This window comes from Arvicanthis niloticus, chromosome 6 (genome assembly GCF_011762505.2).
Source record: "Arvicanthis niloticus isolate mArvNil1 chromosome 6, mArvNil1.pat.X, whole genome shotgun sequence".
Classification (NCBI taxonomy): Eukaryota; Metazoa; Chordata; class Mammalia; order Rodentia; family Muridae; genus Arvicanthis; species Arvicanthis niloticus.
In genome coordinates this window covers 24,344,560-24,547,059 of record NC_047663.1, presented here as the reverse complement: position 1 = coordinate 24,547,059, position 202,500 = coordinate 24,344,560, and the positions used below count along the sequence as shown (strand labels likewise).

Genomic DNA, 202,500 nt, shown 5'->3' with positions numbered 1-202,500 from the left:
TGGATGCTGGGAATTGAACCTCAGTTCTCTGGGAAAACATCCAGTGCTCTTAACCACTGAGCCATCTCTCCAACCCCACAATTGGTAATTTCTAAAACATTCTTTGCTACCTAGAGAATTATCTGTTTACTTTTATGGTTGTATTCTAATAATAAATCTCTATTATTCCATATTAGTAAGTACACATTTTACCTGAGAGCTCATCTACAAGACTGATGACATCATCCGCTGTCCAGCCTCTGGCACCTGTGTCATACAGTAATTTAATGGCATTAGCCAAACCTTTCAAACTGGATTCATCTGTAGGTCCTTCTATCATTTCCTGCCAAATCACCTGCCCTAGATTGAAACAAAGAGTAGAATATGATCAAATAGATGGTTTTGTGATAAAGGCTTCAGGAGTTGTTTAGAAGGAAAGGGATTATATAATCCTATACACAGGAACAGCACTAAGACTGGCTGAGACATGACAGGGTCTATGTGTAGCCAATAAATCTTGCTGGCTACAGAGTCCTCAGGACTTGTCATGGCATCCTTTCAAATAACAAGGATGAAAATTTACATTACAGCTTGATTATACAGTTCAAACTAACTGATAAAGAAAGGTGCTCAAACAAAAAGCAAAGATCACCATTAGCTGATCTGTGCGTACTGCATATTTCATGCATGCGTTAATGCAGAAATGTACATCATCTTCAAAAATATATATGTTCACAAAGTAAAAGAATCAAACCAGTAACTTAAAGCAGCACAATTCACTCTTGAGGACGCTGAGACAATGAGACATATTTATTCCAGCATCCTACTTAATCCAACCTCAGCCTGTCTTAGCTGTTGTTTCATCAAAACTTGCTTCTAGGACAGCTTCAAAGCAGCTGACCCCAGTCGATCCAGCCTCTCAGGCTGTTCCAGTCAGTTCTTCAGTTAAGCCCTACACTTTTATATCACACAGAGACTGGACAACAAATGTTACAGCTAGATCTCTTAAGACTGACCAATATCCTACTTTTGGGGGCCCCCCAAAGAGAGGTCATTCCCAGATAGCAGGAAGCAATTTTAAGAAGATGACCCTCCATTCCCACAAATGGGATAAGTGGCTTTTGGTCATTCAGTGGATGATGGATGTCTGACATCATTTTAGGAGGGTTAGTCACAAGTTATCAATGGTCTTGGTCAGGAATGATACAAAATAAAAGAGGTTAGATTAAGGGATTTCTCTCATTTCCTTTCCTCTATTCTTCTTTCTGCTATCTAGTATTAGTGGGAAAAAGGGTCAGAAGGGATAAAAAGAAAAAAGGGGAATATAGGCATGATAGGATAAAGTAGGAGATTATTGAATCTACTTTTGAACTAAAGAGCATCAACAAGCTAAATATTTACATTAGTATGGATTTTGTATATTGACACAAATTTAAGGTAATTTTTGCTATAACATACTATATGTATGTTTCAACTCGTGTATAAGGTATTGTACCTATGCAACTTATTTAAAAATGTAGTGTGATGTTCTAGTCCATTTGAAAGCTGCTATTACAAACTGTTTAGGATAACTAAGAAAAGCAAGTTAGTAGTTAGTCAATCAAACTCATGTTCATGTTAGGTACTAGGTTAGTTACAAAAATGTGTTTCCTAGGTTGAACAAATAGTAAATAGCTAGAAACAGTGTTTGCCTGTTCAGTTATACTATAGTGAGACAGATAGATGGTCTTCAGAAACTTCAGAGATATACAGAGTATGGCATTTAAAGATACTTTATTAATAAAAGGCTTTTTAGACAGTGAGTCATTTCAGCTCCTGGCAGCACTCCATTCCACTTCGAAGAAGACAATAATGAGTGTGATGATGGTTTGTATAAGCTTGGCCCAGGGAGGGAGTGGCACTATTAGAAGGTGTGGCCCTGTTGAGGTAGGCATGACCTTGTTGGAGTAGGTGTATCACTGTAGGCATGGGCTTTGTCCTAGCTGCCTGGAAGCAGTCTTGCATTGCTGCCTTCAGATGAAGATGTAGAACTCTCAGCTATGCCTGCATCATACCTGCCTAGAAGATGCCCTGCTCCCACCTTGATGATGATGGACTGAACCTCTGAACCTGTAAGGCAGCTCAATTAAATGTTGTCCTTTATAAGACTTGCCTTGGTCATGGTGTCTGTTTACACCAGTAAAACCCTAACTAAGACAATGAGCATCAAAAATCCTTCACATAAGCTATGGGCAAGCAGGACACAGATGAAGTCTAGTGCCAAGCTTTGTAAGGACAAAGTAAGCAAGTCCTTCCTAATTCCTGCTTCACAGAAAAAGATTATATTCTGTTATATACTGGGCCAGAAGGCTGAAAATGATGCTCCAACATTGCAAAGGAATCATGGATAACTGTAGGCAGCCAGCTGTCTCTGTCATATCTATAGTTTTGGAAGCTACTTGCTCTGCACTTTCTGTTTACTTAACTAATACTTATCCTTCTCAGGTTGATGGGATTGAAGACTAGATAATTATAGACTCAAAATTAAGTTTAAGTTGCTTAACATTTTTTTAAAAAGTATGTTTTATATGGGCAATAGTGGCACACGCCTTTAATCCTAGCACTTGGGAGGCAGAGGGAGGTGGATTTCTGAGTTCAAGGTCAGCCTGGTCTACAGAGTGAGTTCCAGGACAGCCAGGGCTACACAGAGAAACCCTGTCTCAATAAACAACAACAACAACAAAAGTAAGTAAGTAAGTAAGTAAGTAAGTAAGTAAGAAAGAAAGAAGTAAGTATGTGTTAAAGCCTAAAGGGATCCCCATAGGCTGACACATGCAGAGTGTAATAGACAATTAAGTACAGAACTCTGAACTCACCAGGAGAGGATAAACGGTAGAGTGCTTTCTCCAAGATTGCCAAATACAAATGGAGTGGACATTGTGAAGGTAATTTTTACCTGATTGTTTTCATAACTATGCTTATTGTACACAGTTTATTAATATAAGAGAAAGAGCCTTTACTGGACTAAAAGGGAGAGACATAAGGAGATGGTTTTATGTACTGGGTATTCAGAAACTTATTACTCTGCCCAGAGATCTGGTTGCAGTCTGGACATTGACACTGTCAATCATCTTATCTCATCCCCTCTGATTGGTTAATAATAATCTGATCAGCTAAGCCAGCCAGGAGAGGAGGAGGTGGAACTTCTGATCCCAGAGAGGGTCTCTGGTGGGGACCAGAAAAAGATAGTGAGATGAGTCATATGAGATTTACCATGAGCAGGTCGCCAGGACAGGTGCCATGAGGACACCCATAGAGCAGGAGCAGCCAGGAAGACTAAGTTGGCAAGTAATGGGACACCTGTCTAGGTAGTGGACAGCTATATACAGGTTATAATAGGGTTATAATATATGAGTACCTGTCAGCTTCAGTGCTAAAGCTTATAATAAATATAAGGTCTCCATGACTTTATTTGGGAGCTAGAGTAGGTGTAGAAAAGCTAAAATTACTTCTATATATATTAACATATCTTTTAAACTTTTTTGGTACTGGGGATTATAGAAATTTTGTTTATATTATTACATATGTATGAATGTTTCCCTGAATATATATCTGCGTATCATATGCATGCCTAGTGCCACAGAAGTCAGAAGAGGGCATTGGATCCCCTGTATGGTAGTTACAGGTAGTTGTGAGCCACTATGCAAGTGCTAGGAAACAAACCTAGGTCTTCTGGAAGAACAGCTAGTGCTCTTGACCACTGAGCCATCTCTTCAGTCCTCTACATTAACATATCTTTATTAAGTCACAACTCTGCTTCATACAAAAGATAGTGCTTTTATCTATGTATTATTTATTTTATCTTTTTCATGTGTGAGTATGCATGCATGTAGAAGCCAGCAGTCATTCCTTAGGACTCATCCACTTTAATTTTTGAGATAGAGTGTGACACTAAGATCTGGGGCTGACTGATCAGGCTAAGAGGGCTGGGAGCCCCAGGGGGAAGTCATTCATTGCTGCATCCTCAGTGCTGGGAGTATAAGCACAACCCATGACATTTAGTTTATTACCTGGGTGCTGGGATCAAAGTCAGTTTATACAGTAAGCATATTATCTACTGAACTATCTCCCCACCTCAAATAGTACTTTTAGTTCAAAGATATTATCCTGTGATACAGATTGTAACATCAATTGCTATAATTTTACTAAAGTCAAGTAAAATCCACTAGCATCCTTCTAGAAAGGAGCATGGTTCTGTTAGCATCTTTCAAACATCTGCATTGCACCAGAGCAGCTCAGTCACCTTCTATCTGTTCATCTATCGCCAATCTTCTCTGTGGCATATACCCAACATTTTAATTTCAAAATAAAATTCCTGGATGCTAGTCCATATGCATTTAAACTGGTTATCTATTGATAAAGGTGGAATAAAGAAATGTAAGATAATTTTTAACATTAATCTAAGCACAATCTAGGTAACAAAAAAAATCCAATTATGAATCTCAAAATCTAAAACTAAGTAAATCACTGACTAGGCTGCTGTTTGGTTTCTTGGCATCATCAGTCCTCCATAGCAGCAAGCACAGATTGGAGTCACATTAATGTTTGAAATGGAAAAGCAGCACTCAGGTAAGTACGAGCTGACTGGAACATATCTGGTTCTGGATTAGGGCAGAACAGCTTCTGTCTTGAAGCTCAGGATGGGCATCAGTTAACGTAGTTTGTCTCTGAAATCATGAAGCACACTTTAAACACTAGCAATGATGAAGGCAGGCCTTCCTAGGGCCTGCTATATGGCTCAGTGGGTAAAGGTGTAAAGGTGCTTGCTGTCAAGCTTGATGACCTGAGGGCCATCCCCAGAACGCCACAATACAGAGATGTGATTCCTGTAGGTTGTCCTATGACCTCCATAAACACACCATGTTACACACAGACACACACACACACACACACACACACACACACACAAATAAGTAGATAAATAAATGTATGTATATTTATTTGTCTGTTTGTTTCTGTATTTATTTTTGAGGCAGTCTTACTGTGTATCTCTGACTGGTCTGGAACTCAATTCGTGTCAGAATACAGTACAAGAATGGAGGAGTCCTGTGAGGAGAATTCTGAGAGCTTGTGAAAAAACTCCAAGAAAACATGACAAGAGTCTTGTGACTTCTGTTTCTTCAAAAACTCGAAATTGTTCTTGGAATGTGTTTTTGTGCTCCTCCCAGGTGAATCATAAGGGCTACTTCAGATCACTCATGACAACTGCCTATCGTTGTTGTTTATTTGCCTATATAAAAACATGTTGCCACATGCAGCTTGTCCTTGTGATTGAACACTTTACTCATGTGACTCTTAATTACCCTCAGACTTATAAACTGTCTGATGCTCGGAATAAAGTTGGCTATTGCATGAGGCTATTGTAGGAATCTGCCTAGCTTTTAGACTCCATTTTTCTAGGCTCTCCTGCCTCTAGAGCAGTAAACAGATATGTAGATCAGCCTGACCTCGAACTCACAGAGCTCTACTACCTCTAAGTCCTGAGTGCTGAGATTAGAAGTGTGCACCAAGCAAGCCAGAGGTGGCACAGTGGCTTAGGCAGCCTCCTGCAGAGGGTGAGCTTGTGCCCTTTGCTCTCTCTCTCCTGGAAATCCTACTTTCCCCTCAAGGGAAAAAAAAGTGTGCACCAACCAGGAAATATTTTTGTTTGTTTTGGTGGTGGTGGAATTGTTTATTTGTTTGTTTGTTTTTCAAGACAGGGTTTCTCTGTGTAGCCCTGGCTACCCTGGAACTCACTCTGTGGACCAGACTGGCCTCTAACTCAAGTAGATCCATCTGCCTCTGCCTCCCAAGTGCTGGGACTAAAGGTGTGTGCCATCATGCTTGCTACCCTGAAAAAGAAATGGCGCTTACCATCATGAGGAGATGTTGGTCCAAAGATAATATATAGCAATCTTGCCTGATTCACCATTGGCCATGGCTTTAATATTCGAGTTAACCAAAATGCAGAATCACTTCGATGCGTCCAGTGATCAAGTAGGACATTCCGACAGAATAGTCTAACCCTTAACTCTAGTTTTCGAGCACTTCCTATCAAGAAAAAGGAGTTATAAGTTATTTTCTTTTTAAAGAAAGATAAGTTACATACTGGATAGAGATCAGAGCCAGGCATTAACCACTGTGGTTAAAAGAGAGATCATAAGCTGAGTGCATAAACAGGGAGTCACCAAGAAGTAAAAGGTGCCCCTAACTTTATAGTTTGACTATCTTCCTGTGTTTATTTATCTTCAGTAATTTGAATAACATTTATTTATCTTCAGTAATTTGAATAATGGGTAAATCAAAATCCATGCTGAATTATACCAGAGTCTTATATAGTTTTAGACTTGTTTATTTATTTTGGTCTTATATATCCTAGACTGGCTTTGAACTCATGTGGTTAATTGCTGACCTTAAACTTCAGATCCTCCTGCTTCCACGTCCTAAATACTGAGGTTACAGGTCTGTCACTGCACCCAGTTTATGTGGTGGAAGATGTTCTTGCCAGCTGAACTGCATCCTCAGACAGATTTTTTTAAAAAAGATTTATTTATTTTACTTATATGAATATTCTGTAGCTGTCTTCAGACACACTGGAAGAAGGCATCAGATCCCATTACAGATGGTTGTGAGCCACCATGTGGTTGCTGGGAATTGAACTCAGGACCTCTGGAAGAACAGTCAGTGCTCTTAACCACTGAGCCATCTCTCCAGCCCCCCTCAGACAGATTTTAGTTTTAAAGAAAAATAAATGTAGAGAAAGACCAGACATACAGCAAAACTATAGCTGTACTAAAAGTAGTACTCTACTTTCTTCCATAAAAATTTTAAGAAGTTATATGATTTATTTATATTTTGGCTTAATAATTTTTCAATTGTATTTGTTTTTTGTTTTGTTTTATTTTTTGAGACAGGGTTTATCTATGTAGCCCTGGCTGTCCTGGAACTCACTCTGTAGACCAGGCTGGCCTCGAACTCAGAAATCTGCCTGCCTCTGCCTCCCAAGTGCTGGGATTAAAAGCATGCGCCACCACTGCCCAGCCAATTTTTGTTTTTTGAGACTGTTTCTCATGTAGCCCAGCTGAGACTAGTCTTGAACTCCTAACATTCCTGCCTTTTCTTCCATGTTCTGGGATCAGAGGTATGAGCTAGGCCTGATATTTACTTACTTACTTACTTTTCAAACAGGGTCTCTTGTATCCCAGACTGGCCTTGGATTCAGTATATAGCCAAGGATGACTGTGAGTCTCTGATCCTTCTGTTTCCAGCTCTAAAGTGCTGGGATGACATGCATGTTCCACCATATCAATTTCATTCATTGTTGGGGCATGCAGGGAAAGCACTGAGCCACCATCTAACCTACCTCTCCAGACTCCAAATTAAGTACTAAAGCATGAGAGACACAGATGGTATTTCAAGAAAATGAGAAAATAGAAAAAGATTTCCAGTGTAATACAACTGCATAAAAAGCATTGGAAACTCAGCAATTAAAGAACAATATGCAGAAGTCAAACTAGTACAGTGGAGAGTACGCTTTACTATGAATTTGTTTATTTAGAACCCAGAATCTCTCTATGTAGCTCTGGCTATCCTGGAACTCAGTATATAGACTAGCCTGGCCTCAAATTCAGAGATTTACTGTCTCTACCTCAAGTCTGGGATTATGGCTGTGCCACCATGGCCATCAGGCAAAGGGTTTGAAAAGTAGGTGGGGACCAGAATCTGAAAGCTAATTTATATAGCTTAGATTTTATTTTGAATATATTAGATTAGTAAGATAACAGAAGTTTTTGGTCAGAAGAAAGACATATTTAAATTGTGTTATCAGTCATTGGGTTTCTTAAATTTTTGGTTGTGAGCCTAGCGTTTAACGGCTGAGCCATCTCTCCAGCCCAGTCATTGGGTTTTTAAATCTGCCTTTTCCAGGAGGTTGAAGCAGGAAGATTGTAAATTTGAGGCTAGAATGGCCTACGTATTAAGCCGAGGACAGCCAAGGATTACACAGTGACACTCTTGGTGTTAGGGTGTAGCTCAATGGTAGAGCCTACTGCACTTAATACCCTAGGTTCAGACCTCAGCAGCCCCTTGACCAAAAGAAAAGAAACAAGAGACTCCAAATAAGCATGTACATAACTAAATCTGCCCTTTTATCTATACCTTTTTTTATACTGAAATGTTTGAATTAGCAGAAAAAGAGACAAATAGAGTATACAAATCAAGGAGCTTAGTCTAAACTTGACAGGTTTCTGTTTGCTTTGGGATTTATAAAATACATAAGCATTACAAATGTCAAGTTTCTTGTTTATAAATTCCAGTTACTTTCCCCAGAAGAACTATCTTGGATTTAGGGTTCTTCCCTGTCCCTTCTGTGTTAGTCAAGGTTCTCCAGAGAAACAACCAATAGGAAGCAGATCACACCCACGTGGCATTCCAGTTTATGTGGTACTGGAGACAGAGCCCACTACTAGCTGAGCCACAGCCCAGCCCCCCACAACTCGCTTTACATATACTTTTGAACTCTACCTCTTGTTAACATTTCTTCTCTACACAATATTATCTTTAAACCAAAGGTCTTTACCTGGTTTGTTACAGACAACAGTCTGCATCTTTCGGGAGAGATTAGTCAGCTCACATAAGAAGTTATACACACGATGGCATTCAAGTTCATCCCAACCTGCTGTTAAGGTCTGAAGAAAATAGAAGAAAGAGTGTACAAGTTTAGACACAAATTGGAAGGGTAAGCTACCACTTCTTAATATAAATAAGCTATTTTTAGCATATGACCTAGGTGATATGCAATGTTTATCCTCTCTAGAGCTATTCAAATTCACAAGAAATTTACATAATTACAACCTAAAAATTCTTTAAAATCTTTGTTCTTTTTGGTTGGGAAGGAAGTATCTTTTAAGAAAACCTTTTTTTCCTTTTTTTTTTTTTTTTTTTTTTTGTTTTTTGTTTTTGTTTTGTTTCTTTTTGGTTTTTCAAGACAGATTTCTCTTGGTAGCCCTAGCTGTCCTGGAACTCATTCTGAAGACCAGACTGGCCTGGAACTCAAACACCCACTTACCTCTGCCTCCCAAGTGCTGGGATTAAAGGCATGCACCATCCAGCAAATTTCAAGTTTTTTATAAATGTTTTTATTTCTGTTTATGTTTATGTGTCACTGTGAGGTCATGCTCCATGAGTGTAGATACTTGTAAAGGCCAGAAGAGTTGGAGCTACAGGCAATTTCAAGCTGCCCTGATGTGGTGCTGGGAACCAAACTTTGGTGTTCTACAAGAGCATCAAGTACTCTTAACTGAAGAACCATTTCTATAGCCTTCCAACTCGTTACTGTACTATGTGTGGCCTCAAACCCTACATCTGCTTGCATTAGGCTTGAGTAGTGCCAGTTTTGTGACTTAGCTCTTAAATTTAAATTAAGTTAAACTAAGTCAATTATTAATTTCCTTTTGTGTATGCATATGTAAGAGTGTGTGTGACTATGGAGGCCACACACACAGGAGGAGGTTGAGTTTCCTCCCCTACATGTTCCCTACACCTTTGGAACACTAAATCATCAAACTCAGAATTTGTAGTTTTGGCTGTGCTGGCAGCCAGTAAGCCCCATGGATGTAGTTACAGGTCATCAAGGCAATGGGAACTCTTTACTTTGGGTGGAGATTTGAATGTAGTCTTACACAGCGAGTGCTCTTACCTCCTGGCCTGTGTTTCAGCCTCTGTAGCCTAGTTTTACAATAGAACTTCTAAGACTCTTATACCTGTCATTTTGATAGTTTACAAATGATAATGATCCCATTTTAACATGATAATTGCATTTGATTATGACTTGTTGTTTTTAATAAATGAGACAAGGTCTCACTATGTAACCCTGGTTGGCCTAGAAATCATCAGTAGACCAGGGTGGCCTCTAACTCAAAGAGATTCCCTGCCTCCCTGCCTCCCTGCCTCCCTGCCTCCCTGCCTCCCTGCCTCCCTGCCTCCCTGCCTCCCTGCCTCCCTGCCTCCCTGCCTCCCTGCCTCCCTGCCTCCCTGCCTCCCTGCCTCCCTGCCTCCAGAGCACTGGGATTAAAGGTGTGTGCCACGATTCTTAGCCCCACATATAAATCCTTGAAATATTTAACTAGATTTTAGTGGTTTAAAAAATAATCTTCTGGTACCCTGTCTTGAAAAACCAAAATAATAATAATAATAATCTTCTGTGACAGTGCGATGACTCAGCAGGTAAAGGGGTAAAACCTAAACCACAGGTGAAAGGGACACTGGCTTCCTAAGTTATCCCTCTGACTTTATACATACATATATTAAAAAAAAATTTAGATTTATTTTATATGTATGAATGTTTTGCTTACATATATGTGTGTGTGCCTGGTACCCAAGGAGGTCAGAAGAGGGCCGAAAGACTTCCTACAACTGAAGTTGGGATGGTTGTGAACCAGCATACGCATGCTGGGAATTGAACCTGGGTCCCCTGGAAGAGCAGCCAGTTCCTCTGTTGAGACAACTCTCCAGACCCATACGTATTTAAAAGAAAATTAATCAGGTAGGTGATGGTTGTGCCCAGCGCTTGGGAAGCAGAGGTAGGTGATCTCTTGAGTCTGAGGCCAACTTGATTTAAAGAGCGAGTTCCAGGATGACCAGGGCTACACAGAGAAACCCTGTCTAGAAAAGCCAAAACAAACAAACAATCTTCAATCCCAGCACTCTAAAGCTTAACATTATTCCTTCTAGAATAAGAGAAATTGCTAAGCAGTTATTATTTCTGGTGAAAGGAAATTTGTAGACAGGAGACAGGCCTGGGAGGGAGGCTTTTTACTTTTTATCTTTTGTTCCTTTTGAATTATACATGAATCCATATTTTAATACTTAATCCAAAGATAGAAAGTACAAAACAAATAGGAGAAAGTAAAAATCTGTCATGAAAGAGTGTTAGTAGGAAGCCCTAGAATCTGGGTGCATGGGAGCTGGTGGCTGGCAGCCTGGGATACAGCATAAGACTCTCAGGTGGAGTCCTGAGGTGTGTGCTAAGAGCCTAAGGTGGTGATAAGTTTTAAATTAGATAATTCATGTAGACTCTTCAGGACATTGTCTGCCACACAGTATAAGGCTTAACAAGTGACACTTTTCATTTTTATCTGTTCATCATTTTACCTGTAAGAAATTAGTACATATTTTGAAATAATAAATTGATTTCTAAAGTCACATTTCAGAAAACAAGTCCACAAATTTAAATTCAAAATGCTCATAAAAACGTTAGGTGTGCCGGGTGGTGGTGGGGCATGCCTTTAATCCCAGCACTCAGGACACAGGAGCAGCAAAGCTCTGAGTTCAAGGCCATCTTAGTTTACAAAATGAGTTCCAGACAACCAGAGCTACAAAGTCACTCAAAAACCAAAACAAATAAAAATTATAAACACATGTACACATATACCACCTTTAGTCTCTTAAACTGGCTATAGGTGTGGGTGCAGCTCAGTGCTTACCTGGTGTCCTTAGGACCTAGGTTCAATCCCCAGGTCACAAAAAGCAAACAAACAAACAAAAAAAAAACCATTTAGTACACTTGTATAGAGTAAATAAATGCTAGGCATTTTCTCACCAGTTACAAACCAAACAGACCCTTAACAAACTGTAACACTGTTACTTTGCTTTAAGACTATTATACCTTCTATAACTCACACAGGGATTCCAATGCTCTATTTGTTAACAGTTCAAAGTCATTCCTTTCACTCTTTCATTAAACAATGTACCTGTAAAAACATGCCGTAACATGATAATCCTAAACACTGCAAAGGAGCTGAACAGCCACTGAATTTAAAGCAGGAAACCTGTAAAGAGAGCAACTGTTAGTAGGCCTATACAGGAACTAACTGACACTCAGGTCTACTGGAGAAATCACACAAAGCTGCCCCTGAGACAGGGCTTCAGAGAGACTTGCCTCTACCTCCCTCTGCTGAGATTAATGGCATTCACTACCATGCCTAGATACTGGAGACATCTTGAAACACAGTGTAGTTCTCATTAAAGAAAAAACTTTGAGTTGTAGGGATGGCTCCACAGTTAAAAGCACTGGCTGTGCTTTCAGAGGTCCTGAGTTCAGTTCCCAGCACCCAGTTGATGGCTCACAATCATCTATGACTATAGTCCCATGGGATCCGATGGCCACATGTGGTATGCAAATAGATAAAAACATCTATATACATAAATCTTTTATAGCCAGGCATAGTGGCACTTGCCTTTAATCCCCAAAATTGGGAGCAGAAGCAGTCTTATCTTTGTGAGCTCAAGGCCAACATTGTCTACTGAGCGAGTTCCAGGAGCCAGAGCTGTTTTACAGAAAAAAAGCTTTCAAAGAAAAAAAAAAAACTCAAAACAAACAAAAAAGGCGGTGTCACACACACCACTTCTAACACACACCACATTTAACTTCAGCTCTTTGGGAGGCAGAGGCAAGCAGAATGCCCAGCATCTATGTAAAAACAGCTGAGTATGGGATGGTTTTGGAGAGAGACAGGTGGATCTTCAGGGCTCTCAGTTCAGCTAGACTACCTGAAACAGGAAGCTGGAGCTCCAGGTTCAACAAGAGATGTTTCCAAAACATAAAGCAGAGCCAAGTGTAAATTACACACACCTTTAATCCCATCACTCAAGATGATAGCCTAGTCTACATACATAGTATATAGCCACGTTACCCAAGGCTACATACTAAAACCCTATCTCAAAAAACAACAAACAAACAAACACTAAAACTAAAACCTCCCCTCCCAAAACAATACAAAATATAAAGTAAAGGGGCTGGAAAGGTGGCTCAGTAGATTAGAGCACTTGCTCCTTTTATAAAGAACCTATGCTCAGTTCCCAGAACCCCCATGGTGACTCACAAACATCCACAGGCTCCAGTTCAAGGGGGCCTATACTCTCTTCTGACTTTAGCACTCACCAGACATGTACATAATACACACACACACACACACACATTTTCAACCTGAAGATATAACTCAGTTATTGTTATATAGCATACAACAGGCCTGAGGTTCCATTTCCAGAATAGCAAAAAACAAAAATCCACATTTACATATAAGATTTTAACATTTAGAAATTATTATTTATTTATTTTTGGTTTTTTGAGGCAGGATTTCTCTGTGTAGCCCTGGCTGTCCTGGAACTCACTCTATAGATGAGGCTGGCCTTGAACTCAGAAATCTGCCTGCCTCTGCCTCCCAAGTGCTGGGATTAAAGGCGTGCGCCACCACCGCCCGGTTTAGAAATTATTTCATTCTAATAAAATACCTCAAGCATTAGGTTTGTTGTGGTAGTGTTGGCGGTGGTGGTGGTGATGGTTTTTTGTTTGTTTTGTTTTTTGAATTCCCTTAGAGTTTAAAAGAAAAACACCCAGGGCAGGCAAGCTATAAATCTTAGCAGCTGAGGAGGAGAATGGAGGAGAGAAGGGGAAAGGCTATGTCAATTAAACGGTCATGGTGGTCAGTTACACGCAGACAAGCAACCAAACAGAGGGAGGAGGCTTTAGAGAAAGACAAAGGCAGCCCAAGATATGGGAAAAAGCCAATGAGGTTCTGGGAGAAAGAAGCAGAGGAGGAAAAGCTGCCCCTTTCTGAGTCCTCAGCCAGGCTCACGGTGCATCATAAGGACTCTTTGTTTTATTCTTTAAGACAAGGTCCAGCCTGACCTTGAATTGGTCCCAGAGGAGAGATGACTCTTATTTCCTGATCCTCAAGCCTCTGCCTCTTGATTGCTGGGATTACAGACCTGTGTCACTGCCCTGGGTCAGAGGTGCTAGGGGTTAAATCAGACTAAGCAAATGATCTACCAGCTGAGCTACATCCCCAGCCCCTCAGTCACCACTTTAAACAACTGTGCAGCTGTGAAAGAGATGATGGCTCAGCAGATAAAGTGCTTGTCTCATAAGGCTGAGGACCTGGAGTCAATCCTGGAACCATGTGAAGAAAAAGAGGACTGCCATGAAGTGCACTCTGACCTCCACATGTGCATCAGGGCATATACACCCTGATATACACAAAAATAAATATTACAAAATACTCACAGCTTCGTTATTCTTGTGTGGTATAAAATATACTGCACAACCACTCATGGCACACAATGCAACACTTATGAGTCTGTCTGTCTAGCATTTCTCATATTTTCACAGAAGTGGTTGGTTGTGGAACTGAAGTTGTAGACAGAGATAACTATACTATATTACATCATGTTATGTAATCTCCACGTTACTGGTAAAGTATTAGATGATCATCAGTCAATTATTGGTGCTAATTCATGAAATCTTACTAGTTACAGGTTTAGGGAGCCAGGCAGTGGTGGCACAAGCCTTTAATCCCACCACTTAGGAGGCAGACACAGGTGGATCTGAAGCTATCCCAGCCCAGAGCTTGTTCCAAGACAGCCAAGGCTACACAGAGAAATACTGTCTTCAAAAAAAAAAAAAAAAGATATGTTTAGAGGTTAGAGAGATAGTTTAGTGGTTAAGAGAGCTTGCTGTTCTTTCAGGGAATGTGAGTTGGATCCCACCAGGTGGTGTACAACCACCTATAACTCCAGATGATCTGATTATCTTTTGGCTTTAATGGGCACCCACAAACAGAAACATACACATAGACACAATTGAAAAATAAAACAAATCCTGTCTTTAAAAGATAGGGTTTGGAGTTGGAGAGATGACTCAGCAGTTAAGGGCACTTGCTATTCTTCAGAGGATCCAGGTTTGACTTCCAGCATCCATATAGTGGCTCACAACTGTCTGTAGATCCAGTTCCAGGGGATCTGATGCCTTCTTTTGGCTTTAGTGGGCACCAGGCACACATGACACTTATGCACACACAGGCAAACCATTCATACATACAGAAATTTGAGAAGATAGGCTTATAAAGAATATATGACATTAGTGAAAGTTATCTTTGCTGGAAATCAAGATTGTGAACTAATTCTGGCGCATGGCCTTACTTCTGAGAGTATCTTGTGAATGTACTTCAGTCTTTCCTTGGTAGGAAGCAGCAAGGTGCATCTTTTAAATAGTAGACCTGAGAAAGGAAAGAGACATAAGAAAAAAGTGATAGTAAAATTTAAACTTATCAACAACATAGTGCAACATTCCTTAAGAATTAAGTATGCTAAAATATTAAGTATGCTGCACCACTGTGGATTGTGATACAGTTTTTACACAAATATTTGGGAGGAACAAAAAAAACATATACTGCATGACAGTCACCAAGTGGTGCTGATGTCCATCTGGCTTTAGTAAAAGCCAAAAGCTTGTATAAATAATATAGAACACAAGTCAAGAGTGTTTGCTTTAAAAAGATCCAATAACAAGGCATAAAGATATATTAGGGAAACTTAACTCTGTAGAAAATACATTCTATTATCTCTTGAGGTTAATCTCATGTCAACAAAGGAAAACACTGTAAAAATTGGGCAATTATGGAAAGAAGAAAAAGATTTTGTATTTCTTTCTCAAAATATAAAAGTTTAGCTGGATGTGGTGACTCACACCTTTAATCCTTCACTTGGGAGGCAGAGGCAAGAAATCTATGAGTTTGAGGACAGCCTGATCTACAGAGCTAGTTGTTTCAGAACTGCCAAGGATATCCAAAAAACTCTGTCTCAAAAAAAAAAAAAAAAAAAAGAAAGAGAAAGATAAAATTATTGGTGCATGCTTTTAACTCCATTACGTAGAAGGCAGAGACAAATGGACCTCTGAGTTTGAGGCCAGCCTTGTCTACATACAAAGTTCCAGGACAGTCAGGGATACACAGGGGCTCTATCTCAAAAAAACAAAAACAAAACAAAAATAAAAAGAATATTCTTATGTCATTATTTAAAATTTCAGAGGTTAGAAGTCATTTTTGTTCACAGAAATTATATAGATTGGATTAAATAACTATCTCTGTCTTCAAAACTCATACTCTTTTTCTTTTTGCCACAGGGTTTCTGTATGTAGCCTTGGCTGTCCTGGAACTAGCTATGTAGATCATGTTAGCCTTCAACTCATAAAGCTCTGCCTGTTTTTGCCTCTGGGTACTGGGATTAAATGTATGTACCACCACATTAGGTCTTATTAAACCTTTATTGTGTGAGTGCTTTGATGGCATGTGTTATGTACACAGTGCTTTAGATCACCTGGAACTGAAGTTGCAGATAGTTGTGAACCACTATGTGGGTGCTGGGAAACAAACCCCAGTCTTCTGTAAGAGCAGCAAGTGCTCCTAACCACTGAACTATCCCTCCAGCCCCTCAGATATTTTATAGGGCTAGTATGTTAATAATGTGCAGGATTCTATGTCATGACATTGAAAAAAAGAAAAAAAACTTTTCCAATTTCTCAGTAAAATATTCTTTGAACTATAGTGACAGTGACATATAATGTATGATTTATTTTCCCTAAGTATTGTGTCTTCCTAAATGGCAATACATTGTTACCATTCCTGTAAGGACAAAGGCATTTAGCTAAAAATGACATGCATAGTAAGGAAAGATAATACTTGAATATCACTTTCTCCAGTTTTTATTCTTTATATAACATAATCACCACTTCTCTACATTTAGTCCTTACATAATAAAATGATTATATAATCCTGAAGAATCTATAGGAACCAAGTTTATTTTTAGAAGTTGCTATGTTTGTGTAACACATGACCAGAATTAGATTCACATGGTACACATGAACCCTCCTTATTTTTGAGTATAGGGAGTTATTCTCAGTGTTTGGCTTTAGTCTGAGTTCTTTTCCTTCCATGTTTTGGCATCGTGTCTCATGTTATATCATAGCTGGGACTGCAAGATAAAATTGCATACTGGTTGCCTTTCCACTTCAAATCTCCTGTTTTTAAGAGTTTCAGTTTACCATAAAACCCTTGTATTTGGCTGAGTGTTTTTTCTAAACACAGGTACTCTTTTTCTTAAAAGAGACCAGCTTAGTTTAAGTTCTTGAAGTCAAATAATGACAGATGCAGTATTCTTTCTACATTGGCCATCTGTTCTGTTCAGTAGAAAATGCAAATTAAAATTTATAATGTTCAAGGTTAAGGTTTTGAAAAATGTTATTTTAATATCTAAAACCAGGAACAGATCAGATGGGAATGAAAGCATGGGAACATGCTGAGTATGTCAAACGTTTACCAAAAGAGACAACCATAGAACAGGTGTCTACAAAAAACTGATTAGAAAATCAAAGCTAATATATAATCAAACCTTTTTTGAAGATTTGGTGTTAAGATCAATTTTTTAAATTGAATTATCCATGTAATTATCATTTTTTTCGTTTTCAATGTGGAGTTGAGGATGGAACCCAAGGGCCTTATGTATTTATTTGTTTGAGCCCAGGCTGCCCTCATACTCACTATGTAACTGAGATGGCCTTGAACTTCTCATTCTACTCCCTTCACTTCTCCAGTGCTATGATTAATAAGCTTGGGCCACAACCTAGGCAAGTACTCTGCCACTGGGCTCTATTCACAGACAATGTAATTAGGTTTGCTTAAGCAGAATTGATTAAGGAGAATTGATTAGGGGGAAAAAATCCTTTAGGGCAAATCCAAAAGACAATAATCAAATACTTACCAGATTCAGTTATAGTCTTTATCAAATCTACTTATAAATACTGAAACCAGCAACATCTTTGGGTTTTTTTTTTTTTGTTTGTTTTGTTTTTTGTTTTGTTTCGTTTTGTTTAAAAAAAAAAAAAAGATTTATAAGTCAGGTGTTAGTGGTGCACCACTTTAGTCTCAGGACCTAGGAGACAGAGGGAGGTGAATTTCTTGAGTTCAAGGCCAGCCTGGTCTACAGAGTGAATTTCAAGACAGCCAGGGCTACACAGTGAGACTCTGTCTCAAAAACAAACAAACCAAAATAAAAAATTAAAAACATTTATTTACTTATTTATGTATCCATCTATATGTTTTTCCTGCATGTATTTGAGGCAGTCAGTAGAGCATGTTAAAACCCCTGGAACTGGAGTTACAGAGGGTTATGAGTAACCATGTAGGTGTTGGGAACTGAACACAGGTCCTCCAGAAGAACAGTCAGGACTCTTAATCTCTGAGCCTTCTCTCCAGCCCTATAATATTTTCTTCTTTTCTTCCTTTTTCTTCTTCTTTCTTCTTCTTTTTTCTCTTTTCTCTTCTTTCTTTCTTTCTTTTTTTTTTTTTTTGTGCTATTAGAGATTGAACCTGGGTCTTTATCTCACGCATGCTAGGACATTCTCTGCCACAGACTCTCTCTAAATTGCTCAGGCAGGCCTTGAATTCACAATCCTCTTGCCTTAGCTTCCCAATTAGCTGTTATTACAGGCCTATACCACAAGTTGTTATTGAGGAATTTACATATTACTTTGCTTTTTTAAAGCTAGGCATTTCAGATGGTTGTGAGCCACCATGTGTTTGCTGGGAATTGAACTCAGGACCTCTGGGAGAGCAGCCAGTGCTCTTAACTGCTGAGCCATCTCTCCAGCCCCATGAGACAGCCATAGTGTACTTATATAAATAATAATTTTCCTGTAGTATGTTTAAATGCATTCCTGTGTTTCTAAAAGGCAAGATTCATTCAACTTACTACATCTTTATTTCCCAACAACATCCTGGTATTTGGTTTTATTGCCATGGTTTGGTTAATTATATTTTAGTTTCATAGTTAAATGTACCGGTATCATTAGTCAAACTGAAATTAGAATTTTATTTTAGCACTCTAGGGAAAATGAAATCAATGAATGGAGTAAAAGATACAAATTATTTTATATCAAAGGAAGAACAATGGGGCTGGAGAGATGGCTCAGTTAAGAGCATTGACTGTTCTCCCAGAGGGCCTAAGTTCAATTCCCAGCAAACACATGGTGGCTCACAACCATCTATAATGGGATCTGACACTCTCTTCTGGTGTGGCTGAAGACAGCTATAATGTACTCATATAAATAAAATAAATTTTTTAAAAAGGGAAGAAAAGTAATATAGTATTTCCTTTGATAAAATCAACTTAGTTACAGCATAATGATTTATTAGTAAATGTGTAGAGTACTTAAAAAAGAAAATCACAGATTTTGATAAGAGAATAATGATTTTCCTGTAGTGTGTTTAAATGTATACATTTAAGGCCGAGATTATGCCTGAAAAGAAATTTAAGTTAAGAATAAAATTTAGCTGGATATGGTGGTGCACTCCTTTAATGCCAGCACTCGGGAGACAGAGGCAGGCAGATCTTTGTGAGTTCAAGGCCAGCCTGGTCTACAGAGCAAGTTTCAAAACAGCTAGGCAACAGACAGAGAGACCTTGTCTCAACAAACAAACAAACAAGCAAACAAACCCCCTCCAAGTCACAAGGAACAGAGGCTAAAACACAGAGAAAAGACATCAGTTTCATAAGCTGGTATACCATCTAAACAGCAGCATCTGTTAAACTATATCTTTGTGCCCTCATTAGGACAGGCACTTTACATTAAAGATAATTTAATTGGTAGGGTTAGGTATCTGCCCTTTTCCCCCAGACAAGGCTTCATGATGGTGGCTATCAACTCACTATGACCACTATGACTGTGAACTTGTGATCCTCTTGCCTCTACTTCCTAAGCACTGGGCAACAGGCAAGTGTCACCAACACCCAGTTTATGGGTTGCTAGGGATGAAACTCAGGGGTTTATGAATGGTAGGCAACACTCAACCTATTGAGCTGCATTCTCAGTCCTAAAAAGGTTTTTTGAGACAGAGTCTCATGCCTTTCTTCAGGCTGACTTCAAACTCAGGAACTCACTATGGGGTGCAGGCTAGGCTCAAAGTGTGATTCTCTGGTTTGGGGTTTTCAAATACTAGAATTACAAGTGTGAGCCACCTTGTTCAGCTTTCATCTTTGAAGTATGCAGGAATACCGTTAAGGTCTTTACACTGAAAATAAAAAATATTAAAAAAGGAAAATTTCCAGGAAACAATCTATAAGCCACTAGCCTTACAGAATTATATAATAAAATATAGCTACAAATATTCTTTATTTGTTGCAGTGTGCATTTCATAAATTACCTAGAGCTCTGTAGTGCTCCAGTAGAGCCGTCTCTTCTTTTGTGCCAGGCAGATCAAGGTCATGAAAGTTCTGTAGTAAAAGTCTCCTACTTCCAGATGAGGTTGAGATATAATTAATTATGTGCTGGCTGACTGTTTTGGATACCATACTTAACATGCCAATATCTTTCACTATCAAAAAGAAATAAATGAATATATGAGTGCAAATTATTTAAATCACTGCTAGCATATTTTATTAATTTATGTTAACTCACCAATAATACAAATTACTTAAAGGAAAGCATCATGATTCGTACAGTATATTAACTTGTAAACTAACTTAATAATAAATCTAGTGCCAGGTGTGTTGGCTCACACCTGTAATGTTAGCACTTGGGATGCTGAGGGAGGCAAATTGCCAGGTGTTTGAAGCCAGTCTGAGCTGTAGAGTAAGTTCAGGACAGCCTGTGCTATGAGAAAGAGCCTGTTTCAAAAAACCAAAAATGATAAATATGCCTAGTGCTTAAAAAAAATCTTAATATTGTTTTAAATCTAGTTCTTAATAATTAAAAACATGCTGCAAAATAACAACCAAGCTACCATTTTATTAATATTCAGATAATTTAGAGGTGTAGTAGTGTTTTGGGTTTGGGTAAATTTTTTTGTTGTTGTTTTCTCTGTGTAGTCCTGACTGTCCTGTATACCAAGCTTGCCTAGGACTCAACAGATCCACCTGCTTCTGCCTCCCAGTGTTTGTTTTAAAGATTGTTATTGCTGTTTCAGACTGGGTCACTCTCTATGTAGTCTTGTCTGTCCTGGAACTTGCTATGTAGACCAGACTGGCCTGGCACACAAAGAGATATTCCTGCTTCTGCCTCCCAAGTGCTGAATTTAAAGGCACATGCCACTACACAATTTTTTTTTTTTTTTTTGTGCGTTTTGTTTTTGGGTGTTTTTGTTTTGTTAAATGGGATCTTGTTATGTAGCTCAGGCTGGCCAGATATTTGTAATCTTGCCTTAGCTCCTTGGTGCTGACACTTCAGGTATGTACTGCATCCAGCCTACAGTATCTTTACACAGTTTGAACATTCTAGTGGGCAGTGCTCATGGAGTTGCCAAGCCTGCTGCCTCTTGTAGTCTACTAAGTAAACTTTTCTGTTAAATAGGGAGACAGTGAGAGGAGAGACAGAGGAAGAGGGTGAGTGAATGGAATTTACACTTAATTTTAGCTAAAAGGTAAAGAGGTGGTTGGTGGACGTCTAGAAAATAATCTTGGGCTGGAGAGATGGCTCAGCGGTTAAGAGCACTAACTGTTCTTCAGAGGTCCTGAGTTCAATTCCCAGCAACCACATGGTGGCTCACAACCATCTGTAATGGGATCTGATGCCCTCTTCTGGTGTGTCTGAAGACAGCTACAGTTTTCTCATATACATAAATGAATAAATGAATATTTTAAAAAAAGGAAGCCCAGATGAGCAAGGACTGGTAATTGCCAGTAATGGTATGGCTGGATGCTATGGCAGTTCTATGTCCAGTAATGGTATGGCTGGATGCTATGGCAGGTCTATGTCCAGATGAAAGTGTTTTCATTTAAAAAAAATAAATAAACTCAATATAAATGGAATTAACATAGATAAAATAAAGAGAACAAAATAATACTTGGGGAAAATTATAATATTCTAATATCTTATATAAGCTATTTTTAGCCCCAAACCTCACCTGACAAATATCTTAAAATTATGTGTAATATTTCCAATGGTAAGACTTTAAAATTTCCAAGTGTAGCTAAGAGTTGAGGATCTGAATCGAGGGTGTTGCAAAAATAGCTGGATTGATGATTTGAACGTCTACATTTTTGGTTGGGTATCAAAGTGAAAGTGGTATTCACTCTAGACGCCATCTTCTCTTATCCCATGAATTTATCCTGGTTAGGAAAATAAAGCACAAGACACAAAGAAAGAAAATTAAGGCAATGAAGTTGTTTCTTTTTAAATTAAGAGTCACACTTTCTATTCTTTTTTCTTCTCTTGTGTTGCTCATCAAATCCAGGGCCTGGTGTCTGTCAGACAAGCACTCTACCAAGTGAGGTATAGCTCCAGCCCAAGGTGAACACATTGATGGACAACACTTGTTTTTCAACATTACATAATATTTACTATAATGTCCAGTTATGGCATACCCATCAACAGAGTCTCTTTCTCCATTTCACCATTATTTGAAAAACTTTTAAATCCTTAACACCTTTTGGCATTCCATCCTATCTATTCTTAGATTAAGACTTTTAGTAAGAAATTAAAACATTTAAAATTAGGTGTGGAAGCAAATCCCAGAGGTAGAGGCAGAAGGATCATAAGTTCATGACCAGGCAGGGATGTTGAGACCCTGTTTGAAAATCTAACAAACAAAAAAGAAAGAAATGAAACATGTAATTGGATGAAATATATTCTAGGAAAAGAAAAACACAAAATAGGAAAAACGTAAAAGATTTAATACAGTTTAACTTGTGGGCAGACTTATAGACTATTGTAAAAATAAATCCTTTTGCAACCTGAATTCACTGTCTAATATGAATTTTTGTAAGGATGAAGGAACATGGTGGGGGAGGAAAGAGAAAAACTTGACACAAAAAGCTATTACAGCATAACATATGCTCAGTGCTCTCATAGGTATGAGGGATGGACCAAAGCTCAGTGACTGAGTAATTACAGACCATTTGAGCTCTTGTGGTTTAATCACAGTCCTGCAAGATTAAAACGGCAAACAAATCCCTGTAATATAACATCTGTCATCAGTATATTTCATTTACTGCTTTTTTTTTTTTTTTTTTTTGAGAGAGAGGGGTCTCTCTACTTAGCACTGGCTATTCTGGAACTCTCTCTGTAGATCCGGCTGTCTTGGAACTCACAGAGATCCACCTGCCTTTGCCTCCTGAGTGCTGGGATTATATGCATGTATAATCAGGTCTGGCTCACTTTTACAATTTTTATAGACTAAAAAAATCAAAGTATTAATATAGCTTTAAATATTTGTAAGAATATTTTTTAATTTTTTTATTTTATTAAAACTAGATACTGACAAGCTTCTGTAACAAACAGTAAAAACAAAGAAAAACAAACATTTTAATTTTAGAGCAATTTAATTGTACCACCTAATTTAATCTAATAGATTTGAATGTATCACCTTAATCTAATAGGTTAAAACTGGTAATAATACTATTACTAGTTGTGTGCTGAATAATAAAATAAGCAGTGACATTGAAGTTTTGGAAATTTCTATTCATATCAAATTATTTTTGAAGGAGATTTGGGAATAGATTTTAACTATGTGGGTCCTGCTTCAGTCTTCCAAGTACTGGGATTAAAGGTATATTACCACTGCATCTCACTTAAAATTAAATTTATACCATCAAATAAGAGGTAAATAATATATTTCTTTCCTTTCCAGTTTTTGTTAATAACAGTTACAGATAAGTCTTAGGAAATGCTTATAGGGCTAGATTTTACAGTCATTTCCTAAAGGAAATTTGTTAAAGATATCAAAATCACTGGTTATTTGCTTACACTAAACAATAACACTTTAAAGGCAAAGTAAGCATCACACAATGACTTTGTATTACTCTACTCTTCTCATTAGAAAACCGTACATTTTGTTTTGGAACTCCAATCTAAGGTTTCTGAAGGAGTCAGAGGCAACAACTAAGACATCCCATCAAAGAGTTACAATATAGCTGAGAAAATACTGGTTTTCTTTTCTATACAAAATAACTAAAACCCACATTGATACTTATCTATTTTGTACCCGGTACATTTTAGTTTACATCAACTAAATTGTTACACATTTGAAAATATGACAAAGTACCTCTCAGTTAAAAACATAATCTGAACCTCCATTACCATAACTGTGAAGCAGGGTGGTAATGAGAGGTAGAGGCAGGCAGATCTCTGGGTCTGAGGCTAGCCTGATCTACAAAACTACTTCCAGGACAGCTAGGACTACCCAGAGAAATCCTGTCTCGAAAACCAACCAAACAAAATGACTATAGTTGTGCTTTACTTCAGCATTTAGTGAAATTTTAGATTAGTAATTGTAAATATGACTACATTTACACAATGTTAATTTTTCTCTCTTTTTTTTCCTTCTTTTTTTTCGAGACAGGGTTTCTCTGTATAGTCCGGGCTGTCCTGGAACTCACTCTGTAGACCAGGCTGGCCTCAAACTCAGAAATCCGCCTGCCTCTGCCCCCCAAGTGCTGGGATTAAAGGCGTGTGCCACCACTGCCCAGCCACAATGTTAATTTTTATAAAACACAGCTAAATGAAAGAAAACTAAATTCACTTATGCATTTGGTGTTTATATTGTGAAAATTGTATTTATGTATTTATTTTTGACAAAAAGGATTTATACTATTTTGTAATCTTGTTACAATTGAATTTTATGCCAATACACATATTTCTACAAGAATATGTATTTTGGTAATTCCAAGTGGAAGAATTCTGATTGACTTAATCAACAAGGGTGTTTTTAAATTTTTTTTTTTTTTTTTTTTTTGCTTGTTTTCTCTGTAATAATGCTGGCTGTCTTGGGACTCAGTAGACCATAATGGCCTCGAATTCACACAGATCCATCTGCTTCTGCCTACCAGTGTTGGGATTAAGGGCCTACAACACCACTGCCATGCTTACCTTTAACGTTTAACAGAATTTTAAAGTATTTTTACTATAATAAAATATAAATTTGCCTCTTTTTTCAGAAACTTCCATCCTAGTCAGAACTAGGTTGGGGTTTGTGGGACTTTTAAGCAACCTCCTCCCGGGGGTCTTTATCATCCACTAAGGGTGGATGATATGTGTGACATATGTGTATGTGTATTTTTTTTACTTAAATCTCTGAGAGGACTAAAACAATAACTGGTCCCAGTTATTTCAAAACTTAAGTCTCAACTGGGTGGTGGTGGCAAACACCTTTAGTCCCAGCACAAGGAAGACAAAGGCAGGCTGATCTCGAGTTCGAGGTCAGCCTGGTCTGTGGGAGTCTAACAGTGCAAGTCCCACGACAGCTGGCGGGGTTCACAAAGAAACACTGTCTTGCAAACAACTAACAAATAAACAAAAACCTAACCAAAAAACAAAAACAAAAAACAAACAAACAAAAAAAACCCGGACATCAACAAAAACCCAAACCAAAACAATTTAAGTCCCATTTTCCTCACTCAGACCTATTTTAGGGGTGGAGGACGGCAGGTTTTTCTGGAAATAGTAACTATATCTTACCTAACTCTCTGCTTTCCTCTTAGCCTAAAGGGTATGAAGTTCCCAAGCCAAAGGACAATATGATACTTTTTTTCCCTTTTGGATCGCTGGCGTGGAACTCTTGAACCTGCCTCGGCCTTGGAAGAGCCGGGTCACAGGCAAGCACTACGTCCTCCCACGCACTGAGGAAGGGGGAGGGTCTAGGGCCCCGACTTCGTCCCTGCCCCCACACCCCCTTCCGGAGGGGGGAAAAAACCCAGCAAGTCACCGGGCTTTGTTCTAACGTTCCTTTGTCAGCCCTAAACACCTCCAAAGAGGTCACCCAGGGAACCATAGCAGAAATTGGCCCACATAAAAATCAAATGGGACGGGCTGAAAAACACGGAATTATTTCTACCAGGAAGTACTGGGGAAGATAAAACACTTTTTACCACAGATTTCGACAGTTTTCCGGCTACAGTATCACAGGAAAGTGGGATTTAGTCGTCTTGTCCCACCATCCTCAGATTTCATAATACTTAAAAATAAAAATCTCCTCAGGCTTTTCCCGCCAGATAATGGGGGAGGATCCTGCTTCGCTCCCTCCGCTCCGCCCCGGAGCTGTGTCCTCAGCTCTCGGGCGCCCCCGTGGCCTCAAGTAGATTTTAGAATTCTCCCAGGAGCCCCAGCGGGAGAAGGCCCCGCCCCCTCATGAATATCAAGCAGCCTCGACTCTTCTGCCCCTCCCCTCACGAATACTCAGAGCTCTCCCAGGAACCCCTGCGGGAGGAGCCTCTCACCCCCTCAGGAAAGGAAGAAACCCGGAGCCTCGGCTCTTTTGCCTCCTTCCTTGAATTGCTCAGAGCATTCCCAGGAGCCTCGGTGAGAGGAGGCCCCACCCCCTTGCGAATAGCAAGAAGCCGCGGTTCTTTGGCTTTTCCCTTCCGAATACCTAGAACCTTCTCAGGAAACGCCCCCAATGAGGCCACGCCCCTTCACGAATACTAAGCAGAGGCTCCCATGGTTCCCTCCTTTTCAGGAGTCTTATTCAAAGTGAGGCCTTTAAAGCCTGTGGGACCTCCATTTTAGACACCAAATTGCTGAACGAAAAAAACCGGGAACTCTTATGGTAGGGGAAGTGGAGAAGCTGTAAACGGGGATCTCAAACTTTGGGGAGTCATATGCTCCACTTCGTTTTTTTTTACACTCAAGTTTTTAAAGAAGTTTTTACCTTTTTTATGTATATGAGTACACTGTAGCTGTCTTCAGACACACCAGAAGAGGGCGTCAGATCCCATTACAGATGGTTGTGAACCACCATGTGGGTGCTGGGAGTTGAACCCAGGACCTCTGGAACCACAGTCAGTGCTTTTAACCACTTAGCCATCTCCCCAGCCCTACACTTAGTTTTAAGGCAGTTTTCGATTCACTCTTCCCCTGGGTCAACAGGATATGTCACAAGAGCTTTTTAATAAAAAGTTGTTGGGGCCGGTTGGTGGTGGCCCACGCCTTTAAATCCCAGCACTTGGGAGGCAGAGGCAGGTGGATTTCTGAGTTCGAGGCCAGCCTGGTCTACAGAGTGAGTTCCAGGACAGCCAGGCTACACAGAGAAACCCTGTCTCGAAAAACAAAAAACAAACAAACAAAAAAGTTGTTGGATGCCCGGTGTGATGATGGCACGTCCCTAAAATACCCACACAGAGGGGATGGAGACATGAGGACTAAACTAGTCTAAGCCTAAGCTACTTGAGAATCTGTTTTGAAGACCCCCATACTCAGGAGACCCTTCCTCAAGCCTCCGGATCGCGACCACCCAAAAATCACAAGAAACCATACCTGGATGCAATCAGCAGAGGTTTATTAGGGGAGGAGCCAGCGGTCAAAAACAACAAGCTCTTTAGCTCCAAGAGCAGGGTTTTTGGCCCCGTGTGGTGGGTTAAAGGGTCTTTTATAGCATGGGGTGGGGGGAGGAAGGCATTTTTGCGAGCTTACACATGATTGGTTGTTTTACAAATTTTGAACATAGCACTGGGAAGACCAAGGGAGGGGTAACCAAGAACAGTGGAACATTTCAGAGAATCTAGCCCAAATGATCTAGAGTCATGTGAGATCACTCTGCACACTCATTCTTCTCAAAAATGTGGTTTTCACCATGCTATTGTGTCCTATTCTGCCATTTCAGATTACTGTCTTTACTTTTTCCAGCTATAGGGCTATGGCCCCACCTAGGTGGTAGCATCTTTATCTGTAATCAGGAATGCCTTCCTGCCTTGGGCGAGGCTTGGGGAATGTAATCCAGCAAGTGTCCTTCACCTGGAATGTGAAGGCCTGAAATCTTATTTTCAGTTCCGAGTTCTGTAAGGCGAAAAATCTACACATATTTCATAAAATGGCCTTTATAATTTTTCACTCTACAGTTTGAAACCCCCCCCAAAAAAAACCCTTTAATATTAAATTCTCATTTATTTAAGGATTAGGTGACTTTATCTTTTCTTTTTCCCTTTGAGATAAGGTCTTCTTGGGTAGCCTAGGCTATCCTAAACCTCTGACTCTTGCATGAGCCAATTAGGGTTCTGGGATTATAAGCATGTGCAGCAGGGCTTGATTCAGTGTGGAAGCCTACAGTGGGGCAGGCTGTCTGGGAGGCCTTAAAGATTTGACAGAAAATGATACATATTATTTTGAGACACCTTCTACGGTAGTCCAGCTCTTCTAGATTCCTCAGGTACACAGGCATTCAGGAAAAACACCCATCCGCATAGAAACAAAACAAGAGAAACAACCAACCAATTAAAGTAAGTAACAGAATACCCTGACTTCCCTGGGTTGGGGTAGCCTAGTGGTAGAATGCTTGCCTAACATACACTTGACCCTAGGCTCCATTCCTAGCATTCTCAAAGTCCTGACTTCCCTCTTCTAAATCTTCCTCCAGGTTTCTTTTGGAAATATGTACTTACTTTGTACATACTTACAGTTGTACAAGTTGTACTTTGTACTTACAGTTGTGAGGCCCCCCGGGTTCAAACCATCACCCACCCCCCCATCACCCCCCAAAAAGCAAAACCCCATATCGTACATGACTTTTTCGGTAGCCATACTTTCTTCCCCAAGTGGTGCTGTAATCTTGAGATGACCTGTCTCATATCTCTTATTTACTAAAGGACAGACACTTCATTACTGCCTAGTTGCCCCTGCCTTCCTTATGTTGTACCTTAATTCTGGTACTCAAAACAGCAGATGAAATATTAGCTGAAGGAAGGCTTGGGTGCAAACCTGTCATTCTAACTACTTGGGAGGCAGAGGCAGGAGGATCACAAGTTCAAGGCCTCCCTAGAACACACAGGGTGAGGCCAAGGCCAGTCTGAGAAAGTTGATAGGACCCTGTCTCAAATTAAAAAGTAAAAAAAGGGAAGGCTTGAAGGGACCAGTATCAGCACAAGACACCCCAAACCAACTTCTCAGCACAACGAAGATTTATTTGCTACCGGGACAAAGGGCATGGAATAAGAGACAAAGACAGGAGATAGAGGAGGAGGGAGAATCGAACAAGGGAAAAGGGAAAGGGGTATTTGTGTGGTGGGGGAGAGGATTTCAAAGGACTATCTTTGGATAGAGAGGAGACAGATGTGGCCATAGGAAAATGGCAGTTTATGAAGAGAAAACCCAAGTTAGGATGAAGTGTTTGATTTTAATTGGGCATGTTAATTAGGTGAGCCAAAGGGGACTTTTGATAGTTGGACCTTGGTAGTCAGCCTCAGGAGGAGGAAGTGGCCAAATAAGAGAATAGACCTTGGTGGCTAGCTTTAGGAATGTAATCTAATGGTTTTTAGCAAGGCAGAGGAATTGGAGAGAAGGCACAGCTTGCCAGAGCCATGCTTGCCACACTCGAGCTGACCAGAGCCCCTTCAATATGCCCTTGACTTGTGATTATTTACATACTAGTCTTGGTATCCTGTTAGGTTGTGAACCTTTCAAAGACAATATCAAAAATAGAGGTTTTTTTTAAAAAATTATTTTAGGTATATATAAGTACACTGTCTTCATGCACACCAGGAGAGGACATCGGATCACATTATGGAGTTATCATGTGGTTGCTGGGAACTAAATTCAGGACCTCTGAAAGAGCAGCTAGTTCTTTTAACCATGGAGCCATCTCTTCCTCCAGGAAATAGAGTTTGACACAGAATGAATTGACTTATAACTGTTTCCTCTGAGTCCAAGGATTAAAACATTCTATCCTGCAGGAATCCTTCCTGGTCCTTAACCAGGAAGGGAAACAACTCAAGCTAGCTTCAGGAAGTCCCTGAAACTGGCCAGATTCACTAGGCCCTGCCCTGCCACAGTAAACAATAAAAGCTAAGAATCCTTCTCAGATAAGACAAGCCGCAAAGACTACTCTGAGACTACACCAGCTGTCTAGAAGAAGCAGAAACCAGCATAGCTGCCTGGAAGAGGTTCAGATCAACTGGGGCTCCTGGAAAGGATTCTCACTAACCAGTTGAACTACCTGCAGGCTGTGCAGTAGGCTTCAGGTTCCCAGCTTTTGTGAGCTGTCACCAGTGTTGGAGTGAGAGCTTTGGTGATGCAGCTGTCTTTTTTGAGTCATTTCTGCTCCTGTAAGTGACCCTAATAAAACTCACTGGTTCACTAAGCTGGTCTTTGGTGGTATCTGTACTCTGGTCTGTTGTGAGACCCTCATCTCGGGTGAATAAACTGTGTGGTTGTTTCTCCCTAGTTTTGACACACAAGACTGGTAGCTTGCCAAACACAAAGAATCCCCCTGAGGAACTAGGTGGTGTTCATTGTGTTTCAGTCACCACGACTCAGAATCTTTCAAGAATCCAAACGGAGGTTAATTTTTTACCATGTCCTATGTAGGAGGGGAGATTTGCTGCAATTGTTTTATTTAATGAAATAAGCATCAGTTATTGATATCTTGAACATCATCCTCTTCACTCTTGGCTACTGCTGTGTAGCATAAAGATTATTCCTTTGTGCTAAATTCCAGTGTGAGGATAAATTATTCAAGAACAGCTGTTTTCATACTGCATAATGCAGATACACGAGAGGCGGAGACATCACATGTTTGCTTGATTAAAACTGTAGAAGAGCCAGGAGTGTGGCTCGGTGGCACCGTGTGTGTTTAGTTATATGAGGCTCTGGGTTCAGTCACAAGCATCAACCACCAAACAACCAACATGTAGGCTCTCCCATGAAAATATTCCTTTAAAAATTCCCATAAGGAGCTGGGAAGAAGCCTTAAACAGCAGTTTTCAACTACACCTTTGGGGGGGGGGGTCATGTACCAGATATCCTGAATACCGGGTATTTACGTTATGATTCAGAACTATCAAAATTATAGTTATGAAGTAGTACGGTGGTTTAAATAAGTTTGGCCCCCATAGATTCATGTGTTTCAATGCTTGGCCATAGGGAGTGGCACTATTAGGAGGTGTGCCCTTACTGGAGTGGGTGTGGCCTTATTGGAGGAAGTGCATCACTATGTAGGTGGGCTTTGAGGTCTCCTATGCTCAAGCTCCACCCAGTTAGGAATTCCAGATCTTCCTCCTGGCTGCCTTCAGACCTCCTCCAGCACCTTGTCTGCCTGCACGCTACCATGCTTTCCACCATGATGGTAATGGATTGAATTTCTGAAACCGTAAGCCAGCCCCAACTAATGTTTGCCTTTATAAGATTTACCTTGGCCATGTTGTCTTTCACAGCAATAAAACCCTAATTAAGACAAATAGTAACAAACTAATTGTATGGTTGGGGGTCAGCACAACAGGAGGAACTGTATCAAAGGGTCACAGCATAAGGAAGGTTGAGAACCTTTCCCATAGTTAGTAAAGTGCTTACCTTGCCAATACAAGGCCCTCAGTTTGATCCGGAGAATCTAAAAACAGCTGGCATGAAGTAGGTGCATGTAATGCCATCACTGGGAGGTGGGGGGCAGAGAAAGGTAGATCACTGGAACTTGATTGCTAGTTATTGAAAGTTCCAGGCCAGCGAGAGACCCTCTCCAACCCACCCCAGTCCTCCTCAAAAGGTTTGTTATCAGAAGAAGAATGCTAAGGTTGTCCCTAGTCCCCACATGCTTGGCGAGCTATACAGAAAGGAAGTTAACATTTCTGTTTCAACTTTTTTTTCTGTGTAAACAGTGCTGAAAGGACACTGTGACACTGCATGTTCCTTCTAATTGTTTCATTTATCGTGTTTGTTTGTTTGTTTGGTTTTTCGAGACAGGGTTTCTCTGAGTAGCCCTGGCTGTCCTGAAACTCACTCTGTAGACCAGGCTGGCCTCAAACTCAGAAATCTGCCTGCCTCTGCCTCTCAAGTGCTGGGATTTAAAGGTGTGTACCACCACTGCCCGGCCTGTTTTTGTTTTTTGAGATAGGGTTTCTCTCCATAGCCCTGGCTGTCCTGGAACTGGGTCTATAGACCAGGCTGGCTTCAAACTCAGAGATCAGACTGCCTCTGCCTCCAAATGCTGGGATTAAAAGTGCCATGACTGATAGGCTTGTCTTTATTTCTTTCCTGGTTTTGTTTTGTTGTTTGTTTGTTTTGTGACAAGGTCTTGAATCTCGTGACTGGCCTTGTATTGTCTGTATAACCTTGAACTTTTGAGTCTTTTGCCCCGACTTCCAAATCAATGGGATCACAGCTGTTCTCCACTATGCCCAGCTTGGTTACATTTTTAAAAGTTAATTTCATCTTTTGGCTGGAGAGATGGCTCAGCAGTTAAGAGCATGGAGGTCCTGAGTTCAATTTCAAGCAAACACATGGTAGCTCATAACCATCTGTAATAATATCTGGTGCCCTCTTCAGGCATGCCGATAGAATGCTGTATAGATAATAAATATATAAATAAATCTTTTAAAAGAGTTAATTTCATTTTTTAATAGTGTTTAATAGTGTTGTCCACTGTGGTATCTCATGCTCTTAATCTAGCATTTGGAAGGCAAATTTCTTTGAGTTCAAGGCCAATCGGGTGTACATAGGGCGTTAGTTCAAGGATAGCCATGTGTCTCAGGGTTTTATTGCTGTGAGGAGACACCATGACCAATATAACCCTTGTAAAGGAAAACATTTAACTGGGGCTGGCTTACAGTTTCAGAGGTTTAGTCCATTATCATCATGGTGGGAAGCATGGCATCATGCAGGCAGACACAGTGCTAGAGGATCTGAGAGTTCTACATCTTGATCCGAAATGCAGCAGTAGGAGACTATGTGTCACACTGGGCATAGCTTGAGCATAAGAGACCTCAAAGCCCGCCCCCACAGTGACACACTTTCTCCAACATGGCCACACCTCCTAATAGTGCTACTCCCTATGGCCAAACATATTCAGTCCACCACACCATGTCTTCAAAGAGACTCTGACTCAACAAACAAAAACAAAGTGTATCATCTCCAGAATGGTGGGCTACATAAGCCTTTACTTGTTTGTAAACCTCAAGAGCCAAATGTGGAAGTCAGGTCTGGCTCTGCCTCCCAGCCCCATGCTCTCAGAATTAAGACTCAGACTCAAAATATATTTACAAATACCTTGGCCATAGAGCTAGGCCTTATCTTACTAGATGCTAACTTAAATTAACCCGTTTATTCTAATCTATATTCTGCCATGTGGCGATTACCTGTGCTCAAGTACCATGTGTTGGACTCCTCAAACCTTCCCTGGATGAATCTTCCCACTCCTTGCTCTATCCCAGAGTTCTTTCTGCCTCCGGGATACCCCACCTTCTGCTCTACCCTTTCCTATGGGCCATAGATTTTTTTTTTTTTTAATTGCCAGGTGACACATCCATACAATACACAAGACATTCTTTCTATAGCCAAGCTTGGTCCCAGATTGTAACAGAAATTACTCCTGTTAGATCTCCTGTGACCACTGCACGTGTGTAATGGCACTTGGCATTCAGGTGTGCGTGCACTCACATACATACACACGAAAAGTAAGTAAACATTTTGAAAGTGTATCATTTGATGCCTACTATTACAAAAAAAAAAAAAAAAAAAAAGGAAAAAAGGAGTGGCTTGGTGGTGGAGCTCTTGACTAGCATGTGTTCAGTTCTCAGCAACATGTTTATAAACACACACACACACACACACACACCAAAAAACAGTAACACCAACAACCAAACAAAAGCCTGACCAGAATGAGGAGAAATCAGGGCTCTTTAAGTTGTATTTGGGAGTGTAAAAAGGTACAATTGATATAGAAAACAATATAGTAGCTTTTCAAAAAATTTTAACATAAAATTCCATATGTGACAAAACTTTTCCTGGGGAGACTAAACACCTATGTCTGTCTACTCACCCCAGATAGGGAACCCATGACAAACCAAAGTACAGATGCCACCCAAGTCCAGCTTGATGAACCAAGGAGTTTTATTGGGGTTACTTACAAGAGCAGAAATAACTCAGAGAAAACTGCATCATCAAAGCCCACCTCAGCACAGGTGACAGCTCACAAAGCCAGGAACCTGGAGCTCACTGCACAGCCAGCAGGCAGCTCAGTGGGTTGGAGAGTGTCCTTTCCAGGCCCCTCAGTTACTCTAAAGCTCTTTTGGGGAGCATGACTGATTTCTCCTTCTTCCAGGAAGCTGGTCTCTATTAAATAAAGCCTAGGTGGAATGTTAAAGCCTAGTTAACTGTTACCTGGCTAGCCTGCCATTTTCTGCGGTTACTAATATTATAAGGAAACTCTCCTATGTTATTTCTGATGTTTCAAGGACACTTTCTCATGTCAAGGTTGATTACATGTGTAATGTTCTGTGCTCTTGGAAACTAATCACGATAGAAGTGGGTTAGAACTGCTTTGTATAGTTGCTTTGTATAGTTGTATAGGTTGGACCTAAACCAGCCACCCAGCAGCACTTCCTGCAGCTGTGTATGAAGTTTTATAGGTTTTTGCTTTTGTAAGCTGCCCCTGGGATGGACCCCAGCATAAGAGAGACACCTGCACCTATTTGGAATAAGGCTTCCATTTTGAATAGGGGTTGGGTAAAGTTTAAGTCCCCAAGACCTCTCTGGGAACTAACATCCTGGTTGGCAAATTAAGACATAAATATTAGGCAAGGCAAGTTCCATCCAGGTTGGCAAGTTAAGATATGAGTGGTAGGCAAGGCAAGTCCCCTGCCACAGTTGAATACCCCAACAAATGGGGACGGGATAAACGTACAACAAGGACATGTTCCTAAACGAAATCCTCTATCCCTAAATCCTGATTGATGGAATAAAAGCACAGATGTTTGTGGAATTTAGGCTTATAAGCTTAATAGCTTATAAGGATTCTAGCTGGGCATGGGAATTCAGCTCCTGTGTCTGCACTGCAGCCCTGTTTTATCAGTCCTGGGGCGTGTATGCTCAATAAACTATTCCTGTTTGACGAAGACCGGTGTTCTTGTGGCTTATAAGGCAACTCCTGAATCCCAACAGTCTTTGAGCTTGGCTCTGTTGAGAGGGACTTTCAGGTTGGGAGGGTCCCAGTGAATGTGGTCAGTTTCAGGTACTTCCTGAAGCTATTGTGAATTGTTTGCCTTCCTGATTGAGGAGCTTCTTTCAGGATGGAATGTTTCCATCTCTTAGGAAATATTTACACAACAGCATCATGTGATCCAGCAATTTGACTTGCAGGCCTTTAGCCAAAAGAGGGCAGGAAAGCTGGATCTGGTGGTGTAGGGCTCTAACACTAGTTACTGGGGAGGCTGAAACAGTATTGTAAAGTCAAGGCTTGCCTAGCTATAAAATTAATTCAAGGCCAGTCCTAGACAACATTGTGAGCTCCTATCTGAGGGGAAAAAAGAGTAAAAAGAGGGCTTGGGATCAATCTCAGTGGGTTGAGCAGCTAAGTGTTCGGTCCTGCTTCCAATGCCCTGTGTCACACAAGGTGAAATAATAAAGAAGGGGAAACAGGACTCACAGCCTGGTTTTACTTTTTCATTTTTATCAGCGTTGTTCCAGCCAACACCTGGAAGCACTCAAGTAAGTGCCCAGGAGGCTGAGTGGACAAAACAGTGTGTCGGTGGCTGAGGACGGCACTCAGTTGGTGGAATGCTTGCTTCACAGACATCGTGTTTCAATCCCCCATAAAACATAACATGTTACAACTCATGTAACTCATGTTACAACTGTGGTCCCAACAGTTAGGAGGTAGAGCCAGGAGCATTAGGAGTTCAAGGCCAACCTGGGCTAAGTATCAAGTTTGAGGTCAATTTACCTTAAAACCACAAATCAACAAAACAACCCAGGGCTGCAGAGATGGCTCAGTCGTTAAGAACATTTCTTTTCTTCCCAAGGACCGGAGGAGTTTGGTTCCCAGAACCTACAGCTGGTGGTCCATAATATCCTGTGACTTCAACTTCCTGTAACTCCAGCTCCAGGGGATCCAATGCCCTTTTCTGGCCTTCCTGGGTGCCTGCATAGACATTACATGCACATACACACATACACATTACATACACATACACACATACATACAAATAAATAAAAGTTAAAAATAATCTTTATCTAGAAGTTCAAAATAATATTACTAAAGCATTTACAAGTGATCTATATAGGACAGTTGGAAAAATACATAGAGAGTCCTTGACATACTTTGATTCCACTTTGGGTTATTTAACTTTAAGATGCATGAAAATAGTGGGCACTCAGGAGAAACCATATTGTTTTGAATTTTGATTTTTCCCCTCCCTGGGCCAGTGAGCTGTATATGATGCTGGCGCTGTCTGGGGGTGCTGGACAAGGATCTACAGCTGCCACTCAGCCACACAGCTGTGAGGCCAATGACGGATGTTGCATTGTAGACTTAATATTTGCCAAAACCTAGTTTAATAAGTGTACTTCAATGCTCTAACCTGCCTTCTAGCCCACCACCCACCAGAGGTAGTGGAAAGGAAAGGTTTATAGGGCAAAAGAGGATGTGGACCTATTTAGAAATAGTTTTTGGGGGGGCAATCTCAAACTTTCACACAAATCAGCAACAGTAGCTAGATCCACTTGCAAACACACAAACAGCGGTTAGATCCAGTAGAAATCTCTAGGCTCTGCCAACTGGTCCGAGTCTGAGGAGGTGGCCTAGCTGCTGAAACACCACCAGAAGCTCTTTGATGCGTTTTGACAAATGATGATCAGCAAAAAAAGCAAAGCAAACTAATGTCACAGCGTCCTCAAAGACCAGAGTCAGAGAAGCCAAAGGAAGACCAGCAGAGAGAGGCAAGGCGAACCAATGCTACGTACACACTGTCATCCACTGACTGCTGGGTTATATTTGTAACTTTCCAGAAATCACCTGTTCTCTCAAGCATCTGCTCCAGCAAAACATCACATGCCCTCTTCCCCGGCAGCTCCCAGAAAACACCACGTGTCTGTTCTCAGCAAACCATTTTCCCACTTGTCTGCTTCAGGAAAAACATCCTCTTATAAGACAGTTTCCAGAAAAATATCACATGAAACAATGAAGTCTCCAAAGAAACAAGAAATTTGCACTTCATTGCATGGTTAAGCTGTTGTATTTGGCAGATTAAGCATACTAAATGCATGTTTTGTGTGCATGTTTGTTTATGTGGGGTTTTTTTGTTTTTCGAGACAGTGTTTCTCTGAATAGCCCTGGCTGTCCTGGAACTCACTCTGTAGACCAGGCTGGCCTCGAACTCAGAAATCCGCCTGCCTCTGCCTCCCAAGTGCTGGGATTAAAGGCGTGCACCACCACTGCCCGACCAGTATGTTCTTATCCTTAGGTGTCATTCTTCAAGTGACACAGTTCTCCCACTAGCCTATAATTCACATGATCCCCAGAGATCTTGCTATCCCTGCCTTTTCAGCACGGAGATTCCAAGTGCACACTAAGTGGGCTCTAGTGTGGCAAACATGGCTCTGGAAGGCCTTGCTTTTCCCCCACTTCCTCTGCCTTGCTAAAAAAAAAAAAACATTAGGTTACATTCTTTTCTTTCTTTCTTTTTGTTTTTTGAGACAGGGTTTCCCTGTGTAATATCCTTGACGGCCCTGAAACTCTGTCTGGACTTGAACTCAAAGAGATTCCCCTGCCTCTACCTCCCACGTGCAGGAATTAAAAGCATGCACACTACTCCCAGTTTAGATTAATTACATCCCTAAAGCCAGCCACCACAGTCTATTCCCTTATTTGGCCACTTCCTCCTCCTGAGGCTGACTGCCAAGGTCCAGCTATCAAAGTATTGAAGTCCAACAATCAAAAGCCTTCTTTTGGCTCACCTAATTAACATATCTAATCAAAATTAGACAACTCATCCTAACATGGCAGGAGGGGGGTCGTCATCCCTTTCCAAACATCAACTGCCATTTGCCTATGGGCCACCTCTGTCTCCTCTACCCAGAGGCAGACCTTTGTCCCTTCCAGGCAAATATTCCTTCCCCTCCTCTCCCTTGTTCCCATTCCCTTCTCCTTCAACCCCTGTCTCCTGTCTTTGTCTCTTATTCCCCGTCTTTGTCCCTTTGGAGCAGATAAATCTCCTTTGTGCCCAGAACTTGGTCTTGGTGTGTCCTGTTCCTATATTGATCCTTTTAATCACCATATATATACCCAGGTGTAGTGAGACCCAACTCACGACCTCATGTTTGCATGGCTAGCATTTTACACACTGAAAAGTCAAAATTTGAACTTATATTTTCTTTAAATGTAATTTATTTTCATGTGTGTGGGTGTTTTGCCTGCAATATATGCCTGTGTACTATGTGCATGCCCACACAGCCCAAAAAAGGTGTTAGATCCCTTGGGGCTGGAATGAAAGACTGCTGTGAGCTGCTCTGTGCGTGCTGCATGCTGGGAATCGAACCTAGGTTCTTTTGAAAGAGCAGCCGTCTCTCCAGCCCTGAACTTATATTTTCAGTTTGCAGTGGCTTTAGTATCATCATAGTCAATAAGGTCATATACTAACAACAACAACAAAAATATAAACACACAAGAGTGTGTAGAACCAGGGACTGTGGCATATAGAATCTTAGAGGATAGTATTATGCTGGGCAGTATTTTATATATGTGCTCAGTTATATTATTGCACTATAATATGTGTATAATATATACATACATATATATATAGTACATTAGTATTATATACACACACATATATATAGTACAATAGTATTATAACTGAGCATATTATATTATAATTGTAATGTGATGGTAATTCCAATACTCAGGAGGCAGAGGCAGATCTCTCAATTCAAGGCCAGCCCGGTCTAAATTGAATCCCAGGATAGCCAGGGCTAAGCAGAAAAACCCTGTCTCAAAGCAAACAAAGAAAAAGATTAAGAGATATTTATGGTTTTCTGCGCTTCATGTCGGAGTTTTCCAAACTTGTTCCCAAGCCTGTAGTGTTTTATCTATTAGGAAAACTATTTCAACTATGTTCTGTTGTACATTACCACAAATGGAAGAGATAGCAAAGGGCAGGGAAGTATTTTGGGATATTTTTAAATAAACATCATCATAAACTGAAAAGCAGCAATAAATGAAAATATTAAAACATTCAGGCCAGTGACCACTGTCTGGGGATTCACGAGGCAGGGGGACACATAGCACAGCAGTGAGTGGGCACTGGGCACTGGGCACTGCCCAATTTCCTAAAGTCTTTCCAGACTTCCTTTGAATTCTTTCCTGACATACATTTTTAGAACAATATAGGGCTTGGATCTTATAACTTTCTATTTCATATCAAGTTCCAGGCAGCTAAACAAGATATGGAGGTAATGGGAACTCAGGAGCTGAACTGGAAGTCTGCCCTTCTGCCATCCATCCATCCATCCATCCATCCACCCACCTTTCCACCCATCCTTCTTACATCTTAGCACTCTGGTGGGAATTCTGGAAGGAAAGTGTTTTTGTTTGTGGGTTAGTTTGTTTGTTCTTGGAGACAGGGTCTCATTATGTAGCCTTAGCTGGCCTGGATAATCTCCATATGTAAACTGTGCTGGCCTTAAATTCAAAAGTCCCACCTGCCTCTGCACCCAAAATATTCGGATTATAGGCACGTGTCACTATTCCAGGTAGTTTTATTTTAAAATTTATGGACCACAGGAACTGGGTGTGGTATGTAGAGAGACTGTGTCTCAAAACAAAAACAAAAGATCCAAACAACAAAACAGAACGAAACCCTTTAGAAACAACTAGCTGGGTGTGGCAGTTGTAAGGGACAGTATGGGCTCAGGACACCCCAGGACCAAGTTCTCAGCACAAAGGAGATTTATTTGCCCCAGAGGGACAAAGGCCAAGGAATAACAGACAAAGACAGGAGACAGAGGACAAGGAAGAATGGGAAGGGAATGGGAGAAAGGGAGAAGGGGTGTTTGTTGGGGGTGGGGGAGGGAGGTGTGTGTGGGGGTGGACGGTGGGTTGGGGGAGTGACAGTGAGAAGACCAGTCAATAACTGTGATGGACTGTATCAAGATAGAAAGGAGACAGATGTGGCCATTAGGAAAACAGCAGTTTATAACAGGTAAATTCCATGTTAGGATGAGGTATTTCATTATAATTGTGCATGGTAATTAGGTGAGCCAAAGGGGCCTTTTGATTGATTGGTGGACTTCAATAATGAGATAGCTAGATTTTGGTAGTCGGCCTCAGGAGGAGGAAGTGACCAAATAAGGGAATAGACCTTGGTGGCTAGCTCTAGGAATGTAATCTAATGGCTTTTAGAAGGCAGAGGGAATGGGGGGCCGGAAGGGCAAGGCCCGCAGGGCAATGGTTGCCGTACTCAGACTGTCTGGAGTCCCTTCAGTGGCACCTGCCTGGAATCTCAGCATTTGGAAGGTGGAGGCAGGAGGGGCCAGAGTCCAAGGTCAGACTCTGTTACACGGAGACTTCAAGGGCATGAGGCCAAGATTGTTAAAAAAAAAAAAAAAAAAAAAAAAAAAAAGCAAAACCAAGGGTCTGGAGAGAGGGCTGATGGGAAAAAGGGCTCTATACACATGGAATCCTCAGTTTGGATCCCAGCATCCATATAAGATCCCAGGGGCTAATTGGCTGTCCAGGCTAGCCCAGGCTCACTCCCAGCATCCGTATAAGATCCCAGGGGCTAGTTGGCTGTCCAGGCTAGCCCAGGTTCACTGAGAGACCCTGTCTCAGAAAATGAGGTGGACAGCAGGAGAGGCCCCTTTGACCTTGACCTCTGGTCTCCACAAGTGTGTGCACAGAAGCACAGATTTGTATACATACACACACTTATACATATAGGACACACACACACTCCCCCAAAATGAAACAAAAACCCATAAAATGACCCGTATAATTCAAAATTAGCAGACGACCTGAACAGACACTCACCTCATTAAAGATACACAAATGGCAAATAAACATGAAAAAAGATCTGTATCATATGTTATAAACATTTTAAATTTGAAGCACTTATTCAATTCAAATCATGCCTATTTTGCAAGCATAAGGATCTGGGTTAGAATCCTCAGAATCCATGTGAAAAGCCTAGAGGGGGAGGGGGGGGTTATGGAAAGGAAAGGTGAGTCCCTGAAGCTCCTTGTCCACACAGCCTGGCCCAACCCATAAGCTTCAGGTTCAATGGGATAGCCTCTCTCAAAATAATAAAGATGGAGAGAGATAGAGGAAAAGCACCCAACATTGACATGGATTCTCTACAAGCATGTGCACACACATGCACACATGTCATCAGCAAATACCTCCAACGTGCACGCATGCATACACACACACACACACACAGAGAGAGAGAGAGAGAGAGAGAGAGAGAGAGAGAGAGAGAGAGAGAGAACAGAAAATTTATACAATGTGTTAAAATTCTATGCCTACTATACTGGCCAAAATCCCAAACACTGATAACACAAATGACAGGAGGATGGGGAAACAGCAGGGAAGGACCAATTGGTGCTGAGGGCCAAGTAGTCCAGCCACTTGGGAAGACAGAAAGACAGTTAGTTTGGCCTTTCTTCTCTCTCTCTCTCTCTCTCTCTCTCTCTCTCTCTCTCTCTCTCTCTCTGCCCCTTCCTTTCTTCCTCCCCTCCTTCCTTCCTCTCTTCCTTCTTCCCTTCCTTCCTTTCTCCCTCCCTCCCTCCCTTCTTTCATCATCCCCTCCTCTTTTTGAGACACTCTTTCTACATAGCCCAGGCTGGTCTGGAACTCCAGATTCTTCTGCCCCAGCTTCCTGAGGAAATGGAAACATAAATTTTAAAAAAGAAGAAGAAGAAAAAAAAAAAGCAGAAGGGCATTTCAGAAATTCTTGTTACTTTGGAAGCTGAGTCTCACAGTGTAGCCCAGGCTAGCCTGCAACTCCCAATCCTCTTTCCTCCACTTCTCAAGTAGGCTGCATCACTAGGTCAAGCTCCAAAAATCTTTTAACTATCATTTAAAGATGGGTGTGGTATTGCTTGCCTGTAATATCATTGCTTGAGAAACTGGGGCGAGAGGATGGCTGTGAGTTTAAGGTCAGTCTGGTCTATATTATGAAACCCTATGTCAAAACAACAACAACATAGAATTTAAACAGTTTTCTTCTGTTCTTGTGAATTCTTAAAGCACATTCTTTGAGTCGATTTGGCAGGATAGTCCAGGCAAGACACCAGATAAGTATAAGAAAATATTCCAGTTTGGGAAAAACTGTTAAAATACTCATTTCCAGATGGACAAATTTCAGGCCTGACTCATTTGAAATGAGTTACAAACTAGAAACTCTGTAAGATGGAAAACCCAGAAAACAATAATTCTCATTAATTGGCTGAAACCACTAAGTAAACAAGCCACACTATCAGAGGGAATGTGGCTATCGACTACAGCTCAGAACTGCATACGGCATCCTGTCCAGCAGATGGCAGTAGAGAGCTGTATAAGAATTATGTTCTGATGACGTGCAGTCCAAAGGGCAGAAATCTGGCAACCTCTGCACTGACTCAGGCACACAGCACCCTCAGTTTATAGAGGAAACAGCCCTGGAGAGAGATTCTCTGGCTTAGTTTTAGTTTTCGTTGTTTTTGATATAAGGTCTTACTGGGAAGCCCTAGCTAGCCTGAGACTCATCCATCTTTTGTTTATTTGTTTGGTTTTTGGAGACAGGGTTTCTCCGTGTAGCCCTGGCTGTCCTGGAACTCACTCTGTAGACCAGGATGGTCTCAACTCACAGAGATCTGCCTGCCTCTGCCTCCCCAGTGCTGGGACTAAAGGCGCATGCCACCACTATCCGGCTGTTTGTTTTTGAGACACCATCTCTCAATGGCTGGAGCTGGAGTTAGAAGCTTTGTGAGATGCTGGGATTTGTCAATTTGTCAGCCATTAGTCTATAGCTCACAACAGGAAGTGTGAGGTCTGATATTCGCACATGTCCTTAAATCTGTATAATAAGTGTCTTTGTTTCAACTTGTTTTGTGTCTTTGGTATTGTCTTGTAATCCTGTTTGGGTGCAAAGACAGCTATCTAAAGGGTTTTGTGCTTTGTTTGTGCTGAGAAAGAACTCCAGGCCTTGCCAAAGCTAGTCAAAGTACCGCTAAGCTCTACCAAGGCCCAAAGATCTTGATTTGAGGCCCATTGTGACTATGTGGGTCAGCCAAGCATCTCTCAGAGGTCCCATGATAACAAGCTTTACTCACTTTCTAAAATAAGAGACAGATATCAGGTACTTTAGCCTAGAAATGTCTTCCTTGTTACAGATGACAGGCTATTTTATGTGACTGTGTTTTATGTATCGTTGGAAAAAAAAAAAAAAAAAAAAAAAAAAACAGAGGAAGCAAACAGGCTGAAAGTTGCCAGAGGACCAAGTGGCTCAGTTTGTAGGTGCTGGGAGTGTTCGTGAGACTCTAACAGAGCACAGGGGACAGAGCACTGGAGGGGTGGGGATGGGGGTGGGGAGGATGCATTCACCTTCAGCCAGGGAGCACATAAGGAAGAGTTGGTCTAATATGTACAAAGCCGTTGGCTCGTGGTATTGAAAATGTCTTTTCAAGCAGGTACATTCACTTAGGACCTTTGCAGAACTAAGACCATCGTGTGAGTCTGAAACTCCAGTGCTGGAGATCTGGGTCTCCTAAGGCACCAGGCACACACACATTAGATAAACGGATGAATAGACAGATGGATGGATGGATGGATGGATGGATGGATGGATGATGGATGGACAGATGGATGATGGATGGATAAATAAGTGGCAACAAGCTGGTGGGATCCATCTTTAACTCCAGTACTGAGGAGGCAGAGGCAGGAGGATCTCTGTGAGTTCAAGGCCAGCCTAGGCTACATAGTGAGACCCTGCCTCAACAACAAACAAACAAACAAATAAAACAACAACAAAAACACTAAAGGAAACAAAAATAGCAGCAGAAGGACAGCAGGGACACTGAATAACACGTGAGAAGATGTACGAAGAGGCTGGCCCTGGTGAGACCCGCCTGTACGCTCTGCCTTCCAGGAAGCAAGCAGGTGTTGAGAAATGGGGCAGGAGTTCCAGGCCAGCCTGGACTTCACAGCCTTGTCTCAGAGAAAGAATAGTTTAAAAAAAAAAAAAAAAAAAGCAATAAACTGAACATGGCTGAGTGAGAGGCCAGCCAAGAGAGCAGACGCCAGCACATCTGGGAAGTCACGAGAGTCTGTATCACCAGCTGCACCACCATCCTCCATCCTGGAGATGACTGTGTCTGTGGTTTTATATTAACCACTTTCATAGAGGGAAGTACACATAAAACTCTTCATCCTAACTACGTTCAGTGTTCATCCCTGTGGCAACTCCTAAAATGTCGTCTCTGACCTCTACATGCAAGGACCTCTTATGGAGTATTGCTAGCCGTCTTCTTTTGTTTGCTTTTAAAGGATTTTATGTGTATGTATGTGCATCTGTATTAGTGTGTGCCACATATGTATAGGTGTCCTGGGGGGCCACGAAAGATTGTTGGATTCCCCGGAGCTGGACTGCAAGCTTGATGTGGAGGCTGAGAACTCAACTCAGGTCCTCTGGGAGAGCAAACCATGCTTTTAACCACAGAGCCCTCTGTCCAGTCCCTAAGCGCTCTTTTAATACTTTTGTTATTTCGAGACAGGATTTCCTCTATGTGGTCCTGGCTGTCCTAGAACTCATTCTATAGACCAGATTGGTCTCAGACTCCGAGATCTGCCTTCCTTTGTCTCCCAAGAGCTGGGACTAAAGGTGTGAACCACCACCACCAGCTCAAAATTTAGTTTTTATTAGTTAGGTTTGTTTTTTTTTGTACAGGATCTCAGGTAGCTCAGGCTGGCCTTGAACTCACTGTGTAGCTAGAGGTGGTCTTGAACTCCTGCTCCTCTTGCTTGCACCTTTTGAGTACTGGAGTTGCAGGAGTGTGACACTAGGCCCAGGTTGTTTTGAGGCGGCGTATAAAGCTTCTGCTGGTGTTAAAGGCAGAAATCACTGTAACTAGGTTTTGCACATTTATTAGACACTTTTTTCAGTGCTGGAAGTAGAACTCTGGACCTCATACACGTCAGATAAATGTTCTAGCAATGGCTGGTTCTCGCTTGGCCGGTACTTTGTAGTTCTTACCTAGTTAGAAAGGATCTATATCTTACCACGGACAGTGTCTCTAAGATGTCTGCCCTCTCCAAGAACTCCTGGACTCAAGCACTTTTCCTGCCTCCCCTTCCAAGGATCTGCAGTTGTAGATGTGCCCGCCACAACACTGCCTGCCTTCAAAGATACCTCTTTTAGGGGTTGGAGAGATGGCTCAGTCATTAAGAATAGGTGTTGCTTTTTCAGAGGATCTAGGTTTGATTATCAGCACCCACATGGTGGCTCCTAAACATTGGTTCCAAGGGATCCACCATCCTCTGACCTGCAAGGGCAGCACACACACACACACACACACACACACACACACACAGAGGCGCATACACATACACACACACATGCACACGTACATATACACACGCACACATGCACACACACGCGCACATGCACACGCACGCACACACAGGCACCCATATGCTCACACATACACACATGCACACACACACACTCACATGCACATGCACATACTCCAGCAGTGCAATCCAGGCAAAACATTCATTTATTCACATAAAAAAATGAGTCTAAGACAAGATACCGCTTTTAAATTGCAGCTTCTGTTAATAGATGGTATATAACATGCATGTGACTTTCTTTTCCTTTTTTTCTTGTTTCTCTTTTTCTTTTTTCTCTTTCTTTCTTTTTTTTGGGGGGGGGGGTGCAGGACACTGTGGATTCACATCCACAATTCACAATTCACATCCTCAGGTGCCCCAGCACCAAGCTACATCCCCAATGCCTTGTTTTTTGTGTATTGATTTTATACATTGGTTGGCTCAATTAATTTATTGGATAATATATCTGTGGATTCTTTGAGATTTGCAATATAAAGTCATGTCATCTATTAAGAATGGTATTTTTTGCCAGGCAGTGGTGGTGCATGCTTTTAATCCCAGCACCCAGGAGGCAGAGGCAGGCAGATCTCTGTGAGTTCAAGGGCAGCCTGGTCTACAGAGTGAGTCCAGGACAGCTAGGGCTACAGGGTCTGAGAAACCCTGACTCAAAAAACCAAAATCAAACAAAAAAGTAAATATCATCAATCAAGGGCCAGCACAGTGTCACTGCAGGTGATGGCCCTTGCTGGATAGTCTGACCTGCCTTTGATCCCTAGAACCTCTCCGGAGATGACCTCTGACCTCCACACTCCAACCTTAGCCATTTCCCTTCCTCCTCGGTTCTTTTCTTTTTATCTCTTCTCTTCTCTTCTCTTCTCTTCTCGTCTCTTCTCTTCTCTTCTCTTCTCTCTCTCTCTCTCTCTCTCTCTCTCTCTCTCTCTCTCTCTCTTGGATTATAAAAAGTGTTAGGGAGCTGTCGAAGGGCACATACTGCTCTAGCAGAGGACCAGGGTTTGCTTCTGGGCACCCACACCATGGCTTTCAACTAGGAAGTCTGATGCTCTCCTCTGTCCCTGTGGGTCCCCACACCCACACAGGTGGCACACAGGCACACACATCCACACAAACAAGAAAATAATAAATATAAATATTTTAAAAGTTTTATTTGTCTGTCTGTCTATCTTTTTATTTATTTTTGACAAGCCTGGCCTCGAACTCACAGAGATCCATCTGCCTCTGCATCCCTAGTGCTGGGATTAAAGGCTTGGACCACCACTACCTGGCAAATATTTTTAAAGTTTTAAAAAATATCTTGAAGGGATATTCAGTTTTGTCTAAGACTTCCCCCTATCTCTCACTCTGTTAATATAAATTTCATTACTGAATTTTCTTTTTCTTTTTTATAACTTTTCCTATGAACAATTTTCTTTCTTTCTTCCTTCCTTTCTATCTATCTTTATGGGGTGGGGGTGGTGCATTGAGACAGGGTTTCTCTGTGTAGCCCTGGTTGTCCTGGAACTCACTCTGTAGACCAGGCTGGCCTTAAACTCAGAGATCCACCTGCCTCTGCCTCCCGAGTGCTGAGACTAAAGGTGTGTCCACCACTGCCCGGCTCTATTGTTTTCTGTTCAATATTCTGTCCCTTAAGTACTACACATACAGTGTGAATTTTAGCATCTGAGACCGATATCTGATGGAGAATTATGTAATGTTAGTCAGAGAATACGCAAGAGCAGCCGAGGTCAGCAATGTTTATGCCATTATTTCTTTTTTTCTTTTTTGTTCTTTGTTTTCTCTCATGGTTTAAACTTCAATTTTGAAATTCTCCTAAATGGCCCTGTTGTTTATTTTCCTTGTTAGCATTTCTGGTAAACAGAACGGTTTAATGATTATTATCAGGGAACGTCTTTTAAGGACAGCGTGATCGTATTGGACAGTCTCCATGTGTAGCTTGCCCAGTTTTGAAGTTCACAATGGAAATGTTTGGAACATCTGAACCACTGCCTTTAGTTAAATATCATGCTTTATTTTCTGTGAATGCACTGGTTATTGCAGCAAGAGTCAAACAAACACAACACAGAGGAGAGAAGGAAAGGAAAGGGAGGGCAGGGCAGGGGAAGGGAAGGAGGGGAAAGAAGGAGAGGGAAGGAGTGGGGGAGGGGAGAGGGGAGAAAAGAGAGACCCCATTGCTTTCTCCCCTTTCCTATGAAAGCTGTTCTCCCTAAAGGAAGCAGGTGACTGTGTGAGTCCTCTTGTCTAGTTCTCAGTAGCATCTCCTCCTGTGACCTCAGGCTTCTGGGTATTATGAAAACTTCCTTCTCCTTTCTCCCTCCTCTCATCCATCGAAGGCTCTTCTCTGCCACCTACTCCATAAATGCCACTGCAGCTCAGAATGTGTGTGTGTGTGTGTGTGTGTGTGTGTGTGTGTGTGTCTCGGGGCTTTGCTGTCTTCACCCCACAAGCGGCTGCAGTGGCTGCCGTATGGTAATGGCTCCTGCAGCTCTGCTTCTCCCATGAATTCAGGCCCTTACATCCACCAGCTCACCTTGGCACTTCCTCCTGGACACCCGCAGGCTTCCCAACCTGGGCATCCTGGACTTGTTCTTTCCCAACTTGCCATGTCCACTTCCCCATCTTGTTTCTGTTCCAGCCAGACCTGGGAACCATGCTGCCTGCCTGTCTGTCTGTCTGTCTGTCTGCTTTGAAACAGGATCTTCCTCTGTAATCTGGACTGGCCTTGTGCTCTATGTAATCTTTTTGCTTTGGCTCACAAGTGCTAAGATTACAGGACTGAACTACCACATCAGCTTACTAGCCTCCGAGGCTGGTCAATACTTTTTTCATGTGTGTGTGTGTGTGTGTGTGTGTGTGTGTGTATAAAGAATATACATATATGTGTGGTGCATACACATGTATGTATGCTTATATATGTGAGTATCTGTGTGTCTTAGTTACTTTTCTAGTACTATGATAAAACACCATGACCAAGGCACCTTATAGAGGTAACGGTCTACTTAGGCTTACGGTTCCTGAGTCCAAGAGGGCAGAGGAGAGGCATAGCAGCAAGATCTGGAAAGCTGGAGCTCACATGGTGAACCCCAAGCAGGAAGCAGAGTGACTGGTACAAGGCTTTGAAGACTCTATGCCCATGCCCAGTGACATACTTCCTACAGCAAAGCCACACCCCCTAAACCTACCCAAATAATACCATCAACTGAGACCCACATATTCAAATGCCTGAGACGATCAGGGATATCTCATTCAAACCACCACATTGTACACACACACACACACACACACACACACACACAGTGTATGCCCATATATATGTGCATATATATTCATTCTCTATCGCATTACAAATGTCTATGTCTCTGCCCATCCCTTCTTGCCTCGGCTACCATACGTATCATCACTGGCTCTTTGGATTCCCAAAGTTCTTATTTCCTTCATCCACAATGCTGTCCCCAGGAGACCTCCAGTGCTCTTGCCCTAGAGTGTAAATCTGATACTTTTCCCTTGCTTGATCAAGGGAAAACATTACAATTCCTCAGCACAGTGTGCCATTTTCCTACACCCCCATCTTGGCACACTGCTGTCCTGGACCCAGCCACACCTACCCTGTGTTCCGGAACAGTGAATTGGTCACAGTTCCCAGAGGCTCAGGCTTCTGCATATTAGTCCTATTTGTTGGGAATGTCACTCACTTGTCAGCCAACTTTTTCCTTCTGGTCTTTCCAGATTCAGGTCAAACATTACCTCCTCTTGAACTCTGCCTGGTGCATCACCTCCTTTCCCCAGGCTGCACTTGGGCACATTTTTATTATTTTCACATCCTCTGAGCACATTTGTTGGTGGAGTGGAGCCCAGTCTACTGAAAATGGTTATAAGGCTATGAGGACAAGAGCCTGCTTCTTGCTCTCTTTGGGTCTTTGGTACCTAATATGTCTCTCTCTTTTTGAGACAGGTCTCTCATGTAGCCCAGGTTGGGCTCCTCAATATATAGCCAAGGATAACCTTGAATTTCTAATCTTCTTGCCTCAATCTTTCAAGTGCCGGGATGACAGCCTTGAGCCACCATGCCCAGTTTATGCAGTGCTAGGGATCGAACCCATATGCATGATAGGCAAGCGACTACCAGCCTATGAGCTTCTCTTAATTGATTCTTTGACCTCCAAGCTTTTGATAAGCTATGTAATCTTGGGTGAGCCATTTAACCTTCTTGTGTTTTAGTGAAAACAGTTAGTCCTTTATGAAGACGAGATAAAACAAAACAGAAGAATGTGTGTAGCTTGCACTCTACTTCTCAAATATACGGACTTACTATGTTCCCTAACTGAAGACCTACTATGTTCCCTAACTGAATCACTCCTTTGATCTGCATGCTGTTACTCTGTTGTTGTGGTTCTGGCATGAACCCCAGGCTCTGAGACAAGCTAGGCGTGTGCTAAGCTGTTGTAAGTCTGACTTTGCGCTCTCTTGCCTTGGGACGTTCTCTGCACCATCAAATGCCATTTGCCTCCGGACTCCTGCTCACAGACCGCTTCTTGTCTCTCCCGTTCTGCACACAGGCTCCCCTCATCCCCACCTCCATCTGGAGTGGGACTGTCTTTTCTTCTCCCGTCCTGCCAGAGCCCTTCCCAGAGTGTTTTCCTTGGCTTCCTCAGCCCTCACACCCACTTCTTGGTTAACCAACACAATCTGGATCCTGCCCTCCCACAGCTTAATCACTGTGTCCTCTAGCCCAGGTTTGCTCACTATGTTTCTGGGGTATCCTGAGGTCATCTCCTGGCCTAAGCCACTCCTCCCTATCTGCTCCAACTCTGCACTTGCCCCAGTCTCCTTTTCTTTCCCCCAACAGCTAGTTGTTCTTTTCCCATCAGTGCTGATTCAAGGTTCCACCCAGAGCCTCTGGTCTTCTCTCTGCCCTCCTGGGTGACCCACCCGCTCCTGAGACAACGGCTAGCACCTCTTTGCATATGGCCTCTGCTCTGGTTTTTGCTAGCAGTTTGACCAAACACCTTGACCTTGACTCTTCCCAGAATAAATCTTTTCTAAAAATGCGTGGTTTTTTGTTTTGTTTTTTTTTAAGATGTGGGTTCTGGGAACAAAACTTGGTTCCTCTGCAAAAGTAACACATAACATAGGCTCTGAACTACTGAACCATCTCTTTAGCACCTCTGGGAGGAGATCTTATTGGAGAATTATCTAGATCAGGGTGGTCTATACAGGCCTGTCCATGGAGGATGCCTTGATTGTTGATTGAGGTTGAAAGACCCTGCCCACTATGGGAGGCGTCATTCTCTACCCAGGGGGTCCTGAACTCTATAAGGCAGTAAAGAGAGATGACAGCCAGCTTCTCTCTTCACATTGACTGTGGATGTGATACTTTAAGTTCCTGCCTTGAGTTCCCTGAAATAATACAACATATCCTGCAATTATAAGTAGAATAAACCTCTTTCCTAAACTGATTGTCAGAATCTTTTATCACAACAACAGAAATGAAAGTAGGACCTTCCCAGGCCACAAGGTTAGTGGAGCTGGCATTCTGTGTGTCCAGCTGCGGGTGTTCCATGGGTCCAGCTGCTGGGCAGATATTTTTAGTGGCCTTGTCCCAACCTAGAAAGACTGGCTCACTGCCTTTTCCCACGCATCCATTTCCGCCCCTGCTCCTGTTACTTCTGTTAATGTCCCCGTCATTCTTTTGCCATCAGATGTTCTTGCTACGTATTCAGTCACTCACCAAGTAGGCTCTCTCATTAAAGCATCCCTGGCAGCTCAGTTTGACTTGCCGCTGTCCTGCAGAGGGGCTTCAGTATCTCTCTAAAGCATCTCCGTAGCCCTCCATCAACAAATGTATATTGAGCACTGGAAAAACCAGTGTCCTGCATGGCCATCCCCAGGATGCTGAGAGCCAGGATGGGGCTTATATCAAGGTTCACTGTCCAAAGGGGGCAGAAAAAAGCAAGTAAGTATAGAAGAGAATACTCAGGGCCGTGTGCCCGCTCTCCCTGGCCTCCACAGATCTTCTACTGCAATCCATGTTCTCTGTGTGCCAGGAAGATATCCTTAGATCTGTGACAATTCTGCCAGTCCCCTTCCTTAGTGGGAGGCCACAGCATGCCTGATCAGGTCTCCACAAAGTGCCCCAGCCGGCTTCCCTAAAGCCAATACCCCTTCCTCCCCTCATCTTCCACCACGGCCCACCCTCCCCCCACCACAGCCCACTCTCCCTCCATCACAGCCTACCCTCTCTCCACCAGATCCCACCCTGCCTCCACCATGGCCCACCCTCCAGAGCTCCAAGAATACCTTGTGTCTGTCCCTGCACCTTTCTTCTTAGAGCTCCCACAGCTGTTTTAACAAACTGTCTGTCCCCAGCAGATGTGACCCTTCCGTCCAGCAGGATTTCACCCTTTCATTCTCAACAGCAGAAAAGCCATGACGAGCAAACCCTCTCCTGCTAAAGACTAAGAGGGCAGCAAGCCCAGATGTCTCTTCACCAGCAACAAGAGCCCTGTGGAAGGGGACAGACGGATGGCCCAGAGCTTGGCCCCCATGAGCTTGTCAAAGAATATAAAAAGAGCAAAGCCATCCATCTTGGTAAAGGCCATCACCAACCAGGAGCTGGAGGGCAGACAGTGAGTGACACCAAGATCTGCACATGCTTGTGGAGTGAACACACAGAGTCTTGGGAAATGTCCTGTGTCCCTTGCTGCCCTGTCCAGTGTCCTCTTGGTTTCTGCCTCCTACACCACCACTGATGTTCTTCCCTCTGGGGTCCCCGACTCTATTTTCACATCTGCCAAGACAGTTGTTACCTCCTGCCTTGTAGACCTACCTCTTGCTCTCTTCCTCCCTCCTTCCCTTTTCCCTCCTCCTCTTCCTTCATTCCTTCTTTCCTTTCTCTTTCTTACTTACTTTCTTTCTTTCCTTCTTCTTTCTTTCTTATCTATAAACACTGAAGCACAGAAGAGGGAGATGACTATGGGTGGACTTGAATTTGGGATGCTTTCTTTCTGCTGTGGTGAGGTGGGGCAGTAAGGGGCAGGAACCATATCCCAGACCTGAAAGAGTCATACCATCCAGGATGACTCTCGGAATGGTTTAAATGCACGCAAATGCACATCCATACCCACACTTTCTTTAACACTGATTGAGGGTTTTGGCCCTAAAGTGGTTTGTTGCCTTCCATGGCGTTTCAAATGTAGGATGAAATTTCTAGTCAAATGGAAACTCAAACCACAGAAATTGAATCAACACTTAAAAACCTATGTGTTGTTACGGGCACATGTGGAAATGCCTAGCTCAGCATCTGACACATAGTAGGTGCACTGGAGCCTATGGAAATGCCAAGCTCAGCATCTGACACATAGTAGGTGCATTCAGTAAATGTCATTGTTACTCCACGCACACCTAAGACAGCGTCCAGCCAACAGTGTGAGAGATTCCCTCTGAGATGGAAAGAGCCGGATAGAAGTCTTTCCTTCGCCTCCCTCTGTGGGTGTGTCGATATTGCATGGATGGAGGGTACCGTGAAGACTACAGCTGTTCCACGTGGCTAGGTGGACAGGGCCGTGGGATGTGGAGCTGCCAGACAGCCATTCCTGAACTCAGCAGATACTGACTGTGCCACTACATTGTGCTAACATGCCACGGAGCTGAAGAATTGCTCGACTGCCCTCTGGGATGACATAAATTGCACACTCTGTTTCAAAGAGCAATAAGACCTTTTCTTGGTTAAAAAACAAAACAAAACAAAACAAAACAAAACAAAACAAAACAAAAAATCTTTCATGTCTGGTCATAATTCAGAGAGGCTAAAGTGTGTCCTTATCCTTTGGAGATGCCCACTGAGCTATCTATAGGTGAAATAACATGATGTCTAACGTGTGTGTCAACACGGTGACAGAGGGCAGGTGGACAGAGCTCTGACAAGAGCGGTCCCTGTTCACGGCAGCCATATCATGGTTTATTCACACACCAGCTTCTGGGGCCTTTGTGTATGTTAGAAAATTACGTTTTAGAAAGGTAAAATTTTATTTTACTTTTTTCAAGCACAGATTTTTTTGTTGTTGTTGTTGTTTTAGAACAAGACAGACCTGGATTTAAATTTCCTTTCTGAGGTCTGGGAGTGTGGTAAACTAGTCTCATGCTCATGGCCCTGGGTTCGACCCCCAGCACCACAGAAACAAGGACTGTAAAGCACATCCCTGGCATGCATGAGGACCTCAGCCTGACCAGTGTGCAAGAAAAGGCTTCCTGTGCTTGTAATCCCAAGGATGGCCAGACAGACGGACGGTGGGAACAGCAGGCCCCTGAAAGCTTGTTGCCAGCCTTGTCTACACTACCTGTGAAAATTCCAGGCCAATCTGCCAAGGTGGAAGTCACTAAGGAATGACCATGAGGCTGTACACACACACACACACACACACACACACACACACACACACACACATACACACACACACACACACACTCATGCACATACTCGAGTGCTTGCACACCCAGGGTGGGATATAGACAAAAGGAAGAGAGAAAGGAATACAATTCAAGCGCCTGTCTTCTTATCTGGGTGATCTTGTGTTAATAAGTCTTCTAAACCCAGTGTAGACGGTAATAAGCATAGTTTCTGGATTACAACTCTGGTGCAAGCATCCAGAGCTCCAGCACAGGCCTGGCACACAGCACTCAATCAGTAACGCTAGCATCACTTTGTGTGAGCCTAAACACACTGGTGATTCTGACCTCAGGGTAATCCGCTATTACCCAGCAAATGGCTACCCTGTGCTTTGGCTGGGTATGTAGCCTGCCATGCCTGCAGTAGCTGAGACAGTGCAGTGGACCAGCTGGTAAGCTTTGGGCACCCAGGCTCTCAACAAAAACTTCTGGAAAACATCCTTTTATGTTTTTTTTTTTTTAAATTGTTTTGTTGCTGGGCAGTGGTGCCGCACACCTTTAATCCCAGCACTTGGGAGGCAGAGACAGGCAGATTTCTGAGTTTGTGGCCAGCCTGGTCTACAGAGTGAGTTCCAGGATAGCCAGGGCTATACAGAGAAACCCTGACTCGAAAAACAACAAACAAACAAACAAACAAACAAAAAATTGTTTTGTTTGTGGGTTTGCTTGTTTGTTGAGTTGGTTTTTTGTTTTGGGTTTTGGTTTTTAAGATAGGGTTTCTCCGTGTAGCCCTGGCTGCCCTAGAACTCGCTCTGTAGACCAGGCTGGCCTCAAACTCATACAGATCTGTAAGGGGTGCTATTTAGAAAACAGTGCCCAGTCCAGCTTGTTCCTGGGCAGCTACCATGTCCCCGCTGCTCCTCAGCTCTGACTAGGGCTCTGGCATCCACGAGACGCCAGCGTTGGGGATGGCTCTGCCAATCTACCACACTGCATCCACAAAGCTCAGCTGAACCCCAGACAATATTTGCCATCCTCACAAATACCCAGTAGCAATGAGACTCGTTTTTTAAAAGATTTACTTATTTATTTTATGTATATAAGTACACCATTGCTCTCTTCCGACACAGCAGAAGAGGGCATCAGATCCCATTACAGATGGTTGTGAGCCACCATGTGGTTGCTGGGAGTTGAACTCAGGACCTCTGGAAGATCAGCTGGTGCTCTTAACCGTTGAGCCATCTCTCCAGCCCAGAAATGAGACTCTTAAAGCTTAATGATTATCTAAAGGATTTATATATTTAGAAATGCTCAATCAACAAGATGCCCACACAGTTAAAGTTGTTACCCAATATCTAACCTTTCGATAGAGGTTGCTACACATGGCAGCTTTCAACCCATCCCATCTGTGTTTCTCCATGGCTAATAGCCTCCTTCTTCCCTCCCCTTCCTCTATTTCTCTCCTCCCCTTCCTCTTTTTCTCCCCTCCTCTTCCTCTTCTACTGCCTAATCACTGAGCTCTACTTCGAATACAATGTAGCAGAATAAGTATCCTGCGACACAGTTCTTCTGCCTCTGCCTCCGGAGCGCTGGGACTAAGGGCGTGAACCACCACCTCCGTTCCATCTCCTTTTGTTTTTATTTGCTTGCTTGGTTTGGCTTTTTTGAGAAAGGTAGCCCAGGTTGGCCTCTAACTCACCATGCTGCTGATGAAGCTGACCTTGAACGTCTGACCATTTTGCCAACAGTTCTAAATCCCTAAAATTACAGTCAAGAGCCACCATGGTAACTCTTTCATTGTCTCTGATGGGGAATGTGGAGGAGAGGGGGGAAGGAGGGAGAGGCGATCGCAGGATCGATGCTGGCACTTGTAGGCTGGAGCTGTTCTTGGGTCTGCAGCTTGAATGTTGAGGTGAGGGGCTGCAGAGGTGGAGGGGTCAGCCTGGAATACAGAACACTGAAGTGAAATCTCTAGCAGGGCCCGACAGTAGGCACCTTTTGTTTTTTGTCAGGACATTTTCCCATGAGCAGGCAGTCGGTATTTCGGAGGCTGTCTTGGGACCCTGGGTTCTGTCTACCTGGGCGTATTTTCAGGATCCAGCTGACAAGGCAGCCCTACCATTTTGCAAAGGAGAAAGCAAGCTCACAGCATCTCAGATTCTCCTCCTTTCTAGGCCTTCTCCCACACCCACCTCAGCAGGTCCCTCCTCCCTAACGTAGCTGAGGGGATTGTCAAAACAGGCCCAGAAAATCTTACCTTTTTTGGTGTGTGTGTGTGTATGTGTGTGTGTGTTTTCCTAAAGACTCAGCATTCAGCCCCTGCCAGAGGGGCTCAGCATGCAGGTAATTATCCTTTTAGCAGTGGGAGGCCTTTCCATGAATGGAAGTTCAGGCATTTGCTACAGCTATGGCCCAAAGCCACACCAAGCAAGCAAAAGTTCCCTAAACAGGTTTGCAGGACATGATGAGGGTGGCATGAATGTGGATTAGGGTCCTACCCAGGAAGTGCTGTGGAGTCTGCAGAACCCACCTGGGAGTCTCTTCCTAGAAGCCAGTGTGAGCCAGCCCATCCTTCACCTTGCTCAAGTGGGCCACATCCTCCTGAGCTCCTGAACACATATTAAGGTGAACAGACTTCCTTATTTGATGGAGGAAAAGAAAATCTAATAAACAGTTGTATGACATTGGGAAATACTGTCTCATGAAGTAGTGAGCCTCCCATTTCCAGAGGTATGTAAGCAATGCACTGCCCTCCAGAGATACCGCAGAGACAAGACTTGGCATGGTGAAGGTTTGTCATCTGTGCCTTTCACCTGTACCTTAATGAGATCTCAGGGGTAAAAGCATGAACTGGAAGTTGGCATAGGTCCAGGGTTCAAGTCCTGGCTTCACAGGTAGCTAGCTAGCTAGATGTCCTTAGCCAAGACACAGAATGTCTTTTTAAAAATCATCATGTTTATTTTACTAATCTATTCTTATTGTGTATGTATAAATATACATACATTCTTTCGTGTGTGCACATGTGGAGGTCAAAGGACAGCTCTATAGGACGAGTTCTCTCCTCCCACCATGTAAGTCCCGGGGACCAAACTCAGGTCGGCAGGCTTGGCAGCAAGCGCCTTTACCCCAGTGCCCTATTGTATTAAATTATTTTTGAATTATTTTCACACTGGTGTCCAGTCTGGCCTGGAACTCAGGGAGGTCTTCCTGTCTCAACTGCCTATGCGCTTGGGTTATGGGCACACATCATGACACCTGCAATGTCCATTGATGGTTTTGTTTGATAAAGGATCACAGTGAATTCAATATGTAGCTGAGGCTGGTCTTGAACTCCTCATCCTCCTGCCTTTACCTCCTTAATGTGCTGGGATGACAACATGCGCCTCTCTCTCTCTCTCTCTCTCTCTCTCTCTCTCTTTCTCCTTAAATAAGCTCTCTCTCCCCCTCTCTCTGTCACACACACACACACACACACACACACACACACACACACACACACGGTATGCTACATGTATGTAGGTGTCCACAGGCCCAAGGTGGTTGCTGTGAACTGAACTGAACGCCGGCCCTCTGGAAGATCACAAAGTGTTTGGGTATTTTGTTTGTTTGTTTGTTGTTGTTGTTGTTTTTTTTTTTTTTTTTTTTTTTTCTCGAGACGGGGTTTCTCTGTGTAGCCCTGGCTGTCCTGGAACTCACTCTGTAGACCAGGCTGTCCTGGAACTCAGAAATCTACCTGCCTCTGCCTCCCAAGTGCTGGAATCAAAGGCATGCGCCACCACTGCCCGGCCACAAAGTGTTCTTAACTGCTGAATCATTTCTCCAACCCTTGACAATGTTTTCTTTCTTTCTTTTCTTTTCTTCTGTTTATTTTTTAATTGTATAGTATATTCAAGGTCTCAGTTTGACTCCCAGCACTACCGATTTTAAAAAGTGGGAATGCGGGGGGGGGGGGGGGGGGGGGGGGGGTGGCGCACGCCTTTGATTCCAGCACTTGGGAGGCAGAGGCAGGCGGATTTCTGAGTTCGAGGCCAGCCTGGTCTACAGAGTGAGTTCCAGGACAGCCAGGACTACACAGAGAAACCCTGTCTCGAAAAACCAAAAAAAAAAAAAAAAAAAAAAAAAAAAAGTGAGAATGCCGGGCAAGCAGGATGGCTCAGTGGGTAAAAGTGCCTGCTGAAAATCCTGACTGACGGCTTGAGTTCAATCCCTGTGACCCACATGAGGAGGGAAGGAGCAGACTCCTGCAAGTTGTCCTTTGCCACAGTACTGTGGCTCATGTGCCCCAATATATGTACTCACAAGGTATACAAAATAAATAAGATTAAAAAAAAAAAAAAAAAAACCCAAGCAGGAAGCCAATCCCTACCCTGCCGACTTCCAAAGAAGCCTGTGATGATCAATGGACACGGCGATGAGGAGCTGCTTTGAAAACAGCATCAACAGAAAGTATGATTGTGTTTGTGCTGAATTCTGCGACTTGTCTGGGCTCAAGCTGGAGAGGGCCAGCAACCAGGCTTCCTGCGGCCACACTTCGGGGCCACGCCCTTCCCTCGATGCCACACCCCTCAGGCAGCTGCACCTGGGCACGCCCACTCACCCTGTCTTCAAGACTTGAGTGTGTGGAGGCTTTTTTTTTTTTTTTTTTTTTGAGAGAGCTATAAGTTCTACAGAGGAATCCTTTGATTAAGCGTAGGGGGCGATGGCAGAAGTGGGGTGCTGCCTTTGCCAGACGGATGAGCTCCCAAAAGAGTGTGGGAGAACACCTGCATTTAGGTTCTTATAATTGCCACTTGTCAAATCCAAACAGCTGGGCAAAATGAAGACAGAAGACAGACATGACTGTGGGACAGGTCTTCCTTTTAGTTATTAGAGGCAAGTGAGAAGGGGAAGAACTTCGTGGGGCCTTCGGAGATCTACTTTTTTTGAGGCCTGTTTCATAGGGCCTGCGCAGTAGCCTTTGGGTGCCTGATCTTAGTGGCAGGACAAGAATCCCCTCCGTTCCCCCTCCTCGATTTCACAGCAGGCGATTTTCCCCAGAAACTGGAACCTGGATGGAAAGGAGGGTCTGGGAAGGGGTTTGTCCACTGGGGCGCTCTCTGTCTTTCTTGGTTTTGTGCCCCCTTCTCTCCGAAGCACACTGCCTATGAGTCATGTATTTGCATGCTGAGGACCAGAGATTAAATTTTCTGTCCAAAACCTAGAAAACTGGCAGGGACTGTCCCAAGTCTGGTTTCTGCATTCACCTAAGGATAAGAGGAGCCTGCAGCCAGGCCCCACGCCTTACCCTGCCCTCTCTCAGCCTGAGCCCCTCCAAACACAAGGGGCAAGAAAGCATCACCTGAGATCACTGTGTCTCCTTCTGTGACCTTGAAAGAGCCTGAAGGCTTTCCAGTCTGTTTCTTCTCATTATAAAATCCATGGGGGCGGGTGGGTGGGGGCAGGACTGATCTGACAAGGGGAAGAGATGTTGGGCCTACACTCATTTACCATATCCAGTGATGCACCTGTCACAAGCCGAGTGTCATTTAGCTTCTGCGTTGGGCTAATGTTTGTCTTATTTACTGATGCTTAGGCTCTAACCCAGAGCCTCGAATGCTAGGGCAGCCTCTACCACTGAGGTGCACCCCAGACTAACCTATCTCTAGGAGGAATTTGTAATGGTTAATGTAATTGAAAGAGAAAAACCAGTTCAATGCTTTATGTAGCTTATTAACATGACATCCTGGGTACCCAGCCTGCTTTCTTCCTTTCCACAAAGTGTGTGTGTGTGTGTGTGTGTGTGTGTGAGAGAGAGAGAGAGAGAGAGAGAGAGAGAGAGAGAGAGAGAGAGAGGAAGAGGGAGAGAGAGAGGCAGTGATAAAAACAGAGAAACAGAGTTAGAGGCTATCTCTGGAGATATCCTCCAGATACAGATACAGAGATAGAGATATTTTTCAGATATAGAAGTTCATTATTGTCCCTGTGTTAGCCCAGGTTAGCCTCAAATTCACGATCCTCGTGCTTCAGCCTTCCAAGTTGTATTTTGAGGATATATATATAGAAAGGTAAGAACCTGTGGTGAGTAGCCATCCAATGCCTCTTTCCTCAGAACAGTGAGAGCTACCCCTGGTGGGAGGGAGGTGTCTTTCCTCACCCTGGATTAGCAGGTGGTGTCTGAAAGATGTAAGCAGCCAGCTGAGCAGAACCCCTCCCTCTGGGAGACATAACAGAAAGCACCAGAAAAATCCTTTCTCTACCCTGGGCCAATGGATGAGTGTGCTAAGTTTTTTTTTTTTTTTTTTTTTTTTTTTTTCAATAAAAATCGTCAGGGGGTGTTTGATGGGGTGCATGGGTTCCAGACACTGAGCGAGTATTTGACCCTCCCAGAAACCTGGGGTGACAGATGCTGCCATTCCACCATCTTCACTAAACTGATATTAAAAGTAAGATGGAGAAACAGAGTCACTGGGGATGGAGTCAGGCCCTGTAGCTTCGGAGGCCGCGTGCTTGCTCTCCCATCATCCCGCTCTGATGCCACAGTCAGGGCTTTCCCACATGCTCTGTGGTCCCAGGCAAGTCTCTTCATCAGGCCTCTGTCTCCCTTGTGTAAAGCCACAGGGTTGGGGAACTGAATAAGAGAGCCCTTCTGTAGGCTGGAAAGCAGTAGGTTCCAGTCTGTAAGCTCTGTGTCCCAGTGATGAGAGAAGACTATTCCTGAAAGGCCAGAGCCTAGCCACATGGGGTCACCCAATGGTGAGAGGGTCAGAGGTCACCCAACAGTGGGACCTCAAGACTCTTGAAGCTGAGGCAGAATCAACTTCCTGTCTAGGAAGTTGAGCTTCTGGGGAAGAAGGGTCCATGAAGCCCTTGGCAGACAGAGGGTTGGCAGTGCTGAGGAAGGAGAGAAGACTCCCATTCTCCCATTCCCGTCTCTTCAGTCTCCAGAGTTAACAGTCTATTCACTTGTGTTGTAGAATCTCAGGTGCGGTCTGAGGTGAGCAATGAGGCCTTCCTTACCTAAGGTCGTAAGTATTCAGACCCTAGACTGTTGCTTTAACACTAAATATCTCTATTTAAAGGGAACATTAACCCCATCAGCACCTTTACAGCAAATGCTAGGATTCTAGCTTCTCAGTTGGTGAGAAGCTTCAGGCTGCCAGGGTGAGGTGTCATTCTTTTTCCTCATGTGGTGGTTTGAACAGGAATGATCCCCATAGACTCACGTGTGTGAATGCTTGGCTCATGGGGAGTGGCACTATTCCGAGGTGTGGCCTTGTTGGAGGAAGTGTGTCACTGTGGGGGTGGGCTTTGGGGTCTCCTATGCCCAAGCTACACCCAGTGTGGCATACAGTTCCTTCAAGATGTAGGACTCTCAGCTCCTTCTCCAGCACCATGTCTGCCTGCACGCCAACATGTCCCACCATGATAATGGATTAAGCCTCTGAATCTGTAAGCCAGCCCCAATTAAATATTTTCCTTTATAAGACTTGCCATGGTCACATTGTCTCTCCACAGCAATAAAACCCTAACTAAGACACCTCAGGTCCCCAGTAATTTCTGTGTCTTTCTGTCATGCCTCAGACTGGGGGCTGTTGGCTCTGGGCTCCACTATTGCCCAGAGCTGTTCATTTTGGTTGTTCTGGGCCGGAGGAAGCTGAATGTAACTAGGATTTTCAGTCATGGCTCTGGGGAGTAGACAAGGAACAGAGAAGAGTCAGCAGCTGTGCAGCCCTGGGGAAGAGACAGATCCTGGAGGAAGCCTTTGACCTTGAGGAGGGGCTTCCTTATATTTCTTGAGAGAATGGAGTGAAGCTAGGGTAGACTGATAGCAGAGTATCTCTGTGAGTGAATTCAGTATCTCTGTGAGTGAATTCAAGATGGCAACTAGGGCTGGAGATATAGCTTGCTGGTAAAACATTGACCTCTTCCCCAGGAACTCAGAAAAATAAAAATAAAAATAGAATCTAGGGGCTGGTGAGATGGCTCAGCAGTTAAGAGCACTGGCTGTTCTTCCAGAGGTCCTGAGTTCAATTCCCAGCAAGCACATGGTGCCTCACAACCATCTATAGGGAAATCTGATGCCTTCTTCAGGCAGGTGGATGTCTATGCAGCAGAGCACTCATACATTAAATAAATAATTTTAAAAAATAGACTCTAACTAGACAGTAGTGTCCCAGGCCTTTAATCCCAGCACTTGGGAGGCAGAAGCAGGCAGATGTCTGAGTTCGAGGCCAGCCTGGTCTACAGAGTGAGTCCCAGGACAACTAAAGCCACACAGAGAAACCAACTCAAAAAAAACTGTCAAAAAAAAAAAAAAACAAAACAAAAACCCCACCGGGCAGTGGTGGTGCACACCTTTAAATCCCAGCACTTGGGAGGCAGAGGCAGGCAGATCTCTGAGTTTGAGGACAGCCTGGTCTACAGAGTGAGTTCCAGGACAGCCTGGGCTATACAGAGAAACCCTGTCTTGAAAAACAAAAACAAAAACAAACAAACAAACAAAACAACTAACCAACCCACCAAGCAAAAGAAAATAGGCAAATAAATAAATAAATACATAAATAAATAAAATAAACAAAAGAAAATAGAATCTAATTGGAGCAGACCATACAGCAGGCCATTGAATGAACCAGAACTGTTGTTTTGAGGGGTTTCTGGCGTTTCTCAGCTTAGCTGGGCAGGATGACTCTCACCCATGGTGAACACTCCATTGAATCACCAAGTGGTTACAAAGGACAGATTGAAGGAGGAGGTGAAGGGTCAAACCTGAGGCTCTGGGAATAGCTGATGATTTAAATAAATTAAAAAAAAAACCCTACATTTATCCACTTAGTGTGTGCACTTGCTGCAGTCAGTGTGTGGAGGTTATCTGTGAGAAGCAGCCTTCTCCTTCCAGCAAATGGGTCCAGGAATTACACTCAAGTCGTCAGGCTTCTGCCCACAGAGCCATCTCACAGCTCCAGGCCTGCAGTCAGACACACATTTCCAGGGCTTTTAGTTGGGTGGAAAAACAATAGAAAATGTCGAGCTATCCTTTGGGACCTGATATAAAAATGTTCTGTAAATATCAGGAAAAAAAATATCCCCCACCTTCCAGAGAATTCCTCTTTGATTTTAGTAGCTCAAGTACAGACTCTCCTTCCAGAAGCTGAGTAGTGGGTTAAGAGCATTGGCTGCTGTAGCAGAGGGCCTGGGTTCTGTGCCCAGCACCTGTGTGGCAGCTCACGGTTGTCTGTAACTCTTCTGGCCTTTGCAGGCAGCAGGCATGCACCTGGCACACAGACATGCAGGTGTGATACTCATTCTCATAAAAAATAAATCAGCATCACTGTCATTGTCATCATCGTCGTCGTCATGGTCGTCAGCAGCAGCTGCAATCATGGCTTGCTCCTCCAGGGTCTTTCTTCCTGGGGTCCAGTTGCTAAAGCAGATGGAGATGCCAGAGGCAGCAGCATCAAGAACATCTGTGTAATCATCGGGTTGTGTAAATGAATCAAAGATGTACAAACAGCTTCAGGAACCAAGAGTGACCATTGGAAGTCATGGCTGTGCGTCTAACTGGGGGTCTCCATGTGTCAGAATCTACAGCCTTTGTCTATGTTACTCCCTGACTATGAGGTTCTCTGTTACACTGTGGCCACGTGGTTTTTCCGCTGTTCTATGGTACACAGAGAATCGTCTTCAGTTATTTTGGAGATTTTGAAGACTTGGGTCTGGGTCTTGTCTTACTGTGTGACGTTGGATGAGTTACTTGCTCTGTCGTACACTAGGATGTGTCATTTGGTTCATGGCACTCGTGACGAATAGATAAGGCTCTATTGGAGTCTCAGTTTCTTCGTCTGGGAAATGGGGAAAACAACATTTCCCCCAACAGGCTGTGATCCTGTAAGTAGAATTGCTTCCCACAAATCCCCAAGGCTGCACAAATGCACATCTGACTCAGTGTGCCTGGAGTGGGTGGGACTGGGTCCTGTATACTGTCTCAAACTATGCTCACACCGTCTGGACATAGGTGGACCTGACTATAGCCCTCAAGTTAACATTATTTCTTCAGCCAATGGGGTGGGAGAGTACCAAAGGTCAAAGAGCCTTCTGGGAAGCAGGACTTTCAGGACTAGAGCCAGGAGAATCTTGAACCAACTAAAACAATGTGGTAGTCCTGTCAGGATGATGGAAGAGAAAAGTTTGCTTTGGTCCAAACTGCTGTGTGATCTGTGATGGCGATTGTTAAGGCCTCTCCTTGAGCCAACTATATCACCCCATCCCATTTTATAGAGGTGGAAACAGGCCCAGAGACGCTCAGTAACTTGTCTGATGTCACACAGCTAGCTACTCAGGGACACTGCTGAGGCTCCAGCTCCCACCTTCCGTCTCCAACAGCCTCCACTGCCTTTTCCCAGCATGCTCCTCTTTAGGGATTGCAGCATGTTTATTTATAAATTGGCTTATTTGGAACCCGAAATTTAGCATCCGTGGTTTTGGCTAAGGAGGTCAATTTTTTTCCTTTTTGTTTGGTTTGCTAACCCACATTTTGTGAGTGGGGGGAAAAACCCACAAAGAAATAAAAACACAAGGCTGCAAAGTTGTTTGAATGTGAAGCATCCAGAAATGTGACAGTATCAACTCACTCAGATTTATTTTGTGTCTCTCCGTAGTAGATTAAAAGTGCATAAGGTTGGCTTCTGGGGATTTGCAAACCCAACAAAAGTTCATCACCGGGTTGAGCCTGGCAGGAGAGTGGGAAAGGACACTTGCTGGGCCAGCGGCTGAAGGCTGCTTCTCCACAGCTAGGGACAGGCCTGAGTGAAGATCTCAGAGAACAGCAAGTCTCAGACCAAAGGGTGTGGCTCCATATCCACTGCATCTCGCTTTCTACAAAGCCAAGGCTGTAAAACACGGTTTTATTTTCTTCTTCTTTTTTTTTTTCTTTAGTTTTTCAAGACAGGGTTTCACTGTGTAGCCCTGGCTGTCCTGGAGCTCGCTCTGTAGACCAGGCTGTCCCGGAGCTCGCTCTGTAGACGACTAGCCTGAGCTTATTTTTATTAGTAACACCAGGATTTCACATGAGAAGCAGGAAGCCGTTCCAGGGCATCCAGGGTCCCCTCAGAACTTAGCTCCTCCTAGCTGTACTGAAATTCCAGAAACTCCTTGGAGAAAGACAGACTGTTTTAACTGATGACATTGATTCTACTCCATGCCAGTCTGAGTCTGTTCCCAGGACCGGGCAGACTCTGAGTTCTGCTCACCACCAGCCTGGGTCTGCTCAAGTGTTGAACACTCTGCTTCTGGAAGTGTCTCTCTAGCAGCTTTTGCCACTGTCCCAACAAATTCAGCGAGCTGTTGAGCGTAGCTCTACCCTCATCCAGCATGTTGCTATTGTTGTCATTCTTTTATATTTATTTATTTTTTGAGATAGGGATTTATGTAGCCCAGACTGGCCTCAAACTTGATATGAAGCCAAGGATGACCTCATACTCCTGACTCTCCTGCCATTCCCCTATAAGTGTTTTTTCAATGATTTTAGCAGTAAAGTGTGTTGTGTGTGTATGTGTGTGTGAGAGAGAGTCACATGATGCAGTGAGCCTGATAAGATGTACCAATTTTAAAAACTGTTTCCATAGGCTCACCAAGAACTTTTTACAAAGGACATCTTTGACCTCAGGCTCCAGCCTAACAAGTGGCATTCACAGACCCAGGGTCCACTAGGCTAGGTAGCAGGTCATGGCTGGAGAGTGATTTCCAGGCAAGCTTGGAAAACCTATCTATGGTATTGCGTGGGGGTGGGAATCTCCTGGGTGTTGGGGTTCACAGTAGGCTCATATAACTTGTGCTCTAGAATTAGAAATCCCAAGAGACAAGTTTGCAAATCTATGAGTGGCTGAATGGGGTCAGCAGAGGGGCCCCCATGTACCCAGCCTTTACACTCTGGGCATATTCCCATTTTCTTTGGTTATTCCTCTTTTAAAATTGTAGGGTGTGTGTGTGTGTGTGTGTGTGTGTGTGTGTGTGCGTGTGTGTATTCTATGGTATATGTGTGTATATAAAGAACAGCCTTGTTGGTCCTAGGGATCCAACTCAGGTCTTCAGGTTTGACCACAAGCACCTTTACCCACTGAGCCATCTTGCTGTTTCTTCAGTTGTCTCTTAAGGATACAAAATACAACCTTCCTCAGACCTGCTGAGCACTTCAAACATCAGGATACTCACAGACACTAAGGAGAAAAGGCACTGGCAGCCATCTTGGATGTACCATGGGGTGGAAAGTCTAGCTGACTTAATACGACATAATACGAGAGGCACTACCTTGCCTTGCTGGACAGCAGCAGAAACCTAATTATAAAACCATCTCAGGGGCTGGTGAGATGGCTCAGTGGTTAAGAGCACTGACTGCTCTTCCGGAGGTCATGAGTTCAAATCCCAGCAACCACATGGTGGCTCACAACCATCTGTAATGGGATCTGATGCCCTCTTATGGGGTGTCTGAAGACAGCAACAGTGTACTTACATATAATAAATAAATAGTTAAAAATAAATAAATAAAACCATCTCAGACCCAGAGGTCTTTGGTGCTGTGCTGGTTGGTCACTGTCAAAGACAGCCACAGGCTGGATGCCAAAGTCACAGACTAGGCTGTCTTCTGAAGTCTGCAAAGTGCTCTACCCTGTCTACTGTAATTTTCTCAAGTTCCTCCCACAGCTCCCATCCCCATACCTCATCCTCACAGTCTCCGTCCCCACAGCCCTTGTCCCCACAGCCCCCGTCCCCATAGCCACCCCCTGTCCCTACAGCCCCCATCTCCACAGTCCCCATCTCCACAACCCCATGTCCCCACACCCCCATCCCCATAGGCCCCGACCCCGCAGCCCCCATCCCCACAACCCCCTGTCCCCACACTCCCATCCCCAGAGTCCCTATCCCCAAGCCCCCGTCCCCATACCCCATTCCCATAGGCCCTGTCCCTGCAGCCTTTTCTCCTTTGGCTTAGGAAGCAGAGCAGACACCAGCATAGTTCCAAGTTGTACATGTCATCAGTGTCCTTTCATGAGTCAACCATGGAGAGGCTGGAATTTTCTGCACCGTAGGTGCCCAGGTATCTGCACACAACCTTCCCTTCTCCCATCGATCCCCCCGGAGCTCAAACTTCTTTCCAGGTGCTTCCTTACATGCGTAATAGGCGTGAGAGAGAGCGGAGGCTACACCATATTTATTTGCTGATGATGCTTCTTTGGGATAAGGGTGAGCTCTAGATTTTCATTGTCCTTTAGAAGTGGTCCTGGCCCACACAGGGACAGAAGTCCCTTAAAACCAGGCTGAGTGTGGGAACATCAACTCCCAGTTCCCAAAGCTCTTTGCAGAGCTAGAGAGATGGAGGCCGCTTTCCAGGTCAAGGTCTCTCCCTCTCAAACCAGATTTCTCTGCCCTACCTTTACCGCTGCAGCTATGCTTCAGCGGGATTCACCTGGAGCCCCTTGCAAGGGTGTCTCAAAGACCCCTCTGTCCCCTATTTGTTTTGTTTCTTCAAGACAGGCTCTTTCTGTGTGTAACTCTCTATAGACCAGTCTGGCGTTGATCTCAGAGATCTGCCAGCCTCTGCATCCTGAGTGCTGGGATTAAAGGTGTGCACCACCATGCCCCGCCCACTTACTGTTTTTAATGTTTACAAGAACCCCACTCTGGTCAGCTAAGTTAAAATAGGAGCCAGGTAAATTGTCCCTCTCTTTGAAGGAAACTACTGGTCAACAAGTAAAGCAGGCAGCAGACACATGACACAGTGAGGGCCCCACTCATTGCTGGCAGCCATGCAAGACCTGCTTGCAAGGGGGAGTCTGAGGGAGGAGGGCAGGGTTCAGATCGAGCTTCAGGCTATGGTGTTCTGATGCTGGCCTCAGCCTCTGCAGAAACAATGAAGGACCAAGGCCAGGGATAAGAGCTCTCAGATAGAGGGCACCCCTTCTTCACACTTCCAGAGCCACAGTCTGGAGCCAGGTGGACTGTCTCCATAGCTAGGAAGACCGGCACTTGAGTCTAGAATGCAATGAGCCAGTGTGGGCTTCAGTGAGCAGAAGTAGCACAGGAGGCTGTCTCCAGTGGGCAGCAGCTCCGCCATAGCCACAGACCACTGAGAGACCCAAAATAACGAAGCTTCCTCCCATCGAAACAGGGAACTCTGAGGTTAGTGTTCCTTTAAGAAACCTTCGCGGTTGTGTTACTGAGCCCCTTTTATCTGGGGTGTGCGGACTGAACTGTAGTTTTGGCACCATAGGCTGTTATCTTGTTTTCCTGGCCCAGAGCCAGCTCAGAGGAGGCCAGGAAAAATCATTTCTCTTTGCTGTGACTTGACTCTCGTGCCATCCCCAGGTCTTTGGCCTGATGCTCTCAGCATTGCTCGGCCTCCACGAAACTCTCCTTCTCGTGACCGGAGGGCTCGACCTCTGTGTAGGTGGAATGGTTGGGGTGGTTGTGGAATTTCATGGCTGGCCAGCGGTGAGGTCTCCGCTGCAGAAACATAGAGGCAGAGTCAGTGAATACCACCTCCCTGGACCCCATCTCTGAGAGATTGTGCGGAACCACCTCTCAAAAGGGTTCTGGAGGAATGGGGGCTCACTGTGGAAAGACAGCTGCTGGTGGGGGCCACTTTCTCTGCAAGATTCCCCACAGTAAACCCTCAGCCACTAGAAGCTCTATATAGCCCTGGCTAGCCCAGAAATCTCTGTATAGCCCAGGCTGGCCTTGAACTTGCAGCAATCCCCTGACTCACGGCTCCCAAGTGTTGGGATTCTAGGCGTGTACCACTGTGCGTGGTATTTTTAGAAGCAGGGTTGGAAGGAGCACACTGTGTGGTTTGTAGAACTGAGCTAGAAGCTTCAACAGCAGACTGGAGATGTGAAGCTGTAGGAAATGATGAAGCTGGCCACAGGGGCCTACCCTGGAAGTGCCAAGATAGCACAGGTTCTGCATCAGAATTGACAGGGGACCTACTAAAATGCAGATGCCTTGTCCTGCCTTGACTCCACCCAGCGAAGTCCTTGTGGCCTGGGCACCAGTAGTCCTAGGTGATACCCAGGTAGGCTAAGAATTCAGAACAACTGGAAAGACCCTGCTTCATTTTTTTTAAACCAAGGAAGGGAACCACCTAGGCCTCTGGGGCTTGAGGTCAGTGGGCTTGCAACCCAGGTAGAGACAGATGTCCCTGTGGAACCTTCTCAAATGATTTGGGGGGGTGGGGACAGTGTTCTGCGACATGGTTTCTCTATGTAGCCTTGGTGGACCTGGAACTCACTGGACTGGAACTCTACAAGACCAGGCTGGCCTTGAACTCACAGAGATTTTCCTGCTTCTGTCTCCCCAGTCATGGGATTAAAGGCATGTACCTCTCCCCCCCCCCCCCCCAGCAAATGATCCTTCCCAATAAGGGTTCTAGAGAAGTTCACAGTGATGTGCTACCTGACTGCTGTTGAGGAATTCACTAAGGGCACCATCTGCTTGTTACCTACTAAAGGGCAGGGCCAGTGTCTCCTTCATCTTTATGTCCTCAGAAACCATGGAAATGCCTTCACCAGTGGGATAAGAGCCAGATATTATCTGTGACAATACAGCCCTGCAGACAAGGGCTGAGCCTCACTTCCCATGACACACTCCTGTTCACACTAAGTTCTGGAACATTCAGAACTGCTGCATGCATCCTCAGCTCAAGCTCCCCGAGAGCACAGCCCTCATCAACACCTGGGTTGTCAACTGTCACCTAAGAAGCCCACAGAAGCAGTGAAACATGGCGGCTCTGAATGAGACCAACACTCAGAATTTGGGGACAAGAAACCTCAAGTCATTATGGGGAAAGCTACCCGCTACTAACAGGGCCCTATGCATTTTTTATTAGCTTCCTCTGAGGGCTTTCCTAACCCCAAGAAAACAGACAGATCAGTTTCCAGGGAGGGAATGCCTAGGTGCTGAGTCCTGAGGATGATGAACCCTGGTACCGGTCACTGAAGAGATGATGGAGTGGAGGACATTTTCTCAGGGAGGTGAGGGACAGGATTGGGTGAGGCAGGTTCTGAATGTCCAGGGAAGCTGGCGTGAAGCAGATGCAGGCAAATCTCACACTGACCTCGATGAAGAAGAGTGCGGCATTGGAATTAGGGTGGCCACTGATGTAAATCCCAGCCAGGATGATAGCTGCTACCAGGAGTACAGCAAGCACGATGCCCACGATGGTGCCCAGGTGCACAGGAGGACCCTTGGTCTTTGGGGATGAGTTGTCTGGAAGGTCTGTGGAGATAGCAGGACAGAGAAAGGCTTCAGGGACCAAAATAAGCTGGGCTTTAGGGACTTGGGTTCTGACAAGATCCCGGTGATGAATGCCCACACTTCCAAACCCACAGAAAGGTGTAGCAGCAGGAATGAGGAATGATTATAACAGCATTAATGTTCTGGAACCTTTAAGGTGTTTTCCAGAATCATTTAGAAGTTGCTCTCAAGAAGTTATAGGAAGCTTTTTCCAATACCTGTGCCACGTAGGTGCTTTAAGGAATTCACACAGGGCATGTGATACTTAATAGTATAGAATCTGGGGGGCTAATGAGATGGCTCAGTGGGTAAAGGTGCTTGCTGCCAAGCCTTATGGAGTTCGATCCCTGGGAACTACATGGTGGAAAGGAGAGAACTGACTCCTATAAGTTGTCCCCTGACCACCACAGGGAGGACAGGAGAGGTTCACTGACCCTACACACACATACACAAAAATAATAAAAAAAAAATCGGGATTTTAGCTGAGTGTGGTTTCAAGGGACTGTAATCTCAGCATATGGGGGAAGGCAGGAGGATCAAGAGTTCAAGGCCATTCTAACCTACATGGTGAGTTTGAATCTAGCCTGGGCTACATGAGACCTTGTCTCAAAAAATCTGATGGTGGAGGCAGGTATACATACTTTTAATCCCAGCACTTGGGAGGCAGAGGCAAGTGGATCTCTGTGAGTTCAAGGCTATCATGGTCTACATAGTTCTAGAACAACCAGTACTGTACAATAAGAACTCTATCTATAATAATAATAATAATAATAATAATAATAATAATAACAACAACAACAACAATAATTAATAAAGAGGGTGGGGAATCTAGACTGGCTTCTTGGGTTCAAATCTATTCTCTGCCACTTCCTAGCTGTGCGGCTTTGGGCAAATTAGACTCTGTGAGTCTCTGCTATCACCTTGTAGGACAAGGACAATAACTATCTAGCTGGGCCGGGCAGTGGTAGCACACGCCTATAATCCCAGCACTTGGGAGGCAGAGGCAGGCGAATTTCTGAGTTCGAGGCCAGCCTGGTCTACAGAGTGAGTTCCAGGACAGCCAGGGCTACACAGAGAAACCCTGTCTCGAACCCCCCCCCCAAAAAAAAACCCAAAAAACTATCTAGCTGGGGTTACCATGCAGTGGTTAAACCACAGAGCTCACGCCAAGCCCCGAGAACCACACCCAGCATCACAGAAGTCCTGAACTAGTATTAATTGCACAACCAGGAGGGCAGGAACACTCCCCAGGCCTTAACAACAGGGTCTGCTGTGAAGTAGACGATCCCATTTCAACTGAATTCAATGGGATGAACTAGATCCCCTGGAGGCACCCACAATCCTCTCTTAGAGAACATTCCCAGCTTCCGAAATACATCCCAAGGACAAGAGGCTCATCCAGACCCACCCTTTCTTCTATGGCTGGGGAAATGGAAACACAGAGATGGTACACCATTTGCCTAAGGACACACAGGGAGCGTCAGCTGCTAAGAAGTGAGGTTCCCTAACACTACCTGGGTGGGTGTTTGCTGCCTTTCTTACTTAATACGGAGGAATGAGCCAAAATGACAGATGTGGATGTCAGCAATGGAAACACCCAGTTCTTCTCACGGGGGTCTTGGGTGGAAAGGGAGGCAACAGAATGGAGATCTCAATAGGATAGCGAGAGCATCAGGACTGTTGCTATCCCCATTTGTCTCTGTTGGACACCGTGTACACAGAAGAAACCCAGGATAGAAACTATCCGGGCCTCTCCTGTGTATGCTAGTGCATCCAACCGACATGAAGCAGGACAGTGGAAAGGACTTATACCCCAGGCTAGTCTCTGCTGACTAGCTGGTTAGCCACCAGCCCCTAGCTTGTTGTGATCTGGTCTTTGAGGTTGTGACAGATGTGCATGTAGCACAAGTTGGAAGAGCCTGGCCTAGTCCCTCCCCACCACACAGTCTCTCAAGCTCCTTGTAGAGCAGAATGATGTCATCTCCACTGTGAGGTATGCCAGACTGAGCCCTTAAACAGGAGCCTTTCCTGCTGGACTCCCAACAGCTACTACCTCCAGCCTTGATCTGCAAAGGCCTTCCCTTGTCCGTCCTTACAGCAAGGACCAGGCTTTTGACAGGGGAGGAGGCCCTTCCTATGACCAGAGAACATCCTGCCTGAACGTGGTAGTAGCCCACCTTCTGTGGTACTCCACAGGCAGTCAGTGGACAACATCTGCATGCTCTCTGCCTGGGAGGGAGCCTGGATATTGCAGAGAAGCAAGGCTACAGCCACAAGCCCCGCTGCTGGTAGCACTGGCTCAGCTACTTCCTCAAGTTCCTTTCAGGTCAGGAGGCCCGGGAGGCTCTCGGCTGAGATGAGAAGTGTCTAGGGGAGACATGCTCCATCGACCTACGGCTCTGTGGCCTCAGACTCCAGCCCTCCCGTTCAGTCAGAGGCCTGGGACCCTGGCTGCTCTGCTCTTTCCTCTCCTTCACCTGCTCTGACTCCCCAGGGTGAGCCCACCACCATGTGTCTGATGAAAAGAGGCAAGGAGTCTGTACTCACCGTCTCCTTCTGGGTAGGGATTCAACTTGGTGTCATCTTCAAAGAGGACAGAAGGAGCAAAGTTAGTGGAATCATTCAGACCTCTCACACCCTGGCTCTGGATGGGATTTTAAAGAAGTTTATTTTCAACTCTTCATCCCGAAAGGGGAGGTGTCCCGCCCAAAACTACACAGCGGTTTAACAGGGAAAACTGGCACAAGTCAGGTTACAATCGACCAATATTATATGGGTGTTTATCATGGGCTGGCAGTGGGGGTAGAGTCAGTGAGGCCACAGATGGACATGGTCCTCACCTACATCAGGGAACCTGTAGAGAGGAGCACTCACAAAGCCAGGCTGTGGCTCAGTCACTGAGCACATGCCAAGCACGGGACATGTGGGACGCTTCGGTTTAGCTTACACACACACACACACACACACACACCCCAACTTCACATGATGAAAATGCCTCACCAGGTCATGGGAATAAACAAACATTTCCCAGAGGGAGGATGTGAGTCCTGAGTTAGTAAGAAGGGAGGCTATGATAGCCCGGAGTCAAAGAATTTTCCAGCTGTGTCTACTACAGGGTGGAGAAAGGGGTCAGGCAGCTGGCTGGAGTGCTGTATGGATATCTTGCCTGGCCTTCTAAGGGGCAGTTGGGAGCCGTGGACAGCTCACCGTGGTCCCTGGTTCACTTGCAGACTCCAGGGCCTGCAGCAATTTTCATACCTTCTTTATACTTTAAGGCATACACCAGCAGCTTCTGTCTGGTCTGCAGCCAACCCTCTCCCTGGGGTTTTGACACAGGAGGCAAAGGAAGCCAGCGTCCAAAGGCCCCATAGCACTGCAGGCTTTTGCTCTAATCACTTCAACTAGAAACAGTCTTAACCACGCCTCCAACGTCCAAACTCTTAGAGACTCTTAGTGGGTACCATGTTTGCTCACATGGGTTCTAGGTCCTAGTAGGTCTTTTTACATGGGTTCTAGGCCCTAGTAGGCCCCCTTTTCCTCCTGTTACATGTCACACTGTGGAGAAGTTGCTCAAGGTTCTCCACACACCCTGGCTGTCCACACTTCTGAGCTGTCCAGTGTATTGTCACTTCTGCCTCCCTCCTGCCCTCTCTCAAAGCCACCCCCACTTCCTCACCACAGAAAACTCTGCAAGACTGTCCCATCCTTTGTTGAGAACTTTGGTATTTGCTGCATCCTGGAACTTTTAGGTTAATTTTGATCTTTATAAACACTACATTGAACTCAAATATTACTTTTGGGGGTTTTGGAGTTTCCTTTAAATTCTCATCCAAGTTAAATGCCCTCTTCCCTCTCATTGCTCTGCTCCGGCCACTTCCCAGGGGACCATCTGTTGTCCTTCCTCCCTGTCCTTGGCACCTGCTCACCGAGGCACCCGGGATCCTCATTGCTTCTGCATCTGCCTGACACACTTGTTTGCTCTCTCAGGGTCTTGAAGTGTCAAAATGTAGATAATGGAAGAAAACCAGGATACAAAAATTTAAGTTGGGGACTGGAGAGATGGCTCATCGGTTAACAGTCTTTGCTATTCTAGCCAGGCCTTTGATCCCAGCACTAGGGAGGCCTAGGCAGGCAGATCTGAGTTTGGAGCCAGTCTGGTCTTCAGAGTTAGTTCCAGGACAGCCAGGGTGACACAGAGAAACCCTGCCAGGCAGGGGTCGGGAAGAGTGCTTGCCATTCTTCCTTCCAGAGTTCAGTTCCCAGTACCCTTAGGGCAGCTCACAATACTCTGTAACTCCAATTCCAGAGGATCTGACGCCCTCTTCTGACCTCTGTGGGCACTGCATGCCTGTAGCACCTAGACATATGTGCTGGGAAAACACACACATTAAAAAAAAAAAAAAAAAAAAAAAAAAAAAAAAAACCTAAAAAACTTTAAAAAGTTGTTCTTTATGTAGCAAGAGAAAACAATCTTGGTGGACAGGGACAAGAAACCAAAATTTGTCAAATATACCTGCTTTTAAAGATTTTTACTTTGAAATCCTAATAATTATCCTTCAATTACTAAATGATTATAAAATGTAAATATAAAAAGCCAGTCTCTTGGGTCAGTGAGGTGGCTCAGAGGTAGAGGAGCTTGCTGCACAGGGGCAAAGACCTGAGTTTGATTCCTGAGCCAATCAATGCAGAGGTGGAAGGAGAAACCAACCCCACGAAGTTGTCCTCTGATCTCCACACGTGCGCTGCGACATGTGCACTCTTGCACACATCAAACACACACACACACACACACACACACACACACACACACACTATAATTTTTAAATGTTTATAGGGCTAGAGATGGCTCAGTGAGCTAGAGCGCAGACTGTTTTGGCAGAGGACCTGAGTTTCATTCCTAGCACTCACAACAGCTCGCAACTTCCTGGAACTCCATCCTGGGGACATCTGATACCTCTGGCTTCCTAGAATCTGTGCTAGAATCTTCCCATGGATTAGAGAGCCATCTCATATTTCACAGAGTCCTGGCAAGATGGCCACTGGGACCCAGTCCTGGTGAGCAGAAGATGTCTTGACCAGTATGGCCACCTTCTGTGGCTCTGTAGGATGGACGGGAACAGGCAATCATGTCAGTTGTCTGCCAGGATAGGTGTGAGCTGGGCTACAATTAAAAGGTCCCAAAGGGATGTGGAGAGGATGGCTGGGCACAGGGAGTTAGAGTTTTAAAGCCACAGATGGGCATGCTGAAGAGACCAATCAGGACAGGTGTTAGCATTCCTTCCAGGCTCCACCCCACCGTTACCTGGCAACAGCCAGGTAGGCCTGGCTTACTATAAAAGGGGGTGTTTGCACCCTCCTCACCCTCTTACTCTCTTTGTCTCCCCGCCCCTTTCTTCCTTTCTCCTCTTCCCTTTCCCCTCACTCCACCTGTTTCTAGCTAACCTCTCTCCTCCTCTCCTCTCCTGTCTTCTCTTCTCATCACCTCTCCCTCCCTTCCCTCCCCTCCCCCTCTCTTCCCAACTCCCCTTCCCACATCCTAAATAAACTCTATTTGATATTAAACCCGTTGTATGGCTGGTCCCTGGGGGGGGGGGGGAATGGATGCCTCAGCATGGGCCCGCTGAGGCGCCCCTCTCACCTCGCCATACCTGGCTCTATAAAACATATCCTGGTTCTCTCTCTCTCTCTCTCTCTCTCTCTCTAAAACACAACAGCATTAGTTCAGTCTTTCCTTGTCCTTCCTTGAGGATGGGACCGGTTTCATAGCAGCAGGGAACAGTCAGGCTCTTCGGTTCTTGGGAAGGAGTCAGGGAAGGGGTGGGAGCAGGATGTATGGCCTCCAATACCCACTTTGATGTAAACTTGCTTCCCCAGGTGAGGAACCCTGGCACTCAATGTCTGTTAGCTGGCTCCCGGCCAGTGTCTCAACAGAGTTGTCTGTCTGTCTGTGAGAGGGGAAGGGCTCCTGCGGGTGTGGTGGGCTGACCAGCACCTGAATTCTTACAGAAGTTCTTGGGGCTGGAGAGATGGCTCAGTGTTGAGGCCCATTCACTGCTCTTCCAGGGATCCTTCATTTGATGCCCAGCCCCCACATGGTGGCCCACAGCCATCTGTAACTTCAATTTTCCCAAGGGATTCAGTACCCTCTTCTGACCTCCACGGTAACCAGGCACCAGGCACACACATGGTACACAGACACAGGCTAAACATCCACACACATAACATCAAAAAATTCACATTCTTCAATACTTGTATAATCTATATTCCCTGTGAAGTTAATTTGCCCAATGACAATTAAGACTAGCCAGGCGGTGGTGGCTCACGCCTTTAATCCCAGCACTTGGGAGGCAGAGGCAGGCAGATTTCTGAGTTTGAGGCCAGCCTGGTCTACAGAGTGAGTTCCAGGACAGCCAGGACTACACAGAGTAACCCTGTCTTGAAAAAACAAAAACAAAAAACAAAAAAACAACAACAACAAAAAACTACTTTGATCAGGCCTCTCTTGTTTGCTTTAATGTTCCCCTGTGTTTTATCTCTTGAGATAAAATTTTGCTATACTATATAGCCCAGGCTTGCCTTGAACTGGGGATACTTCAGCCTCAGCCTCAAGTGCTGGCATTATTATAGACATGTACCACCATGCTCACGTCTTTGGTCATTCATCTCTCTGAATCATACATAGCATCTTCTCTGCAAAATGAGGATGCAACAGTATCAACATCCAGGACTATGGGATAGGATGTGACCTGTGGCTATACATCCTGGCACACGGTCGGGTCCCCCCATGGTGTCAGGAGTCTTCATCCATGGTTCATTCTCCTCCAGTCAGGTCTGAGGTCGACTGTCTCTTTGGGCAGGAGGTACTCAGGTTGCCCTTAGTAACCTACTTGGCCTCTTATAACCAACCCTCTATTATCCTGTAAGACTGAGTCTTATTTTCAGACACTAGCTTTTCCTTTTCCCTTTCCCTCTTCGCCTGGGAAACTTAATAATTCACAAGCTTTTCAGCTTTCCTAAAGAAAAGGATCTGATTGAGGACTGGGTCCTAAAAGGATTTGAGGAGCAGAGCCCTCAGGCCTGGAGTCTCTGGGGCTGCCAGCGACACTCACATGATGCATGATGCTCTGGGCATCCTCATCTCTAGCCACTTCAACCCAGATCCCCAGGCTTTAAGTAGCAGAGGAGCCCTGCAGAGAGTCAGGCCCTAGTGGGCAGCGGATGGGCACCAAGCCAAGAAGGGAGGCATGAGTCAGAAGTAAAATTAAGAAGGGCATTGTGAAGCGCCTTTAATCCCAGCACTGTGCCGGGGCAGAAATGCACGCCTTTAATTCTAACACTAGGGAGGCATTGCAGGTGGATCTCTGAATTGGAGGCCAGCCTGGTCTACATAGTGAGTTCCAGGACAGCCGTGGCTATGTAGAAAGACCCTGTCTCAACTCCCACCCCCTCAAAAAAAAATCCCAGCTCTCGAGACATTGAGGCAGGAGGATCAGAAGTTCAACGTCATCCTTGGCTACACAGGAAGTTCCAGGTCAGTCTGAACTACATGAGACCTTGTCTCAAAAAAGCTAAAATATAGTGGCTTTCTCTGGTCTTAAAAAAATATTCAGGCTAGCAAAATGGCTCAGTGAGCAAAGGTGCCTGCTGCCAAGCCTGACGACTTGAGTTGATTCCTGAAACCCACGTGACAGAAGGCAACCACTGACCCCTGCAGTTTGTTCTCATACTTCCATATGCTTGCTGTAGCGGTTACACACTTTTTTCTTCTTTTTCTGCCATTCTAGAGCTTGAAAGGCTGAGACAGGAGGATTGCTTACAAGTTCAAGACCAGGGTGGGAGAGTGAGACCAGAGTGAGACCCTGTGTGGTGTCTGAATGAGACCTTCTCTCAACCCCTCAACAGACTCATATGTTTGAATACTTGTCCCCGGTTGGTGGAACTGTTTGGAAAGGATTGAGAGGTGTGTCCTTGTTGGAGGAGGTGTGACATTGTGGAGAGCCTTTGAGGTTTCAAAAACCCAGTGTGTTCTCTCTGCCTCCTGTTTGTGGTTTGAGATGTGAGCTCTCGGCTATTCCTGCCACCATGGGACCATTTCACTCCACCACCATGGACTCTAGCTCTCTGACACTGCTAAGCCCAAATAAACAAGGCGGCTTGGTCATAGTGTTTTATCACAGCGATAGAAAAGTAACTAGCCTACATACCTTATCTCAGTAAAACAAAGGGGTGGATATATCGTCTAGAGGGAAAGTGTTTGCCTAGCATTGTTCAAGGCCTTCGTTCAATCTCAGCACAAGAAGAAGAAGAAGAAGAAGAAGAAGAAGAAGAAGAAGAAGAAGAAGAAGAAGAAGAAGAAGAAGAAGAAGAAGAAGAATACATAAAGGAAAAAGTGGTCCCACACCTCTGGGAAGTTAATATTGAGAGGAACTGGAGTGCTCAAACATCCACTTCCCCTTTTCTGAGAGGACCTCCATCTTATGGTCCCAGAGGTCAGAGCCTCTCCTTCTGTATCAGCTCCAGAAAGAGAACTAAGCTTTCTTAACTGCAGTGCCTGCCAGGGCACTTCCTGTCCTGTGAGATGGTTCCAGTCAGGAATGGTCAGGCTCTTCCTGGGATGTCTCTCTGCCCCAGGACTCCTGTCTTACCTTCTGTGGTGAGGCTGTCAATGAAGAGGGATGAAGAGGTGGTGGAGTCGACATCAAAGGGGCTGAAGGAGCTGTGGGGGGAGGCTGAGTAGTGGCCCTCATCCTGGAAGTCCTCACATGTCTTGCCTTCTGCCTGCAAGAAACCCCAGTTCTGCGTCTGGACACAGCCAGCCTTGAATGCACTCAAACCTTACACTCACACGCAAGTACTTGGGATATGGAGGGAGATGTGCTAGTTGATGGAGCTCAGAAGTTTAAGACCAGCCTGGTCAACATAGTGAGACCCTATCTCAGAAAATAATTAAGATGGAGTCTCCCACTTCACCTTGAAAGTGTCTTATTATACAGGGTAAATTCTCTGTCAGCTACTTCAAATCCTTCATTAAGGAGGGGGCTGAGATGTCAATCTTAAATAAGTAGATAAAATCCCAACAGTCACTAGCTGGGTGCTCTCTTTTAGTTCCAGCACCTGGAGGCAGAGGCAAACAGATTTCTGTGAGTTCGAGGCCAGCTTGGGTTCCAGGACACCCAGTTCTACACAGAGAGACCTTATCTAAAAAAACAAAAACAAAAAACCCAGTAATAATAATAATAATAATAATAATAATAATAATAATAATAATAACAGCATCATAACAATCACTAATGGCCACTGTCAGATATGACTGGCTGGACAATTTTTCTTTCATTTACCTATTTAGTGTATATCTGTTATCTATTTAAAGCATGTAGGGGGCTGGAGCGATGGCTCAGTGGTTAGGAGCACTGCCTGCTTTCCAGAGGCTTGAGTTCAATTCCCAGCAATTACGTGGTGCTCACAACTGTCTATAAGGGAATCTGATGTCGTCTTCTGGCCTGTGGATGTTTATGTAGCAGATCACTCATACATTAAATAAATAAAATTTAAAAAAAGAAAAAAGTGTGTATTGCTACAGCAAGCATACAGAGACCAAAACGTGGGAGTCAATGCTTGCCTTCCATCACTTGGGTTCCAGGAACCAACTCAAGTCATCGGGCTTGGCAGCAGGCACCTTTACTCACTGAGCCATTTTGTTGCCCTGAATATTATTTCTTAAGACTCTTAAGACCAGAGAAAGAAGCCAGGCAGTGGTGGCACACACCTTTAATCCCAGCACTTGGGAGGCAGAGGCAGGCAGATTTTTGAGTTCGAGGCCAGCCTGGTCTACAGAGTGAGTTCCAGGACAGCCAGGGCTACACAGAGAAACCCTGTCTTGAAAACAAAACAAAACAAAACAAAACAAAACAAAACAAAAGAGATCAGAGAAAGATGGAAGCATGGCAGGGAGGCAGAAGGGCTCATGTTTAAACACTGAGCCTGGCACCTTGTAGTGGTAAAGGGCAGGCCAGTCTTTGGACATCTCTGTGCCTCTCAGCTTCCCCTCTGGTCCTAGGTTTTAGGGCCATGTTAAATAAGAGTGAGTGTAGACCAGCGTACAGTGAAGTGCTCGGTCTGCACAGTGTGCCCAACTTGCAAGAAGAGCCAGAAAGGAGGAAGGAAGATGTGTGAGCTAAAAGCTAGCCTGGATTCAAAGGAAGGGCCTACCTGAGAGGAAGTGAGAAAAGAACAGAACAACCCCCACACTCCCAGAATTACCACCTCCTTCAAAATCAGGAGGGTGTGGGGAAAGAAAGAACAACCCCCTTACTCCCAAAATGATAGATTCCCTCAAAATTAGGAGGGTGAGAGGCCCAGAGGAGTCAGCTGTGGCTGAGGCCAACCCAGCACCCCATCTCCTCTGAGTTCCCAAGGGCCGCCTGTTCAAGGCCACCAGTAGGACTAGTGTCAAGACTCAATGAGCCTCGGAAAACATTTCACTCACTTCCAAAGTGACTCAGAGCAGAACAGAAAATACATGTGGGATGAAGTGGAGGATGAGGCTGTCACGAGGCAAAGCCCCCAAGAGAAGCATTATCAGGGTAGAGTCCCCTGGCAGGACCCTCCTCCAAGCAGGGACTATAGCAGACCACTCACAATGCTCACCTCCTGGGCACAGCCGTAGGCCAGCCATTCTTGGCGGTACCTGTCAAAGCCACTGGAACATCTAGAAGCGACCAGATACAGGAGATGTGAAGGGTTCTGCATAGAATCCCCCCACCCATCTACCTCTCTACTCATTACAGCTCTGTAAGGATACCGAGGGAGGGGCTCAGTTCCAGGCTAGCTGGCTAAGCTCTGAAAGGCATAGGTGCCCCGGGAAGGAGGTGATTATGGGACTGGCAGTCAGACCCTCATGCCCCCTATTTCTTCCTTCTGATCAAGGCTCTGGGACGTCTGTGACTATGCTTTCTTTGGAGAGAATCTTGCTCATTCAAGGACCTCCCGTCACTACTGAGGAGCCTCCCCTTGACAGCAGAGGCTGGGTGCAGGGTGGTATCAGCTGATGTAGCCAACTCCCCCCTATGTAATCACAAGGAGGCAGCAATAAGGATGGTGCCAGAGACTGACAAGGCTCTCTGGAGAGGACACTGCAGTTCAGACAGAAGATGCCAAGGGCTTTCTAGGGAGAGGGTGGGGCACGAGCATGAACTGGAGGATGTTCTTCGCATCATCCTGCTTAAATTCCCATTCTCCCTTCTTGATGCCAAAGAAAGCCACTAAGCCCTACTCAACCCAGGCATATCTGCAACGGAAGAATAAGATCCCAAGTCACCAGCACAGAGACAGCATACTCAGCAAGTTAACTCCGTCCCAGCAGCTGCCATGTGCCCACACTCCAGCAAGGCAAGGCAGTGCTTCCCGAAGATATCCACAGAGGCCTCAGGGCTGAGCTGGGCCAGCCACTCTGTCTTTCACGATATCCTAGCCCACTACTTAGGGGATAGAGGACAAAGAGGAGTTTGGAGACCGGAATTCAGGCTTCTTTGATGGTGTTGGCAGACTCCTTTAAGACTGGGTTGGAACAGGCAGTGGTAACCTTTAATCCCAGCACCCTAGAGGCAGAGGCAGGCAGATCTATGAGTTCAAGGCCAGCCTGGTCTACAGAGTGAGTTCCAGGACAGCCAGCGCTATACAGAGAAACCCTGTCTTAAAAACCAAACAAACAGCCGGGCAGTGGTGGCGAATGCCTTTAATCCCAGCATTTGGGAAGCAAAGGCCAGCCTGGTCTACAGAGTGAGTTCCAGGGTAGCCAGGGCTATACAGAGAAACCCTGTCTTGAAAAACCAAACCAAACCAAACCAAACCAACCAACCAACCAAACAAACAAAAAGAATAGCCTGAGTCTTCACAGTGGTTGGCCCAAGAATCAGTTCAAAGCCAGCCTGGTGTACATAGCAAGTTGACCCAGGTTCTGTCCCCAGCAACTATATAGAACTTCAAAGCTTTCTGTAATTCCAGTTCTAGGGGATCCAACACACTCTTCTGGTCTCCAAGGGCTCCAGGCATGTACATGGTGCACAGACTTACATTCAGGCAAAACACACACATACATAAACAAATCAAAAACCAAAAAACCAAAACCCACCACAACCCCAAGTCTTCAGTTTGGGTTTAACTGCACCACACGTTAAGTCTCGAGCTAGCCAATACTGTCTCAGAGAAGGGAATGAGAATGGCCTCTTGAATATCAGCCATTGCACCAGACCCACCTCCAGGGACCCTCACGCTGTCATGGTGAGGTGAGAAATACTGAGTAACTGCAGGGCCAAAGCCACCCCCAATGGGACAAGCGTAGAATACAAACAAGGGACCTGCACAGTCAGTGAAATTGTTCTTTTCAGAGCAGGAAGGGGAGGCCCCGATGGCTACAGATGGGGAGTAGAAGAGAGGGAGAAGAGACCCACAGGTATGCCTCTGGCTTTTCAGGGACCTGGGATTAACTCTCATTTGGAGCTGAGGCTCCAGAGAGCTGGCTGGGGGAAGCACTGGGCTGGAGTGAGCCCACTGCCGTGGGTGTCTGCCTGGTATATGGCTTCTGTTCCCCTGTACCCTCTGACAGAGCATCTCTGTTTTATCAGAGGTACAGCCCACCAGCAGAGCTCCAAATTTCCCCACCTGGGCAGCATCTTCACACCCAGGAACTCCGGGTCTCATTACACTGGTTTGTCTCTACATTTGGGTGTGGCCACTAACTGGGGGGGGTGGTGAGGGGAAGGATTGCTTTGTCTGCAGGAGCCGGTTTTTTTTCCTATGGCTCAGCATGGGTTGGATGTTGAATCATGTCTGGCAGCAGCCCCAGGATCCCAGGGACCATGTGAGGTCATCTCAGGCATCACCTCAAGGCTCAGAAAACACTCCTCAGCTTTAAAACTGCATGAGATGGGGTACTGGCTGATCTTGCAAAGAATATGGGTTTAATTCCCAGTACCCACACGGTAGCTCACAACCACCTGTAACCCCAGTTCCAGGTGATCCAGTGCCACCTCCTGGCTTCCATGGGCACGGCATGACAGCACACACAAACGCTACACATAAAATAGAAATAAAGTTTTTTTGTTTTTAAATGGGGCTGGAGAGGCGGCTCAGTGATAAGAGCACTGGCTGCTCTTCCAGAGATACTGAGTTCAATTCCCAGCCACCACATGGTGGCTCACAGCCATCTATAATGGGATCCAATGCCCTCTTCTGGTGTGTCTGAAGATAGCCATGGTGTACTCACATACATAAAATAAATAAAATCTAAAAAAGAGAAAGGAAGGAAGGAAGGAAAATATATGAGATGAAGAAAGAAAGAAAAATGTCCAGATGAAGTACTCCAAAATCATGCTCCTGGGATTTTGGTCCCTCAGATCCCTCTCAAGTGCTGGAATTATAGGCATGTGCCACCATGACTAGATTTTTCTTTTAAAAGGTTTATCTTGGGCTGGTGAGATGGCTCAGTGGTTAAGAGCACTGACTGCTCTTCCAGAGGTCATGAGTTCAAATCCCAGCAACCACATGGTGGCTCACAACCATCCATAATGAGATCTGATGCCCTCATATGGGTGTCTGAAGACAGCTACAGTGTACTTACATAAAATAAAATAAATTATATATATATATATATATATAATTTATAAATATATATATAATTTATATATATAATTATATATATAAATTATATATATTATAATTATATATATAATTATTATATTATAATTATATATATTATATATAAATTATATATATATTTATATATATAAATTATATATAATATATATATATATATATATATATATATATATATATATATATATATATATATAAAAGATTTATCTTGTTAAAATTTTACAAATATGGGTGTTTTGCCTGCTCGGATTATCTGTGTACCATGAGCATGCAGTGCCTGCAGGGGTCAGAAGAGGGCGATAGATCCTTGGAACTGGAATTGCAGACAGCTACTATGAGTGCTGAGATTTGAACCGTGTCCCTCAGGAAGAGCAGTCAGTGTTCTTAACAGCTGACTCTTCTCTCCGGCCCTGACTTGGCTTGTTTTATTTTGTTTTGTTTTGTTTCTTTGAGACAGGGTCTCACTATATAGCCTTGGCTGTCCTGGAACTCACAATGTAAATCAGGACGACTTTAAGTATCATAGATATCTGCCTGCTTCTGTCTCCTAAGTGCTAGAATTAAAAGCCTACACCACCACACCCAGCCCAGCTGGCCTTTTACCAGGTCTTCCAGGTGGTGCTCACAGTCCACAGGCAGTGACACTCCAGTCCTGGAGGACAGCTAGGGGTCTACGCCAGTTACTTCTTCTGGGGCTCTGTGCCTCTCCTCCTAAGGGCCCTCCCTGGATGTGTTTGGTAAAATGCTGTCTATCCTGCACTGCAGCAGCTGCAGTAACAGTGTGTGCCACACCCACACCTCCAAGTCACAAATGCTAGGCTGTTTCATAGGGTAAAGGAATTGAGGTCCCAAGAAAGAGATCCTGAGCATGGCTAGAGGGAAGAACAGCAGGGAGGCTGAGCCTCCTTGCATCCCGTGCCCAGTGCTCCCTGATTGTTTGTCGTCCAGTATGCCAGGCCAGCAGCCTGTAGGATCAAGAACTTCTATTTCTGCTCTGGGATGTTGGAAGAAAGCAGAGGAAACGCTGACAGCTGTACAACAGCTGCACAGAGACTTGGAGCCTGTAATTCTGCCATTTTCAAGATGGCCTTAAAGGCTCTTGGAATTCGTAAGGCTTCACACTCTCAGGAGAGTCATTGTCCTCAAAGGAGTCTTTTCCCCTCATTTATTTATCTTGGCTAGAAGAACAGAGGCTAAATTATGAGTCTAATCTATAAGGAGATGATTCCAGAACAAGGACTGGAAGATAAGTCGGGTTTAAGAACTTTAACCACGAAACTGAATCTCATCCAGAATGCCCCGAGCTTCCAAAAGCAAGCAGAGTTTTGTAGCTTCCTGGGTAACCATGGATACCTGTAGTGTCCATGCCCTTGGTTTTCAGGAAGCCCCCTTCCAGCCCAGGAGGGATCTTGGGCTAGTTTGGGGGCGGTGGAGCTCACCCAGCAAGGGTGAGCTTTTGTGTCATGGCCGGTTAGTTGCTTATAAACAAACAGGTTGCTATGTGAAGATGTAGGCCTGGGGTCTCTCTGGAAATCCTGAAGGAAGAGGCCAGTGATTCTGGTGTGACCACAGCTATGACCGACTCTTCTTGAAGCCCTGGCTCAGAACAAGCCAGCTTTCCTGCGAGCAGGGAAGATCTGTATATAGCCTCTGGATGATCTTACAGAGGCCTGGCCACCCCCAGTCCTCCTTTGCTAACACCCACCTTGATCAGGTTCAAGCCTTGAGTGAAACTTACTTGTGACATTCTTGTCCTAAGAGTCACTCTGACACTTGACAGAGAGCTCCTAATGCTTGCAGACAGTGGGCAGTGAGGAGGCCTGAGGCTGACAGTGGACTTTGGCTACTGCCCTGCTCATCCCCACTCTCACCCCCATGGTCTATTCTCAGAGATTGGTGTGTAGCCTGGTCACAAACCTCTGCAGGACATGGCACCAGCTGCAGTTGAAGGTCAGGTTCGAGGACATACAGGTGTCACAACTCTGATGCTGGAGGCAGGCTGCAAGAGAGGAGGTGGCACTGTCAGCGTCACATCGGTGCTTCCTGGGGCAAAGCTTCTGAATTCAGGGTTCTTCCTGAACTGCAGTGTCTCTGACTTTGGGGACCCTAAAGGTCATTATTGCCTCTCTTCTTTCTTTTGCTGTTGTTACATCTTGTGGCAGGTTCTCTCTATGTCCTGCAGCTTGCCATGCAAACCAGCCTGACCTCAAACTCCCAGAGATCCCCCTGCCTCTGCCTCCTGAGAGTTGGGATTTTTGTAGGCAATTCCTCCTTCCCTTTCTTCTATCTCTCCCACCCTCCTGCCTGTTGTCCCTGGGATGATGGCTTTTCATTATCTACTTGGGTGAATTTTGAAATACCTACAAGAAACACTTCTAAGGGTGTCTGTAAGGACCCACCCAGATAGATATAACCAAGAATGGAAGTCCCAGCTTGAGTGTGGGTGGGGCCATTGCTGAGTGGAAGCCCAGGGCGTTGAGAACCAGGCTTCTGGACTGCTGAGCCCGTGTGAGTTGCTCTCACCACACCAGTTTAGCCACCAAGATGGACTGTACCCTCAAACCGTGAGCCAAGTACAGTCGTCCATCTTAAATCGCCTTTACAGGTAGTTCATCCCATTAGCAAGAAAAGTAACCACTGCAGGCCATCCATACACCCTGGGGGTCTAGAACTCATGGAAAGCATGGGTAGGAGCTTTCCTTACCCCATGTCAGAGGGGAAACTGAGGCTTGGCAGGTTGTGCAGCTGAGAGTGGCAGGTTTGGGTTTGAATCGGGGACTGACCCTGGAGTCAGAATGTCCAGCCTTAGGGTTCCACTGCATATGTCCCTGCCCTGCTCCCAGACTCCCAGACTCCAGACTTAGAGATGCTTTCCTAGGATGGCTCACTTCTGCCCTGGCAGCCCTGCTCCCAGACTCTAGTCTTGGGTTTTGTTTTTGTTTTAAGATTTATGTAATGTATATGAGTACACTGTCACCCTCCAGTCTCTTCAGACACACCAGAAGTGGGCATCAGATCCCATTACAGATGGTTGTGAGCCACTGTGAGGTTGCTGGGAATTGAACTCAGGACCTCTGGAAGAGCGGTCAGTGCTCTTAACCTCTGAGCCATCTCTCCAGACTTTAGTCTTAGACACGCATTCCCAGGATGGCTCACTACTGTCCTGGCAGTTGACCTTGACCTTGGAGATTCTTGTTCTATGATACTCAAGGGCTTCCAGTTTGAGTCTTCCCAATGTCTCTCTATGTAGCCCAAGCTAACCTTGAACTCAATGCCCTCCCGTTCTAACGTCCCATAGGCCTGCATCACCATGCCCAGCCTGAGATTGCTCTTACCAGTCTTAGGGAGCCCCTGCTTCTCAGGTCTGTGGGCTTCTTGTCTCAGTGGAGAGTGACTATGTATATGTGTGGCTGTGACCTGCAGTGTGCCCTCATCTTCTGGTCACTCTGGGATCCTTATTCCAGGAGAAGATACTTGCCTGAGCCCAGGCTGAGCTGAGGCCCAGGGCTCATCTTTTCCTTTCCCTGCTATCTATTCCCAGAACATCCAGGGAAGAGTGTGGTTGGGAGTGGTATGGGACCCAGGAACTGTTACAGATGGCTGGGCTACAATTTCAGGTGGCAGTAGGGAGATATCAAGAAACAAGAGAAGAAACAAAACCATCTGCAAAAATGGGATTCTGAACCAGGTGCAGTAGTAGCACATGCCCTTGGGGGGCAGAGGCAGGAGGATTTCGGCAGAGGAGAAACCAGCCTTGGTTACATGGCAACCATGACCACCCAGTAATTACGGCTTCCTTTAGGGACACTTCTCTAGAGGAAGAAGGTGAGTGACTATAAACCAGATCTATTTCTGATCCCTGTCCAAGTGGTCTCAAGGCTAAGGTCTCTAGGGTTTCACATATGTGTCCCTAGATGGCATTGATTATATACAAGTCAGACCCCAGGCCTGGAGTGAGCTGTTCCATGTGAAAGCTGCCATTTCTGTACTCAGCCTGGCTTGTTCATCTCCAGCCCTGAACACAGCTTTGCAGGTTGGTGACCTTAGGCCCAGATAAGTTAGATGACTGGGTCCCCCCCTCACCCCCCAGGGAATCAGAGGTTGGGTCTGAGATCAGAACCCAGTATTTTTTAGTCTAAAACATTTTCTAGAATAGCAGACTGCCCCTGCTCACTTGGCAATGGGGTGAACTCCACGGCCGAGGTGGTGGTGATCTTGCTGGAGTCCAGTTCCACACGGTGGTATTCGAAAATGGTCCGTCTCCGAGACTCTGAAAAAGAAGCAGTTTGTTGTATCTGGAGCACATCACAGTTGGAGGATGCCCAGGACCCCGACAGAAGTCAGCATACTGAGAGAGGAAAGGACCCTGGAGGCCTGGGGTAATGATGTCAAGCTACGGGAGGCTGCCTACAGCATCTGTCCACCCTCTCTGTGTGTCTAGCTTGCTCCTGCAGACACACCTGAAGGGCTGCTTCTCTGAGAAGCCCCCTTAGGCAACTCCCTGCTCCGTTCTACTCAGGCTGAAAGCCTTCCCCAGGCTCTGCCTTACTAACTGTTTCTTCTTCTTCTTCTTCTTCGTCTTCTTCTTCTTCTTCTTCTTCTTCTTCTTCTTCTTCTTCTTCTTCTTCTTCTTCTTCTTTCTTCTCCTTCTCCTCCTCCTCCTCTTCTTCCTCCTCCTCCTCTTCTTCTTCATCCTCTTCCTTCTTCCTCTTCCTCTTCTTCTGTTTTTGTTTTTCAAGACAGGGTTTCTCGGTGTAGCCCTGGCTGTCCTGGAACTCACTCTGTAGACCAGGCTGTCCTCGAACTCAGAAATCTGCCTGCCTCTGCCTCCCAAATATTGGGGTTAAAGGCATGCGCCACCACTGCCCAGCTAATTCTTAAATTTTAATTAATTAATTAATTAACTAACTAACTTTACATCCAACCACAGTTTTTCCTCCCTCCTCTCCTCCCAGCCCTTCCCTCCTACCCCCTAGCTACTCCTTCTTCCCTTTCTCTTCAGAAAGGGAGAGGGAAGCCTCCCATGGATGTCAAACAGCCTTGACATATCAAGCTGTAGAAGTCTAGGCACATCATCTCCTATTAAGGCTAGATGAAGCACCTCGGGGCTGGAGAGATGGCTCAGAGGTTAAGAGCCCTGACTGCTCTTCCAGAGTACCTGAGTTCAATTCCCAGCAACCACGTGGTGGCTCACAACGCTCACAACCATCTGTAAAGGGATCCAATGCCCTCTTCTGGTGTGTCTGAAGAGAGTGACAGTGCACTCATATACATTAAAACAAACAAATAAATACATCTAAAAAAAAAAAAAAAAAAAAAAAAAAGAAGACCTCAGTTAGGGAAAAGGGTCCCAAAGACAGACAACAGAGTCAGAGACAGCCCCTGTCCCCACTGTTAGGAGTCCCACATGGAGACCAAGCTACACACTGTTACACATGTGCAGAGGGCCTCGGTCCGTCCCATGCATGCTCCCTGGTTGGCGGGTCAGTCTCTATGAGCCCCTATAGGCTTAGGTTAGTTAATTCTGTAGGTTTTCCTGCATTGCCCTGGCTGTTAACTTCTGATTGGATGGGTGATGAGCACCCAACTGTGAACTTGACCCCAGCGAATGCTTTGCAAGAGTTCACAGACAGGTTGTCCTACCATGTCCCACCTCTCCCCTCCTGGCAGAGGCTTGGTCAGGGTTCAGAGCCAAGAACCAAGCCTAAATCGTACACCTGTCTGTAAAGACACCCACCCCTACCCCTGCCTTTATAGCCAGGAGAATGGAAGTCCAAATCAAGCCCTGCTCCTGACTTACTGGGTGATTTGGCTAAGTCACTTGAGTCTGTGTTTTGCTAATATACTGGACACTCGTCACAGTGCCTTTAAGAGGGAAAACTAGAATTGTAGGTAAAGAACTGAGGTTAACGTGGCAAACTGGAAAGTTCTGACATCCCTACTATTACCCACCCAGCCTACCTAGGAACTGCGACTAAAGGCCAGCAGCTGATCTTAGGAAGTGACTTTCCCCACACGGTGAAGAGCCAAGGTGTACGTTGGACTGCCCAACTCTCCTTCCTTCCTCTGGAAACAACTTTTCCTTTGGGCAGCAGTGTCCAACCCATTTCTACGTGTGTGTGGCCCTGGAGGGATCCTGTCCTTCCAAGGTCCTGCCTTGCAATCATTGGCTCAGTGCTGGACCAATAAGAGACCTTCCTTGAGCCTCTCTGCCTGTGATCTAGAAGCCTTTTGCTCTTTGAGCAAGCTTGGCTGTGAATGGGAAGTTTCAGCCCTGTGGGGACAGACTAAGAATGAAGCCATTTTTGTGGAGAGAAACAGGAGATACTGATGGTGTTCACAAACCTGCCCTGGCCCTATCCCATCCTCAACGCTGCCTGCAGATCTTTGGCCCACTGCAGTATTTCCCCAATACAAGCCCCTCTCTGCTTCAGTTAGGAACCCAGACCAGGCAGAAACACAAGGTTTTCATTCAGTTAAAGGTGCTTTGGAGAGGGCTGGAGAGATGGTTAAGAGCACTAATTGCTCTTCCAGAGGACCTGGGTCCAATACCCAGAAACCACATAGTGGCTCACAACCATCTGTAATGGGGTCTCATTCCTTCTGATGTGTCTGAAGACGGCTACAATGTACTTATATAAATAAAATAAAGGTTTGGAGAAGATGACAGAAGAGCTCAGCTGGGGTGTCCATAACACAGAAATGAGCCTGGGTGCCAGGAGGGCGAGGAGGTGCCCGCGTGTCACTTGATGTCACCTGTGTTCCATCGTGGCTTATCTTAAACCTCAGAACCGTTCCCACTTACCTAACCTAGGGCTGAAGCCATCACAGCCCCAAACACTGGAAATTACAGAACCTCAGTCCGCACAAGTAGGAGGAAACTGCTTCAGTGTTTGTGCGGCATCCTGGCAGACCTTTGGCAAAGGCAAGTCACCACAGAGATGTAGCCCTGGGGCCTGAGCTTGAGATGCCGAACACCAGCTCCCATGTCAGCCAGGGTCTGCCACTGGCCTGCAATGACATCTGGGAAACTGACTGAGACCATGAGAGAAGAGATGACTTTTTTCAGGAGGAAGAGGAAGTGAAGCTGCTGCCACCCTGCCCAGGTGACCTTGGATGAAGAACTGAGGTTCAGTGAGCCACACTGAGAAATGAGACTCCACTGATGGCAATGTTCTGAGGCATTGGGTCTTTTTGTTTGTTTTGGTTGTGGTTTTGTGTATTTTCCTTGATATGTAGCCTTGGTCGGTGGCCTGAAACTCATTATGTAGACAAAGTTGGCCTTGAACTCACAAAGATCTGCCTGGCTCTGCGTCCTGAGTACCGGGACTCTATCAGCCCTGCAATGTCACTGTGATGGTTTGTATATGCTTGGCTCAGGGAGTGGCACTATTAGGAGGTGTGGCCTTGTTGGAGTAGGTGTGGCCTTGTTAGAGTAATTGTGGCCTTGGAGTAGGTGTGGCCTTGTTGGAGTAGGTGTGTCATTGTGGGCCTGGGCTTTAATACCCTTGTCCTAGCTGCCTGCAAGTAAGTCTTCTCCTAGCAGCCTTCAGATGAAGATGTAGAACTCTCAGCTCCTCCTGCACCATGCCTGCCTGGATGCTGCCATGTTCCCACCTTGATAACAATGGACTGAACCTCTGAACCTGTGAGCCAGCCCCCATTAAATGTTGTCTAAGAGTTGCCTTGGTCATGGTGTCTGTTCATAGCAGTAAAACCCTAAACTAGACAGTCACCACCATGCCCTCGTTTGTTTTGAAGTTTAATGAGACAAACCTGTCTCTTTCCTTTTGGTCCCGACTACTTTATTTCTGCGTTTGTTTTGTTCTGGGTGAGATTCTCAGGCACTTTCAGCGTCTCTAAACACTTCATTTATAAACTCAAATATGGAGAGGAAGAATGCCTGCTTGTTTGTTCCCTCTTTCCTGCCCTCCCCTCTCCTTCCCCACAATGGCATAGTTCCTGTTGGAAAATCTTAACCAGTTTCTGCAGTCGCTTCCTGCTTTGGAAGTTGCTGTGACAAGAGTCCCTCCCACCCTCCCTGCCCCCCACAGAGGCCCTGACCACTGGCTAGCAACCTGAGAATCCTTTCTGCCTTTGCTTGCCCAGCCTCTGCCATCCCGGCCACTGCCTGGCACCCTGTAGTCCACCACCAGAAAGCACAGGAAACACCAGGCTGTCAATGCTTGGGTGATAAACGGGTCTTGGGGTTCAGGCAACTACTTTCTAAGGACCGTTCAGGGAACCCCAATCTCAGATCTCCCTCCCCACCACACCTGCCCCACACTCACATCCTACTGGTTCTCTGGAGCTGTTGGAGGACTTTGACCTTCCTTTCCTGCCAAGGAAGATGACCACCCCAGGCCTGAGGCTCCTTCCTTCCTTGGGGACTCCTGCTTAGGAACTAGATGGTTTATAATGAGATCCAGGCTCCTTCTTCTTCTCTCCCTTCCAGCCCAGGCAGATCCTTAGGCAAACAGTCGGAAAGAGTGGGAGGGGAGAGTAGCACAGGGCTCCCAGGGGAGCGCTGCCCAGTGTAAGCTCTGTCAGAAGAGACACGCAGATGCCTTGTGAACTACAAGTGAGCCAAGACACTATCCTGCCATTCATTTTACAGGTAGGGAAACTGAGGTGCAGCCAGGTTAACCCATAGACCAATACTTTTATATAACACATTATCAACCACGGCTTTACACAGCCTTAAATAGAAGACACCTGCAGTTGAGGGGGAAACGGCAGAAGAACCCAGCCAGCACCACCAGTGTCGGCCTGTAGGTGTGAGCACCTGCTAAGTCCTGAGCACTCAGCATCCTACTGGCCACCCCCGACCAGCTCTATCCAGCGCAAGCCAGAGCTCCCCAGATCCAGACCATCTCACTTTGAGGACAGATGTCCCTGTGCACTGCATCGTAAAAGGGGAGACAAGAACAAGGGGATTCTGGATATTTTACTTAAGACTCAAGTTTCAGCTAGGCATCCTGGCACATGGCCGAAATCCCAGCACAGGGAGCTAAGCCAGGAGGATTGCTATGAGGTGTGTGTGTGTGGGGGGGAACCTAGGATACGAACTGAGTACCAGACCAGCAAGAGCTTCATATAGTAAGACCTTGTCTCAAAAAACAACAAACAGCCCCCAGGTCCCAGTGCCAGGAAAGCTCCAGAAAGTCCCCAGAAGTGTGTGTGGTGTGTGTGCAGGTGCCTATTTGGCAGCCATGGGTGAGGGTACATGAGCCTTGGCTGATTTCCCTGTGTAAATCCTCTAGCACACCCTTTTACAGCATTTTCCTTAGTGGTTCTTAAAGAGACAGAGGCAGCATTTGCATAACTGTCTTGAAAGTAAACAATTATACCAGCATAGTGTGTTTGTTTCTCTACTGTCTGAAGGTTTCTACTATTGTGATTAAAACACCATAACCAAAAGGGACTTGGGGAGGGAAAGGTTTATTTCATCTTACAACTTCCGGGAGGAAGGAAGCTGCTTCCTGGATTGCTCTCCATAGCTGAAGCAGCCTGCTCTCTTACAAACACCAGGGCCACCTGCCCTGGGGTGGCACCACCCACGGTGATCTGGGCCTCCCACTTCAATCATCAACCAAAATACAAAAATAAAACCCACCAGAGCTGCCTACAGGCCAGGCTTACTGAGGCGTTTTCTCAATTAAGTGTCCCTCTTCTCAAATATGTCTAAGTTTGTGTGAAGTTGACAAGAATTAACCAGTTCACCTACTAAACAGGTTTGGTCTAGGCAAGAAGACACAATGGAAATGCAATGCCTCAGAAATGACAGGCAGTCAGCTAGGTGTGGCAGCATATGACTTCCGTGTCAGCAACCAGGAGGTTGAAGCAGGGGGATACAGAGTTTGAGGCTAGCCTAGACAACAAACAAACAAACAAACAAACAGACAAACAAAAACCACCAAACCTGCTGGGCAGTGACTGGTGGCACATGCCTTTAATCCCAGCACTTTGGAGGCAGAGGCAGGCGGATTTCTGAGTTCAAGGCCAGCCTGGTCTACAGAGTGAGTTCCAGGACAGCCAGGCCTACATAGAGAAACCCTGTCTCAAAAACCAAAAAAAAAAAAAAAAAAAAAAAAAAAAAAAAAAAAAAAAAAAAAAAAAAACCACCCAAACAAAAACAAAAAATAAACCCTGTTTCAAATGAAGAAAAATCTCTCAGTAACTGGCAGGTGTCTACAAGGGTCCACAGGATGGCTATGGCTATCAACCTCCTGCAACTTCAGTCCCAGGGAACCTGATGGTTTCTTCTGGCCTTCGAAGGCACCAGGCACCCACATGATGCCATAATACATGTATACAAAGCGCTCAAACACATAAAATAGTAAAATAAATAAATCTAAAAAAAATTTTTTTAAGAACTCTGGGAGTGAGCCAGGTATAGCGGTGCACACCTTTAATCTCAGCATTTAGGAAGCAGAGGCAGGTGGATCTCTGTGAGCCAAAGTCCAGCCTGGTCTACAGGGTGAATTCTTAGATAGTCAGGGCTATGTAGAGAGTTCTTGTTTTTCAAAAACAAAAAAACAAGCTGGGCATGATGGTGCACACTTTTAATCCCAGCACTTGGGAGGCAGAGGCAGGCAGATTTCTGAGTTCAAGGCCAGCCTGGTCTACAGAGTGAGTTCCAGAACAGCCAGGGCTACACAGAGAAACCCTGTCTCTAAAAAAAACAACAACAATAACAACAACAACAAAAAACAAACAAACAAACAAACCTCAAAACAACAACAAAGACAAAAACAAACTAAGAAAAAACCCAAACTATGGGAATGGGGTCTTGTATCTGGGAATGAACCTCCCGCTCCGTACCAACCCATAGTGTATCCACTTACACACACACACACACACACACACACAACCTTCATAGACAGATGTGTATGCACATACAGTTTGTTGTTTGTTCGAAACTCACACAGACTAATGGCTGCTTGAGGCAGGGTCTCACTTTCTACTAGGCTGTCCTTGAACTCATGACCCTCTAGACTGGCGAGATTATAGGCCTGTGTCCTCATGCTCAACTTTTCTCATATAGTTTTTTTTTTTTATATAGAAGACCTCTAGCCACGTGAGAATTGAGATTTTAAGCACACCAGGGTGACAAAGGGCACTTTCCTGTCATTCATATGTCCAAAGGGAAACTGAGGCCCACCTGTGCTACAAGGTGTCCCCAGTGTGATACTACAATATGGAGAAGATGGCCTGGGGTCCTGGGAACATTTAAGTAGAGGATGGAAAATTCTAGAGAGGCTTCGGCAGCTCACCTCTGTTGTTCCCAGGAGACATCTCTCCTAAGTCCACCCTTGTGAACAATGAGGCCTTAAAACTAATGCCAACCTTTCTTCCCTCTTCTGTCTCCACCCTCAAAGCTCAGCCGATGTGTTCCGTCTCTCAGTCAGAGTCTCTGGTGGCGTCTCACCTGACTCAATGCCCAGTCAATACTAAGAGATTCCTGTCATATATCTGCCCCTGCACCTAGACTTCAAGATCTCTGAGGACAGTGTTAACCTGGCATTTGTCTTCGCCAGTCTCCTGACAAAGGTCTTTTACTTCTAAGAAACGGCTGTGAACAAATGAATGGATTTCAGATGGCTCTGAAAACCTTGTCTGCCTGTTATATAATAGCAGCCAGAGCCTGGAGGAAGCCCCTTCCTGTCTGCTTGCCACAGACCAAGATCTTTTCAGGAGAGTTTCCAGATGGCCACAGAAAGTCAGAAGGATCCAGCACTGGAGCCCAAGAAGACACAGAACTGAATATGAGGAAATCTCTCAAAGATGTAGCACAGACCTCAGAGACAGTCAGAAGGAAGGTGACATGGGACCTGGGCACAGATGGACACAGGCATTTGTCGAAGAAGTGAATCCCAACCACAGAGACACATTCTGCAGGCAGGTAAGTGAGAACACGGCCCAGCTCCCACCAGATGACAGGGCAGAGGGAAGGCTGCACCCTGGGCTTGCATCCACCCAGGGGTGTCAGACACACATGCTTGACACACAAGCACAACCATGTCTGTGGGAGAACAGGTGAACAGAGAACAGGTGTGAGGACTGTGTGGGGTGACATTCAGAAATCTGCCTTGAACAGAAAAGGCTTCAACCACCACCTTGTACCCATTTGAGGGTATGTATGACTTCGGTACTTTTTAATTTTTATAAGCAGAATCCTTAAACTCCACTCTGGAGTCCTTGCCTTTGGATTATTGCAGCAGCATGTGGGGCTCACCCAGTGGCAATGACATTCATCTGCATGGCCGGCTTTCTGGGACCCAGATGGGACCCCCAAGCCACACTTCCGGCAGTTTGAGACTTTCTCCTTTATCTCTGCTTCAGCTTTCCAAGCCGGAGAAACACTGAGGTCTACGGAAAGTCTGCTGCCCCATCCAGACCTGACAGTGGCTCAGAAGGGAGGCTCACATGTCAGCTCTGCTCTCATGCTTGCCCACAGTGGGCCAGCATTGCTCTGGTTGGTCAGGAGTGTTAGTGCTCACCTGTAATGCTAGGACTGGGAAGAGAGAGGGGAGGGGGAGGGGAAGAGGAAGGGAGGGGAAAAGGGGGGGAGGGAAGGGGGAAGGTAGGTAGGAGGGTCAGGAGCTCAGGGTCACCTTCCACTATGTAAAATTCAAGTTGAACCTGAGCTACATGCAATCCTGCCTCAGAAGAAACAGGAAGAGGAGGGGGAAGGAGAAAAGGGGCAGGGAGACAGATAAAGGGAAAGAGGGAAGAGGAAGAGCAGGAGAAGGGTCACCATTAGTAGACGCTGAAAGTCCAACCACAAAGGTCACCCCAGCATGTTGTCATCATTGTTTGGAAATGTGCAGTGATGTGTCTCCATCTGTTTGTCCTTCCACCCATCTGTCCATCCATCCGTCCATTTATCCATCCATGCATCCATGCATCCATGCATGCATGCATGCATCCATCCATCCATCCATTTGTTGATTCTTTTGCTCATTCAGTTATTTTTAGTCAATAATCAAGATGAGAACCCAGTAAAAAACACTGAGAAACTTTGAGCTCAGGGCAGGAAGCAGAGCAGGGGTCACATGTTCAAGTCCAACCTGGGCTAGCCAATAAATACGAAATATGTTCATTAAAGCAAAGAGAAGTCAGAGAATGAAAAAGCAAGATTCCATGGGCCAAGTGCTGGGAAGACAGGATAAAGGGGAAAGGAGTGGACTCGGGGCCTTGGGTTGGTGGGGGTGGGGAAAAGATTCTCCAAGGAAGAACACTGTAAGAATACTTTTCTTATAATAAATTAACAGAAAGGAAAAAAGGATTAATTTTCTTAACCAAGAGGTATTTGCATACACCTTTAATTGCAGCACTTGGAAAGCAGACACAGGCAAATCTCTGTGAGTTTGAGGGCAGACTGGTCAACAGGGTTCCAGGACAGCCAAAGCTACACACACACACACACACACACACACACACACACACACACACACACACACTTTTCTTTGTCCTCCGGCCCCCCTGCCCTTGAGACAGGACCTCACGTATTCCAGACAAGCCTGGAACTCACAACACAGCTGAGGATGACCCTAAATTAATCACCCCCCTGCCTTGACCTCCTTGGTGCCGAGATTATAGCTCATATCAGTATCATGGGAGGCTCTGTGAAGGATCTTTTATCAGGAGAGTAAAAAGTCCAAATGCGTCAGATGTGGTGGTCCTCCCCCCCATCCTCTTTGGCTGCTCCCTCTCCCTTCTACAGCCAGCTCTGGGTCCTCTGTCTCCTTCATGGCAGTCTGGTATGGAGATACATGATTCTGACACACATCTGGCTTCAAGTCAGCTGTGGAAAGGAAGTTCTGGGAAAGAAGGAGCAGTGTCCCTGAGGAGGGCCACCTGAGGCCATCAGGTGTCATCCAGAGGTCACGTGACAATTCAGATCCTCTGATAGTCTGGCATTTAGTAACTGATTCCATTAATTTACAATGTGTCAGTTTTGACAGCTACATGAGATAAAGCTTCTTTTTAGTCTTTTCTTTTTCTGAGACAGGGTTTCTCTGTGTAGCCCCAGCTATCCTGAAACTCACTTTGTACACCAGGCTGGCCTCGAACTCAGAGATTCACCTGCCTCTGCCTCTCGTCTTTAATACTGGGATTAAAGACGTGCACCACCACTGCTGCCCTGGTGAAATAAAATTTCTTAAGACACGTGAAGGAATTTTGGCAGTCTCTCCAGCCGAATGAGGAGCATTTAGACCACCACGGAGGATGTGAGTGCCTCTGCAAGCGGATGCTGCTGATATGCACAGCTCTGCTCTGCAGACTCTGGGCACAGTGTGAGGGGAGTAAAGGTTAGAAACCCAGCTGTGTTCAGCATCTTCTTCTAGTCCCAGGAGGGAGCTCATCCTGAGACTTCTCGAATCCAGATTGGCAGGGCGAAAAGTCAGAAGGACTTAATGGCTGGAGCATCTTTTGTTGTTGCTGATGCTTTGCTTTATTATATAGTCCTGTGTGTGTGTGTATGTGTGTGTGTGTGTGTGTGTGTGTGTGTGTTTGCACGTATGTGGAGGTCAGAGGTCAATGCCATCTCCCTCTTGCTCTCCACCTCAGTCTCTCCCTGAACCCAGAGTTTGCTGCTAGGGAAACACTAGCTGGTCATCACGTTCAAAGGTGCCTGCCTCCTCTGTGCTACAATTACCATCATGTACTACCATGCCTGGGTTTCCGTGAATGCTGGGTGTCTGAACTCAGGTTCTTATACCTGCTAGCACAGCAAGCATTTTATCTACTGAGTCATCTCTCTAGGCAGCTTGTTTGGTTTTGTTTTCTGTCATCATTTGGTTTTCAAGACAGCATCTCCCAGCCTGGCCTTGAACTCCATGATCCTCCTGCCTCTTCCACCAGAGAGCTGAAGTTGCAAACGTGAGTCACTGCACACAGATCACTGGGGAATCTTCAATATCAGGAAAACAGAATTCCCCTTTGAATCATCTCAGGCAGGAAAGAGCTGAACTCGGCACAGGAACAGAAGCAGCCTCCCATTCTGGGCTCAGACAACGGGGGGGGGGGGGGTATCCACAGAAACAGTACTACAGAGGGAGCTCCCTAACCAGGTTCAGCCTCAGGCACTTGGGGTTTACTGTTACTCACAGCTCAGGCTAATCCAAGCAAATTCCCTGCTTGCTGAGCGAGCTGAACAGACTTAGGGGAGCCTGACATTTTAGCCACTGAAGAGTCATCACTCCTGAAAGCAGAGGCTGGGACTTTTTATTTTATTTTTTTGTGGTGCCAGGGAGTGAGCCCAAAGCCCTGCATCTGTTTTGTGTCCTACTTTAAAACTCAGTGAAGGCCAGGGATACTGCCTCAGAAAAATGCACTGATGTGCCTCTCCCTGTTACCTTGACAATGGATGGAACCTGGGGCCTTGCACATGGTACACAAAGGCTCTAACCACTGAGCCACATGCCAAATCCCTTTCTACTTGTTCTAACACTGCACACACCACAGTGAGTTGCACTCATTGACCTCCGGCCCTAAATCTACTATTTAGGATTAGAATTGGGACTTAAATAACAATGGGACCTGCATAGAGCTACATAGCATGGAGCAAGGCAAACCACAAACTTCAGCTTTAGGAAGAATTGTTGCCTTATGCAGAAGTTCAAAGACGGCTTCTTATACATTCAGCCAAGACAGGAGATAACCCTCCATGAAAGACATGAAGATCCTAGGACATCAAGACATGATAGAGGGACAGTGGCTTTGTGTACTTTTGAGCAGCCATGGATGCTGGGATCTTAAAGAGTGCTAGGACCAATCCCCCATGGATGCTGAAGGCAGGGAGTCAGTCTCCATCATCAACTAAATTAGATTTAGGGTCACCTGGGAGACACATCTTCAAAGGGCTTTTCCAGAGAGGTTTAGCTGGGGACGGAAGAATGGGCTGGGATGTGGGTGCTGTTATCCATGGACTAGAGACCAGGATGGAATAAAAAGAAAAGAAGTGGAACCCAGTTGAACACCAGTATCAGCCTCTCTCTGCTTCCCGACAACAGATGCAATGTGACCAGCACTTCACACTCCCACGGCCTCAACTGCCTCACCATGTGGCCTGTATCCCTCAGACCGTGAGCCAGGATAAAACCACATTCCTTAGGTTGCCACTGCCACTTGTTTTGTCACAGGAAGAAAAAAGTAGCCAATACACAGGTAACGCCGATATGGGCACGGGAGATCACTCCATTTGCCCTGGGTGACTCTGGGAAGGGAATCTGGGGGACAGAGGTCAGGACAGTACAGAAACCTGATTTGTACTTTATCTTTTGAGTTTTATCCTACATACACTTAATCGCAAAGAGAGATAGTTTTCATTCTGCCCGTAGTACCAATTGCTTAGGAGGCTGAAGAAGGAAGGTTCAAGCACAGTGAGAGCCCATCTCAAGAAAGAAAGAAAGAAAGAAAGAAAGAAAGAAAGAAAGAAAGAAAGAAAGGAAGAAAGGTACTAGCTCAGCAGTTAAGAGCACTGACTGCTTTTCCAGAGGTCCTGAGTTAATTCCTAGCTCACAGCCATCTGTAATGGGATCTGATGCCCTCTTCCGGTATGTATGAAGAGAGTGACAGTGTACTCACATATATAAAATAAATAAATAAATAAATAAATAAATAAATCAAAAAAAGAGAAAGAACATATAATAAACTCATAAGAAAGCCATTACTTGCCAAGCAGTAGTGGCACATGCCTTTAATCTTAGCACTTGGGAGGCAGAAGCAGGCGGATTTCTGAGTTCGAGGCCAGCCTAGTCTACAGAGTGAGTTCTAGGGCTACACAGAGAAACCCTGTCTCGAAAAACCAAAAAAGAAAAAGAAAGAGAGAAAGAAAGAAAGAAAGAAAGAAAGAAAGAAAGAAAGAAAGCCATTACTTTGCATGCTAGCTTAAAAATTAGCATTGATGGACTCAGAACTGGCTCAGCAGAGGACCTGGGTTTCATTCCCAGTACCCACAAGGCATCTCACACCTTTAATTCCAACACTCAGGAGGCAAAGGCTGGTAGACCTTTGTGAGGTTGAGGCCGGCCTGGACTACAGAGCAAGTTCTAGGATATGCAGTGATATTCTACAAAGAAACCCTGTCTTGAAAAACAACAACAACAGCAAAATTTAAAAAGAGGAGAAAACAGGGAGGGATTTGTGAGGCTGTGACTGGGGTGTAAATAAATTAATAAAGAAGAAGGGAAAACTGTATCTAACTTTTTGAGTGAAGTTAAAGACTAACACTGTAGCGCAGTGGCAGAGCGCGTGGCTGACATGGGCGGTGTTACAGGATATTTGGTCATAATGGGAACCCCAAGATTGTGTTATTTACTAAAAAACCTGTTTCCAGTTGTGGTGTGGCTCAGCCCTTAGCACACACCTATAATCCCTCTGGCTGGAGTACAAAATACTCTCTTAGCACATACCTTTCTTTAATCACAAACAATGAAGGTAAAGTTAGTTTGTAGAAGGTTAACTGAGTGCCTGACAAAGTGAGGAATCAGAGAAAGATTTGACAGAATAGAATCTGCCCAATTCTCACAAGAAGAGAGGGGAAAGAGAAACTACTTGAGGGGCAGTGCAGAGAGAGGTGGGGGATGGGAGGGTAAGGGAAAGGGAGAGGGAGAGACAGCAGAGAGAGAGAGAGAGAGAGAGAGAGAGAGAGAGAGAGAGAGAGGCACAGGCGCACAGTTTTACTGGGAGAATTATATAGAGACAAGTTGCAGAGAGAGTACAAGCTAAACACAGGTGAAGACAGAGCAAGCCAGAAAATGAGAAGGAGCCAAGAAATTAAAACATATGGCCAAAGTTATATGATATTAAACAGAGCAATTCAGTCAGGGGCCAAGAGTTAAGCCAAAATAAATCAGTCAGCTTGGAGAGGAGTTTGAGCCAGAACAGCTAAGTTGAACCAGCCAACCAGAGTTCAGAAAGAACTAGAAAGGTGGGGGGTGGGGTGGGGGTGGGGGTGTAGTCAGATGACTCAACAGCTCAGAACCCTGACTGCTCTTCCAGAGGTCCTGAGTTCAATTCCCAGCAACCACATAGTGACTCACCACCATCTGTAATGAGATTTGTTCCCCTCTCTGGCCAACAGGCAGAACACTGCATACATACATACATAATAAATAAATCTTATAAAAAAGAACTAGAAAGGGTGACATATTTGGCAGCAAGTCTCAAAGGCTGAAAACATTCTAGGCCTAGATAAGATTGTACAGAAGCTATAAGCTTCCAGGACTAGGACAAGGTTAGCAGACAGAAGCTATAAGCCTTGGAGACAACAATTACATCAGGAGAATAAAAATATTGCTACAATACAGGGCCCTGCTTTGATATTCAACACCGTCACCTGAGAATCATAGAAATGGCTGTTAGCATTCTGCCAATAATGTGCAACAGGGATGTGTAACAGAAGAATGTCTTGGAAACACTGTCACCATGACATATGCCTCTGACCTGTAGCATATCAGTACTGGGTGTTCTCATAGTATGTCCTGAAGTCCTTGGTGTGCTGAGTTGTAAAGGTGAGTGTAGGAGATATTCTAGCACATGTCCACTGTCCTGATGGGCCAGATAGGCCACAGGTCAGACAACAGCTGTAGGAGAGAAGCTGAGGTCCCCTCAAAGGTCAGCACAGCAGGAAGATCCCCTCTCACTACCCCAACCCCATAATGCAGAGGAGGGAACTGGGACTGAAGGGAACATGGTTTGCCAAAGGAGAAAGTTTACAGCAGGGCTGGGAGCAGGGGTGGTAAGGGTTGCTCATCTCAGACACACCCTGGTCACCTGTTAATTCCCTCCATTGGAGGCCATTTTGTTTGAATTCTGAAAGGCTTACTGACTGCTAGGGTGATGGTATGCATTTTGGCATGAGAGTCTTTGGAGACTCTGCAAATGGAGCTGAGTACAGGGGCTCCTGACCCCCTTCTTAGCAACCAAGCCAGTGCCTCTGTTTAGACACAGCTAGGCAAAAATCATTCCTCTGGCCAAGCAGTGGTGGTGCATGCCTTTAATCCTAGCACTTGGGAGGCAGAGGCAGGCGCATTTCTGAGTTCGAGGCCAGCCTGGTCTACAGAGTGAGTTCCAGAACAGCCAGGACTACACAAAGAAACCCTGTCTCGAAAAAACCAAAACCAAACCAAACCAAACAAACAAACAAAAAAGGCCCCTCTGCCATAACAAAGGAAAACCAGGCGCAGATGGAGCTGTGTCAGACACAGGCCCCTGGGGACTCACCTGGCACCTCTGGGGATGAATTGAGAATCATGAAAGCATCGGACAGGCCTGCCTTGACGGGATGCTGGGCAGAGCTGATGTCCAGGATAGCCATGGGGATCTGCAGCAGGAAGAAGAGGCACCTGCCATCCACCCGGAACCCTCTGTGGCCATGAAGTCCGCATTCGGCTCCACACCCAGCTCTCTGCTCAGAGCTCGAAGTCCCAAACACCTGCAACTACACTCCAGGACTCCTGCCCTTCCGCCTGCATGGATCCCTTAGCTCTTCACAGGCGAGAAGTTGCCCTTGGGTTCTCCCTTTCTTTCCTTTACTCCCCGTCTCTTCTCATCCATCTCCAAATACTGGGAGTCAAGCCAGTGGCTCTCATCTCTATCCAGTTCTCTCGTCTCCCAAATCTAAGCTGTGTCACTTTCCCTACACCATCTCCCAGCATTCCCTTAAGTCCCCAATCTGTCTGTTCTGAAGCCAGAGTAGCTTTTTTCAAAAGACCATCTGGTTGTGCCCCTGTCCCCCAACCTTCCTCTCCAGAGAGCCACCTTCTATTACACTGGTTCTCAACCTTCCTAATGCTGTGACCCTTAAATACAGTTCCTCGCGTTGTGGTGATCCCAACCATAAAATTATTTTTGTTGCTACTTTCATTGTTGTAATTTTCCTACTGTTATGAACTTAGCTTTACTCTGTGCTTTCCTCATGGTCTTAGGTGACCCCTGTGAACAGATCATTCAACACCCCAAGGGGTTGCAAACCATAGGTTGAGAACCATTTCCTCTAGTGCTTTGTATAAACCATGTTCTGTCCTGCCACAGGACCTTTGTACATGCCGTTCTCTCTCCTGGATCCACTGTACTCTTATCTCTCCTTCCTTCACCCCTGTTCATCCTGTAGTTTTTAACTCCTTTCCTCCAGGAAGCTTCCCTTGGTCTCTGCCGATGTGAAGATCCCCACAGCAGGCTCTTAGCACCAGATGCCTTTATGTGGAGGCATAACTACAATTCAGTGTTTGCCTTTGTAGTCATCTCTCTACAATTTTTGTAAGTTCGTAAGCACCAAGTCCAGATAAGCCCAGAGCTGTCTTGGCACCAAACCCCGCCCCCACCACACTACAGATCCTCTACAAAGCTTTGCTGGATGAATGACAGGCTCTAAAACAAACTCACCTCTTTGTAGCCAAAGACAATGCGGCCGTCTTCGTGAAGGGCTGCCTGGAAGGTGAAGCTGCCCCTGTCCTCCCGGCCCTGGAGGTAAACGTGGTCCCACTGAACCACAAATACGGTCCCTGGGGAGAAGAGCAGAGACCTGGCTGAACAGGAGTCAGTGCAGGGGACCCAGAAGATATAGTGGTCAGAGATGGGCGCCATTTGTGAGTTTGAGAACCAGGAACTAAGCAACCCAAAGACACCAGCCTGGCTTCCGAGTCACAGAAGCCCCCAAAAGATCCCGTTTCTGCTCCAGGCCCCCAAATTGCCCATGTCTTACAATGTGCACACCTCTCTCTTGCCCCTCCTGACTCCTGGAGACAAAACGAAAACATGGAAGTGCCTGTCTCCTACATGAGCTGGGGCTTGTGAGCATGAGAAGCAGAGGAGATGCCTGAGAAAGCTTTGATATCTTCATCTGGCTCAACAAGGGTAGGCAGCGCCGCCTCAGTACCCTTCTTACAGGTGAGAAGACAGCACCCGGTAGAATGAAAGGTAGCTGCCTGTCTGTGGGACTGTGGGCCCAGTGCTCCCAGGAAGTGTTTAGACCAGGAACATCCACCCTGGTGCTGGGTGAACTATGCTCTGAGATCGGGACCTCACCATTGTCAAAGTAAGCAATTGTGGAGTTGTCAGAGTAGCCAGGGTTGAAGTTGGCCATCAGGGGTGCCACATACTGAGTGGCTGTGAGCATCCGGTGGAGCACGTCACCCATGAAGATGAAGCCTAAGGACAGATACGTTTGGAGGTGTCATCAGAGATGGTTCAAAGGGCTACCTCTAGGGTTCCCCCTCTCCTCTCCCCCAATGGCAGGGGCTAGAAAAGAGTCTGATGGCCTCAACCACTCCCTACCCAGTGGGGAATTTGGTGAGATAGAAAAATGGCCCGGATTAGAGAATGCTTGCCCCATATCTCTCGGTAGGCACAGACCACAGGGGGTAGGAGAAGGAAGAGGAAGTGACTCCCAACCTCTCCTGTTTCAGGAAATAGGATGAAAGTAACAGGAAGTCAGAGAGGCTCCTCTTATCAGGGGACCCAAGTCCTTGCTCTCTCGGTCTCAGAAATAGAGAGCCCAGGGGTACACATGCCAGTTGTTTGGGTCCAGAGGAATGAAGGCATGTTCAGACACACAGGCAGGCATGCACACAGGTCACGTGATTTCCGTGGGACATTCGAGACATCCTCTGAGTTCCTCCCTCACCCACCTATCCACCTGTTTTCAGTGAGTCCCTCAAGAGCCTCCCTGAGTCAGGCTGAGACCTCCAAGTCCTCCCCCCAACCTCATTGGTTTGGCCTTACCTCCGGTTGCTATGGTGATCTGCCGCAGAAGATGCCCATAGAAAGGGAAATCAAAGGACAAGACCACTCTCTGCAGGGACAGGAGAGAGTCCCCATGGGTGGTATGGCCAGCCAAACACTGGTCACCCTCCCTGCACCACACTTATCTGAACAATGTGGCCACAGGCATATCCAGGGTAGGGCTCCGAGGATTACAGCTGGGTACTCCACTGAGCTTCCTCTGACTGAACCCACCCCAATTACAAATTTCGGACCATAACCATGTGTACTCCCAGGCAGCCATTGCTGGCCTAGCCCCGAGCTTCTCAGCCCAGGCTGTCCTGTTAGGCCTAGGCACTCACCGAAGCCTGTCGGTGAGAACTTGAGAGGACCCTGTGGACCCTCACTTGGCTCGGGTTGGCCACATCCAGGTCCACCCACAGATCCTGGCTTCGTTTCTCACCAGGGCCATAGACACGGGACACGTAGTAGTTATGGTTGTCCTCCTGTGGGGACAGAGACAGAGCCCATAGGTGGTGTGAGGAGTCAGGCAAGCTGGACACCAGCCTCTGCCCCTCCCTACCCAGACTTCCCAATATCCTCCTGGCCCAGAGCACCTGACCTACTGCTTTTGGACTGAAAGCTCCTGGGACATCCTTGGTGAGTGTTGTTCCAAGCCATTCCTCAGCAGGTCTGCCGCTCGCTCCATATATACCCAGCCCTGTCCTGTCCAGACAAGCCAGAGGCTTATCCTGTAACTCTGAACGTTTCAGAGCATGACAAAGGCCACGCTCAGTATTGGGGACATGATGGAGAAGCCCCAGATAAAGCCTTTGTTTCAAGGACCGTGCCTAGACCACAGAGGACACAATCTCTGACCTGCCCTAAGAAAAAGGAGAAATACAACAGCTATAACAACTAGAGAAGGTTGTCTCCAATCTTAGGGAGTTGCTAGTCTGTTGGCAGAGGCAGGACACAGTCAATGGAACCCAGACACAGAGGCATGCGCTGAGCAGAAAACAGTAGTGCTCTCTGTGGTCTCCAGATGGAGCAGAGAAGCAAGGAGTTCCTCAGAGGATAATTTTGCATCTCCTTGTGTGGCTGATGCAGATACCACAGCAAGCTGGGTTCTTTACACCGTTTCCCTCAGAAGAACATCTGGGGCCAATGTTTATAGCAGGCCAGGGAAAGTCAGTGAGCTGGGCTGTCTCAGCACTTCCTGGAGCTGTCCCAAGAGCACCCCACAGAAGGCAGCATCAGGGAGGTCAAAGGCTCCCAAGGCTTCTTCGGCTGCGGTGATGCCCTGGGCATCATGGATCATTAATCAGGCTGTAGACCGAGCAGAGTAAACCATGTTCTTCCTGCTGAGCAGCCAACTGCCCAGCCAGCGCTTGGCCTGAGCCCAGTGGAAGCTGGGTACTGGGGCCCTGGCCACTGTATGCCCGCAGAGAACAGAGTATGGTTCTGACAAGAGATTCCCTGTGAGCACATTTTAGAGGCCTAGGGTTGGGGTGGGCTGAGGGGGGTGAGGTCTTCTGGGACCACCTGCTATTGCCAGGCTACATTCCCGTTTCAAACCAAACAGTTTAATAAAGGCCAGCTCTGGCTGGAGAGACAGCTCACTCTTAACTAACAGTGCTTGCTGCTCCCACAGAGGACCAGAGTTCAGTTCCCAGCACCCACACTGCAGGGTACACAACTGCCTATATAAGCCAGCTGTAAGGGATCTGGTCTTTGTGGGTACCCACATGCACATACACATAAATAGAAAGAAAATAAATCTTAAAAAATGAAAAAAGAGCTTAAAGTTTTGAAAAAGGAAATCAAGCTGCCCCCCCCCCCCCGCCACCACCACCACCACCACCTTGTTGGGTTTTGTTTTGTTTTGCTTCTGAGACAGAGTTTCTCTGTGTAGCCCTGGCTGGCTTCTGTAGACCAGACTCTGCCTCCCAAGGGCTGGGATTAAAGATGTGCACCACCACTGCACAGGTAGTTTTAACACAGGGTCTCAAATAGCTCAGGTTGGCCTAGAGTTTCCTATGTAGCTAAGGCTGGCCTTGAACTCCCAATTCTCCTGCATCTGCCTCTCAAGTGCTTAGAATTTTAGGCACGTGCAACCATGCTGCCTTAGATGATTGCTTCTGCTTCAACTTGAGCCCCTGACACACAGGAACAAGCGAGTCACCGCTGTACCTGTGGACTAAGGTTCTCTCTGTCCTGGTCAGTTCTCAAAAAAAAAAAAAAAAAAAAAAAAAAAAAAAAAAAAAAAAAAAAAAAAAAAATTGTGTGGGAGTCAGATGGAGCAGGCTTGTAATCCCAGGAACTTGGCAGGCTAAGGCAGTTACAAGTTCAAGGCCAACCAGAGCTACATAGAATCTGGGTCAGCCCAGACAACTTATTGAGACCCTGCCTCAAAATAAAAAGAATAATAAAAATTAAACACAGAGTAAGCAAAACCCAGTTTGGGCTGCGCAGCCCAGTGGTAGAGCACACACAAGGTGCAGGGTCTGGTGCCCAGGAGAGCAACAGAAGAAATTTCAACAAACTGTATTGGAGGCACAGTGGGCCCTCTTATGACTGAGAGACTAGTGAGGGATGGGGGTCCCTGCAGTGGGTTGAGAATTTGGAAATAAACCTGCCCCCTCAAATCTCAGGCTAAAAGCCTGTTTGGCATTGGAGGGGAGGATCGGGAAGGATGTTCAAATCCTTGGGCATGCTGCTGTGGTGGCTTTAAGCTCAGCCTAAAGGTGTGTCCCATTTTCTAGTACCTACGAAAGTGGCCTTCCTAGAAAGCAGAGTCTCTCCAGGTAAGAAGAGTCAAGGTCGCCCTGGATTAGAGAAGCTCAATCCAATGGCTGCAGTCTTTGTTGTTGTTGTTATTTTAGCCAGGGTTTCTATGAGGCCCTGTCTGTCCTAGAACTAGCTCTGTAGACCAGGCTGGCCTAGAACTCAGAGATTCACCTGCCTGCCGGGATTAAAGGCGTGCACCACCACAGCCCAGCTGCTGTCTTTATCACTGGAAGGCAAAAGCCAGACAGTGGAAATGAGACCCAGGAAGTCATGTGATCATGGAGGCAGAGACTGGACTGGTGTCCTCAGGCCAAAGAGGGCCAGGGATGCCCAGGAGTCACTAGTAGCTAAGAGGGTGGCAGGAGAGCTCTTCCCAGGGCCTCCAGAGGGAGGGTGGCTTCAGACTCTAGGCCTGAGAGAGAATAATTTTTTTCTTATGGCAGAAAGTGAATTCAGGTACCCTCTGCTGTGTGCTGCTGTGGTTCAGTGGGGACAACCTGGAGTTGTTTGCCGCTCTCCCTGTCACTCCCCTGCTTAGGACACCCTGGCGCCCAACTAGAGAGAATGAAAGTTGGGCCTCTTACCACAATGTACAATGCCCTGTGGGCCCGAATTGGGCGTTGCCTAGCCAGCCTGCATTCCCGATTCCTCCTCACTAACGGAGCGTCGGAGTAAGCAGTATTTCCAGCGAACAACAGCAAAACGGAAAACAAACAACTGGCTGTTGAGGTTTTAATGGAGTCTTTGGGAAGAAATCCAATTTAGTTGCTTGTTCCTGTTAGCTTTTTTCTTATCTCTATCCTGTCTGGCATGCAGATCTGATAGCTGGATCTTCAAACCCACACTGTAAGTTTAAGGGCAAGTACCACATCCTAGGATGTAAGCACCGAGCTGGATGGGGCCTAGGCTTTTGATGACATGTTGGAAGGATGCCTCTTACATCTCCGATGCCCATCACCTAAACAAACCCTTCCAGATGGCAGTAGTCTGATCCTCTGCCCACCTCCATTTCTGCACCCTCCTTTCTCTCCCTGTTTATTGGGTTTCTGTCTGTCGGGCTTCTCTCTGTTCTGGAAATCATCAACACTTGTCTGCCTCAGAGCCTTGGTGTCTCCTGTCCAAAAAAAAAAAAAAAAAAAAAAAAATTCCCATGATCCATTCAAAAGATGGCTCTTCAACCAGGCCTGGTACAAATGCCTGGAATTCCAGAACAACAGCCATCCTCAACTACAGTAAGTTTGAGGCTAGCCTGGGCTCGCTCCCTGTCTGGGGCGAGAGTGGAGTAGTTGACTGCTCAATGAGGGGTCACTCCCTTAAGAGGCTATCTCACACTCTGAGTCTCTCCCTCAGAGATATCTTATCTGGCTGCTTCAAGTTTTCTTTCATTAAGATTTACTTACTTCTGGGTTGAAGAGATGGCTCAGCTGTTAAAGGCTAGGCTTATAGCCAAATATATAACAGTTCCTTCATGTGTGTGCTTTGCTTGCATATATGTCTGTATACCAGATGTATGCACGGTGCCTGAAGAGGCCAGAAGAGGAGAGCAGATTCCCCTGGAACTGGAGTTACAGACTATTGTGAGCCACGATGTGGGTGCTGAGACTTGAACCTGGGTCCTTCAGAAGAGCAGTCAGTGCTCTTAACCTCTGAGCCATCTCTCCAACCACCCTTACTGACTTTTATACCTATAGGACAAAAGTTCCCTCAAGTTAGGGGCTGCATTCCCCTAGGGAGCTCTGGCCCAGAGCAGGGCTTGCTGAGCAGGACACAGGACAAAGAACATAGGACACAGGACAAAGAACACAGGACACAGGACACAGGACAAAGAACATAGGACACAGGACACAGTTCGAGGTCTGCACAAGCTCTGTCTGTTTTATAGCTTCTATCACTGGCTCTGGACATGTTAGCATGCAAGTATGACAGCAGGAGAAAACAGGGTTTCAGGGACTTGTGGGGGGTCCCTTGAGCCCCACCCTTTCCTGGGAACCTGAGCAGCCGTGTTGAGGATGGCACATGGTGGCTGAGAGGAGTCAGACTCTGTCAGCCTGCTTCTTAGGACTCACAAGGCAAGAGCATCCCCAAACCTGGGAGAGAAGCTGCCACACTCTGACACACAAACAGATGCCAACACATCTCTTGTTACCTCCTTTAGAGAGAGTGGGGACTCTGGGAATGTGTCTGGCTGGGCCACTGCTCTGAGTCCTGTACACCATGGGATAACAGGTAGCACGGTCCACAACCAGGTGACAGCCAGGTCCACAGCCAGGTGACAACCCAACTCCCAGCTGCAATATTTGAGGGAGGTATGTGGGCTCATTCTTGGAATGCCCTAGGGGCCCTCCAGTGACATCTTTGAGGTAGCAAAAGATTGTACTCATTCAGATCAAGGACATTTAAGGAGCTGTCACCTGTAACTCTGTCCCAGTCCCCTCCAGCTGCTAATATCGCAGCAGGCTGGGAAAGTGTGGCACAGGTTCTGCTCCAGGTAGGAGGGGCTATACCTGACCAATGATGAGCCTTCTTGTTGGCAGGTCCTGAAGCATGCAGGCCCTCAGAACATAGACACAGAGGGTACACATGTATGTACCTCACATGCACCCACACTCCGGGTCACACATGCCCATGCAAGCACACATGTCCATGCACATATAGGCATAGACACACATGTACATGTATGGAAACAAACACACACACAAAGAAACATGTGAACACACACACACAAATGCTCACATATGCAACACATGAACACACACAGGTGTGTGGTCACCTACAACTACACATGTGCACATTGACAAGACCACATACACATACATACATGTATACACATTCATGCAAACAAGGCACAGGTACACACACTGGTACACAAGATTGAACATACAACACACACATACATATTTGAGCATCAGTGTGCACAAGAATGAGTGTACCCACACACTAGTGCACGTTATACACACAGGACACACATGCATGGATGCACACACATGGACAGATAAATGCACACAGATACAAAAGCACATGCATAAGTGGTTAGGGAAACAGATAAGACTTAATGAGAGTAAGAGAAATGGACCGAGTCAGGGTGAGGTTGGGAGACAAGGGAGAAGAGGGGATGGCGGTGTTTGTGGTGCTGGCACGGCACCAAGCTGGCATTTCACAGGCCCCGCTGCCAGCCATTTGAGAGGTTCATTTTTTGTTTGTTTTGTTTTTGTTTTGTTTTGTTTTGTTTTTGAGACAGGGTCTCTCTACATAGCCTTGACTATCCTGGAACTTGCTATGTAGACCAGGCTAGCCTCCAACTCACAGAGATCCACCTGCCTCTTTGTCCTGGGTGGTGGGACTAAAGATGTGTGCCTGGAACTCCATTTTCTAAGTAGTGAAACTAAGGCCTTGGATCACACACCTACCTCAGATCACAGGTGGTGTGTGATCTGTGCTCTGCCTACTGTCCCTCAGGTCTTTTGGCAGATGTCTCCCTAGTAGGTGACCTGGGACACTTTTCCGTTAAGAATTTAAATCTCTTGCGTCACCAGGTGCTGTGGTGCACATCTGGAATCTCAGCTCCTCAGGAGGCTGAGGGGAGAGGACCATGATGTCTGCAATGCAGCTCCAGCCAACAAAGGGAAACTCAAAATAAAGAGTTTCAAGAGGCTCTCTCATTGGGGACAACCATGGGTCCTTTATGGAGGACAGATGTAGTTCAGGGACAGAGTTCCTTCCATCTCACCACCAGTACCTGAAAGGTGTGGTTGTACTGGCTGGTTTTGTGTGTCAATTTGACACAAGCTGGAGTTACCACAGAGAAAGGAGCCTCCCTTGAGGAAATACCTCCATGAGATCCAGCTGTAAGACATTCTCTCAATTAGTGATCAAGGGTGGGAGGACCCATTGTGTGTGGTGCCATCCCTGGGCTAGTAGTCCTGGGTTCTATAAGAAAGCAAGCTGAGCAAGCCGGGGGAAGCAATTCAGTAAGCAGCACCCCTTCATAGCTTCTGCATCAGCTCCTGCCTCCAAGTTCCTGCCCTGTGTGAGTTCCTGTCCTCACTTCCTTTGGTGATGACCAGCAATGTGGAAGTGTAAGCTGAATAAACCCTTTCCTTCTCAACTTGCTTCTTGGTCATGATGTTTTGTGCAGGAGTAGAAACTCTGACTAAGACAGTGGCACAGAACATCTTCCAGGAGGACCCCAGGCAACCCTTCATTAAGTGGCACAAATCTGAACAGCACGAGAGAGAGATCTGGGCTGCCATTCTCTGGTCACCATGTTTGCTTGTTTGTTCTCATACAGCTGGCTTCTACCTAAACACTAGAGCAGAGTGCCCAAGCTTGGAATGAACTCAGGGACACTTCTCAGTTGCCCCTACAGGTGCCTTATTGTGTTGCCACCTGCCCCAGCTGTCTTGATGGAGGTGCCCACTATGGCAGAGACAGATACAGTCTCCTAGCAACCACTGTCTGCCTAGCTAGGGATAGCTGCACAGCTGTGTATGACCAATGGGAGATTAGCAGAATTCTGTGCCCTCCTCACAACCTGAATGGGATGCAGATGTGATGGTTGGAACAGAAACAACTGCCTTACATTACAACAAATGGAAGGCAGAGTTGCAGAGTGCAGAGCAACAAGACAGAGGGACGCTCCCCACACCATGGGGACCCCTTAATAGCCCTCGCTCCTGCCACTCTCTGTGATAAAAGAGATTTACTTTGTGTCTTAAGGCCCAGACACTGAGGCATTTGCTATGAGGACTGAATGTGCATTCTAATTAATACAAAAAGCGGGACATGGTGATATGTCTGTGATCCCTGTGCTTAGGAAGTAAGGCAGGAGAGTCTGGAACTCAAGGCCAACCTTGGCTACATTGCAAGTTTGAGGCCAGCCTGGGTTGTATGAGATACTATTTCAAAGAAAGAAAGAAAGAAAGAAAGAAAGAAAGAAAGAAAGAAAGAAAGAAAGAAAGAAAGAAAGAGAAAGAAAGGAGGAAAGAAAGAAAGAAAAAGAAAGAAAGAAAGAAAGAAAGAAAGAAAGAGAAAGAAAGAAAGAGGAAGAGAGAGAAATAGGGGTGGGGGCAGGGAAGCAAGCCCCAGTGGTCTCCTCAGCCAGTCAACACAATATTCAATATTGTGTGTGTCTTACTCAGGATGCACAGGCCAAGGAGCTCACACCATGCACACAGACCATCATTGCATACAATCTGCTGTTTGTTCCCTGGAGGGTGGTCCCTAGGTGCTGGGACTGGAGGCAGTATTGGTTTGACATTACAAAGAGTTGGTCAGTGTAACGAAGGAGGCAGTATCCATGACAAACGTGCACAAAACCCTGGTCAATCATCTTCCTGATTCACAGGCAACAGGTGAGTTCAGACTTTTCTTTCCTTCCTTGGCAGCTCAGCACCTACATCCCATGACAATGAAGCCACTCTGTACCTTCTGGTACCTTCTCCAGCACCCTCCCTCCCATAGCAGCCTGTGGAACACCTCCAGAATTCTTAGGGTTCTGTGGGGGCATCGTTTAAAAACGACTGTTCCAGGATCAAGTGTGTGGGCTTAGGTGTCAGCCTGATCCAAGTTCAAAACCCAAACATGACGATGGTTGTGCCAAGCATCAGCGTTTGCCTTCTTCAGCAGCCTCCGGATGCTGCAAGCTTGGAAAGCTCATAGGGTTTCCTCTGAGCAGGACAGTGGAAAGCCGCTGCCCACAGCCGCTGTCCACAGCAGGTGTCCCGTAAGTGTGAGAGCCTGATTTTGTTGGACCTTTCTATGAGATGTTTTGACAGCAGAGGCTGTCTCCTCAAACATTCCCCTCCATCCTATTATCTGCATGGCGAGGCTCTTCTCTCTCAAGTCACTCATGCACATACACACACCTCCCGCCCCCAGGCACTTTGCTCTGATGCTCTGACAGCAAGTGAGCGGGACTGTATTTACCTTGGCAAAGCTTAAGATGTTTCTGGAAAAAGAAACTCCAGCTGAGCTCTCACAATCAGCCCATCACCTGCCAGCCAGTTGGCTGGTCCGCATGCTGGGCAAGCAACCAGGGGCACTTGCAGAGCTGACAGGAAAGCTTGACAGGCCAGGCTTGTCAGGATAGCATTTAGGCCGCTGGGGCCAACCGGGGAAGTGCTGCTGAGAAAGGGTCTCCCAATCACTCCAGTCTTTGAGGGTTTACAAAAACACAAGGAATATGTTTTAGATCCCAGCTATTTAAAATGGTCCTGGAGCCGGGCAGTCTCGCAATACAAACAAACAAACAAACAAACAAACAGACTGACTCATTCCAGAAACATCCAGATCTGTGTCAGCTTGACAAGCTCAGCTCTTCAGCTGCTGAGCCATCTCGGCTTCTCTTTCCCTGACACATTCCAACACTGAGTGAGGCCTTTGCTAGATGCAGCCTCAAACCTTGACCTTCAGAACTGTGAGCTAAATAAACCTCTGTTTATTTATTTTTGTTGTTTGTTTGTTTGTTTGTTTAATTTTGAGGTCTCAGCTCTGGTACCAACGTAAACAGCATATACTCAAAATCCCAGCACTGGGAAAGAGGACAGGAGAGGACCCCTGGGGCTCCATGGCCAGCCTACCTTAATGCAATGAAAGCCTGTCTCAAAAAACAAGTTACAAGCAAACAAGCCAAGGTGGACAGCTCCTAAGAAAGGACAAGTTGGGGGCCAGAGAGACGGCTCAGCAGTTAAGGCTACTGACCACTCTTCTGGAGGTCCTGAGTTCAATTCCCAGCAACCAACATGGTGGTCCACAACCATCTGTAATGGGATCCATTGCCCTCTTCTGTGTGTCTGAAGGCACCTACAGAGTACTTTATATATACATGAAATAAATAACTTTTTTAAATGACAAGTTAAATAAAACAGGTTTTAATAGTGGATGTAGTATTCCTAGTTGTCACTTATATAAGCTTCATAGTGGTCCATACAGAAAACAAAACACTCCTTATTTTGTTTTTGAGACGAGGTCTCTTTATATGCCTAGGCTGGCTTTCAGCTCCCAGCAATCCTCCTGCCTCAGCCTCTCAAGGACTGGGATTCCAAGTGTGAACCACTGCACCCTACTATTTTCTTTTTACTGGCCATTTGTCGCTTTTATGTTTGCACTCTCCTAAACACCACTACAGTAACCTCACTGCAGCATCTTCTGTTGTAAGTTCCAGCCTTGACTACAGAGTGAGACTCTGACTCAGCAAGCAAGAAGCAAGCCAGCCAGCCAGCCAGCCAGCAAGCAAGCAGGAGGCTGGGGGAGAGGAGAGGTGTCTGATTAAGAGTACTTGCTATGGAAGCAAGAGGATCTGAGTTCGAAGCCCCACCAACCATGTAAAAGCAGAGCATGGTCATGCATGCTGGCTATCAGTGCTGAGAAGCAGAGATGTCTGGACCCTGCTAGCCTAGCCCGACCACAAGCTTAGTGAGGAACCTTGTCTCAAAGATGGGTAATCAGCAACTCTGGCTAAATGTTGCTTAGGGCAGAGCTGAGTGTGAAATGGACAGAATCTCTGGAGACACAGGCAGCCCCCCTCCATGTGTGCCCTCACAAGGCGCTGGTGAGTGAGCCCCAGGGCAATGGAGCAGAGGTCCTTAGAGACCCAAGTCCACCCTGGGATTAGGTCTTCTAACACCATTGGAGACCATTAGAGGTGGGGAGCCCCTCCATCCTTTGCTCTCTCAGAGGAGTATCTACCAAGGACAGGTAAGGATCACAAGTGACAGATAGCCTGGGTCTAAAGTGCCAGAGGGAGGCAAGCAACACAAACTCGTACATGTACTCCAGTGTGGGTGCCAAGAGGCATGTGACAAATATGAGAGTGTTCCTTAGGCTCATTACAGCTCTGTGGCTGTCAGAAAACAGCCACATCTAGAGTTTTCTCTGCACAGGAAGTACCCTAAGTGCCTCCTCCCTCCATGTTGCTAGGGGGTCAGGATTCGAGTCTCTTCACTGTCCCATCTACAGTCTCCTGGCCCCTCCCGGTTCTAGAGAGACACCTGAAAGGGGACTCGAGCCACAATAAGGTCTGCAAGATTCCCAGGGCCCTGGCTCTGGTCCCTGGCTGTCACGGGTTTCCATGAGCAACTGGTTTCCCACCTCCGTCCTTGGCAGAGGCTCCCTGCTCCTGACACACCCCAGCCCACAGCAGGGAGGAGCCTTTTCCTCAGGGGCTGTGGTTGAGTCAGGGACTCAGTGTAGCCTTAAGTCCCTGATTTATTTGTGTCCAGGCAGGTGTCACTCCAGCCCACTAAAGATGGGAGACTCTTTCACATCTGGTGTGGCATCTGAAGTCCCTTCCAGATAGACTTCATCGTAAACCTTCATCCTCCAATCTCATCTCTTAGGCGGAGCTGAGGACAACTCCACAAAGGACCCTTCTCCCAGCTGACCTCATTTTATAGTGTGACCTCTATTTAAAATTAACCATTGTTTACTTTTTTGTTTGTTTGTTTGATTGGAGACAGGGTTTCTCTGTGCAGCCCTGGCTGTCCTGGAACTCTCTCTATAGACCAGGCAGTCTTTGAACTCAGAGATCTACCTGCTTCTGCCTCTCAAATAGAGGATCAAAGGTGTGTGCCACCACACCCAGCTGCAGTGTGGCTTCTTGGTGTGCGGCTGTCAAGGGGTCATGAGGCCTCAGGATGGTAGAATTCTTGTGCTCAAGTATTGCCACAATGGTGCTTCAAAAGGCTGGCATTCTGGCTGTTACCCTGACCATTATTACTTATTTATTTCAGGAAACTGGGGACAGGATCTACAACGTACTATAGTCTAAACTGACTTTGAACTGTTGGTAATCCTCCTGCCGCTTCCTCCCATGTGTTGGGATGGAAGGCATGCACCACTACACTGTCCTCTGCTTTTCCGCTTTGAGACAAGCTTTCATTAAGCTGCCCATTAGCTGGGAAATCTCTCTGTAACCTACTTAAGCTTTGAGTTTCCTACTTCAGTCTTCTGAGTAACTGGGCCAGCCCTGGCCACCATTATAAAACTGGTTAGAGAGACTAGAGAGAAGCTCCGAGGTTAAAAGCACATAGCATTCTTCCAGAGGACCAGATAGGGTTCCTAGTACCTCCATCCATTGACTCTTAACTGCCTGTCACTCCAGTTCCAGGGGATTTGACACCCCCTGCTGGCCTCTGAGGGCACCTGCACATTTGTGACATATACATACAGAGACACACTTTGGTACTCATAAATACACTGTAAAATAAAACAACGCTCCTTTAAAGACCTCAAAAATCACCTGGACAGGGCTGGAGAGATGGCTTACAGGTTAAGAGCAATGACTGTTCTTCAAGAGGGCCTGAGTTTAATTCCCACCAACCACATGGTGGCTCACAACCGTCTATAATGGGATCCGATGCCCTCTTCTGGTATGTCTGAAGCCAGCTACAGTGTACTCATATACAAAATAAATAAATAAATAATTCTTTTAAAAAAAAAAATCACCTGGATTTTAAAAAAAATCTAAAAGCTTAGATCTGATAAGCTTTTATACCCAGATACCCTGCAGAACCATGTAATTATCTACTTTCTTTTTTACAGGAGCAAGGACAGAACTCAGGGACATACACACACACACAACACACACACACACACACACACACAGAGAGAGAGAGAGAGAGAGAGAGAGAGAGAGAGAGAGAGAGAGAGAACAAATGCTCCTCCATTGAGCCGCACCCCTACTCCAAGTGCAGATTTTTAATTTTGAAATTATATTATTTTATTTATGTATATAGGTGTTGCCTGCACATATGTCTGCACACCACATGTGTACCTGGTGCCCAAAGAGACCAGAAGAGGGTGTCAGATCCCTTGAACTGGAGTTATAGACAATCCTGAGGTGCCATGTGGGTACTTAGAATAGTACCCAGGTCCTCTGGAAGAACAGCCAGTGCTCTTAACCACTGAACCATCTCTCCAGCACCATGTGGGGTACTGTAAAGAAATGAACCCCCCAGGTTTCAATGCTTCTGAAATAATCTGTCCAGAGTGGAGCCCAAGAATGTATGTTTGTTTTTAAGCCTTGGTGTTACTAAATCCACCAGGGCTCACAGAATGCAGCTGCTCCTTCTAGACACCCACATACAATTGCTCCCAGAAGTTTGTGTCTCTGTGGTTATTTCCTGTGACGCCCTCTTTGTACACTGGGACCTGGCCCTTCGAACCATCATGCCTGGGTCCTGAGCAGGTACCAGTTAGTTAATACAGAGTCCAAGAAAGCCATGAGGAATGGGGTGAGGTGACAAGAGTCCCTTCTTTAGGAATGTTTTATCAGCTCACTGTCCCTGCTACCATTCTTCCATGCCTACCCTGCTCCTCAGATCTGAATGTTCCAGAAAGCAAGACAGAATGGGAAGTGAGTGGGCTGTGTCCTTTGAGAGTTCACCTCAGAGCTGGGATGAGGGCCTGCTGAGGAAGCCATTAACGTCAGGTACAGTGGTAAGGGAACCAAAAGTCCAGGCGTTGAGAAAAACATCTTAATATGGCATTTAAAGTCAAAATGAATAACCCAGCTAGTGATGGTGCACACCTTTAATCCCAGAACTTGTGAAGCAGAGACAGGTGGATCTCTTGAGTTTGAGAGCAGCCTGGTCTACAGAGTGAGTTCCAGGACAGCCAGGGCTACACAGAGACAGAGAAACCCTGTCTTGATATGCCCCCCCCCCCAAAGAAAAACCAAAAACCAAAATAACAAAAATCAACACTAGTGCCAACACTGGTGCCATCTGGATAAGTGAAGTCTCAAAATGCTTAATGGTGACAGAATCAGTCTTGGTGATAAACCATGACTGAGCTAAAGGAAAACACAGCACCAGAAATGACAGAGAAAACGGAAACAAAACAAATAACCCAAACCCTCAAAGCTTATGAAATACCCTTAGTGAGAAAGGACCAAGAACAAGAAGGAGGATTCTCAGAAGGCACATGATAAAAAGGTCTTAGGAATTTAAAACCTGGCCAGGCGTGTGTAACAGGGCCCTGAGACCTTAGCACAGCTGACTCCATGATAGAAGAACCATTCAGACTGCAAAACGCAGCACATAGACAGCACCACTTGCCAAAATGCAAACATAGAACTAATCCATGAAAGACCATAGTTTCGGGAAAGCCTGTAAACATACCGGCTTTGCTATTTGGCTTCCGTAGCTCTGCTTTTGGCTAACTGTTCTTGGTGACCGAAGTATGTCAGCCCAGGCATGATATGGTTTTTGTTCTTAAAAGCTCACCCTGAGAAAGGCTTGGGGCTACACTGGGATCCCAAATACCCAGTGTAGACACCAGCTACCCAATAAAGATTTTTCTATTGGCTTAACCCCATGTCTGGTCAGTCTTCTCTCGTGGGTACACCCCACAACAGTGTGGTTGCTCCAGTTGGAGGTGAGACAGGCCTACATAATAAATTCCAGGCTAGCCTAGGGGTGATAGTGAGCACTCTTTAAAAGGAATACACACACACACACACACACACACACACACCACACACCACACACCACACACACACACACACATACCACACACCACACACACACACACACACACACACATACACACACACACACACACACACACACACACACACACTCGACCTTATAAACTTCATTTTTCTTTTTCGAGACAGAACTTGCTATGTAGGCCAAGCAATCCTCCTGGCTCAGCCTCCTGCAAACTAGAAGTACATGTGTGAGCCACTATACCATATGCTGCACCTAATGTCTTAGGGGGCAGGAAGCAGGGTGTATGTATGTGCTGAGGTGCGGGGCTCATTAGGGAGCCCATGCTGGCCTTGAACTCTTGGCCATCCTCCTGCTCAGCCTCCTGAGTGCTGGGCTTATAGATGTGAGGCACCCTGCTCTGTAGTTCCAGCAGAGCCCTCCACAGTGACATTAGAAGAAAATGGTGAGATGCCTTCAAGCTTTGAAAGGAAAATTATTTTTAATTTATAAGTCTATATTTGGTGAAGCCATCGATCAAAAGGGAGAGCAGAATTTTCAGACATGCACGTCCTCAGGAGAGTCTTTCCTGAGAGGTGACCTCTGTCAGGAAACTTAACTGTCATAGAATCCAGCAGGAAAGGGAAGACACAGGGTAGAGGGACAAGGGCTCCAACACTCCAGAGACAGAGGAGGAGGAAGTGCAAGCTGGCGACTGTGTGTGGGGGTGGGTTGGGGGGGGCAGTCCAACATGTTGAAGCACATTTTTATTTCTGTTTGTTATTGGACATTGAAGACAGGGTTTTATGTAGCCCAGGCTGGCCTTAGACTTACTATGTGGTCAAGGATGTCCTTGAACTTCTGATCCCCCTACTTGTCTCTCAAGAGTGCTGGGATTACAGGTATGCACCACCACACCCAGTTTATGCAGTTCTGGAGATCAAACCCAGGCTTAAGGAATGCTAAGTAAGTGTTCTACCAACCAAGCTACGGCCCGGCCCGGCTCCCTTGATGACAAGTTTGACCACACTGAAAATTACACCTGAAGCTAAAGGACAGCATATAAGAAGGCGTTCCTGGGATTAGCACAGAGAACTGAGCAGGCAGAGCCAGGGAGATAGCAAAGATCACAGAAAAAAAAAAAAAAAAAAAAAAAAAGCAAAAATTAAAATACAAGAAAGAAGGGTGGAGAGACAGTGTGATGATCCAAGTTTGATCCCTGGGACCCATATGGTGGAAGGAGAGAACTGACTTCTGAAAGTTGTCCTCTGACCTACACACACACACACACACACACACACACACACACACACACACGTGCGCATGCTATAGTGCATGCACCCCCGTGCCAACACAGAAGTTAATAAATTAAAAAATAATAATACTAAAAGAAACAAGCCATTACCCCACTTAGATCACATGATGGTGCTATAATGAAAGGCACATGAGTTAAGAAAGACAGATGGAAAAGAACGTCCTGAGGAGAACAGCAGAGCCGAGTCCTCTATCACAACGGACAAGAAGCAGATAATGAACAAAGCCCACTCAGTGCTGGGTCTGGTGGCCCACGCCTTTAGGCCCAGTGCTTAGGATGCAGACGGATCAGACAGATCTCTTTGAGTTCAAGAACAGCCTGGTCTACATAGCGAGTTCAAGGCCAGCCAAAGCTACATCGTGAAAACCCAGTCACAAAACCAACTAAACAAAGCTCACTCACTACTCACTCATTAAAGGCATTAAAGAGACAGAATAACTGGAAAACAACAAACCAGAGGTATCCTGCTGTTGAGGAGGGGTGGGAGAGCAGCCTGGCACTTCTGGGTTTATTCTTCCAGAACTATAGAACTATGCTATTCTAGAACTAGATGGGCCAATACTGCCCACACTGACCCTGGACTCAGGGCTCTGATCTTCCTCTCGCCTCGGCTTGATGCTCGGCTGGGACCACAGACTCGGCTGGGACCTCTACAACACTGTTAGGACAACAGACAGGGGCGGGCGGCCATGTGCCCTCACCTCTATAACACTGCCTGATGACTGAACGTTTCTGAAAGGTCCATGGAAGTAAAGAAATCGATGCTGCCAAGTTCACCCTCTCGTTGCTGCGTCTTGTTCTGTAGCCTTTGTGCACCCTGCGCCTGCACCCTTCCCAGACACCACACCACACACCCACACTCGCTCACACTCATCCCAGACACAAGTCACCAGAAGTGGCTAACTGTGGGCCTGTGGACATAATATGCAAAATTCCTCAGCCACAGGTGCACAGCACTGACAACTCACTCAGGCTGCAGAAGTCCTTCAGCTTTCAGAGTTACCTCCTCCCACAGAGAGCTTCGCACCCCCAGGCCCAGAAATGTCTACCTCAGTGACACCTGGACTGGTTTCTCCTCCACTCCAACCACCTCATGATGCCTCTTTCTGCAGCCCTGTCCTTAACCTTTAGGGCCCCACAGTCTAAAGAGGCAGAACCGTGGTGGAGCGGGGCTTAAACTGGCAGCCTTGGTGTAACTGCCTACACTACCTTCAGCTCTCTCTTCTCTAAGTCGTGGCGGAGTTCAGAGGCTGCACTGTATCTCCTAGAGCAGATTACTTCATCTCTTCTGGCAGAGACCAGCAGCCTTCGAAACTCTGAGATGCTTTGATCCTGTGATCCAGCCTGGAGCTGGCCTGCCTCCTCTTCTCTAGGATCCCTATCCATTCAAGTCTCTGTATCTGACACCGAGACAGGCTCCAGCTTCCCTCTCCCTCCATGTCAGTTCTGCACTCACCACCACCCTAGTCCTGTTGTCCGATAGTGTGTCGATGGCCAAGGAGTCCCCACCGAGGTCCTGGCTTAGCTGGGTCTTGCCTGGCTTCAACACCTGCCTGGGACTCTCTCGGGGTCTGCGACTCCAGCCTTGCCTGGTCCTCTTGGCAGTCCATGCAGAGTCTTGACCTTCATCATGACCTGGGAGAGGGAACAGAACACTTGAGTGGTGGTGGCCTCAAGGAAGGATGTGCGAAGGGATCCAGGCCTATCCTGGAGAAGCCTCAACAGTACACCATCATTGGTTCTGGGGATACTGGATGACCAGGACAGCAGGCTCACAACACAGATTGAGAGCTGTGTGTCTCATACCATACCCAGAAACACGCACATGCAATACTAAAGCCACTCAGCCGTCCATGGTGGACAAGGTTTGTCTGGCAAACCAGAATCAGCCTCAGGGGTTAAAGGTGCTGGGGTTGGAGCTCAGAGCCTCCCAAGTGCCAGGCTCTACCACTGAGCTGCATGCCCAACAGTGCCCTTCTATTTCTATCTCTTTGTGTTTTGAATACTCCATACATCTCACATCAGTGGAATCATACGATATATCTCTTGTGGTGGTTGGCTTCTTTCACTTAGCACATTGTCTTCAAGGTTCAGACGTGCTCTTTCTGAAGACTGAATGGTAGTCCCTGCTATACCCCAGTTTGCTTGTCTGTTTGTCTAACAATAAACATGTGTTGTTCCCACGCGTCGGCTTCCGTGAGTGCTTCTAAGGGGAACAAAGGGTGTGAGCATCTCTTTGGGGACCTATTTTCAACTTTTTGGGCCATACGCCCAGAAATGGCTCAGCTAGTAATTCAGTTTCCTTTCCTACTGTTTTCCACATGAAATGGCTAGGCTAGTTCATTTGCATATTTTTAAATTATTTTATTTTATGTATTTGGCAGGTTTGCCAGCATAATGTGCCCATGGAGCCCAAAGAGGGTATATGGACCTCCTGGAACCATAGTTACAGCTGGTTGTGAGCAGCCGTGTGGGTGCTGGGAATCAGACCAGGTCCTCCGGAATCTCAGCGAGTGCTTTCAACCGTCGAGCCATCTCACCAGCTCCCAAGGACAGTTCTGAGTGTGAGTGAGCATCGGTTCATGTGCTATTGGCTGTTTGTGCACTTTCTTTGGAAAAAAAACGTTTAAGTCTTTGGCCCATTTAAGCCTGGTGGCTTGTTGTCCTGGATTGTTGTTCTGGAGGCTTCTTAATAGCATCTTTTCTCTCTACCTAGTAGACCCAGCTACGCCCCACTCTCCTCCCCTCCCCCACCAGCTTTGGCAGCTGAAAGTCCCTCCAGATTTTAGCAGAAACTTCTCGGAAACAGGTCGTTCTCCCTCGCAAACTTGACTTGATTTGTTTGTTTTGAAACGGGATTTCAATACTTAGCCCTGACTGACTTGGAACTCGCTATCTAAATGAGGCTGGCCTTAAATCTAAGAGATCTGCCTGTATCTGCCCCTAGGGTGCTAGGGTTACAGGTGTGTGTTGTCACACCCCTTGTCCTGCTGAGGGGCAAAGTTGTAGCCTATCACTATTTTCAAGCTTTGACCTCAGACAAATCACTTTCCTTGCGTAACAAGGGACCCAGAAACCAGCTGTGATGACAGGGAGGTTTTCATCTCAAATGCCATCTCCCATTAATTAGCGGCAGCCAGAAGCGCTCTAGACAGGAATTCCCAAAGCCACATCTGTGTTTATCAGCAGAGATTGTCGTGATCGATTAGTAATGTCTGTCACGAGCACAGGATTGGCAAGTGGCCGCACAGAGGCAGGTCTTCCAAGCATCCAGCTCTCTTGGGGCTGATAAACTAATTCTAAACGATCCTGAAAAGCATCCTTCTCCATTTCAGAGAGGTAGGTTCCCAAAGCTGTGCCCAAATTCCCATTACCAGAGGAGTCACATTCTAATTGTCACACCTGCCCTGAATATGTGAAAGGCACAGACAGGTAGAAGGCTACCTGTGGCCTTCACCAATTTTGGGTCCTAGGTCAGATACCCATCTCCTCTCAACCTCTGACTCCAAGCTCTTCTAGTGATTCTCTCTGTCCAAGACCCCCTCCCTAAGGCCACTTTGTGCCCTCGTCCAGGGAGACCTGTGTTCGCAGGCCTCTCTCCACTCTCCTCAGAGTGCCTGGCAAACAGTAAGTGCTCAATCACTGCTTAATTGAGGACACTACACTAGGGGACAGCTCTCTGGTAGCAACAAGGACAGAGATTGAAACAGGGCTTAGCTGGACCAGGCCCGAGGCCTGGCCAGGATGCTGCTGCATAGCTCTGATTTGTCATTAGACATTTTATCCAATTAAATCATTCTTGGCTGCTGGTGCCTGCTGGACTCTTGCCGGCCCCTCTCACATCTCTGCCCCAAATCATAACCAGATGCTCCTGGAGAATATGGGCAGAGGGGCAGTTCTGACCTCTTCCCCGAGCTATCTACCGAATGGCTGAAAGCCCAGAGCTGGGTGGCAGCTGCCGACCACTCAGCCCCACACAAGCTGCCCGACCTCATCAGCAAGGCCACAGCTGTTTGTGGCAGGTCTGTTTGTACTGAGTTGGGTGGCCTTCTCCCCAAGTCCTCCTGCAAGTGTCCCCAAGGGCAGGGCAGGAGCTAAGACTGGAAAGCCACACATGCAGGCCAAGTGGAAGGGCTGGTGGGTGGACAGGCAGGAAGTACCAAGTCTGAACTGACCTTGGAGAGGGATGGTAGATGGTGAAGTAGGAGGCCCACAGGAGGGCAGGGAAAACATCTGGGCTTCCGGTTCCAGCCCACCACCCCTAAGCTAGGACCTGGCATGTTTTCCTCTTTAAGCTGCAGCTTCCCTGTGTAACAATCACACCAATAACAAGGCTGATCCAAGTGCTGAGTAAAAACCACCCAGGCATCCAGGCATCATCCAGGCATCCAGGCATCATCCAGGCATCCAGGCATCCAGGCATCCAGGCATCCAGGCATCCAGGCATCCAGGCATCCAGGCATCCAGGCATCCAGGCATCCAGGCATCCAGGCATCCAGGCATCCAGGCATCCAGGCATCCAGGCATCCGGAGGAGTAGGGGCATGGGTTCTATGCGGGATGATGCAGTCAGAGCAGAGGAGGCTAAGAGCTGGGAGTCCCCACAAGTGTCTCTCCAGCTTCGGCATGTCTGCCCTTCCGGTTGGATGGGCAGAATGCCACCTCTTAGTCCGTGCCAGGAGCCAGTGCAGCTGGTTGGTCACATAGGTGCAGGACCACATAGATGCCTGGGCACACAGCCTCGAAACCTAACGGAAGCCACAGCCTAACGGGTTTATATTGATGGCATGCCCGGACAACCCTGGACACCCTTGGTGCTGATTCTGCCTCTCAGTTTCCACTCCATCCTTGGCCTCCAGAGCAGAGACTGAACTCTGTCACTCAGGGCCTTAAGGGCTATATCAACTAATGGCATGGTGTGTCAGCAGTGGCTCCGAGAGACTGCCAGCCACTCTTAGTGTGTCATCCTTTCATCAATCAACCTCAGGAGATGGGCACTAGCTTTAGATCCAGTTTATAAATGGGAAAAACAAGGCTAACAACTCCCCCCCCCCCACTAGGTCACACACTCATTCCACAGCAGGACTGGAACTAAGGTCGGCTGGCTCCAGTCTGGTCAGAACCATAGAGCACAGTGCAGTAAGGCCAAGCATAGAAATGCATGCCCTTAAACTCAGCACTCAGGAGGCAGAGGCAGGCAGATCTTTGTGTGTTCAAGGCCAGCCTGGTCTACAGAGTGAGTTTTGGGTCAGCCAGGACTGTATAATGTGGGGGAATGCAAAGATCATGCTCCCATCCCCTGACCTGGCACAGACCTGCTACAGTGTGCTAGGGCTGAGGAGGAGCTGGGTTATACCACGGTGGGGCCTGACCCAACTCAAGCTAACCCTTAGAGCCATGCTGCCGCCATATTGTTCTGGCCACTGATGTTCTCTCTGGTATTCATTTCCCCTTCCCACACACTCTAGCTAGAGCACGCCACACAGAAGACCTATGTGATCCATCACTGCTGCGTCCCTCTCACTGCACCCCTGCAGCTGATCCTCTCACCCACCCCTGCAGCTGACCCTCTCTCCACACCCCTGTAGCTGACCCTCTCTCCGCACCCCTGCAGCTGATCCGAGGGCTCTTATGGCCAGACTCCTGCTTTCTCTTTCCCTCACATCCCTCCTGGCCCTCTACGACCCAGCCCTGCTATCCAGCTACCATAGATTCAAAAAGTTTTCTCAGCCAAGACTTTTCTGCTCCTAAATAACCCTCTCCCCCATGAGCTTTTACTCATCCTTCATGTCTGACAAGACGTCAGCGCTTCCCAGAGGCTCCCTGATACTTCTCTCTCCCTCACTCAGATACCAGGGGCACCACCCAAGCTGGCCTCCTGGACCATCATGCCCTGGGTCACCTCTGCATGTAGAATTCTGGGTACTGCAAGGACCAGTGTTCAGGAGGCACCAGAGAGTGGGGGATATGGGAGGCTGGCAGGAGGAGGAAGAAACTCAAGCCTCATACACAGAGACCCTCCCTCAGGCACAGCCTTGCTGGAGACCCTCATTGTTCTATCACAGCACTGAAAAAACACAGGTTTGCCACCAAGCTGGAGGCCCAACCTTGAACCAGAATGCCACATTTGCAGACTCTCTGGAAGCCATCTCTGACAGACAAGATGGGGTGAGAACAGTTCTACCACTTGCTAGGTTGAATCTTCAGCAAACCATCAACACAAAGCAGCCAGCAAAACCAACCTCCCAGGCAGCACGTGGGGGATGTAGCTCAGTTGGTCGAGTGCTCACCTAGTAAGTCACCCAGCATACCAGAAGCTCTGGGTTCGATTCTGCAGTGCTATATAAACATGACATGATGGCATCAGGCCTGTAATCCCATTACTCATTGTTGTTGAGTGGAGGCAGGAAGACCAGAAAGTCAAGACCATCCTCAGTTACACAGTGAGTTCAAAGCCAGTCTGGGCTAGATGACACTGTGTCTCAAAGTCCTGTTCTTTGCTTCATACAAGGTCACACAAGGTTGTCCCAGGCTTAACAAATCCCACCTCCTAAAAATAAAGCCCCTCATACTGAGACTATTCCCCTCACCTTGGAGATTAGAAGTGTGCACAAGAAAGAGGGACACAAGGTAGCAGAGGGGGTGGGGTTGGTTGGGGTGGCGGATGGGGCTCTGCTTTCTGAAGAGTTTAGTCAGAAGCACCTGTATACTCACTGCTGAACAGTTTTGTTTTGTAACAGGGTCTCCTGTAGCAGGCTGGCCTCGAACTCACTACGTAGCCGAGGATGACCTTGAACTTCCAATCCCTTTTCCTCCAAGTGGCCTTGCTCTCAGCGTGGCCCACCATGCCCAGCTTTCCCACACACATTTATCAAGCAAATTCCCACAGAAGGTGTGGGTGGTGGGTGTGGGGGGATGGAGGAGTTCTCAGTGACAGGTGGGCATGATCCTGAGCCCAAACATTCTAGACTTCTTCCCATAGACACAGCACAGTGAATCGGGACAGAGTATGGTTGTTTCCAGGCCCTACCGGCAGAGTAAGTCTCTCTGAGGAGGGACCGCTGCAGCTGATGGGAAGCAGTAGCAATCCCAGAAGCCATCATGAGGAATCTGAATTTTAGTCACAGTATATTAATTTATTGGGAGGTTCCTGGTGGGCAAGGAGGAAACTGAAAGCAGATTAAGGCTGCTTGGGTTACAAGACAAGTGTTCAGGCCGAGTCTAGAGACAGGCAACCTTGGCTCGGAAAATAAAAGGCTGTCGGGGCTCCTTGTGGGTTTCAAAATGGCTGCCTGCAAGATTCTCCCTTCTCTGTGTGCCCTTTGTGCCTCCGGTTCCCGAGACCAGACCCTCAGTGAACATCCCCTGGGCCTGAAGGCCATCTTCCTCTCTGCCTGACTTCTGGCTGCTTCTGCTTTCTTCAATAGACTCCTTGAGGTCATTGATGCCTCCTGTTCCCGTTGTAAGGATGAATATGGGAACGAGGGTGTAGGGGTGGTGAGACCTTGCTGCTGGCCAGGCCCTCCAGCCCTGATAGAGACACCATTGCCCCAGGTGGGGCTGGGCCTCCTTGGGTCCCCCACCCCTACCATGTTGCTCTCACTGGCCCCAGGGGCTCTATCATACAGAGCAAGCAGTCTCCATGAAAGGACCCCTGCCACCCTTCCCCATCCTCAGATGGCCTCTATAAAACCTCACCATCAAACCCAGCCCAACCTGGGATGAGTCAACAGTTGCCCTGATGGCCCTGATGGCCTTTTACAGCTTCCTAGGGTCTAACCTCAATCTCACTTGCTGCAGATGCTCCTTGTCTTCTAGATGGATCTAAAAGCAGAGAAGGCCAAGTAGTCTGTACTTACAAAAGTGACACATGTCCCTTGGCCCCCTGATGTAGCCAGCTCCCTTCCTTAACCCTCTCCACAGCCCAAACCCCTCATCAACCCAGCCTTATCTGAGTTCAGGAAACACACCAGGCTAAGGCTGAAAAGAACTCAGAAATTAACTCACTCATTCCCTTCCCAGTTACAATTTTAAAATAAATTATCAGTTGCCTGTACATGTTTGAGAAGGAAAGAATATCTTAAGGGGAAAAAAATCTTTCATAATTCCACTTCCAAGAGCCGAAGATTTTGTTAATAACCACTTTTTATAAATCAAAAACCGAGCCCAGAGAAAGTAAGTAACTTGCCCAAGGTCACACAGCAAGTAAGACAGCAGAACTAAAAACCAAGTGTCCAGCTACCTTCTGTGGGGGCCTCTCTGAACACCAATGGCTCCACACTAGTCTCTAAACATGTGACTTCTCTGTCCTCTGCCCCCACGGTCACCACCCACATCCTCCATCCGTACATCTCGTCCCAACCCAGATTCATTTGGACTACATACGGTGACCATCAAAGTCAAGAACACAGTTAGGCACGATGCTGACACAACAGCCAACAGCAGTGCCCCGTGAACTATCCCTTCCCTAACCCCAAGTGTGGGACACTCAATTCTCTTTTAAAGAGCTTGAAAAATCACCCTTATTCCCAGCCCTCTAACCCGGAGTAAGCCTGGGTGTAGAACCTAAACGATATATTTATTTTAAAACTGCCTTTCTTAATAACATGAGGGATTCAGAGTAGATCTCTGAAAGCATCTCCAAGAGGAGTGTGCAGAATGGAAGCTCCTCCTCCACCCTCACCCCCCTTGTCTCCACGCACAACCAGTGCAACTGAGAGCCAAGCAGAACCAAGCAAGAGGAAGAAGGGGACCCTTGACCCTGGGAGATCGGGGAGCAGCAAGCTGCTTTTTCCTGGGATCCCTGCTTCTCCACCAGTACAATAACTAGGAGAGGCAAGTTAGACGGCCAAGCTGGTGCCAGGATGTCTCCCATCCTCAGGCGGCTCCCACGCAGTCACAAGCCCAACTGGGACCCCACCTAGAGCAGCTGAAGGAGGCAGCAGAGAACAGCACGGAAAAGAAAAGCAAACGCCTCTCTGGAATGATCATGGGTCCCTGTGACTATTCTGGGGACCCCGGGCTGGGTCCCTCCAAGTCCTTCCGACAGCAGGAGGAGGTGCGCACCCTCTACGCGCACGCAGAGAAACCAGGGTCCCTGTCCCCTATCCACGGCGTCCTGCGGACAGCACTCGGGTCCTGCTGGTGGGTCTGCACCTGCCCTAGCCGCGCGTCCTACCTGCGGGCGTTGCGGGACTGAGCGCGCGCGCGGCCCCGCAGAGTAGCAGCAGCTGCAGCAACCAGAGCTGAGCCCGCATGGTGGGCGCGGACGACCTCCAGGTCTGCGCGGCGGCGGCGGCTGCAGAGGGAGCGGCCCGGGTCTGGGCGAGCGGGGAGCGGGAGCGGAGCGGGCACGGCGAGCGAAGCACCAGCGCTGCGGCCTTGGGGAGCGCGGGCGGGAGGACCCAGAGGGCGGGGCGCGACGCCAGGGTCCCCGCCTCCCGGAGCTCCGCGCCGCACCCCACAGGACCCAGGACCGCGCTGGGACATCTCTGGTCACCGAGAGAACCCCACTACCCCCCATCCCAGAAACCTAAGGAAAAGGCCGAGGAGGAGGACCCCAGGAAGCACCGCTACTTGGACTGTTGGCTCCCACCACCCATCCCCAGAGCAGGCGACTTTCTGAGCTGGTCCTTGCACTTCTGTGGCTTCCTGGTGTTCTACATAAGCGCACACACAGACACGCACCAGGAGTCTCCCGCAGCTGAGCCCCCCAACTTCTGCCCCAGGCGCGAATTGCATCTCCCCACTTGACTGCTTCACACCCCATCCCCAGCACTGACTCTCCTCAGACCCCGCCCCCGTCCAACAGACAAGTAGGTGCTGGAGTCTGGCACATTCCCACTCTGAAACAGCTCGGGTACCCCCTCCCCAGGAAGGACAGATCAGTCCAAGCTAGATCCAGAGCCAGAAGTGACGCCCACTACCACCACACTCTACAGGACTCTGGGAATAGGGCACTTTCTTTTTCTCTTCCAGGATGGAATAAAAATACCCACAATTTATGAGATTTAATAGACGGCATGGAATCAGGTCAAGGCACGAAGGTGCCTGTGACCTACTTCGTGGGAAGGCGAAAAACTGGGGCCTATTTCTAGAGGGCTGAGGGGCCCTGGCTTCCTCCGCACAGGAAACCTGGGGAGTGGGGAAAGAACGGGTGCATAGGCTGCTTCCTGGGGCGTATCCCGGGAAGAAGGATGCAGCTGAGGACAGAAGTACGGTGTGGGTTTGAGTAGGTAGGTGGCCTGGCACTGAGGTCAAAAGAAGGACCGAGGAAGAAAATGAAGACTAAATTCTCTCAATCTCTCGGAATCTCAGTTTCACTGTCCTCTGGGCTCAAAAGCCTAGAGCTGACCTCCCCAAAACCTCGATAGAATATTACATAATACTATGAACCAAGGCAAGCCCCGCAACTGAAGGGTTTTTTTTTTTGTTATTTTTCCCGGCAAGGAGTAACGCCTTCGACCAGGTTGGTCTCGAACTCACGATCACTCTTCCTGTTTTAGCCTATTGAAGGGATAACAGGCGTGAGCCCACCAAACCCAGCCAGCCATTGAATTTCTAATGCCTTGCCTGAATTCTCCCAGGACAGCCTCTGGGGGAGCGAAGGAACTGTCCCATTCCAGCTGTGGCCTCCTACCGCCACCCAGTGGACATGTGATGAGCCTCGGGGCTGCGGGTTAGCCGATCTGAGAGTTAAGAGACTGCCCGCGCAGGCGCCGCGGAGGGCCTCTATAGTGTCCCAAGATGGACCGCCAACCTCAATTCTGGTGTCGTCGTGCGCGGTCAGTCTCGGTGCCCGCGCTCCATGTTATAAAGTCTTTTATTAGGGTTCAGGCAATATTAGAAGCAAACGACGTGGACAAGTTTCTAAACGTAAGCCTCTAGAACTTGAGCGTGCAGGGGAAGCACTTCTCAGAACGCACGTTTCTATCCCGACCCCAGGATAGTTCACTGGGTCAGAGATGAGGCCAGGAGTCTTCACGTCTAGCACGGGTCCAAGTGTTGGGGCTAGGCATATTCGGAGAGGCACTGCCCTAGAAATTTCCCGGTTCCTTAGCACCGTCCCCGCTCCCCTACTGTTTGGGAGTTGCCGAGGGAAATAGTACCATAAAAATGTGCGGGACGTAAGAAATTTATGAAAAAATGTAAGTAAAAACTTATAGGGGGCACCCGGATTTGAACCGGGGACCTCTTGATCTGCAGTCAAATGCTCTACCACTGAGCTATACCCCCTCTGCTGGTCAGTTTGTGTCAGTTACTACTTAGTGCTATTCTTGCGCAGGCGCACTAAAACACCTCTAAAAGAATTTGGTTGGAAGTTAATAAGAAACAAAAAATAGACGTGCCAGATTATTAGCTTCAAAGCAAAAGCTGTTTCCTGATAATCTGAGATTCCTTCTGAAGGCACAAGAATACGTCCTCTAGAAGATAGAGGCGACGCCTGGCTGTCCGGCGCTCCTTTGGGCGGGGTCCCACCCTGCAGCTCCGCCGCAGCTTCTCCGAGTTCTCTCTCCCTCCCACACGCTCACGCGACTTCTCCCGACCTTCTACTTCCAACCTGGCCCCAACCTAGATACTCAGATCTCCCTAAGGGACAGGCGTGGAGGTCGCCCGCACCTGAATACGCCAACCGGCACGGCGCGCTCTGCGGGTCACGAGCTGCTGCCTAGGGAAATCATACGGTGGGCTTGGACACTAGGCTCGCGTCACACTTCGGCCAGGGATGTACACTTAACTGCAGCCACAGTTGGACAGCTTACGCCAGCAAAATAGAGTAGGCTGGGGGAGTCCCCGCATCTCTCTTCTCAGGTGTGCTGATAGCAAAAGATACACGGTCAGTAACCGCGAGGGGGCACCCGGATTTGAACCGGGGACCTCTTGATCTGCAGTCAAATGCTCTACCACTGAGCTATACCCCCGATGCGTTGGGTTAGCTTCACCAGAATGTATTTCTTTGTAATAGATTTCTATGAAGTAGCGACATGGTCGTATTCACCTTATTTCAAAGTTTTCATTATATCAAGGAAAACTTAATGAAAATCCAAAGTATGACTGAAATATCTAGAGTTCACAAGCTGTCCCTTCACAACCACATCTCAGGAAAACTACAAAATTAAAGATCTGGGTCTTTGGTATCTCTGCCCAGGGTCCCCCAGAGGTTCCCTGCCTGCTTGAACAGGGGAAAGGCTATATTGTCTCTGTTCCTGTATATAGAAGGACATCATGGGCCTCCAATCCATCTTTAGCACCACCTTTAAAGGACTCAAGGGCTTTTTTATCTCCTTGGGGTCCCCTTCTCAGTGGATCATTATCAGGCAGGCCTCTTATCCCCACTAGCGCTAAGAGCCCTGGTCCTGGTTAGCTGGTGCCAATGCCCTTCAACTTGGCCAAGCTCTCTAGCCAAATGGATCGTTGTAGCAGTCCACCCGTCCCACACCCCGTTTCCAAGGTGGATTTTCCCCAAAACCTTTCCACAAAGAACAAAAAGTCAGTTTGAGGAACAGACAGAAATAAGAGGTGAGGCGTTTTCAGGGACACTTATGTACCTTTACTTTTTAAATCATAATGCGATGTTAAAAAAAAAAATCATGACACAAAGACAAAAGAAGTAGTTCCTATAGAACTCTGACATTTCAGAGGAGTAGGACTCAGACCGGAAGGATGCTGAGACGGAAGGAGATTCCAGGTTGTGACTTAGGCCGGGAAAGCTGTGGTCAGAGTCAGTATCTAAGAGGGAGCAGGAAATCGAGCCGGTGGGGGTAAAGGGGCTTGGAATCCTGCAGTGTGAAGGACTGAGTCTGTCTGGAATCTTCTATTCTCTCATTCATCCTCCACCCCACCCCCATATCCTCAGGTTTTGGCCAGGTCCTACTGCCTCCTTTTTCAGAATCTCCTTTGTCGGCTGGCTATGGAACAATGTCCAAGATCTCCTGCTTGCTGGGCCAACAGGAGAGGACTGGGAGAGACCTGATGTCCCCAACACCCCCAGCAAGTTCCCTGGTGTCTCCTCACACCAGCAGTGAGGGAGTGGAGGGTCAGTTTCATCTGAGATCCTGTCTGCACCAACTTGAAGACTTTGATCTAGCTCTCAGTGACAGTTGAGAGGACTGGAGTAATCTCTCTGTCCATAGCCACCCTCTTTCCACCAACAAATGACTTGGTGTTTCTCACTGGTGCTAACCATGCGGTTTCTGGTTGGCCTCCGACTGGGACATCAGTTGGCGGTGGCCTGAGACTGCATCCACTGGAGCCCAGCTGGCAGCCTGCAGGGAGGGAGGAACGGAAAAAGGACCATCACATCTGCATTTCCCATAAGATGATGGCTGGAAAACCCCAAGCCTCTGCCTGGGACAGACTGAGAGGGGAGCCAAGGTTGTATCCAATCACTTAATGGTAGAAGGGAATCAAGCTGAGTTCCAGAACACATCGGCTCCCACTGTGCTGGAGGCTGGGGCTCCTGGGGGCAGCAGTCATCCTACCAGACTCACAACCTAGCAGAAGGGAGTCAGAGGGCCTCTGTGAGCAAGCCCCTCATGAAGTGAGACACACACCTCCAGAACAAAGATAGAAACGCGGCCTTGTCTGTCATCACCCAGCCTAGCCTGGCCCAGGGTATGGCACATGGGGACCCAGTGAGTACTGTGAAAGAGACTGTAGACTGGAACATGAGAGTCTCTAATGGGTTCAGGTGACAAGCATATGGCCAGAAATCTGTGGTCCCTTGGATTTACTTATTTGAAGTTTCTTTTTCATCAAAAACCGTGTCCAGGCAAGCGGAGATGAAGGAATTTTCCAGGCCTCATACAAGGTCATTTTGGAGAAGTCTAGCCCTTCACGCCCTGAAGTGTTTGAGCCAAGCACGGGGCACACGCGTGTGCACACGCACACACAAAGTTATGAGTTTCCCCCAGCTGTTCCTTTCTCCATCTTCCCATTTATTACTTTGTGTCTTTGTTTTGGTTTTGGTGTTTGTGGCAGGGCCTTGATGTGTAGCCCAGTCTAGCCTGAACTCATCATATAGTGGAGGATAACCTTGAACTTCTAATCCTCTTGCTTCTACACGCGCCCCCCCACCCAGTGTTGGGATTACAGGTATGCAATATTTCAGGGCTTCATGTGAGGCCACACCCTCAGCTCCATGGTAGGCATTTCTGCCTAGTTGACTAGCCACTGTTTTTTATCAATGCACAGAATAGTCCCTGGCACCAAGTAGGTATTTAAAAGGTCTAATAAAGAAAGTGTGCTAATCACTCTCTGCAGAACTAGGGGAGAGGGAAGTATAAGCCCCTTCCCTTACAAGTAAGAAAGTCAGAGTCGGTGATTTTTGACCTTGAGGGCCTTTCCCTATGAGGCCTTTCCTCCCCCTCCTCCTCCTCCTCCTCCTCCTCTTCCTCTTCTTCCTCCTCCTCCTCCTCCTCCTCCTCCTCTTCTTCTTCCTCCTCCTCCTCCTCTTCTTTCCTTTTCCCTTCCCCCTTCTCCTCCTCCTCCTCCTCCTCTTCCTCTTCCTCTTCCTCTTCCTCCTCCTCCTCTTCTTCTTCTTCTTTCTCCTCCTCCTCCTCTTCTTCTTTCCTTTTCCCTTCCCCCTTCTGCTCCTCCTCCTCTTCCTCTTCCTCCTCCACTTTCTCCTCCTTCTGACTCTCCTCCACTTTATCCATTCCACTCTCTCCAAAGAGTTTCTCAGTCCCTAAAACCACTGTTGTTTCTGGGGAGTCTTAGCCTTTACCACTATTAGAGCAAGCCCTTGGGGCACAGGCGTTCTGCAGGCTCACAGCACCTTAGCTGTGGGCCTGTGTCCATCTTACTGGGCCTGGAGCCAACTGTGGGCCAGATTCTGACTGGAAAGAGACAAGAGGGAGGCTCAGGTAACCTTCTGCCCACTGGACAGGCCAGGGCAGGTGAGGGTGGGAGGAGACTGACCCTTCTCCTGTGAGGGCGCAGCAGCCCTGGATATGCCATGAGTGGTCTTTGATGGCACTGAGTGTGAGAAATTGGGAGATCTCTGCCGTGGTCATGGAGTCTTTCACATCTTGCTTGTTGGCGAAGATCAGCACTGAAGCATCTTGAAGCGCCTGTGGGCAGAAGAGCCTCCCAGGTCAGCCAGTCGGCCAGCCCAGCATCCCTCCCACAGTCCTCTAGGATCCCTGCCCCACTGTCCTAGCAAGAGAGGCCCGTGCCAGGTGGGACAGAGGAGGAGGCTCACCCCAACATTAGCAGCCCCATCTAGTGATGCCACCACTCACGGAGCACATTCTAACTGCTCACGGGATGGTTGTAAGAACCTCAGACATTGGTGGGCTTGTTTTTTGAGGTCCCCCCCGCGCCCTAAAACAAGGTTTCTCTGTGTAACCCTGGAACTTGCTCTGTAGACCAGAGCCGTCCTCCAACTTGGAGATCTGCCTGCCTCTGCCTCTGGAATGCTGGGATTAAAGGCCTGTGGCGCCACCACTTCTCTCAGATATTCCTTTGCTATTGTCCTTGCTCATTTGTTTTTTCAAAACAAAATTTTACTTTGTAGCCCAGGCTGGCCTCAACCTCATGACAATCTGCTCCAGTTTCCCAGATTGCAGGCAAGAGCCACCGTTGCCATGGTGAGGTGGGGTCTAATGAGCCTCCTTGTTAGTAGAAGCGAAACAACTTTCTCAGGGTCTCACAATGGGTGAGAAGCAAGATGAGCCCTTGAACCAGAAACTCTGTGCAGTGGTTCTGAGGCGCTGATGGAAGGAACCCTTTATCTATAGTAAACTAGCTCTCCCCATGTTACGAGGATAGGGCTCTCAAATTAGCACCTCAGAAGTGAACCTCAGCGAGGGAGGGTGTGTGACCAGTCTGAGAGTGCACAGCTGGTCTCACTGGATGGCTTCCCGACTTTTGGGGGGCTTACCTCATGGGCCAGCATCTTATACAGCTCCTCCCGGGCGGTCAACAGCCGATTCCGGTCTGTACTGTCTATCACGAGGATGACAAACTGTCCAGCAGGATTGAGATATGAGCTGCAAGCTTTCTTTTTGGTGAACGTGCTTCCTACCAATGGTTCTGATCACTGGCCAAGTGCCAGCCCCACAGGAAAGGATCTGTGCCACCTGCCAGTCTCACCGGGCTGGGCCCATTTTCATTCACCTTATATTTTATTCTTTGGAGACAAAAATTCTAGTATGTAACCCAGGCTGGCCTGGAGCTTAGGCGCCTCCCGTCTCAGTCTCCCAAGTGTTGGGATAACAGACATGAAACACCACCCTCATTTTAGGATTCAGAAATCTTCTTTCTCTTTTTCATATTTATATATTTATATTTTTATTTCTTTTATCTTTTAAGGATTGAAAAGTCTTGGGTGGGAGAGATGGCTCAGTGGTTAAGAGCACTGACAGTTCTTTCAGAGATCCTGAGTTCAATTCCCAGCAACCACACGTTAGCTCACAACCATGAGATCTGATGCCCTCTTCTGGTGTGTCTGAAGACAGCTACAGTGTAGCTCATATACAATAAATAGTTTTTGGTTGGTTTTTTTTTTTTTTTTTTTTTTTTTTACCTTCTTCCTGGAGACAGGGTTTCTCTGTGTAGTCCTGGCTGTCCTGGAACTCACTCTGTAGACCAGGCTGTCCTCGAACTCAAAAATCCACCTGCCTCTGCCTCTCAAGTGCTGGGATTAAAGGCGTGTGCCACCACTGCCCAGCAATAAATCTTTTTTTTTTTTAAGTCTTCCCAGATGTTACACTGTGTTATTTGACACACCATTTATTATAATTTCCTCTCAACTGAAGTGACAGCCATTCAATCACATCCCAGGTGTCAGAAGGCTCAGAGAATAGGTCAGATGACTAACAGGCTAATTAATGCTCAGACACCTCTTTGACCTCCCAGACCTGGTTCCCTCCTTACCTCAGTATTAGAGTAGTAAGTGTCCCAGGTGGAGCGCAGCGCCTCCTGGCCCCCTAGGTCCCACATGAGGAAGTGGGTCTTCTGAAAAACAACTTCTTCCACGTTGCTACCAATAGTGGAACAGGTGTGAACAACCTCATTGGTCAGGCTAGGGAGGCAAGAGAAGGTCCTAAGGTCTTTTCCCAGCTCAGACCCTCTATTCCCAAAGCAGCTGAGTCCAACCCAGAACAACTCTGGGTGACCAAGCACTAGATAAGGCCCATGTCCCGTGTTTGATATGAGAAAAGAAAGGTATGAGTTAGTCTGAGTGTGGCCTGGCCTGGGAGAGCCTAAACTCTCCTTAGAACAATCCTAAGTCCTCAGGCAGAAACACCTGGGAGTCTTGTCTGAATGCAGCTTAGGATCCCTGAGGCCTGGGGGCTTGCAGCACTAATAAGCTCTGTGGACCACATTGGAATTTTGGGAGCTGTAGAGAAACAGACAGATCCCAGTGAGCCCATCAGACATGTCCCTGGTTTAAGGACAGAAAAAAAGGAAACTTTTGTTTGTTTTCAGTTTGGGGTGGTTTGGTTTTCTTGGTTTTTGTTTATGTTTGTTTTGTGTATTTGGGGTGTGTGTGTGTGTGTGTGTGTGTATGACCTCAAATATGAGATCCTCCTGTCTGAAGGTTAACTTCTGAGTGCTGTGATTACAGGCAAAGACCACAATGCCTGTTTAAACGTGCTTTATGAAAGCCTACAAAGAAGTTATAAGAAAGTTTGAGAGTAAAAAACTTTGTACTGTTTGAATTTTCTTTTTCTAATGTAACAATGAAGCAATCTAGAGTCTCAAGAATTCTAGGCAAGCAGCCTACCACTGACCAACACCTCCAGGCCTTTCTTTTCTAATAGAATTTAATTAATTACATATTACTTTCTTAGGGAGCACATGCTCTCAATAGAGTCTCCACATCAGGAAAGACTCCATCCGGAGCAAACTCCTGGGAAAGCCAGGGTGTCTGTTTGCGCGGCTTGTAGGATAGACCCGGAGCTGCCTAGCTCCAGGTCCGCTCTGGCTGGGGTTTGAAGTAGGAAGAAGTTAACTAACCATAAGGTGCAAGGGTGAGGAGAAAGGGTCCTGCCACCAGGGGGAGCCAAGAGCAGCGAGGCGAGAAACCGCCTGGCATTCCACACCTGCCAGGACTAAAAAGGGTTTGGGAGGGTAGATCGCCGGAGGCCGTGGGGCCTGAGGTCGCCCGTCGCTGGCAGAATTCAACTCCAGGCTGGCAACCATTAAATCAGGAAGGTCACATCAGCATCTTCCCATCACTCTTCTTGTCTACGACTACCCACAAACCCAGGGAAGGGCTCTGGTGATTGGTGCAAATGACTATCAGTCTGGTGTGAGGCCCAGCCCTCTCTGTTCACCCAGTAGTTACTTACAACTGGTAGAGAATGGTGGTCTTTCCTGCATTGTCCAGTCCCACGATGATGACTTTGTGCTCTGGAGGCATCCAGGGAAAGGGGAAGGTCAGAGCCAGCCCGGACTACCACGGACTTGGGTGTCCCTAGTAGGCTTCTAGTCCTGGCCTCTTCCTCACCCTCCGCTCCTGCCTGGATGGATGCCTTCTCTCCCGGTTCCACCCATCTCTCGGCCGTCTCCGAACCCAACCACAAGGAGCTAAAGCTCCATATCTTAGCTTTCTGTGTGCCCGCTCCCCTCCCTTTTCCTAGGATGCGCAGGGAAATGCGTTCCCGGCGAGCTGGAGACCTCTGCCGGGGAACTGTACCGTTTCTCTTGCCATCGGAACCGGACCCCTACCCTCCTCCCGACCCCTACCCCACCTCTGTCTACATTTCTAGACAGCGATTTTCTGAAGGGTCCGAAGCACGCTGGGCTCTAAATCACAATCTCAGGAAACTGACTTCGTGGCCCCTCCGGGTCCCGCACTGCTCAGCTGGGAGATGGGGTCCGGAGCAGAAGGCTTTCCCACTCCTGGGCGCTGAGCACACTGAAACTCAGGGTCAAGTGGGGCGCGGGTGGAGAGCAGCCAGGAGGCGGTGGGACATATAGGAGTGCACGAAACGAACTCTCGCAGCCCAAGTTTCCCAGTCAGTCTTCCCCGACGACTCCAGAATCCCAAGAGTCTCACAAGACAGTGGAATCAAAGAGGTCACTGGGCTGCCCGGTGCTCCTCTTACCCTGGCTCCCAAAGATTCGCATCAGTTTAACTATCAGCTGTCCCATGGCACTCCCGGAGCTGGGGGCCTGCGGGGCTCAGCAGCCTCCAGGGCCAGAGTCTGGCTCTAAATCTTCAAAGCCCCGCCTGGGGGAGGGCCGGACCCGCTGCTCCTATCAGATGTGGGGAACCCCAGGCGTCACCCTTGAGACCTGGGAATCCCACCGGACGCTGGCCCCTCGCCCGTGCTGAGGGACTAAGTGACGTCACCGTGAAGACCAGGTGTTTGACCAGGGCCCTGAAAGTGCAAGGAAAATCCCAGAGTCCTCTTTACCCTGAGAAAACTGAAGTTGGGACTCTCTGCTTGAGTGCTGCGAATAGAGTCAGCAATGTGCAAAGGGAATGTCTGCTCTTTCTCCCCAAGCCACCGCTGGGGCAAACCCCTCCAAGGGCGGTCCAACTTTCTCAGGTTGCGACACAGCGTTCTCATCAACAAAGTTCCGACTGAAGAACCCTGCAACTCAGTTACAAAACAAACAAACAAAACTCAAACTGTTTTGTCAATCCAATCTCGTAATTTTTCAAACATTAAAAAAAAATTTTTTGTCTGTTTGTTTTTCGAGACAGGGTTTCTCTGTGTATCCCTGGCTGTCCTAGAACTCACTCTGTAGACCAGACTGGACTCCAACATCAGAGATCTGCCTGCCTCTGCCTCCCGAGTGCTGGGATTAAAGGCATGTTCCCAAGCCCAGCATTTTAAGATTGTGTGTGTGTGTGTGTGTGTGTGTGTGTGTGTGTGTTTGTGCGCGCCACATGCCAGATGTTTGAATACATGTGTATCATTGGAAGCCAGATGAGGTCCTCAGATCCCAGCTTGGATACTAGAAACCCAACTCAGGTTCTCTTGAAGAGCAACAAGTGCTTTTAACTGTTGAGCCCTCTCTCTAGCCTCTAATTACATAATATTGTAATTTTTCCCATTTTGTGTTAGATGACATTCATAACTATTCTTAGTTACATGCAATTGCATGCAGTCTGTAGGCCACAGGTTACACATGCCTACTACCATAATGGTGGCCGAGGAGATGGCTCAGGAGTTGAGAGCACATGCTGCTCTTCCAGAGGACCACTTTCTGTTTCCAGCAGCCACAGCAGACAGATAACGACGCTCTGTTAACCCCAGGTCAGGGGAATTTGTTGTTTCTGGCTTCTGCTGGTACCTGCACTCTTGTGCACACACTCACATGCAAATACACACATCTACATATAATTAAAAATAATAAAAATAAAATTTTAAAGTCACCATGATCAGACGTGGTGGCACAGGCCTTTAATCCCAGCACTCAGGAGGCAGGGGCAAGTAGATCTCTGAGTTCAAGGCCAGCCTGATCTACAGATCGAGTTCCAGGACAGGCAGGGCTACACAAAGAAACCAAAACTAAACTCACAACCTCAGGCAGGCTCACAGATCACACACCAGCCTCCAGCAGGTCTCCAGTGGTTTTATTAGTAGGGAGCTTTCTGGGATCACGGAGAGTGGGCTCCCCTAGGAAAGGTTTTGGGTCTCCAGTCTTATTATGGGTACCCCTAGTCATTTTCTGGAAAGATCAAGGTTGCTTCTGCAATTCACTGACAATCCAAGCACTGTGGCGGTTAGCCAGTGTTGGAAGCCTGAAAGCAAGAGCCTCCAGCCAGTGACACTGCAGAGGGGTCCCAGGCAGGAAGACCACATAGAGGAGTCAGGGGTCATGGCACATAGCTGTAATTCCAGTCCTGAGGAGGTTGAGGTGGGAAGATCCTGAGTTAAAAAACAGCCTGGGATACTGCATGGTAGTGGTGGTGGTGGCACATGTCTTTAATTCCAGTACTTGCGAAACTGATCCTGGTCTGTGAAGTGACTCCTATGCCCCTTCCCCCTCCCAAAGGAAATAAAACAATAAATACCCAGCCTGGGCTACATAGTAAGATTGTCTCTTACAATATAAGCCACTGATTCTCTCTCAGCAGAGGAGAAACAGTCTTTTTATTTGTTGATTTGTTTGTTTCTTTGTTTTTTCAGAGGACCTGGATATGTGATCTGTAACCTTGGGTGGCTTTAAACTCCTAAACTCCAGTAATCCTCCTGCCTCAACCTCACAGGCTCCAGCAGCAGGCAGACCCAACAATGGGTTTTGTGGGTCACGAGGAAAACAAGCAGCTCCAGCAGGAAGAGGGAGGGGAAAAATGTGGTTTTTGTGAATTTCACAACCTGGGGGAAACCCAGAAAAATCAAAAGAGAAGTAGAAAAAGGCAAGTCGACCTTAGGCCGAGAACCTCAGAGTCCCAGAGTCCACATCTTCTCTTTGGCCCTGAGAAAACTTTGGTATACTTCTCCTGCACTACAAATCAAGGCAGACTCTAAGAACAGAGCTGTAGTCATCACATCCCCACACTGGAGTGTCCTTCCAAGAGCCCCTATGGCTGTCTGCCCTCTGCTAAGGCAGCAGCCCCTTAGCAGGGACGTTACCTCTACCTGTACTGCCATCAGGGCCGCCTTCCTCCTCAAGTCCTACCAACCTTTCTTAAAGACAGTTCAGGGTCTGTGACTCCCCCACTCCATAAGCTTTGGATGGCTCTCTGTTGCCCACTAAATTCAAAGCAGCTTCCTCATGTAGCCTTCAAGAGCGTCCTTAAACAGCCCCTGCCTGTGCGCCTGCCTGCCTGCGCCTGCATGCCTGCCTGTGCCTGCATGCATACATGCATCTGCATGCCTACATGCCTGCACCTGCCTGCCTGTGCCTGCCTGCCTGTCTGCCTGCGCCTGCTTTTGAAGCATTACATCCAACAGACCACTGGTCCTTCCTCACTCAGGCCCCAGTCTCAGTCAGATCCCTCACGTGTGTGCACTCTTCAGTGTCTCCTCTACCTTAAATGCCTTGAAAGGGAAGCTCCTGGAAGCCTTTAACTGGGATGCTTGTGATGAGCAAAGGCAAACAGAGCCAACCCTTGGAAGTTGGCCTTTGACCTCCACAGGCCCACCCAGGCACATATAATACACACCCTCATCCCGCTCTGCCTGGTGAACAGGGTTAGAACAATACAAAGCTGATGGCCACGATCCACACAGTCCATCAGGGCTGATTCCATCTCAGCCCTAGGAAGGGAGCTGGGGTGAGGCTTGACAGGGGCGCAGAAGGTATTTGGGGACTTCACCGGTGTTTGAGACATGGCTGCCATCTCGTTCCTAGGGGGAGAAAGGCATCCTGCTTTGTCACCCAGTTGCAGAATTGAAAGTGACACTTGCTGGGAGCACACTGAGTGAACAGAAACGCAGTGGGGGCTGGAGAGAGGGCTCAGTTAAGAGGGCTTAAGAAAGCAGGTAGTGGTGGTGCACGCCTTTAATCCCAGCACTTGGGAGGCAGAGGCAGGTGGATTTCTGAGTTCGAGGCCAGCCTGGTCTACAGAGTGAGTTCCAGGACAGCCCAGGGCTACACAGAGAAACCCTGACTCAAAAAGAAAAAAAGAAAAAAAAAAAAAAAAAAAAAAAAAAAAAAAAAAAAAAAAAAAAAAAAAGAAAAGAAAGAAAAAAAGAAAAGAGGGGTTAAGAGTGGCTTGCTGCTTTTCCAGAGGAATAGAGTTTGGTTCCTGGCATCATCCATGTACATGTAGGTCTCAGGGGACCCGGCATCTTCTTCTGGCGCGCACACACACACACACTTCTCTGAGAAAATCTGATTAGAAGGAGCCTAGACAGCCACTAAGATTTAGGATATTGTACTGGAACCATGATCTCATCCTGGGCCAAAGTGGCCTCAGCTTAACCCAGCCTATTTCAGGATAGTGAACCTTAGGGCAGACTTGGGATCTGTGGCCTGTTCTACTTCAGAAGCAGCATCCACCAGAGATGGAAGCAGTGAGGGAAAGGTAACCAGCTAGGAAGGGTCCCCCTGCCTCAGCTTCTGAGTCCTGGAAGTGGTGGCTGTAGCAAGCCAGCTGATATCATGGCTGTTAAAATCTTCATGGATTCACATCCACGAGCTGGGCAGAGGGTGTGGTTACCTAAAAACAAGACTTTTCCCCAATCTCTATTATCTATAGCAGCTAGAAATGCCTACTTATAAGTTCAGAGCAAATGCAGTTGTAGGCAGAAGGTACCCAGAAAGAGACAACATGTATTCGGATACCTGCTTCCTCCTCCCCAACCTCCTGACCCTTACTCTTTCCATAATCAGTGTATCTTGAAACAGAAGAATTAGTTGAACTTGGGGATCACAGGCAGCACATAACAATATTTGTGGGGGCTGGTGAAGTTGCCCCGGGTGACTCCCAATTTTCTCACTGGCCACTTCTAACTTACTCCCCTCAGAGCGCTTCAAATCCTGCTGGGCTCCTCTAGGGGTCAGTGGCTGCTTCCCACTAAGGCCTGAGTGGAGGAGTTCCCCCCAGGGAGCATCAGCAGTGGCTGCAGGGAAGGCAGAGCTTTCCACTACCAGACAATCCTTCCTTTTCTGCTTATCAGTTTCAGAACAAAACTCAGACTTCTTAACATAACAGAAGGCCTGCTGTGACCTGCTCCTGCCAAGCTGCTCTGGCCACCAGCTGTCACCATGCTTTGTTAGTCAGGTGCCACTAGCATGTCATGCATGTCCCCCTCTCCTCTGCACTAGGAACTGCTTCTTTGCCTAGGTTAACCTAACCATGTTCCCAGGTTTCAAGTGAGCCTCACCCACCTCCCTCTCAAAGCCTTCTCTGACCTCCCTGGTTAAGGGATTGGTGACCCCAGTATCAAATGCTCCCCACAGCAAAAACCTCAGAGCACTCTCTGTGGTTTTGAGTTTGACTTGTGCCTACCACTTAGATCTTTAATAAATGCTGGCTCCAGAGCTAAGCATGTAAGTGAATGATTGATTCCCGTGCAAAAGTGGTGGGGAAGGCTGGGAGGCAGAGTGGGGGTTCTCGACAATTCTCCTGTCAATTCCCCAGGGACTCTGCCCCTGGCCTGCCCAGTTCCCTGTTTGAGATCTGCTGGCTCATCTGGAGGCCATCAAGAGTCTGATGTCACGCTGACCCTTAAACACAAACTACCAGCAGAGCAGAAGCACCCAAGTCCTCTAGAGCTGTCACCTCAAAAACAAGACCCAGGAAGGTAAGGAAGTTTTGCAGGTGCTGTGTGAGGCAGGATACAGGGGACAGAAGTAACAGCTATGAAAGCCCACATCCTGTCAGCTGGTGACAGAGGAGGGGCCTGCCACCTGTTTATTTTCTTCTCAATGTCTCAGGGGGCTGGTCTCTACCACCTCCTCACACAAGCCTGTGACCTCCTCAGCTCCAAAGCCGGCTCTCAGGACAGCTGTAACCCCAGAATCACAGCACTCAGGAGGAGGGTGAGGCAGGAGAATTGCTATGAGTTCCGAGTCAGTCAGGGTTACATTGTAAGCTTGTCCCAAAATAAAATATTCTGGCGTGGTGGTTCATGCCCAGCTGTGATCCCAGCTTCTGGGGATGAAGTAATCCCAGGACAGCTGGAGATACACGGGGAACTCCAGGTGAGCCTGGTCTACCAGTGAGACCCTGTCTCATGAGGAAGTGAACAAAGCTCCCCCACCACAAACGGGGTGTGTGGTAGTATGTGTCTTTAATCCCAGCAGTCAGGAGGCAGATGCAGGCAAACCTCTGAGTTCCAGCGGCCCTGAAGCTCACTCCTCCCTAGTGAGAGGAGCTGCTAGGACACAGGGAGGTCAAAGCAGAAAGGGGCAAGAATAAAATAAAAAATTTTAAAAATGTGCCTTTAAAATGTGAAGCAGTGAGGCTTGAGCCCACCCAGTGAGCAATACCTCAATTAGTACCCCGCCCCCCTCACAGGGAAGAAGTGAGCTTGTGTCTGAGTGAGGAACACCTGCAGACAACCCAGAAGCAGCAAAACCAAGTACTATCATCTCTCCTGTGCCTCAACAGCCCAGGACAGAAGAGCATTTGCCTGCACTCTCCCCCTGCTCCCCAACAGGTCCCCACTCCCACTTCTGAGAGCCAGTGAGGCTGTGGGTGGCAACAAAGAAAACAGGCTCAGGAGGTGGCCGCAAAGGACGGAACTGCGGTTTTATATGTGGCAAAATATTTCTCCTAGAGGAGTACAGACAGACAGACAGACAGATGGGCACAGGACAGTAAGACGGGGAGCGGAAGGTTGGGCAGTGCTATCTTCTAACCTGTTAGTGGAAGCTGCACCCCACCCCCAAGGGGTGGGGCAACATTGGCACAGGAGGTGGCGAGACAGGCGTGAGGTGCCCATCCCTGAGGTGGGCAGCTGGGCAGGGCCCAGTCCTCGTTGGCACAATCGGCTCTCTCTGGACCAGCTGTGATGCTGGGGAGGGGCAGGGCTGCTGGACTATGGGGAATGCAGAGGCTAAGGGAACCCCAGGGAGAGGGGCTACCAAGGCCTCTCTCGAGGAAAGTGGACACTGGGGAAGGACAAGATCACAAGAGGCAAATACAGAGAAGCAGCAGCAACCAAGACCCCTAGGGGAGACCCAAGGTCCTCAGGAAGCCCCTGGATGGTGGTCACCTCATGGGCACCAACACATAGAGCCTGTTCCCTGGGGCCTCAGGGTGAAGGTGAAGGAGCAGGTTTTTTGGTTTAGAATGAGGTGGACCAAAGTACTCATGGTCTCCACACCCAGGTGGCACAGAGATGTGGGGCTCAGATGCAGAGGGCCCCTCTCTTCTGATGGCAGCAGGCAGGGTATGCTGTAGACAAAGCTCATTCCTGGGGGAGGTAAGGTTTGGAGGGAGGGGGGCAGCATCTTGAGTTGCTCACTCCTCAAGTTTCTAGGCCCTGCTTTCTTGCCATGACCATGGAGGGCAGAGAGCGTACACTGATGCCTGTCAGCTTGCACCCAGCTCTGCTCCCCAAGGCAAGCTCTACATGGGTTTCCAGGCTGTGGCTTTCACCCACCAGAGAATGCTGCTAGGAAACTAGGTTATGGGATGGACATGGTGAGGGATCCCGGGTCTGGGGTTTGGGGAAGATTCAGCGGGCTCCCTTCAGGAAAAGCACCCAACCTTTCCCCCAAGTACCCTGTGGTGGTAGAAGAAGCCCCACCCCCACCCCAATTAGGACCTTCACTTACAGCCCCGAGTAGAAAGAGTTGAGGAAGTGCACCTTTTCTCTGGGAGGGAGAGAGCCCCCCAAAGATGGGGAAAGGGGACACTTCAGAAAGTAGGTGTTCCCCCATCCACCCACAGCAGTTTAGGGAAAAACCTACAGCTGGAGATTAAGAACCTCCCAGGAGTTGGGATGATAACCACCAAAGAAACAAGCTTTGAGCAAAGGCATCTGAAAATGAGGGACGCAGCGCCCCCTGGAGGCAAGACACATCTTGGGTGGTGTACCCCTCTGCCCTCCCCTCCCCGAGCTCAGAGCCTTTCCTCTCCCAGAACTGCCCCTGCCTCTCAGCGGATGTAGACGCCTTGTCCCCAGCCCTCCAGCTCATTCTTATTGCGCCCCAGAACCGGCCCACCACCCTCCGCACAGTAGCGGGCCTTATTCCGGCCCCGGTTCCTGTTGTCGGTCATCTCCTCCTCAAAGTCTTCCTCATCTTCCCAGGAGCCCTGTCGGGCTGGTGGTGTGCCTCCCCCTGCAGGGTCTCCAGGCCCTGGGCCCTCTGAGGGGTCTGTCTCCATGTCCACACACGAGTCTCCCGGCTCCGTGTAGGCAGAGTTTCGGCTGCCGGGGGTGTCAGCATCAAAGGTGTCTTGGCGGGATAGCGCCCGCAGGGTGCCTGCCCGGCCAGGTGGGTGGTTGCTGGGGTAAAGGCCTGGGGGCTGGCCCAGTTCCCCGGGGTACTCGTGCACACTGGCATGCTCCCCAGTGGCCCGGTCCAGCGGCTGGTCCCCGGAAGCAAGGTAGGGTCCCTGGTTAGCAGACAGACGGCACGCACCATGCAGATCAGGCAGGGGTGAGAAAAACACAAAGCAAGGCAGGTTAGTCATAGTGCCAAGACACCAGCCTGGCTCCTGGAGGGCGCTGGCTCTAGGGGAGGGGCACCCAGGAGCAGGGGACCGCTCTAGAGCTGAGCCTGAGGGCAAGCCACAGGCCATTTGCCCCTCCCCCTAGAAGCCTGAGGGCACCCAACTTCATCTCAGCTTGAACTCTCCTAGTAACCAAGGTAAGGAGCCCTGAATAATTAGTCACCGCATCCTCAGTGCGTGTTATTAACGCTTTCCTGGGTTAATCATCGTTAACAGCTCATTAGCACTGCTCATTAGTCGTTGCTTGGGTTAGTCAATTGCTCCAATTTTCCCAATACAGTGAGATTTCAGCTCAAACTCACTGACCCCAGCTTCCTCTGCCCACACTAGACCTCAGCCACAGACTTCCAGAAACCCTCACTTCCTCCTTCCGCTAACCCATAGTCTCCAAGGTTGATCGGATTCCTTTCCAGCCCCCCTACAAAACACTCAAAGCAGCCAATTGGAAGAGGACGCATGACTCCACATCTCCACCCCCCCTAGCTCCACCCCCACAGCTGGAGAGCACAAGGTGGCCCCATGCCCTCATCACCAGTAGCTGACAGCTCCTGCCATCTCAAGCTGTGTGATGGAGCTATCCTCTCTGTGGTACCATTTCCTGGTTAGAGCGGGATGGGGATTGCACAACAGCTCCAGTTTCCAAACTGCTTCCTGGAGCTGCTTTAAGGCAGAGTGGGGCGGGGCAAAGAAGTGCTCCTGCTGTCCCTGAGGCTGGAAGGGGGTGGGGGGCAGGCCCCCAGCTCCCTGTGAGTAGATCCAGGATGGCTCAGCTTCACTGAACAAGTGGGCTCTGTTGCTGAAAACCCACTTGAGATGCAGCAGTCTAGAATGACTTCATGGTGTTGTGGCTCTAAGCCAGACCATACACTTAATGGTGTGGGCTCAGAGATGGGCTGCGGCTCCGTGGGAGGAGAGCCTTTCCTGGACTCTGTTTCCCTGGGAGACGGTGGAAGGTACAGCTTAGCTCATAGATGCTTCAGCTTGGGTTCCCTCAAGGATTGAGGGATACCAGAGAAAGGCAAGTTCTCTGGATTCCATGGTCCCCACTCTGTTAGATCTAATGTAGGTATGAAGCTGACAGCTGAGGTGCTGGCTTGTAATTCCAGCATCCAGGAGGCTGAAGCAGGAGGACTGCCTCCAGTTTGAGGCCAGTCTGGAACACTGAAAATTCCAGGCCAGCTACTGCCAGAATGAAACTGTGTTTCCAAGAACCAACAACAACAACAAAAAGAAAAGGGAGTAGAGTCCAGTGAACAAGCCTACTGTTCTTCCTCCGATTTTCTTCCTAGCGCCTGGACACTTACAAGAGGTTCCCATCAGGCCTCAAGTCCAACAGACAGCAGATGCAGTCCTAGGGGACCAGTCCCAGGGAGGCAGCACCAGCCAGCCCCCAGTCCCACCAAAAACCACAGACACCAGACGCTGCCGCTCACCACGTTTTTTACAAAATAAAGCTCTTCCCTTCCTTCCTCATGTTCCCTGCACTTCAGGGTGGGAGGAAAGACCGGAGGGACATCAGCTACATGGCGTGCTCCTGAGGCTGGACCACCGCGTCGCCTCCCCGCGGTGAGGCCTCCAGCCCGCCCCAGAAGCTGAGATTTCTCCTGAGCGAGGTGAGCACCTGTACCTGGAGGTTGGAGACCGGGGCAGGGCTGGCAGCCAGAGCTGCAGTAGCCATGGTGCGGTTCAGCAGCGGATTGGGTGGCGTGCTGCTAGGCGGGTGTGTGGCCTTCCAGTAGGCTTCCAAGTACTCGGCCAGGTGCTCGCAGGCATCTTCCAATTGGTTCTCGTCCAGGATTATGTCAAACATTTCCTGTGGAGGTGGGGTTAGGGGCGGGGCTGGGATGAGCGGGGGCGTGACCAAGGGTTGAAGGTGTGGCCTGGGTGCAGTGGGTGGAGTCAAGGGGGTTGAAGGACAAGGTTAAAAGGCCTCTGGCTGTGGAGCAAGGAAAGGACACTCAGACCTACAAATGACCGAACTCAGCTCAACTCCCTCTCATTCTAGGGACAGGGAAATCACGCCATGGCTCTGCACGCAGTTAGAAGTAGTTGAGCCATTTGGCCAACCAGGCATCCCTCTTTACCCAAGGACCGGTTTGTACCTAAAGACCTGTCCCAGGTGCTGTCTTCCATGCAGGCTGAAGGAAACAGGAGAACCCGAAAGGACACCTTCCCTTCCCTCCCCTGGGTCTGAGCACTCACGGGGGGACACTGTGCCAGCTTCTCCGAGGCTGCTATTTGGACATTGAGGTGTTTGGATTGAGACTTCCCTCGGGATTTGATGAGCCTCTGCAGAACCTGGTTGGGGAGGAAGAGAGGGAACTAGAAGCACACGGGCAACGACCCAAGTCTAAACGGCAGATTCTGCTCGGAGCCAGTGGGAAATCAGAGTCAGAGCGGTGGAATGTTCCATGATTCTCTGCCCTGAGCATCTCTGCCAGGATGAACTCACAAGCTCTGTGTCCACTACACAAGGCTCAGGCTTAGGGCAACACACAACACAGACAGACAGACAGACACACACACACGCACATGCGCACACACACTTTCTCACATAATTGCGTGACACAAAACACACTCACATACACACACACACATGCTCATACATACATGCGCACACACACTCATACACTCTTACACGCATCGTCACTTTCTCACACACTCATGCACATACATACTCACATACTCAAATATTGACACAACACACTCATACACACATGTACACACACTCAGACACTCACACCTTGTCTACAGACTTTATTCTAGCCCTCCAGTCTCATTCCCTCTAGTCCATATGAACAATAGCAATCATCCTTCATGGAGAAACTCCTTGCTGGATACCAGCATTGCTCCAAGGCTGCTGGGTTTTGAGGTGAGGACTTGTTATATCACCCAGGCTGGCATCCAACAGGTCCTGGGCACCGCTAATCTCCTGCCTCCTGTGTATTCTCCTGAATAGCTGTTCTATGCTTCTCTATATGATTGACTTAGTCCTCCCGAAACTAAATCTAGCCACGGAGAGACATCAACCTCAAATGGAGAGACAGTCTACAACACGGTTGGCCTATGCCATTGCAAAACGCCGTTGTCGTAAGAACCTGAAGAAAGCGAAAGAGCTACTCCATATTAAGAAGACTACATGTGGGGCTGGAGAGGTAGCTCAGTGGTTAAAAGCACTGGCTGAGCTGGGCGGTGGTGGCGCACACCTTTAATCTCAGCACTTGGGAGGCAGAGGCAGGCGGATTTCTGAGTTCAAGGACAGCCTGGTCTACAGAGTGAGTTCCAGGACAGCCAGGACTACACAGAGAAACCCTGTCTTGAAAAACAAAACAAAAGCACTGGCTACTATTCCAGAGGACCCAGGTTCAAATCCCAGCACCCACATGGCAGCTCACAACTGTCTGTAACTTCAGTTCCAGGGGATCCGACACAGACATATATGCAAGCAAGACACTAATGCATAATATATAAAAAAAATCATTCTTTAAGAAAGAAGAAAAAAGAAGAGGTAGAAGAAGACATGCAGGATGATCTTGGTATCATAAGAAGGAATTATTGGGACAGTTAAAGAAAAGCTCAATATGGGCCTTTTGTTGTTTACTTTTTTTTAAAGACAGGATCTCACTATGTAACTATAGCTGGCCTGGAACTTAATATGAAGATCAGGCTGGCCTTGAACTCACAGAGATCCACCCACCTCTGCTCCTGAGTGCTGGGATTAAAGGTGTACACCACATTTTTAGATAACATAGGGTATAGGAGAAACAGGCATTGAGGGAAGCCCAGGCTGTCCATGAACTCACAATGTAAGTGAGGCTGACCCAAATTTCTGATCCTCCTGACTCACTCTCCCAGAAAGCTCTTGGCCTTAAGAAACACATGCTGAGCCTGGCAGTGGTGGCGCACGACTTTAATCCCAGCACTTGGGAGGCAGAGGCAGGCGGATTTCTAAATTCCAGTTCGAGGCCAGCCTGGTGTACAGAGTGAAACACTGTCTCGAAAAAACAAAAACAGACTGAAGGCATAAGATTTGTTAAGTATGTGCTGAGAACTGAATCCAGGGGCTCATACTTTATATGTGTGCTTATAATTTATCATTTATCTCAAAAATAGAAATGAAAGGCCCAGGTGGTGGTGTACACCTTTAGCTCCTGCACTCAGGAGGCAGAGGCAGGTCATCTCTGTAACCCCAGCCCGGTCTACATAGTGAGTTTCAGGCCAGGCAGGGCTACACGGTAGAGAATGCTGTCTCAAACAAAACCATAAACAAAAATAAATAAATAACATTGGAGCTGGGCAGGATGGCACAGCCATCCCATGACTCAGGAGTCAGAAGCAGGAGGGCTAGGGGATGAGGCCAGTCTTGGCTAATGAAACAAGAACAAGGATTAATCAACTGAAATAAAATAAAATCAGATGAGAGATATAGCTTGGAGCGCACTTGCTTAGCACTTGCTCAGCTCTTAAGAAAGATAGGCTGGGTTTGGTCCCTAGCAATGGAGGAGGTGGAACTGGGCAGACCAAAAAGCTCAAGATCACTGGTAGCTCAGTTGGTAGAGTGCCTGGCTTCCAAGCCTGAAGACCTGAGTTCGAACCCCAGAATCAACATAAGAAGTTGGGCATAGTGAACCAGGGGGTAATGGCATATGCCTTTAATCCCAGCACTTCAGGAGGCAGGGGATCTGAGGCCAGACTAGTCTACAGAGATAGTTCCAGGACAGCCAGGGATACACAGAGACAGAGAAACTCTGTCTCAAAAAAGCAAAAATAAGTTGGGCATGGTGTTATAAATACTATTTCAGTGCTGGTGAAGAAAACATAGACGAATCCCTGGGATGAGTCAACTTAGCCTACCAGACCCGTGAGAGACCCTGTCTCAAAAAACGTGGATGACACCTGGAGATTGTCCTCTGGCCTACACACACACACACACACACACACACACACACACACACACACAAGTTCAATGTCATCCTTTGATACATAATGAGTTCAAGGCCAGCCTGAACAGAACAACAACAACAAAACAAACAAAAAAAAAAAAACAAAAAAACAAAAAACAAAAACAAAAAAAACAAAACAAAAAAAACAAGCAAACTAGTCAGGCCAGGTTGTGGTGGCACACACCTTTTAATCTCAACATTCAGGAAAGCATAGTGAATTAGAAGCCAAAGCAAACTACATGAGATTCTGTCCTAAAAACTGAAAATAAAGCTAACAGAAAGAATATGGTACCTTCGTGGGCACCAGGCTCTTGGCATAATTAATGCATTTACAAAGTTTTCACGGTGATCACGGAAGCGTGACTAGGCAGAAGATGGGAAAACTAGGGCACAGAGATATTACATGAGTTGCCAGGAGAACACAGTAACGCTAAGTGACAGCCCAGGGTAGGAAACGCAGGCATTCAGAGCCCACGCCCGTAAGCTCAGTGGAGGAAGCGGAACAGTGGAGGAAGCGGAACCACCGTTACTTTCTAGGCCACAGAGCGTTTCTGCATCCGTTACCTCGTTTGATCTTTGCAACCTCTCCACGCACAGGTATGTAAATCCCATCCTGACAGTTATATGTCAGGAGAAATCAAGAACTCAGAAAGCTTACGGAAATGGTGCCCAGGGTTCTTAGCTCACAGGATGCATCCACGGATAGACAGTCACTACTGCTGGCTACATCATGAGCTGGATTGTACAAACACAAACGGCCCTTAAACCCTGCACCTCTATCCCTCAAATTTCAGAGAGCCAGGTGTGCTGGTCTAGGCCTGTAACCCAGCCCTGAAGAGGTTGAGGCAGGAGGATTGTAAGTTCAAGGCCAGCCTAGGCTTGACCCAAGTCAAGTACCTTGCCTCCAAATCGAGGAATTGAGTCAAAAATTAAGAACAAAACCGCCATCTAATTCCCTCCCCCATGTCTCTCAAATCCACTAGTATCTACAAGGGGGAGTTCATGGAGCCAGCAATAATGTCCCATGCCTGACTCCCCGTACTTGGCAGGCTATGGCAGATGATGGCAAGTTTAAGCTACACAGGGCAACGCTGCCTTGCTAAGGAAAGACTGGCTCAGTGATTAAGAGGACTCAAGTTTCCCGGCCTCCACGAGCGACAACTCACAACCTGAAATTCCAGCTCCAGGGAGATTCCCTGCCTCCGGCCTCACACACACATACTCACACATATATACGTAATTAACAAGAATAAAAAGAAAAAAATTTCAAGGAGGAAGGAAGAAGAAAGTTCATGGCATCCCTACCACTACCCTCTGTGTCAAAGTCCGCACGAGCAACTGCATACAGCATAAAAGGCCTCATGTTAGAAGACTCAAAACTTTCCAACCACCACATAGCTGGGTGAACCTGGAACAAACTATACCAGGTTCTTTCATTTTTCTGACCCAGTGATGGACCGGAAGTTTGGATGAAACTGGCCCGTGTAACTCTGATAACATTTCTGATATTGAATACACAGAAGGCACACTGTACCCAGCTCTTTCCACCCATATTAGGTTGTATAATCCCAATATCCATGAGTCTTACAAAGAAGGAAACTAAGCTTGGGGAATAAGTCACTCCATTATGACCCATGCACCCTGTCTCCAGAACATGCCTTGTAGACCATGTTTACCATAAGAACCAGTCTCCTGCACCCACCTTGGGTGATGTGATCTTGATGTAAACAATGATGGGGGCCAGCGACGTTTTAGAGAGCTGGGCTGGGTGGTTGATGGTGTCAGCGTCCAGGGCGACCAGCTGCAAGGTCCGGGCCAGCTCGAAGATCCGCTCAATCTCACTCTGTACCTCAGCTGGGGCATGGGGACAGGAGGGGATCGTAAGGTTTCCCCAGGAGGCAGTGGAGAGAAGGAAAGCTTCTGGAGACTTCCCAGTACTTCACACCCCACCCACCCTGACAGCCCGGGAGGGGGAGAGTAGGCGGGCAGCTCACCCAGGCTGGAGCGTGTGTTGGAGCGTTCAATGATAATGTGTTTGCTGGGGTTGTTAAGGACTGAGCGCTTGGCCAGGGAAATGTCAGCCGTTACCCGAGTGATAGAAATCCTGAAGGAGCAGGCAGGGAAGGCGTCAGGGGTTGGGTGGGCAAGAACACACTGTCCACTCACTGGCTCCAAGCTTGCCACCCTTGTCCCAGTCTAAGAGTCTCAGAGTGGTCCCTTTAGACATCTTGTGTATCCCCAAGTGGGTGGAAGGAGCCACAGTCAGCAGAGAGCCAGCTCTCAGGGTCCTACCTGCCATCAAACCGATGCTTAAGGAAGTCAAACAACGCTTTCTGCATCATGTCTGTTACCTGTCATGTAGGGATTAGAGAGAAAGGGAGAAGTCAGGCTCTGAAACCCCCAGGAGTTCTGCCTGCCGGACATCCCTTTCCACCTTTCAAAACTCTTGAAGCTTCTAAAGGGGGGGGGGGTGCTTCCTCAGGGGCTGGGGCCTCTTATGCAGCCTGATTCCATTGGTCTGTTACATGGCATCTCCAAAAAGGGTCTTAAGAGTTTTCCTTGGGAGATTGGGCCCTCTTGAGTGGACTTCCCATGGGTCAGGCCCCCTTAAGGGTTTTCTCTGAGGTACATGAGCTTTGGGCATATGGGACCCTTTGGAATATCTGTACACTCTGGAGGTCTGGGCCCATCTGGGCACACTGCCCTTCAGAGCTCCTACCTCGTAGCCCTTGAGCGACGGTCCCACCAGGATGATGGGCCTCATGGAAGGCACCACGTCATAGGGGGGCACATGCTCTGTCTGGGAGGGAAGCAGGGAAGGGAAACCCCAAAGTAGAGATGGCATCAGCCCCTCTCCCCAAGTGTCTAGGTTCCCCATGCAGCCTTTCCTCCCTCTGACCCCAGAGCCCAAATGTCGGTATCAGAGGGTTGGGGGTGGGAGATGGCCAGGCAGGACCAGGAAGGAGGGTAAAGGGAGAAAGATCTGGAAACTGGTGTTAGAAGGTCCCCCAGTTCATCCCCAGTGGTGCAGACATAGAAAGCTATCATACTTACCGATTTCTGCTTCTGTTTGGCTGGGTCCAGAGATTGCCAGGATGGGGAAGGGAAGGAGAGAGGGGAAGGCACCAGGCAGGGGTAGAGGGCCAGGAAGGAGCCAGGACAGGAAAAGGGGCAAGAGAGCGGGTAGACGAGGAAAAATAACAGGCATGCGTGTTAGTGACAGACAGAGCCAGAGAGGGGATGGGACCCCATGCCACAGGGGAGCCAAAGGTGGCCTTGGTGGCTGGAGGCAGGACAGACAGTCATCCAGTGCACTTGAGACTAGTGGGCCAGGCCTCCTGCCCTTCCAGATCTAGCTCTGAAAAGAGCTAGAGACATTGGAAGCCCCAAATCCAGGGCCCACACTCCGCCCCATTGTGTATCTTCCTGTTTATCTTAAGGGGACCTGTTCTGCATCTAGTAGAGGCTCTCGTACATCCACGCAGAGTTGAAAAAGGGCAAATGAATGCCATCCCAACCCTTTACCATCCAGAGTGGGGCATTTATTAGTCATGAGGACAAAGACTGGATGTGTTTATTACTAGACAAAGCAAGAGCTGCCTCTTCCTGAGGAGTTGGGGAGTAGGGTTTTATAAAGAGAGATATGGTCCCGCCCCAGTCCATCCCCATACATCAGCTAGGCAGAAAGCCCAGAGACTGGAAGTATAGAATGGACTACATCTGGACATTTCAGCCTCTTTTCTTTGCCAAGAGCTGGGTCCTGACTCCCCTCACAGGAAACCAGACAGAATTACCTTCTTAAAGAAGGGGATGCGCTTGCCGTGGGGTGGTGGCGTGGTGACACTGCTCACACTAGTCTTGGCAGAGCCGCCGTGCTCCCCTAGCTCTGCCTCCTCCTCCTCTAACTCTAGGGGATCTAGCTCAAAGGCAAAGTTAGTCATTTCGTTACCTGGACCAGTCAGGAAGGAGATGAAGGGAGAGGAGGAGGGAGATGAGCACGGAGACACAGCGCAGAACACAAGGATGGGATGGGGAAGAAAGAAAGAAGAAGTGAATGGAATGGGGCTAGGAGAATGAATGGGAGATGGGGGGTGTGGGGGAAGGCAGAGAGATGGAGCTACCACAGAGAGGGACAGGAGAGACATGACAGACTCAGCTCGGAGGACAGCCTATCCTTAATGGAGGGGGTACTACTGCATGTGTTTGGGGGACTCAGAATTGGGGCACCTCCTATTGCAGGGAGGAAGGACCACCCCTGTGGAGAGACCACCCAACCCAGGAAAAACTCTCCCTCCCTCCCCTAATTTGCAGGCAGTTCTTACCACTAGCAGGGGGTGTGGGGCGGCGGGTGCCAGTCACCACATCTCCCAGACTGGAACTGGAGTTGTCACCTGACTTGCTGTGTGGGCAGAGAAGCAAAGGAACTGATGAGCAAAGGTGGGCGTGGGGCTGGGGGACTTCAGTGCTCACACAGTGCATGCTGGGTACTTATCCAACCCACTCACCCACCCCTTAAGGCCATGGGCAGGTCCTGGAGGTCAAGGATTAGCTCTGAGGACTCCCCCTCCCTGCTGGCCTCACCAGGGATAGCAAGTGTCCTCCCCACCCCCTCAGCAGACACCTGGAACTGAGGCGGTTCTGGCGCAGGGTCTGTTCCTGCAGCAGGCGAAGGCTGTCCAGTTTGACAGGGCTGGGGATGAAGCCCACCTCACAGCCTTCCTTCACCAGCCGCCCAATCCACCAGTCGTTATTGTATTTCTGTGAACAAGAGACCAAGAGAGAGACCAGAGGTGAGAGCCATAACTACCTTCTAGGGAAACCTCCAGGCTGCCAACCCTGCCAGTAAAGGGCTCCCTCAAAGAACCCCCACCCCTGGCTTCAGTCTCTGATAAGATCCTCCCAATTCCCAAGATGACAAAGCCAAGACCAGGACCCTCTGTGACCATGGACCACCCTTGGTTAGAGAGAAGGTAAAAAAAAAAGCTCCTGCCTCCCTGAGATTCATGCTGTGAGTAGGAGTGAAAGCAGACACATGCACCGGGCACACCACCATTCTATCACAGGGCTCACAAGCCCTCCCAGCATCTCTGTGACTTAGGCATTACCAACCAATGAAAACTCATTGGGTTTAGAAAGGTGAAGACATTTGCCTAAGGGTGCACAGCAGACTCAGTCCAGCTGCGCTCAGCTCAGCAGTGTTTTTCCATTAGACTACCAGATGCCCCCCTCTCCTGGCACCCCTCCCACACACCTCTAATGTCCCACCCTCGCCCCACTCCAGATGCCAAGTGTTGCACCCACCTCCTTGATGTGCAGGAAGTCCTTGGGCTCAAAGGTGATGGCCACTCCCTGGACAGGCACCTCATCCCCTGGAGACGGATTGTAGCCAACATTTGTCCGAACAGCAAAAGCCACTGGTTTGGTCTAGAGGGGACACATGAGGTGGATGAAGGCGGAGAGCTGCAGTGAAGCAGTACCTTGCTTGACTGGGATAGTGACTGTGTGGTTGCTTGCTTAATAAATTATTCATTAAAATGTATACTGAATGGGTTGTGTGGTCTTTTGTAACTTTTACAATAAAAAGGCACTGGGTGGGTGGGGCACTGGGAAGATGGCTCATCAGATAATGGCATTCGTGGTACAAGCTTGCCAATCTGTTTTGATTCCAGAATCTAATGAAGAGCTGACTTTACACTGGCATCCTCTGCCCTCCACACGTGTGCGGCATGCACATCCTCAAACATACAGCACCATGCCCAAACACACAGAAGAGCTCACACACTAATTAATTCAAAAGAAAACAAACAAAGACTAGAACTCAGGGCTGGAGAGATGATGGCTCAGCCTGTAAAGGTATCTGCCACCAAGGTTGACAGATAACCTGAGTCCAATCCCCAAGACTAACATGGCAGAAGGTCAGACCCAACTCCCACAAGTTGGCCCCTGACCTCCACATGTACGCCATGACATACAACACAGACATACAAATGTAAGATAATTTTTAAGTATTTAAAAATGGAATCTAGGGGCTCATGTACATAAAATAGATAAATGTGCATGTGTGTGCCTATGTGTCTGAGAGAGGCAAGTCCTGAGTGAGCACGAGCCACAGTACCGATGTGGTCAGGAGTCAATTTTCTCCTGTCACCGTGGGTCCCAGGAATAAGACTCTGATGGTCAGGCCTGCCCTGCAAGTGCTTTTACTAACTGAGCCACCTTATCTACATGCTCCAACCCCCTTTCTCTTTTCTTTTTTTCTTTTTCTTTTTTAGATGTGTGAAAAGGTCTCATGTGGTCCAGGCTAACCTTGAACCCAATATGTAGCCAAGGATAGACTTGGATTTCTCCTCCTGCCTCTACCTCCCAAGTGCTGGGATTATAGACATGTGCCACTAAGCCTGGGTTTTGTTTGGTTGGTTGTTTGGTTGGTTGGTTGGTTTGGTTTTGTGATGCTGGGGATTGAAGTCAAGGCCAAATCTATTATAGGCAGGCACTCTACCGACTGAACTACATCCCCAGTCCGTACTGCCATTCTTCAGGAGCTTGATCTGAGCTTCAAATCAAGCCTGAGCTGATCACTCAACCAGTGTAACCTCCCTGTGAAGTCCATAACACCTCTCAGCTCAGTGACAATCAATGATGTCCAACACACTGATGTAAGCACAGAGTCAGATGATGACAGGCACTGGGTGGTTCCCAGCACCCACATCAAGATGCTCACAATGGACTGTAACTCCAGCTCCAGAGTTTAGATGCCTTCTCCTGGCCTTTGTGGGCATCTGCACATGCTTAGCATGCAGACACACACCGTAGATAGACAGATAGATGGTTAGATAGATAGATAGATAGATAGATACATACATACATACATACATACATACATACATATTGATAAATACATATTGAGGGCCCTGTGTGGCAGTGCATTTTTTTTCTTTGTTTTATTTTTATGAGTACACTGTCACTGTCTTCAGAAATACCAGAAGAGGGCATCGGATCCCATTACAGATGGTTGTGAGCCATCATGTGGTTGCTGGGAATGGAACTCAGGACCTCTGGAAAAGCAGTCAGTGCTCTTAACTGAGCCCTCTCTCCAGCCCCAATAAAGCAGTCTTTTAAAAGAATCTAGAATCAGGTGGGGCTGCTGGTGGTGCAGCCCTTTAATCCCAGCTCTTAGGGGGCAGAGGTAGGCAGATTTCTGTGAGTTCAAGGCTAGTCTGGTCTACAGAGTGAGTTCCAGGACAACCAGGGCTACAGAAAAAAACATTATCTCAAAAAAACAAACAAACAAACAAAACACCTCGAATTTGACATTTAACCTTGATGGAGCTTCCAGAACAGCAGGTGCATTGTTTTGTGTTTACTATGGTGTCATGGAAAAGTGGTAAAAGGAGACCACAATGGCTGTGAGATGGCTCAGTGGGTAAAGTACTTGTGTGCTGGAGGGGTGAGCGTGGTCAGAGATCAGCCCAGAGACTTCTCCTGGCTATCTATCATCTCTCCTGAGGTGGCAACGTCCCACCCTAGCACATATGTAAAGGCCAGGAATGGAGGTTACACAAGCAGAGATAGGTCCAGGCGGGGCACACTGGCCAGTCGAGTCAAAATGGAGGCTCCAGAATCAGTAAAGAATGAGGAAGACACCTAACACACTGACCTCTGGCCTACACTAGAGCATATGTGGGTGTGTGCTCCTGCACATATAAGCACACATACATGTGTATACCATAAACAGATGTACACACACAGACATACAGACATACACACACACACACACACACATAGCCCCATATGTGGTAGCTGTCTTAATTCTACCTCTTGGGAGGCTGAGAAAGGAGGATTGCTGTAAATTCTGGGACATCCTGGGCTACAGAATGAGACCCTATTTCAAACACCAAAGAAGAGGGCCAGTAAGATGTCTCAGTATGTGAAGGAGCTTGCCGCCAAGCCTGACACTGAATTGGATCCCTTGGTAGGAGGAGAGAACTGTTCACAGCTTGTCCTCTGACTTCCATGTGTTCAGTACAGCATGCATGGTTCTTCCCCCTCCCCAAATAAGGGTGATTTCAAAAATGTAAATACCCTCTGTAAAAAAAAAAAAGGCTGGTGGTAAATGTCCTTAATCCCAGCACTTGGGAGGTAAAAACAGGTGTTCTCTGAGTTCAAGGCCACCATGGCCTACAGAGTGAGCTCCAGGATGGCCAGGGCTACACAGAGAAGCCTTGTCTTGAAAAGAAAGGGAGGGGGCTGGGGATGTTGCTCAGTGGTAGAGCAGTCACCTGGCATGAACAGGTCCTTAAGATCAATCTCATGAGTGTATATGCATGTGTGTGTGTGTGTGTGTATGCATGTGCGTGTGGTGTCTGTGTGTGTGTGTGGTGTCTGTGTATGTGTAGTGTCTCTGTGTGTGTGTGTATGTATGCATGTGCCTGTGGTGTCTGTGTGTGTGTGTGTGTGGTGCCTGTGTGTGTGTGTGGTATGTGTGTGCGTGTGTGTGTGTGTGTGTGTGGTGTGTGTGTGTGTGGTGCCTGTGTGTATGGTGTGTGTGTGTGTGTGTGTATGTATGCATGTGCCTGTGGTGTCTCTGTGTGTGTGTGGTGTGTGTGTGTGGTGTGTGTGTGTGTGTGTGTGTGTGTGTGTGTGTGGTGTCTGTGTGTGTGTGTGTGGTGTGTGTGTGTGTGGTGTCTCTGTGTGTGTGTGTATGTGGTGTCTGTGTGTGTGTGTGTGTGGTGTCTGTGTGTGTGTGTGTGTGTGTGTGTGTGTGGTGTGGTGTGTGTGTGTGTGTGTGTGTGTGTGTGTGTGTGTGTGTGTGCAGGGATCAGGCCTAGAAGCTGAGTGAATTCTGAAGACTGAAACAAGATCATCAAAATTCAAGGCAAGTATGGGCCACATAAACAGACTTTGCTCTAGGACAAACAAAAACCATGGCTGGGTTCCAGTCCAGGATGTTTGTTTGACTGTAGAAAGTAGGTCTGTTTTCCTTGTAGTGCTGGGGATTGAACCCAGGACCTTGTGCCAGCTAGGCAAGCGTTGTACAATGAGCTCTATCCCTAGCCCAGGAAGAAGCAAGGTCATACTTATCAAGCTCTGTGGAAAGAGCATCAGACATTCGAAGGCTGTATGAGGAAAAAGAAACTATCACAGTCCATATACTTTCTTCACAGGCGAAAGACACAGCCACAGACCTCTGTAAGCAACGGATCCAAAACTTGATGGAGTCTGCTCAGGCTCTCTCAGGATGGGCGGGGGGGGGGGGGGGGATGAGAATAACGCCCACAGGTCCTCTCTCATCATTAGTCTCACCTTGGCTTTCTCGAGCTGGGCTAAGGCCTGGCGCTCTGCCTCCTTCCTTAAGGCTTCCCGGTCCTCCTCCAGAGACACATCAGAGTCTGATGGTCGGCTCGTGTAGGACTCTGCTGAGCCCTGAAAACAGAGGGGACCAGCTGAAGGCCAGCACCACTTCTTCTGGCTCCTGGGGTGGCATGAAGGTGCCATCCATTCTAAAATTCCAATGCTCCATCAGCCCTACACAATACTGCAAGGCCTAGAAAGGAGGTATTATTAGAACGAAGAGGCCAGGGGTCAAAGTTTGCAGGCCTGTGGGATGAGTGTGACCCTAGGAAAGGTGACAACAGCCAGCTGGAGGGTAAGGCAGGTCTAATGACAGCTGCTTGGGGCTTGGGAGGGGTGGGAACCTGATAGGGGCACAGCCCAAGGGAGGAGTGCCAGGGGATGACTCTCACTCCCAGCTTCTCCTTCTCTGCCCTGCCCCTGAATGGCCGAGAAGGCATAGCAGAAACTCAACGCCATCCTTTCCAGGGACTGTAGCCACCTTCTTAGGCCTGAATCCTCACCGTTGCCCATGGGTGGTCTATTGGAATGACAGGGCCACCAAAATTGATGACTGAGAATCAGGGAAGCAAGACACCCACCTCCCCTACTCCTCTAGCTGGGAATTTCTGAATAGGGCCACTCTGAGGCAACTCCAAGCTGCCTTATGATTTTCAGGGCAGTTCAGCACATGTGAGGGGAAAGCAGAAGGAATGGGATTCTGTCCCAACACTAGGATGCTAGATTGCAGGGTAAGTCAAGCTGTGAAGATTGACTATGACAGGAACCCAACGTGGACCACAGTCACCATCCCAGAGTGCCAAGGACTGTGGTAGAGACATATATGTATGAGACCCATAGAAGCTATACAGACGTCATGGCACTGGTCATGAAGGTGCAGACATGTATATATCTGGAAATAAAAAAGTGTGCTTGAGAAGATGTCTTCCATTGTGTGCGCTAAGAGTGAACAATCAAGTCACCAAGGGTGCCCCAGAGGTCTTTGTCCCTGAGGGTGGGAGGCAAAGGGTGGCAGAGGACAGGAGGCATGGATTTGGTGTGATTTCTGGACCGGTGGGTGGCAGACAAGGGTGGGAGGGAATATGGAGAAGTTGTGGGGTTACAGGTGTGTGAGGGATCGCTCCTGAGGGCAGGGAAGAGTCACTTGGCTGGGATTGTCCATTGGTTTGGTGTGGGAGATGGAGGTCAAGACCTAACTCTCCCCAAATCATCAGATGATACAGATATCACCTTCTTAGGAAAATCCTGAACGGGAGGTTCACTGGAGGAGGGGTGGGATAGAGATTTGGGTCACTAAATAAAGCTGGAGAAGACACACAAAACCAGGAGGAGGGACCAGCAAAAGAATCCCCATTCCCTCTTGTTACCCATTCCCCCAAAACAAGAATACAGATGCCCACATAGACAGAGACAAGCAGAGACGGACAGGCAGAGAGGCGCCCACTGACCCCAACAGACACGCATATGCATACACACATACACACAATCAGAAATGGGAGACAGGAAAGAATAAGGGAGCAAAGAGATGGACTGGAGAAAGGCCCTCTACAGCAGTTTGAGGGGTTCTTCCATCCACCCGCCACCTGCCCCATCCCCAGCTCACCACTACCAGGGTCCGGCTGGGCACCTCCATCCCGGCGCCCTCAGTGCCCGGCCCTGCCGGCCTAGGGGTGGCCCACACAGCCCGTTCCCCCAGGAGCTCAGGTTACAGGCAGAATTGCTACATGTGCAAACTGCTAGGGTATATTTAGCTCAGAGATGTGGCAAGGTCTGCCCCCCACTCCCGCCACCTACTGGGGGTAGGACTTGAGGAAGGAGCTAAGAGGAGGAAGAATGGGAGCTCTTGTGGGGGTCTAACCCCTTGGCTGGCAAGAGGAAAACTGAAGGCTCTTCCTGCCTTAACATCAAAAGCATGACACCATCATTTCTAGACCTGGCACTGGTCAGTTCTGGAACAGGAGGGATAAAGGAATGATTAAGGAAAGAACTTCGGATCAGTTTGTGTATTTTAGACACGCTCAGATCAAAACCTCCCTTCAGTCTCTGGAGCTAGGCCTGGGCTCATGCATGAGAAACCCAGAGACAGAAGAATCAAAAAGAAAGTACTCAGTCCAGTCAGCGATAGATCTGCTTGCTACTACTTCTCTCTCTCTCTCTCTCTCTCTCTCTCTCTCTCTCTCTCTCTCTCTCTCACCCAGCAGGGCTTGCCTCAGGGGGTTCCTCCTACCATGTCTTCTGCCCTCTCACGGTTTATTATCTCCTTAGCCACACTCCTTTCCTTGTCTGATCCTGAACCCCTCTTGCCTTTTTTGGGTACCAGGCTTTGTTGAGATGCTCAGTAGTCATAGCAACCACATGCCTCCTCACTGCCTCTCCCCAGCCTAAGATGGCCTGGGGTTGAGGGAAGAGAGGAAAGTGGCAGTTTTCCCAGCTCAGCATGAGGGCCCAGAGAACTACTGTCAGCATCAACTTGAGCTGGGCATGCAGGTTACATCCCTCTAAAATAAAACACCCCTTATCCCCACATCTTGCCTCTCTCTGTGCAGATCTAAAAAGAGTCATATTTGGAAGTGGAGAGAGTATGTCCCTGACCCATACATACCTAACTAGGGCCCGGTATCTCAGTTTATTTCCAAGCACCTGCCTCAGCCCCACCCCATCACAGATTCTGGGGGAGGACATGGAAGCAGACAGCCGGCAGGGGGAGTGGGTGACAGCCCGAAGCAAGCCAGGAGGAGGCAGGCCAGGCTGTCCCTGAATGAGATGACGCAGGCAGGCAGGCAGGCAGGCAGGCAGCAGGGGCTGGGAGCTGGTGTTGGAGGAGGGGCGGAAGCAGTGGGCGCAGAGAGGTCTCGGGGTGTTGGGTGTGGTGGTTTCAGGCAGGTGACAAGTGATATGAGAAAAGGTGCCTGGAGAAAGTCGCAAAGCCAGCCTGCACCAACCGGCTTCATCACCCAAGTCCTCTCCCCGGTTACCTGGCGGACGAAGCTGTTGGATGTTGTATCCGAAGAGGTACTTCCGTCAGACCTTTTGAACCGCCCTTTCCTCTTGCTGTACTTGCCCTGGAGAGGTGGGGAAGGAACAAGAGTGACATCAGAAAAACGTTTTAACAGTTCATCTCCTACCAGGGCTGGTGCTGTATACAACCAGCCTAGCCTGGGGACTCGCTGCTCTACCCCTATCCTCAGCTTCTCCTTCTAGAGGTGACCAGCCTGAAAGGAAAGAGGTTCTTCCACCTCACTGACAGTGCCCAGTCATGAGCCACCATGAGGAACCCTGAGGAGAGCCTGGGATGCACACACAGGAATCCCCAAATCAGGCCGAAGGCTGAGAAGCAGAAGGCCCGAGGAAGGGGAGGCTCATTAACCGCAAAGCTAATTGAGATGCCGGGCGGCTGCAGCAGCCTCAGGGGGCGGGGCAGCAGCCTCAGGGGCGGGGGAGGGGAGAGGCTGCCTGCAGTGCTGGGGGGGCGGAGGAAGAGAGGGGGATGTCCTCTCCTCTGCATCTGGAGCTGAGGGGGCAGAGTATGCGATGCCCCCAGAGAGAGGAGGCGAGGCAACCCAGGGCCAGGCTTGGTTCTCCCCTGAGCCCGACTCTGCTTCCCAGAGTAGGGAGGGGAAGACATCCAGCTCTTGAAGACCCAAAGTCACGTTTCTGAGGAAGGAAAAGAGGGAGGAGGTACAGAAAAACCCATATCGGGAAAGTAAACATCCAACCTGTGGCCTGATGCCTCGGAGTAGGCTCAGCTTCCCACTCCTGCCTCCGCCCTAGCAGAACTTTCTCTCAGCCTCCGTCCTGGTAATCAGTGTTTATATTCCTCCTCAAGGCAGGATCCACTCTATTCCCACGCCAGCTGCCCATGCCCCGTCCCCACGGTAGTAACCCAGCTCCATCAATCTGAGGGCCCTTTGGCCCCACCCCAAGCCGAGACTAGGACATATAGTCCTGCCGGTACCAGGTAGGATGGTTAACCTCTCTTACTGCACTCTAATTGGGGTGGGGGATCCTGCCTGACCTCTTAAATGCCAACGTTAGAGCATTGAGCATCTCCATGCTTCTACCCCCCCCACACACACACACACTCATATTCTTGGCACTTGCCCAGTACAGAATGGGCAGAATGCCCAAAAGCTCCTGCCCCCAGCCACTGTCCCAGACTTTGACCAAAGATCCCAGAGGCATCTCAACCACACTGCAGGCTCTGGTTCCTGAGACCCGGTACCAAGGAAGCTGATGAGCCAGACATGGTGACTCACACCTGTAATTCTCTACTCTTTGGAGGTAGAGGCAGGAGGATCAGAAGTTCAAGGCCAGCCTGGACTATGTAAGATATTCTCTCTCTCTCTCTCTCTCTCTCTCTCTCTCTCTCTCTCTCTCTCTCTCTCTGTCACACACACACACACACACACACACACACACACACACACGAATAATAGGACTGAAGAATATTCTATGGTCCTTTTTCCTTCTTTAATACTGGACATACAGCTAAAGTCGTTTTGAGATTCTGTGCAGACCTAAGAGCATTCTACAGTGAACCCCAGATTCATACCACTACCCCACCCCGGCTGGGCAAAGGGAGTGGCCTTCAGAGGGACAGGGGACAGCTGAAAGGAAGGCATCAGTCAGCTGTCTCCCAGGCTCCAAGGGGCCTGGGGTGGAGAAACGAAGTATTTTTAGGTCTGACCTGACCCCCCATACACACCCATCAACCACACCGTGTTGCTCACAGTTGCTCCAGGCTGGCCACAGCATTACAAGAGTTAATGCTATCCTTGGAGAAGGACAAGTCCTAGAGAAGTCCCCTGGCATGGCCACCACATACCCTGCTGGTCATTCTATGGGGACCTTGTATGCCCAAGAATGTCCCTACCTAGGGGTAATCCAGGCACATAGGAAAAGTGAGCGTGCCAAAAGGCAGCACCCCTCCCCCAGGTAAAACAGTGCCCTCCACGCCAAGACAGTGAGTTGGCACCCATCCAACTTTCCAAACTTTGGAGGTTCCCACCTCTTGGGGCAGGGGGAGGGGTGAGCTAATGTGGGTGTTGGAAGTAGGGAAACCTCCAAGAGCGGGTTGGAGACCAGGTGACTCTGGGAGGGCCTCCCACAGCTGATCCCTTCTCCACCTTCAAAAGCCAATGTCTGAGCCTTCGAAGGCCTGTTGGCAACGCCCTCTGACCATCGTCTCTGCCTTTTCCCAGTACTACCCCCGCCCCACCCACACCCACTAGCGCCTCTAAACGTGCTCTGCGTCGCCCCCCTCGCCTGATTCGCTCTCCAGCCTCCCTCCAACTCCGCTTCTCAAGGCCTGGATTCCCCCCAACCCCCATCAGCATCCCCGCTGTCTGCCTGCTGGAGCCGGTACCCCAGCAGCAGGGACCTGGACGCGGGGGAGACCTGGAGGCGAGGTTGACAGGCATTCCACCCCCCTCCTCTCCGCTCCGCAACACCGCAGCCCGACTTGGGCCAATAGTCCATCGATCATTAACCCTCGAGAATGGGGGGTCGCGCAGACACCCCTCTCCCATCCACGCAGGGCATATAACCCTTTCCTTCCCGGGGCTTTCCGAGCTGACTCCAAGGTCCGCAGAAGCGGTCCTTTCCCTCGAGCCTGGCACCTCGCCTCACCTGTGGGCTGGGGTCGAAGACCTCCATAGGGATCTCTTGGGAAGGTGGGTAAGGGCCCCGGGACATGCCGCTCTTCTGGACCATGGAGAGGATCCTCCGGTCCGGCCGCCCTCCCGACCCAGCCGGGCGCCCTCAGCGCATGGGAGAGGCCGTCCGAGCCGAGAGCAGCGCGGCGTCGCGCAGCCAGCACCGGGTGCAGTCGCCCAGCCAGACCTCCGGCTGCACGCTCGCCGCCTTGCTGCCCTCTCGGCTCGCGCTCTGCTCTCTGCGGCCGCCGCCGCCGCCGCCTCCGCCCCTGAAGGCTCAGCATCTCCCCCCGCCCCTCCCTGGTTCCCGCCCCGCGCCGCGGCCCCGCCCCTCGAGCCCCTCCGCCGGCTGCGCGCAGACAATGGCCGAGTGGCGGATCCCGGCTGGCCTCCGGAGCGCGGAGGGGCTTGATTGTTGTCCTCCGATTAGTCTGGGATGAGGGCAGCTTGCCGGGGATTAAGGGGAAACCGGCCTTGAGGCTGGGGTGGAGGTGGGGGGCGTTTACCAGTGTGTGCCAAGCGTCGATGGGGGGTGGGGTGAAGCACAGGTTGGTACGCCTGGTACCGCCTCCCTTTCTGTCCCAAACTACTCTCTCAGCTGGTCTCCCTGAGTGACTCCAGCTTGGGCCACCGGAACTTCCCGATCCCTGTGATCCTGGGACCTAGCTTTAACTCCTTTCTCCCCAGTGTGAGGCCCAGGCCGCCATGAAACTAGCTGAGTAGACCTCCCTCTCCAACCTGGCTCTAGGTCTGTTGCCTGTGGCTGAGGATGGATGATGGGGTGAGTGTCCAAAGGAGAAGGCCAACAGGGACAGTAGGAATGCTGTCCAGGGACCCAGGATTGCTCTCTTCTGCCTCATCAGTTACTAAGGTCCCCCAGACTCATCCAAAAGGCCAGGAATCAGGCTTGGCAACGTCCCTGTTGCTTCTAAGAGAAAGGAAAGGAGGAAGTATGAAGGGGGGAGGGGGGAGAGGGGCTATTCAAAGTTATATACCATGACTGTTGACCTAGGCTTGTCTCTCCTTTATCCTTGACTGAGGAACGAATATCCCAAAACTGTGGCAACTCGGTACCAATTTGGCTCAGGCTCAGCTGGCTTCTGGATCCAAAAAGGGTTGTCCTCAAGTCAAGCAGTGGTAGAGCACACGTTTAATTCCAACACTGTGGAGACAGGGGCGGGGCAGGAGGATCTCTGTAAATTCCAGGCCAACCTCATTGACATAGTGACCCTCAGGACAGCCAGGGCTACATAGAAAAGCTCTGTCTCAAACAAACAAGTCATTCTTGTTTTCTTTCCTAAGATGTTGCTAATACTATAGTATCTTTGCCCATTGAAATTATTGGCAAGATGAGAGAACAATAAGAAGTCTGGAAGCTGGGTATGATGGTAGCGATGCTGGGGGCTAGAGGCCAGCCTAGTTCACATCGTGAGGCTGAGGCCAAACCTGTCAAAAAAAAAAGAATGAATTTGTCACAAAAGATGAATGGACAAACAAAAAAAAAATGCCCCACAACAAAAAAGATGGCTGGGGTTCTGGGGGTGCTTAATGAGTGGTGTGGGGGCCATCCGTGGCAAGAGGACTAGTTCCTCCTTCTCCACCCAGATCTGTTCAGAGAGCAGAGAGATACGAAGTAAGAAAAAGCCTTGCCAAGGCCCAGTGCCCTAAAATAAAGACTATTTTCTGTATTCTGGTGCCTGGAGCCTGTGCACTGTTTGGACTCCTCACTGTGAATTCTGAGAAGAGATCGTTCATTCTCTGATCATATCATCTTCTGATAAGGACTGTGAGCAGTAAGGAAACCTTGTATCCTTCTATGAACATGGCCAACACTGGCAGGGTTCCTGTCTGCACACAAGGACAAGAGAGCCTGGCAAGAGAAGGCAGCATTGGGCTTCTCTGGCTAGGAGTGACAGCAGAGACCTTTAATCCCTACATTCCGGACACAGAGGCAGGCAGGTCTCTGTGAGCACAAGGCCAGCCTAGTCTACAGAGGAAGTACAGGCTGGGTAAGGTCTACAGATCCCACCTCAAAAGAAGGAGGACAAAGAAGAAGAACAGAAGGAGGAGGAAGAAAAGAGTCTGTTACATAAGTTGTAAAATGAAGTAGTTTTCTGTTTGTTTTATTTGATTGATTATTGGTTGATTGAGACATGGTTTCATTATGTAACCCATCTGGCCTGCAACACGGTGAGAGCCATGACCAGGCTGGCCATAAACTCCCAGAGATCTGCCTTGCTTCTGTCTCCTAAATGCTGGGCTTGGAGGCATGTACCACCACCAAAATGAAGATTTTTACAAAGTTATCTGTTTCTGAGTTTGTACATAAAAACATGTTCCTCATCCTTTCCTGTTAACTCTCAGCTCATTTTACTGCCTAGAAAATTCAGAGGAAGAAGATGGCAGCCAAGCATGGGGCACAGACTTGTACTTGCCATTCAAGCACTTGAGAGAAGGTAGAGGCAAGAAGACAGAGTTGTGGCCATCCTGGGCTACATAACAGGACCTTGTCTCAAAAACAAGCAGAGAAAAAAAAAAAAGAAAGATTCTTGATCCAAGTAAGAATGAGGGCCAGAACCCTGATCTAGAACTTTGGTTTTGTTTGTTTGTTTGTTTTTTGAAACAAGGTCTCTATTGTAGAGTCCTGGATGTCCTGGAACTCTCTATACACACAGACTAGGCTGGCCTCATACTCACAGAGATCCACCTGCCTCTGCCACCTGAGTACTAGGATTAAAGGTATACACTACTATACCTAGCTCGGGTCTAGGACTTTAAAATTTTTATTTATGTGTATGTGTACATGTGTGCCAGCACATCTTCTGTGTGCTGGTACATGAGGCTGGCACAGGACACCAGATCTCAAGGACTGGAGTTTAGTTTTGGAACCACCAGATATGGATATTGGGAACCCAGCTGCAATCCTTTGCAAGCACACAAGCTTGTGCCATCTCTCTAGTCCCACTCCCCAACTTTTTTGCTTTTTTTTTTTTTTTTTTTTAAGTCGGAGTTTCCAGTATCCAGGCTGGCTTTGAACTCCATTTGTAGCTGAGGATGGCCTTGAACTTCTGATCCTTCTGCCTACCAAGTACTGGGATTAAAGGTGTGTACCACCATGCTTGGCCAGATTTTGCTTTTGTTTCAAAGACAGGGTTTCATTCTGTAGCCCAGATTGCCCGGACCCCCTTATATTGGGCTGTCTTGCTACCTCTATCTCATTTCCTGACTGTTAGTTGGGATTAAAGGAGAAAGCCAGCTGCTCTACTCCAATCGCTAGAGATTTTAACTTTCGCCACCCCCCAGCCCCCCAGATCATTCTCTTTGGGATTTCAGTCAGGGGTCTCCAAAGCCATTGGTCTTTTGCGTTGTTGTTCTGACACCCCTTCCTTTCCTCAGCCAACGTAGGTCTTCTCACATGCTTGCTACAGCACAGATTGAGCCAAACAAGATTGGTTCCGCTTGCTTGTGCTAATACTGTTTTGTAAAAGTAGGTGCATATGATTTTCACAAGTGGATGACAGAAATATTAGGATTAGGTTCAGGCTACAATGGAGGACATTGAAACACCCAGAGACTAGGGGTTTGCGGTGGCACCGAGAAAAATCTCTTGGTTTAGCCTGCACACAAATTCTTACTCTGTGAGAGCGAAAGCGAGGTAGTGTTTGCTTGCTCTCTGCTGTCAACATTGTCTAACACTTCTTTCGATAATTTTCTCCCAGCTAATTTAATAACCTCTCCCACACGACCAGCCCTCTCTGAAGACTAGGCCTCCTCACTCCGCCTGCGCGACTCAGCGTGACTTCCGGCTACCCAAATACCACGTGATCAAGTGCTCTCACTGCGCATGTGTGCCGAGGAGTTGGACTGAACCATTTTGCCGAACGAAAGGGGTACATATTTTGTGTTTTAAAGTTTAAAACCGACTCTCGATCCTGAGCATTTATGAACATAATTTTTTAGAAAGGAGATAAGTGAGTGTGAGGTGGAGGAAGACGAAATAGCGTAGCGGAAATACAGACCGTCGTGGAGTGGGGCTTGGGCTCTCCCCTTCGCAGATGATGGGAGGAGCCGGCGGCCCGCAAGCTCTTTCCTTTCGCTGCTGCGTCCGCAGCCATGAGGTGAGCGGGCCTGGCTCTCGGTTCCCGGCCGACTGGGCCGGCGATGCTTGGCGGGGATTGGGGCCGGGACCCCGGATGGCCGAGGGGAGCGGGGAGAAGGGAGGTGGGCTTGGTGCGGCCGTGCCCGGAGTGCAGAGAGCACGCACGGCCTGGGCCTAGGGAGTATGGGCCGCGGGACGCCGAGGCCTGAGAAGACCTCTCGCGGGCGCTGCTCTCCGCCTGGCTCGCGTCGTGGGCCACCACGCGGAGAGAGCGGCGGCGAGTGGGCACTGAGTGGCTTCCTTGGCGCGCTGAAGCCCAGCGGACCTCTGCCATGTAACATAGGACAAGTCTCGGGCAAGCCCGGGCCTCCGAGTGCGGAGAGCGTGGCGCCAGGTTGGCTTCCACCCGAACGCCAAAGAGCTGCGCCTGCCCTCCTGGGTAAAACAGGCTGCATCACAGTCCTGATCTATTGGCGTCTGACCTTTAACATAAAAGTCGTAACAGGGCCAAATACCCGGGAGAACTTAAGCACACCCCGCCCCACATCCCTAATGGCTCTCCACCTTGGCCGCGTTCACTGCCCAGGTCTTGGTTTGGATTTAAGATCTTGCTTTGGGCCAGGCAGTGGTGGTGCATGCCTTTAATCCCAACATCTTGGGAAGCAGATGGGTGGATTTCTGAGCCTGGTCTACAGAGTGAGTTCTCTTAAAGAACACTAAGACTTTAGAGCGAAGATTTTGCTTGAAGTGTTTGTTGTTGCTTAGAAGTGGCTTTCAGGACTTACTAGTGCTTTCTGTGTGCCCTAGTATGCTCAGGCTACAGAAGAGGCTTGCCTCTAGTGTCCTCCGCTGTGGTAAGAAGAAGGTCTGGTTGGATCCCAATGAGACCAATGAAATCGCCAATGCTAACTCCCGTGAGTATGATCGATCGATCCTTCAGCCTCATCACCCACCTACAAAGATATTTATTGCATTAGTTTATAGGATGGAACCATCCAGTGTTAAATTAATGAATTATAAACAAAGTGAGTATTTTGTAGCTGTCTGGAAGTTTTAAGAAGATATTTGAGGACTAGAGGGCGTTGGGTGAGGCTTGTTAGTATCAGACAGGTGGCTCCAAGTACCTTGTTAACCTGCACTTCAGATACAACAAATATGCTATGAAATATTTAAGAGATAAATATTTTTTTAACATGTATTCAAGGATTTCAGCTCCTTTTGAGAATGTTGGGTCAAGGATAAAAGCTTGGAGTTTTTTGGCTGGCACTTTTCTAACTAAACCACTGTGTTGCTCTTTTCCAGGTCAGCAGATCAGGAAGCTGATCAAAGATGGGCTGATCATCCGGAAGCCTGTGACTGTCCATTCCCGGGCTCGCTGCCGGAAAAACACCTTGGCCCGACGGAAGGGCAGGCATATGGGCATAGGTGAGAATGGTCTAGCCTTTTCACCCTGCCTCTTAAAACAGTGGGTAAAGTGGTAGAGCACTTGCTCAACAAGCCTAAGACCCTGGTTGATGTCTGCACAGATGCTGGTGGTTTTTCTCCTATCTTGTGCTACTGCTGGGTGATGGTTTCTTTTGTGTGGATACAAGTTGGCACTAGCACTGGGTTTGTTGATGGGGAAAGATGTCAACATTAAGTATATTCTGATTATGTTGTGGGTTATACTGGATGTTTAAAACGGTTTGGGGGAGTGGCTCAGAAGTTGGGGGCACTTAACTGCACGTTCCTCCACATGGTTTTGGGTATGACTTTTATTATAGCCACTGTAGTTTAGAGAGATGAGGGTCATACACACGCCTTTTGCCCTGTTGTTACCTCATGCTTGTGGAATGAGAAGATAACAATTGCTGGATCTGCGCTAAAGCTGCTGGACCTCAATTTCAAGGCCAACTTTGATGCTGTTCCCCAGTCCTGAAAGGAGAAATTGTTAATGTTTGTATCTGTTGAGACTCTCCTGTACAGCTCTGACTGGCCTTGTGCAGAGCTAGCTGCCTCTGCTGTTTGTGTTCTCTTGACTCAGTAGGTAAAAGGAATTAAGTGGTTGGAGTTAATGTTTTTTAAAATGAAAGACAGCTCAGTCTCTGGTGGTTGACTTGAAACTTAGAGTCTCATTTCTAATTCTTGCTCAGGGAAGAGGAAGGGTACTGCCAATGCTCGGATGCCCGAGAAGGTGACCTGGATGAGAAGGATGAGGATCCTGCGCCGGCTTCTCAGGAGATACCGGGAATCTAAGAAGATTGACCGCCATATGTAAGCCCACTCTGCCGCTTTTACAGCTTTGTCTTTTTATCCATCTCTGTCTCTGTGGCTTTGAGTAGGGAATCCTGCCGAGGGAGTTTCTAAATCTAGTGGTATGTTTTATTAGCAGCCCAAGATTGGCCAGGCAGATTGTTTGTAGGAGCTGCCCCAAAAGTCTTTGGGAACAATAGTCTCTCTAGTAACAGACTTTGTGACCTTGGGGAGAGGAGCAGCTCAGAGTCTCATAGGTAACCAGAGCTGATCCTTGTCCCCTGCAGGTATCACAGCCTGTACCTGAAGGTCAAAGGGAATGTATTCAAAAACAAGCGGATTCTCATGGAGCACATCCACAAACTGAAGGCAGACAAGGCCCGCAAGAAGCTACTGGCGTAAGTTTCTTCAGGAGTGATCTGGGGGGGTGGAGGGCTAGAGAGATGTCCCAGTTAAGAGCACTGGCTACTGTGCCAGAGGTCCTGAGTTTGATTCTCACCACCCACACATGATGGCTCACAACCATCTGCAATGCAGTCCCTCTTCTGGTGTGTCTAAAGACAGCTACAGTGTATATTAAATAAATAATACTTTAAAACATGTTATAGGAGGAAAAAATTATCTTGGGGGTCAGTGCTGAACATGATTGTAATGTGCACTACCACCTTTAGTACTGTCTGATAGTTGTGAGCAGCTGTCAACCTACCTCCTGCCCATCCTCACCTATATAGGTGAGAGGGGAGCTGCTCTTTGGGCTGATGTGGCTCCAAGGATTTAGAGGTCTGGGGCCCCCAGCTGTTCATCTGAGCCCAGACTATCTTTCTCTTCCTTGTGCTAGTGACCAGGCTGAGGCTCGCAGATCTAAGACCAAGGAAGCTCGGAAGCGCAGGGAGGAGCGCCTCCAGGCCAAGAAGGAGGAGATCATCAAGACTCTGTCTAAGGAGGAAGAGACCAAGAAATAAAGCTTCCCTCATGTCTGTACATAGTGGCCCGGCTGTGGCCTCGCATGGATCAGTCATTAAAATAAAACATGCCTTTGTCCCCTGCCCTCTTTTTTAGCAGTTTTGGCTGCTGCGTCTTTATAATTCAAGGTCCAGAGCTGGTCATACGAATCTGGGGTGTCAGCCTAGGATTTGGATTCAGGGTGATATTGAGACTGATTCAGGGGGTCACCTATTCCTCATAGGCCAAAGTGGGGATGTATCCATTCTCCAGAGTGGGTGAGACAAAGTTAAGCAGCCTGTCTGTCCTAGTTCTAAAAACTGGTATGCCTGTGTGTGCTCAGCCAAACCTGCCTTAGGATCTCATGAAGCAGCATTTACCCAGTTAGCTGTCTGGAAGGCATTTAGAAATTGCTGTGGGCCAAGTACTATCTTTTACATTGACCTCTAGTCTTCACAATATAATGAATCGGCATCAGCCATGTCTATTTTATGGATGACAGGAACATGGGCAGAGGCAGTTCAGACTGATTCCCCCGTCCTCAGGTGACTTCCAAGTATTTGGTGAAGGATGCTGTGGTGGCTGAGTTAACACTTGGATTACCAGGGGAAGTTGGGTCTACCTTAAACAGGTAAACTTGTGACCCCTGTCAGCAGTGCCTCTCAAGAATGAGGTGGAGGAGGCAGGTGGACAGGGGCCAATAGACCCCACAGCTGCTTCACTTGTATCCAGTTCAGGACAGGGAAGAAAGCGGGTGGTAGGAGGCTGCAAAGACCAAACTCACAGGACCTTTGTCTCCAGGTACAAGGCCTGGCTTACAGGGCAGTTGATTTCTGGACTCCTTTGCCTAGTATAGCAACCTGCATATAAGACTTTCCCTTGGAAAGCTTCCAAGGCCTGGAGGAGTAGCCTTGGCAAAGCTCTCAGCCTGAACTCACCTCCAGCTGTACTGAGGGAAAGGGTTAGAGACCACGCCTCCCTGACATGGTCCACAAAAGGGGAATGCAGTGATCCAAGCAGTAGTCACAGTTCCATTCCAAGCCAGAAGATGGTGCTGTTCACTCACTGGTGATTTGTAGACTTTCGGCTTTTTTGATTGGTTGACATTGGGTGATTTTGAAAGGTTATGTTTTTATTTTAAAGACTTTCTTGCTTTTATGTGCATTGATGGTTTGCCTACATGGATGTCTGTGTGAAGATGCCAGGTCCTCTGGAACTGGAATTATAAATAGTTGTGAACTGCCATATTGGGAATTGACAGCTGGGTCCTCTGGAAGAGCAACATCTGAGCCATCTCTCCAGCCCTATAATGGTTTAATGTCGACTTGCCACAAATTAGAATCAACCGAGTGGGGAACCTCATCTGAAGAATTCTGATTGCCTTAATAATAGATGTTAGGAAGATCCACCCTTGAAGGTGGGTGGCACCTTTAAGAAATGGTCCAGATGCTGGGCGGTGGTGGCACACGCCTTTAATCCCAGCACTTGGGAGGCAGAGGCAGGTGGATTTCTGAGTTCAAGGCCAGCCTGGTCTACAGAGTGAGTTCCAGGACAGCCAGGGCTACACAAAGAAACCCTGTCTCGAAAAACCAAAAATAAATAAATGAATAAATAATAAAATAAATAATAAAAAACAAATCTTGTAAAAAGTAGATGACTAGCCAAGCATGGTGGTACATGTAATCCCAGCACTCAGGAGTTTGATTGCTCCAAGTCTGAGGCCAGCTGGGGCCACACAGCAAAACAGAACAAAGCAGAACTATTCCCATCGAATAATTTTATATATCTTTCCAAGGGGCTCACTGCTTTCCAGGTAAAGACCCTGAAAAAAACCCAGCTCATTCTGCTCTCTCTCTCTCTCTCTCTCTCTCTCTCTCTCTCTCTCTCTCTCTCTCTCTCGCTCATTCTGCTCTCTCTCTCTCTCTCTCTCTCTCCAAAACAGGGTTTCTCTGTGTAGCCTGGTTACCCTGGAACTTATCCCATAGACCAGGCTGGCCCTGATCTCGGAGATCCACCTGGAAAGGCATGTGTCATCTCCTGGCTACCTAATTCATTTTCTAGATAAGGAAACTGAGGCCCCAGTGACTTCCTAGAATCTCAGCATTTTCTAGTTACAAGTACCATGGAAGTCCAGCTCTGGGCTGCCAGCTGTGGGTATGACTCAGAGTACTTCCAGGGCAGAGCCTTGGCAGAGCCGTGGATGTAAGCTGTGAGCTAGAGACCAGCTGGAAAAGTGAGGCTGGCTTTGGTCTTCTCCCTGGTGGCACCAGTGAAAGGCAGGGACAGACTATGACACCCCCTTTAAAACAAGAGACTGGGTCTAGAAGTGCACTGCTGTCTTCCTTGGGTGTTTCAACAGGTCCCCAGTTGGTCCAAGCCCTAGAGGACTGGGGGATGCAGGAGGCTGAAGAGAGGGGACTAGGCTACCAAGGTGGTAAGATTATACAAAGAGCCTCACTGCCTGAGTCCCCCCTCCCCATCTCCAGCATCTATTACCCTGTCCTTTTAGGCCTACCCATCTCTGGCTCCTACCTTTTTCTTTCTGCATCTCCCTTGAACCCAAGTGGGGTGTACCAGAAGATCTCAGGCTGAGACAGAGGGAAGGGAGAAAGATGTGCATAGGTCAAAGATGGTACTGGCAGCAGATTTCTGGGCATCCCCAGGTCAGCAGTGTGGCTGGTCCAGATCCCCAAGAACAAGCACGAAGGAGGATAGAGGCTACAATGGGGACACCAGCTGTTCCCAGCCCCTAGGCTGGGAGCCTGCTGTCAGTGGCTCAGCCACCCGAAAAAGCTGCTGTGCTCAGCAGTGCAGCAAACAGACTGGGGGAGGGGGTCCAGGCCAGCTGCTGGCTGGTGGCAGACACTGGGTATGCATAAGGCTTGAATTCAACATTCTCACTTGTCTCTAGTGAGTTTGGAACATCCATTTCTATAGCTCCTGGCCCAGCCACCTCAGCTCTATCATGGTGGCTTAAAGCACTAAGGGACACAGGGAAGGGCAGTAAGATGTCTAGGCACCTGATTGCTTGGTAAGACTGGACAAATCATTAGTTTTCCATAGGCGTCAGTCTTCCTAAGTGTAAAAGGGGTGAATTGTTCTGTATACAGTGGATGACTTCCGGTAAACCACTTACCGTCTCCTGCCGCAATGTCCTACCTGTCAAAGGGTTCAGCATGGTCTGAGTTATTGAGGGGACCAAAGAGCATGAGGTCCCTAGCATGCTCCTTGGGCTACACCTGGTGTTCAATTACATGAACTCTTCTTCCAGGCAGGCGTGGTGCTGCACACCTGTAACCTCAGCTACTAAAGAGATGCACTGATGCTGGAGCATCAAGAAATTCAAGAGTAGGGGCTGGAGAGATGGCTCAGTGGTTAAGAGCACTGACTGCTCTTCCAGAGTTCCGGAGTTCAATTCCCAGCAACCACATGGTGGCTCACAACCATCTGTAATGGATCCAATGCCCTCTTATGGTGTGTCTGAAGAGTGACAGTGTACTCATATACATTAAATAAATATTTTTTTTTAAAAAAAGAGAGAGAAATTCAATAGTAGATGACTGAATTACATAATTCTAGCTACAGTCTTCAGAGGCAGGTGTGGTGCCTTCTACCTGCAATCCCAGCACTTGAGAGGCTGAAGTAGGACATTACTGACTCAAAACAAGACCCCATTCCAAACAAAACAAAACAAAAACAGAACATCAGATTGGTGTGTGAGTGTGTGTGTTCCAGGTCCAGGGTGAGGAATTCTAGAAGAGGCCTGTTATTCTTTTCGCTCCACCCTCAATCGCTATTGCTTTTACTGGATGAAGGGCCCCAAAGGATGCTCAAGGAGGAGGCGCCACAATTTGGTCCCAGACAGCCTACCTAACTCCGAAGGTGCAGGGAGATGGGGACCCAGACTCCGATGGAGGAGTGGGTACTTGTCAAGACAGGCAGAGTCCCACCTTCTGCGGTCTAGCATCACCAACACTGCCCTGACACTCCCGCAGTAGCCTCGGGCTCGCTTGCCCCCCCCCCCCGCCACCCCCCTCCCGCGCTCCTATAAATAGCTCAGGACACGCGAGCCGCGCGAGTGACGCGGCCAGGCAGGCGAGGGAAGGCGGCCGCTTGGCTGGAGCAGGTGGGTGGCAGCCCCCGAGGGGCGTGTGCGACCCCTCCCCCCACCGTTCCCTCCTCCTCCCCTCCCCCCATGCCAGGCATCTGATGACGGACGCTGCTGAGTCATCTCCTGGCCCCAGCGTCCTCCAGTGTCCCCTCCACCAGGTTTGAATCTCCGGCTTAGGGGCTGCAGGGAGAGGCGGCCCCTGAAGCGGAAGCGTGTAGGTCTGCGTCAAAAAGGTCACAGTGGGTCAGTCCCCTGAGCGATTCAAGTGCACGCAGAACCCAGAAGTGACCTCAGCCCCACCTTCCTGGCCTGACTTTGTTTCCCGCCTTCCTCGGGTCCTTCAGCATCTTTCTGTGGTCCCCAAGCTAGCACATTCTACTCTGACGCCCTTCCTCTCAGAGGTCAATACCTCTTGTATCCTTACCCCCCCCATCCCAGCTTGTTATGCATGTGCTTTCTTTATCCCAATCAGATACACAGAGCAGGTGAGCTGAGACAAGAAACATTTAATTATGGGTCTGGGGGCTCAGCAATGCCCCCACAGACCCGTCATGCAGCCTCATGTACAGTGGGCATTGGGCCCGCCCCGGGGATTTTGCTTTGGGGGGGCCTCATGGCAGCAAACAGGGCAGTGTGGCTTTAGTCCCCTTTTAGGGGAAAAAGTGGGGCAAGGTGTGTTGGGTAGAGAATCGATGTCCTCTCACTGTATGGAAGGCATGACTGTGCCCAGCACTGGGAGTGGCAATGGCTGACAGGATCAGGGCATAAAAGGAGGGTCTGAGCTTGGAAGAAGGGGGGCTGGCACCAGGAAAAAAAAAAAAAAAGCAGCCTTTGAGGAAGAGGTCCTTCGTCCTGCCGGGAGGGCTAAGGGTTCCTAGACTGTCATTTGATGGTGGCCAAAAAGAACTTCCCATACCTTTCCTCAGTCTCCCAAGGAATTCCTCCAAGGGGTGGACCCTGTAGAGCCCAATGAGAAGGTAAGTTTGGTCCATCTGACGACAGGGCTTTTAGAGAAACCAGACCTCACACTCTGACTCCCCTAGCTGTCTGCTTCTAGTGATAGGGATTTCTGGGGTCCTAACAATGAAATGTTTTGACCAAGCAGGGACCAGTGTCTTGTTCTCAGCTGGGTCTTTGTCCAGGCTGCTCTTGGACACCCATTTCTAGTAGACAAAGGAGAATGAGACTGTTCTGTGGGGATTGTCCTCAATGGAACCGACTCCTAGTGTTCCATCCCTTCCAGCCCTCAGCCCTGACCCTGCTCTGTCGCCCAGGTTTCAAGTAATTGGAAAGATTCCTGAACTTTCCTGAGAATTGAAGGAGTGACCGGTGGTTAACTTAGGGCTCTCCCATAGTCCTCAGCGTCTTCTCAAGCCAGAGGGGAGGGCTGAGGAACACCGACAGGTCCTCTCTCAAGGCCCCACTTGCAAAAGGGGTGGATAACAGACCCAAGCAAAGGCTGTGGGCAGAGAAGAGCCAGGCATGCAAAGGCAGTATGGGCAGGTAGTCTCTGGAAGACAGCAGGCCAACTCCCTAGGGTGGGTCTCACTATGGCAACCCGACTAGGTGGTACTTGGGCTCTGGGTGGACCTACCTGTAGCTTCCTCATTTCTTCCCACCTTTGAATCCCTTCCCCAGATCCCAGAAGATCACCCCATTCAGGATACCCCACCCAAGAAATTAAACCTTCCTCAGTGCAGAAGGCTCCTAAGTGGGGGTTGGGAGGGTGACGCTTAGGAGAGAGACAGGGAGAGGAAGAGTGTGGCCAGGATGCTCGCTTCCTTCTCAGGCCAGAAGCAAGAGCCAGGCATGGGCAGGGGTAGCATCTGGGTTCTCTTGGTTTCTGTCAGATCTCTGCCAAGGAGTCGGCTGGCACCAAACCCCGCTTCTTGCCGCTGCTGACTCGGATGAAGCCATCAGTATCCTTGCTTCTGCTCACGCCTACACAGATCTGAGTGGAAACAGAAAGACCAGGAATGAGTACTGCTCATGACTCCGAAGGACACGCCCCAGGGGAGGGCAGGGCCGGCATAGATCTGTGGGTAGAGCTGATACAGGCAGATCCTAGGAAGGGTCAGCAGCAAGACCAGGACCCAGGGGATAGATACAAGCAAGCGGCACGTCAGCATCAGAGCTGAACCTGGTGATCGTTTAAACCAATGTTCAGTCCTGATCCCATGTCACAGAGGAGGTGGTAGAAGGGAAAGGGCTAGCCTGAGGTGACCCAGCAAGCCAGAGGGCATAGTTAGTACTTAAACTAGCCAAGGGCACACTAAGTCCTAGCACTCCAGAGGCAAAGGTGAGCAGATGTATGTGAGTTCAAGGCCAGCCTGGCCTACATAGAGAGTTCCAGGCCAGCCAAGGCTAGGACTACATAGTAAAATACTGTCTAAGAAAAACAAAAAGCAAGGGCTGGAGAGATGGCTCAGTCTCAGTGGTTAAGAGCCCTGGCTGCTCTTCCAGAGGGGCCAGGTTTAATCCCCAGTACCAACATGGCAGCTCACAACTGTCTGTGACTTCAGTTCTAGGGTATCTGACACCCTCACACCAATGTATATAAAATAAAGTTAAGCTGGGCAGTGGTGTCACACGCCTTTAATCCCAGCACTTGGGAGGCAGAGGCAGGCAGATTTCTGAGTTCCAGGCCAGCCTGGTCTACCGAGTGAGTTCCAGGACAGCCAGGGCTACACAGAGAAACCCTGTCTCACAAAACAAAACAAATAAAATAAAATAAAGTTAAGTAAATTAAAAAAAAAAAAAAAAAGCAAGGTCTGGAGAGCTAGATCAGTGCTTAAATCACAGAGGTCCTCAACAAGTATCAAATATCCTGCATATCATATTCTTTTGGGTTTTTTTGTGTGTGTATGGTTTTGTTGTTGTTGTTGTTTTGTTTTTCCAGACAGGGTTGTCTGGGTAACCCTGACCTGAACTCTCTTTATAGATTAGGCTGCCTTTGAACTCACAGAGATCCACCTGCCTCTAACTCCTGAGTGCTGGGATTAAAGGTGTGTGCCACCAGCCCAGCTACATTACAGTTCTCTCTCTTTTAAAAAAAAATTATTTATTTATTTATTTATTTATTTATTTATTTATTATATGTGAGTACACTGTAGCTGTCTACAGACACACCAGAAGAGAGTATCAGATGCCATTACAGATGGTTGTGAGCCACCATGTGGTTACTGGGAATTGAACTCTGGACCTCTGGAAGAGCAGTCAGTGCTCTAACCACTGAGCCATCTCGCCAGCCCTACATTACAATTCTTAGCAGTAGCAAAATTACAGTTATGACACAGTGATGAAATAGTCTTATAGTTGGGGTTCTCCTGAGAAACTGTACGAAAGGGTCACTGTGTTAGGAAGCTTGAGGACCACTGGGTTAGGAGCTGCACTGACTGCTCTTCCAGAGGACCCAGGTTCAATTCCCACCACCCACATGGCAGGTCACAGCTGTGACTCCAGTCTCAGGGGATCCAAGGATCTCTTCTGGCTTCTGTGGGCACCAGGCATGCACACACAAACAGAAATGCATGCAGACAAAACACCCCTACACATAAAAGATAAATTAAAAACAAACAACAGAGAACAGCCAAGCCTGTGAATTCATAATTCAGTGTTCTGTTTTATTCCAGTTGCCTCTGACATCAGTCAGCTACCAGCTCAAGTCCCCAGAGGAGGACTTACCATCTGATCCCTTTGTTCGTTTGCTTTTGTCTTTTAGTGTAGTCTTGACACTTACTCTACAGTCTTTGTTTTTGTTTGTTTGTTTGCAAGACAGGGTTTCTAGGTGTAGCCCTGGAACTCACTTGGTAGACCAGGTTCACCTCGAACTCACAAAAATCTTTTTACTTCAGCCTCCCAGGTCTACACCACCACTGCCCAGTTGCTATATAGTCTTAGACCCTAGACAATCCTTCTGGCTTAGCTAGGTTACAGGTATGTGCCACCATGCCCAGTTTATGTGCTGTTGGGGATGGAGCAAGCAGTCTATCAGCGCCCCGGCTATAGACTACAGAGCTTCTCCTGCTCTAGTGTCTTCCTCTCTAACCTGCTTGCTCCCTTTCTTTCTTTCTTTCTTTCTTTCTTTCTTTCTTTCTTTCTTTCTTTCTTTCTTGTTTTGTTTTTTTTTTTTTTTTTTTCCGAGACAGGGTTTCTTCGAGTAGCCCTGGCTATCCTGGAACTCACTCTGTAGACCAGGCTGGCCTTGAACTCAGAAATCCATCTGCCTCTGCCTCCCAAGTGCTGGGATTAAAGGCGTGCGCCACCACCACCCGGCTCACTTGCTCCCTTTCTTGTACCCTTCAGACCCCCCTGTGGGGCACTTGACACCCTCACTCAGTATATACCCCGTGCCTGAACCCCAGCAGGGCCCTGGAACCCACCTGGTTCTCCTTGAGGCTCATGTAACCCTGCTCCTTGTTCCCAGAGAAAGGCTGACAGCATCGCCAAACATTCTCTCCTGGCCTCACCCGCTGCACAAAATTGGCTGGGAAGAAGCCAACCCGGTCGCCAATCTTGCCCTGGGGATGAGGGTATCAGTGAGCCAAAGCTTTACCCCTATTCTTCTCTAGACCCAGTTCCTACTCAGAGCCAGGACTATGGGCCTCCAGACCTTGGGCTCTCCTCATCCCAGCCCCTAGCTGGGCTTGGCTTCTGACCTTGGAAGGCTATAGGGTGGGTAAGGGGAGTAGATAGAGGGGAAGGGAAACTGACAGCAAGACCCAAGGATTGGCTCGGAACTTGGCCTGGGCAAGCCACTGGAGGAAGCCTGAAGGGAAGGTGGGGGTCTCAGCTATCAGAGCCCCCCAGCGCCCCAGACCCCATCCTGCCATGGTACCTTCCACCAGTCTTCGTTAGAGTCATCCACCAGCATGATCCGATCTCCAGGCCTGGGAAAGAGAGCACTAGGGCAGTGTGTGGGTTCCTGGGTGCCCTGTATTCCCCTCTCACATGGGAAAGGAGTCTCAATGCCCGTAGAGGCCATTGAAACCAGAGATACACCAAGCTCCCTGAAACAGCCCAGAATTGGGCAGGAGACAGGACACTACACCCCGGGCAGCCCCAGACTCTCTGAGTACAGAATTAGATGTTCAGGAAGCAAAAGTCCCCATCACCCTACATTCCAAGGTCAGTAGGGGTTAGGCAGGAGCAGCGGGACTAGACCACAGAAAGGACTCACTGCAGAGCCAGGTCGTTGTTCTCCTGGGGCAAGAACTTGTAGAGAGCGACATAGGAGTACATGGGCCCCACTTCCTTCCGCAGGGGCAGCTTTGGGGGCTGTAGGAAAAGTTCTGGGTCAGTGGTGGATCATCTCCTTGTTCCACCCACTGTCCACTTGTTGTGAATATGCATGTCTGCCCCTTGGGGGGTCTATGACATAAGACAGAGTGAATTTCTAGTAATAGGGCCTAATGTGTATCTCCCCAACCCTCTAGAGAGGGAAGATACCCTCTGCTGCATTCAAGAATGGCCTGCCCTTGGGAGAGCCTGGGTGGAGTGATGGATAGTGGAAACCCCTCCCAATCTTCATGGCTCCTTTCTTGACTGTGGCCTCTCTCTGGGGCCTGAGGACACAGGAGGGAGGAAGCAGTCAGTGCCCTATGTAGTGTGCTGTAATGTACATATTGATCGATGACAAGAAGTGACATTCCTTCCCACCCTGGTCCATGGGTTCCAAGCTGACCCCAGGCATACCTGCTGTCCAGGGCTCTTCTCCTCTGGTCCTGAGCCTTCACTCTCTGTTGGAGCTATGAATACTGGGGAACGGCAAGATCAGACCAAAATGTGAAGCTTCAGGAAACGCCTCCCCCACTCTTCCTTTCCTGGGGCCTTGTCACCCTGGCTTACCACTGTCACCAGGCCCCTCTTCGGAGCTGCGAATGCTGCCTTCCCCATCTTCTGTTAGCTCATCACGCTCACTCTGGGGGGAGCCAGGAGGAGGATCAACCCCTCAGCCCACCAGCTCCGGTACCCTCCCCTGGGGCTCCCCTTCTGTGCCCAGCATACCAGGCTCCGTGTGGGGGACTCAGACGTGCTACTGAAGCTAGACCGGTTCATCAGTGCCAGGGAGGTGCCATAGCGCAGAGTCTCGTAGACCGGGTCCACCTTCCCACTAGTTCCTGCAGAGCATCTACCTTCAATGCCTGGCACCCAGCTGCCAACCTGGAATCACCCTGAAGCTCCATTATGTGGGTCCCAGAAATAGAGCTCAGGTCACCAGGTTTGGCAAGAGGCTCTACTTGCTGAGCTGACTTAACCCTAACCCAAACCAACTCTGTGTATGCGCTATTAGTATCTGGTGTTTAACACAGTGGCTCATAGAGCTCTAGACTCTATGCAGCAACGGTGGCCTTGAACTCCTTATCCTTCTTCCTCTGCCTTCTAATTGTTGGGATGCCTGGCATGGAACGCCACACCCAACTCAGTCTCACCTCCTTCAGTGCTGTCTCAGTGTCTGGCCCAGTGCCTCAAACTAAGTAGGTGCTCAATAAATTGCTGTTTGGGAGATGAATGGAAAAATCAATAAATGGAGCCCATATTCAGGGCAAGAGCATCCAGGGAAGGGGGGTAGGGAGTGCCAGGAATAGGCAGTACCTGTGTGACTCAGGTACGGAACTGAGAAATGTGTGAATTTCTTACAGGACCTCTGAGAACAGGGCCCTAGAGTGTGGGTCACTTACCGGTAGGTGGGGACTCTTTGCTCATGGCACAGGCTGGTGGCGGCTCATGCACCAGGAGTGGGGAGCTGAAGTTACGTCGGAAAGATGCGGACTGAGGTGAAAGGAGAGAAAACAGAGAGACATAATGACCTATGGAGGGCTTGGCCCTGCCCAACCCTGGGGCCACCCCACGAGAGCCAGCCTTGAGCCTCCATTCAGCCGTTTTATGACATCCCTCACTCACTGTCTTGCCCGGGCATTGCTGGTGGGAGATCTCCTCAGAGCACCAGAGGTGAACGCTGACTTTGCATGTCTTACATCGCAAGCCCTGCTTGGAGTTTCCTAGAAGAGACTGTGGGTTCAGCAAGAGGAAGTGGGACATTCCCATAGACAAGGAACAACACCAACAAAAAGCCTGGCTAAGGGCCCAGGGGTGGCAGTGGTGGTGGTGCATGCCTGGGTTTGGGGCTAGCCTGATCTACAGAGCAAGCTCCAGGATACTCAGGTGTACACGGGGGAAACCCAATCTTGGGAAAAAAAAAAAAAAAAAAAAAAAAAAAAAAAAAAAAAACTTGGAAAGGGGCATGAAGGAAAGGCAGCAGATGCTTCATGATTTTGTGCTGGGCTTCAGGGCCTGGGCCCCCCTCCCTCCTACAGTGAAGATGTTATGCCGTCAGCAGCAGGAAAGCCAACATGTGAGTTTGGAGCAACATCGGGTACAAACAGCACTCATGACTCTATTGTTTTTTCCTAGGGTTGGCAATATAGAATCCAAGGACCAGTACATGCTAGGTGAGTGCTCTAGCAACATCCCAAAGCCCAACCCCCAACCAACATCATTTGTCTCCCCAGGGAGAGAAGTACCCTGCTTTGTGATACTTCCATTATTAGGCAGTTCCAAGGCTCATTCCCAGCTGCCCACCAGCCTGCCACAGGGCCCAGGTAGGTACCTACCCACGATGAGCTGGTGGCACAGCTCACAAGGGGTGGCTCTCTTGAAAACATGTTCCTGGAAGCTGTGCAGCCTCACTGGTTTGAGTGGTGCCAAGGGTCGAGGGACTGGGCACGGGGAGGGTGTTGGGGTGGGTAGACCTCTGTCTGCGGATGCAGGTGGTGGAGAAGGAGGAGGCAGTGGGGTTGGCGGTGTCAGCAGCACCTCGGTGGGGCACTTCAGCTCAGAGCCTGAGCGAAGGAAGAAGTTCTCCACACTCTTACTTCGAAGGATGGTTTTGAGGGATAGGGAGCGCTTAAATCGCTGGAGCTGGGAAAAGAAAGAGAACTATGAGTGCCTGGCTGGAGGCCTGAGCAATGAAGGCTCCCTGTGTCTCCTGTGGAGGCAGCAGGAGACCTGAGGTCCCAGAGACAGGGTTTCTCTGTGTAGCCCTGGCTGTCCTGGAACTCACTCTGTAGACCAGGCTGGCCTCGAACTCAAAAATCTGCCTGCCTCTGCCTCCCGAGTGCCGGGTTTAAAGGCGTGCGCCACCACCGCCCAGCGAGACATCATCTTTCTTAAAAAATAATTTTTTATAGGCATTGGTGTTTTGCCTGTTTTACATCTGTATGACTGTGTGAAGGTGTCAGATCTTGGAGTTACAGAGAGTTGTAAACTGCCATGTGGGTGCTGGAAATTCAACCCAGGTCCTCTGGAAGAACATTCAGTGCTATTAACTGCTGAGCCTTCTCTCTAGGCCATAAGACATCATCTTAAGAAGAAAAGAGTCTAGTTTCATATATATATGGTTTATTTTATTTATATGAGTATACTGTAGCTATCTTCAGATCCCATTACAGTTGGTTGTGAGCTAACATGTGGTTGCTTGGAATTGAACTCAAGACCTCTGGAAGAGCAGTCAGTGCTCTTAACCACTGAGCCACCTCTCTAGCCCTATTCTGTTTTATATTGAGATGGCCTCTCGCTATGTAGCCCTGGTTGGCCTCGAACCCATAGAGATCCATTTGCCTCTGCCTCCTGAGTGCTAGAATTAAAGACATGCTCCATTACTTCCTGTAAAAGTCTAGTGTTATTGTTTGTGTGAGACAAGGCCTTGCTGTATTCTCCAGCAGGTGGGGCTGAGCAGGAAAGTCACCCTACACCTGTATCCTCGAAACTTATTCTCTCCCCCAGACTTTATCCCCAGTCCGTCCCCTACAGTCAGCTTGGCACTGAAATTGTCTTGTCGTATTTCAAAGTTCTGGTTCAGGCTCCCTGACAGCTCCCAGGACCATGACCCCTGACATTGCTACAAAACCTTTTCTGTGGTTGAAAAGAGATGGCTTAGTGGTTAAGAGCAGGCATTGCTCCTACAGAGCACCAGAGTTGAGTTCCCAGCACCTGTGGAGGATGGTGGTTCACAATCCCCTGTAACTCCAACTTAGGGGGGTCTGGAAATTCAACCCACACCATCTTCCCGCCTCTGCAGGGCTCCTGAGCTCCCACATACATACTCGAGATTAAAAAAACAAAAAACAAAAACAAAAACAAAAAAAAAACAAAAAAACAAAAAACTATCTTAAAGAAAAGAAACCTCTGCCCGGGGAAGTGGTAGTGCACGCCTTTAATCCCAGCACTTGGGAGGTAGAGGCAGGCAGATTTCTGAGTTCGAGGCCAGCCTGGTCTACAGAGTGAATTCCAGGACAGCCAGGACTACACAGAGAAACCCTGTCTTGAAAAAGCAACCAACAACCAAACAAACAAACAAAAAAGAAAAAGAAAAGAAAAGAAACCTCCAGCCTGGATCGGGCAGGGCTCAGAGCAAGAGGGGGAAGGGGAAAAAAAAGAAAGAAAGAAAAGAAACCTCTCCTGGGTCTTCAGGAGATCGTTCAATATCCTTGTTCCCACAGGGAACACCCCTGGCAGGTGGGCAGATGATGTCTGTCCTCCCCACTTATGTCTTTCTGGAGATAACACCAGGAAACTTCCCTATGCACTTATGCCTGGGAGTTTTGATGCTCATATTGCTTTCCCTGCCTTCCACGCTTCCAGAGACCCTCCCTGTCTGAGAAGAGCCTCTCCCTCAGAAGCTAGATGCCTTTCCTCCTCTGGTGCTTCCTGGCCTTGCCCTAGGACAGAACTGCATCAGTGCAGGTTCCTCTTGTCAACTTCTAACCCCATCTAAGGCTGTGAGGCAGAGGCCTTGTCACCTCCAGTCCTCGTCCTCGAGGGTCCCAGCACACAGTAGGTACTTAATCACTGTGCCTCTGCCAAATACAACACTGACAGGGCTGAGGTGCTCTGAGGCTGGAGTTCTCTACACTCCTCTCTCAAATACAGCCTCTTGTCTGTGCAGAGCAAGGTATGGTGACCTCCTTATCCAGAGCCTGGCTGCTCTCTCATTCTGTGGAGAGTTACCTTATTCCTGCCCACTCTCTTCTACCAGCAATAGAAAAGGGGGGCCGAGGCCTGGCTCCAGGCAGGGAGTCTTGGCCAGGGTTCCCAGCTGGCATGCTAGGCAGCCTGTGTGCTGTGGCTGACTGCCTAGCACCTGTATATGCCAAAGGGATGGAAGTAGTGGCCCCTCCAGCTTCCCAGAGGCCAGCAGGCAGCAAAACGGAGAGAGAAGCAGAGGGGGTGTTTGGCCACAAGGCCGGTTGGAGCATGCCAGCTGGGAGGTCAGAGCTCTGGGGTGTCTGGCACACTAAGTTGTTCGTTCATTTGCTTCCAAGCTCAGCTTCCTGGACAGCACTGTGGGCTTCTTTGTGCTTCTATGAGAAGCGAGGCCTGGGGCCCCAGACGCCTGTGCGCAGGAGCAGAGGTGGCGAGCCAGAAAGGCAATGAAAGACTGACTAGCTTACACATACCTGCCTGGGTCAGGCTGTGGCTGCCAGCACCAAACAGGGCTGTGGGGCTTTGATGAGGTCCAAGAGGGGAATGAATATTATTGCTACCCTTCCTGCCCCACTTCTGCCACCAATGTTGCTGGGGACAGGGCAAAACCAACCTGTTATCTGAGTGTAAATCACTTCGCTTCCTCTCTCCGAGCCTCAGTTTCCCCACATCCAAGAACGAGGAGGCAACACTCGTTCTTGGTGCTCCTTGGGTAACGCAAAGCTCTGGGTACAAACAGATCAGCCAACCAGAGATTTGGTCCCATAAAGAGTTCTCAGCATTAGAAGGCTAGATCTGGGCTAGCACCTGACACACACTGAATGAATGCACTGCTGCCCACTGGGGGCGACCGGTTATTGACCCATGGTTCAGATGAGGGGTGGAGCTTAAAGGACTTACACCCCCCCACCCCCTGCCCTGCTCTGAGTCCCCAGCTGGCAAATAGCAGAGTCAGGAACTGGATGGTGACTCAGGCTGCTCAGATCAAATAACCAGGAGTAGCCTTGAGTAACCAGGAGACCCAGGCCTTGAACCCTGCCTGGGTCTTCTGCCTTCCTTTCCTTAGCTGTTCCGTGGATTTGTCTATTGGGTCTAACGAGGAATTCAGGGTTAGAAGGGATCAGAAAGACTGGACACCCAGACCAGTCCCCACCCCACCCCACAACATTTTCTGGCCACATTGTCTCTGAACGAGTGGCTCTTGGTCACCTCGTGTGATGGGAAACACACTCCCTTGTGGATAGTCTTTCCATCTTTGGACAATGGCAGTTGCTAGGAAGTACTTCCCTATATAGTGGTGAAACCTGGCTCCCTGTGACTTTTGTCTGTCACCCCCATTCCTCTCTTGGCTCTGGCTGGGCTATTCCCTCCTAGCCACATCAGACATTCCAATCAATATGTGAAGACTTCAGTCATGTTCCCCTCCCGAGGCTGTTACTCCCAGATTGATTCCTGTAAATCTGAATCCCTCCCTCCAGCTGTAGCCTGTGCCCTTTATTGGTTTACCCCCTCCCCGGGGTTCAGTGCCAGCAGCCACCTCTGCATGGGGACTGGAGGCGTCTGGAACACAGCGTTCCCTGTATCAGGGCAGTCTCCACTCTGCCTGCTGATTCCCTAACTCAGCTGTGGGTTCCAGATCCCAGGCAGGCAGAGAAGGGAGAAAGAATCGCCACCTGGGTTGGCTGGCAGATGTCAAGGGCTTTGGCCAGAGGGCAGGATGAGACAGAGCTGTCAAATGGCTGATTCTGTCAGGCCAGGCAGTCCAGCTTCTTAGAGTCCTGGTTTCTGCAGCCGTCCCTCCATTTTATGTTTATTTACTTATTTGTGTGTGTGTGTGATCACGAGCATCCCCTGACACATGTGTAGAGGGCAGAAGACAACTTGTGGCAGTTGGTTCTCTCTTTCCACCATGTTGGTGGGTTCTGGGGATTGACCTCAAGTCATCAGGATTGATGGTAATGACTCTTACCTGATGTGGCTTGAACAAAAATGGACCTGTAGACTTGTAGGGAGTGGCACTATTGGAGGTGTGGCCTTGTTGGAGGAAGTGTGTGTGTGTGTGTGTGTGTGTGTGTGTGTCTGGCTTGGGTTTTGAGGTTTCAGTAGCTCCAGCCAGGCTCAGTGCCTCTCTTCCTGCTGCCTGCTGATGCAGATGTAGAACTCTCATCTCTTTCTCTAGCACCATGTCTGCCTGCACACCGGCATGCTTCTCTCCATGACAATGGACTAAACTTCTGAACCTGTAATCTAGTAATCCAGCCCCAATGAAATATTTTTCTTTATAAGACTGGTCTCGGTCATGGTGGTCTTCATTGCCATACAACAGTAATTAAGACACTGATAAGGATCTCACCAAACCCCACCAGCTATCTTAGTGTGTCCACTGCATGGGCCCATTTCTGAAACACTTCAGCAAGCTGTTTCACTTGGGTCTGGTTCCCTCCCAGTGCACCTGCAGACTGTCTGGTATGTGGCCCAGGTCACCAGGTCTGTTCTTAATGGCTTCTTAGAGCAGGAGCCCACCAGGGTCCTCTCCCTCGAAGCTTCCTGGAGGCTCCCTTTCCCCTCAGTTCCCCATGCCATCTCCTGAAACAGTCCGAGGCAGCTGGCAGTGGGTGGTGTCGGATGTGGCAAAAATGACTCAGATGGCAAAACAGGCATTGTGGGGTCTTCCTGGATGACACCAAAGGAGGTGATAAGGACATTATTGGATAAAAGAGAGTCCTAAGAGAGTGGTCCTACCTAGGAGATTGCTGAACAGGTTGGGTATAGGGCTGAGACCCTGCCACAGACTAAGTAGGAAGCTGGGTTCAGGCTGGCAGGAGATGCCTGGGAACACCAAGCTCATGATTCCCGGGCACCTGGCCCAGTGTTGAATCTGCCTCACAGAGTTAGGTGGGCAGCATCTTTTCCGTCTTTCCATCCATGGAGTCTAGAGACACAAGCATCTGTGGTAAGAGGCTGAAGCAGGCTGACAAAAAGCCCTGAGTTCCTTCCCTGCCCCCCTCTGCCCTACAGAGCATCCCCTCGACACCCTCTACCCCAGGACTGCCTGTGAGGTCATTTCAGAGCGCTACACAAGCACAAAAGGGGCCAAGGCTGGGGACCCAAATGGCTTGGCAGAGACGGGGTCCGCTGTGCAGTCCATCTCCTCCAGACCTTCTGTGGTGCAGACCCAGAGCAGATGACATTGCAGGGTCCTTGGGTTGGAGGAGAGAGATATAGCTCTGCCAGGGTCTGACCCACCTCCCCACACAGCTGAGCTTGCAGCCAGTGAGTTTGCTGAGGCAGCACCATTCCAGGCTCCTGCCTGCCTTGGGGAGCTCCTGAGGGGCGGGAGCTGACAGGTTCTCATATGACAGGCACTGGGAGCCTCTCCAGACTCTGGAGAGATAGCAGGAGGCTATCTGCTCAGGATGACAACAGGGCGGGTGAGCCAGAGCTCAGCGTGAGGCTCAGCTCCCAGGTAACCCAAGCAATATCCTCCTCCCTGTTCATTCCTTTCTAGGAGACATTTGGCACCGTCAGGGGTCTAAAATGTGGACCAGGAGCCAGAGTCTAATTTTTAGAGAAAGGAGAAGACCAAGTGTGTACTGAAGTCTTGGATGCGAGGGACCCAGGTATGGTGGCTCACAGCTGTGATTTTAGCTCTCTGGAGGTAGAGGAAAATGGCCAAAAGTTTGAGGCCAGCCTCGGGTACACAATGACTTCTAGCCCAGCTGAGGATACTTAGCAAGACCGCTGGTCTCAAAGCTGAGAGACTTGGATATGGAGAGTAGCAGGGTCCCCAAGTGCAGGCACAAGGTAGCTACCTGGATAGCTTCAGTAAGACTCCGCGCTAACCCTGCTCAGCTCTCGGTGCTCAAGGCGGTGATGACCTTGACCTTGATTTAACCTCATATTCTGAGGGGTCGTCAGGATGGACGGAGAAGAACGATGGTCCGTGGGAAGTGCTGTGTAGGAGCTTGGGGCCCCAGAGAGCCTCAAGACACCTCCCATTTCTGGTTCTCACCGCCCTGGTCACAGGACCAGGATGGTAACAAACACCAGGGTGGAAGGGAGAAAGGAGGAAGTCTTGGCCTGAAGTCTAGGGAGGGGAGAGGGCTCCCTCCCACAGTGTCCTCTCTTCCCATTCCCGGGCGCTCAGGTAGCTTCCCACAGAACTTCATGAGCATCTAGAAGTTGGGGAGGGGGCAGACTCAAAAGGGTGGGAGATGGAATGTGAGCGACAGCCTTGCCCACCCCGTTCAGAGCCCGCAGTCTGGGCTCCGCCTGCCTTCATAGGAGAATAATTTATTCATTGTGACTCCCGCAAGAGTAACAATCACACATAATTAGGGTTAATTATGACATTCATTAATTACGATGACTTCTTCTTTTGATTCTGCCCTCTCTCCTCCCCTCTCCCCGTTCTCCAAGCAGGGGGGTGGGGCCGCCTCTGGCTCTGGAGCCGCAACACTCAGGGTCCCCGCCCGCCACCGACGGCCCGCGCTGCGGCAGCCCCCAGCACCGGCTTGAAAGCTGCGCACCCGGGGCCGCGGCCTTTCGGGTCCCCCAGCTTGACCTGTCCGCGAGGTGCGTGCCAGGCTGCTGTGGGTCAGAGAGGGACGCCGGAGACACACAGAGAAGCACGTAGGGAAGCAAAGAGAACCGGAGAGTCTGCACGCGCAGAGGAGACGGTTGTGGCTAGGAATTCAGAGAGGCTGGAGAGAGGGAGCCCGGGGGCGGGGGAGGATGCAGACAGCGATCTGGCGGCCCCCGGAGGGGTGCGCCCCGCACGCACACACGCGCGCGTACACCGGCCCACACCCGTTACACACGGCCACACACGCCCTGCGCCTCCGCTGCGCCGATTCCCTCCAACAAAGCCGAGTTACAACCGCCCAGGAGGGAGCCGGAACGCGTCGGCGCCTCGCGCGTTCTGGCGGGTCGTGCTCGTGTGATCAGCTCCTCGGGTCCCCTCGTCGCGAACCCACTCCTCCCTCCACGGCACGGCGCGCAGCCTTAGGAATCACGCGGGCCCCGTTTAGCTTGCGTGACCCCAAAGGGACCCAGCCACTGTGATCAGCGCTCCAAGTCAGAGATGCCCAGGCGGGGCCAGGCCTCGCGCCCCACGACTTACCTTGGTTTCTTGGAGGGTGGAGACGGTCCCTGGGGGGGTATGGGTGGCCGCGTCATCCGGTTCATTCTCCTTCTCGCTCATTTCGGTCATGGTTGGGAAGAGAGGGTGCGGAGACCCGACGGCAGGCCAGCCGGGGGCAGGCTGTGAGTGGCGGGCGTCTCTTTGGGACTCTCAAGCCTTTCTCCAGGGGCTGCTCTCCAGTGACCCCGGGAGAAACCCTCCCAGGCAAAGCAAGCCCCTTAACCCCAGGCACCAGGGGAGAAAGTTGTCGGTGTGGCAGGGGAGAGGGAGGCAATTACCCCGAGCCGCGGGAGCGGGACGACCCGGGGTGTGAGGACCAAGGGTCTGCAGAGGATGCTGCGCTCCGCGGGAGGAGGAGGGAAGTAGGGATGCGCGGATGTGCAGAGCCAGGGAGCGATGGAGCTGTCCGAGTCCGGCCGGCTCCGCCGTCCTCTGCGCCCGCCCCCCATCTCCCTCCCCCTCCCCGCGCCGGCCCCAGCCCTGCACCCGGCGGCCCCTCCGCCCAGTCCTAGCTTCCCAACTTTGATTTAGGAGGTCGCCTGGTCCCTCCCCCTTCCCTCCGCCGCGCCCCCGCGCAGCTATGCAAATCAAGGTTCTCAGCTATTGGCTGCGGTGGTGGCTAGGAGGGCCAGCTGGGTGGAGTCTTGGGGGGCTCGACAAGATGGGGAGGGGTTTGGAGCGTAAAGAAGTGGAGGGGTAGTTTTACACTGAAAAACCCAGAGAAGGGGTGGGGGTGGGGGGACAAAATTGAAGGAGGGCTGGGATGATGATAGTAGCGTCTGGAAATGCAAATAATTCGAGGCTGCCGCAGAATAGCCGAGAGGAAAATCAAAGTTACAGTGTTCTGATAGTGCACATTGGAAGATGCCGCACCTTGGCAGAGGAAAAGACCCGTTCGCCCCATTAACTCGATGCCTTCTAGGATCTCACCAAATTATACATACCACTACTAGACTTACAGACGTTCCCTGAAACAGAGACCAGGCTGTTTTTCTGTGTGTTTATGATCCGCATGCCCGTATGTCTGACTGTATGCGCGGATCATGAGTGGCGCACGTGTGAGTTTGGTTGGGTGTCATTCCTCAGGAGCCATCCACCGAGAAATTGGAGTTATTGTAAGCCAGCTCGTCGAGAGTGGCTGGCCGTGGAACCTCAGAGATCCTCTTCTCTCTACCGTCCCAGTGCTGTAGATTTGGCCCTTTTAAATAGATGCTGCAGATTAAAGTCGGCCCTTTATACTTGAATGATAGGTACTTTGCCCTCTGAACTATCCCAGCAGTCTCAGTTTTTTATTTTTGAGACAGGGTTTTTCTATGTAGCCCAGGCTGGCCTGGATTTTACCATGTAGCCCAAGCTGGTCTTAAATTCATAATCTTCCTGCTTCAGCTTCCCTAATGCTAAGGTTACAGACTGAAGACACTTTATGGGTCAAAAGTGAAGCCAAAGCAGGCATGGCTATAATACCAGCAACCGAGAGCCAGAGGAAGTCATATATCTCTATGAATTCAAGGCCAGTCTCATCTACACAGTAAGTTCAGACCAGCCAAGTTTATAAATAGTGAGAGTCTCTCTCTCTCTCTCTCTCTCTCTCTCTCTCTCTCTCTCTCTCTCTTTTTTTTTTTTTTTTTGTTTTTCGAGACAGGGTTTCTCTGTGTAGCCCTGGCTGTCCTGGAACTCACTCTGTAGACCAGGCTGGCCTTGAACTCAGAAATCCGCCTGCCTCTGCCTCCCAAGTGCTGGGATTAAAGGCCTGCGCCACCACTGCCCGGCGAGATTCTATCTCAAAAGAAAATAATGAAAATAAAACAAAACTCAAACCAAATAAAAAGCCAGGGCAGACAGTTTTTCCTTGTGGATGGGAAATCAGGAAGCTATGAGCCTTAGTTTTTCTGTATGGACTTGAGAAGAAACGGACTTCCATACTGATTCAGGAAGTCCCCACACCTCTAAGACAGGCCCTTTTAAAATCCTCCAACACCTGAAATTTGGTCACATATAGGGCCTGCTTTTCTCTGCCCACTCAGTCTGAAGGGGCTTCTTCCTCTTCTTTTTCTCCTTCTTTTCCTTCTCCTCTTCCTCTTCCTCCTCCTCCTTCTTCTAAAATATATTTATTTTTGTTTTATGTGTTTTGCCTGCATGTGTATGTGGGAGGGCATCAGATTCCCTGGAACTGGAGTTACAGACAGTTGTGAGCTGCCATGTGGATTCAGGGAATTGAACCCAGGTCCTCTGGAAGAGCAGCCAGTGCTTTTATCATCTCTCCAATCCTTTCTTTCTTTCTTTCTTTCTTTCTTTCTTTCTTTCTTTCTTTCTTTCAATATTTATTTTATGTGAGTACACTGTAGCTGTCTTCAGACACACCAGAAGAGGGCATCAGATCCCATTACAGATGGTTGTGAGCCACCATGTGGTTGCTGGGAATTGAACTCAGGTCCTCTGGAAGAGCAGACAGTGGTACTCTTAACCACTGAGCCTTCTCTTCAGCCCTTTTTTCCCAAACCCTTTCTTTATAGTAGTTTTTTGTTGTTGTTGTTTTGGGGTTTTGTTTTTGTTTTTTTGTTTTCTGCTTTTTGTCTAAGACAGGGTTTCTCTGTGTAGCCCTGGCTGTCCTGGAATTCACTCTGTAGTCCAGGCTGGCCTTGGATTCACAGAGATCTGCCTGCCTCTGCCTCTCAAGTCCTGGGATCAAAGGCGTGCACCACCACTGCCCAGCTTCTCCTTTTTTAAAAAAAGTAATTATTTATTTTTGTGCATTGGTGTTTCTCCTGCATCTATGTGTGAGGGTGTTAAGTCACTTGGAGCTGGATTACAGATGGTTGTGAGCTGCCATGTGGGCACTTGGAATTGAACCCAGATCCTTTGGAAGAGCAGCCAGTGTTCTTAAGCACTAAGCCATCTATCTCTCCATACCCTGAAGATGCATCTTCTAATGCATGGCCATAAACTGGTCCCTATTTTGCTAGGCCTTTCAGCACCCCTGTTTTCCAGCACCCTTCTGGTCCTGAGTCAATTTCATCTTTTGGCCTAATCAAGGGAAAGGAGATGCTGTGTGTGGATGGAGCCACCCCTGGGCTCCTGCGCGCTGCTTCCTCTGCTGTCGGTGGTGACATTCAAGGACCCGGGTGATGGAAGCATCCAGCTCCATGTGAGGCTTAAAGGGCAGAGTGGCTACCCTCTCAAGGATGAGATCACCCTTGGAGGACTGCTCAGGCTACTGTGTCCAGGAATAGCGACTTGTTTGTCAGTGGCAGAAATAGGACAAGGGGCAGGTGTGCAGGTTGCTGTTGTGGGGGCTTAGTCCCCTCCCCCTCCAGCTCTACGGCAGCTGCAGAATTCCTCTGGCTCCTGGTTCAGTGGATACTGAACTCAGTCCTCCAAACTGTCTCCCCAAAGGAGCCCTCACTATTAGCCTTTGAAGACCCTCCTGCCCCTCTGAGGATTGTACCCCCATAGCCAATTTTTCCCCCCTCACTGGACAGCCCAGGACACAGAGTCATCAGGGTCTCCACCAGCCCAGGGCTGGAGTATGCATAGCAATACATAGCTACAACCCCAGCTATCCAGGATGCTGTGGAAGGAGGTTTATCCACATTAAACAGCGACCTTAAGCCCCACCTCCGCCATTTATTGAGGCACTCAATGAGACACTCAATTCTTCAATGAGAACTGACAACTAGCAATGGGCTGTAGTTTGGTACTGGACTACTTGCCATTTGCCTAGTGTACATAAAGTTCAGAGTTCACCTCCAGCCCACAAAACGTGAACAATGTTTCTGTTTTAGAACAATCAGAGGCCTCTTCTGGGGTAAGGTATCCCTTTTTCTTTGTAAGAGCTGGGGTTTGGAGGTTTTTGAAAACCAAAACCAAAACCAAACCCCTGTCTGTCTCAGCCTCCTGAGTCCTGGGATTAAAGGTTCATGCCACCAACCCTGCTTTTTTTTTTTTTTTTTTTGGTTTTTCGAGACAGGGTTTCTCTGTGTAGCCCTGGCTGTCCTGGAACTCACTCTGTAGACAAGGCTGGCCTCAAACTCAGAAATCCACCTGCCTCTGCCTCCCAAGTGCTGGGATTAAAGGCGTGTGCCACCACCGCCCGGCACCAACCCTGCTTTTAATTATTATTATTATTATTATTATTATTATTATTATTATTATTATTTTTCGAGACAGGGTTTCTCTGTGTAGCCCTGGCTGTCCTGGAACTCACTCTGTAGACCAGGCTGGCCTTGAACTCAGAGATCCACCTGCCTCTGCCTCCCAAGTGCTGGGATTAAAGGCGTGTGCCACCACCGCCCAGCCAATTATCTTATTTTTACTTCATATGTTTGAGTGTTTTGCCTGTGTGTATGATGGGTAACCATTGCATGCCTGCTACCTGTGGAAACCAGAAGAGGGTATAGGATACAGCTGGAGTTACAGATGGTTGTGAACCATAAGCTACCACATAGGTGTTGGGAATCGAACCTCGAGCTCTGCAAGAACAGCCAGTTCTTTTAACCATTGAGACATCTCTCCAGTACTTTAAAAAAATTTTTGCTTTGCCAGGTGGTAGTGGCTCATGCCTTTGATCTCATGCAGAGGCAGGCACATCTCTGAGTTCAAGGCTGGCCTACAGAGTGAGTTCCAGGACACCCAGGGCTGCACAGAGAAACCCTGCCTCAAATTTGTTCCTGGCTCCCCAAAAAGAAAAGAGAAAACAGAAAATTGATCTCTGACCCTCTGACCCCCCACATACATGCCAGGGTACATGTGCACGTGCACACACACACACACAAACATATCAGTGGATGACATGACTGTCCCATGGTCGGCCATGCTCCCCTCTCTATTGGAGTATGTAAGAGTGACCAGGATTCCACTCAGAGTAGGAAAATCCAGTGTAAAGGGCTTGCTTTCCCCCTTCCTCTCCTTTCTTCTGGGAGATTTGTGCTTTTCCAGTTCTTTCCCCAAGGGAGCAGAAGAACGCAGTCTCTTTGGCTCTCTTTCCTTGGCCATTTGAAGCCTGGTATTCTAGTCCACGGGGAAAGTGACCAAGAAGTGACTATCCATAGGGAGGGAGATTCTGACGAATCACAGGAAGAATTCCCAGGGGAGCCAGAGGTACCACTCACCACGGAAAGCCCAGGGAATCAGGACGTCGGTGGACCCCCACCTCCAAGGCGTTTCTGGTCTAGGCATTTGTGGGGCCACAGTGGAGGAGGCAGGGGGCTGGATCCCATGACCTCTGGATGTCCTTCCTGGCTGCAGCTTTTGTATTTCAGAGCAGTCTTTCATGAACTGAGTGTGAGTCACTGCTTTCAGAGCTGACTACTCCCACTGCAGTAGCTCAGGAACCGGGCTGAAGCAGCCTGCTTCTTCTCGGGAGGAGGCTCACTCACTGTCCCTGCTCAGACGTGGGGTGGGCGGAGTGAGAGTCAGGTGCCTGGAAGGGTCCCCCTCAGGACGGTTGTGGGGATTGGGATGCCCCCTTAGGAGGGGTGAGGGATTGCTGGCTGCTTCTTAATGGGAGAGCAGAGCTTTGTGAGTGGTAGATACACTTGAGACTGAGAAGTGGGGGTGGACCAGATGACTTCAGAGCCGTGTAAGGATGCAACGATGTCTGTCATCACATCGAGACCCATTCTTATTCCTGTATGACCTCTGTTCCCCTTTTATGACCAGATAGAGCCTTAATTTGGGAGTAACCTTGGTTTTCTTTTTAGAATGGCTGAGGTGGAATCCATGAGGTTGGAATGATCTGGGTCACAACATGCGTAATAACCAGAGAGTAGTGGTCCACGCTTGCAAATCCCAGAACTGTGGAGGAGAAGCAGAGGCAGGAGGACTCTTGTATGTTTGAGTCTAGCCTAGGTTACTCTGATTAATCTCAGTTGCCAGTTTGACACAACTGGCAAGAGGGAACCTCCATGGAGGAACTGCCTCTGTCTGATTGGCCTGTGCACACGTCTGTATGGCATTTTCTTGATTGTTGCTTGGTGGAGCAGGACCTAGCCCACTGTAGGCAGTGCACATGGTCCAGGGTTATATAAGGAACCTGGCTGAGCAGAAGCAGGGAGCAAGCCAGTCAGCAGTGTTTCTCCATGGACTGTGAAGTGTAAGGTAAATGGAATCCTTTCCTCTCCAAGGTGCTTTTAGTCATGATCTTTAACATAGCAACAGAACGCAAACAGAATGGTTCTAGAGTGAGTTCCAGGACAGCCCAGACTACAGAGTGAGGCCTTGTCTCAACCTTACCCTTCACAGATAAAATAGTGGGTGATAATATTATATAGCTTGGCATTTTTTTAAGAAAGATTTTTTTTCAAGACAAGATTTCTCTACCTGCTCTGGCTGTCCTGGAACTTGCTTCATAAACCAGGCTGGGCTCGAACTCACAGAAATTTGCCTGTCTCTGCCTCCTGAGTGCTGGGATTAAAGGTGTGCCACATCGGGCTGGAGACATGGCTCAGTGGTTAAGAGCACTGACTGCTCTTCCAGAGGTCCTGAGTTCAATTCCCAGCAACCACATGGTGGCTCACAACCATCTGTAATGGGATCTGATGCCCTCTTCTGGTGTGTCTGAAGAGAGTGACAGTGAACTCACATATATAATAAATAAATAAATAATTCTGTAAAGGTGTGCACCATCACCACTTAGCTTATTTTAAGAAATTTGTTATCGTTTTGAGCCAGGTCTCATATTGTGGCCTGGGATAGCACAGACTGACAGCATAGCTCAGTCAGGCCCCTAACTCATGACGATTCTCCTGCCTCCTCTGCTCTGGTCCTGAGATTGTAGATTTGTATTGCCATGGCTGGCGTCCACACAGGCAAGTATGTTGAAGGTCAGAAGACAAATTGTGTTTGGAAGTCGGTTATCTCATTTCTGGTTAGAACCTAGGGATTGAACTTGGGTCTTCAGGTTTGAGAGACACCGCCTTTATCGGGCAAGTCACCAGCCCCTCCATCCAACATCTTGAGGAGGATATGAGGAAAAAGCTGGCTGACTAGAAAACGCACATGACCAGTGACTATTCTTTTTGTTCTTGGGAACCCTCAGCCCTGGACTTATGGTTGAGCTTAAGGGTGTCTGTGAACCCCTTGAAACTGGGTAAGATTTTGGAAGCTAGTATAAACACTGTCTGGAAAGAAAAACACAAAACGGACAGCGGTCTACTTGTCACTGGGGCTCCAGAGCTTCCCAGCTGCTCCTCAGACAATCCGAGATCCTTGAAAGACTAAGACCTGACAACAACCAGACATGATGGAGCACAGTTTAACCTCCAGCACTTGGGAGGCAGAGACAGGCAAATCTCTGTGAGTTCGAGGCCAGTCTGATCTACAGCCTGTAAGTTCCAGGACAGCCAGGGCTACACAGAGAAACCCTGTCTTGAAAAACTAAAGACAGGGGCTGGAGAGATGACTCAGTGGTTAAGAGAACTGACTGCTCTTCCAGAGGTCCTGAGTTCAATTCCCAGCAACCACATGGTGGCTCACAACCATCTGTAATGGGATCTGATGCCCTCTTCTGGTGTGTCTGAAGACAGCAACAGTGTACTCATGTAAATAAAAATAAATAAAAAACAATAACAACACAAACAACAAAAATTAAACAAATTAATTAACTAACTTAGGAACACTGGGGAAGATAACACCTGATAGCTGTCTTGCCTCCCTTTTCAGTGTTTGAGACTCCTTCTCTAAGGACTGACATTTTCCTTCAGAAATGACTCGAGCTCAGCCCCCTTCCAGGGGCCTCTGAACCTTGTGACCAGGGACAGCTCAGGTGACAAGGGGATCATCTGGGCTCTCCCTCCAGCTTTTGGATGGGGTATCTAAGCTGGAGGAGTACATTTTGGCTGGGAGTAGAGACTAAGCTTGCACCTCCCAGCTGAGGAGAAGTGTCCCTCAGCTTCACCCCAATCTCCTCTACCTTCCCCACCAGCTGGCCTGGGACCTCAGGGGCAGATACCACTGTCATGATTAGGGCCCATGGCAGGCAGTGGTAATTATGATTTTATGGAAACACAGAAGGCTCTTACGCAAGCACCTGACACACTTCCTGGCTGTGGCATCTGGGACAGCCAGGTCCCCAGGGGCTGGAGGAGGGCCCCTGCCAGTCCCTGCTGCCACCAGCCTCTGGCACTTGGGACACTGGCTCAGAACTGCCTTTCTACTGCCTGTGGCACTGTTCCTAGCCCAGTGTGAGGGAGCTGTCTCCGGGCCCCCATGCGCCCCAGGCATCCCGAAGGGAACAACATGAACTCTACAGTGCAGTCCCTCCCATCCTCCTCCCTGCTGCCCCCACACTCGCCATAACCCCAGGAGATGTGTTCTGTGTGAGGGGACATGGAGGTGGGGAAG

The 202,500-nt window shown here is 47.9% G+C and overlaps 6 protein-coding genes and 2 non-coding genes across 13 annotated transcripts in view; 1 reads left to right on the top strand and 7 right to left on the bottom strand.

The window, feature by feature from the left end:
- Fbxo47 (F-box protein 47) overlaps positions 1-25,416 on the bottom strand; it is a 33,188-nt gene extending 7,772 nt beyond the window's left edge. The window contains exons 1-8 of the mRNA XM_076935848.1: positions 25,280-25,416; positions 21,729-21,933; positions 20,031-20,201; positions 14,974-15,050; positions 11,748-11,825; positions 8,576-8,684; positions 5,872-6,048; positions 193-339 (exon numbers count right to left, since the gene is read on the bottom strand). Coding sequence (XP_076791963.1) covers positions 193-339; positions 5,872-6,048; positions 8,576-8,684; positions 11,748-11,825; positions 14,974-15,050; positions 20,031-20,201; positions 21,729-21,909 — 940 coding nt within the window. The 5' untranslated portion in view covers positions 21,910-21,933; positions 25,280-25,416. The remainder of the gene's footprint in view (positions 1-192; positions 340-5,871; positions 6,049-8,575; positions 8,685-11,747; positions 11,826-14,973; positions 15,051-20,030; positions 20,202-21,728; positions 21,934-25,279) is intronic.
- Positions 25,417-66,661: 41,245 nt separating this feature from the next.
- Positions 66,662-130,049, bottom strand: Plxdc1 (plexin domain containing 1). 3 transcript variants are annotated; one of them, XM_034508059.2, is made up of 14 exons: positions 129,837-130,049; positions 122,116-122,294; positions 105,488-105,631; positions 105,147-105,216; positions 104,451-104,573; positions 103,809-103,927; positions 102,648-102,747; positions 87,586-87,681; positions 85,329-85,410; positions 80,406-80,466; positions 78,404-78,536; positions 72,306-72,341; positions 69,580-69,740; positions 66,662-67,970 (listed from the first exon to the last, which is right to left on the bottom strand). In XM_034508059.2, exons 1-14 carry the CDS (start codon positions 129,913-129,915, stop codon positions 67,851-67,853), a joined length of 1,503 nt encoding a protein of 500 aa, XP_034363950.1. In that variant the 5' UTR covers positions 129,916-130,049; the 3' UTR covers positions 66,662-67,850. The 3 variants fall into 3 exon arrangements, with proteins under 3 accessions (XP_034363950.1, XP_076791961.1, XP_076791962.1); XM_076935846.1 differs by lacking the exon at positions 72,306-72,341 and having other exon boundaries at positions 67,695-67,970; positions 129,837-130,042; XM_076935847.1 differs by lacking the exons at positions 66,662-67,970; positions 69,580-69,740 and having other exon boundaries at positions 72,311-72,402; positions 129,837-130,045.
- A 1,772-nt stretch (positions 130,050-131,821) lies between these two features.
- On the bottom strand, positions 131,822-131,893 carry Trnac-gca (transfer RNA cysteine (anticodon GCA)). Its single transcript has one exon. It is a non-coding gene; the product is annotated as a tRNA-Cys (tRNA).
- A 614-nt stretch (positions 131,894-132,507) lies between these two features.
- Trnac-gca (transfer RNA cysteine (anticodon GCA)) lies at positions 132,508-132,579 on the bottom strand. Its single transcript has one exon. It is a non-coding gene; the product is annotated as a tRNA-Cys (tRNA).
- Positions 132,580-133,185: 606 nt separating this feature from the next.
- Positions 133,186-139,988, bottom strand: Arl5c (ARF like GTPase 5C). The gene is made up of 6 exons (XM_034506483.2): positions 139,717-139,988; positions 138,958-139,018; positions 137,537-137,684; positions 136,542-136,625; positions 135,578-135,729; positions 133,186-133,923 (listed from the first exon to the last, which is right to left on the bottom strand). The coding sequence occupies exons 1-6, from the start codon at positions 139,760-139,762 to the stop codon at positions 133,875-133,877; spliced, it is 540 nt and encodes a 179-aa protein (XP_034362374.1). The 5' UTR covers positions 139,763-139,988; the 3' UTR covers positions 133,186-133,874.
- Positions 139,989-145,742: 5,754 nt separating this feature from the next.
- Positions 145,743-167,906, bottom strand: Cacnb1 (calcium voltage-gated channel auxiliary subunit beta 1). 4 transcript variants are annotated; one of them, XM_034505796.1, is made up of 14 exons: positions 167,624-167,906; positions 164,971-165,057; positions 161,948-162,067; positions 157,946-158,068; positions 157,266-157,402; positions 156,967-157,043; positions 156,439-156,593; positions 155,364-155,444; positions 154,937-154,995; positions 154,639-154,748; positions 154,347-154,498; positions 149,904-149,999; positions 149,329-149,514; positions 145,743-147,584 (listed from the first exon to the last, which is right to left on the bottom strand). In XM_034505796.1, exons 1-14 carry the CDS (start codon positions 167,705-167,707, stop codon positions 147,123-147,125), a joined length of 1,929 nt encoding a protein of 642 aa, XP_034361687.1. In that variant the 5' UTR covers positions 167,708-167,906; the 3' UTR covers positions 145,743-147,122. The 4 variants fall into 4 exon arrangements, with proteins under 4 accessions (XP_034361687.1, XP_034361688.1, XP_034361689.2 ...); XM_034505797.2 differs by lacking the exon at positions 156,439-156,593 and adding an exon at positions 155,699-155,718; XM_034505798.2 differs by lacking the exons at positions 164,971-165,057; positions 167,624-167,906 and adding an exon at positions 163,599-163,720.
- A 3,706-nt stretch (positions 167,907-171,612) lies between these two features.
- Rpl19 (ribosomal protein L19) lies at positions 171,613-175,019 on the top strand. Its single transcript, XM_034507502.2, has 6 exons — positions 171,613-171,767; positions 172,556-172,662; positions 173,051-173,173; positions 173,881-174,001; positions 174,268-174,378; positions 174,819-175,019. Exons 1-6 carry the CDS (start codon positions 171,763-171,765, stop codon positions 174,940-174,942), a joined length of 591 nt encoding a protein of 196 aa, XP_034363393.1. The 5' UTR covers positions 171,613-171,762; the 3' UTR covers positions 174,943-175,019.
- Positions 175,020-179,519: 4,500 nt separating this feature from the next.
- Stac2 (SH3 and cysteine rich domain 2) lies at positions 179,520-194,610 on the bottom strand. The gene is made up of 11 exons (XM_034507498.2): positions 194,140-194,610; positions 186,647-186,953; positions 185,937-186,034; positions 185,714-185,804; positions 185,040-185,152; positions 184,881-184,953; positions 184,728-184,789; positions 184,213-184,310; positions 183,871-183,922; positions 183,416-183,553; positions 179,520-180,984 (listed from the first exon to the last, which is right to left on the bottom strand). Exons 1-11 carry the CDS (start codon positions 194,227-194,229, stop codon positions 180,880-180,882), a joined length of 1,227 nt encoding a protein of 408 aa, XP_034363389.1. The 5' UTR covers positions 194,230-194,610; the 3' UTR covers positions 179,520-180,879.
- Positions 194,611-202,500: the final 7,890 nt, after the last annotated feature.

What these genes read in the sequence shown, in the direction of transcription:
- Plxdc1 (XM_034508059.2), bottom strand. Translation starts at nt 129,915, where the DNA reads ATGCGGGCTCAGCTCTGGTTGCTGCAGCTGCTGCTACTCTGCGGGGCC. An exon ending in ACAACAGGACTAGGGTGGTG is followed by an intron (nt 105,632 to 122,115) that starts GTGAGTGCAGAA and finishes CTGTCCCCACAG; the next exon opens with GAGGACAACCATAACTACTA. An exon ending in TCCCTACCCAGAAGGAGACG is followed by an intron (nt 69,741 to 72,305) that starts GTGAGTACAGAC and finishes CTATCTCCACAG; the next exon opens with ACCTTCCAGACAACTCATCC.
- Arl5c (XM_034506483.2), bottom strand. Translation starts at nt 139,762, where the DNA reads ATGGGACAGCTGATAGTTAAACTGATGCGAATCTTTGGGAGCCAGG. An exon ending in GCGAATCTTTGGGAGCCAGG is followed by an intron (nt 139,019 to 139,716) that starts GTAAGAGGAGCA and finishes GGATGCCTCCAG; the next exon opens with AGCACAAAGTCATCATCGTG. An exon ending in CTTACTACTCTAATACTGAG is followed by an intron (nt 136,626 to 137,536) that starts GTAAGGAGGGAA and finishes CCTGCTGGACAG; the next exon opens with TTTGTCATCCTCGTGATAGA.
- Cacnb1 (XM_034505796.1), bottom strand. Translation starts at nt 167,707, where the DNA reads ATGGTCCAGAAGAGCGGCATGTCCCGGGGCCCTTACCCACCTTCCCAA. An exon ending in GCATCCCCTTCTTTAAGAAG is followed by an intron (nt 155,445 to 156,438) that starts GTAATTCTGTCT and finishes CTTCCCTCCCAG; the next exon opens with ACAGAGCATGTGCCCCCCTA. An exon ending in CAACACACGCTCCAGCCTGG is followed by an intron (nt 154,499 to 154,638) that starts GTGAGCTGCCCG and finishes CCCATGCCCCAG; the next exon opens with CTGAGGTACAGAGTGAGATT.
- Rpl19 (XM_034507502.2), top strand. An exon ending in GGGCAGGCATATGGGCATAG is followed by an intron (nt 173,174 to 173,880) that starts GTGAGAATGGTC and finishes ATTCTTGCTCAG; the next exon opens with GGAAGAGGAAGGGTACTGCC. An exon ending in GCCCGCAAGAAGCTACTGGC is followed by an intron (nt 174,379 to 174,818) that starts GTAAGTTTCTTC and finishes TCCTTGTGCTAG; the next exon opens with TGACCAGGCTGAGGCTCGCA.
- Stac2 (XM_034507498.2), bottom strand. Translation starts at nt 194,229, where the DNA reads ATGACCGAAATGAGCGAGAAGGAGAATGAACCGGATGACGCGGCCACC. An exon ending in AGCAATGCCCGGGCAAGACA is followed by an intron (nt 185,805 to 185,936) that starts GTGAGTGAGGGA and finishes CTTTCACCTCAG; the next exon opens with TCCGCATCTTTCCGACGTAA. An exon ending in AGTCCCCCACACGGAGCCTG is followed by an intron (nt 184,954 to 185,039) that starts GTATGCTGGGCA and finishes GGCTCCCCCCAG; the next exon opens with AGTGAGCGTGATGAGCTAAC.